We start from the raw sequence: 209,518 nt of genomic DNA, 5'->3' as shown, positions 1-209,518 counted from the left end.
CTGGTCTCGAACTCCTGACCTCTGGTGATCCACCTGCCTTGGTCTCCCAAAGTGCTGGGATTACAGGCGTGAACCACCGTGCCCGGCCTCTGCCAATTTATTTATAGTCCTTGTGGAGGGACAGACTTGGTGTTCTTTATACACCATTTTCACTAACTTCCCTGTTTCTTCAGTTTTCCATCCCAATAAGGTCTTTATTCCTTATTTTCTCTCTCCTCTCCAAACCCTTACACAATTGCCGATTTCACTCAGAATAAAATGCAAACTTGACAATTGAGTTTATAAGGTCCATCACAGGCCAGGTGCTGGGGCTAATACTTGTAATCTCAATATTTAGGCATGCCAAGGTGAGAGGATCACTTGAGCCCAGGAGTTCAAGACCAGCCTGAGCAACATATGGAAACGCTTTCTCTACTGGGCAATCTAAAAAGTACCTGGCTGTAGTGGTGCACACCTGCGGTCCCAACTACTTGGGAGGCTAAGGTAACAGGGTTCTTTCAGCCTGGGACATTGAGGCTGTGATCATGCCACTCCAGCCTGGGTAACAGAGCAAGACTCTGTGTCAAAAAATAAAAAAATAGGCCGGGCGCGGTGGCTCACACCTGTAATCCCAGCACTTTGGGAGGCTGAGGCGGGTGGATCATGAGGTCAAGAGATCGAGACCATCCCGTTCAACATGGTGAAAGCCCGTCTCTACTAAAAATACAAAAAATTAGTTGGGCATGGTGGCGTGTGCCTGTAATCCCAGCTACTCAGGAGGCTGAGGCAGGAGAATTGCCTGAACCCAGGAGGCGGAGGTTGCGGTGAGCAGAGATCGCGCCATTGCACTCCAGCCTGGGTAACAAGAGCGAAACTCCATCTCAAAAAAAAAAAAAATTAGCTGGGTGTGGTGGTGTGTGCCTGTAACCCTAGCTACTCAGGAGGTTAAGGTAGGAGAATCATTTGAATCCAGGAAGTGGAGGTTGCAGTGAGCTGAGCCACTGCACTCCAGTCTTCACTGCAACCCAGCCTGGCGACAGAGCAAGAATCCGTCTCAAAAAAGAAAAAATGCAAAAAATTAGCTGGGTGTGGTGGCTCACGTCTGCCTCACGTGCTGGGATTACCGGCATGAGACACTGCGCCCAGCCTAAAATCATTCTTACCTTGTGGGTCATACAGAAACAGATGACGTGTAGTTTGTCCACCCTTCATGTAGATAAAATGATCTCTGCAGTTCCTTCCAGTTCCAAAATGCCATAATTACTACATGTAAATCAACCTCTCCCCCAAGTCCATCTCAATGTATTTATCCTACAGCCTTTCCCTAAGGGCTATTTTCTGTTTTTCTCCAGGTAAGAGGTAAATACAGTAATAGGATAAATGAATCATTTTTGGATGCATTTTAGCAGGAATCCTGGAAACTTTGTCCCTGATATTCCTTTAAGGGATTCATTTTGAGGTCAATTTTGCCTGCCAAGGGAAAGCTCTTTGAGATCCTTCAGCTCATCTCTCATTTCTCTGGTTCTAGGCTTTTCCACTGTTGGCTGCATATTAGAAACATCTGGGAACCTTTGGGAGAAAAAAAACAGAAGCAAAACAGAATACTGATGCCAGGCCTAATAAATCAGATTCTCTAGGAGCAGAGGACTGGGCATCAATATTTTTTTAAAAACCCAAAAACCTTCAGATAATTTTAAAGTGTAATCAGGGTTGAATACCAATGTGTTTTTCAATTACTTAGAGGCTCTGGTTCTATTTACAAATTTTGATATGCATAGTAGTCACTGTGGTACTTGTTTGTTGGGGAGATTTTCCTTACTCCACTCCTAGAGATTATAACTCAGGAGATCTGCGTGGGGTTTAGCAATCTACATTTTTTTTTCTTTTTTTGAGATGGAATCTCGCTCCAATGCCCAGGCTGGAGTGCAGTTGCATGATCTTGGCGCACCGCAACCTCCACCTCAGCCTCCAGAATTCAAGTGATTGCCTCAGCCTCCGGAATAGCTGGGACTACAGGTGTGTGCCGCCATGCCCGGCTAATTCTTGTATTCTTTTTTTTTTAGAACAGTTTTCTTTTCTCTTTTTCTTTTTCTTTTTTTTTTTTTAAGATGGGGTTTGACCATGTTGGTCAGGCTGGTCTTGAACTCCCGACCTCAGGTGATCCTCCTGCCTTGGCCTCCAAAGTGCTTGGATTACAGGTGTGAGCCACTACGCCCGGCCGTATTTTTGTTTTAATAAGATGGGGTTTCACCATGATGGCCAGGCTGTTTTTGAACTCCTGACCTCAGGTGATCCACCCACCTCAGCCTCCAAAAGTGCTAGGATTACAGGCGTGAGCCACCATGCCCAGCCAATTTTTGTATTTTTAATAGAAGCGGGGTTTCAGCATGTTGGCCAGGATGGTCTCAATCTCTTGACCTCGTGATCTGCCCGCCTTGGCCTCCTGAAGTGTTCGAATTACAGGCATAAGCCACCACACCCCACCTGGGAATCTACATTTAAGTGGCCCCAGATAATTCTTATTTGGGTGCTATGAAGCCATTACTGTAAGATATAGTACCATAGGTATTATGAATGTATGAGTTGGGGATTGGTAGTCCTGTGTTTTCTCACTGTTTGATTTTTTTTTTTTCCAAGATCGAGTTTCACTTGTTGCCCAGGTTGGAGTGAAATGGGGCAATCTCAGCTTACCGAAACCTCTGTCTCCTGGGTTCAAGTGATTCTCCTGCCTCAGTCTCCCGAGTAGCTGGGATTATAGGCATGCACCAGTACTCCCAGCTAATTTTGTATTTTTAGTAGAGATGGGGTTTCTGCATGTTGGCCAGGCTGGTCTCAAACTCCTGACCTCAGGTGATCTGCCCACCTCAGCCTCCCAAAGTGCTGGAATTACAGGCATGAGCCACCGAACCTGGCCTCATTGTTTGATTTTTATGGTGATCTGTTAAACATGATTAATGTTCTACACAAATTAATTTATGGCAATTGAAGTGAAAATAGTGGCTCTGTGGGTATTAACTGGGAATGAGCAAGAGGGAAACCTCTGTGGTGCTGGAAATGTTCTATATATTGTTTTGCATGGTGATTACTTAGGGATTATTAATTAATGGATCAGTCAACCATTAAACTGTACTCATAGGATTTAATGCACTTAACTGTGTTTCTTTTATACCTCAACAAAATAAAAAGTAATTCTAAAATGATTTCAGTTCTTTTTTTTTGAGACAGAATTTCGCTGTTGTTACCCAGAGTGGAGTGCAACGGCGCGATCTCAGCTCACTGCAACCTCCACCTCCTGGGTTCAAGCAATTCTCCTGCCTAGGCCTCCCAAGTAGCTGGGACTACAGGTGCGCACCACCATGCCCAGCTAATTTTCGTATTTTTAGTAGAGACGGGGTTTCACCTTGTTGACCAGGATGGTCTCGATCTCTCGACCTTGTGATCCACCCGCCTCAGCCTCCCAAAGTGCTGGGATTATAGGTGTGAGCCACGGCGCCTGGCTTGATTTCAGTTCTTATTCCCTTTTTTTTTAGACAGAGTCTTGCTCTGTTGCCCAGGCTTGTCACTGCACCTGTCACCTCCCGGGTTCAAGCGATTCCCCTGCCTCAGCCTCCTGAGTAGCTGGGACTAGAGGTACATGTCATCATGTCCAGCTAAGTTTTGTATTTTAGTAGAGATGGGGTTTCATTCACCATATTGGCCAGGATGGTCTCAATCTCCTGACCTCATGATCCACCCGCCTCGGCCTCCCAAAGTGCTGGGATTACAGGCGTGAGCCACCACATCCGGCCTCTTATTCCCTTTTATTATAGATTGTGCTATTAGAAATTTTAAATATTTTATCAAATGTATGATCTAAATGTTTGACGAGCCCTTTATAATTATGTTAAGAGGTTTAGAAACTATATAATGGTTGCTTATACCCTTTACTGGAGATAGTAAAAAGAAAAAAAAAGAAACTATATAACGGCATACAATTCTGCATTCTTGGCTATAACAATAATCTTCCTTCCTTTCCTCCCTCCCTCCCTCCCTCCCTCCCTCCTTCCTTCCTTCCTTCCTTCCCTCTCTCCCTCCCTCTCTCTCTCTTTCTTTCTTTCCTTCTTTTTCTTTTTTTTGAAAGAGTTTCCCTTTGCCATCCAGGCTGAAGTGCACTGGTGCCATCTTGGCTCACTGTAATCTCTTCCTCCCAGGTTCAAGTGATTCTCACGCCTCATCCATAGGAGTAGCTGGAACTACAAGCGTGCACCATCATGCCTGGGTAATTTTTGTATTTTTAGTAGAGACAGGGTTTCACCATGTTGGTCAGGCTGGTCTTGAACTCCTGGTCTCAAGTGATCCACCTGCCTGGACCTCCCGAAGTGCTGGGATTACAGGCATGAGCCACTTCGCCTGACTTATGTCATTGATTTCTGCTCTTATTTATTTTCTTTCTTTCTTTTCTTTTTTGAGACAGAGTCTTACTCTTTAGCCCAGGCTGGAGTGCAGTGGTGTGATCTTGGCTCACTGCAACTTCCGGAGTAGCTGGGTGGATCACCTAAGATTAGGAGTTTGAGACCAGCCTGGCCAATATAGTGAAACCCTGTCTCTACTAAAAAAATACAAAAATTAGCCAAGCATGGTGGCAGGTGCCTGTAATCCCAGCTACTCAGGAGGCTGAGGCAGGAGAATTGCTTGAATTTGGGAGCTGGAGGTCGCAGTGAGCCAAAATTGCCCCATTGCACTCTAGCCTGGGAAACAAGAGCAAAACTCCGTCTCAAAAAAAAATAAAAAGGCCAGGTGCAGTGGCTTATGCTTGTAATCCTAGCACTTTGGGAGACAGAGGCAGGCAGATCATGAGGTCAAGAAAGAGGTTGAGATCATGCTGGTCAACACAGTGAAAACACATCTCTACTAAAAATACAAAAATTAGCTGGAGTGGTGGCACATGCCTGTAGTCTCAGCTGCTTGGGAGGCTAAGGCAGGAGAATCGCTTGAACTTGGGAGGCAAAGGTTGCAGTAAGCCAAGATCACACCACTGCCTCCTGGAGACAGAGCAAGACTCTGTCTCAAAAAAAAAAAAAAAATTAGGCGCCTTTCTCCAAGCTGAGAAATGGAGAAACAAATAAGGTGTTGTGCATATCATTTGAGTTCCAGACTGGGCTTTGGCTAAAACTGTCATCTCCCAGAATGTTCAGTTATGTAAACCAATACATTTCTTTAATTGATTAAGGCAGTTTGGGCCGGGTGCAGTGGCTCACGCCTGTAATCCCAGCACTTTGTGAGGCCGAGGCAGGTGGATCACGAGGTCAGGAGTTCGAGACCAGTCTGACCAACATGGTGAAGCCCTGTCTCTTCTAAAAATACAAAAATTAGCTGGGTGTGGGAGCACATGCCCGTAATCCCAGCTACTAGGGAGGCTGAGGCAGGAGAATTACCTGAACCTGGGAGGCAGAGGTTGCAATGAACCAAGATCGTGCTACTTCACTCCAGCCTGGGTAACAGAGTGAGACTTCGTCTCAAAAAAAAAAAAACAAAAAGGCAGGCCGGGCGCGGTGGCTCATGCCTATAATCTCAGCATTTTGGGAGGCCGAGGCGGGTGGATCACGAGGTCAAGAGATCGAGATCATCCTGGTCAACAAGGTGAAACCCCGTCTCTACTAAAAATACAAAAATTAGCTGGACATGGTGGTGCGCGCCTGTAGTCCCAGCTACTTGGGAGGCTGAGACAGGAGAATTGCTTGAACCCAGAAGGCGGAGGTTGCGGTGAGCCGAGATTGTGCCATTGCACTCCAGTCTGGGTAACAATAGCGAAACTCCGTCTCAAAAAAAAAAAAAAAAAAGGCAGTTTGATTTGTAATTTGTCTTAACTAATGGAAGAAAGATGTTGCTCATAGTTCAGCAGGACTCAAATATAATTTGATGACATATATTATCATATTTATTTATTTATTGAAACAGGGTTTTGCTCTGTCACCCAGGCTGGAGTGCAGTGGCACAATCTTGGCTCACTGCAACCTCCACCTCCTGGATTCAAGTGATTCTCCTGCCTCAGCCTCCCAAGTAGCTGAGACTGTAGGTGCACGCCACCACACCCTGCTAATTTTTTGTATATTTAGTAAAGATGGAATTTCATCATGTTGGCCAGCCTGGTCTCGAACTTCTGATCTCAAGTTATCCACCTGCCTTAGCCTCCCAAAGTGCTGGGATTATAGGCGTGAGCCATCTCACCCGGTCCATTATCATATTTAAAGATAAACAAATCATCTAGAAGTAGAGTTGATCAGCCATTTAAGTCTAGAAAAAGCTAAGTTCTTTTAGCAATATATAGGATTGCCTCTGTATTGCTTGTATAAACATTTGTTGTGGTCCAACATTCTATCTAACCCACACTTCCACTCCAGAACTCAAGAGAAAATATCTTCCCTTTCTCTACTTTCTGTGTATACAGGCTCTAAACATTTGATCCACGTGACATAATTGGATTCTCCAGCCTAGGATTTTGAATCTTGAAAGAGAGAGACAGAGAGAAGATGCATAGGCAGTTTAGAAATTATTCAGAACACCATTGCTGCATTAGTTTTTTTTGGTGGGGAAGCAGGGTCTCACTGTCACCCAGGCTGCAGTGCAGTGGTGCAGCTCCTCGTAAACCACACTTCTCAGGCTCAAGTGACTCTTCCACCTCAGTTTCCCAAGTAGCAGAAACTACAGGCATGAGCCACTGCACTTGCTAATTTTTGGATTGTTTTGAAGAAATGGGGGTTTCATCATGTTGCCCAGGCTGGTCTCGAACACCTGAGCTCAAAGTGATCTGCCTGCCTCAACTTTCCAAAGTGTAATGATTACAGGCATGAGCCACCACACCCATCCTGCTATGTTGGCTTTATTTTATTACTATTCTTTTTTTTTCTCCTGGATAGAGTCTTGCTGTGTTACCAAGACTGAAGTGCACTGGTGCGATCTTGGATCACTGCAACCTCCGCCTTCCGGGTTCAAGCGATTCTCTTGCCTCAGCCTCCCGAGTAGCTGTGATTACAGGTGCCTGCCCCCAAGCCTGACTAATTTTTGTATTTTCAGTAGAGACCAGGTTTCACTGTGTTGGCCAGGCTGGTCTCGAACTCGCAAGCTTCAGAGATCTGCCCATCTCGGCTTCCCTAAGTGCTGAGATTACAGGTGTGAGCCACCACTCCCAGCCCCAAACCAGCATATTTTATTTCTTTTCTTTTCTTTTTTTTTTTTTTTTTAAAGACAGGGTTGAGCGGGTGGCGGGAGCGGCAGCGGCTCGAGCTTCCCGTGCGCGGGGCCTCCGTGCTGCCCCCACCTCCTCCTGCCGCTGAAAGAAAAGAATTAAAAAAAAAAAAAAAAGGGTTTCACCATGTTGGCCATGCTGGTCTTGAACTCCTGACCTCATGTTATCCACCCGCCTTGGCCTCCCAAAGTGCTGAGATTACAGGCATGAGCCACCACGCCTGGCCTTCTTTTTTTGAGATGGCGTCTCGCTCTGTCGCCAGGTTGGAGTGCAAAGGGGCGATCGCTCACTGGAACCTCTGTCTCCCCGGTTCAAGTGATTCTCCTGCCTCAGCTTCCCAAGTAGCTGGGACTACAAGCACATGCCACCACGCCCGGCTAATTTTTGTATTTTTAGAGTAGAGAAGCGGTTTCACCATGCTGGCCAGATGGTCTCAAACTACTGACCTTGTGATCCGCCCACTTTGGCCTCCCAAAGTGCTGGGATTACAGGCGTGAGCTAACGCGCTTGGACAAAACCAGCATTTTAAAAAACTTTGGGACTTTCAGAACTCACCTGAACTGGCTGGTGTGGTGGCTAACGTCTGTAATCCCAGCACTTTGGGAGGCCTAGGAGGGCAGATCACTTAAGGTCAGGAGTTTGAGACCAGCCTGGCCAACATAGTGAAACTGTGGCTCTACTGAAAATACAAAAATTAGCTGGGCATGGTGGCACATGTCTGTAATCTCAGCTAGTTGGGAGGTTGAGAAGGGAGAATGCGCAGCTGAGCGCGGTGGCTCACGCCTATAATCCCAGCATTTAGGGAAGCCGAGGCAGGTGGATCACAAGGTCAAGAGATCAAGACCATCCTGGTCACATGGTGAAACCCCGTCTCTACTAGAAATACAAAAATTAGCTGGGCATGGTGGTGCGCACCTGTAGTCCCAGCTACTCGGGAGGCTGAGGCAGGAGAATTGCTTGAACCCAGGAGGCGGAGGTTGCGGTGAGCTGAGATCCTGCCATTGCACTCCAGCCTGGGTAACAAGAGCGAAACTCTGTCTCAAAAATAAAAAAAAAAGAGAAAGGAGAATCGCTTGAACCTGGCAGGTGGAGGTTGCAGTGAGCCAAGATTGCATCACCGAACTCCACCCTGTGTATGGAGTGAGTGAGAGCTTGTCTCATATAAAAAAAAAAAACAAAAAAAAAAAACCAACGCCTCACCTGAACCAACCAATCAGAGTTCAATCTGGGTTCAGCTGAAGTAACCAAACAGAACTCAGCTATATTGGCCAATGAGAACTAAGCAAATTTGAAGCCCTGATTTGCATAAATGTCCCTGATTTGCATAAATGGGAACTTGGGCAGGAATCTTTGCTACAAAAACAGAACTGTCCACCTGAACAAGGTGGCTCATGCCCATAAACTCAATACTTTGGGAGGCTAAGGCTGGCAGATCACCTGGGGTCAGGAGTTCCAGACCAGCCTGACCAATATGGTGAAACCCTGTCTTTACTAAAAATAGAAAAATTAGCTAGGCATGGTGGTATGTTCCTATAGTCCCAGCTACTCTGGAGCTTGTGGCAGAAGAATTGCTTGAACCCGAGGCCAGAAGTTGCAGTGAGCCCGTGATTGCACACTGTATTTCTCCAGCCTGGGCGATAGAGTCACACTCCACACTCCGTTCCCAAAAATAAAATGAAGTAGAAAACGGAATTGTCTCTTTAATCCCTGGAGCTCAACTTCCTTTTGCAAAGATGGCTGTGTCGCTATAGTTTTCTAACTGTTCACTGGAATAAAGCCTTTTTCTTCCAAATTCCTTTTTTTTTTTTTTTTTTTTGTCGTTGGCAAAGTCTTGCTCTGTTGCCCAGGCTGGAGTGTGTGTTCTCACCTTACTGCAACTTCTGCCTCCCAGGTTCAAGTAGTTCTTGTGTCTCAGCCTCTGGAGTAGCTGGAATTATAGGTGTGTGCCACAAAGCCTGGCTAATTTTTGTATTTTTAGTAGAAACAGGGTTTCACTATGTTGGCCCGGCTGGTCTCGAGCTCCTGGCCTCAAGTCCACCCTCCTTGGCCTCCCAAAGTGGTGGTATTACAGGGAGTGAGCCACTGCTCCTAAAAATCAAAGCTTGATTTTTCTAGACCTCCCGAGGCAAGTGGGACAGAAGATGAAACCCAGGACCTGGAGGAAGTGGGACATCTAAATCTGGGAACTCAGTCTACAGTTTCAGTGTGGTTAGTTAAATGGGAAGTAATTATATCTTTACCCAACAGACTGGAAAGAAAGATGTCTTGGAAGAGAGAGTTTGTGGAGGTGTATGTGGGTGGCACAAGACCCATAAGCCAGCCCTCCCAGGGATATGTAGCCCAAATATACATCTCCTGGTGGTCAAAAATACAAACCTCAAAGGGTGAATTGTTTCAAGTGGTCTTTCTTTGCAGAAGCAAACACAAATCATCTCTGGAGGAAAAAACCTTTATCCTAGGCCTCGAAGAATTACTGCAAATATTTTCCAAGGAAAATGTGGCTCATGGTAAAAATAACTTAGCACACAAAGAGTGAGAATGAGTAAAGAAAACTGACAAGAGGAACAGATCTGCTAATTCCAATTACCTAGTAAAGGAATAAAAGTAGGTTAATCGAGGTGGCTCACGCCTGTAATCCCAGCTACTTGGGAGGCCAAAGGCAGGTGGATCACCTGAGATCAAGAGTTTAAGATCAACCTGATCAATAGGGTGAAACCCTCGTTTCTTCTAAAAATATAAAAATTAGCTGGGTGTGGTAGTGCACACCTGTAATCCCAGCAACTCGGGAGGCTAAGGCAGGAGAATTGTTTGAACCCAGGAGGTGGAGGTTGCAGTGATCAGAGATCGCACTCCAGCCTGGGCAACAGAGTGAAACTCCATCTCCAAAAAATAAATAAATAAATAAAGAGAGTTTATTAGGTCATGCATGGTGGCTCATGCCTGTAATCCCAGCACTTTGGGAGGCTGAGGTGGGTGGATCATTTGAGGTCAGGAGTTTGAGAACAGCCCGACCAACATGGTGAAACCCCATCTCTACTAAAAATACAAAATTAGTTGGGCTTGGTGGCGTGCACCTGTAATCCCATCTACTTGGGAGGCTGAGGCAGGAGAATCACTTGAAACTGGGAGGTGGAGGTTATAAAAAGAGTTTATTAAACACCATTTTGTTCCCAGGATATGTATATATAAAGTATATATATAAATAAAAACACATAAAAAAATATTTTATATATATATTTCTTTTTAGACGGAGTTTTGCTCATTGTTCAGGCTGGAGTGCAATGGTGTGATCTTGGCTTACCGAAACCTCCACAAGACTGGGTTCAAGCGATTCTCCTGCTTCAGCCTCCCAAGTAGCTGGGATCACAGGCATTTGCACTACGCCCTGCTAATTTTGTATTTTAGTAGAGATGGGGTTTCTCCCTGTTGGTCAGGCTGGTCTTGAACTCCCGAACTCAGGTGACCCCTCCCCCGCCTCCACCTCCCAAAGTGCTGGATTACAGGTGTGAGCCACTGCATCTGGCCCTAGAAGTTTTTTTTTAATTTTATTTTTATTTTTTTCTTAGAGATGGGGGTTTCTCCATGTTGGCCAGGCTGGTCTTGAACTCCTGACCTGAGGTGATCTGCCCACCTCGGCCTCCCAAAGTGCTGGGATTACAGGTGTGAGCCACCACGCCTGGCCCCTAGAAGTTTTTTTAGAAAACAATTTCTCAGTCATGTTTCATAGTCCAATCATTGGCTCTTTGCCCAGTGTTGAAAACTTAGGGCTACAGTCCTATGGGGTCATGGGATGTCCCCTATTGCTGTGTTGAAGCACTGGATCCGAGAAGTAGACAGGACAGAGAAGGACTGGAAAAGACAGCTGGGATCGGGGGGCCACATCACTTTCAAGCGGAGACAGGGGAGGCACCAGACGTCCAGAAGCATCTGTACTTATTAGGTACAAGGAAGGGGTAAGGAACGTGAGTGAGGTCATCTAGAGGCTTAATGATAGGGCATACATAATCACGTGAGTAGTAAGTGAGAGGGCCAGCCCATTAGGTCACCTAGTCAGAGAGGTGGGCTGTGTGCAGTAGGGGGCCGTGCAGCGTGCAGTAGTAAAGGGTCGTGTACAAAAAGGGGGTCCACTCCCATTAGGTCACCAAGGCAAGGAGGTGAGCTGTGTGCAACAAGTGCCATGTGCAACACTTCTTATCTGGGGGCTGGAGACTTTAAAAGATTCCTATAGAAGGATGCTGTAAATCAATGCAGTGGGAGCTGACAGAGTGTGCTCTTCTCTAAGATATTTTATAGGAGGATGATCAGCCAGCACAGTAGTGAGAAAAGCTGACAGGGTATCCAGCTGCCGTGGTGCGATTACACCAGAGAGGCTCTTCTCCCTTGGTTGTTCACGGGACCTCAGGCCTGAGGCCTACTTTCCACAAGAACTGGATGCAAGGTACTGCAGCTCCTTTTCAGGAGGAATAACCCTTGCTCCAAGCTGGCTGTGCAGCGGGTACTGAGTGCTGCTGTCTAGGCCTTGACCTGCCATGTAGAGTATGCCCTTTCAGGTAAGGGTGCTACCGCCTGGGTCATTGGTTCTTGTCCTGGCCTGGCTGTTTTTGCCATGTACTTGCTTCTGTTCTGTGACTGTTCTAGGTATTCCTCCTACTACAAACTACTATATGATTATATAGAAAGATTACATAAATCAGCACTAAATGTATCAGTACAGCTCCGACTACAGTCCATTATATGATTATATAGAAAGATTATATAAAACTAAGTATGTTAGCTGGGCATGGTGGCGTGTGCCTGTAATCCCAGCTACTCAGGAGGCTGAGGCAGGAGAATTGCCTGAGCTCAGGAGGCAGAGGTTGCGGTGAGCCGAGATCGCCCCATTGCACTCCAGCCTGGGTAACGAGAGCAAAACTCCGTCTCAAAAACAAAACAAAACTAAGTATGGTTATATATATAAGCTAGATGGAACTAAGTATGATTATATATATAAGCTAGATATAAGTAAGGAGTAAGTTATACTTCAAACACTAATTGTGCCTGGGGTCTGCACAGCTATTCTTCCTTGGTGCCCAAGTGGGGGGTTACCCACAGTGAGCCACTGTGACTAGCCCTCTTTTTTTTTTTTTTTTTTTTTTTTGAGATGGAGTTTTGCTCCATTGCCCAGGCTGGAGTGCAGTGATGCCATCTCGGTTCACTGCAACCTCCACCTCCCAGGTTCAAGTGATTCTCCTACTTCAGCCTCCTGAGTAGCTGGGATTAGAGGCGTGCCCCACCATACCCAGTTAATTTTTGTATTTTTAGTAGAGACAGGTTTTCACCATGTTGGCCAGGATGGTCTCAATCTCTTCATTCCTGATCCGTCCACCTTGGCCTCCCAAAGTGCTGGGATTACAGTTGTTAGCCACCGCACCCTGGCCTCTAATTTTTTATATTTTTAATAGAGTCATGGTTTCACCATGTTGGCCAGGCTGGTCTCCAGCTCCTCAAGTGATCTGCTCACCTGGGCCTCCCAAAGTGCTGGGATTACAGAAATGAGCCACCATACCAGGCCTTCAGCAGCTTTTCTAGAACAAGCAGTCAATCTTTGGCAACACAGACTCGGGCTTTCTTTCAGTGTTGTTTCAAGAAGTGAACAAAAAGTGAAACCACTAAACAAACATAAGGCCATAAAAAAGAAGCCAGAAAAATGTTAACCATTAGCCTGTACTGTAGCCTGAAAGCTTATCTGAAAATGTACCTTTTCTAACTCAAAGACAATTTCAAATTGAGAAGTTCTGAAATCATAGAAGGAAAGGTCAGAAAAATAATAGGTGAGAAAAAAATTCATGATGGTCTTGGAGAATACCCTTGAAGGGTGTTAAGTAGAAATGATGGGAGGCCTTTGTTTTGGACTAAGCTCCTGCACCAGGCCCCAACAGACCTGGCTAAAATAAAAATGGAGGCCAGGCACAGTGGCTCACGCCTGTAATCCTACTATTTGGGTGGATCACCTGAGGTCAGGAGTTCAAGACCAGCCTGGCCATCATGGTGAAACCCCATCTTTTATTTTTTTTTAATTTTTAAAATTTTTATTTTCATCTTATTTGTGTTTTGAAACCCTGTCTTTTAAAATAAATAAATAAAAATAAAATAAAATAAAATAAAATAAAAATGGAGTCACCCATGCTAAAGTTCCACCTCACCAAATCCAAACTAAGTTGCTACCAAACCTAAACTAAAGTTCTTAACTGATCTTTGGAGAAATCAGGAAAGAGGGATAAGGATGGCCAATTTCTCAAACAGGCTAGTTTTTTTTTTTGAGACAGAGTTTTGCTCTTGTTACCCAGGCTGGAGTGCAATGGCAGGATCTCGGCTCACCACAACCTCCGCCTCCTGGGTTCAGGCAATTCTCCTGCCTCAGCCTCCTGAGTAGCTGGGATTACAGGCATGCGCCACCATGCCCAGCTAATTTTTTGTATTTTTAGTAGAGATGGGGTTTCACCTCGTTGACCAGGATGGTCTCAATCTCTTGACCTCGTGATCCACCGCCTCGGCCTCCCAAAGTGCTGGGATTACAGGCTTGAGCCACCACGCCCGGCAGCAGGCTAGTTTTAATGTTGCATAATGAAGCTCCTCCATTATTTTGGTAATCCTTACACAAAAGAAGTAGCCTGAAGTAAACTGATGTCAACTAATCAGTTATTATTCTACTGTTCTGTCTCTCGTCCCCACCTTCCAAGGGAAGTAGCTTAGAAATGACCAATGTGTCAAGGTCCTATAAGACTGAAAAAAGAAAGAGAAGAAAGAGGAAAGAAAAGAATGGAAAGAAAGAAAGACATTCTTTTTGTTCTTTGCTTTTGTTTCTTTCAACTTTTCTCTGTCTACAAAGCCAACTTCTCCTGCTCAGGTCATCAGAACATTCACTCCATTTCTGGAATGAAGTGTTGCCTGATACTAGAGTCACAATAAAGACAATCGAGATCTTAAAACTAAATTCGTCGTAATTTTGTCCTTTGCCAAGGGGGAAAAACAACAAAAACTTCTCTAGAGTACCTATATCCTCTTATCACTTCTTTCCGGTCTTTTCCTAGTTTTCCTCGTGAAATTGGGTAAGTGGAGACTACCTGTGCTCATACATTTCTGAGGAAACGGTGTGCAATAGGGTTACCTGAATCTAAATTAATTGACTCGCCATTTCCTACTTATACTAGACATTATTACATCAGCTATCTAATGTAGCGCCATGCCTTCCCCAGTCACAACCCAAAAGAACGTGCTGAAACCTGGGGAACACCACACTCAATGCAAAAACTCCAAGTCCCGAAATCCTCCGTGGCCTGTCCCCACCGCCTCTTCCCAAGAGCAGACTCTTCTGTACTGGGAGTTGTAGTTATTCAGAGTCTTCCCTTCCGGGATGCTGGGCGAGAATGTGCCGCGAGGAACTACAACCCCCAGGAAGCAATGCGCACCCCCGCCCTCGCTGGAGCCGGGCTCCACCTTCTCCCGCTCCTCCCTTTCTGGGCTGCACTGCTCACGCCTTCCTGTTAGTCCGAGCTGGGAGAAGTTCACTCCGATCAGCTGATCCCAACTGACAACAGGAGAGGAGGAAGCCCGGGAGGCAACGAAGGAGGAGGGTGGCGGAGATGGAGATGAGGATGGATCTGCCGGTGTCCTGAGGAACAGCCCCTGCCCCCACCGGCGCCCTGCGGCCCCTAGACACCGCCTAGCTGCGGCCGAGCTGCTCCGTGGTGGGATCCCCGGGCCGCCGCGGGCAGGGCAGGGAGGGCACGGCCCAGCGCGGGGCGAGTGATCGTCCTGGGGCTCCGGCTGCCCTCGGGAGGAAGGGGGGGCGAGTGCGGCAGGGGTGGGGGTGGGGTGGTATAAACAATGGATTCGGCTCTGGGCTTTGCTGGCGTGAGGGGGAATTTGGGGGACTTTCTTTGTTCTTAGCCTCCGCTCCTGCCCCTTGGGTTGTGGCGGTGGTGTCCGGGTGGAAGGAAGGGTGAGGAACCCTCGGCTGGGGAGAGGCATCGAGGTGGGGGCCCGAGTGGGCAAAATGTTTGCTTGGCATAGCCGGGGGTAAGGTGTACTTTTTGAAGGCTGATTTTATATTTTTCTCAATTGTGACAAGTTTGATTTTTGTTTCTGTTTGGGGAGCTGGCTGAGCACTTCTGAGGTTATAGTGTAAATAAGATTCCGTAGTCACTCCCTTCGCCTTCCTTGTTTATCTAAAAACAAGATTGATTGATTGATTAGGGGAGAAGTGACTATCAGAAAGGCAGGGCTTTTTACACCTTGTTGGGGCCTCGGAATAGGGGTCAAGGCTAGGGGGAATTAGGAATATAATTGTCAAAGTGTCAAAAGCCCCTTTCTTGTCCCAGTTATCTTTTTCCCTATTTTGAAGTTATTTTTAAGTTAGTTTTTAAGTGACAAAGAGAAAAATTATTTGTTTTGACTCACTGCAGTCCTGGCTTTGCCATGGGTCATAGTAGAGGAATTGTCTCCTGTTGCTCCCCACTTTTTTTTTTTTTTTTTTGCAGTTAGTGGAAGAAGGGACAAGAGAATTACAATGTAAAAAAATTGTTTTTAAACATGAAATTGTTACTACTGTTTCTATGTTTAGAGTCCTCAATATGTCTCTTTCTAGAGTCAAAACAATCCAGTTACAAGGCTAACCAGGTCTGCCCAGGTAGTTGATGGATCTTAGTATATTAGCATATTTTCATGAGCTTTGTACAGGCCTCACCACTCCTTCCAATTGTGGGATGCATGTGGTGGTCCAGACAGCTGTCCTTCCAAGGACTGATTGCTTAGTAATTTCCATTCTGAATTTAATAACTGAATGAACAGAAAATTCCAGTCTGGGAAACAGAGCAGCAAAGTCTCTTGGGCCTAGATGTGGTGTTTGTTGTCAAGAGCTTTAGCCATAATTTTGTGAATAAATTTTTTTTTTTTTTTGAGGGAGTCTCCCTCTGTAACCCAGGCTGGAGTGCAGTGGTGAGACCTTGGCTCACTGCAACCTCTACCTCCTGGGTTCAAGCGCGTGAGTCACTGCACCTGGCCATTGAGAATAAATTTCTACTATTGCAACAAGCCAGTGTAAGTTTTTTTTGTTTTTGTTTTCTGAGATGAAGTCTCACTTTGTCACCCAGGCTCTGGAGTATAGTGGCACAATCTCCACTCACCACGACCTCTGCCTCCCAGATCCAAGCGCTTCTTTCTACCTCAGCCTCCCCAGTAGCTGGAACCACAGGCGGGTGCCACCACACCTACCTAATTTTTTGTATTTTTTAATAGAGGTGGGGTTTCATGGTGTTAGCCAGGTGGTCTTGATTTCCTTACCTCATGATCCGCCTGCTTTGGCCTCCCAAAGTGCTGGGATTACAAGCGTGAGCCACTGCGCCTGGCTTTTTTTTTTTTTTTTTTGAGACAGAGTCTCGCTCTGTTGCCAGGCGCCAGGCTGGAGTGCACTGGTGCAGTCTTCGCTCATTGCAAAATTTCTTCTCCCACGTTCGAGCATTCTCCTGCCTCAGCCTCCCGAGTAGCTGGGACTACAGGAGCGTGCCACCACGCCTAGCTTATTTTTGTTTTTGTTTTTTAGTAGAGATGGCGTTTCACCATGTTGGCCAGGATGGTCTCCATCTCTTGACCTTGTGATCTGCCCGCCTCGGCCTCCCAAAGTGCTGGGATTACAGGCGGCCAAGCCAGTGTAAGTTTTTAGATCAAGAAAGAGATTTCTGGCCAATCCCAGCACTTTGCCAGGCTGAGGAGAGCAGATCATGTTGAGACCATCCTGGCCAACATGGTGAAACCTCGCCTCTAGTAAAAATACAACAATTAGTTGGGTGTGGTGGTGCATGCCTGTAGTCCCAACTACTTGGGAGGCTGAGGCAGGAGAATCCATCCGGGAGGTGGAGGTTGCAGTGAGCTGAGACTGTGTCATTACACTCCAGCCTTGGCAACAAGTGCAAAACTCTGTCTCAAAAAAAAAAAAAAAAGATTTCTCTGGACAGTTTTGGGCTAGTATTTAATCACAATCTTTTTTTTTTTGAGATGGAGTTTCGCTATTGTTATCCAGACTGGAATGCAATGGCACGATCTTGGCTCACCGCAACCTCCTTCTGGGTTCAAGCAATTCTCCTGCCTCAGCCTCTCGAGTAGCTGGGACTACAGGCGTGCACCACCATGCCCAGCTAATTTTTGTTTTTTGTTTTTTGTTTTTGAGACGGAGTTTCGCTCTTGTTACCCAGGCTGGAGTGCAATGGTGTGATCTCGGCTCACCGCAACCTCCGCCTCCTGGGTTCAGGCAATTCTCCTGCCTCAGCCTCCTGAGTAGCTGGGATTACAGGTACGCGCCACCATGCCCAGCTAATTTTTTGTATCTTTAGTAGAGACGAGGTTTCACCATGTTGACCAGGATAATCTCGATCTCTTGACCTTGTGATCCACCCGCCTCGGCCTCCCAAAGTACTGGGATTACAGGCTTGAGCCACCGCGCCCGGCCTAATTTTTGTATTTTTAGTAGAGACGGGGTTTCACCTTGTTGACCAGGATGGTCTTGATCTCTTGACCTTGTGATCCACCCGCCTCTGCCTCCCAAAGTTGGGATTATAGGCGTGAGCCACCGCACCCAGCTCTTTTTTTTTTATTTTTTAAGGTGTACTTCCGTTTTTTAGATGAGTGAAATCCTTTTCCTTCCTCTATTCTAGATATCCCCTGAAATACTGACTTCAAGTTGAATTATATCGAAAAGCTCCTTACCACTTTCTTTCATTACCAAAACTTTGTAGTTGTTGTCCAACCGATGAACCCACCACCGTGAACCCATCAGACCTCTCTCAGATAGCCATAAAAGACCCTTCCAAGTTAATTTTGTCCACATCTTTGCTTGCACTTTATGGAGGAAGAAATCATCAAGCCAAATCAACGTTGCTGCTAATACAAGAGTCTTGGAGGCAGCAAATTAAAAATTTGAACATCTGTTTGTGAAGAACTATAACAGGACATTAAAGGTATTCTTTTTTAAAGTGTTCAGAATCCTGTGGAACTTTCGTGCAGTCTTCAGACTCAAATCTTTGTCTTCACTCCTGGGGCAAGCTCAGTGACTTATATGGTGGGCGTATTTCCGTACCAGTGTGAGTATGAGTGCCCAGACTTCCTCGGCAGAGAAGGGCCTGAATCCAGGGCTGACGTGCCAGGAAAGTTATGCTTGCAGCGGGACTGACCAAGCTATCTTTGAGTGTGATGAGTGCTGCAGTCTGCAGTGTCTGCGCTGCGAGGAGGAGCTCCATCGGCAGGAGCGCCTGAGAAACCATGAGCGGATAAGACTCAAACCTGGCCATGTCCCTTACTGTGACCTCTGCAAGGGTCTCAATGGGCATTCACCAGGTGTACGGCAGAGGGCAATAGTGAGGTGCCAGACCTGCAAAATCAACTTGTGCCTGGAGTGCCAGAAGAGGACTCATTCTGGGGGTAACAAAAGGAGACACCCTGTTACTGTGTACAATGTCAGTAATCTCCAGGAGTCATTGGAGGCAGAAGCGATGGATGAGGAGTCCAAGAGGCAGAAGATGACTGAAAAGGTTGTGAGTTTCCTCCTAGTAGATGAAAATGAAGAAATTCAGGTAAGCACATGGGTATACTGGGATTCATGTGTAGTGGAGCAGATCTGTTGTTGGAAGGCAGTGCTCAAAAACAATGTCTGGTGGGGTGGGGTGGCTCATGTCTGTAATCCCAGCACTTTGGGAGGCCAAGGATCACGAGATCAGGAGTTTGAGACCAGCCTGGCTAATATGGTGAAACACCATCTCTACTAAAAATACAAAAATTAGCCAGCTGTGGTGGGGCTTCCCTGTAGTTCCAGCTACTGGGGAGGCTGAGGCAGAAGAAATGCTTGAATCTGGGGGGGCAGAGGTTGCAATGAGTTGTGATCTTTTGAGACTCTCAAAAAAAAAAAAAAAGAATGTCCAAGAGGAGATCACATTTTAATCATTAAAAGGCAAGACCTCTGTGGGCATCAGCTGCATGGAGTCAGATTTAGTTATCAGCTGCATGACCTCTGGCCAAATTATTTTACCTCTCTGAGCCTTAGCTTTTTCATCTATAAAATGGGGGACAAAAAGCTAAAACAAAACAAAATAAAATAAAATAAAATGGGGGACAGTGCCTACTTCATCAAGTTGTGAGGATGAAATGAGACAGTGTTTGTAAAGCCTGTTGAAGAATAAATGGTCAGTGTATGGTAGCTGCTGTTAGTACTAATTGTAGCATTATTATTAGAACAAACTGACTGAAAACATTTCAGAATGAGAGCATCCTGGCAAGCCATGAGTAAATGTTAGTGTTGCAGAACTGCACCTATCCAGGGAAACACACACTAACAGTGGGTCCCATCGGAGTGCTGGATAGTAAGGCATAAACCTGCGATTTCGATTAAGAGAGGCAGGTATTTAAAAAGTGGCCTTTACTTATTTATTTATTTACTGAGACAGAGTCTCACTCTTGCCCAGGCTGGAGTGCAGTGGCGTGATCTTGGCTCACTACAACTTCCGTCTCCCGGGTTCAATCAGTTCTCCTTCCTCAGCCTCCCAAGTAGCTGGAATTACAGGCACCTGCCATCATGCCTGGCTAATTTTTGTATTTTTGTAGAACTGGGGTTTTACCATGTTGGCCAGGCTGATCTTGAACTCCTGATCTTAGGTGATCTGCACACCTCAGCATCCCAAAGTGCTGGGATTACAGGTGTGAACCACTGTAATTTTGCTTTTGCTGTTTTTGCCTTCCAACAACAGCAAAACGTGGCTTTTAAAAATTTAGTTAATTAATTATTTTAATTTTTTTTTTTTTAATTTAAAGAAGGGGTTTCACCATGATGGCCAGGCTGGTCTTGAACTCCTGACCTCAGGTGATCCACCCTCCTCGGCCTCCCAAAGTGCTGTTATAACAGGTGTGAGCCACCGCGCCCGGCCCCAAAAAGTGGCTTTTTAATACGGACAATATTCTTTCCCAATGATCTCTTCATAAATATATATATATATATATGTATTTTTTTTTTTGAAACAGAGTCTCGCTCTGTCACCCAGGTTGGAGTGCAGTGGTGCCCTCTCAGCTCACTGCAGCCTCCACCTCCTGGGTTCAAGTGATTCTCCTGCCTCAGCCTCCTGAGTAGCTGGGATTACAAGGTGTATGCCATCATGCCTGACTAAATTTTGAATTTTTAGTAGAGATGGGGTTTCACCATGGCCAGGTTGGTCTCGAACCCCTGACCTCAGGTGACCCTCAGGTGATCTGCCTGCCTTGGCCTCCCAAAGTGCTGGGATTATAAGAGTGAGCCACTGTGCCCGGCCGGTCTCTTGAATTTTCTTGTATAGGCTTCTGATCAGTAGAAGCCAGTGAGGGCATGTGGGAGTACAGAATGACTTGGGGTTATTTGGTTTGAGTCTGCGTTGGGGAGATGATATTGTGTGACAGCTAGGTGAGATTAGGGAAGGGGTGGTATAATGTTTGTACTTTGGAATGAAGGTAATGTACTGTCTGTACTTTTCTTTTGAGTGGCCTTTCAAGTGAGGTCTATTTGAATTCACATCTTTGTTTACCAATCATTGCATAGCCAAGGGTAAGTGATAAAAATCCTTTCCATTCCTAATCTTTTTGTGTCCTATCAGCAATCCTGCAAAGTAGAAGTGAAACTGAGGCACAGAGCTTACATGATTTTTATCACAGTCTGGCACATAGTATCCAGTACGGATTTGTTGTTGTCAGTATCACTGGAGTATCTGTGGTCCATTGACTCAGTACTTTTGATAGTGATGACTCCTTCAGTTTCCAGTTTGGAGGGGAGTACCTATGTAACTTATCATTTGAGAGGCTCCCTAATTATCCACCTAATATTTTTCTTCGGTACTTTTTTCCTCCTTGGATAAGCCGATGGACGTGAATTACATCATGATTCCTATGTACTTCCATAGTCAGCTAAATACTTTGCTAACACAGACTTTTCTTTACTGATGTGAGAGGAACCAATAGAGTTATGGAAGAGTGACCCAGATCCCGTTCCCCGTCCCTTGTCGGCAATAATGTCTTCGTTATGGATTATGCTCTGATTGGGCGACACTGTGGACTAAATCTTTTATAAATGGAACACTTGGATTTTGGATGAATCTTGGTGGTTTTGCTATCAGTTGTCTGTAATGTAAGCTTTTGGAATGTCATAGTTTGGTTGCTGTCACTTTTGTCAAATGAGGGGAAGCTTTGGGGTGAACTAGTAACCCCCATGAATTGCACTGACGCCTTTAAAAATAATTTTTTTTTGGGAGGTGATGTGTATATTTTTTTCTTTTTTTAGCATTGATATGTGTTCCTTAGTTGAAAATTAAGGGCTTGGGCCAGGTGCGGTGGCTCATGCCTGTAATCTCAACATTTTGGGAGGCCGAGGCAGGTGGATCATGAGGTCAGGAGTGCAAGACCAGCTTGGCCAAGATGGTGAAACCCCATCTCTACTAAAAATACAAAAAATTAACCAGGTGTGGTGGCAGGCACCTGTAATCCCAACTGCTCAAGAGGCTGAGGCAGGAGAATTGCATGAACCCAGGTGGCAGAGATTGCAGTAAGCTGAGATCACACCACTTCACTCCAGCATAAGCGACAGAGTGAGACCCTGTCTCAAAAAAAAAAAAAAAAAAAAAAAAGTGAGAGCTTGTACAGAAGTGTAATGAAGAAGACATATCTAAATACTCAGAGATGATACTGGTTTTTCATCTTTTTTTTTTTTTTGGTATGTATTATGTGTATAATTGGATTGTTTGTAAAGATTCTTCCTGCATTTCCTCCCTCCATAAACATTAACCACTTCCTAGGAAACAACAGTTTTTTTTTTTGAAACGGAGATTTGCTCCCGTTGCCCAGGCTGGAGTACAATGGCGTGATCTTGGCTCACTGCAACCTCCACCTCCTGGGTTCAAGCAGTTCTGCCTCAGCCTCCCAAGTAGCTGGGATCACAGGCGTGGGTCACCACGCTAGGCGAATTTTGTTTTTTTAGTAGAGACAAGGTTTCTCAATGTTGGTCAGGCTGGTCTTGGACTCCTGACCTCAGGTCATCTGTTCTCCTCAGCCTCCCAAAGTGCTGGGGTTACAGGCGTGAGCGAGTGTGCCCGGCCTGAAATAACAGTTTATTAATTGAAAGCAGCATTGGTTGGGACTGATGGATTAGACATAGAATTCATTCATTTTATGTGGTTTGTTCTCATAGAGTCATAAATGGAGAAATACTTAAAATGTCTAGTTCAGTTATCTGATACTGAATGTTCAAAACAATTAGATGATTGATATAAATCTAGTTTGTAAATTAAGCTAGATTTTGAACTTCTGGAGAGCAGGATTGAGTTAAATGGCCTATGCCATGTATAATGGTAAACACATTGTCACTGCACAAATACTGATTGGTGTTGTCACATCTCAACTTCAGTTTTTTGTTTTTTTTTTTTTTGAGATGGAGTCTCACTTTCCCCCAGGCTGGAATGCAGTGGTGTGATCTTGCCTCACTGCAACCTCCATATCCCATATTCAAGCAGTTCTCCTGCCTCAGCCTCCTGAGTAGCTAGAACTACAGGTGTGTGCCACCATGCCCAGCTAATTTTTGTGTTTGTTTTAGTAGAGATGGGGTTTCTCTATGTTGGCCAGGCTGGCCTCAAACTCTGACCTCATGTGATCCTCCCGCCTTAGCCTCCCAAAGTGCTGGGATTACAGGCATGATCCACCATGCCCAGCAAATTTCAGCTTTTAAAAAATGAGTATTAAGGTCAGACGCGGTGGCTCATAGCTGCAATCCTAGCACTTTGGGAGGCTGAGGTGGTCAGATCCCAAGGTCAGGAGTTTAAGACCAGCCTGACCAACATGGTGAAACCCCATCTCTACTAAAAATACAAAAGTTAACCGGGTGCAGTGGCGAGTGCCTGTAATCCCGGCTATTTGGGAGACTGAGGCAGGAGAATTACTTGAAACTGGGAGGCAGAGGTTGCCATGAGCCAAGATGGTGCCACTGCACTCCAGCTTAGGCAACAGAGTGAGATCCTCTCTCAAAAAAAAAAAAAAAAAAATTTAGCCAGGCTTGGTGGTGCACACCTGTAATCCCAGCTACTCAGGAGGCTGAGGCAGGAGAATCACTTGAACCTGAGAGCCAGAGGTTGTAGTGAGTCGAGATTGTCACCATTGTACCAGTGCGGAGAACAAGAGTGAAACTGTCTCAAAACACAAAACAAAACAATAACAACAAGAAAAAAAGGTTATTACATACATGGTAGTAAAAAACTAAACTAGTATGAAAGGGCATAAAATGAAAAGAATTTCCCTCTTGATTCATGCCCCAACTCTCTTTTCTTTCTTTTTTTTTTGAGACACCACCGAGTCTTGTTCTGTCATGCAGGCTAGAGTGCAGTGGTGCTGTCCTGGCGCACTGCAACCTCTGCCCTCCAGGTCTCAAGCTCCTTACCTCAGGTGATCTGCCCGCCTTGGCCTCCCAAAGTGTTGTGATTACAGGTGTGAGCCACTGTGCCTGACCTTCATTTAAACTTTCTAATTAAACTTCATTGTGACCTGAAGCACCAGCTCACCATTTTTTTATGGCTGCTGTGAGGATCTAATGAACCATAGTTCTGTATAAATATATATTATTTATCATTATCAAAATGTTGTTGACGAACTTCCTCATAGCAGTAAAGAGTCTATCAGGTGCTGATTTTGTTTTTCTTTTCATGTTTCTAGGCATTTGTGGGTTTCAAGCATTTTCAGTTTAGCACATAGGGATTTTTTTTTTTTTAGATGGGTCTTGCTGTGTTGCCCAGGCTGGACTTGAATTCCTGGGCTTAAGCAGTTACTCTTTTAGCTGTCCCAAGTAGCTGGGACTACAGGTGTGCACCACTGTGCCCAGACCACATATAGGGGTTATTTTAGCACCTTGTAGGCTGTAACCACTGGGTATGATCTCCTCAAATGCTTTTTTTTAAGAGACAGGGTTTCACCATATTGGTCAGGTTGATCTCGAACTCCTGACCTTGTGATCCACCCATCTCTGCCTCCCAAAGTGCTGGGATTACAAGAGTGAGTCCCTGAGCTCGGCCTTTTTTTGTTTTCTTTTGGTCTCAAATTCTGTGGCCTAGAGTCCCTTAAGATTCTTGTGTATTATTTGCATATTATTCAGTTTCTTTTAGAAAAATGTAAAAGGACAAAAAGCTTCCTTTAAGGGTGAACATTTTATCATTACCTTGTCCTTTAACTGTGTACTATAGTGGTAAATTTGAGGAGAGACTGACTGTTGGTCTCATAAATAGATAGTAACTTGTGGCTCCTAAATGGGCACACTTGGCCTACTAGCCAAAGACACAAAGACATCCATTAATTCATCACAATTTTTCCGCATATATTATGTGCCAGGCACTTTTTTTTGTTTCTTTTTTGTTGTTGTTGTTTATTTTTATTTATTTAATTTAATTAATTTAATTTATTTATTTGTTGTTGTTGTTGTTTTTTAATGACTAACTTCAAGACCAAAATTTTTTTTGAGACGGAGTCTTGTTCTGTCGCCTAGGCTGGAGTACAGTGGCGCAATCTTGGCTCACTGTAGCCTCTGCCTCCCAGGCTCAAATGATTCTCCTGCCTCAGCTCCCTGAGTAGTTGAGATTATAGGCACCCACCACTGCACCTGGCTAATTTTTTTTTGTATTTTTAGTAGTGATGGGGTTTCGCCATGTTGGTCAGGCTGATTTCGAACTCCTGACCTCATAATCTGCCCATCTTGGCCTCCCAAAGTGCTGGGATTACAGGTGTGAGCCACTGAGCCCAGCCAGAGGTGACTTAAGCAGAGACCTGAGGGGTAATAATAGCATGGTATGTAGACCTCCATCCAGCTAGAGGGAATGGGAAGAAAATGAAGATAGGATGGCATGTTTGAGGCTAGAAAGAATGCCAGTGTGGCTGGAGTGAGCTGGCAGAGAATGGTAAGGAAAGAGGTGCAGAGGGAAGCAGGGGTGAGAGCGTGGGAGGCCTTGCAGGGCATAGAGGTAAGTGGATTTTATTTTAAGGGTCGTGGGAGACACCAGACTGTGCTACGCTAAGAAGTCACAGGACCTGATAGAAACTATAGTGACCTGTTAGATACTGATGTATAGACTAGATTGTGGTGACTGTAGAGGGACAGGAAGGAAGGCAGGGAGACCACTCAGGAGGCCGCTGCAGAGGGTGAGGAAAGAAGCGTAGATTTGGTGTTATTGAGATGGAGAAATGGAGAGACATTGATGAATTTGGGACAAAGTTTGTAGGTAAAACAATCAGGAGTGTTGATATATATTGGATGGAGGAGTAAGGGAGTAAGAGAACTCAGTGGTGGCTTGTAGGCATTTGGTTTGTACAAATAATACTTGTTTACTTAAGACACCAGAGTTTATTGCCTGAAATTGATAAAACTATGTCTTTTTTATTTTTGAGATGGAGTTTCACTCTTGTTGTCCAGGTTGGAGTGCAGTGGCGTGATCTCAGCTCACTGTGACCTCCGCCTCCTGGGTTCAAGAGATTCTCCTGCCACAGCCTCCTGAGTAGCTGGGATTACAGGCATGCACCATCATGCCCAGCTAATTTTGTATTTTTAGTAGAGACAGGTTTTCTCCATGTTAGTCAGGCTGTCTGGAACTCCCAGCCTCAGGTGATCCTCCCTCCTTGGCCTCACAAAGTTCTGGGATTACAGGCATGAGCCACCTCACTTGGCCTGATAAAACTTAAGTTTTTAAATACCTGATTGATATAAAACAGAGAGCTAAATTAGTCTCATTTGTATTATCTAACACAATGGTTGTCAACCAGGAGTGATTTTTCCCTGCCAAGGGACATTTGGCAATGATTGGAGACACCTTTGGTTGTCACAACTGAGCTTTGGGGGAATTTGCTACTGGATAGTGCATAGACCAGGGTGATACTAAAAACCACAGGCAGGGCATGGGGCAGCCCCCACAGAAGGAATTGTCTGGTGGTATAGAATGTCAGTAGTACTGAGATTGAGAAAGTGATCTGACAGATGAAGGTTTAGTCTAACAGAACATCTGGACACTAGTGAAGTGGGAAATATATCAGGGATAAAAAATTGAACCAAACACCAGTTTTTCCTTCATCTTTTTTTTTTTTCTTTTGAGACAGGGTCTTACTATCTTGCCCAGGCTTGTTCCACCTCCTGGGCTCAAATGATCCTGCTGTGGCCTCCCAAACTGCTGGGATTACTGTGCCTGGCCTTTTTCCTCCCTTTTTTAGTTCTGTTTGCTTCACGTGATCTAGGTGGTGAACTCAGCATTCTCTTTTGGCATATTTCCTAACCTTTCTAGTGAAATGGTAAGACTTTCTGGGTTGTATTCATTGATTTTTTTCTTTTTTTGTTTCTTTTTTGGGGATGGCGTTTTGCTCTTGGTGCTCAGGCTGGAGTGCAGTGGTGTGATCTTGGCTCACTGCAACCTCTGCCTCCCAGGTTCAAATGATTCTCTTTACTCAGCCTCCTGAGTAGCTGGGATTACAAGTGCCACCACTCACAGCTACTTTTTAGTAGAGATGGGCTTTCACCATTTTGGCCAGGCTGATCTCGAACTCTTGACGTCAGGTGATATACCAGCCTTGGCCTCCCGAAATGCTGGGATTACAGGCATGAGCCACTGCGTCTAGCTGTATTCATTGATTTTTCTAGGCCTCAGTGGAACTGTAGTAGGAAAACCAAAGGCCTTACAGATCCATTATTTAGAGCTTGTAATAAATAAGTGATCCATACTGACAAATCATCTATAATTTCTTGAAGCCAGAGGCAGCACCTTAGCAAATAACTTAAAGGTCAGAAGAATAAGGTTTCTAGTGGTTAGAGTTGTTAGTGGAGGAAGAGGATAGAATTTTCCCATCTCTTGGGTTTTGTGAGGGAGTCAGACATCTTGTTTTATCTGAATGTTTACTTGTCAGAAGAAAGGCGAAACAGTAAAAGGCATTTGCTGTTCTGGTGTTTTTAAGAAGATGCCATACAACTATCCTGTTCTTCTCTGTCTCCTCTTTTTTTTTGAGATGGAATTTCGCTCTTGTCGCCCAGGCTGGAGTGCAATGGCATGATCTTGGCTCACTGCAACCTCTGCCTCCTAGGTTCAAGTGATTCTCCTGCCTCAGGCTCCGGAGTAGTTGGGATTACAGGTGTGTGCCCCATCACACCTGGCTAATTTTTGTATTTTTAGTAGAGACAGGTTTTGCCATGTTGGGCAGGCTGGTCTCAAACTCCTGACCTCAGGTGATCTATCCCCTTTGTTCCAAAGTGGTGGGATTGCAGGCATCAGCCACATACGTGGTGAAACTGCTGCTGCTGCTGCTTTTTTTTTTTTTTGAGACGGAATTTTGCCCTTGTTACCCAGGCTGGAGTGCATTGGTGCGATCTCGGCTCACTACAACCTCCACCTCCTGGGTTCAAGTGATTCTCCTGTCTCAGCTTCCTGAGTAGGTGGGATTACAGGCGCTTCCTGCCCCCACCCCGCCACCACCACACCTGGCTAAGTTTTGTATTTTTAGTGGAGACAGGGTTTTGCCATGTTGGGCAGGCTGATCTCAAACTCCTGACCTCAGGTGATCCATACCCCTCGGCCTCATTACAGCCTTGATTTCGGCTCACTGCAACCTCTGCCTCCCGGGTTCTAGCAATTCTCCTGTCTCACCCTCCTTAGTAGCTGGGATTACAGGTGACCATCACTATGCCCGGCTAATTTTTGGTATTTTAGTAGAGACCTGGTTTCACCATGTTGGCCAGACTGGTCTCGAACTCCTGACCTCAGGTATACCGCCTCGGTCCCCCAAAGTTCTGGGATTACAGGCATGAGCTACTGCGCCTGGCCGAGACTGCTTCTTTAAGAAGACCCATCTTGTAGCTTGGCGGCTTCACTTGTTTACAGTCCCAGAATAGTGTGGCTCAGAATACTGGGACTTGGCTAAAAGAGACATTATTCTAGTGGGATTCAGGAATGGAAAATAGCAGGCTGGGCATGGTGGCTCACGCCTGTAATTCCAGCACTCTGGGAGGCCAAGGCGGGCGGATCACTTGAGGTCAGGAGTTTGAGATCAGCCTGGCCAACGTGGTGAAACTCCGTTTATACTGAAAATACAAAAATTAGCTGGGTGTGGTGGTGGGCGCTGGTAGCCCCAGCTACTCAGGTGGGTGAGGTAGGAGAATTGCATGAACCCAGGAGGTGGAAGTTGGAGTGAGCGGAGATCGCGCCATTGCACTGCAGCCTGATCGACAGAGCTAGACTCCATCTCAAAAAAAAAAAGAAGATAGAAGAGGATGCTTTCTTACTATATAAGATTGTTTTTTGTTTTTATTTTTATTTTATTATTTTTATTTTTTTTGAGACAGAGTTTCGCTGTTGTTACCCAGGCTGGAGTGCAATGGCAGGATCTCGGCTCACCGCAACCTCCGCTTCCTGGGTTCAAGCAGTTCTCCTGCCTCAGCCTCCCGAGTAGCTGGGACTATAGGCGCGCACCACCATGCCCAGCTAATTTTTGTATTTTTTAGTAGAGATGGGGTTTCACCATGTTGATCAGGATGGTCTCGATCTCTTGACCTTGTGATCCACCCGCCTCGGCCTCCCAAAGTGCTGGGATTACAGGCGTGAGCCACCGTACCTGGCCTAATTTTTGTATTTTTGATAGACTGGGTTTTGCCATGTTGGCCAGTCTGTTCTCAAACTCCTGACCTCAAGTGATCTGCTTGCCTCGGTCTCCCAAAGTGCTGGAATTAACTGTGTGAGCCACCTCGTGCTGGACCACAAATTGGCCGTGCTGGTCTGCCACATTTCTGTGCCACTTCAATCTTATGCTTCTCTGCCGTGCATTTCCTTGGCCCTGTTCTTGGCTTCTTGGTCTAGGGTGTAGCTTCCTGGGGCTTTCCTGCTCTTTCTTTCCTGCTCCTCTGTTTGAGATTGGCTGGTCGGTAGCAGAAGGAAATCCTTCAGGACTTCATTCTGGTCAGTAGGTTATTAGCCAGAGAGATCATCATCTTCCAAATTGTTGTACTTTCCCATTTTTCCGTTCTAATGGCTAGACTCTTCTAATTTAAGGACTAATTTTGGTGCAGTGGCTGGCTGGTTAGCCCTTTGGCAAGTTCTGGTCAGAACATGAATGTATCTATTATTGGTTTCTCTGGTGTCATATAAATGCAACAAAAGAACATAGATCTTCTTAGGAGCTGTCAAATTAATAAGCAATAGTTGGGTTAGTAGCAGGCTCTCCTCCTCCACCAATGCCCTTATCTTGAAGAAACCCAAGTAAAAGCCCCTTTTGTTGATAGTGGTAAACGGAAAGGCATTAAGTGGCATTTACTGGGAAACACAGGGTTGAGGATGACTCAGACTGAAAGAAAGATGAAAGAAACCCTATTATGTGCCTTCAGTTTCTGCTTAGCATCTTGTGAGCTTTCTCAGCCTTGAGATCGTTCAGTTTCAACAGACTCCTGGTATTTAACTTGGGAGGCTGTTTTGTTTTAGTACAAGGATGTTTAAAACCTGACCCATGTAAGCCATCGAAACCACTGTGAGTCAGCTTTTTAAACAACCTGTCTTTAACTACTTTAAGTTACGTGCAGTTTCATGATTCCGCTTTTTTCTGGCCTGTCAATTTTTTGAAGTGATTGATTTTTCTGTAATTGAGCAGGCATTTGGCTTTTTGAGCCAGGATTAATGTAATAGACATATTTCTTATTAATTTGGCCTTCAGTGTTTTTCTTTGGGTACATCTACTGGCTGAACCACCCTTGAGTTTATCTGGGAGATTATATATTGCAGATGCACTGCTGATGGCTGGCCAGACTTTTCTGGGGAGCCTTGCCTGCTTTGGGAGGAGCTCCCATGAGATCACTTCTATCTGAGGTTAGAACTGCTAAATGTATTACCTGATGGGAAATCAGAAGAAAGATGTGGGAGACCATGAAGAAGGGAAGAAAGGGTATAGAAGTTGCAGGCAAGAAGAATTGGAAAGACCTGTGGAAAGAGACACAGAAGCTTTTGGAGCTGGGGAAGGGTGGATGCTTCCATGGAGAATGTTTTGTTTGTTTTGCCACTCTTTTATTTTGTCTTTTTCTTTTGAGATGGAGTTTCACTCTTGTTGCCCAAGCTGGTGTGCAATGGCACGATCTCAGCTCACTGCAACCTCCGCCTCCCGGGTTCAAGCGATTTCTCCTGCCTCAGCCTCCCAAGTAGCTGGGAATACAGGCACCTGCCACCATACTTGGCTGATTTTTGCATTTTTAGTAGAGAGGAAGTTTTGCCACGTTGGCCAGGCTGGTCTTAAACTCCTGACCTCAGGTGATCTGCCTACCTCAGCCTCCCAAAGTGCTAGGATTACAGGTATGAGCCATAGCACCTGGCCCATTTTGCCCCTCTTTTCAATGGCTTTTGACCAGCATTGAAGAGGCTCTGTTGACTGGTTTATATGATCAGCTTGGTCGTAGCTTGAGTTCTTGGGCAGAGATGTTTTTCAGCCATACCTAAGTAGCTGACCTCTGGCTTGACTTCACTGGAAGATAATTGGACTTCCAGGTTGCTTCTAAAAATTTTTTGTCCCTTCCTGATTTCCTTCTACTTGAGACTAGATTATTGCTGTCTTTCCTAGGAACTTTGACTCTAGATGTTCAAATACTTGAAAAGAACTGCCAGAGCTTGGTTATGGCACAAAATCACAGACCCTCAGGTTCAAGTTAAGGGGCAGCATGATCCTGAGCAATCCAGCATTCAAAGAGTATTCTAGAAATTCCTCTACTTTCCAGCCCAACCCCTTCTGTGTCATGAATATGTTATCTACATAGCTAAACTGCCATTTCTCATAACCTTTTCTTTCAATGCGCTTAACACAGTTTATGTGTATCATTCTACAGCAGTCATATATATTTATTGAATTGTCAGTTGCGTGCCTTGTAAGTTTTGCTAACAGCTCTGAAAAAATGATTTAAAGTAAAAAAAAACTCAGGTTAAATGAGACTGAGTAGGGATGACAGAGGCCCTCATTCCCTGGAAAACTCAGCTCTCTTTTCTGTTTTTCTCTGAGTAGAGTCTTTTTGAGGATTCCACAGTTCTTTTTTTGTTGTTGTTGATACAGTCTTCCTTTTTTACCCAGGCTGGAGTGCCATTGCACGATCTCAGCTCACTGCAACCCCTGTCTCTCGGGTTCAAGCAGTTCTCCTGTCTCAGCCTCCCAAGTAGCTACATGACTACAGGCGCATGCCATAATACCTGGCTGATTTTTTAATTTTTAATAAAGATGGGATTTTGCCATATTGGTCAGTCTGGTCTCGAACTCCTGACCTCAGGTGATCCACCTGCCTCAGCCTCCCAAAGTGCTGGGATTACAGGCATGAACCACTCACTGCACCTGGCCCCACAGTTCTTTTTGCATCCCCATTCTGGCCTGGTGATTCATGGATTTAGTTTGTAATTGGTAGGTCGTTGGGTGTAATATAATTTTTCCCCCTCTGTCTCAGTTAGCTCTATTACCTAGATCTGTGTTGACAAACAGCCTGCCTCCCTCTTCCCCTTTTCCTTTCTTCTTCTCCCTACCTTTCCCTTTTCTTCTTCCCAACCCTCCACCCATTTCATGAATTAAGAAATTAAATCAGTGGGATTCAGGCATGAGCCACAGCACCCAGCAATTTTTAAATTTTTAATAGAGATTGGGTCTTGCTATGTTGCCCAGGCTGGTCTCAAAGTCCTGGCCTCGTATGATCCTCCCAAAATGCTGGGATTACAGGTGTGAGCCACCATACTAGGCCATATCATTCTTTTGAAGAAGATGGCTTTCTTTTTTGTTGTTGAGACAGTCTCACTCTGTTGTCCAGGCTGGAGTGCAGTGGTATGGTCTTGGCTCACTGCAGTCAGTCTCTGCCTCCCAGATTCAAGCGATTCTCTTGCGTCAGCCTCTCGGGTAGCTGGGATTACAGGCACCCGCCACAGTTCCTGGCTAATTTTTATAATTTTAGTAGAGATGGGGTTTTATCATCTTGGCCAGGCTTGTCTTGAACTCCTGACCTCGTGATCCACCCTCCTCAGCCTCCCAAAGTGCTGGGATTACAGGTGTGAGCCACCGTGCCTGCCTGAAGAAGATTGCTTTCCTTATGCATTTTTTTTTTTTTTTGAGACGGAGTTTCACTGTTGTTACCCAGACTGGAGTACAATGGCACGATCTTGGCTCACCGCAACCTCCGCCTTCTGGGTTCAAGCAATTCTCCTGCCTCAGCCTCCCGAGTAGCTGGGACTACAGGCGCGCACCACCATGCCCAGCTGATTTTCGTATTTTTAGTAGAGACGGGGTTTCACCTTGTTGACCAGGATGGTCTCGATCTCCTGACCTCGTGATCCACCCGCCTTGGCCTCCCAAAGTGCTGGGATAATAGGCGTGAGCCACCGCGCCTGGCCTCCTTATGCATTTTATAGCTATATATATATTTTGCAATCTTGTTATAGGTTTCTTTCCTTTTTTGAAAAACAATCTTTTAGGCCAGTTGAGAATGGCTCACACCTGTAATCCCAGCACTTTGGGAGGCCGAGGCAGATGGACGACCTGAGAGGTTAGGCATTTGAGACCATCCTGGCCAACATGGTGAAACCCCATCTCTACTAAAAGTACAAAAAATTAGCCAGGCATGGTGGCAGGTGCCTGTAATCATAACTACACAGGAGGCTGAGGCACTAGAATTGCTTGAACTGGGAGGTGGAAGTTGCAGTAAACCGAGATTGCGCCACTGCACTCCAGCCTGGGTGACAGAGCAAGACTCTGTCTCAAAAATAAAGTAAAATAAAACAGCCTTTTGAGAGGGATTCTTACTCTGTTGCCCAGGCTGGAGTGCAGTGGTGTGACCTCAGCTCCCTGGAACCTCTGCCTCCCTAGCTTAACCCCTCCTACCTCAGCCTCCTGAGTAGCTGAGACTACAGGGACGTGCCACCAAACCTGGCTAATTTTTTGTATTTTTAGTAGTGATGGGGTTTTGCCATGTTTCCCAGGCTGGTCTTGAACTCTGGGCCTCTAGTGATCTACTCGCCTAGGCCTCCCAAAGTGCTGGGATTACAGGTGTGAGCCACCTGCCCAGCCATATATCGATTTCTTCTTTTCTTTTGAGACAGAGTTTTTGCTCTGTTGCCCAGGCTGGAGTGTAGTGGTGCAATCTTGGCTCACTGAAACCTCTGCCTCCCAGGTTTAAGTGCTACTCCTTCCTCAGCCTCCCGAGTAGCTGGGATTACAGGTGTGTGCCACCATACCCGGCTAATTATTTGCAATTTTAGTAGAGACAAGGTTTTGCCATGTTGGCCAGCCTAGTCTTGACCTCAGGTGTTCCACCTGCCTGGGCCTCCCAAAGTACTAAGGTTACAGGCCTAGGTTTCTTTTTTAATTCGAAAGATGCAACCTTTTGAGGGAGGGAGTGGTAAGTATTGAATAAGGATCTTCCTTGTTCAATTATGCCTATTTCTGTCTTTTTTGAGACAAGTTTTTGCTCTGTTGCCTAGGCTGGAGAACAGTGGTACCATCATAACTCAAGCAATCCTCCCACCTCAGCCTCCTGAGTAGCTGGGACTACAGGCATGTGCCACCTTGCCCAGCTAACTGTTTGATTTTTTTTGTAGAGATGAGGTCTCACTATATTGCCCTGGCTGGTCTCAAATTCCTGGGTTTAAGTAGTACTCCCATCTTAGCCTCCTGAAGTGCTGAGATTAAAGAAGTGAGCCACCATGCTTGGCCTATCCTTATTCTCTTAATGAGGACTTTATCGGAAACCTTCCCTAAGGAGAGTTTTTACTTGAGATAATGAAATTCTGAGGTGATGGTGATGACTGTGCTTTGGGGCAAACCAGCAATGATGTCAGTCAGCATGCCTCTAGCATATACTGCAAGTTACTCTGGGCTTTTGTGCTAAGTGCTTGATGTACCTCATCTCGTTTAGTTTTTGCAGCAATCCTATGAAGTAGATTGTGTTGTTAATCTTCATTGTAGAGGTGAATAAAAGAGCCCCAGAGGGGCTGAATAACTTCTTCAAAGTTGTCCTGAAGTCAGTGGATGATAGAGTCAGGTCAGATAGAACTGTTAATGGTGATACTACATCATTCCCTCCCCCAGAGGATATAGCATGTAGACATTTTGTATTGTGTTCATTCATTTATTGGTCAATTATGTGTTGATCTCCGATTTTGTGTCAGGCACCAAAATTACCACTGTGTTACGGTGGTAAGCAACACAGACCATATCTCTGCCAGCATGAAGTACGTTCTGGTTGAGGTGTTCAGAGTTGGGGAGAGTGGGAAAACATTAACCGAGGTGGTGGGTAGGAATGGAGGCTTTGAGCAAGAGAAGGGTGGAGTAAATTGCCCAGGGTGTGATTTAAACCTAGTTCTCTTTCCTAGCCTGGTTTGTCTAGCTTCGCTTTTATGGCTAAGTACCTTCTTAGCCCTCAGAATCATTCCAGAATGAGAGACCATTCTGCTTACTGCCAAGCCTTTACTAGAGCTTACATCTGTTTTCATAGCTGGCCAAATATGGATATGCTATCCCACTTAAAAAGGGGGCTGCATCTCCTATCCAGAAGCTCCTTCAGAAAATTACCTTGAGGATTAGGTAGGGCTTGGGGATGACTCGGAATTTCCAGTGTGTCCTCAGAATTCAGCTTTGCCTTGGAAAGCTTTTTATTCAGATGTAAATGGATTGCTGAACTGGGTGTGTTGGGTGTGGCCAAAGAAACTGATCAGGGAGCTAAAAATGACTTTTTTTTTTTTTTTTTTTTTTGAGACAGTCTCTCTGTTGCCCAGGCTAGAGTGCAATGATGTGATCTCAGCTCACTGCTCCCTCTGCATCCCGGCTTCAAGCAATTATCCTGCCTCAGCCTCCTGAGTAGCTGGGATTACAGGCATGGGCCATGATGCTGGGTTAATGTTTGTATTTATTTATTTTTGAGATGGAATTTTGCTCTTGTTGCCCAGGCTGGTGTGCAGTGGCGCAATCTTGGCTCACGGCAACCTCCACCTCCTGGGTTCAAGCAATTCTCCTGCCTCAGCCTCTTGAGTAGCTGGGATTACAGGCATGCGCCACCACACCTGGCTAATTTTGTATTTTTAGTAAAGATAGGGTTTATGTTGGTCAGGTTGGTCTCAAACTCCCCACCTCAGGTGATCTGCCCACTTGGTTTCCCAAAGTGCTGGGATTACAGGCATGAGCCACTGTACCTGGTCCTGTATTTTTAGTAGAGATGGGGTTTCACCATGTTGGTCAGGCTGGTCTTGGACTCCTCACCTCGTGATCCGCCTGCCTCAGCCTCCCAAAGTGCTGGGATTACAGACTTGAGCCACCGCAGCCAGCAAAAATGACTTTAAAAAAGAAAAATTTCTTTGTGGATCATTTCTGCATAGAAACACTTATTCCTGCTGGGACAGGAGAAGAGCTGCAGGCAGTGTCTGTGAAGCAAAGTGTCAGAAGCACCGTGGGTAGTTATAAGACATGGAGGGGAATTCTTGATCTCTCAAGTAATGAAACCCTTTGAGACACTGGAGTGGAAGAAAGTGATCTTTGCTCTTGCCACGTGTGCTCAGTGTGTTTGTGAGACCAACCTCGTGACTTCAGTGTCTTCAGAAAACATTTGATTGAGAATGATTGTGTGTGTGTTTTTTTAATTTAAAAATTATAGTTTACCCAACTCCTTCAGAGAGAAATGATTGTGTTTTATGTGAAACTCTAGCAACATGTAAATGGATAAACACGAAGTATACATGCTCTTTAGGATAGAATGAGAAGAAATTTTCTATACTTGCTGTGTTGAGGAAACAGGTTTAATAGAATATTCTGGTCATCGGGGCTTGCTATTGGAATGAAATTTCCTTATCATTTGGACTTTAAAATAGACTGATTACTGATCTGTTTGACATAGTTTAGGTAAAATCCTGTTCAAAAATTAGGCCATGGGGCTGGGTGCGGTCGCTCACACCTATAATCAGGTGTTTTGGGAGGCCAAGGAAGGAGGATTGCTTGAGGCCAGGAGTTCAAGGCCAGCCTGGGCAATATAGGGAGACCCTATCTCTACAAAAAATAAAAAAGTTTAGCTGGCTATGGTGGTACACACCTGTAGTCCTAGCTACTTGGGAGGCTGAGGCAGGAGGATTGATTGAGGCTGGGAGGTTGAGGCTGCAGTGAGCCACTGTATTCCAACCTGAGCAACAGAGCGGGACCTGTCTCAAGAAAAAAAAAATTAGAGGAATGTATAATTGTAGTTGGTACAGATTAAATCCTCTTTTCCCAGAGGCCAGTATTGAAAAGACCTTGATGCTGAACTACTTTTCTTAAGAGTGTTTTTCAGGTTCTTTGGGGATTAACTTCGACAGTCTCTGTGCTGTGTTGAACTTCCTTCCTTCCAAGGCTCTTTAGTTCCTTCCCAACGTCTTGGTTTTTCAGGCCTCCTTGGAACAAAGCTGGTGCATGATCTTTCATTCTAGAATTATTCTGTGAGGGCTTGGAAGGAATCTCTCAAGGGAGACCATCATCATTCCCTTGGCCTGCTTGGGTCAGAGGTTGACTGCTGGGGACTTTTCACTACCATGAACTATGCTGAATTCTAAATTGGGGCCGGGTGCAGTTGGCTCATGCCTCTATTCCTAGCACTTTGGGAAGCCAAGGCAGGTGGATCACCTGTCAGGGAGTTCGAGACCAACCTGGAGAATATGGTGAAACCCTGTCTCTGCTAAAAATACAAAAATTAACTTGACACGGTGGCACATGCCTGTAATCCCTGCTACTCAGGAGGCTGAGGCAGGAGAATCACTTGAACCTGGGAAGTGGAGGTTATAGTTAGCCGAGATTGTGTCATTGCACTCTAGCCTAGGTAACACAGTGAGGTTCTGTCTCAAAAAGAAGAAGAAGAAAACAAAGGGAATCTTGGTGGGGGATCATTGGGTACTGTTGTATTTCACTTTACAGACTCTTCTTGGAACTCTATACAAAGTAAAGCTTTGTGGGTGAATTGGAGGGAGAGAGAGAGGTGCTGCTTGGTTTCGTAAATTTTTTTTTTTTTTTTTTGAGATGGAATCTTGCTGTGTCACCCAGGCTGGAGTGCAGTGGAGCAATCTTGGCTCACTGCAACCTCCACCTCCCGGGTTCAAGCAATTCTCCTGCCTCAGCCTCCTGAGTATCTGGGATTACAGGCATGTGCCACCATACCCACCTAAATTTTGTATTTTTAGTAGAGACAGGGTTTCACCATGTTGGCCAGGATGGTCTCCATCTCTTGACCTCATGATCCGCCCACCTCAGCCTCCCAAAGTGCTGGGATTACAGGTGTGAGCCACCACACCCGGCCTAGCCTCCTTTCACATGAAGAAAATGCAGTCAGTGCATGTTAAGGGATTGTTCACTACTTGTCAGTAGAAGAAACAGACTGGGACTTTGAGTTCCTCCTCCCAGTAGTACCATTAGCATTAGACTCATGTATAGGCCCCACACATGGACATATGCACTTAACATACCCCTGGACACTAAATGGCTAAATGGTATTGCAAAATGTAGGCAAGGAGTGTTTTCTTTCCATCCCATATGAGTTATTTATATATATCATGTACATCATTTGGTGGACACTTACTATGAATCCCAAGACATTTAACTCTACCTAAATGTTCCCCCTTTCCCTCTTTCAGGTCCCTGCTCTTAAATACTCTGGGTAAGCAGTTGCAGTTTTGTGAAGATTCATGACAGAGTAGATTTCCATGGGAGAAAGTCCCTAGGCCTGGTCTTCCTCGCCCGGCCTGGTTGAGCAGGTAGATGGCTCTTCCAGCAGCCGCCCTGACCTCACCTGACTCCTTGCTGGTAGAGCTTGACAGAGCGTTAGTTTTGTTTCTCTTGCTGGCCAGCTTAGCAGCTTGGAACCAGGCTGATGAGTGACACAGGTCCAAAATGGGCTGTTCTGTGTAACTTCTTGTTTCTCTCTGTTGTCTGCTAGATCAGTTAGCCTATCACCAAGTTTATGAAGTGCTGCTGTGTGTTTAGCCCTGTGGAAGATGTATGGTGGGAAGTATTTAAGGTACCTGAGTATTAAGTAAGATGCCTGGCGTTTATTCACTCATTCGTTCACTCCCCTGCTGCATACTGAGCTCCTCCTTCGTGCCAGGGTGTGTCCTGAGTGCTTTGCATGTAAAGATAAGATAGACACAGCCCTGCCATCATGGCTCTAGTGAAGGGCACTGTCACTGCAGCCGGCATTCAATGAACTGTTCGTATTATCAGCAATATTCAGGCTCTTAATAATGAAACAACAGTGATGTCATTAAAAGAATAATGAGTGGTTTACTTTTTTCTTTTCTTTTTTTTTTTTTTTGAGCTAGGGTCTTTCTCTGTCACCCAGGCTAGAGTGCAGTGACATGATCTCGGCTAACTACAACCTCCACCTCCTGAGCTCAAGTGCCCCAGCCGCTTCAGGAGCTAGGACTATAGGGTGAATCACCATGCCAGGCTAATTTTTTGATTTTGTAGAGATGGGGTCTTGCTATGTTGCTTAAGGTGGTCTTGAATTCCAGGGCTCAAGTGATCCTCCCATCTTGGCCCCCCAAGGCACTAGGATTTGGTTTACTGTCTTGATGAGACTATAGGAAACCAAGGTTTATCATTTTCACACTCAGTGGTCTGTGTGTTTCTCTGTTTATTATCAAACCAGCAGATTCTGGCAAGGTGGCTTATACCTGTAATCCCAGCACTTTGGGAGGCTGAGGTGGGTGGATCATCTGAGGTCAGGAGACCAGTCTGACCAATATGGTGAAATGCCATTTCTACTGAAATTACAAAAATTAGCCAGGCGTGGTGGCATGCACCTTTAGTCCCAGCTGCTCAGGATGCTGAGACAGGAGAATTGCTTGAACCTAGGAGGTGGAGGGAGCAGTGAGCTGAGATCTTGCCATTACACTCCAGCTTAGGTGACAGAGTGAGACTCTGTCTCAAAAAAACAAAAGAAACCAGCAGACTTCTTGAGAATCACCAAGTCAGCAAGGTGTTCACGCTTGTAATCACAGCACTTTGAGAGGCTGGGGGGAGGATCACCTGAGGTGAGGTCAGGAGTTTGAAACCAGTCTGGCCAACATGGTGAAATTCCATCTCTACTAAAAGTACCAAAAAATGAGGTGGGTGTGGTGACATGTGCCTGTAATACCAGCTACTCTGGAGGCTGAGGCAGGAAAATCACTTGAACACAGAAGGCAGACATTGCAGTGAGCCTAGATTGCACCACTCCCTGCAGTCCCTGGGTGACAGAGGGAGATCCTCTCTCAAAAAAAAAAAAAAAAAAAAAAAATCTGCAACCTGTTTTATTCTCTTGTTGACTGAAAGAAAGATACTTGATGTGATCCTTCGTCATTGCTTTTGCTGGAGTAGAGATAAACTGCTTGGATTAGGAGCTTTAACCCTAGGGTTCTGTATTCTGAGAACAGGAGTTCTGAGCACCTTTCGGTAGCTCCAGTCTGGGACCTCACTGGCCCCAGGTCTCTTTCTTTATGGCCTGGCTCTTTTTTTTCTTTCTTTCATCCCTCCTTCCGGCCTGGCTTTTTATAAGGACTGCAGTGTTCTTTAAATTGTCAGGAGGAGAATTACGGTAGGTGAAGTTTGACCCATATATTAAAAAATAAAAACAAACTTGGCTGGGTGCTGTGGCTCATACCTGTAATCCTAGCACTTTGGGAGGCTGAGATGGGTAGATCACCTGAGATCAGAAGTTCGAGACCAGCCTGGCTAACAGAGTGAAACCTATTCTCTACTAAAATATACAAAAATTAGCCACGTGTGATGGTGCACACCTGTAATCCCAGCTACTCAGGATTTTGAGGCAGGAAAATCACTTAAACCCAGGAGGCGGAGGTTGCAGTGAGCCAAGATCACACCACTGCACTTCACCCTGGGCAACAGCAAAACTCTGTCTTAAAAAACAAAAATGAAAACACAAATTTTATTGAGATGTGATTCACATACCATACAATTCACCAGTTTAAAGTATATAATTCAGTATTTTTAGTATATTCATAATATTGTACAATCCTTACCACTGTCTAATTCTGGAATATTTTCATCTTTCCAAATAGAAACCCAGCATTAGCAGCCTCTCCCTCCTCCCTCCAGCCCCTGGCAACCACTAATCTACTTGCTGTCTATGAATTTGCCTGCTTGGATGTTTCATATAAATGGAATATGTGGTGTTTTGTGTGTGGCTCTTTTCATTTCTCATGTTTTCAAGGTTCATCTTTGTTGGAGCATGTATCAGACTTCATTCTTTCCCAGCCGTGTCAAGCAAATAATATTTGATAGCTAGCTACGTTCATTTCACAAAAATGTTTTCCCAACATTTCTATGCAAATGTTATTAGATAACAGTGAAATTTGTGTTATTTTTTTTTTTGATGGAGTCTTGCTGTATCTCCCAGGCTGGAGTGCAGTGGTGCGATCTCTGCTCACTGCAACCTCTGCCTCCCAGGTTCAAGCAATTCTCCTGCCTCAGCCTCCCGAGTAGCTGGGATTACAGGCGCTTGCCAGTATGCCCAGCTAATTTTTGTATTTTTTTTAGTAGAGATGGGGTTTTACTATGTTGGCTAGGCTGGTCTCAAACTCCTGACCTCAGGTGATCCGCCTGCCTCAGCCTCCCAAAGCACTGGGATTACAGGCGTGAGCCACTGCACCCAGCCGAAATTTGTATTATTTCTATAGGGAAAATATTTGCACTTTAGCCTCTCCATATGATAATTGGGGCTAGGAGATAGGTACAGAACTCTCACTTGTCCAATAAGCACATTTGGAGGGTTGGATTATTATTATTTTCTTTCTTTTGAGACAAGAGTCATGCTCTGTCATCCAGCCTGGAGTGCAGTGGCACGATCTCGGTTCACTACAACCTCTGCCTCCCAGCTTCAAGTGATTCTCCTGCCTCAACCTCCCAAGTAGCTGAGATTACAGGCACATGCCACCATGCCCAAATAATTTTTGTATTTTTAGTGGAGACGGGATTTCACCAAGCTGACCAGGCTGGTCTCGAACTCCTGACCTTGTGATCCACCTGCCTCGGCCTCCCAAAGTGCAGGGATTACAAGTGTGAGCTACCTTACCTGGCTAATTTTTGTGTTTTTAGTAGCGATGAGATTTCACTAGGTTGGCAGGGCTGGTCTCGAACTCCCAACCTCAGACAATCCATCCAACTTGGCCTCCCAAAGTGCTGGGATTATAGGCGTGAGCCAGTGTGAGCCACTGTGCCCAGACTGGATATACCACTGTTTATTAGCTGATGGTATTTGGGCTGTTTTCACTTTTTTGGCTGTTATGGATAATGCTGCTGTGAACGTCGATGTACTTAGAAGATTCGTGTGAACATGTGTTTTCAGTTCTCTTGGATATATAGCAAGGAGTGGACAAGCTGTTTCCCGAACTGGCTATGTGATTTTACATTCCCACCAGAAGTGCATGAATGTTGTGATTTCTGTACAACCTTACTGATGCTTATTTATTTATTTATTTTTAAGAGACAGGGCTTTTCTCCGTCACTCAGCCTAGAGTGCAGTGGTGCAGTCATGGTTCACTGAAGCCTCGAACTCCTGAGCTCAAGTGATCCTCTTGCCTCAGCCTTCTGAGTAGCTAGGACTACGGATGCAAATCACCATGCTCAGCTAATTTTTATTTTTATTTTTTGTAGAGATAGGTCTCACCATGTTCCTCAGGCTGGTCTCAAACTTTTGGCCTCAAGTGATCCCCTCTTTTTGGCCTTCCAAAGTGCTGGGATTATAGGCGTGGACCACCTCGCCCAGCCCTTGTTGTCTTTGATCTTAGTCATTCTGGTGGATACGAAGTGATAGCTCACTGCAGTTTGGATTTGCTTTCCTCTAATGACTCAGGTCTTGGAGTATCTTTTCAGATGCTTATTGATTGCTTGCATATCTTTTATGGAGAAAGGTCTATTCAAATTCTTTGCTCTTTTTAAATTTGTTGCTTATCATCATTGTTGAGTTGTAAGATTTCTTTGTATGTTTGGAATACTAGTCTTATCAGATTTATTTATTTGTTTGTTTATGTTTTTTTTTTTAAGATGGTCTTACTCTGTCACCCAGGCTGGAGTGCAGTGGCACAATCTCACTATAGTCTCTGCCTCCTGGGTTCGAGCAATTCTCATGCCTCAGCCTTCTGAGTAGCTGGGATTACAGGCACACGTCACCACACCCGGCTAATTTTTGTATTTTTAGTAGAGATAGGGTTTCACCCTGTTGGCCAGGCTGGTCTCAAACTCCTGGCCTCAAGTGATCTGCCTGCCTCGGCCTCCCAAAGTGCTGGGATTACAAGTGTGAGCCACCGCGCCTGGCTGTTTTTTTTTTTTCTTGAGTCAGGGTCTCATTCTCTTGCCCAAGCTGAAGTCCAGTGGCGCTATCACAGTTCACTACAGCCTCAAACTTCTGGGCTCAAGGGATCCTCCCTCCTCAGCCTCCAGTGTTAAATGTGTGAACATCACATCTGGCCTTATCTGATTTTTCTTTGGTTACTTGTGCTTGTGTTGTCATATCTAAGAAACTATAGCCTAATCTAAAGTCACAAAGATGAACTCCTTTATTTTCTTCTAAGAGTTTTATGGTTTCAGCTCTTTTTTCTTTTGATAGTTTTAGCTCTTTTCGTGGCCACTAAGTTCTTATCCTGACTGAAGCTTCAGAGGATCCTTTGAGCTGTTTGCTAAGGGTTTAGGTGGGGACTTCCTTTCCTTGACAGTTCAATCAAGGTCCTTGTCCCAGGGAAGCACTTGTTCTTGTAGGTTTTTCTAGTGCTTTTACAGTTCCTATATTTCATAGTCTTTTTTTTTTTTGAAGGTAACAAATGAAGAGGACTTCATTAGAAAATTGGACTGCAAACCTGATCAGCATCTGAAGGTGGTTTCCATTTTTGGAAATACTGGCGATGGGAAGTCTCACACTCTCAACCACACTTTCTTTTATGGTCGTGAAGTCTTCAAAACCTCCCCCACCCAGGAGTCCTGCACTGTGGGAGTGTGGGCAGCCTATGACCCAGTTCACAAAGTGGCAGTGATCGATACGGAAGGGCTCCTGGGGGCCACCGTGAATCTAAGCCAGAGAACACGGCTGCTGCTTAAGGTCCTGGCCATCTCAGACCTGGTCATCTATCGAACTCATGCAGACCGGCTGCATAATGACCTCTTCAAATTCCTTGGGGATGCCTCAGAAGCTTATCTGAAGCACTTCACTAAGGAGCTCAAGGCCACCACTGCACGCTGTGGCCTGGATGTCCCTTTATCCACGCTGGGCCCTGCAGTTATCATCTTCCATGAGACTGTGCACACCCAACTACTGGGCTCTGGTGAGTAGATGGGGTACAGTGTCACAGTTTGACCTTTATGGGTACAAGGAGGCAGCTATTTGGGCTGCAATAGCAACTTATTGGTAGTGGATTGCCCAAAAAGATTTTTGTCCGGAGAAGACAGAAAGTGTTTCAAGGAGGATGGATTGATGAAACATGTCAAAATTTGCTTATAGGTCAACTAGCATAAGGATTGAGAATTGCCAGTTGGCTTTGGCAATATGTAAGTACTTAGGCATCTGGATAAGACCTGAGATGGTATGGGGTGAAAAGAAAAGCTTGATCAGAGTATGATCAAGAGAAAATATGAGGAAGCCAGGTATAGTGGCAAGTGCCTGGGAGGTCATGTGGGAGAATCCCTTGAGCCCAAGGGTTAAAGATCAGCCAGGGCAATATAGTGAGGCCCTGTCTCTAAAAAAATAGATAAGATTAGGAGAAGAATCACTGTGGTGAGTTTATTCAACTCTTTGAAAGACTTCTATAAAGCAAAGAAGAACAATGAAATTATAGCTGGAGGCTGATGTTTTCAAGGGATTTTTCTTTTTAAAAATTTAGCCTGGGCACGGTGGCTCACGCCTGTAATCCCAGCACTTTGGGAGGCCGAGGCGGGTGGATCACGAGGTCAACAGATCGAGACCATCCTGGTCAACATGGTGAAACCCCGTCTCTACTAAAAATACAAAAAATTAGCTGGGCATGGTGGCGCGTGCCTTTAATCCCAGCTACTCAGGAGGCTGAGGCAGGAGAATTGCCGGAACCCAGGAGGCGGAGGTTGCCATGAGCTGAGATCGCGCCATTGCACTCCCGCCTGGGTAACAAGAGCGAAACTCCATCTCAAAAAAAAAAATTTAAAATGTGCGGTATTGCAGATATTTATGTACAGATGGGAATGATTCATTAGAGAGGGAAGAATGCAGATGTAAGACAGCAGGAACAGTTGGAGTGATGCATATGTGGAAGGGTTGGCCTTAGGACCATGGACAGTTCATCCATAACAATGGAAAAGAAAGTAAGAGGATAAAGATTATAAGATTGTAAAATCAGGATCACAGGCGTGCTCCACCACACCCAGCTAATTGTTTTGTGTTATTAGTAGAGACAAGGCTTCACCATGTTGGCCAGGCTGGTCTTGAATTCCTGACCTCAGATGATCCACCTGCCTTGGCCTCCCAAAGTGCTGGGATTATAGGTGTGAGCCACCACGCTCTCCTGCTTTTTTTTTTTTTTTTTTAAATGTTACTCCCTGCCCATGTGCCTGTTTCTGCTTGTATAGATCACCCCTCAGAGGTGCCAGAGAAGCTCATCCAGGACCGGTTCCGGAAACTGGGCCGCTTCCCTGAAGCCTTTAGTTCCATTCACTACAAGGGAACGAGGACTTACAACCCTCCCACAGACTTTTCTGGGCTTCGGCGTGCTTTGGAGCAGCTACTAGAGAATAACACCACCCGTTCTCCCCGGCACCCGGGAGTCATCTTCAAGGCCCTGAAGGTCAGTTGGCTTGTGCCCCAAGGGCTTCTCATTGGGGTGCCAATGGGTGGCGAGAACACTCAGTTCTCCAGCTTTTGTGGTGCTGGTGATTGGAAATGTGGGCTGGAAAGAGTTTATAAGAAGTGGAGGCAGATGAATGGAATCTGCATCTTGCTAGCAGCGCAAATATGGGAAATTCATGAGTGGTAGTTAAAACATGCCAGGTCCTCAGCCAGGAGGAAAATCAGGCTCTTAGAGAATAGGAGGAAGCACTCATTTCTGGTGGGTGTGGCCCGGCCCTGGTGAGTTGTTGTCATGTTGAATCTCTTAATTGGGATAGCCTTTATGCTTTTCTTTACATTGATTCACTTTTTTTTGTTATCTAAGTTTATTTATTCATAGAGTAAACTTTCTGTTATCACTATAACTGGAAAACTAGTATCACAGGTAGAAATTTTTGGGGGAGGAGTTTAGGAGCAGAGGTTTAATAGGCAAAAGAAACAGCTCTCTCTCTGTTGCGAGAGAGGGGGGCACCTGAATGGGACTTCCCCACAGGTAGAAAATTACCAAGACAAAACACAAAAATAGAAATACAGTCACAATACTATTTATTATATACCAGAGTTCAGAGGACTCTGTATGGATTAGTTCACTTAATCCTTAAACCAACTCCATGAGTTAAGTACTGTTTTTTTGTTTTTTCAACATGGAGTTTTGCTGTTGTTGCCTAGGCTGGAGTGCAATGGCATGATCTTGGCTCATCGCAACCTCTACCTCCTGGGTTCAAGCGATTCTCCTGCCTTAGCCTCCCGAGTAACTGGGATTACAAACATGCTCCACCAGGCCCAGCTAATTTTGCATTTTTAGTAGAGATGGGGTTTTTCCATGTTGGTCAGACTGGTCTTGAACTCCTGACCTCAGGTGATCCGCCTGCCTCAGGCTCCCAAAATGCTGAGATTACAGGTATGAGTCCTGGGTCTGGTCTTAGTCCTGTTATCCTCATTTGCAGATGAGGAAACTGAGACACCAAGAGATGAATTGGTTATACACAGATATTGAGTGATAGCAGCCCTAAAACAAACCCTGGCCAGTTTACTTTAGAGCTCCTTCTCATAACCATGAAGGCTGTACTGCCTCTCACCAAATAAAATCGCCTGTTATTCCTTAGCTAGAGACTGTGACACATGGAGAGTTTTGAGACGGGGGCCTGTTTTTTTTTCTTTAAGAGGAGATTTACAACCAGGTACCGTGGCTCATGCCTGGATTTCCAGCAATTTGGGAGGCTGAGGTGGGTGGATTACGAGGTCAGGAATTAGAGACTAGCCTGGTCAACATGACTAAACCCCCCTTTCTACTAAAAATCCAAAAAAAATAGCTGGGCATGGTGGCACATGCCTGTAATCCCAACTACTCTGGAGGCTGAGGCAGGAGAATTGCTTGAACCTGGGAGGCAAAGGTTGCAGTGAGCCGAGATCACACCATTGCATTCCAGCCTAGGAGACAGAGGGAGGTGATGTCTCAAAAAAAAAAGATTTGGCCTCTTAAAAAGACGTGGAGATTGGCTGGGCGCGGTGGCTCACGCCTATAATCCCAGCACTTTGGGAGGCTGAGGTGGGCGAATCATGAGGTGAGGAGATCAAGATCATCCTGGCCAACATGGTGAAACCTTGTCTCTACTAAAAATACAAAAATTATCTGGGTGTGGTGGCATAAAATTATCTGGCAGGCTGAGGCAGCAGAATCACTTGAACTAGGGAGTCCAGAGGTTGTAGAGATTGCATCACTGCACTCCAGCCTGGCGACAGAGTGAGACTCTGTCTTAAAAAAAAAAAAGAGGTGGAGATTAAATCAAAGCATAACGAAGTACTTGGTATATAGTAAAAACGTTCAGTGAATGTTAATTTTGAATAATATTAAGGAAAAACTGAAAAATGATTACATATGAATAATTCATGAAATACATACATTTCTAGTTAGAATTTGAAGTTCAATCGCACTTTATTGTATTGGCTAATAATGTCCTTGTAGTGGCTCAAAGTCAGTCAAAGTGGAAGATTACACTTACGTAATGCAAACGTTCTGAAAAGATGCTGAATCAGACAAAGGGCTGTAAAGCTGATCACTGTGCATTATAAGGCAAACAGGCCAATGGCTGGATTATAGCCACTCCTTTGCTCTTCTGGACGCTAATCCCAATTAAACTTTAAAACCATGAGGGAGACTGAGCGCTGTAAACTGTACTTAGTGCTCACGGGTTTTTCTTCTCAGGAGTCTTGGATGTCCTTCATCAGGCCAATTTATTACAGGCTTTCAGAAAAATAGTTACACTGTATTCTTCTGAGGTGGGAAGATTCACCAAGGTTGGGAGTTCAATTCACAGCTTTCTGTGATTAAAATAATGAACCTGGTCTGTCGGGTGAGGTGGCTTATGCCTGTAATCTCAGCACTTTGGGGGATGAGGTGGGCCGATCATGTGAGGCTTGGAGTTTAAGCCCAGCCTAGCCAACATGGTGAAATCTCTCTCTACTAAAAATATAAAAATTAGCCAGGCATGGTGGCGGGCGCTTGTAGTACCAGCTGCTAGGGAGGCTGAGACAGGAGAATCGCTTGAACCCACGTGGTAGAGGTTGGTTGCAGTGAGCCAAGATTGCGTCAGTGCACTCCAGCTTGGGCAACAGACCGAGACTCCGTCTCAACAAAAAAGAACCTGGTCAGCTGGAATTCTGATGATTCTTGGTAACTGGTATCCCCAAAATTTCACCAAGACCTGATGTTTTCTATTCTCTGAGTTGTAGGGGCTATGCTGTAGTGAGATATGGGATTGACTTCTTTTGTCTTTGGGAAGGAGTAATCTGCTTAAGCTTGTGATTTGGGTTCTCCACAGCAAATTGTGCAATTATTGCAGTTTACCTAAATCTTTGAAAAAATTGGTTTTTTTTTTTTTTTTTTTTTTTAACATCTTTTAAATTAGACATGGCATGGTCGGGCATGGTGGCTCAGGCCTGTAATCCAAGAACTTTGGAGATCAAGGCAGGTGGATCACCTGAGGTCGGAAGTTAAAAACCAGCCTGACCAACATGGTGAAACCCCATCTTAAAAAAAAAAAATTAAGACATGGCTAATTATCTGATTTTTACTCTAAAAGCCACTTTTACAGTCTGCCTTAGGCAAACTGACCAAGTAGAGTTTTGTTGCTAAAATAGACTCTAACTAAAGTTTTTGTAGTTCACAGCAGTGTGTAATATAAATGGCTGTCTTCTCCACTTATTTTTATTTTGTTTTATGCTACTGTATTAATTTTTTTATTAATAGCCTTGAGTCCTTTTTGAGAGAAAACCGTTGGTGTGGTGTATAAACAGATACATATTCCATGCCAGGAAAATTTGTGTGGCTTCTTGAATCTCCCATTTGTTTTTTCTTTGTTTTTTTTTTTTATTTGAGACAGGGTCTCGCTCTGTTGCCCAGGCTGGAGTGCAGTGGTGCAGTCACAGCTCGCTGCACTCCAGCGTCTCACAGCAATCATGCCAGGCCCCTAAAGCTTTTAACTCCATGCTGTATTCCTTCCCAGTAGTTATTTCACTTTTAAAGAGGTCAGAGGATGTGACCATTTTAAAAGGCTCCTGCTACATACTGTCAGTTATATTTGAGTATTTGGTTATTTTAATTAAAAAAGAGATATCATTTAAAAAATTATAAAAGCAATGCATGTTCATGATAAACAATTCAAGTACTACAGAATGTTTGAGGGTTAAGTCCTCTTTCCTTCCCCCTACCTCCGGCCTCCTCATTCTGTAGAGATAACTCTCAATACTTTCTCACATAAGTGTCTAGAAATTTTCATTGCTATGTAAGCACATGCATAAGTATATGTTTATAATGTGTATGTTTTTCTTCCTGAATAAATAGGATCATAGTAAAGTTAAATCCTTTTCTCCTACCCTGTGTCCTTTTCTAACTCTGCGGGAAACAGTTCCCCAGGTCTCTATCAAATAGAGGAATTAATATTTAGTAGTGTAATTGAATATTGAGTTAACTATGGTTATCTGTACTTAGGGTTCTGAATAATTGGGAGAACCATTTCATGGTTGAATTTGTATAAGTTTTATGTAATATTATCTTAATTTTTTTTTAAGACCAGGTCTGGCTCTCTTGTCCAGGCTGGAGTGCAGTGGTACCATCTAGGCTCATTGCAACCTCTGCCTCCTGGGCTCAAGCCATCCTCCCACCTCAGCCTCTCAAGCAGCTAGGACTATAGGTACATGCCAGCACACCTGGCTAATTTTTGTATTTTTTGTAGAGACAAGGTTTTGCCATATTACTCAGGCTGATGTTGAACTCTTGAGCTTAAGCCTTGGCCTCCCAAAGTGCTGGGATTGCTAGGAGTGAGCCACTGTGCTCAGCCTTTATGTAATTCATTCTTTAACCCTGATGTTTAACAGGAAACATTCGTTTATTTATTTTTTGGGGGGGGACAGTTTCACTCTTATTGCCCAGGCTGGAGTGCAATGGTGTTATCTTGGCTCACGGCAACCTCTGCCTCCCAGGTTCAAGTGATTCTCCTGCCTCAGCCTTCTGAGGAGCTAGGATTACAGGATTACATGCCTGGCTAATTTTGTATTTTTAGTAGAGATGGGGTTTCTCCTTGTTGGTCAGGCTGGTCTCGAACTTCGGACTTCAGGTGATCTGCCTGTCTCAGCCTCTCAAAGTGCTGGGATTACAGGCGTGAACCAACATGCCTGGGTTGGGAAGCATTTATTAGGTATTTATAAAGTTATGTTTTGTTTGGGTGTGATGTCATTATGTCATTGATTATAGAAGTGTGTCCATTTTGATTCAGGAAATTCACTGCTAGCCCTTGATGACCGGGGCCACCCTATAGATACAATAGAAAGAGCCAGCCACATTGTTGTCAAGGCAACTAAAGTTCAAGATCATCTGGTCTCCAGGCAACGCTTTCCAGACTTGCCTCAAATGCTTTCCTAAGCTTTCCCAGGGTAGGGGGGCCATTCCCTGCCTTTCTCTTCTAGCTCTGGGATCTCAGGAGGAGGAGAACCCAAGAAACTGTGGAATGATACGAGGTTTGGAATTTTTGAACATACTAATAAGTATATGGATCAAGCGATATGTAAAGAAAAATCAGGGCCTGGCATGGTGGATCACTTGAGGTCAGGGGTTTCAGACCAGCCTGGCCAACATGGTGAAACCCTGTCTCTACTAAAAATACAAAAAAATCAGCCGGGCATGGTGGCGTGCACCTATAGTCCCAGCTACTCAGGAGGCAGAGATTGCAGTGAGCCGGGATCACGCCACTGCACTCCAGCCTGGGGGACAGAGCGAGACTCTGCCTCCAAAGGAAAAAAAAATAGATTCTAAAGGAGGACAATTTCTCTCTACCCTTGCATGGAAACATGCTGACCTTGGATTTTTTTTTTTAACAGTTACTTTACTTTCCCACTCTCTTAATTTTTATAAAGTCTCCTAAAACTTGTCAGGGTCTGATTCATTAGTCAGGTTGTGACTTGTGAAAGAGTGAAGTGCTTGTTATCTTACCTAGTATGCAAGAGGATGGGTGACCAGCATCTGAAGGCTGGCTTGCCTGGGAGTTCTCTTTCTTATGTCATAAGAGGTTACCTGTTACCTTGAACAACATAAGCCAATAGTTAATTTGTCTAGGGCAGAGAATGATGGCATACGTACTGTGGCAAATCAGGCTGCAAATTGTTTCACACCAAGCCTTGAGATACTTACAAATGCCCTCGTTTCTCTGAAGAACTTTCAGAGAAGTGAACCAGGTCACTTGGGTTGGAACAGTAAGAACCTTTTGCTGTACTGGATCCCAATTTCCCATTTACTGGGGGTTGGCATCCTTCTGTGAATTCAACCCAGCGGTTGCACTCATGCAAAATTTGATATCATTTGTCCTTAGGAAAAGCAGTATTTAGGCTAGTTTTTCATTTATGTGTTCAAAAGAAAAAACTTTGAGGATAAAATTGCTATTCTTGGCTGGGTATAGTGGCTTGCTCCTATAATCCCAACACTTTTGGGGGCTGAGTCTGGAGGATTACTTGAGGTCAGGAGTTTGAGACTAGCCTGGCCAACATGGTGAAACCTTGTCATTACTAAAAGGAAAAAAAAAAGAAGCCAGACGTGGTGGTGGGGGCCCGTAATCCCAGCGTCTCTGGAGGCTGAGGCAGAATCGCTTGAACCCAGAGGTTGCAGTGAGCCAAGATCGTACCACTGCACCCCAGCCTGGGTAACAAACAGAGCAAGACTCTGTCTTAATAACAAAACAAACAAAAAATAAAACAAATAAAAAATTATTGGGGCATGGTGGTATGTGCCTGTTGTCCCAGCTACTTGGGAGGCTGAAGCAGGCGGATTGCTTGGGCCTGGGATGGTGATGCTGCAGTGGACTGTGAACACGCCACTGCACCCCAGCCTGGGTAACAAACAGAGCGAGACTCTGTCTCCATAAAAAGCTCTCTTTTCCCATCAGGAGCCCCAGAGTGTTCTGCACATATCTGTTTGAGAAACAGCCTGGAGAGTTACGGATCATGTGGCCAGTTAGGGAGTAGTTCGCTTTAAATTTGAGAGGACCTCTGGGCATGGGATGAAGGAAGCCTAGGGCAAGGGCAGGGCCAGGAGAGGAGGGCAAGGGTTGGTTTGTGAAGTGGGGCTGGTGCTGGGGCACTTATCCCAGCAGTTGTAGTTGAGGACCTGTTAGGACCTTTGCTAGGATTTGGAGGAGGATGCAAAGGTAGGAAGCTGCTTTGACAATATTTATGACCTGGTCCTGGAGATGAAATACAGCAGGCCCATAGCTTTGCATCATTGTCTGATTGCTTAATACCAAGTTTCGTATTGAGTACAGCAGGCCTTCAGAGAAGGCAGAGAGTGATGTGGTTGGAGTCGCTTCACTGGAAGAGGTGAGACCAAAAACATCCCTGAAGAATGGGTCACATGTAGAAGTAGGAGAGGGGAGAACGCTGTATAGGAGTGTTAATTTGTTAGTTAATTTGTCTGAGATATATAATTAATTTGGCTGAGATGTATAGGCCAACTTGTGATTTCACTTGCCCTGCTTCTCATTTATTCTCAACATTTATGTATATTCATTCATATAGTCTTTCAAGGTCTTCCTGTTTTCACTCTTTATCAAAGTACCCCCAAGAAGTACAGGACTTACACATTATTTGACAGACCATTTTTTTGTTGTCTGAGGTTCAGTGTGGCCGCTTGGTCAGCCATCACTGACAGATGGTGTTCTGGGCCTCTGCAGTAGCCTTGCAGGACCTGAGTGAGAATGTTGCGTATCTTCAGTTAGACCCACTCCTTGCCACTATTCTGGTCCTATGGCTGACCCGACTCGACAGTGATACTCCACAGTGATACTACGTGCCTTTGTAGGCACTTGGGTTCGCAGCTCCTGGTGTTAAGATTACATTGGAAATAGGAAAAGGAACCTTGTTTAAGAAGTTCTAATTGTTCTTTTTTTTTTGAGACGGAGTCTTGCTCTGTTGTCCAGGTTCAAGTGCAGTGGCTCAATCTTGGCTCACTGCAAACTCCACCTCCTGCCTTAGCCTCCCAAGTAGCTGGGACTTCAGGTGGGTGCCACCATGCCCGTCTAATTTTTGTATTTTTAGTTGAGACAGGTTTCACCATGTTGGACAGGATGATCTGGATCTCTTGACCTTGTGATCTGGCCCACCTCTGCCTCCCAAAGTGCTGGGATTATAGGTGTGAGCCACCACACCCAGCCCCTCATTGTTCTTAGTTTAAAACCTGACCTGCCCTTTTTCCAAATCTCATCTTAAAATTATCTTCTGCCCTTTTACTAAAGGAAGTAACACCTTGTCCTTTTGTTTAGGCCACTTTCCCTTGTTGTCCCCTGAATAATGCCTGTCTCCTCACACTGGGACTGGACTGAAAGTCAGAAGCTTGGAGCAACACATACTTAACAATTTTTAAAGTGTGGAAAGCCCCTTTTTGTAATTAGGTTGAGGAATACTTTCAATATTTAATAATAAGTCAAGATAGGATTAGGAGTGGAAGCTACATTTCAACCTAAAATTTTCATTTTGCTTTATGGATATGTTTTCTTCTTGGCATTTATTTTGGCCATTTGCCAAATATCAACCCCCCTAAGGGGGTTGATAGGTTGATAAATGACTGCTAAACACTATAATAATTCTTGTTTTTTCTTTTTTCTGGTGACATTTTCCTACTTTGAGCTTGTCTGTGGCTCAACTGGTATAGGTAAACTCCAATTGAGTGCCTGTGGTTATAGCTGGGATAGAAGCTCAGAAAACTCAGATCACATCTGAGCTCTGCCCATGGCTGAAAGAGGAGCCATCTTTGTGAGTCTTGGTTTCTTGGTCCCAGCCTCACATAAATGGGCATTTGTCATTATTTGTGGTGGTCTTGAATAAAAGACTGAGTGGTGTGAGGTGTTTATAACCTGCAAGGCAATTAGGGGGAACAGTAACTTTGCTTATCTTGACCTCTTGGGGAATCGGCTGGTTCTTTCCAAGGTTTCCCATAGTAAGGAATGATGTGAGTTGGGTCAGGAAGGTCAAGGGTCATGAGCAGAAGTTACTGGATTTCCTCTGTGCCTGTGGTGCTTGTATGGTAGCTGCAGTGGGGAGCCCAAATGCAGAGCTGTCTACTGAATGCCATCATATGTCACCTTCCCTCTTTGGCAGGCCCTGAGCGACCGCTTTAGTGGTGAGATCCCTGATGACCAGATGGCGCATAGCTCCTTTTTTCCAGATGAGTACTTCACCTGCTCCTCCTTATGCCTCAGCTGTGGGTAAGTCAGGCCCTCCCTACCCCCATACCTTGGGAATAGAACCTTCGATTGGTGTTTCCGAGAGTTTGGTGTGTTTGCAAATCCCCTGGGTGCTTGCCAAATTACAGGCTGTGATTTAAATTGTCCAAAGTGGTGCACTTGCAAATTCCCACAGGATCCCGGTGGTCTGGGAACCACACTTTTGAGGTAGCAAGAGCTTCAAGGACACATGGTTGTGAAGAATCTCCTGGAAATTCTAACTGGTATAGTTGTGAAATTGACTAGTGGTTGTGAAGAGTGTCCTGGAAATTCCAACTGGTATAGATGTGAAATTGACTAGCTCTGATTTGGGGAGGTTTTTGGGACCGAAAACTTTGGGTTGCTTGTTTTTCTGTTTTTTCTGCCAGGGCATTTAGGCACTTATTCATAGTATTCCAATTATTCAACTGACATTTGAGTCCGTTCCCTGCCCACCCCCCACCCCGTGCAAAGCACTATGGGTAGGTATTGGTCTCAGGTGATTTCTTTCACTATTAGGGCAGATGTTTAGAGCACATTAGAATTTTCTGGGGATAATTTCTTTCAAAATTCTTGAGGCCAGGCACCACCTCCTGGGATTCGAATTTAACGGGTTGTGTGTATAGGGCCCCGCATGGGTATGTTTAAGAGACTCCTCAGAGGATTCTAAAGTGCAGCCTCAGTTGAGGATGATGAGTTGGGGCAGTCCTTCTGAAACTCATATGCATAAGCATCACCTTGAGAATCTGTTAAAATGCAGATTCTGAATCAGGTCTGGCTGAGGCCTGAGATTACGTATCTCTGTCAAGCTCCCTGGTGATACCTGTGCTGCTGGTCTGTGAACTGCACTTTGTTAGAGTTAGAGCAGTGATTTGCAAATTTCAACAAGCATCAGAAAAAGCTAAAGGGCATGATCTCTGGGCCCCACCTCCACAGTTTGTAATTCAGTAGGTCTGAGGTAGGGCCTGGGAGTTTGCTTTTTTTTTTTTTTTTTTTTTTTAGGATGGGGTTTCACCATGATGCTAGGCTGGTCTTAAACTCCTGACCTCAGGTGATCCACCCACCTCAGCCTCCCAAAGTGCTAGGATTACAGGTGTGAGCCACTGCACCCATCCCTGCATTTTAATAAATTATTAAATTCTCAGGTGATTCTGATGTTGTTTATGGGGACCACCCTTTGAGGACCACTGGATCAGTTTGAACTGTTGATGGCTATTAAATCAGTCTGGTGACTTGTCTGATGGACCCCAGGGGATTTAAATGCAGTATGTGAAAGTCAGATGGCAGTCTCCATGTCCTTAGACAGTTCCTCCCACCTCCCTTAAATACCAAATTGTCTTGACTCCTACCAGAACCAGTGCCCCCATCCTGCACACTTGCCCTTCTACAGTAGACCTGACCTACATCTGTTATGAATGGCCATTTTGCTTTGAGCCCTGTAGGTCACGTGCTGCATGCGGAATCACCTCTGGCCTTGGTAAAAAAAGGATGTTGGTATTATACAGCCTGGGCAAGGGAGAACTCAGGATTATCTTGGAGAGTTCAGCTTGGAAAGAGGAGAGGGGTGTTAGTTACCAGTGTAACTTACCTTTTTTGCACGCCCATGAGCCCAGCACGAGAGGCTTAAGCACTCTTGGATCATTGCTTTCCCAATGTGAGCCTCCCAGGATTTCTGGAACTTTCCCTTTTATCATAGTGAAATTCTAAAGTCCTGACCTCTGTTTTTGCACTGTCAGGATGGCAGGACTCACTGTTCATTTGGAAGGCTTTCTTGTTCAGACTAAGGCTCCCCTTAGTGCATTGCCAACTTTTGGGATTGGTTTTCGTTTGCATCTTGGCAGCCTGTTCTTGGTAAACTTTCCATTTCATCTTGTTTGGATTTTTTGAGTTTTCTGAGAGCTGTTCAGGTTTCCTGTCTCTGATCAAGTTTGTATCTTCTGGCTCCTCCATTTCTGCTGAGGGGACAGGTAGTTTTTCCAAGATTTTTTTTTTTTTTTGAGACAGAGTCTCACTCTATTGCCGAGGCCAGAATATAGTGGCACGATCTCAGCTCATTGCAACCTCCACCTCCAGGGTTCCAGTGATTCTCCTGCCTCAGCCTCCTGAGTAGCTGGGACAATAGGTGCCCATCACCATGTCCAGCTAATTTTTGTATTTTTAGTAGAGTCAAGGTTTCACCATGTTGGCCAGGCTGGTCTTGAATTTCTGACCTCAAGTGATCTGCCCCCCTTGGCCTCCCAAAGTGCTGGTATTACAGGCATGAGCCACCGTGCCCAGCTGAGATTTCTTTTTTTCCCTTTGTCCTCATACAAGGATAGTAGATGGTGTACCTACCTCTGTAGTGCTGTTGATTGCAAGTGTAACAGAGAGGCATGTGGGTTTCCAGCTACCCTTATGTGTTCAGCACCTGAGGCCCAGTTAGTAATCAAAGTCTGGTCTTGGCCTTGTGTCTGGCACAGGGTGAGACTGTTCTGTGTAAGTAGCACTGGTTTCTTTAGCCATCTCATTGTCAGTCTTTGGGCTTCATTCAGGGTTGGATGTAAGAACAGCATGAATCATGGGAAGGAAGGAGTGCCTCATGAAGCCCAGAACCGCTGCAGATACTCCCACCAGTATGACAACCGAGTCTATACCTGCAAGGTAAGTCCTCTGAGCTCCTCCCTGCTTCAGCAGTGGGCTTGCTGACCACTCTCTCTCTTTGGCAAGACCATCTTGGGGCCATCCATGGCTGCGTGCCAAAGTATTTGATATTCAAGTGGAATATTTCTGGAACTTCTCTCCAGCTCTAACGAAAAGCATCCACGTGTCTTCGTTGGTGAGGGTCCCTTTGTTCACTGTTTTAAGCTTATTTTCTCCTCGTTCTGTTGAGCTTGTATGTATGTAAGGGTCATTTACATCAAACATTCAGTCTTAAGAGCAGAAGTGCTCTTTAGGAAACTGGTTTTGGATTGTCCTCCTCTCTGTGACAGATACATAATTTAAAGGTCAGTTTTGGGGCTTGGGATGGACACACGCTCAGTTCATTACCACTCGGGGCACTGGCTTCTCTAGAGGAATGACCTTTCTTCTGAGGTGCTAAACTCACCATCTGAGACTCTCAGCTGGTATGGTTTGTGGAGAGTCGGGATGGATGTCGGGGGTGTGGTGTACATAGGAAAAGCTAGCAGAAGGTTGGGCATGACGGCTCACATCTTATCAGCCCAACACTTGGGAGGCTGAGGCGGGCAGATGGCTTGAGCCCAGGAGTTCGAGACCAGCCTGGGCAACATGGTAAAACCCCCCATATCTACTAAAGAAGAAAAAACCAAAAGACAAAAACTAAGCTAGCAGAGTGTTCCCTGTTTCAGGCCTGCTATGAGAGAGGCGAGGAAGTCAGCGTAGTGCCCAAAACATCTGCTTCCACTGACTCTCCCTGGATGGGTCTCGCAAAATATGCCTGGTCTGGGTGAGTTTAAACAATGTAACTAAAGGTTTTCTGTTGTGTTTGTCTCCCCAGGCAGCTGGCTGGGTAACGGTATTGATTTGCCTTCCTTGTAGGTATGTGATCGAATGTCCTAACTGTGGCGTGGTCTATCGTAGTCGCCAGTACTGGTTTGGAAACCAAGATCCTGTGGATACGGTGGTGCGGACAGAGATTGTTCACGTGTGGCCTGGAGTAAGAACTGTTTTCCTTTATCTTGTGTTGTTCAGTTTTTCGTATGTAGAAAACTGGAACTCGCTTAAAATTAAGGTTAACTGTGAATTTCAGAATATTGGTGGTTTAGAAAGGCATGATCTGGAGAGCTTTTTTGCTCTCTAGATGTTTAGTTGTTTTTATTTCTTCTTGCATGTATGTTAGAAGCACAACTTGGGCCGGGCGTGGTGGCACCTTCCTGTAGTCCCAGGTACTTGGGAGGCTGAGGTGGGAGGATCTCTTGAGCCCAGGAGTTCCGTGTTGTAGTGTGCTAAGCTGATCAGGCATCCCACTAAGTTCGGCATCAATATGGTGAGCTCCTGGGAGCAGGGGACCACCAGGTTGCCTAAGGAGGGCTGAACTGGCTCAGGTCAGAAATGGAGCAGGTCAAAACTCCTGTGCTGATCAGTAGGAGGGGATTGTGACTCTGAATAGCCACTGCCCTCCAGCCTGGGCAACATAGCGTGACCCCATCTCTATAATAAATAAATAAAGAGCAACTTTAAATGAAATGCAATAAAAACCTATAGTTTACTCTTTTGGCAAATAAAACATTTCCCCATATTCTACTCATTCCTTTTCTATATATGTTTTTATAGATGCAGATAATTTACATACCATTTTCCTGCCTTTTTTTTCCTCATAATGCTATTTTATTTAGTTTTATTTCTACCTTTTGAAAAAAACCATTAAAATGCTAGTGACTGTGTTTGTGTAAGAAAGCCATTTTTTGTTTCAGGAAATTTTCTTGGTGTGTATTCTAGGAAGTGGGATCCCATAGCCCCTCAGTGATTCTTACTCTGACTTTGGAGGGCGTGACATCACGCCTTCATTCTGCATTAAATCAGTGCGCACACACAGCGTTGTCCACAAATCACAACAAATCCAAAACTTTCTCCTTTCATGGAAAAAAGACAAGTGATTTTTAACTGAGGGAATCATTTTACTCTGTGTCATTGTCCTTGTTTGGTGATTCCTCAAGCCACCATTCAGCCTAGGACTCCTACCTGCAGGTCCCTTCTGAACTTTCCTGGATCCTTAGGTACCATAAAACTGGAGATTTCCTTATTTTTTCCTCTTTTTTCCCAATTTTCAGGCCCACTGAAATTTGTTAATGTATGATAATCTCATTACTGGAGCCCACCTCGTTGGCGTAATGGTTTATGCCATCTTGTCCCAAGAATTTCACGTGGTCTTAGAGTGAGAAAGGCAAGGTGGTTAGATTATATTCCAGGAAAACAGTACTGCAGTAGAGTACTCTCAGGTTGCACTCCTCACAGTACTTGAAATGAGGAGAATACAGATGCCTTCCCTGCTGTGTGTTTACTCCTCCCTCCCTCCCTTTCTCCCTTTTACATTTCAACGGACATTGTTATGTACCTTGTGCCCAGAATTGAGCTGGTTACTTTACAAAATACAAAAATGCAAAAGAGTTATTGTCAGGGAGTTCAGAATTTGATAAGGAGTCAGATCCACACATGGAGATTGTATTTAGACACACAGAAATAGGATTCCTAGAGATGTCGAAGTAGTGGAAGAACTAAGATGAAATATTCTTAACTCAGCCTGTGGTGGGGGGCCTCCTGGAAGAGGTGTCACCTCCTGTATTATATGGTCTTAGTAAGTCCTGAATGGAACAGCTGCATGTCAAGTCTTATGGTCGCTTTGAAGAGAATAAAGCCAGAGGGATCTTGGTCCGTGTGCATTTTTCCCTGCCAGGGAGTTAATGGTTCTGAGTTGGCCACAGTGAGTTTGTAACTCATCAGACATCCCTCTTCCTCCTTCCTTTCACTCCTTCTCAGCATGATGGAAGCCTGCACTTTCATTTCAGACCGACGGGTTTCTGAAGGACAACAACAACGCTGCCCAGCGCCTGTTGGACGGCATGAACTTCATGGCTCAGTCGGTGTCCGAGCTTAGCCTTGGACCCACCAAGGCTGTGACTTCCTGGCTGACAGACCAGATTGCCCCTGCCTACTGGAGGCCCAACTCCCAGATTCTGGTATGGTGTGGCACGGTACCCTTACACCCTGGCACAGCCCATCCGGCTTAACGCTGCTTTGCCCTGTGCGAAGCTTGCTCTGTGAGGGAGACGCAAACGTTTCTGCCGGTGCATTGAGCTCTGTGAGTACTGGGAAGGGTAGGAGTCATTGAGAAGGCCAGTTTCCTCTTTGCCCACTGATTTCCCGTCGTGTTTTCCTGCAAGTATTTTCTCTCTTGGCTTATGGTTTCCTTGTCTGTGGCAGCCAATTAATATTGCTTAGATGTGTGAGGATGCAGATACAGAATCTGGGGAAAAGGAGCCTTTAAAGGTTATTTAGGGTCAGCCTCAGCTTGATCCATTAATGCGACAGCACCCAGAGCAAGAGAGCACCCAGCTTGAACCCAGACACTTAGTGAAAGGACACTGGCTGCCCACCAGGCTTCCTTTCCACTCTCAGATAACTCTTACTAGAAAGTTTTGTCCTGCTTGAGCTAACACCACGTGCCTTAGTTTCTGGTTGCTCCAGCTCTGGTCGACTTCTCAGCTGAGCAGACATGTGCCATAACCTACCTGCCTCTCTGTTTTGTTTTGGGCTTGGAACAGAGCTGCAACAAGTGTGCGACGTCCTTTAAAGATAACGACACAAAGCATCACTGCCGAGCCTGTGGGGAGGGCTTCTGTGACAGCTGTTCATCAAAGACCCGGCCAGTGCCTGAGCGGGGCTGGGGCCCTGCCCCGGTGCGGGTGTGCGACAACTGCTATGAAGCCAGGAATATCCAGTTAGGTAACGTGGGGCCCGGGAGTTGCAGGGGTGGCGGGGAGACCCTCCCTCCTTGGCACTGGGAACTGGATGCCCAGATGCCCCAAGTCCCGCTCCTAACCACATCTTCCTTGTGAGAGCACTTACCTCGGGTCTTGGCCAGTCAGGCTCTAAGCTCCTTGTTTACAGCGTCCCATGGGTGCTGTTCCTCGGGGCTGGAGCCTGTCCTGCTTTCTTAGCTGCAGAGGTGCTTCTGGGGAAGGGAATACACACATAGCTGAGTTCTGAAAAGGCTGCTCCTTTGAGAAGGTTCTGGTTCAGTCTTCTCCTTTGAGAAGGTACTAGTTTTTGCTCCTAGAACCTTTCTGCCTTAAAGAAAGTTATAAAGGAGCCCCAGAAGGTTGCAGATAAAGGACTGACAGATGTCATCGAATTTCAGGGTCTGGGCCACCCTGACCTGCAGCGCAGACCTTTGCAGTGGTTGCTGGACAGCACGGTGGTGTTTGGGTTCAAAATCCAGAAGCATTCTGCTGTTGCTTCTGAGTTTTGCATTTGGGAGAGGACTTAGAGGTGACAGCTTTTCCCTCATTATTGCCTACAGATGTTACTGAGGCACAGGTGGACGATGAAGGCGGAACGCTCATCGCTCGGAAGGTGGGCGAGGCCGTGCAGAACACTCTGGGAGCTGTCGTGACAGCCATTGACATACCACTAGGTGGGCCTGGCGGTGCTTCTCTTGGGTGTAGAGGATCTGGGTTGAGGGGTTTCGGGTGCCCAGGGCTGCCACTTCGTAAAGGCTTGCCAACCTACATAGAGATAGGCGGTAAGGAATCAATTACAAATCGCCATTTGCTTGCTTCTGCTGAATGCCTTAGTAGTTTCATGTTTATTTCTGAGGCTATTCTCTCACAGCATCTAGTGCTGTATAACAAGCTACCTTAAACTGTAAAGGCTTAAAACAACCATCTTGAGTCGGGTGTGGTGGCCTGGGCCTTGTAATCCCAGCTATTAAGGAGGCTGAGGCAGGAGAATCGCTTGAACTCGGGAGGTGGAGGTTGCAGAGAGCCAAGATCACGCCACCGCACTCCAGCTTGGATTACATACAGAGGGAAACTCCATCTCAAAAAAAATACATTGGCCAGGCGCGGTGGCTGACGCCTATAATCCCAGCACTTTGGGTGGCCGAGGTGGGCAGATTCTGAAGTTAAGACATCGAGACCATTCTGGTCAACACGGTGACACCCCATCTTTACTAAAAATACCAAAAATTAGCTGGGCATGGTGCCGTGTGCCTGTAATTCCAGCTACTCAGGAGGCTGAGGCAGGAGAATTGCCTGAACCCAGGATGCGGAGATTGCGGTGAGCCGAAATCACGCCATTGTACTTCAGCCTGGGTAACAAGAGTGAAACTCCGTCTCAAAGAAAAAAAAAAAGAAAAGAAAAGAAAAGAAAATAAGCATCTTGGATGTCTTTCTAGGTCTAGAAGTCAGGAAGGATGATTATTTAGCTCCAAGCGGCATTTCCTCTAGTTACTACCTGATATTCAAGGGTGGCGCCTGGAGTGGTCTCAAGACTCCAAGCTGAGCTCACTTACAAGTTGGGTGCCTTGGCAGGGACCGTGAGAAGGCTGTGTGGAGCAGAGCCTCGTCCCCTCTCTGTATTCTCCAGGCCTCTTCAGTGGGTTTTCTGGCACTTAAGAAGCTGGACTTCTTCAGTGATGTCAGGATTCCAGGAGCTAATGTTCCAAGAGACAGGAAGTAGAAGTTGCCCATCTCTCTATCTCTTTGTGTTTTTTTTTGAGATGGAATCTTAGTGTGTCCCCCAGGCTGGAGTGCAGGGGTGCAATCTCAGCTCACTGCAACTTCTGCTTCCAGGGATCAAGCAATTCTCCTACCTTAGCCTCCTGAGTACCTGTTATTACAGGCAAGTGCCACCAGGCCCAGCTAATTTTTGTATTTTTGGTAGAGATGGGGTTTCACTATGTTGTCCAGGCTTGTCTTGAACTTCTGACCTCAGGTGATCCAGCTACCTTGGCCTCCCAAAGTGCTGGGATACAGGCATGAGCCACTGCACCCAGCTGAAGGTGCCCAGCTAAATGTTCCCATCTCTTAAGGCCTAGGATTGCAGGCAGGCACCCCTGCTGTCATCTCCTGGAGTCTGCCGCAGTCCAGGGCCTGCCTAGATTCAAGGGAGGGGGCAGGAGTGTCAAACATGGAAAGTGGGCCAGAGAGTCTACACTGCCTTTAATCTGTCACACCAGCCAAACTGTTAGTAGTTTAAGATTTAAAATAGCAACCCAGCTTTGGATGTATTCAGGATGGCGAGGGGGAGCGGGAAGGAAATCACCCAGGGCGTGGCGGGCTTAGGCAAGGCTGGCCAGGCCTGGGGTAGCGTAGCAGATTATAGGGGAGTGAGCAGAAGTAGGTAGTGATGAAAATGGCCTGCAGCAGCTTTCCTCACTGGGGCTCACAGAGTAGATGATGTAGGAACTGCTGGATTTGCCCAGGCTTCAATCTCAGCTTGCATCTGTCTTCAGGGGTGCCTGGGAGAGGCAAGGACTGTCCTTGGCTCAGAAGCAGAGCATAGCCTGCAAGCTGTGCTCACTAAGTTCTCTCATCCTGAGCGCCCACAGGTGTAGAGTCCCAGGCCAGTGTATCAGGCATGTTCTTTCTTGTCATCCTCATCACAGCTCTTAAAGGTGGATTGTTAAAGATGAGTAAGCCCCTGAGAGGTTAGCTACCATTTATTTTCTTTCATTTTTGTTTTTTAGATTGAATCTCACTCTGTTGCCCAGACTGGAGTGCGGTGGTACAATCTTGGCTCACTGCAACCTCCAACTCCCAGGTTTAAGTGATTCTTATGCCTCAGCCTCCCAAGTAGCTGGGATTACAGTCATGTGCCACCATGTCCAGCTAATTTTTGTATTTTTAGTAGAGACAGGGTTTCACCATGTTGGCCAGGCTGCTCTTGAACTCCTGACCTGAAGTGATCTGCCTGCCTCGGCCTCCCAACGTGCTGGGATTACAGGTGTGAACCACAGTGCCCAGCTTTAGCTTAACCTTCTTAATCCAGCAGTTTATGATTAACCCATTCTCCATAAAATAGGGATTAGAATGTCTGACTCCAGAGCCCAGACGTCTTTATAGTTCCTCCAGGGGTTCTTAACATGGCCGCCTTTCAGTTTACAAGGAGAGCTTCATAGATGGGAATATCAAGGAGCTGGGAATGGGGGTGCGTGCTTGTAATCCCAGCTACTTGGGAGGCTCAGGCAGGAGTTGTCCCAGGAATTTGAGACCAGCCTGGTCAACAGAGTGAGACCCTGTCTCAAAAGAAAAAGAAAGGCTGGGCATGGTGGCTCATGCCTAGAATCCCAGCACTTTGGGAAGCCAAGGCAGGTGGATCACTTGAGGCCAGGAATTTGAGACCACCAGCCTGGCCAACATGATGAAAAACCATCTTTACAAAAATTAGCCAGGTGTGGTTGTGCATGCCTGTAGTCCCAGCCACTTGGGCTGAAGTGGGAGGACTGCCTGAACCTTGGAGGCTCAGGTTGTGGTGAGCTGAAATCATGCTACTGTACTCCAACCTGGGGGACAGAGTGAGACTCTCTCCAAATAAAAGAAAGAAAAAAGAAAAGGGAAAATCAGTGCCTATGCTCCAGTCTGAAAGACTCTGATCTGGCTGTGACTGATGGAGCCTGGGCATCTGCATTTTTAAAAAGCTTTGTAAGCAGTTCTGTATGCAGTTGGGATTACAAGCCAGTAAGCATCTGAGGATGCCCTCTTGCCAGTTGGAAGTCGAGGTGTTGGGTTTTGGGTGTCCTGACCATTGTTCCCTGCCATAGGTCTGGTAAAGGATGCGGCCAGGCCTGCGTACTGGGTGCCTGACCACGAAATCCTGCACTGCCACAATTGCCGGAAGGAGTTCAGCATCAAGCTGTCCAAGCACCACTGCCGAGCCTGCGGACAGGGCTTCTGTGACGAGTGCTCCCATGACCGCCGGGCTGTCCCTTCTCGTGGCTGGGACCATCCCGTCCGAGTCTGCTTCAATTGCAATAAAAAGCCTGGTGACCTTTAACCCCAGCCCCCTGTCCGAGTCCTTCACAATTCCTTAGGTTCTCAGGGTTAGAAACAGTCTCGCGAGGTAGGCCTTCCTCCCGGTCACCTGCTGTGGTGTGTGTCCTGTCCTTTCCTCATCCCAGGGCCACTTTCCCTCAGCGGGGGTGAGCCTGGCGGCCGGCCCGAAGGCGAGAACCCCTCAGGGCAGGGGACCGAGCAACTCGCAGCAAAGGAGAATGAACCTGATCCGTTGCATTTATTTCAGTTAAAAATAATGAATATATATGTGTATATATCTCTCTCCATATATACATATGAAAGGAACTTGGGGTGTATCGAGGCTGCTGCTGGCTGCGGAGACTTCTCACGGTCTCCCCAGCACAGGATGAGGTGGCAGCGGCAGCAGGTCTTCCTCACAGAGCCGAGCCACGCTCACAGCCACCACGTGGCTGGCACCTTCCGCTGCTGATCTTGGAGCCCTGGAAGCCTGTCCTGTCCCTGGCTCTTCCCTCCACACCTCTCAGCTGCCTGGGGAGTGAGCGTCCCAGGTCCTTGCTGCCTGAAACGGCCTGAAGGGAATTCTACCTGGGTCTTCTGGGAGTCCAACCCCAATTCTTGGCTTAAGCCTGTTTGTCAGAGACCACCCAACTTAGCGTGCAGGTCACCGGAGTGGGTGGAGGGTCAGAGGTCGGGTCTTCGGCCCTGAGAAGTGGAAAGGCAGGGGCCGTGCTGTCCTTCATTCCCCAGGGAAGAGCAAGGAAGGAACTGGGCCTTCCCTGGCAGATCTTCCTGCCCCGATGCTTCTGTCTCCACTTGGCTTTCACAAAAGGCGGCACCCAGCTCCTCAGTCGCAGCACCCGCCTCCCACCCCGTCTCCCTCCAGGCCACCCTTCGCTTCTGAGTGTCTCACTAAAATTCTCATTGCTGATTTTAAAGTGTCTTAATTCTTTGTTCCCAGACACACAACCCCTCTAGCTCTCGGAGGGGCGATCACGAGAAACCTTCCAGGGAAATAGAGCACAGAATGGACTGACTGTTAGTTGTTTTTTTAAAGTCTATATACATATTTCAACAGATCATAAAGAAAACATTTATCTCTTTGGTCCTCGCAAGAGAAAGGAACTGTGGTTTCACCTCAAGAGCCGGGACATCTCTGACTGTCGTGACTGTAAAGAGCCTGTTGTGCTGAAACCCTATCATCGTGGTGGATTTGATCTTCAGTGGCCAGACATGGAGAATGAAGCAGAATTCGTGACTGAACTGCTGGGCGGGTTGAGCTGTAGGGAGGTACATGGGCGGTCATTCCTGGTGCCTGTATCCGTGTGACATGAGCCCTGCAGTGTGTCTTCCCTCTCAGATTTGCTCCTGCTGCCTCCTGGGGCCCAGTGACTAGGGCCTACTCTAGAACCATGTACCATCAAATTCGCCGTCATAAAGGAACCTTCCTGCATCTCGACTCTGCTGGCTTTTTCTTGTCACTCCATCAGTGCCTCTGGCCACCGTCCCTCTCCGGTTGATGGTGGCCTTCAGAGCAGAAGCCAAGTAAGGGGCATGTTTCTAGGGTGGTCATATTTTACCTGCAAATACTGCAGTCTATTACTTTGACAAATAAGAACTTTTTAAAAACCATAGCCAGGTACTCCCAAGCCATTGTCCTGTGGAGTGGATGTGTGTGTCCTGACCGCGGCCTGCTTCCCCAGCCCTTCCGTAGATAGCACGGCCCCCCCAGATGAGTGTGCTGACTGGGCCAGGGCTCTGTGGCTGTTATTAATACTCCTTTGTTCAGGAAAGGCAGTAGCTGACGGTCACAGAATTCTCTCTAGTGACTAGAGGGCCCCCATGTTCTCACTCATCACTCATCTGCTACTCAGAGCTGTTCTTCAGGCCTTTCTGCAGCTGGGGTCAGAGGAGCTGTGGCATTGGCTGAGCTGGGCTCAGCAGTAGTGGTTTTACAGTCTGGGTTCTCCAGGTTTCACTCTGGCAGCTATTGGGTCAAGGTCTGTTGAGGAATCCTCTCATATGGTAGATAAGAAATGGGGTATTACGTTCTAATTTTCAGTCTCTGTGGTTAAAATACATATTCTTGGCTAGGCCTGGTTACTCATGCCTGTAATCCCAGCACTTTGGGAGGCCAAGGTGGGCGGATCACTTAAGCCCAGGAGTTCGAGACTTGCCTGGGCAATGTGGCGAGCCAACCCGGTCTCTACCAAGAAAACAAAAACACCCCAAAAAGCTGGGTGTGGCAGTACACGCCTGTAATTCCATTTACTTGGGAGGCCGAGGTAGTAGGATTGCTTGAGCCTGGGAGACGCCACTCTACTCCAGCCTGGGTGACAGAGTGAGACCCTGTCTCAACAACAAAAACCTATAGACTGGGGTCGAGCACAGTGGCTCACGCCTATAATTCTACCACTTTGGGAGGCCGAGGCTGGTGGATCACAAAGTCAAGAGATCGAGACTATCCTCGTCAACAAGGCGAAACCCCGTATCTACTAAATCTACAAAAATTAGCTGGGCATGGTGGTGCGCACCTGTAGTCCCAGCTACCCGGGAGGCTGAGGCAGGAGAATTGCTTGAACCCAGGAGGCGGAGGCTGCGGTGAGCCGAGATCATGCCATTGCACTCCAGTCTGGGTAACAACAGCGAAACTTTGTCTCAAAAAAAAAAGTGGGGGGAGAGGGGAGAAAAGAACCTATAGGCTGGGCACGTGGCTCATGCCTGTAATCACAGCACGTTGGGAGGCCCACCCTGGTGGATCATGAGGTCAGGAGTTCAAGACCAGTCTGGTCAAGATAGTGAAACCTTATCTCTACTAAAAATACCAAAATTTGCCAGGCATAGTGGCAGGTGCCTGTAATCCCAGCTACTCGGAGACTGAGGCAGGAGAATCGCTTGAACACGGGAGGCAGAGGTTGCAGTGAGCCGAGATCGCACCAGTGTACTCCAGCCTGGGCAACAGTGAGACTTTGTCTCAAAAAAAAAAAAAAAAAAACAAGAAACCGAAACATATTGAACTATTATATATTATACATCTATATTTCAGCTTGATTTTCTCAAACTGAATACTGCATAACCAATCAGCACCCAGATTAAGAGACAGAACATGGTAAGAGTCCTCCAAGAACTCCCGGTCCCTCCCTGCACCAGGAGTAACCACTATCCTGACATGTAGTAACAGAGTTCATTCCCCTCTCCTTTTTGGTGATGCCACGTAAAGGCTTTTAATCACTTTCTGGTTTAAAAGACTTGCTCATAGGTAGAGACAGTGGTTGACCATATCTTTGAGGGCTGTGACTGGAGGTGGCAACTTGGGGCTGAGAATGATGTGGTCTCCTGAGACCCAGTGGGATCCTTGCACATCCCTAGGGTTTAACTGCAGATTTATTTGGAAACCGAAAAAGAGAACCAGTATTTAGGTGCCTGGTGCTATGCTAGAAGCCTCACATGGTTAATTCTCACAACCACACTGGAAGGTGTGCAGTAGTGTTCTCATCTGATAGCCTACGATGCTGACTCCTAGAGGATCAAAAGCCCAGCGTGGCTGTGCACATTCCAACTGGCCTGAGTCCCGGCAGGTTCGCACCCTTTCTACCACCATCACACTGTAGAGCTTCTCCCCGTTTTCCTTCCCCTTTACAGCTTATGGATGCTTTTATATTTCCAGGAAAGGTCAGCATTGTTTTCCTTAAGAGGAAAGTTAAGAAGTGGCCAGATGTGGCAGCTCAGGCGTCTTAACTCAGCACTTTGGAAGGCAAAGATGGGGTGGATCACAAGGTCAAGAGAGCAAGACCATTCTGGCCAACATGGTGAAACCCTATCTCTAATAAAACCACAAAAAAATTAGCTGGGCGTGCTTGCATACATGGAAGTTGAGGTTAGAGAATTGCTTGAACCCAAGAGGTGGAGGTTGCAGTGAGCTGAGATTGCGCCAGTGCACTCCAGCCTGGCGACAGAGCAAGACTCTGTCTCAAAGAAAAAAGGATGAAAGTTAAGACTCCAGGTACCTGCTAGTGTTGTCCAGAAGCTTAGCTTTGATCATTTCCATTGGCTCCGAGGTTCTCATGGCCAAGGGCAGTAGCACTTTGTCACTAACAGCAACTTTATCTTTCACAATAAGACTCACTGGCTCAAAGATTAAGCAAGTTGATCTAGCCTATAACACGAGCTAGGCTTTCAGTATTTTTAAAAATTTTATAGAGATGGGGTTTTGCCATATTGGCCATGATGGTCTTGAACTCCTGGGCTCAAGCAATCTGCTGCCTTGGACTCCCAAAGTGCTGGGATTACAGTTACAGGCATAAGCCACTGCTCCTGGACAGCTTCTAATTGTTAAAAAAAAATTTGATTTGGGCCTGGCGCAGTGGCTCATGCCTATAATCCCAGCACTTTGGGAGGGCGAGGCGGGTGGATCACGCAGTCAAGAGATCGAGACCATTCTGGTCAACAAGGTGAAACCCCATCTCTACTAAAAAATACAAAAATTAGCTGCGCATGATGGTGCATGCCCTGTAGTCTCAGCTACTTAGGAGGCTGAGGCAGGAGAATTGCTTGAACCCAGAAGGCAGAGGTTGCGGTGAGCTGAGATCATGCCATTGCACTCCAGTCTGGGTAACAGCAGCCACACTCCGTCTCAAAAAAAAAAAAAAAATTTTTTTTTATTTAATGTTAATTTCACAGCTATAAATATAGCTATTATTTGAAGTAGAATTAACTTCATTTTCTAATTCAGACGTACCATCATTAGGGAGAGACAATGGAACCTACAATCATAATCTGTAATTCTTATCATGAATACGATATTTTAGTTACTGTACAAAATCTGAGCACTTCTAACTCCTCTCTTTTTGTTGTATTTTCAGTAGAGATGGGGTTTCACCATGTTGGCCAGGTTGGTCTTGAATGCCTGACCTCTAGTGATCTGCCCACCCTGGCCTTCCAAAGCGCTGAGATTACAGGCGTGAGCCACCGCACCTGGCCAGTATTTGTGGGCATTTTTGATAACCAGTGTGTGCCATTGATTGTCATCTCTAGAAGGCTATAAGCAGACAATGGGCTAGTCAGCAAGGGATCTATCACAGCTCAGTGCTGCTGTCACAATCACCTGCTCATTCGCTACCTTTCATTGTCACCTGGGGAGTAGGGCAATATGGAAAACTCTTCAAGGCCAGGCACAGTGGCTTACACCTGTAATCCCAGTGCTTTGGGAGGCCAAAGTGAGTTCTAGACCAACCTGAGCAACATGGCAAAATCCCATGTGTATGTAAACAGAAACCCCCAAACCGCAAAAGCCAGGTGAGGTGCTACACACCTGTAATTCCAGCTACTCAAGAGGCTGAGGTGGGAGGACTCTTTGAGGCTGGGAGGTAAAGGCTGCCACTGCAGTGAGCCAAGATCACACCCGCTGTACTCTAGCCTGGGCGACAGAGTGAGACCTTGTCTAAAAAGAGAAATACTTGGAGACGGTGATATATTAATCTTTATGACATTATTGGTAAAAAGCAAACTGGCCGAAATGCTTTATCAACTTCTTGGCCAAGTTTAACCCCTTTTCAAGCAACCTAGACCACATTTTAGGTACAGTGACTGTTAACCAAGAACAAGCTTCTGCTCTTTCCCCACCGCCACGAGTCGGGGAGGCAGAGGCTCAGGTGTGTTCAAGAATCAGCTTCACCCGTAACCTGCTGCAAGACCCAGGAAAGCATGACTGCTGGAGGTGTCAAGGACCTTAATACTGCTTTACAAGAGGTCCTGAAGGCCCGCCCTCATCCATAGCTTGGCACGTGGAACTCAAGAAGCTGTCAAACTTTAGACAAGCACTGGGCCCATCCTTGTGTGCTGCCCCCAACTGCGATGAGCCTGCCTATGTGGCTGGTGAAGGCCCTTGGTGCTGAACACCAGATCACCCTAATTAAGGTTGATGACAAGAAACTATGGGAAGGGATGGGCCACAGTAAAACTGACAGAGGCAAAACCCCGTAAAGTGGTTGTAATTGTGTAGTGGTGAAGGACCACAGCAAAGGATGTCATCAAAGAGTTTGTGCCTTTCTTTGATACAGTCTGGTTCTGTCACCAGGCGCCAGGCTGGAGTACAGTGGCACGATCTCGGCTCACTGTACGCTCCACCTTCCAGGTTCAAGCAATCCTCCTGCCTCAGCCTCTTGAGTAGTTGGAACTACAGGTGGGCGCCACCACGCTCAGCTAATTTTTGTATTTTAATAGAGACAGGATTTTACTATCTTAACCAGATGGTCTCGATCTCTTCACCTCGTGGTCTGCCTACCTTGGCCTCCCAAAGTGCTGGGATTCAGGCATAAGCCATTGTGCCTGGCTGTTTTTTTTTTTTTTTTTTTTTTAGATGGAGTCTCTGTCACCCAGGCTGAAGTATAGCCGCATGATCTCATCTCACTGCAGCCTCCGCCTTCTGGGTTCAAGCAATTCTTTTGCCACAGCCTCCCAAGTAGCTGGGATTACAGGTGCGCACCAACCACACCCGGCGAATTTTTGTATTTTTAGTAGAGATGGGGTTTTGCCATGTGGCTCAGGCTGGTCTTGAATTCCTGACCTCAAGTGATCCACCTGCCTTGGCCTCTCAAAATGCTGGGATTCCAGGTGTGAACCACCGCACCCCGTCCTTTCATGTTTTAATTTGAGGGAGTTTTGCATGTACTGTTTTCAAAAACACATGTTGAAGTAATTTTTTTTTTCTTTTGAGACAGAGTTTCGCTCTTGTTACCCAGGCTGGAGAGTGCAATGGCGTGATCTTGGCTCACGGCCATCTCCGCTTCCTGGGTTCAGGCAATTCTCCTGCCTCAGCCTCCTGAGTAGCTGAGATTACAGGCACGCACCACCATGCCCAGCAAATTTTTTGTATTTTTAGTAGAGATGGGGTTTCACCACGTTGACCAGGATGGTCTCGATCTCTTGACCTCGGGATCTGCCCACCTCTGCCTCTGAAAGTGCTGGGATTACAGGCGTGAGCCACCGTGCCCGGTGGAACATTTTTATATATACTCTGACACAGACCCGATTGCCAAATTGTGTTCACAGCTCTCAGACTTACAGATTTAGAATTTCCTCAGAGACTTGGGGTTTTTTAAATTTTTTTTATTTTTAGTAGAGGTGGGGTTTCACCATGCTGGCAGGATAGTCTTGATCTGCTGACCTCAGGATCCCCTGCTTTGGCCTCCCAAAGTACTTGGATTAAAGGCATGAGCCACCATGCCTGGCTAGGACTTGGCCTTAATTGAAGACAAAGGAAGTCCTAAAGGGGCTTTTTGTCCTACTGGTCAGCTGGAATATGGAAGGAACGTTAAAAGTTTCTTAATCTTTTGTGGTGACACTGTGACTCACAGCATTTCCTTTTAAATGGCAGTGAGAAAACATCTGGGAAGGGGGCACCTGGATTTGAACCAAGGACCTCTTAATCTGTAGTCAGATACCTCACCTGGATTTGAACCAGGGACCTCATGACCTGCAGTCAAATGCTCTACCACTGAGCTATACCCCCTTCACCTATCAGGAGCTCCTTTCTGGACTACTTATGGTGACTCAATAGACCAAGTTCCACTCACACTAGAGTTCTGACACCCTGTGTGTTCTAAAGCCCCACCTTCTTAATTATCTATCATCTGCTTTGGCTTTTCCCTTGGGCACTAATAAACTGAGAGGAAATACTTGAAAAATGACATCCTGGCCTGGACATGGTGGCTCACGCCTGTAATCCCAGCACCTTGGGAGGCCGAGCTGAGGTCAGGAGTTCGAGACCAGCCTGTCCAATGTGGTGAAACCCCATCTCCACTAAAAATACAAAAAAAAATAGCTGGGTGTGGTGGTGGCAGGCACCTGTAATCCCAGCTAGTAGAGAGTGAGGCAGGAAAATTGCTTGAACCCGGTAAGGAGAGATCACACCACTGCACTTCACCCTGGGCTAACAGATACACACACACTCTCTTTTTCTGTATGTGTGTGTGTGTGTGTTTTGTAAAGACGGGGTTTCCTTATGTTGCCCAGGCTGGTCGCAAATGATCCACCAGGCTGAGCTCAAGCAATCCTCCCATCTCGGCCTCCCAAAGTGCTAGGATTGCAGGTGTAAGCCACGGAGCTTGGCCTTTGCTCTGTACTTGATGGAAATAGCCAGCGCTGACCTGGGGCCCTGCTGATAACTGGGGAAGTGCTTTATTGAGGTTGAGTAATGTGGCTCCTTGGTATCCCCCTAGCAGGGGGGAACTGAAGCCTCTCCTTTCAAACCTGGCACTCCTTGGTATGGAGTGCAAGGGCGGAGGCCTGAGAAGCCCTTCCTCTTCTCACCTCCTCTCCAGGGGGAACAGAAGCTGAGGGTAGAGCTGGCTCCTTGCTCCAATCTCAGGGAGGAAACAGCACCCTTGGAGATACAAATACATTTTTAAAATGTAAGCTACCATTGAGAGTTCATCTAAACATCTGTCTTAGAAATTTAGGTTAAGGGCTATGAAGGGAAGAGATGCTCTTAGAACAGAGAGAAGTGGGTGACCTCGCCAAAGACGGACGTGCTCCGACAGAGGGCTGGGGTGTTCCGGCGGCAGCCGACCCTCCCATTGAACCCACTGACTGGTTTCAGACCAGCACTGCAGTGGTCAGGCCCAGTCACCTGCTGGAGAGAATGCCTTTGGGGGCAAGGAGAGAGAGGCCTGAGCCTGTATTCAGCCCACTTCTTGGCCTCCCCACTACCCGGGCTGTGGTATGAAATGCCAACCAGGTGTAGTCACTGCATTCCCCATGCCCACAGCCGAACATGCAAACCTCAAATGGCCCGAGCTTCTAGGCTGAAAAGCCAAGGGCTGGTGAGGCTGAGGGACAGAAGACTTCCTAGAAATAAAACCCAGCACCAGGAATAATTGCAGGAAGACTGTGAACGGTTTGTGCTGGGACAGGAGAGACCAGAAATTCTGGGCTTGGCAGAGCTTGCTTTTCTCCCATGAGAAATGAGAAAAATCTCACCCTTGCCTCTGAGCCATGCGGAAAAAGTGGATGAGCTCAAGATCAACTGAGCCAAATGGGGCAAAGGATCATGTGACTAGAAGAGCAGCCCAGGATGGTGGAGTTGGGCGGGGAGGAGGGTTTACCCTGTTAGAAAAATCTCTCACCTCTTCCCCGTTGTTGTTAACTTGGGCCTGGAAAAAGTGCAGGATGCCGCCGTGAGGGGAGCAGGGGCTTCAGAGTTGGGAAGAATAGAATCTTTTTGTTGTTGTTGAGACGGAGCTTTGCTCTGTTGCCCAGGCTGGAATGTGCAGTGGTACGATCTCAGCTCACTGCAACCTCTGCCTCCCAGGTTCAGGTGATCCTCCTTCCTCAGCTTGTGTACTTGAGATCACAGGTGCCCTCCACCACACCTGGCTAATTTTTGTATTTTTAGTAGAGACGGGGGTTTCGCCATGTTGGCCAAGTTGGTCTCGAACTCCCGACCTCCGGTGATCCGCCCACCTCAGCCTTCCCAAGTGTTGGGATTACAGGTGTGAGCCACCACGCCCTACTGGGAAGAGCGAATCTTAATTCCAGGTCAGCCTTTCTTGCCAAATCACTTTAACTCAAGACACTTGTTTCCCCAGCTGTGCCATGGGGTTAGTGTGAGGGTGAAAAGTGCCTCACAAATGGCTCATATCTGTAATGCCAGCACTTCCAGAGCCGAGGCTAGATCACTGGAGCCTAGGAGTTCAAGACCAGCCTGGGCAACATAGGGAAACCCCATCTCTACAAAAAATAAACAATTAACTGAGTGTAGCCGTGCACACCTGTTGGCCCAGCTTATCAGGAGGCTGAGGTGGGAGGATTGCTCAAGCCCAGGAGGTCAAGACTGCAGTGAGTAGGAATTGTGCTACTGCAATTCATGCAATCCAGGCTGGGGAAAAGGTTGAGACCATGTCTCAAAAAAAAAAGAAAAATTCGGGGGGCCTGACCAACAGTAGGTTCTTATTAACTCGTATTAGGGAGCACCGTGGCACCATCTGCTCGTGTGTGTGAAGAGAAGCTGAAAGGATGTCGTCCCTTGGCATCTTGCCCTCAGCCAGGCTTCATCATGGCTGAAGAACCACGATGAGGCTTGAAATGGAGGCAGCACTTGCCTGTCCCGGTCCAATTTCTCCTGTGGAGGTATCTGTCCTTGCCCAAAGTTGTGCATGTAATCTACTCTCTAGCTATCCCTTCCTGTACGGCCATGATCCTGAAAGTGGGGAAGGGAATCTAGAAGACTGTCAGCCACAATGCTGAGGGGGGCACAGTGCAATCTGCCCTGGAGTTTGCTGCGGGGAGAGGGAAGAGGTCAGACCCATAGGTAACTGGGGCAGATAGGTTAAACATGTTTAAGAACTGGGCCAGGCATTGTGGCTCAGGCCTGTAATCAGAGCAGTTTTGGAGACTGAAGCGGGCGGATCACCTGAGGTCGGGAGTTCAAGCCCAGCCTAACCAACATGGCAAAACCCCATCTCTACTAAAAATACAAAAAAGGCCAGGTGCAGCGGCTCACGCCTGTAATCCCAGCACTTTGGGAGGTCAAGGTGGGCAGATCACTAGGTCAAGAGATTGAGACCATCCTGGTCAACATAGTGAAACCCCGTCTCTACTAAAAATGCAAAAATCAGCTGGGCGTGGTGGTGCACACTTGTAGTCCCAGCCACTCAGGAGCCTGAGGCGGAAGAATCACTTGAAGCAGGAGGTGGAGGTTGCAGTGAGCCGAGATTGTGCCATTACACTCCAGTCTGGATAACAAGAGGGAAACTCTGTCACAAAAGAAAACAAAAGAAAAGAAAAAGTGAAACAAATCAAGAAAACCTATTGGCCCTTAGGCAGGGGCAGTGGAGCTTAGCAGCTGAAGGCTCTGTCTCTGCTTCCAGACAGGCTGGGTTCTAACTCCAGCTTAACCATTAATGGGCCAATTACACAGCTTTTCTGGGCCTCGGTTTCCCCATTAGTAAAAGGAGTGTTGCTGTGAGTTTTGTTTCTTGAGACAGGGTCTCATTATTCCTAGGCTGGAGTACAATGTTGCCATCTTGGCTCACTGCAACCTCCACCTCCTGGGTTCAAGCGCTTCTCCTGCCTCAGCCTCATGAATAGCTGGGATTACAGGCATGTGCCACCATGCCCGGCTTTTGAATATTTTTAGTAGAGACAGGGTTTCACATTTTGGCCAAGCTGCATTTGGAGCTGTGATTGTGCCACTGCACTTGCAGCCAGGGTGACAGAGTGGGACTCTGTCTCAACAAAGAAAATTAAACCTTTTTAAAATGTGTACATCATATTATTTTCAAGCTTTTCAAAACTCAGGTTATTCCTTTTTCCCTCCCCAGACTCTGGTTCCTTCTGTCATAAAATTACAGGAGTCCATGCTGGGTGTGGTGGCTCATGCCTGTAGTCCCAGCTACTCAAGAGGCTGAAGTGGAAACATGGCTTGAACATGGAAGCTGGAGGTTGCAGTAAGCCAAAATCATGCCACTGCACTTCAGCCAGGGTAACAGAAGGAGACTCTGCCTCAAAAAAAAAAAAAAAAATTGCTGGGTGTAGTGGCTCACACCTGTAGTCTCAGCACTTTGGGAGGCAGAGGAGGGTAGATCACCTGAGGTGGGGAGTTCCAGACTAGTCTGACCAACATGGAGAAACCCTGTTTTTACTAAAAATACAAAATTAGCCAGTCCCAGATACTAGGGAGGCTGAGGCAGAAGACTTGTTTTTAACCCGGGAGGTGAAGGTTGTAGTGAGTGGAGATACCGCCATTGAACTTCAACCTGGGCAACGAGAGCAAAACTCTGTCTCAAAAAAAAAAAAAATTGGTTCTCTATAGAATACATTGTATTAGTCAGGGTACTGGCAGGAAACGTATGGAACATTCAGGTGGGTAACTGAGTCTGCCTAGTGAGGTATCCTAGGGCTGGCAACAGTGAGGTGTGAGGACCAGGTGTACGTCTGAAGGGACAAATGGAGAGCAGTTGTTGGAACCCAGCTCTGAGTGCTTTCCAATAGAAGCAGTGGTCTTTGGTTATAGGTCCCCACGGACCAGCTAGAAGGAAGCCGGGGAACCAGTGATCCCCTCCCTCTCCTGTTGCCCTGTGTGTTCCTGCTGCTGCTTCCCACTGGCTGAACCTACCTGGCTGCTGGGAGCCATGAATCCTGAGCGAGTCCAGAGCAAAGTAGAGATGGAGAGATGATGAGGGCAGAGTGGGTCCAGAGGGGCCCAGGGAAGCTCCCCAGCAAGACTACGAAAGCCGGTCCCAGCAGCCCAGGCTTCATGATCTGCTAAGTCATTAACAGAAGCGCATGCCACACCATGATTCTTTTCTTGGTTTATTGTTTCGTAGAAAAACAGGCATTTTAACACGGAATAAACATCTCACAAACCATTGCTCCTAGATTACAAAGTCAAAGCCAATTTTCCTTGACGCTGGGCTTTCTCAATCTGACGTTCAAGTCACCATAATAGAAACCAGAGCTGCTGGTTTCTAACATTCTGGAAGGTACCTCAACAAAGGCATACTAAAGACTGTTTAAAACTTCCAGTATGTAAGAAGATCTGCCTTTCCTGCCCACACCTTTGGATAATAACAGAAGAATCCCAGTCATCTGCCGTTGAATTTGAGAAGGCCAAGTTCAAGGATTCCAAACTCCAGCCTTCCATATTTCTGCAGAGGCTCAGTGAAGTAACCTCCCCTCCTCTCCTGCTGGCTTCCCCAAGTACAGATGCAGGTCTTCCTGGGACCAGGCACCGGCGAGTCAAACCATCTCACCGGTCTCATCACTGGGCTTCTCCAAAGGGCTTTTGGTGGAAGAAGCTTTAATTTCAGTTTTGGCCAATCTTCCATCCTTAGAAAAGTCTTTTTGGTTAAGAAAAGGCAGGGAGGGTTAACTAAGTTCTAAGAATTCAACAAGAAAAGGAAATAAGTTCCTTTTATGAAAAGGACTTCCAGGCTCTCTGAGCCAGTAATTGAACTGAAATCACTTTCCTGAGTGTCTCCACACGGAATATTCGGCACTTTTCCCCTAGCAGCCAGAGGATGGGATCTGTGTACACTGAGTGCCACTGAAAATGTCCTCATTAGACGCAGTTAAAAGCTACTCTTGGCTCCCGTAAGTCAAACCCACATGCCTCTGGGCTGCACCCTGCAGAATTAGCTGTAGGAATAGCAGTAAACATCCTGCCCGATGGCAATGAGCAGCCCTGGCATGCCCCGGGAGCCCGCAGCCGCGATGAGAAGGCAACACTGGGAATGTCAGCCTTGGAGGCAGGGTATGGGGAGGGTATGGTTCTGAGTAGGTGGGCATCATGGAGGCTCCAGATTCTCATGTAGCACTCCTGGCCCACTAGGAAAGAGGGAAGACACATGGCAGGCTAGTGAGAGATTGCAAAGGAAACTTACCTACATCTAGATGTGGCTTCTCAAGGTTCCTTAGGGCTGGGATCGTCCCTAAGAGACAGTATTTGATGGGATGGAACTTCCCCTTCCTTCCTCAAGTACCTGCCATCAGGATTCCTTCTTCCTCATGCACATGCAGGGGCAGGTAGGCGTACTCGTTCACGTGGCCTTTATACTGCCTTATGCACTTAGTGGTCCTCAGGTCCCACAGCTTGATCTGTGGAAAGAAGCACGAGGGGCCATCAGGGAGGGGCTAGGAGGACCCATCAGTGGACCCCAAGTGTAAAGCCCGGAAGGCAAGATGGTCTCCAGTGGCTTGTGCGGGTCATGAAGATCTCCATCTTGAATTCCTGAGCCTTGAAGTCCATCAAAAGCACGTAACCAGGCTGGGCGCAGTGGCTCACACCTGTAATCCCAACACTGGGAGGCTGAGTTGGGCAGATCACCTGAAGTAGGGAGTTTGAGACTAGACTGGAGAAATCCCGAGTCTACTGAATATATAAAACTGCTGGGCGCAGTGGCTCAGACCTGTAATCCCAGCACTTTGAGAGGTCAAGGCGGGCGGATCACAAGGTCAAGAGATTGAGACCATCCTGGCCAACATGGTGAAACCCCATCTCTACTAAAAATACAAAACTTGGCTGGGCGTGGTGGTGTGCACCTGTAATACCAGCTACTTGGGAGGCTGAGGCAAAAGAATTGCTTGAACCGGGTAGGGACAGGCTGCAGTGAGCCGAGATCGTGTCACTGCACTCCAGCCTGGTGCCTGGCAACAGAGCGAGACTCTGTCTCAAATAAATAAATAAATAAATAAATAATAAAATAACATAACGTAACATAACATAACATAACATAACATAACATAACATAACATAACATAACATAACATAACATAAGCCAGGCGTGGTGGCATACACCTATAATCCCAGGTTCTAGGAAGGCAAATCGCTTGAACTCAGGAGGCGGAGGTTGCGGTTAGGTCATTGCACTCCAGCCTGGGTAAGAAGAGTGAAACTGTCTCAAAAAAAAAAAAAAAAAGGCACATAACCACAGACTCCTTTTCACTTTTCTCTAGTCCAGATTAGGCTCACATGGGCAGCAAAGCAGTCCCCATGTAGGGCTTACAAATCCCTAGGTCTTCAGCTACCTTCCCCTGACTGGGATCTTGATATGAGGACCTCCTCAGCAGAACCCCTTCACCTGGCAGGGCTCCATGTTCCCCTACCTTTCCAGCCATGTCTGACGCCAGGCATTGCTCGTCTTGGACAATCCACACAGAGGTCACTGCTGAGTCATGAAACAGGTGAGTGGCTTTCCACCCCTTGCCTTGATTTCCACAACGCAGATCAATGGCAAAGATCTCCCCAGAGCAGCAGCCATTAAACAGCAGAGGAGTCTGTGGAAAGAGGGACTGCTCGGTGTGCGGCCATCATGACCTCCCTCTGAGGCTGGGCAGGGCAGGTCCTCCCGATACAACCCCTCTTCAAGCCCCTGGGTCAGATGGCGTGATTAGGCACGTGCTGGTCAGGGTTTGGGTCTCAATGGAATTGGAAGGGAAGATGATTCCTTGTTAGTGGGTAGAAGAACCAGACCCCATGTGTCCTCCTCATGGGTAGCATGGAGGTCCTAGGAGCTGCCCCCTGCACTCTCCCTTTTGGCCTTTCTCTCTGAAGTCCCAGTCAGAGATGGCATCCCCGTCTACACCAAAAAAAGGTTAGCAGATTCCTTCACTTTTAAGGAAAGATGGCATTTTCTAGAGGAAAGTCTTCAAATTATATTAATAACCAGAATTTTGATTTCTTTTTCTTTTTTGAGACCGAGTCTTGCTCTGTCACCCAGGCTGGAGTGCAGTGGCATGATCTCGGCTCACTCCAACCTCTACCTCCTGGGTTCAAGCAATTCTCCTGTCTCAGCCTCCCAAGCAGCTGGGATTACAGGCGCCTGCCACCATGCCCAGCTAATTTTTTTATTTTTAGTAGAGGAGGGATTTCACCATGTTGACCAGGATGGTCTCGATCTCTTGACTTCGTGATCCACTCGCCTCGGCCTCCCAAAGTGCTGGGATTACAGACGTGAGCCACCGCGCCCGGCCCAATTTTTGTATTTTTAGTAGAGAGGGGGTTTCACCATGTTTGCCAGGCTGGTCTCAAACCCTGACCTCGTGATGCACCCACCTTGGCCTCCCAACGCGCTGGGATTATAGGCGTGAGCCACTGTGCCTGGCCTGATTTTTTAAATTTATAAAATATATAACTTGAGAGCTGTGTATGTATGAATTGGTATTTAGGGTATACATTTTAAAAATGGTTTGTCCTGGTGGGTAAATCCAAGTACCCAAAAACTGCTCACAATTCTTCTCCACGAGAAGCTCTTTAGAGTGACTCAGGCCAGACTTCCAGGATCAGCCAACTTTCACTCGGCTCAGACACACTTACAGAGGAACCCACTGATCCTTTCTGATGCTCTTTTTCCCTGTCAAGGAGGACTAGATGGCACACAGAGGAGTCCAATTTCAATCTGCCACATTTCCACCTGGGGCAAACTTTATTCTGCCTGTCCCAATCCAACCAACCATGAGAGCAAACTGCTGGGCCAAGACGTCACTGCTGGTCCCAAAGGACTGCCGGTGTCCCGTCACGACGTTGGTCAACAGGACGCGCCGAGACAAGCCTGGTGGAGACACAGATGGGCTGGTGAGATTGTGTCACACACAGGCTAGGGAGAGTGACAGCTGGATGGGGTTTTGAGGCCTGTTAAATCTCTGGGCACCTGGGGAGCCCGGCTCACCTGTACTGAAGCAGTTATTTGCTTTGATATTCAGGGACCAGGCACAGGACCAGGCACCAGGGATCCGGAAGCTGCAGAGCATGCCAGGCCGGTCTATTCCTGCTAAGAGATTGGAGAATGTAAAGTGAGGCTACCCTTTAGGCGGGCCAGGGACCACCGGGTTCGCAAAACATTCATATATGGCATTGCTGCTCAGAGGGTCTATCCCTTTGGCCCTATTCTGGGTTTTGTGGTTGCAAGAGAGGGAGACTCAGCTGGGATGCCTGGCTCGCAAGCGGTCATTCTGAAAGTGAATGTATGTAACATTCTAAGTAGTTGTGTTCGCAGTACTAATACTACTGATAATCCAGGAGGTAGTACGCTGTTGCAGGTTAGGTGGTTCCAATCCTCCAACACCTATCAGCTATGTGATCTCAAGCAGTGTGTGTGTGTGTGTGTGTGTGTGTGGGTGTGTGTGTGCGCGCGCGCGTGTGCATGTGTATACGTATATGTGTATATACATACATTTGTTTTTTGAGACAGGGTCTTGTTCTTTTGCCCAGTCTGGAGTGCAGTGGCGTGATCATGGCTCAATGCATCCTCATCCTCCCAGGATCAAGCAATCCTTCCATCTCAGCCTCCCAAAGTAACTGGGACCACAGGTGTGAGCCACCACACAACCGCTTATTTGTTTTTTGTAGAGACTGGAGTCTTGCTATGTTGCTCAGACTGGTCTTGAACTCCTGGGCTCAAGTAATTTTCTTGGTCTCCCAAAGTGTTGGGATTACAGGCATGAGCCACCGTGCTTCGCCAAAATATTTAAAATAAACTTTTACACTGATAGAATGTACAGATTGTAAGGACAGAGTTCATTGAGTCATCACAAACTATAGCCCTGTAACCATCACCCAGGTTAAGATATAAAACAGACCAGCCTGACCAACATGGTGAAACCCCATCTTAAAAAAAAAAAAAAAAAAACAATCCAGTATCCCAGAGGCCTCCCTCATGTCCTTTCCCAATTACTACCTTCCCAAAGGGTACTGTGAGCCTGACTTCTGACACTAAAAGTTACTTTTGTAAGGCAAATTCTGAAGCTCTCTGTCTCAGTTTCCTTGTCTATAAAATGCTGGTAAGACACACTCCTGCCTCATAAGCTTGCTGTGCAGTGAAACACCAGGCACTGGGCTGAGTGTGTGTGACCTCATTTAACTCTCCAAGGATGCAGACTGGGAAGGCCTTGTCCACTTCAGAGAGGTTCAACATTCCATTCAAGTTGGCAAGGGGCGGAGCTGCGATTCGTGCCAGGTCTGCCTGAAGCCCACACTCTTAAGAGGCCCATCACCCTTGTGTTATTGATCCTAATTTTCTGATAGATTGAAAATGTGATATATCCAGAATGCTGTCAGGAAGGAGGCATCCAACTGCCTTAATCCAGGCTGAATATCAAGTATCCCTGATAGCACCTGTCATGCAGGAGCTCCAGAGGTGTTTTCTGAAAGATGTGCACAGGCATCCAAATCTGTTCTGATCTCACCTTGGTTTACATGCGCATTAAGTCCACCCTGGCTGCTGAAATGACTGAAATGGCCCAAAATGGGTAAAACGGGGCAGATGCTGTAAAAAAGCACTTGCTTCTGGTACTCACCCTGGGACAGGCTTAGGGCATCCTCCCACAGTGCTTCTGCAGTGGCCCCACCCCCCTCTCTAACCATCCCCACACAGCTCTCGGGAGGCAGAGGACAGGTTTCTTCAAAGGAAGAGAACCCTGTACCTGGGTGACTATTGACAAACAGTGATGCTGGGAGCAGGGTGGCACAGCCTGGAGTCTCTGCGAGTCCCATGAGGCACAGCCTGGAAAAAGCTGTTAAGGACTGTCAAGCACAAGGCTCTCTCTGGGAGGAAGCATGGACATTTACCCTTCGGAAGGTTATACAGCACAAAGCAGGACAGAGTAACCCAATGTCCAGATGGAATATGCGTTCACACTGTCCACATTTAGCTTCAGAGTTTTTTTAAAGGGCAAAAAAAATCAGATACAGTTCAAAGCTGGGTGTGGCGGCTCCTGCCTATGTAATCCCGGCACTTTGGGAAGCTGAGGCGGGAGGATCACTTGAGCCCAGGAGTTTGACACCAGCCTGGGAAACATGGCAAAACCCTGTCTCTACAAAAAAATACAAAAACCAGTTGGGTGTTGTGGTGTGTGCCTGCAGTGCCAGCTGCTTGAGAGGCTGAGGTGGGAGGATTGCTTGAGCCTTGGAAGTTGAGGCTGTGGGGAGCTGTGATCACGTGACTGCGTCCCAGCCTGAGTGACAGAGTAAGACCATGTCTCAAAAATAAAATACAACAAAAAAAACAAAAAGCCCTCTCTGATCCCTCTCTAGGCCAATTCTCCATTCTCTGCCCAGAGAGAACTGCTCTTCTCAAATTGGTGTAAGTTCTTCTAAGCCATTCTGTATTTTCACTACATAATTTGTCAATAAACAATATAAAGCAGCATTCATAAAAAACAAAAACAGAAATGCATTGCACAGAATAACTCACTACCAGCCCTTAAAATTTCTGCTTATCTGCGTGGATACAAGGTGATACCTCACGGCTATTTCAGTTTGCATTTCCCTGACTACATGTGTGTGTCTCTGTTCACATGATCGGTCATTGGCTTTCCCTCTCTGAACTGCCCCTTTATACTCCTGTCTACGTGTGTGTCTTCCGACTGATGTGGTTCCTCACCTTTCCCTCTCATAGCCAAACTTCTCTCCAGAGGAGCCTACAGTCATTCTCACTCCCTTGCCTTTCTTCCACTGAAATCCAGGCCTGACCCTCACCTTCCCAGAGGAATGTTCTCACCACAGTCTTCAATGAGCTCCTAGTTTCTGTATCTGATGGCAACGTTCCAGTTCTGCCCTATGGCCATGTAGCCCGATTTCTAGTACACACTCCTTAGCCTTAACCCACCCCTCTCTGAGAGGTCTGTCCTGGGCCTTCTCCTATCACAGGATGCCCACACTAGAGCCTGCGCCTGCCCCTTGGTGCCCACCCCTCCGCTCCTGCTGCCTCAGTTTACGCCCTCACTGCTGCCCTTAGCCTTGCAGCAGCTTCTGTCTGAGGACTTGCTCTCGCCCGTTTAGCCCCCAAAAATGTCACCAAAGGAATCATTTTCAAAAATGACTCCACCAATCACAACCCCCTGGGACATCCCCCAGCCCCGAGAGAAATTCAGTCTTGAAAGGACCTCCTCTCTAGCCAGAGACATTGTCAATATCAAGCTGCTGCCAAACACAGTAAGCTTTCTCCCATCTCTTCCTTCATTTAGGAGTCCCTGGCCTCTTCCTGTCCTCGTGGGTCTCACTCCAGGAAGGCTGCTACAGTCCTTCCTGCACGTGGCTCTCCTCCTGAACTGATGACCTGTGAAGCTGCCTATCTCTAGCTCCTTGCCACTGCATATGCTCAACAGGTGTTGTCTGAATGATCACACACATTCCCCACTGGAAAATGTAAACACCTGAAAAGCAATCAGGTAACTTTAAAAAATCTTTAAAAAATTTTTATTTTTATATATATTTTTGAAATGAGGTCTTGCTCTGTCACTCAGGCTGGAGTGCAGTGGTGCAATCTTGGCTCACTGCAGCTTCCACCTCAGCCTCCCTAGCAGCTGTGATTACAGGAGTGTGCTACCACATCTGGCTAATTTTTGTATTTTTAGTAGTGACAGGGTTTCACCACGTTGGCCAGGCTGGTCTCGAACTCCTGACTTCAAGTGATCTGCCTTGGCCTCCCAAAGTGCTGGGATTATGGAAATGAGCCACCACGCCCGGTCATTTTTCTCTCTCTTTTTTCTTTTTGAGACAGGGTTTTACCATGTTGGTCAGACCGGTCTCAAACTCCTGACCTCAGGTAATCTACCCACCTCGGCTTCCCAAAGTGCTGGGATTACAGGTGTGAGCCACCACGGCCCGCCTCTCTCTCTTTTTTTTAAGAGACGTCGTCTCTCTCTTTTGCCCTGGCTGGAGTGCAGTAGTGTGATCACAGCTTACTGCAGTTTTGAACCCTGGGGCTCTAGTGATCCTCCTCCCTCAGCCTCCTGAGTACCTGGAACTATAGGCATGTACCACCATGCCCAGCTAATTGAAATTTTTTGTTTTGTTTTGTAGAGAGGAGGTCTTGCTATATTGCCCAGGCTGGGTCAAACTCTTGGCCTCAAGCAATCCCCCGACTTTGGCCTCCCAATGTGCTGAGATTACAGGTGTGGGCCACAGTGCCTGGCCAGCTAACATTCCTGACCATCTGAATATGTGACATATATGTGACATACTGTTTTGGGTGTTAAGCTCCAAGTTAAGTATCTCCAGGACAGAGGCTGCTGAAACTGTAAATGAGAACACTGTTGCCAAATCAACTTAGTTTGCTTCTGGGACTGGAGGGCAAGGAAGTGAAGAAAGTGGGGTGTGCACTTTAGTTACTGTTGCTGAATCCAGCTTATTTATACTCAAACTTATGGGGCCAGGCTAAGATTCAATCCTTTGACAGGCCGCAGGGTAACTAAGGGCCCAGTAAGTGTAGAAATAGAAAGAATTCCGTCTAACTTCCCACCAGTCTTGCAGGGAAAATGCAGAGTGCAGGTCTGAACAAGATATCATTTTTCTAAAGGGAAAAAGTTCTCTGAACTTCCGAAGCAGCACAAAAAGTCTTTAGCACAGGCCAGATGTGGTGGCTCATGCCTGTAATCCCAGCACTTTGGGAGGCTGAGGTGGGCGAATCATCTGAAATGAGGAGTTCAAGACTAGCCTGGCTAACATGGTGAAACCCTGTCTCCACTAAAAATACAAAATTAGCTGGGCGTGGTGGTGGGTGCCTGTAGTCCTAGCCACTTGGGAGGCTGAGGCAGGAGAAACACTTGAATCTGGGAGGAGGAGGTTGCAGTGAGCTGAGATCCTGGCACTGTACTCCAGCCTGCCGACTAGAGTGAAACTGTCTCAAAAAATAATAATAATAAATAAATCTTTAGCACAAAAGCCCAAAATCACTAGAAACACAAGGCACAGATGAAGCTACAACAGACCATCCGTCCCTTTAAGCCCAATTACACGGATTTTTTTCTTCCCTCTCCTTAGCCCACAGAAACATAAGAACACCATGCTGTTCTATTTATTTATTTATTATTATTAATTTTTTGAGACGGAGTTTCGCTCTTGTTACCCAGGCTGGAGTTCAATGGTGTGATCTTGGCTCACTGCAACCTCCGTCTCCCGGGTTCAAGGAATTCTCCTGCCTCAGCCTCCTGAGTAGCTGGGACTACAGGTGTGCACCACCATGCCCAGGTGATTTTTGTATTTTTAGTAGAGACGGGGTTTCACCTTGTTGACCAGGATGGTCTCGATCTCTTGACCTCATGATCCACCTGCCTCGGTCCCACCAAGTGCTGGGATTATAGGCGTGAGCCACCGCGCCCGGCCCTTGTTTTAAAAGAATGGAAGTGAGAACGAGGTTCTTGTTTTTCTCTGCAGAGCTTGGCCTCTTTGGCCCTCTAGATCATCACAGTAACAGGTGGTCAGTCTCATCAGCCTACAGAATCCCGTCAAGTGAAAGCCACATAAAAATTTCAATTTAGAGAACACACACAGCTTCTATGGTCTCATAGAAGGGAAAGAACAGACAACAAGGAATGGTGGAGTTAGAGGGAGTTTGAGTTAACAAAATGTGACCAAACAAATCCATTGTAGCCAGAGAGTCCTGGGCCAAAATGGGAGATAAGGCTTACTTGTATTCAAGAAAAAAAGGGTATTAGACAAAACAGAAAACAAAATGAGAGCCGGATTGGTCTGTCTGAAGCCCTTTGGGGTTTAGAAAGGAGCCAGTCCTTTCGAGAGCTTCATGCTGAGATATCATGGAATTTGACAGGGATGTGGTGGATGACAGCAGGATGGGATTAAATGTAGCAAGCAGGATATGCAGTTACCAGCAAGTTACCCACTGTTCTTAGGGATATTCCAAAAGCCTGGGTTTGAAGAAAGCAAGCCTTAATGGAAACCAACGTCTAGTCCACATTAGAGTGTCTGCTCCTTTGATGCCCCATTGGGAGGGGGATGGAGTTCTGCAACTGTTTTTTACTGAAAAGAGTAAAACCAGTTTTGAAATAGTGCCCTAAGTCCCAGCGCCCAAATTTGTTACTGGCAATTGGGCGCCCTCTAGTGTCAGTTAGCAGGGATGCCACCCTTTGAAAGTCGTAAAGTTGGGAAACCCTCTTGGGTTCCAGCTCTAGAGGAAATTGCCAAACAGCAGTATTTACATGGATATCTGGAAGACAGGAAAAGGCTAAAAGAGCTCCAATATGATACAAACGAGTCCTTCTGTCACGCATAGTAGGAATATAGTAGGTATTCATGGAACATAGTAGGTATTCTGGAACATAGTAGGTATTCATGAGATGTTTGTTGAAAGTGAATGGCAATTAAGTCCATGGCAGACAATCTTGCATTAATGCCCCATCCGGATATTGACATGTAATGAATACACCACCTGTCAAACTGATGCAGAAATGAACACTTTCACTGCTCAGATCTTAGGATACTGTTTTTTTTTAAGACAGAGTCTCACTCAGTCACCCAGGCTGGAGTACAATGGTATGATCTCAGCTCACTGCAACCTCCACCTCCTGGGTTCAAGTGAATCCCTCCTGAGTAGCTGGGATTACAAGCGCCTGCCACCACGCCCAGCTAATTTTTGTATTTTTAGTAGAGACGGGTTTCACCATTTGCCCAGGCTGCTCTCCAACTCCTGGTCTCATGTGATCCGCCCACCTCAGCCTTCCAAAGTGCTGGGATTACAGGCATAAACCACTGTGCCCCGCCAGATCTTAGGATACTTTCGGAGTGATATACTTGAGTAAGAACCATGGCTAGATACCTAGCTGAAATTAAAGAAATTACTCCACTGGATCAACCAAAATATATATGCTGTAACAAAAGTATATCCTCTTGGCCGGCCATAGTGGCTCACATCTGTAATCCCAGCACTTTGGGAGGCCAAGGCGGGAACATGACCTGAGGTCAGGAGTTCAAGACCCGCTTGGCCAACACGGTGAAACCTGATCTCTACTAAAAATACAAAAATTCAAAGATTGGCCGGGCCTGGGTAGCACATGCCTGTAGTCCTAGATACTCGGGAGATGGAGGCGGGAGAATGGCTTGAACCCAGAAGGTGGAGGTTGTGACACAGTGAGACTCTGTCTCAAAAAAACAAACAAACAAAAAAGAGTACGTCCTCTTTGTAAGTCCTCTTTTCCTCACTGAGCTTTGGTGAGTCCATTTGCAAAGTCAAGGGGAGCTAAGACTTTTCTCTAAGAAAAGATTACCTATGATCCTGCATACCATTAGAGCAGTAAAACACGTTTGATTTATTTCTCTCCTATGCTGAGTCAAGTGGTGGGGGAACATGCCCACTTCCATTGCCAGAGCTGTTTTTGCATCAGATCAGATATTCATTGAGAGCAGAAGAAAAAATTAACCTCACACACTGACCTCAAATTGTTTGCCAGTCAGTTCTTTTGTTGCAAGAAACTTAGATTCAGTAGACTAATCTAAGCATTCCCAAGCCATTCCAGTTTTGCCCAGAAGGATTACAAGGCTTTAGAAGAAAAAACTTAAAAAATAAAAAACAGCCTTAGCTTGCAGTGATCTATCCGATCAGAGTGCACGGATTGCTGGGATAGCTAACAGTGCTCTTGGAACATGCCTTCTCCCTGTTGCAAGAACTTGGAAAGACACGCCCTGTGCAATCCCTGTGCAAATATAAGACAAGCACCATGCCACTTTCGTTTTGTTTTGTTTTTTATCTTCTTGTCGCTTACACCTGTAATAAAACTGCAAACCACGCTACTTTCTTTGTTCACAAAACCTACACCTTCTACTTCTTCCTCTGTGAATGCCATGTTGTACCTGTAGCCTATATCTATGTTTTTTGAATGATTAAATACCTGAAGTTGAACATCCGGCAGAATGGCCTCAAAAAACTAGACCTGCCCTGCCTTGTGGAAAAGCCCCAGAGGCCACACTTACCTATGGCTGATATTTCAAATGACTATTCATTTGTCCCAGAAGTCATAGACAGATTTATGCCTCAGACACTCTGCGAAGAGGTACCCAGAGCACAGACTGAAAATGCAAATCAGTATTCCAATCTTCTTTCTGGGATCAGGAGAATAAAGGGAGAACAGATGCCTTAAATGCATCAAGGGCACACGGTGCTGCTGGAAAAGGGTTGCAATTCTGTCCCCCACACAAAGCCCTTTAGGAGAGGGCATCCATGTACGCTGAAACTTACTTAACATTTCTAAAAGTGGGGTGAATCCCAAGGGGCCAGGCTGAGCCTGGGTGTGCTTTTGCATGTAGAACAGCTGCTAGAGCAGGACCTGGTCTCCCAAGAAAGATGGGGTCTTGCTCTGTTGCCCAAGCTGGTCTTGAACTCGTGGTGTCAGAGGCGTGTGACCCAGAGCAACTCCATCTTAAATAGGAGCTGGGTAAAATGAGGCTGATACCTCCTGGGCTGCATTCCCAGTAAGCTAAGGTATTCCAAGTCACAGAATGAGATAGGAGGTCAGCACAAAATACAGGTCATAAAGACCTTGCTAATAAAACAGGTTGCGGTAAAGGAGTCAGCCAAAATCAAAATGGCGACAAGAGTGACTTCTGGTCGTCCTGACTGCTGCACTCCCCACCGGCGCCATGACAGTGTATAAATGCCATGGCAAGGTCAGGAAGTTATCCTATATGGTCTAAAAAGGGGAGGCATGAATAATCCACCCCTTGTTTAGCATATTATCAAGGAATAGTCATAGAAATGGGCAACCAGCAGCCCTCGGAGCTGCTCTGTCTATGGAGTAGCCATTCTTTTATTCCTTTACTTTCTTAACAAACCTGCTTTCACTTTGCAAAAAAAAAAAATTATAAAAGTGAGGCATTAGGAGTAGAAAGTCAGGCTCCCAGCTGGCTACCATATTTAACTGGTTTCTATTTTAAGTAAGGACTACAAGGAAAGAGGTGGGAGACAGGGCAGAGTCCCGCATGTGCTCTGCAGGAGCAGTTACTCACCAGGTCATTACTCACTAGTAATCACCTTTGCAGGCTCACAGCTCATGTAGAAGAATGAGGGCTTCTCTTCTCCAGCCTTCTTTTCAGGGCTCCTAACCTTCCAGCACCCAGAGCACTCTCCCAGTAGGTGGTCAAAAGAGCTTACCCAGAACACCAGGAGAAAGAGAGGAGGAGGTGCAGGGAGTTGGTAATGGCCTCCAGCATTCCGATGGCAGAACTGAAGAGCTCAAATAGGTGGTGGGACATTGGAACATGAAACAGTACATCAAATCCAATAGCAAAATCTCTTAATTGATCCTCATAACATGACATCATAAAAGGCCCTTTTTTTTTAATTATTAGAAAAAGACATTTTTGGCTGGGTGCGGTGGCACACACCTGTAATCCCAGCACTTTGGGAGGCTGAGGCAGGCTAAATCACTTAAACTCAGAAGTCTGAGACCATCCTGGATAACATTGCGAAACCATGTCCACACAAAAAGCATAAAAATCAGCCAGGTGTCGTGGTCTGCACCTGTAATCCCAGCTACTCAGAGGGATGAGGTGGGAGGATCACTGGAGCCCAGGAGATCAAGGCTGCAGAGAACTGTGACCGCAATGTGCATGCCAGCCTGGGCAACAGAGTAAGACCTCATCTCAAAAAAAAAAAAAAAAAGAAAGAAAAGAAAAAGAAAGAGACATTGTTGATGGAACCTGCTAGACATCCATGGAGCTCAACTTCCTACTTGTAAAAATCCACAGTGCCTGATTTTATTGTAAAACACATTTGGCCAGGCATGGTGGCTCACGCCTGTAATTCCAGCACTTTGGAGGGCCGAGGCACACAGATCACCTGAGGTCAGGAGATCAAGACCAGCCTGGCCAACGTGGCAAAACCCCGTCTATACTAAAAATACAAAAATTAGCTGGGTGTGGCGGCGCATGCTTGTAATCCCAGCTACTCAGGAAGCTGGAGCAGGAGAATCACTTGAACCCGGGAGGCAGAGGTTGCAATGAGCCAAGATCACACCACTGCACTCTAGCCTGGGTGACAGAGCGAGATCCTGTCTCAAACACACACACACACACACACACACACACACACACACACACACACACACACTTATTTAAAGAAATCAAAAGTATTTTCCACATCCTATGAAATCCCTAAATCTCATTATAAGTTCACTATAAGTTACCATTGGTTGAATTTTGCCATCAAATAGAATTTAGTGCCCTCAAGTTCACGGTGTTGGGTGAAGTATTATACACAAAGTAATTCAGACAATATCTCAGAATCTTAAACTTTATCAATACCCTATATAACATTATAAACTATTTCCAAAAAAATTGTGTAAGGTGCTTCCTGTTCAAGCAGACAGCTGAGCCCAACCAATGAGAAAGGATTCATCATCATCATAAAAACCACTGTGAATAGTGCCTCCCAGGTGAAGGCACTGTTCTAAATCGCTTTATCGGAATGAGCCTGTGTAAGCCTCTCAACCACTCTTTAGACATACTCTCAAGATCCTCATTTTACCGGCAGGAAATCAAAGGATGACTGTAGAAGCAAACTGATAGTAACTAGCAGCCTCCACTTAAAACTGGGTCAACGAGTTTGCCAATCTCTAAACTCCAGTCCAAAAAACTTTTTTTCATGTCAGACGGGTAATATGCCAGCATCATAACAAGGTTTGAGGGAGCACAGCTCACACATGCACGTGAAAACCCAGTCATCATGCTGATGAACTATAAAAGGATTCAAATATCTCTTCTTTCAAGTTCAAAACATAAAAATGAATTTTGCTGGGCGTGGTGGCTGACGTGGGGGCCAAGGCGGGCGAATCACCTGAGGTCAGGAGTTCAAGACCAGCCTGACCAACATGGTGAAACCCCGTCTTTAAAAAAAATAAAGAAAAAAAATTAAAATGAATTTTACTCTCAAACCTAAAATTCGCAACACCAGGTTTGTCATATCACACAATGCTATTTTCATTAGCTACCTGAAAAGCAGGGAAGAAACCTTTTTCTCAGACAAATAAAACCACACATACGTTTGAAGCAGCAGGCAACCATTAGTGCCCCTACTATTGGAGAAGTCTCTTTTTTTTTTTTTTTTGAGACAGAGGGTCTCACTCTGTTACCCAGGCTGCAGCCTCATGCTCCCAGGCTCTAGTGATCTGCCGACCTCAGCCTCCCATGTAGCTGGGACTACGGGCACGCACCACCACACCTGGCTAATTTTGTTCACTTTTTGTAGAGACAAAGCCTCACTATGTTGCCCAGGCTAGTCTTAAACTTCTGGACTCAAGGGATCCTTCCACCTCAGCATCCCAATGTGCTGGGATTACAGATGTGAGCCACCACTCCCAGCTCCTCCTTTTCCTTTATACTGTTTCTTTTTCCTCTCTTGGCCTTTCTGCCACCTCGACGTTTCCCTCTGGGGAGAGTGGAGAATTTCAAACCAGTTTACCATGGTGCATACCTGCAAGGAAAAAAACAAATACCAAAACATCAAATTTCTACTAAAAGTTTTTTAAAGTTTACCTAAGGCTGGGTGCAGTGGCTCATGCCTATAATCCCAGCACTTTGGGAGGCCAACATGGGTGAATCACTTGAGGTCAGAAATTTGAGACAGCCTGGCCAACATAGTGAAACCCCATCTCTATTAAAAATACAAAAATTAACTGGGCATGGTGGCAGGCACCTATAATCCCAGCTACCAGGGAAGCTGAGGCAGGAGAATCACTTGAACCCGGGAGGCAGAAGTTGCAGTGAGCCGAGATCACACCACTGCACTCCAGCCTGAGTGACAGAGCGAGACTTCACGTTTACCTAAAGCAGCAAATGATTCTGCTGACACAGTAAAACCATCAAAGAGATGGGCAGTAATAAAATATGTGTGACTTTAAACCTTTTCCCAACTGCCCCATAATGCAACGGAGTTAATACTTCAGAGCAATAGGTGTTCCCGTTGTTCATTCTTTTTCACCCCTTTCTCCAGTTGAGCCCCCTCAAGCCAACAATAAATAAGAATGTATACATTACTGAGGCTTATTGGTATAGAGGTTTGATGTTTATTTGGTTTTTGTTTTTAATGTTATATTCAATGTGAAAATAATTTCATCTTTTTCCTGGACATAACAACAATGCACATCTATTATGAAGAATTAGAACAATATGGCTGGGTGTGGCGGCTCATGCCTGTAATCCCAGCACTTTGAGAGGCTGAGGTGAGTGGATCACCTGAGGTCAGGAGTTCAAGACCAGCCTGGCCAACATGGCAAAACCCCATCTCTACTAAAAATATAAAAAATTGGCTGGGTGTGGTGGCATGTGCCTGTAGTCCCAGCTACTTGGGAGGCTGAGGCAGGAGAATCACTTAAACCCAGGAGGCAGAGGTTGCCGTGAGCCAAAATAGCTCCACTGCACTCCAGCTGGGGCGACAGAGTGAGACTCTGTCTCAATTAAAAAAAAAAAAAAGAAGAATTGAAACAATACGTAAAGATAGAAATATGAAAATGAAAGTCTCCTAAAATCTCACCATCCTAATCAGTAATAATGAGGTAGACTTCTTGCAGTGTATTTATGTACACATTATGTATACACACATGCACACATGCCACAGTTTTACATGGATAGGATCATAGCATATCTGCTGTTTCTGTTACAAACAACTCTTCTCTTTTTCTCTCCTCCAACTTTAACAGCAACCTAGAGTGTATGTGTATATGTTTTCCTTGTAACCATACACACACACCTATATACATTTTCATATACACTGACACATGTGGAGAGGTTTTCTGTTCTTTTTTTACCATGATGGAATCATATCACACTCATTCTGTATCTTACTTTTCTCGCTCACCGACATCTCTTGGAAATCTCTCTCAGACATCTGGTAAGGCTAATATTCATCCCATTGAATGGCCATATAATATTCTATGGAGTAATATATTTTAATTTTTCAGCCATTCCCTGATAATGGCCATTCACCCTGTTACCGGTTCTTGGCAGCTACAAACAAGGCTGCAATAAACATTCTTGCACACATGTTCGTACAAATAAGCACTTTTATTTTATGGAATAGATTCCTAGGAGTAGGGTTCTGGGGTCAAGGGAAATATGTATTTTTAATTTTAATAGATACTGCCAGATTGCCTTCCCAAAAAAAACGCCAGAATGCTCTACAGCAACACTAGCAACGGATGGAGCACCTGTCACCCCACAGTCCTGCTGGCAACAGGTAATAGGACTCTTCTTAACTTTTTGCCAGTTTAATGGATAAAAAGGAACATTTCATTATGTATTTATTTGCATTTCTCTGAATCCGGGCCACTGCATACACTGTGCAGTTTGTGCATAGGATGATGGGGCAGAAATCTGGCCCACAAATGGTTTGCAAGGACAGGCATCCTGACCGTGTTGAATGCAGAAAAAGGGGCCCCAATCTTTTCTTGTTTATATGAAGGTAATGCCAATGGACCCATCCTGACTACCTGAAATTTGAACACCTTTTTATATGGCTGTTGGATGTAGTTGGACTTCTGTGAATTTTCTTTCCATATCTGTTGCCCATTTTTCTGTTGGGAAGCAATAGAAAATATCTACTTGTATTATTTAATATTCATCTTGTCAATTTATAGGAGCTGAAATTTGCAAGATTAACTATATGGAAATTAACTCTGACTACCATCTGCATTACAGTTACTATCATTTGCCCAGTAACTTTGTATATGGTATCACTTATAAAATATTTTTAATGTTTTTAGTCAAATACATTTTTCTTTTGTAACTTTTGGCATCCAGTCTTCGTTAAAACTATCTCCTTAATCTCTAGAAAACACAGGCCAGGCACAGTGGCTCACCCTTGTAATCCCAGCACTTTGGGAGGCTGAGGCAGGTAGATCACCTGAGGTCTACCCAGATATAAACCCAAAGGATTATAATGTAGAGTATATACATTATTATGATACCCAAAGGATTATAAATCATTCTACTATAAAGACACATGCACACACATATGTTTATTGCAGCATTGTTCACAATAGCAAAGACTTGGAACCAACCCAAATGCCCATCAATGATAGACTCGATAAAGAAAATGTGGCACATATACACCATGGAATACTATCAACCATAAAAAAGATGAGTTCATATCCTTTGCAGGGACTTGGGTGAAGCTAGAAACCATCGTTCTCAGCAAACTAACACAGGAACAGAAAACCAACCACCACATGTTCTCACTCATAAGTGGGAGTTGAACAATGAGAACACATGGACACAGGGAGGGGAACATCACACACTGGGACCTGCTGGAAGTTGGGGGATAGGAGAGGAATAGCATTAGGAGAAATACCTAATGCTATACAGGCTGATGGGTACAGCGAACCACCATGGAATGTGTATACCTATGTAACAAACCTGCATGTTCTGCACATGTACCCCAGAACTTAAAGTAAAATAAATAAACAAATAAATAAAATGCATCTTTGGCATATGAAAATATAATGTAATCAGTACATCTACCTTCCTCCCAGAAAAATGCAAACAATTTTTAGAATACTTAACTTTAGGCCAGGCATGGTGGCTCACGGCTGTAATCCCAGCACTTTGGGAGGCCAAGGTGGGCGGATCACATGAGGTCAGGAGTTCGAGACCAGTCTGGCCAACATGGCGAAATCCCATCTGTACTAAAAATTAGCCAGGCATGGTGGCAGCCACCTATAATCCCAGCTACTCCAGAGGCTGAGGCAGTAGAATCGCTTGAACTCAGGAGGTGGAGTTTGCAGTAAGCAGAGATCACATCACTGCACTCCAGCCTGGGAGACAGAGTGAAACTCTACCTCAAAAAAAAAAAAAAAGAATATTTAACTTTACGTATCTCCTACCCAACTTATTTTCTGTCATGTATTTTAAAACTCTACAGTTGATATTCTTGTATATTACCCATTCATTTACCCTTTTCTTTGTTCTCCATTTGTTTGTTTTCTTGTTCTCTCATTTCTCTCCAACCTTCCATCTGAGATTATTCTCATTCTGCCTGAAAAAAAAAAAAAATGTGCCTTAGAATTTCCTTTAGTGGGTTTGCTGGTAATGAACACTCAGTTTTGGTTTGTCCATTTTGTTTTGTAAAATACCTTTATTTTTTCTTCTTTTTGTCTAGATAATTTCATAAATTTGAAATAATTTTAAACATTAATTTTCAAGACTAGAACAAAGAACCCCTTGCTTTCCTGAACCATTTGGAAATAAATTGCCAACATAATGCCCCATCACACTTAAACACTTTAGTCTATAATTCTTTTAAACAAGGACATCCTCCTACATAACCAAAATAAAAACACGAAAATCAGGAAATTAACACTATACATCATGACCAGCTAATCTACAGACTCATTCAAGTTTCGCAAATTCTTCCAATAATATCCTCTAGAAAACAAACCAATTCAAATGACCTGTTGCGTTATCCTGTCTCTTTTTTTGGTGGGGGAGAGACAGAGTTTCGCTCTTGTTGCCCAGGCTGGAGTGCAATAGCACCATCTCGGCTCACCACAACCTCCACTTCCTGGGTTCAAGAGATTCTCCTTCTTCAGCCTCCTGAGTAGCTGGGATTACAGACATGTGCCACCACACCGGCTAATTTTGTATTTTTAGTAGAAATGGGGTTTCTCCATGTTAGTTAGGCTGGTCTCAAACTCCCAACTTCAGGTGATCCACCCACCTCAGCCTCCCAAAGGGCTGGGATTACAGGTTTGAGCCACCGCGCCCGGCCTATCCTGTCTCTTTCATTTCCTTTGATCTGGAATAGTTCTTCACTTTCCTTGTCCCCGTGACCTTCACATTTTTCAAGATTACACGACAGGTTTTTGTGTGTCTGATGTTTCCTCATCGTCAGAGTTAGGATATGTGTTTTTGGCAGCAATACCACAAAAATGACAGTGTTCTTCTCATTGCCTCCCATCAGATGGTATGCAATGTAGACTTGTGTCATTACTGGTAATATTAACTTTGATCACCTGATTAGGGTGATACCTGCCAGCTTTCTCCACTGTGTGTTATTCTTTTCCCCTTTGCAGTTAATAAGTATTTTTAGGAGATATTCTGAAATTATGTACATATCCTGACTTTTGCCCTCTAGCCTCAGCATCCATTGATGTTTCTTTGCTGAATTAATTATGATGATAATGATTGCCAAATCATGATTGTACTCATTTATTTATTTTTGAGACAGGGTCTTACTCTGTTAGCCAGGCTGGAGTGCACTGGTACAGTCACAGCTCACTGCAGCCTTGACCTCCCAGGCTCAAGCGATCCTCCTACCTAAGCCTCCCAAGTATCTGGAACTACAGGCATGTGTCACCCACACCTGGTTAATTCATTCTTTTTTTTTTTTTTTTCTGTAGAAACAGGGTCTCACTATGTTGGTCTCGGTCTCCTGGGCTCAAGCAATCCTCCTGCCTTGGCCTCAAAAGTGGTAGGATTACAGGCGTGAGCTACTACGCCCGACCTAAATAGTGATTTTTCTAATTCTCTCGTTCCTTCTCCATTTATTCATTGACACTCCACTGCAAGAAAATGTTTTCTCCTCTCTTTGTTTATTCATTCTCTTTTCTTTTTTTTTTTTCTGAGATGGAGTCTCGCTCTGTCACCCAGGCTGGAGTGCAGTGGCATGATCTCAGCTCATCGCAACCTACACCTCCCGGGTTCAAGCAAGGCTCCTGACTCAGTCTCCCAAGCAGCTGGGTCTACAGGCAGGTGCCACCACACCCAGCTAATGTTTGTATTTTTAGTAGATACCAGGCTTCATCATGTTGGCCATGCTGGTCTCGATCTCTTGACTGGGTGATCCTCTGGCCTCAGCCTCCCAAAGTGCTGGCATTACAGGCATGAGCCACTGTGCCTGGCCTTCCAATCTCGTTTTCAATCTTTCTACATTTGTAGCTCTCTTCTCCAGTAGTGAGAATCCCATCTCCCATTGTTACCAATACGTTTACTCATCAAATCATGTTATGGGCTGAATCATGCTCCCCTCCAAAATTCAGGGAAGCCCTAATCCCCACTACCTCAGAATATGAATGTATTTGGAGATAAGGCCTTTAAAAAGGTGATTCAGGCCAGGCGCAGCTGCTCGCACCTGTAACCCCAGCAATTTGAAAGCCAGAGGCGGGCAGATCACTTGAGGCTAGGAGTTTGAGACCAGCTTGGCCAACATGCAAAACCCTGTCTCAACGAAAAATACAAAAATTAGCTGGGCGTGGTGGCACGCCTCTGCTGTCCCAGTCACTCAGGAGGCTGAGGCAGGAGAATTGCTTGAACCCGGGCAGCTGAGGTTGTAATGAGCCGAGATCATGCCAGGGCACTCCAGCCTGGGCAACAGAGCAAGACTCTGTCTCAAAAAGTAAATAAATAAAGATGTGATTCAATTAAAAGGAGGTCATTAGGCTGGGCCCTAATCCAATTTGACTGGGGTCCTTATACAGAAGAGGAAATGTGGACACAGAGGAACAAGCAGGGATGCTCACAGGCAGAGGAAAGGCCATCTACAACCCAAGGAGAGAGGCTTCAGAAGAAACCAAACCTGCCAACACCTTGATCTTGGACTTCTAGCTTCCCAGACTGAGAAAGCAAATTTCTGTTGTGTAACGACACCCGGTCTGTGGTGTTTTATTATTGCAGTCCTATCCAACCAATATCGATCCAGCCAGCCAAAACCAACATCATCTAAAACCAGCACCAACAAATATTTTGTGATTGCCAGCCTGCCTTAAGCAAGTTCTAAGAAGCACATATTTCTGTAGCAATCTCATTATCTATATACATTCAGCCTGAGATGGTGGCTCATGCCTGTAATCCCAGTGCTTTGGGAGGCTGAGGCAGAAGAATCGCTTGAGCCCAAGAGTTCAAGTCCAGCCTAGGTCACTTATAGTGAGACCCTTGCCTCCACGAAAAAAAAAACAGCTGGGCATGGTGGCATATACCTAGAGTCTCGGCTATTCAAAAGGCTGAGATGGGAGGATGGTTTGAGCCTGGGAAGCTGAGGCTACAGTGAACCATGATGGCACTTCACTACACTCCAGCTTGGGTGACAGAGCAAGACTCTGTCCCAAAAAAAGAAATAAATAAAATAAATAAATAGGTAAATTCAGTATTTGCTGCCAACCAACTACCTGTGCACAATCTCGGTGTGCTTGCAGGGACTGGTTTGGTCTCAGAGTTAAGGAGCCAGTGGATTTTGTCACAATATATATTCTGTGCATGTGGCACTCTTACGGACCTTATTTATTCTGAAGATCTCACTGATGGCTTGGCCAATCCGCAACACCTACGGTGCGTACTTACTGAGCACCAGAGAGTATAATCACTGACAAGGAAACCAGCTCAAAGCTTAGCCTGTTCCTTAGAAAGGCATTGCTCAAACCGTGACCCCCCTAGGAAGTATGCTTTGAATTGCACCACCATCTAACCTTAACTTATTCAAAATTTCAGAGATCTGAAATATGACTCTGGATCATAGCCCCCAACTCCTTTATCTCACCCATTCTTATTCCTCTTGGACTTTATGTTCCGACTTCACGAGTCTAAGAATGATTGCTCTGGCTGCCTGCACTGAGCGATCTGCTGGGGCCTAGAAGCCCCAGCTGTGCTTTCTCTGCCTCTGACACCTCCCCTGGTAATAAACAGAGCTCTACCAGAGTTTCCCTAATGACTTCTGCAGCAATGGACAACACTGCCACTCATTAATGGTGGCACTAGCACTATGGGGCTAGTGGAAACAAATGTTTATTTGGTTCCAGAAAATTAGCCATTCCCACCATTAGACACTGTCCACAGAGGTCTAATGGTGGGATTGGCTCATTTACAAAAATGAGCCAATGGTGAGAAGCCATTTACAGAAAGAGAAGCTTATTTTGCTGAAACCTCCACCGTAAGGTGAGGTGGTTAAACCTTCTGCAACAGCAACACACCATGGCTGAATCTTAGCCTTGTCTCAAAGAGCTGCTTCCTTAGGGGAGCAGAGAAATTATACCCATGCCTCAGAGTGGGAAAACAGAGGCCTAGAAACCCCCACTTCCCTGCAATTCTCTGTTACTTTGCTAGCTTTTACAGCTAAGCTGCTGTGATTCTCACTATGTCTGTGGAAGAAGGTTATCATGCATCCTGCTGGGTTCAAATTCACTGTGTCCTCAAGTGCTCACTGTGGGTCACGCACTGTTCTATGTTGTTATATAATCTCAGTACATTTAATTCTCACACTGAGGTGAATTCCTCACCTTTCAGATGGGAAAACTGAGGCTGTCCTGGGGAAACCCAGGACAGGATAAGAAGGTAATCCATTCTGCATTCAGATGCAGAGAGGTCAAGTAACATGCCCAAGGTCACACAGTTAAACTGCAAAGGAACAGGAATTCAAACACAGGTCAAGTACCCCCACAGCATGCAGTCTGGCCTCCCAGGCTATATTGTGGGTAATGGTCAACAATAATTACATGTATATAAAGTGTCTTCCTTCCAACATGCAAAACACTTCCAAATAGGTTTTCTCATTTACCTATGGTGTAACGCCTTTCTAATCTGGAAAGATGAAGTCACAGTGCTTCAGATTACCTCCTTTAATGCATAACAGGGGACTGCATCTTCAAATTTGGGACAGAACAGGAATAAATTAATCTGTGAAAGCATGCCGCCCCAAGGGTGTTGACTCACCTAAGGTGGGGTGGGGGAAGACAGGCCGGACAGAGGACACAATTTGGGGAGATTGCTTACATTAGCCTTCTTGGTTTACCTGATTTTATATGGATGTGATCCCAGAAAACACAACAGAAAGATTCAAGCCCTCAAAGTCCCTATGCCCTCTCCTGGGAACAAGAACAACATTCTCATCTCATTCTCAGAAAGTCTCCCCAGGCACAGGCACACCGTTTCTGATTAATTCCGCTTGGCTTCAAGTCCTTCTGTAGTTTCCTAGGGCTAAAGAAAAGCTGAATTTTCCCAGTTCCTTTCCTCATGTCCCCTAAAGGCAATCCTCCTATCAGTGCTCTACAGAAATTCAAATGCAGAAGAAACCAGGGAGGCAGTAAGATTTCCAAGAATTGCATGCCTCAAGTTTTTTTCTTTTTCTTTTTTTTCCTGCTCTCATTCTGCTGGATTTTCCTTCTCTTAATCTATTGCTTTCTGTGTTTATAAAGCTGTTGACACCAACAATGTCAGTCACAGAAAGAAATGCACGTCCTTTTAATGTTCTTTTCTCTTGCTAAGGACAGGAATTATGCTCATGGAAGCTCCAGCAAGGTACTCTTCCTGTGAAAGCCTCCTCTTTCTCTAGTCTAGACTCTCCTTGGAAGAAGACCCCAAATTTGCAAATGTTTAACAGAGGGGGGAAAAAAGCTGTAAAAATTATTTTACGAATCCTCATAATTAAAGCACAATTCTTGGAATCACCCCTTCCAATGGCTTGTCTCTGTGTCCAAGAAAAGGTTTCATTGATTTCTAAGACTGAGACCCCCTCTCTATGGCAAGGAATGGAGAAATGAACACCCAAGGATAAAGCCTGCTGAAGGAAATACAGTTCTGTACCATAAATAAGCCACAAATTACATTACTTGGGTAATCTAGATGCCTGGGGAGGTAGAGTTACTACAACATGCTCTCTCTTTAATTCACAATTTAAGATGCTTAGCCATCAGGCCAGGACAGGACAAGAAGATAATCCATTCTGCACTCAGATCTAGAAAGACAAGCCTGGCTAATAGTGACCTTTCTTGACTAACAGACTGCACTTTTGAAAATCGCATTGTATAAGAATACTTATTGACCTCAAAAAAGCATTATTCACAACATACTGTTTAAACCACACAAAAAAAGTAATTACCTTAAAGAGCCCTTTTCTGAAACAGCATCCGACTGAGCTGATTCAAAAGAACTATTAACAGTTTGGGTAAGATGAAGAGAAATAAAACCACTGTGGCATCCAAGGGGTAGCAAGAGTGGAAAGCTGTGACCACTAAGGGGCTCAAAGGAGTAAGGGGAAAATGAAATTTCTGGCTCCTGGATGAGGGGCCAGAAAACATATTCCCAAGCAAGGAAGGAGCAAGCAAAATGCTCATTTCTCTCTCCATCCACCCACCTATCTACTACGGGTGTCTCTCACTGGTTGAACTCAACTAGAAGGCTGGCAGCAGAGGAGTCCAGGTAATGCATTTTGTAGATATGCACACAGCAGGCCAAAGAAGGATGAAGAGTAGATGGGGAACAGGGGAGCTAAAAGAGAATAGTCACCTGACCCAAAGTAGCCCCCAGTCACTTCTTATCACATCTTGTCATTGCACTTATCATTTTTATTTTTCTGTCTCTCTCCCCACTGGAATGTGAGCTCGTTGAAAGCAAGGAATCTGTCTGCCTTGTTCAAAACTGGATCCACACATGGAATGTTGGAGGCCAGGAAGACTGCGGAAGGCATCCTCATGGGTGAAGGGTACAGGGTTTCCCAGTCCAGGTTTCCAGAGCCTGAGTGGGGAAGGAGGACATCTGTATTGGGCAGGGGATGGAGGCAGAGAGAGGAGATGTCTATGTAGAAGGGGACTGATCAAACAAGTAAATAAAAATAATGAGAACCTCACTCCTGGCTGGAGAAGTAAGCTACAAACACAGAAAGGGAGAAAACTAGAATCAGCCCTAGAGTGATGCATTGGAATTGGAGATACTGGTGTAAACTCACGGTTTTCAAAATATGTGAGTAGACAGATGTACAAATAAATATAGACGTAAGTAACTGTGTGTCGGGGGGGTGGGAGGGTGCTCCCAACTGTAACCATGGAGAAGGCCTTGGAACAAGATACCCTAATAGCAATAAGCACACTTAGCACTCAGGTCTTGGCTTCTAAATACCAATTTCCATGAAGTGGAGATTAAGTTCAATTGAATTAAGTTGAATGGAGCTGAAGATTAGGTGACAGTAGTGTATCAATGGCAATTTTTCAATTTTGATGGTTATACCTTGGATACAAAGGAGAATGCCCATGTCTCTAGGAACTACGAACTAAAAGTACTCCAGACTAATGACGTACCAAATCAGTACTTACCCTCAGGAAAAGAAAAACAAAAATTCTCTAGTTGGAAGTATTCTATTAGTTTGTCATTGTTTTCAAAAATAATCTTCTTAATTAAAAAAAAAAATGCACTTACATCCCCAGCACCTAGAACAGGTCTGGCGTTCCAAGTGCTCAATAAATATTTGTTGAATTAATTACTCTAGGACATAAACTGTTACAACAAACACATGCTTAGAAAAACACACATCCAAATATTAACAGTGGTTTTTTTGGAGGGACGGATTTATCACAGATAATTTGGGTATTTTTTCATTTGTGTTTTTCTGTTTTAAGTTTTCTTATATTATTGTGCTTTTTTTTTTCTTTTTTGAGACAGAGTCTCACTCTGTTGCTCAGCCTGGAGTACATTAGTGAGATCTCAGCTCACTGCAACTTGCACCTCCCGGGTTCAAGTGATTCTCCTGCCTCAGCCTCCTGAGTAACTCTTGCAGTTGATTTAAACAAATGTTGATTTGTTTAAATTAACATTTGTATTTTCCATTTTGGAGGATGGGGAGATGTGGGGATGGCTAATGGGTACAAAAACATAGTCTGAAAGAATGAAAAAGTTTTAGAATTGTCCATTACCCAGGGCTCCCACTTTTCCAAAATCATAATGGAGTCAGTCATCAGTTTAGTGAATATGTAATCACACAAAGAGGGATAGAGAGTTTTGCAGAAGGCGGTGGCTCACGCCTGTAATCCCAACACTTTGGAAAGCCAAGGTGGGCAGATCACTTGAGCTCACAAGTTCGAGACCAGCCTGGGCAACATAGAGAGATCCCTATCTCTACAAAAAAAACAAAACTCAGTGGGTGTGGTGATATGCACCCATGGTCCCAGCTACCTGGGGGGCTGAAGTGAGAGGACTGCTTGAGCCTGGGAGGTGGAGGTTGCAGTGATCTGAGATCGCCACTACACTCCAGCCTGGGTGACAGAGCGAGATGCTGTCTCAAAAACAAAACGGAAAACTTACTAGATAGTCACAAACACTGGATTATGCCTGATTATTTTTTTAAAATGGGCGCTGTGCACCAAGTCCTGGGTGAGGTGCTCTATCATCAGAGCTTACTCGTTACCACCTTCCTCAGTAGGTGTCTTATCCTCACTCTAACCTGTGAAGAAACTGAGGGTGGAATGCCTAATGACTTGCCCAATGCCCAGCAAGCTTCCTTTGTGCACTGATTTGCGAACATTCTTTAATCTTTTCTCTGTGTGTGTTGCAGGTCCCCAAGGTATATCTCATGTCTACCTCACTGTCCCCTCCATGGACACTCAACAGAGCCTGCTGGTCGGCTGCCAGCCGCTCATTCCCTCAGCAAGCCCAAGCCAAGTCCTCCTGCTGCCTTCCTCCAGTGTTCCCCCCTCTTCCGTGGAGAAGCCGGCTTGACTCCTCTCCCAGAGTTCAAGTCTAAATCCTGCCTCCCGTCTGCACCTCCCTTCCATCCTGGCTACCCCCACCTGGTTTGGCCCTAACTACCTTTCACAAAGACTGTTGCTGCAATAAATTCCTTTGGGGTCTCCCAGTTGACTTTCACAATCTTTTCTTCCCAACCCCCTACACGCTGATTTCCCAGAAGCACAGCTCTAGTCCTGTCACTTCCCAACTCTCAAACTCTCAGAGCTTCCCATTGTCTACTTTTTTTTTTCCAAGACAGTGTCTGCTCTGTCACCCAGGCTGGAGTGCAATGGTAGAATCTCCCCTCACTGCAACCTCCGCTTCCCGGGTTCAAGCCATTCTCCTACCTCAGCCTCCCAAGTAAGTGGGATTACAGGCACCGGCCACCACACCTGGCTAAGTTTTTGTATTTTTAGTAGAGACTGGGTTTCGCCAGGTTGGCCAGGCTGGTCTCGAACTCCTGGCCTCAAGTGATCCACCAGCTTGGCCTCCCAAAGTGCTGGGATTACAGACAAGAGCCACTGTGCCAGGCCTGACTATTCTTTCCCTGTCAATTCCTGCAGCAACAAGCCCCAACCCACCCTACGGGAGTTTTGCTTCCAAGATTCCCCTCCCATCCAGCCAGCTTGAAACGGCTCCAGCCAGGTTGTTCCTTCAGCTGGATTTCTCTCTGCCTTCTCTTCAAAAGCTTCATGAAGCGGTCCTTTATTCTGACTATGCCCACTTCTCTCGTTTTCCTCATCACCCCACCCCACTCCACACGCAGTACTTATCTACAAAGTCCTCAGAGTCAGGAGTTGAGCCTGAAATCCCAGCGTCCTCGTTATGGGCTGAAATGCCTTCACACAGCGTGCCATGGATGAACCCCATCGCCTGCTTTAAAACGGGTCCAGCTACGGGCAGGGGTCTGGGTTATGGAGCCGCATGATGCCCCAAGGCCTGCTGCTGGGCCCCACCAAGCCTGGCTCTGTGAACTCAGGTGTCCTCACAAACTGTCTCTTCGGGCCACCAGTCCATCAGAGGCTTCCGTTTTCCTTTCAGAAGATCTCATAATCGTCAGCTGATACCCGGGACAGGCACAGCACACATAGGTCATTCTGGAAATACTGATGATGTGAAACAAACTCCGAGCTGGAGGGGACCTGAGAATGATAGATCAGATTCCTTCTCTCAATAAGAAATCAAGGCACAGAGAAGGAAAGAGATTCGCCCTAGGTGCCACAGCAAACAGGAGCAGTACTGGAGCCAGCACCGAGGACTCTTAGTTCCACGGTCAGGGATCGCTCCGCTACACCTTGAACCCCGCAGACCCAGGGCAGCGGTCTCCGCCGCCTGAGGCCATTGCCGAAGACATCACCGCCTGTCGTAACATCACGTTACTTCAGTCCCTCGGCTCAGACTCCTTCGCTCTTTCCACCACAGCGAGAGGACTTCTCCAGGGCGGGATCAGCCGGCAGAGAGAGGCGGATACTGCCGCTCTGGAAAGGGACTCCCTGCAGTTTCGCGCTCAGGGAGCAGTCCCCGGCCCCGCCCCCACGTGCGCCTATCCCCGCCCCTAAACGCTCCCGGCCCCGCCTCCACGTGCATCCGGCCCTGACAGGCCAGGCCTGGGAGGAGCCGAAGCCCTAATCCCCGCCTTCTCCGTATGATGGCGCCTATTGACGTTGATAGACAGAATCCCCTTCCAGTGAGAAGAAAAGGAAGACCTCTGTAGCCCTATCGGCTACTACAACACCAAAGACCGATCCACCTAACTGGCTGACGCTACACCTCGGTCTTTCCGGGTCCTTGCACACTTGGGCCCAATTCCTGCAGAGCTAAGGTCGAGGGGGATCCGGAAGAAACCCTCTGAACAGGTAAGTCTGTGCTGCCTGGGGTGACTACTGGCGTCGGTTTGAGGGCTGCCGCTTTCCCGCTGCAGAGCTCGGGGTGGGAGACCCGCGCAGCTTAAGAAGGCCGGGGAAAGGGGCGGGGAGGAACGAGGAGGGACGAGCACGTGGAACGGCAGCACTACCGGGCCTGGGTGGTAACTGGGTTGGCGCGCTCCGCCTGTTCGGGGGCGCTCAGGGCCCTCCGGCCGGATCAATACTGCAGCTGTAAACACGCAGGGAGGGCATCCCGAGTGTCGCCACTGACGGCGTTTCTCTAAGCCCTGATGCCGAAGGCCTCACCCGACACCTGGCGGTGGCTGGGCAGCGAGCCCTGTGGCGGTGAACAGCTAAGGCGTGACCGACGCTTACGAAGTGGCCGGCCCTGTGCTGGCGGCTTCACAGCCACTAACTTTTCCCAACACCAGCCCTGTGTGTGCTTGTCAGACGCAGGAAGGGGTGCAGTTTGGTTATCCGTGGGGGTAGCGCACGAACTAGCAAATGGTGGGGCCTGCATTTGGCCCTCGCCTCCACTCTTGAATTGTGTGTTAGCGAGAAAGCCAGTTCTTCCACGCCTCACGGGCTTCCCGGGGACTTCAGAAATCATGACACGTTTCACCATGGTGGTCAACAGACATTGTCTTGTGACCCCAGCAGCGCAACCAGAAGTAAAGAAAACTTAGGGTACAGGTTTCTAGAGGAAAGAATTCCAAAGTCCCAAACTCTGGTTTTAACCAGAGAAATTAGAGTTGAGGTGGTGCCCTGTGGGTAACCAGGCCTGGGGGTCCTACCAACAGAGGTGGAATCCCTGTTTCACCATTTAACTTACGCTGGATAGGATACCTAGCCATCTAAGCCTCGGTTTCCTCATTTGTAAAATAGGAATGAAAATACCAACTCAGGTCCAGTGCGGTGGCTCGGGCCTGTAATCCTAGCACTTTGGGAGGCCAAGGCAGGCGGATCACGAGGTCAGGAGATCGAGACCATCCTGGCCAGGTGTGGTGGTGGGCACTTGTAATCCCAGGTTATCGAGAGGCTGAGGAGGAGAATCCCTTGAACCCAGTGGGCAGAGGTTGCAGTGAGTCGACATAGCGCCACTGCACTGCATCTTGGGAGACAGAGGGATACTCCCTGTGGGGCGGGGGGAGGACAACAACTCAATTTGGGCGTTAGTACAAAGCCAGTTGCCTGAAGTATTTCTTAAAGGTTACCAGAAGACATTGTTGTTCTTTAAGTCAGCCGTTTAAAATGTTGTTTTACAGTAAACAACTCCTAACTGAATGGATTTTAGAGACAGAGCCGCCCTTTGCCCAGGCCAGAGTGCAGTGGCCCGCCCATGGCTCACTGCAGCCTGGATCTCCTGGCTTTAAGTGATCCTCCCACCTTTGCCTCCCGAGTAGCTGGGACTGCTGGGAATACAGGCGCGCTCCACCACACCTATCTAATTTTTAAAATTATTTGTAGAGACAAGGGTCTCACTCTGTTGCCCAGGCTGGTCTCAAACTCATGGGGTCAAGCTATCCTCCCACCTCAGTCTCCCAAAGTGCTGGGATTAGAGGTGTGAGCCACCACCCGGGCTATAGAAGCCACTTTGTATTCAGCTTTACAAACCAGTGGCATTAATATTTTGCACTCTACAGCTCGCTAGTCTACAGACTCTTTTTTTCTTTTTTTGGGACAATCTTGCTCTGTCGCCAGGCTTGAGTACAGTGGTGTGTCTCGGCTGCTGTGACCTCCGCCTCCTGGGCTCAAGCGATTTTCCTGCCTTAGCCTCCAGAGTAGCTGGGACTACCGGCGTGCGCATCACCAGGCCCAGCTAATTTTTGTATTTTAGTAGAGTCGGGGTTTCTCCATTTTGGCCAGGATGGTTTCGATTTCTTGACCTCGTGATCCACCCGCCTTGGCCTCCCAAAGTGCTGGGATTACAGATATGAGCCAGACACTTAGAGAATTCCCTTGTTGGCTATCTAGGATATTCCTCATTCTATCTATTACAGCATGGTGTAGTAAACATCCTTTTTTAATGAATATAGTTCACATACCCTAAAATTCACTTTATAAACTGTGTTCAATCCTGTGGGGTTATTATTATTATCGGCAAGATTGTGCAACCATCACCACTGGAACATTATCCCCCCGAGAAGCAACCCCGTGGCGCCGGGACTCCCAAGAGTCTCTGAGCCCCAGTTATTGGTCTCCAGTCCAGGGCCCCTAACCATGTGCTAAACGAGATGGTAAGGCTCAGCCTGGAACCAGAACAGCTCCGACACCCCCCAAACCGGAGAGCCCAGTTGGGAGGTGGATCCTCTTCCCCATTGAGCTTTGGCATGCTGAGGCTGGACTGTCCCCCTGTGCTGTCAGGCCTACCTCCCGGGGGAAGGCGAGGCCAGCCTCCACGCTCGGCTTCCGGGCTGGCCGGCGGGAATGGGGGGGGTCCCAACACTGGTGAAACCCAGGGGACCCAGAAGCACTGACAGCGTGGAAGCCCGGGGCTGCCCCCTACTGGGTGTAGCGTGCCCCTCCCACCCCCATCCTTCTCTGGGCGTGCGCCTTGGGCCTGTTGAGGCCAGGCCTGGAATGGGGCACTGGGGGCGGGGAAAGAGCCTGTAATTCCGGAAGCTGCGGGCTCCCAATCCCGACAGCATTTTGGAGACTGTGCAAAAATGAGTGCCGCTTTTCTGTGGAAAACTGCTAGACCGCGAGAGAAAGCCAGCCTCGTGCACGGACCTTTATAGAGGGTGGTCCACATATTCTGTATAATGCATACACAGATGCTGGGCGCATACTGGCTCTCTGTGTTAAACCTCAGAATGGCTGCCACCCGCGTAATGGCTGACGCCTGTCATCCCAACACTGCGCCAAGGTGGGAGGATCACTGGAAGCCAGAAATTCGAGACCAACCTGGGCAATAAAGCGAGACACTGTCTCGACAGAAGCATTTTTAAAATTAGCCGGGTGTGGTGGTGGGTGCCTGTAGTCCCGGCTACTCCAAGGTTGAGGCAGGAGGACGGCTTGAGCCCGGGAGATGGAGGTTGCCATGAGCAGAAATCGCCCCACTGCACTCCAGCCAAATGGGGGGTAGGAGGGAATAAGTAAATAAAATTAAATAAAGTGATATCCCGCTGTGGCTTTGATTTGCATCAACCTAGGGACTAATGATGTTTAGTATCTTTTCATGTGCCAATTGGCTATTTGTGTAACTTTTTTTTTTTTTTTAATGAAGTTTTGCTCTTGTCACTAGCAGGCTGGAATGCAGTGGCACGATCTTGGCTCACTGTAGGCTCCGCCTCCCAAGTTCAAGTAATTCTCCTGCCTCAGCCTCCCGAAGAGCTGGGACCACAGGCGCCACCACCACCCCCAGCCAATTTTGTCTTTTTAGTAGAGACGGTTGTCACCATGTTGGCCAGGCTGGTCTCGATCTCCTGTCCTCAAGTGATCTGCCCGCCTCAGCTTCCCAAAGTGCTGAGATTACAGGCGCGACGCGGTGTCCGGCCCTAAATAGTGTTTTTTGATGCATGGAAGTTTTTGATTTCGATGAAGCCCCATTTGTATGTGTGTATGTATGTATTGTGTGTGTGTGCTTTTGTTGTCATATTTGAGAAATCATTGCCTGATCAATATCATGATGACTTATACTCTGTTTCCTTCAAAGAGTTTTATAGTTTTAGATCTAGATCTATTTTTCTTTGTTTTTGTTCCATATAGTATAAAGTAGGCATCCAAATTCATTCTTTTGCAGTTTGATATTCAAATGTCCCAGCAGTTGAAAAGACTCTTCTTTCTTTTATTGGATGGTCTTGGCACCTTGATGAAAACCAATCGACCATAAATAGGTACATGGATTTATTTCTGGTCTCAGTTCTACTCCATTGATCTGTATTTCTATCCATATGCTAGTAAACAGTGTCTTGATTACTGTAGCTTTGTCAGGCATTTTGAAATTGAGAGGTGTGAGTCCTCCCAACTCTTCCTTTTCAAGATGGTTATGAATATTCTGACTCCCTTGCATAATATGAATTTAGGATCTGTTTATCCAGTGCTCCAAAAAATGGTAGTTGAAATTTTGACAGGGATTGTCAGGTATTAAACCTGTAATTTGTTTCAACAGTGTTTTATAGTTTTCTGTGTACACACCATACATTTATTATGTTAAATATATTCCTAAGTTGACCAGGTGCAGTGGCTCACGCCTGTAATCCCAGCACTTTGGGAGGCCAAGGCAGGTGGATCACCTGAGGTCAGGAGTTTGAGTCCAGACTAACCCATATGGTGAAACTCCATCTCTGCTAAAAATACAAAAATCAGCCGGGCCCGGTAGGGGTGCCTGTAGTCCTAACTACTTGGGAGGCTGAGACAGGAGAATTGCTTGAACTGGGGGAGTGGAGGTTGCAGTGAGCCAAGATCATGCCAGTTCACTCCAGCCTGGGTGACAGAGCAAGACTCTTGTCTCAAAAAAAAAAAAAAAAAAAAAAAAAAAAAAAAAATATATATATATATATATATATATATATATATATGTATTCCTAAGTACTTTTTCTCTTCTTTAGTAACTGAGCCTGAGCAGGACCAGAGGAGTACTTTATTCTTTTTGAAGCCATTGTAAATGTAATTTTTGTTTAATATTCAGGCTGTTCATTGCTAGTGTATAGAAATACAACTGGTTTTTCTATACTGATCTTGTGTCCTGCAACCTTGCTGAAATCATTTTTTAGGTCTAGTAACTTTTTGGTGGATTTTTAGGATTTTCTGTGTATAAGGTCATGTTTGTTTGCCTTTTATTTCTTTGTCTTGCGTAGTTGCCTGTCTAAAACTTCCACTACAGTGATGGAATAGAAGTAGTGAGAACCAACATCTTTGTCTTGTTCTTGCCGTAGAGGGAAAACTTTGTCTTTAGCCAGTAAATATGATGTTAGATGTGGGTATTTTGTAGATGGCCTTTTATCAGGTTGAGGAAACGACCCCTTCTGTTTCTAGATAGTTGAGTATTTTTTTTATCGTGAAAGGATGTCGCGTTTTGTGCAGTGCTTTTTCTGTGTATCATTTGAGAAAATCATGTGAGGTTTTCCACGTCTATTAATATGGTGTATTACATTGGTTGGTTTTTCATATGTTGAACCAACTTTCTATTTCAGAGAGAAATCCCACTTGGTTATGGTATGTAATCCTTTTTATATGCTCTGGATTTGGCTTGCCTGCATTTTGTTGAGAGTTTTTACGTCTCTATTTTCATAACACATATTGACCTATATTTTTGTTTTTGTTTTTTTTTGAGAGAAGGAATCTGGCTCTGTCGCCCAGGCTGGAGTGCAGTGGCACGATCTCAGCTCACTTTGGGAGGCTGAGGTGGGTGGATCACAAGATCAAGAGATAGAGACCATTCTGGTCAACAAGGTGAAACCCCGTCTCTACTAAAAAATTCAAACATTAGCTAGGCATGGTGGTGCATGCTTGCAGTCCCAGTTATTCGGAAGGCTGAGACAGGAGCATTGCTTGAACCCAGAAGGTGGAGGTTGCGGTGAGCCGAGATGGTGCCATTGCACTCCAGTCTGGGTAACAACAGTGAAACTCCGTCTAAAAAAAAAAAAAAATCGATTTAATGCTAATGTCGCAGCTATATTTGCATTTTGTACTTCCGGCCTACCATTATTAGGGAGAGACAATGGAACCTACAATCGTAATCTGTAATTCTTTTTTTTTTTCTTCATGGATATTGGCCTGAAGTTTTCTTTTCTTGTTGGGTCTCTGCCGGGTTTTGGTATCAGGATGATATTGGTCTCGTAGAATGATTTGGGTAGGATTCCTTCTTTTTGGATTATTTGGAATAGTTTCAGAAGAAATGGTACCAGCTCCTCTTTGTGTGTCTGGTAGAATTCGGCTGTGAACCCGTCTGGACCTGGGCTTTTTTTGTGTGGTAGGCTCTTAATTGCTGCCTCGACTTCTGACCTTGTTATTGGTCTATTCATGGTTTCAGCTTCCTCCTGGTTTAGGCTTGGGAGGACACAGGAGGCCAGGAATTTATCCATTTCTTCCAGGTTTACTAGTTTATGTGCATAGAGTTGTTTGTAATATTCTCTGATGATGGTTTGAATTTCTGTGGAATCTGTGGTGATTTCCCCTTTATCATTTTTTATTGCATCTATTTGGTTGTTCTGTCTTTTCTTTTTAATCAGTCTGTCTATTTTGTTGATCTTTTCAAAAAACCAGCTCTTGGATTTATTGATTTTTTGGAGGGTTTTTCGTGTCTCAATCTCCTTCAGTTCAGCTCTGATCTTAGTTATTTCTTGTCTTCTGCTGGGTTTTGAGTTTTTTTGATCTTGCTCCTCTAGCTCTTTCAATTTTGACAATAGGGTGTCAATTTTGGATCTCTCCATTCTTCTCATATGGGCACTTATTGCTATATACTTTCCTCTAGAGACTGCTTTAAATGTGTCCCAGAGATTCTGGCATGTTGTGTCTTCGTTCTCATTGGTTTTGAAGAACTTCTTTATTTCTGCCTTCATTTCGTTGTTTATCCAGTCAACATTCAGGAGCCAGTTGTTCAGTTTCCATGAAGCTGTGCGGTTCTGTGTTGGTTTCTGAATTCTGAGTTCTAACTTGATTGCACTATGGTCTCAGAGGCTGTTTGTTATGACTTCAGTTGTTTTACATTTGCTGAGCAGTGCTTTACTTCCAATTATGTGGTCAATTTTAGAGTAGGTATGATGTGGTGCTGAGAAGAATGTATATTCTGTGGATTTGGGGTGGAGAGTTCTTTAAATGCCTATCAGGTTTGCTTGCTCCAGGTCTGAGTTCAAGCCCTGGATATCCTTGTTGATTTTCTGTCTGGTTGATCTGTCTAATATCGACAGTGGAGTTTTAAAGTCTCCCACTATTATTGTGTGGGAGTCTGAGTCTCCTTGTAAGTCCTTAAGAACTTGCCTTATGTATCTGGGTGCTCCTGTATTGGGTCCATATATGTTTAGGATCGTTAGCTCTTCTTGTTGTATTGATCCTTTTACCATTATGTAATGGCCTTCTTTGTCTCTTTTGATCTTTGTTGCTTTAAAGTCTATTTATCAGAGATGAAGATTGCAACTCCTGCTTTCTTTTGCTCTCCATTTGCTTGGTAAATCTTCCTCCATCCCTTTATTTTGAGCTTTTGTGTATCCTTGCATGTGAGATGGGTTTCCTGGATATAGCATACTGCTGGGTTTTGGCTTTTTATCCAATTTGCCAGTCTGTGTCTTTTGATTGGTGCATTTAGTCCATTTACATTTAGGGTTAATATTGTTATGTGTGAATTTGACACTGCCATTTTGATGCTAGCTGGCTGTTTTGCCCGCTAGTTGTTGTAGATTCTTCATTATGTTGATGCTCTTTAGCATTTAGTGTGATTTTGGAATGGCTGGTACTGGTTGTTCCTTTCTATGTGTAGTGCCTCTTTCAGGAGCTCTTGTAAAGCAGGGCTGGTGGTGACAAAATCTCTGAGTACTTGCTTGTTTGCAAAGGATTTTATTTTTCCTTCACTTCTGAAGCTCAGTTTGGCTGGATATGAAATTCTGGGTTGAAAGTTCTTTTCTTTAAGGATGTTGAATATTGGCCCCCACTCTCTTCTGGCTTGTAGAGTTTCTGCCGAGAGATCTGCTGTGAGTCTGATGGGCTTCCCTTTGTGGGTGACCCGACCTTTCTCTCTGGCTGCCCTTAGTATTTTCTCCTTTATTTCAACCTTGTTGAATCTGACGATTATGTGCCTTGTGGTTGCTCTTTTTGCGGAATATCTCTGTGGTGGTCTCTGTATTTCCTGCAATAGAGTGTTGGCCTGTCTTGCTAGGTGGGGGAAATTTTCCTGGATAATGTCCTGAAGAGTATTTTCCAGCTTGGATTCATTGTCTTCATCACATTCTGGTACGCCTATGAAACGTAGGTTAGGTCTCTTCACATAGTCCCACATTTCTTGGAGACTTTGTTCATTCCTTTTTGCGCTTTTTTCTCTGATCTTGGTTTCTCGTTTTATTTCATTGAGTTGATACTCGACTTCAGATATTCTTTCTTCTGCTTGGTCAATTCGGCTATTGAAACTTGTGCATGTTTAAACTTGTGCATGTTTCGTGAAGTTCTCGTATTGTGTTTTTCAACTCCTTTAATTCATTCATATTCCTCTCTAACGTATCCATTCTTGTTATCATTTCCTCAAATCTTTTTTCAAGGTTCTTAGTTTCTTTGCGTTGATTTAAAACATGTTCTTTTAGCTCACAAAAGTTTCTCATTATCCACCTTCTGAAGTCTAATTCCGTCATTTCGTCACAGTCATTCTCCGTCCAGCTTTGTTCCCTTGCTGGTGAGGAGTTTTGGTCCTTTCTAGGTGGCGAGGTGTTCTGGTTTCGGGTGTTTTCCTCCTTTTTGCGCTGGTTTCTTCCCATCTTTGTGGATTTATCCACCTGTCGTCTGTGTAGTTGCTGACTTTTCGATTGGATCTCTGAGTGGACACCCAGATTGTTGATGGTGGAGAATTTCTGTAATTCTTATCATGAATAGGATGTTTTAGTTACTGTACAAAATCTGAGCACTTCTAACTGCTCTCTTTCTTTCTGTATTTTAATTTCTGTATTTTCAGTAAAGACGGGGTTTCACCATGTTGGCCAGGTTGGTCTTGAATCTTGACCTCTAGTGATCTGCCCATCGTGGCCTTCCAAAGTGCTGGGATTACAGGCATGAGTCACCTCAACTGGCCAGTATTTGTGGGCATTTTTGGTAACCAGTGTGTGCCATTGATCGTCATCTCTAGAAGGCTATAAGCAGGCAGACACCGGGCTAGTCAGCAAGGGGTCTATCACAGCTCAGTGCTGCTGTCACAATCACCTGCCCATTCGCTCTCTTTCATTGTCACCTGGGGAGTAGGGCAAAATGAAAACCCTTCAAGGCCAGGCACACTGGCTCACACCTGTAATCCCAGTGCTTTGGGAGGCCAAAGTGAGTTCTAGACAAACCGGAGCAACATGGCAAAATCCCATCTCTAAATAAAAAGAAACCACTCAACCTTAAAAGCCAGGTGAGGTGGTACACACCTGTAATCCCAGCTACTCAGGAGGCTGAGGTGGGAGGACTGTTTGAGCCTGGGAGGTAAAGGGTGCCACTGCAGTGAGCCAAGATCACAACCGCTGTACTCTAGCCTGGGCAACAGAGTGAGACCTTGTCCAAAAAAAAGGAAAAATACTTGGAGACGGTGATATATTAATTTTTATGACATTATTGGTAACAAGCAAACTGGTTGAAATGCTTTATCAACTTCTTGGCCATGTTTAACCCTTTTTCAAGGAACCTAGGCCATATTTTAGGTGCAGTGACTGTTAACCAAGAACAAGCTTCTGCTCTTTCCCCGCCGCCACTGAGTAGTGGAGGCAGAGGCTCAGGTATGTTCAAGAATCAGCTTCACCCGTAACCTGCTGCCATGGCCCAGGAAAGCATGACTGCTGGAGGTGTCAAGGACCTTAATACTGCTTTACAAGAGGTCCTGAAGGCCCGCCCTCATCCACGATAGCTTGGCACGTGGAATTCAAGAAGCTGTCAAACCTTAGACAAGCACTGGGCCCATCCTTGTGTGCTGCCCCCAACTGCGATGAGCCTGCCTATGTGGCTGGTGAAGGCCCTTGGTGCTGAACACCAGATCACCCTAATTAACGTTGATGACAAGAAACTATGGGAAGGGATGGGCCACAGTAAAACTGACATAGAGGGAAAACCCCGTAAAGTGGTAGTAATTGTGTAGCGGTGAAGGACCACGGCAAAGGATGTCATCAAAAGAGTTTGTGCCTTTCTTTGAGACAGTCTGGTTCTGTCATCAGGTGCCAGGCTGGAGTACAGTGGCACGATCTTGGCTCACTGCACGCTCCACCTCCCAGGTTCAAGCAATTCTCCTGCCTCAGCCTCCTGAGTAGTTGGAACTACAGGTGGGCGCCAGCACGCTCAGCTAATTTATGTATTTTAGTAGAGATGGGATTTCACTATCTTGGCCAGATGGTCTCGATCTCTTCACCTCGTGGTCTGCCTGCCTTGGCCTCCCAAAGTGCTGGGATTACAGGCATGAGCCATTGTACCTGGAGTCTCTGTCACCCAGGCTTGAGTACAGTGGCATGATCTCATCTCACTGCAGCCTCCGCCTCCTGGGTTCAAGCAGTTCTTTTGCCACAGCCTCCCAAGTAGCTGGGATTACAGGTGTGCACCAACCACACCCGGTGAATTTTTGTATTTTTAGTAGAGATGGGGTTTCACCATGTTGACCACGATGGTCTGGATCTCTTGACCTTGTGATCTGCTCGCCTCGGCCTCCCAAAGTGCTGGGATTACAGGCGTGAGCCACGGTGCTCGGTGAAACATTTTTATATATACACTGACATATACCTGATAGCCAAATAGCATTCACAGCTCTCAGACTTACAGATTTAGAATTTCCTCAGAGATTTAATTTTTTTTTTTTTTTTTTTTTTTTGTATTTTTAGTAGAGTTGGAGTTTCACCATGCTGGCCAGGATGGTCTTGATCTGCTGACCTGAGGATCCCCTGCTTTGCCCTCCCAAAGTGCTTGGATTACAGGCATGAGCCACCATGCCTGGCTAGGACTTGGTCTTAATTGAAGACAAAGGAGGTCCTAAAGGGGCTTTTTGTCCTAGTGGTCAGCTGGAACAAGGGAGGAATGTTAAAAGTTCCTTAATCTTTTGTGGTGACACTGAGTCACAGCATTTCCTTTTAAATGGAAGTGAGAGGCCGGGAGCTATGGCTCACGACTATTATCCCAGCACTTTGGGAGGCCGAGGCGGGTGGATCACGAGGTCAAGAGATCGAGACCATCCTGGTCAACATTGTGAAACCCCGTCTCTACTAAAAATAGAAAAATTAGCTGGGCCTGGTAGCGCGTGCTTGTAGTCCCAGCTAGTCGGGAGGCTGAGGCGGGAGAATTGCCTGAACCCAGGAGGTGGAGGTCGCGCTGAGGCGAGATCGCGCCATTGCACTCCAGTCTGGGTAACAACAGTGATACTCTGTCTCAAAATAAATAAATAAGATAAAATAAATAAAAAATAAATGGCAGTGAGAAAACATCCGGGAAGGGGGCACCCAGATTTGAACTGGGGACCTCTTGATCTGCAGTCAAAGGCCTCACCTGGATTTGAACCAGGGACCTTCTGATCCACAGTCAAATGCTCTTCCACTGAGCTATACCCCCCTCACCTATCAGGAGTTCCTTTCTGGGCTACTTATGGTGACTCAATAGATCAAGTTCCACTCACTAGAGTTCTGACACGCTGTGTGTTCTAAGGCCCCACCTTCTTAATTATCTATCATCTGCTTTGGCTTTTCCCTTGGGCACTAGTAAACAGAGGAAATACTTGAAAAATGACATCCTGAGCTGGACATGGTGGCTCACGTCTGTAATCCCAGCACTTTGGGAGGCCGAGGTGAGATCAGGAGTTCGAGACCAGCCTGTCCAATGTGGTGAAACCCCATCTGCACTAAAACTACAAAAAAATTAGCTGGGCGTGCTGGCATGTATGGAAGTTGAGGTTAGAGAATTGCTTGAACCCAAGAGGTGGAGGTTGCAGTGAGCCAAGATTGTACCAGTGCACTTCAGCCTGGCTACAGAGCAAGACTCTGTCTCAAAGAAGAAAGAGGAAAGTTAACAATCCAGGTAGCTGCTAGTGTTGTCCAGAAGCTTAGCTTTGATCATTTCCATTGGCTCCGAGGTTCTCATGGCCAAGGGCAGTACCACTTTGTCACTAACAGCAACTTTATCTTTCACTAAAAAAGACTCACTGGCTCAAAGATTAAGCAAGTTGATCCAGCCTTATAACACAAGCCAAGCTTCCATTTTTTTTTTTTTTGAGACGGAGTTTCGCTCGTTACCCAGGCCGGAGTGCAATGATGCAATCTCGGCTCACCGCTACCTCCGCCTCCTGGGTTCAGGCAATTCTCCTGCCTCTGCCTCCCGAGTAGCTGGGATTACAGGCACACGCCACCCTGCCCAGCTAAATTTTTTTGTATTTTTAGTAGAGATGGGGTTTCACCATGTTGGCCAGAATGGTCTTGAACTCCTAGACTCAAGCAATCTGCTGCCTTGGACTCCCAAAGTGCTGGGATTACAGTTATAGGCATGAGCCACTGCTCCTGGACAGCTTCTAATTTTTTTTTTTTTTTTTTTTAATTTAAATCAGTTTTATTTAAGAATTTCCAACATTGACAACTCTTATAAAAAGCATTCAAGCAAAGGACACAGAACTGCAGCACACAGCATTCTTATGGGTAGCTAACAGACATTAGAACTTCCACCCTTCTTGAGACACCTGAGCTCACTGGTGAACTCTACTTCCAAGTACTCTTGGAAAGCACACCACAAGCTCAGTCCATGTTCTCAATCCATCAGCTTCAGTTCACATTACCACACTTACATATCAGTAACAGAAGAGAACGCACACCATACAGCATTCACAGCAGTTCACAAAGGGTAGGGGGAGTACAAGTACTGTTTCACTTAACACATTCACTAATGTGGGTTATCTAAGAACAAAAACTCACTTAAGTCTTCCAACATGTGGACGTCCTTTAAATGCAAAAAACATTCATACAGTATTTGCTATCATTGCTCTCTGCACACTCTCACCAAAGCACAGGATTGAGAGACACATCTCGCCAAGTTAAAAAATATCCATTATGCACCACCAAGTCTCTGCACGCGCTCTCTCCTTTTCTCGCTCATACTAGCCTTTCATGCCTCGGCACCACCATCAATCCCACACGAGGTTTCAAAAGTTCAAACGGCCTTCTGGTTCCATATCACAGCCTTGCGTTCATAGCATTGATACGACTCCATGAAATAAAGAGTAGCGGATATAAATGGGACACCCACCGTCAAAGACGTGGCCTGTAATGCGTGATGACGAATTCTTGAATGAGAAAGCAAGTAGACAGAAGTACTCCTATGGCAGAATGTTTAAAGCACTACTTTCTTTCTTTTTCGAGACGGAGTTTCACTCTTGTTACCCAGGCTGGAGTGCAATGGTGCGATCTCGCCTCACTGAAACCTCTGCCTCCTTTGTTCAGGCAATTCTCCTGCCTCAGCCTCCTGAGTAGCTGGGATTACAGGCACGTGCCACCATGCCCAGCTAATTTTTTGTATCTTATTAGAGACGGGGTTTCACCATGTTGACCTGGATGGTCTCCATCTCTTGACCTCGTGAGCCACCCACCTCGGCCTCCCAAAGTGCTGGGATTCCAGGCTTGAGCCGCCGCGCCCAGCCCCTTCCGATGGTATTTCAATGGATTCATCGTTCTCCTCTTTGGTTACCCGAATATATTCAGACATCTTTTACTTTTATGCTAGGCCGCTGCTGGGAAGCCCGATAGGGACAGTGAGGCAGCGACAGACCCAAGCACAGCCCAGCGATCGCTTCGCTCCCACAAAATACGCTTCTAATTGTTAAAAAAATTTTGATTAGGGCCGGGCGCGGTGGCTAACGCCTATAACCCCAGCACTTCGGGAGGCGAGGCGGGTGGATCACTAGGTCAAGAGATCGAGACCATTCTGGTCAACAATGTGAAACCCTGTCTCTACAAAAAAATACAAAAATTAGCTGGGCATGGTGGTGCATGCCTGTAGTCCCAGCTACTCGGGAGGCTGAGGCAGGAGGACTGCTTGAACCCAGAAAGCGGAGGGTGCGGTGAGCCGAGATGGTGCCATTGCACTCCAGTGTGGGTAACAACAGCGAAACTCCATCTCAAAAAAAAAATTTTTTTTTTATTGAATGCTAATTTCGAAGCTATATTTGCATTTTCTACTTCAGACCTACCACCATTAGGGAGAGAATGGAACCTACAATCGTAATCTGTAATTCTTATCATGAATAGGATGTTTTAGTTACTTTGCAAAATCTGAGCACTTCTAAGTCCTCTCTTTTTGTTGTATTTTAATTTTTCTATTTTCAGTAGAGATGGGGTTTCACCATGTTGGCCAGGTTGGTCTTGAATGCCTGACCTCTAGTGATCTGCCCACCCTGGCCTTCCAAAGCGCTGAGATTACAGGCGTGAGCCACTGCACCTGGCCAGTATTTGTGGGCATTTTTGATAACCAGTCTGTGCCATTGATTGTCATCTCTAGAAGGCTATAAGCAGACAATGGGCTAGTCAGCAAGGGGTCTATCACAGCTCAGTGCTGCTGTCACAATCACCTGCTCATTCACTACCTTCCATTGTCAGCTGGGGAGTAGGGCAAAATGGAAAACTCTTCAAGGCCACGGACAGTGGCATACACCTGTAATCCCAGTGCTTTGGGAGGCCAAAGTGAGTTCTAGACCAACCTGAGCAACATGGCAAAATCCCATGTGTATGTAAACAGAAACCCCCAAACCGCAAAAGCCGGGTGAGGTGCTACACACCTGTAATCCCAGCTACTCAGGAGGCTGAGGTGGGAGGATTGTTTGAGCCTGGGAGTTAAAGGCTGCCACTGCAGTGAGCCAAGATCATACCTGCTGTACTCTAGCCTGGGCGACAGAGTGAGACCTTGTCTACAAGAAAGAAAAATACGTGGACACGGTGATTTATTAATCTTTATGACACCATTGGTAACAAGCAAACTGGCCGAAATGCTTTATCAACTTCTTGGCCAAGTTTAACCCCTTTTCAAGCAACCTAGAGCACATTTTAGGTGCAGTGACTGTTAACCAAGAATAAGCTTCTGCTCTCTTCCCGCCGCCACCGAGTAGTGGAGGCAGAGGCTCAGGTGTGTTTAAGAATCAGCTTCACCCGTAACCTGCTGCCATGGCCCAGGAAAGCATGACTGCTGGAGGTGTCAAGGACCTTAATACTGCTTTACAAGAGGTCCTGAAGGCCCGCCCTCATCCACGATAGCTTGGCACGTGGAATTCAAGAAGCTGTCAAACCTTAGACAAGCACTGGGCCCATCCTTGTGTGCTGCCCCCAACTGCGATGAGCCTGCCTATGTGGCTGGTGAAGGCCCTTGGTGCTGAACACCAGATCACCCTAATTAAGGTTGATGACAAGAAACTATGGGAAGGGATGGGCCACAGTAAAACTGACATAGAGGGAAAACCCCGTAAAGTGGTTGTAATTGTGTAGCGGTGAAGGACCACGGCAAAGGATGTCATCAAAGAGTTTGTGCCTTTCTTTGAGACAGTCTGGTTCTGTCACCAGGTGCCAGGCTGGAGTACAGTGGCACGATCTTGGCTCACTGCAAGCTCCACCTCCCAGGTTCAAGCAATTCTCCTGCCTCAGCATCCTGAGTAGTTGGAACTACAGGTGGGCGCCAGCACGCTCAGCTAATTTATGTATTTTAGTAGAGATGGGATTTCACTATCTTGGCCAGATGGTCTCGATCTCTTCACCTTGGTCTTCACCAAGGTCTGCCTGCCTTGGCCTCCGAAAGTGCTGGGATTACAGGCATGAGCCATTGTGCCTGGAGTCTCTGTCACCCAGGCTTGAGTACAGTGGCATGATCTCATCTCACTGCAGCCTCCGCCTCCTGGGTTCAAGCAGTTCTTTTGCCACAGCCTCCCAAGTAGCTGGGATTACAGGTGTGCACCAACCACACCCGGTGAATTTTTGTATTTTTAGTAGAGATGGGGTTTCACCCATCTGTTGACCACGATGGTCTGGATCTCTTGACCATGTGATCCGCTCGCCTCAGGCTCCCAAAGTGCTGGGATTACAGGCGTGAGCCACGGCGCCCGGCGAACCATTTTTATATATACACTGACATATACCTGATAGCCAAATAGCATTCACAGCTCTCAGACTTACAGATTTAGAATTTCCTCAGAGATTTAATATATATATATATATTTTTTTGTATTTTTAGTAGAGTTGGAGTTTCACCATGCTGGCCAGGATGGTCTTGATCTGCTGACCTGAGGATCCCCTGCTTTGCCCTCCCAAAGTGCTTGGATTACAGGCATGAGCCACCATGCCTGGCTAGGAGTTGGTCTTAATTGAAGACAAAGGAGGTCCTAAAGGGGCTTTTTGTCCTAGTGGTCAGCTGGAACATGGGAGGAACGTTAAAAGTTCCTTAATCTTTTGTGGTGACACTGTGAGTCACAGCATTTCCTTTTAAATGGAAGTGAGAGGCCGGGCGCTGTGGCTCACGCCTATAATCCCAGCACTTTGGGAGGCCGAGGCAGATGGATCACGAGGTCAAGAGATCGAGACCATCCTGGTCAACATGGTGAAACCCCGTCTCTACTAAATATACAAAAATTAGCTGGGCCTGGTGGCGCATGCTTGTAGTCCCAGCTAGTCGGGAGGCTGAGGCGGGAGAATTGCCTGAACCCAGGAGGCGGAGGTCGCGCTGAGGCGAGATCGCGCCATTGCACTCCAGTCTGGGTAACAATAGCGATACTCTGTCTCAAAATAAATAAAAGATAAAATAAATAAATGGCAGTGAGAAAACATCCGGGAAGGGGGCACCCAGATTTGAACTGGGGACCTCTTGATCTGCAGTCAAAGGCCTCACCTGGATTTGAACCAGGGACCTTCTGATCCGCAGTCAAATGCTCTTCCACTGAGCTATACCCCCCTCACCTATCAGGAGCTCCTTTCTGGGCTACTTATGGTGACTCAATAGATCAAGTTCCACTCACTAGAGTTCTGACACGCTGTGTGTTCTAAAGCCCCACCTTCTTAATTATCTATCATCTGCTTTGGCTTTTCCCTTGGGCACTAATAAACAGAGGAAATACTTGAAAAATGACATCCTGGGCTGGACATGGTGGCTCACGCCTGTAATCCCAGCACTTTGGGAGGCCGAGGTGAGGTCAGGAGTTGGAGACCAGCCTGTCCAATGTGGTGAAACCCCATCTCCACTAAAAATACAGAAAAATTAGCTGGGTGTGGTGTCAGGTACCTGTAATCCCAGCAAGTAGGGAGTGAGGCAGGAAAACTGCTTGAACCCCAGGAAGCAGAGGTTGCGGTAAGGCGAGATCACACCACTGCACTTCACCCTGGGCTAACAGACACACACACTCTCTTTTTCTGTATGTGTGTGTGTGTCTTGTAAAAACGGGGTTTCCTTGTGTTGCCCAGGCTGGTCTCAAATGATCCACCAGGCTGAGCTCAAGCAATCCTCCCATCTCGGCCTCCCAAAGTGCTAGGATTGCAGGTGTAAGCCATGGAGCTTGGCCTTTGCTCTGTACTTGATGGAAATAGCCAGCGCTGACCTGGGGCCCTGCTGATAACTGGGGAAGTGCTTTATTGAGGTTGAGTAATGTGGCTCCTTGGTATCCCCCTAGCAGGGGGGAACTGAAGCCTCTCCTTTCAAACCTGGCACTCCTTGGTATGGAGTGCAAGGGCGGAGGCCTGAAAAGCTTTTTCTCCTCTCACCTCCTCTCCAGGGGGAATAGAAGCTGAGAGTAGAGCTGGCTCCTTGCTCCAATCTCAGGGAGGAAACAGCCCCCTTGGAGATACAAATACATTTTTAAAATGTAAGATACCATTGAGAGTTCATCTAAACATCTGTCTTAGAAATTCAGGTTGAGGGCTATGAAGGGAAGAGATGCTCTTAGAACAGAGAGAAGTGGGTGACCTCGCCAAAGACGGACGTGCTCTGACAGAGGGCTGGGGTGTTCCGGCGGCAGCCAACCCTCCCATTGAACCCACTGACTGGTTTCAGACCAGCACTGCAGTGGTCAGGCCCAGTCACCTGCTGGAGAGAATGCCTTTGGGGGCAAGGAGAGAGAGGCCTGAGCCTGTATTCAGCCCACTTCTTGGCCTCTCCACTACCTGGGCTGTGGTATGGGATGCCAACCAGGTGTAGTCACTGCATTCCCCATGCCCACAGCCGAACATGCAAACCTCAAATGGCCTGAGCTTCTAGGCTGAAAAGCCAAGGGCTGGTGAGGCTGAGGAACAGAAGGCTTCCTAGAAATAAAACCCAGCACCAGGAATAATTGCAGGAAGACTGTGAATGGTTTGTGCTGGGACAGGAGAGACCAGAAACTCTGGGCTTGGCAGAGCTTGCTTTTCTCCCACAATAAATGAGAAAAATGTCACCCTTGCCTCTGAGCCATGTGGAAAAAGTGGATGAGCTCAAGATCAAGCTGGGATCAACCCCAGCAGTCAACCAGAAATAAAGAAAACTTAGGGTACAGGTTTCTAGAGGAAAGAATTCCAAAGTCCCAAACTCTGGTTTTAACCAGAGAAATTAGAGTTGAGGTGGTGTCCTGTGGGTAACCAGGCCTGGGGGTCCTACCAACAGAGGTGGAATCCCTGTTTCACCATTTAACTTATGCTGGATAGGATACCTAGCCCTCTAAGCCTCAGTTTCCTCATTTGTAAAATAGGAATGAAAATACCAACTCAGGTCCTGTGCGGTGGCTCGGGCCTGTAATCCTAGCACTTTGGGAGGCCAAGGCAGGCGGATCACGAGGTCAGGAGATCGAGACCATCCTGGCCAGGTGTGGTGGTGGGCACTTGTAATCCCAGGTTATCGAGAGGCTGAGGAGGAGAATCCCTTGAACCCAGTGGGCAGAGGTTGCAGTGAGTCGACATAGCGCCACTGCACTGCATCTTGGGAGACAGAGGGATACTCCCTGTGGGGCGGGGGGAGGACAACAACTCAATTTGGGCGTTAGTACAAAGCCAGTTGCCTGAAGTATTTCTTAAAGGTTACCAGAAGACATTGTTGTTCTTTAAGTCAGCCGTTTAAAATGTTGTTTTACCGTAAACAACTCCTAACTGAATGGTTTTTAGAGACAGGGCCACCCTTTCGCCCAGGCCAGAGTGCAGTGGCCCGCCCATGGCTCACTGCAGCCTGGATCTCCTGGCTTTAAGTGATCCTCCCACCTCTGCCTCCTGAGTAGCTGGGACTGCTGGGAATAAAGGCGCGCTCCACCACACCTATCTAATTTTTAAAATTATTTGTAGAGACAAGGGTCTCACTCTGTTGCCCAGGCTGGTCTCAAACTCATGGGGTCAAGCTATCCTCCCACCTCAGTCTCCCAAAGTGCTGGGATTAGAGGTGTGAGCCACCACCCGGGCTATAGAAGCCACTTTGTATTCAGCTTTACAAACCAGTGGCATTAATATTTTGCACTCTACAGCTCGCTAGTCTACAGACTCTTTTTTTCTTTCTTTGAGACAGTCTTGCTCTGTCGCCAGGCTTGAGTGCAGTGGTGTGTCTCGGCTACTGTGACCTCCGCCTCCTGGGCTCAAGCGATTTTCCTGCCTCAGCCTCCGGAGTAGCTGGGACTACTGGCGCGCGCATCACCAGGCCCAGCTAATTTTGTATTTTAGTAGAGTCGGGGTTTCTCCATTTTGGCCAGGATGGTTTCGATTTCTTGACCTCGTGATCCACCCGCCTTGGCCTCCCAAAGTGCTGGGATTACAGGTATGAGCCAGACACTTAGAGAATAACCTTGTTGTTGGCTATCTAGGATATTCCTCATTCTATTACAGCATGGTGTAGTAAACATCCTTTTTTAATGAATATAGTTCACATACCCTAAAATTCACTTTTTAAACTGTGTTCAATCCTGTGGGGTTATTATTATTATCGGCAAGATTGTGCAAGCATCACCACTGGCTAATTACGGAACATTATCATCCCCCCGAGAAGCAACCCTGTGGCCCGGGGACTCCCAAGAGCCTCTGAGCCCCAGTTATTGGTCTCCAGTCCAGGGCCCCTAATCATGTGCTAAACGAGATGGTAAGGCTCAGCCTGGAAACCAGAACAGCTCCGAGACCCCCCAAACCGGAGAGCCCAGTTGGGAGGTGGATCCTCTTCCCCATTGAGCTTTGGCATGCTGAGGCTGGACTGTCCCCGTGTGCTGTCAGGCCTACCTCCCGGGGGAAGGCGAGGCCAGCCTCCATGCTCGCCTCCCGGGCTGGCCGGTGGGGGGGGGGTCCCAACACTGGTGAAGCCCAGGGGACCCGGAAGCACTGAGGGCGTGGAAGCCCGGGGCTGCCCCCTACTGGGTGTAGCGTGCCCCTCCCACCCCCATCCTTCTCTGGGCGTGCGCCTTGGGCCTGTTGAGGCCAGGCCTGGAATGGGGCACTGGGGGCGGGGAAAGAGCCTGTAATTCCGGAAGCTGCGGGCTCCCAATCCCGACAGCATTTTGGAGACTGTGCAAAAATGAGTGCCGCTTTTCTGTGGAAAACTGCTAGACCGCGAGAGAAAGCCAGCCTCGTGCACGGACCTTTATAGAGGGTGGTCCACATATTCTGTATAATGCATACACAGATGCTGGGCGCATACTGGCTCTCTGTGTTAAACCTCAGAATGGCTGCCACCCGCGTAATGGCTGACGCCTGTCATCCCAACACTGCGCCAAGGTGGGAGGATCGCTGGAAGCCAGAAATTCGAGACCAACCTGGGCAATAAAGCGAGACACTGTCTCGACAGAAGCATTTTTAAAATTAGCCGGGTGTGGTGATGGGTGCCTGTAGTCCCGGCTACTCCAAGGTTGAGGCAGGAGGACGGCTTGAGCCCGGGAGATGGAGGTTGCCATGAGCAGAAATCGCCCCACTGCACTCCAGCCAAATGGGGGGTAGGAGGGAATAAGTAAATAAAATTAAATAAAGTGATATCCCGCTGTGGCTTTGATTTGCATCAACCTAAGGACTAATGATGTTTAGTATCTTTTCATGTGCCAATTGGCTATTTGTGTAATTTTTTTTTTTTTTTTTTTAATGAAGTTCGGTCTTGTCACTCGCAGGCTGGAATGGAGTGGCACGATCTTGGCTCACTGTAGGCTCCGCCTTCTAAGTTCAAGTGATTCTCCTGCCTCAGCCTCCCGAAGAGCTGGGACCATAGGCGCCAGCCACCACCCCCAGCCAATTTTGTCTTTTTAGTAGAGACGGTTTTCACCCTGTTGGCCAGGCTGGTCTCGATCTCCTGTCCTCAAGTGATCTGCCCGCCTCAGCTTCCCAAAGTGCTGAGATTACAGGCGCAACGCCGTGTCCGGCCCTAAATAGTGTTTTTTGATGCATGGAAGTTTTTGATTTCGATGAAGCCCAATTTGTATGTGTGTATGTATGTATTGTGTGTGTGCGCTTTTGTTGTCATATTTGAGAAATCATTGCCTGATCAATATCATGATGACTTATACTCTGTTTCCTTCAAAGAGTTTTATAGTTTTAGATCTAGATCTATTTTTCTTTGTTTTTGTTCCATATAGTATAAGGTAGGCATCCAAATTCATTCTTTTGCAGTTTGATATTCAAATGTCCCAGCAGTTGAAAAGACTCTTCTTTCTTCCATTGGATGGTCTTGGCACCTTGATGAAAACCAATCGACCATAAATAGGTACATGGATTTATTTCTGGTCTCAGTTCTACTCCATTGATCTGTATTTCTATCCATATGCTAGTAACACAGTGTCTTGATTACTGTAGCTTTGTCAGGCATTTTAAATTGAGACGTGTGAGTCCTCCCAACTCTTCCTTTTCAAGATGGTTATGAATATTCTGACTCCCTTGCATAATATGAATTTAGGATCTGTTTATCCAGTGCTCCAAAAAATGGTAGTTGAAATTTTGACAGGGATTGTCAGGTATTAAACCTGTAATTTGTTTCAACAGTGTTTTATAGTTTTCTGTGTACACACCATACATTTATTATGTTAAATATATTCCTAAGTTGACCAGGTGCAGTGGCTCACGCCTGTAATCCCAGCACTTTGGGAGGCCAAGGCAGGTGGATCACCTGAGGTCAGGAGTTTGAGTCCAGACTAACCAATATGGTGAAACTCCATCTCTGCTAAAAATACAAAAATCAGCCGGGCCCGGTGGGGGTGCCTGTAGTCCTAACTACTTGGGAGGCTGAGACAGGAGAATTGCTTGAACTGGGGGAGTGGAGGTTGCAGTGAGCCAAGATCATGCCAGTTCACTCCAGCCTGGGTGACAGAGCAAGACTCTTGTCTAAAAAAAAAAAAAAAAAAAAAAAAAAAAAAAATATATATATATATATATATATATATATATATATATATATGTATTCCTAAGTACTTTTTCTCTTCTTTAGTAACTGAGCCTGAGCAGGACCAGAGGAGTACTTTATTCTTTTTGAAGCCATTGTAAATGTAATTTTTGTTTAATATTCAGGCTGTTCATTGCTAGTGTATAGAAATACAACTGGTTTTTCTATACTGATCTTGTGTCCTGCAACCTTGCTGAAATCATTTTTTAGGTCTAGTAACTTTTTGGTGGATTTTTAGGATTTTCTGTGTATAAGGTCATGTTTGTTTGCCTTTTATTTCTTTGTCTTGCGTAGTTGCCTGTCTAAAACTTCCACTACAGTGATGGAATAGAAGTAGTGAGAACCAACATCTTTGTCTTGTTCTTGCCGTAGAGGGAAAACTTTGTCTTTAGCCAGTAAATATGATGTTAGATGTGGGTATTTTGTAGATGGCCTTTTATCAGGTTGAGGAAACGACCCCTTCTGTTTCTAGATAGTTGAGTATTTTTTTTATCGTGAAAGGATGTCGCGTTTTGTGCAGTGCTTTTTCTGTGTATCATTTGAGAAAATCATGTGAGGTTTTCCACGTCTATTAATATGGTGTATTACATTGGTTGGTTTTTCATATGTTGAACCAACTTTCTATTTCAGAGAGAAATCCCACTTGGTTATGGTATGTAATCCTTTTTATATGCTCTGGATTTGGCTTGCCTGCATTTTGTTGAGGGTTTTTGCGTCTCTATTTTCATAACACATATTGACCTATATTTTTGTTTTTGTTTTTGTTTTGAGAGAAGGAATCTGGCTCTGTCGCCCAGGCTGGAGTGCAGTGGCACGATCTCAGCTCACTGCAACCTCTGCCTCCCAGGTTCAAGCTATTCTCCTGCCTCAGCTCCCCAAGTAGCTGGGACTACAGGTGTGCACCACCACACCCAGCTCATTTTTTGTATTTTAGTAGAGACGAGGTTTCACTCTGTGTTGGCCAGGCTAGTCTTGAACTCCTGACCTCAAGCGATCTGCCCAGCTCTGCCTCCCAAAGTGCTGGCCTTACAGATCTCAACCACTGCACCCGGCCTTCACCTGTAGTTTTCTTCTGATGTCTTTGTCTGATTCTGGTAACAGGGTAATACTGGTTTTATAAAATGATTTGGAAAAATGAGGTAAATATCTTGGAATTCTTTTCGAAGGATCCGTTCTTAGAAGGAAGCATGTACATTTATAAGTTTCTTGATAAATTTTGTCGAATCATTTTCCAAAAAACCAAATTGCGTTTATTTGTTTTTTGAAATTAACGTTGTCTTTGCAGGATAGTAATCTCTTAGAAATTATAATTCTTGGCCAGGCGGGGTGGCTCACGCCTGTAATCCCAGCACTTTGGGAGGCAGAGGTGGGTGAATCACCAGAAGTCAGGAATTTGAGACCAGCCTGGCCAACATGGAGAAACTCCGTATCTACCTTAAAAAAAAAAAAAAGAAAAATTATAATTCTTTATGCCATGAGGTGCTTAAAAGAGTCTCTGAAAGACAAAGCCAAACCTAACCTTCTGCAACGCACCTGATTTTAATATCTGTGCCTCGTAGAGCAGCTCCAAAGGTGCTAAATGCAGCAGGTTACCAGCAAATTGTTTTTGAGCGCTTCCTACATAGAACAGTGTTTCTCAACTTTAGCACTATTTTGGACCAGGTGACTCTTGTTAGTGTTCTTGAGATGGAGTCTTGCTATATTGCCCATGCTGGTCTCAAACTCTGGACTCAAGCCATCCTCCCACCTGGGACTGCAGGTGTGAGCCACTACACACAGCTGAATAATTCTTTCTTTTTTCTTTCATTTTTTAAATGTTGTTTGTTTGAGACAGGATCTTGCTATGTTGCCCAGGCTGGTCTTGAACTCCTAGGCTCAAGCAGGCCCCCTGCCTCAGCTTCCCGAGCAGCTGGGATTACAGGCATAAGCCACTGCGTCCAGCTCTGGATAATTCATATTGAAGAATGTATGGGAGCTGTCATGTGCATTGTAGGATGGTTAGCAGCATCCCTGGCTTTTACCCACTAGGTGCTAGTAGCAGCCTACCCCTCTGCCTCCCAAGTTGTGACAGACAAAAATGTCTTTAGACGTTGCCAAATATGCCCTGGTGGGCAAAATAGTCCTTGTTAAGAGGCACTGATCTACAAACTATGATGCGTACTGCGTTTCACATTATCATTGGATAAAATTGGCTCTACTGTTGAATTGAATTCTCATTGTGTACCATTACCACTGGGTATCATTTGTCCCAGTCTGTGTCACCATACCCTGATTGCTTTCAAATCTGTCTCTTTAGGGCTCGGTTTCTCTCTGTATTCTCAGACCTTTATTTTCCAATTGCCTGCATCTTGAAATTGATGTGTTCAAAATCAGACTTACTGTCTCCTCTCCCCAAAGTGTCCTTCCTTTATTATTAGTCTCCCTGCTCATGACTCTACCAGTTATTCACTTACCCTCTCTCCACCTCTCCCATGAAATTTGCCACCTATGTCTAAATCCAGGTTCTGCTCTCCCAAGTACCATGTCCATAATATGTAACTGAGTTCATCTCACCTACATCTCCCCATTGCAGTTCTGTCACCTTCTTACACATGCGGCGCCTTTCAGGCACCCTTCTTTTTTTTTTTTTTGGGTGGGGGAGGAAGGCAGGAAGGGGAGGGAAGAAGAAGGCAGGAAGGCAGGAAGGTAGGGAGGAAGGAAGGGATGAAGGAAGGAAGGAAGGGAGGAAGCGGGGAGGGAGGGGGCAGGGAAGGGAAGGAAGGAAATCAAGCAATGAGAGAGACATTGCGGACCTGGATCTAGGGGTTTACAAGTTGATTTCTTTTTTTTTTGAGAGAAGAAAGAAAAAAAAAAAAATAAGTAACGGAGTGGAAGAAAGAGGAAGAAAAAGAGGGAGAGTAAATGGAAATATTGCTTTATTTTGAAAAAAATTGGGTATTAATAATGGCCAATCAATGTTTCATTTAAACTTATGGGTAGGTGTGATGTGGTATTGACAAGAATGTATATTTTGTGTATTTGAAGTGGAGAGCTCTATGAATATTTATTAAGTTTACTTGTTTTGGATCTGAGTTCGAGTCCTTGATATCCTTATTAATTTTCTGTCTCATTGAATCTAAGTCTCGTATCTGGGTGTTAGGATCGTTAGTTCTTGTTGTTGCGTTGATCCTTTTACCACTATATCTTTGTTGCTTTAAAATCTATTTTATCCGATACGAGAATTGCAACTCCTGCTTTTTATTTATTTATTATTTATTTTTGCTCTCCATTTGGTTGGTAAATCTTTCTCCATCCCTTTGTTTTGAGTCTTTGTGTATCCTTGCATGTGAAAGAGGTCTGGATGTAACATGCCATTGGGTTTTGGCTGTGTCTTTTGATTGGGGGATTTAGTCGATTTATATTTAGGGTTACTGCCATTTGATGTTGACCGGCTGTTTTATCCATTCGTTGGTATAAATTCTTCTTTATGTTGGTGCTCTTTACTTTTTGGTGTATTTTTAGAAAGGCTAATACTGGTTGTTTCTTTCTGTGTGTAATGCTTCTTTCAGAAGCTCTTGTAAAGCAGGCCTGGTGGTAATAAAATCTCTGAGTTCTTGCTTGTTCATAAAAGATTTTATTTTTCCTTCAGTTGTGAAGCTTAGTTTGGCTGGATATGAAATTCTGGGCTGAAGGTTCTGTTCTTTGAGGATGTTGAATATTGGCCCCCACTCTCTTCTGGCTTGTAGAGTTTCTGCTGAGAGATCTGCTGTAAGTCTGATAGGCTTGCCTTTGTGGGTAACATGACCTTTCTCTCTGGCTGCCCTTAGTATTTTCTCCTTCGTTTCAACCCTGGTGAATCTTAACGATTATGTGCCTTGGGGTTGCTCTTCTTGAGGAATATCTTTGTGGTGTCTCTGTATTACCTGGGGTTGAATGTTGACCTGCTTTGCTAGTTTAGGAAAATTTTCCTGAATAATATCCTGAAGGGTATTTTCCAGCTTGGATTCATTCTCTCCGTCGCATTCAGGTATACCTATCAAACGTAAATTTGGTCTTTTCACATAGTCCCACATTTCTTGGAGACTTTGCTCATTCCTTTTTATCCTTTTTTCTCTAATCTTTTCTTCACGTTTTATTTCATTAAGTTGAACTTTGACCTCTGTTATCTTTTCTTCTGCTTGAACAATTTGAGTGTTTAAACCTGTGCATACTTCTCGGAGTTCCTGTATTGTATTCTTCAGTTCCATTAATTCACTCATACTCCTCTCTAAGTTGTCTATTCTCAATAGGATTTCATCAAACCTTTTTTCAAAGTTCCTAGTTTCTTTACGTTGGGCTACAACACGTTCTTTTAACTCACCGAAGTTTGTTATTATCCATTCCTTGAAGAGTGATTCTGTCATCGGGATGCGCTCGTTCTCCATCAAGCCTTGTTCCATTGTTGATGTGGAACTGTGATCATCTTTAGAGGGAGAGGCGTTCTGACTTTGAGTATTCTCAGCTTTTTTACGCTGGTTTCTTCCCGTCATTGTAAATTTATCCTCCTGTCGTCTTTGAAATTACCAACTTTCAGATTAGGTCTCTTGAGTGGATGTCCAGGTTGTTAGTTCCCAGGGCCAGAGCAGCGGCGTTAAAACTGATGGTGCTTTTCTGCCCAGGATTCTCCTGTCTGGCTTCCTTCTTGTGTCAGTAGTAGGTGACTCTGCCTTCCCAGGACTCCAAACCTCGGTCAGAAGGGGAACCCGTCCCGTTTACTCTGCGCCGAGCGCTGCTGCGCTGAGGTGCTGTCACAGCCGCTGCCCCGCCGAGGTGCCATCACAGCCACTGCACCGGGCTCTGGTATTGTGCTGGGGGCCCGTGCGGGTCCTCCAAATGTGTTTACTCTGCTCCGAGAGCTGCTGCGCCGAGGTGCGGGCGGAACTGCTGCGCCAGCCACGAGAGTCACGCTGGCGACCCCTGTGTTTCCTCCACTGGGGGATCTTCTGCTCCGTGAGCAGCCAGACGTTGTCTGAAAGTGTGGCGTCCTCTAGTTCTCCGCGCCTTCCCTGAGAGCTGCAATCTCGGGATGTTAGCGATCGGCCATCTTGGATCGTTCCCAGGCACCCTTCTTAGCAGATCTAATCATGTCACTCCGGGCACACCCAGAGTCCTCATGACTGTGCCCTGCCAGCCTCTGCAGGCTCATCCCCCCATTTGTTTAGCTTCAGACTCTGGCCGTACCAAACGGCCTTCAGGCCCTCCGCTCCACTGCCTTGCCTGGCATTTTCATTCTTCAGACTGCACTTAGCTCTCTCCTCCACCTCCCACCCATGCACGTGGAGGAGTCACTCCCTCCTCTCCCACCACACCTGGAGAGGGCTGGGTCTTAAGGCTTATCCTGCCCTGCAGGGGTTGGTCTGTGCATCTGTCTCCCACATTAAACAATCAGTGCCTCGAGGCCAGAGAACACAGCTTATTATCTTTGTCCACTCCCCAGTGCCTGACATGGAGTGGACGCTCTGTAATTGTGTGCTGAATAGTAAATGGAAATAAGCCAGAAAGAAAGAAGCTGCCTGGGATTTAAAGTAGCCACAGGTTTTGTTTTGCTTTGCTTCAGTTCAGCAAAAATTTACTAAGCGTCAACTAGGTCATAGACGCTAGGAACAGAAAAAATAACAAGGTAGGTTGTTTGCCTTATAGAATTTACCTCACATCCAGTATGAGATGGGAGCAGAAACACAGGCAGAGTGATGAGTGCAAGTGTGGACCATAAGGCAGCCATAGAGAATCAGCCGCATTTGTATTTGGGGAAGACACACTCCTGACCCCTGAACAGCCTTCTTAAAAGTACTAGAAAGATACTGTCTTTGTACTAGTTTTTAAACTTTTTCTGTGTTTGGAAGGCTTCTGTTAGTGACTTTTTTAATTTTTATTTTTTTATGAGATGGAGTCTCGCTCTGTCGCCCAGACTAGAGCGCAGTGGCACAATCTCGGCTCACTGCAACCCTCCCTCCTGAGTTCAAGTGATTCTCCTGCCTCAGCCTCCCGAGTAGCAGTGATTACAGGCACACGCCACCATGCCCAGCTAATTTTTGTATTTTTAGTAGAGACAGGGTTTCACCATGTTGGCCAGGATGGTCTCAATCTTTTGACCTCATGATCCGCCCACCTTGGCCTCCTAAAGTGCTGGGATTACAGGTGTGAGCCACCATGCCTGGGCTTTAAACTTTTTGCTTGACCTTGCTAGCAATACCACTTGATGTTGGCAGACTCCCTTACTGGATTGCAGTGGCTGTACCTGTGCTGTATGACTTAGGAGTGAACACGTGTTCTCCCTGGCCCAGATCAGCACTCATCAGTGATTTTATCATCAGCTGCATCCTGCTGATTGTACAGCCCCCTGTTGAGAATAATGGTGTGAGTGGGACACAGTCCTGCCTCCTATGGGTAATATGAAGTCTTTGACCCACCAGTTCATGTGTTCCTTGCTGTATTCATGCATTGTTACATAATTAAAACAAATTAGAATCATTTCATATACAGAACATGCACCAAGAAATTTTGACCTTTTTATAGAGTTGATAGTAAGCTTTATGTCAGTAGGGCTTATTTTTCCTATCAGTCGTTTTCTTTTTTTTTTTTTTTTGAGACGGGGTCTCACTATGTTGCCCAGGCTGGTCTCAAACTCTGGACTCAAGCGATCCTCCCATTTCAGCCTCCCAAAGTGCTGGGATTACAGGTATGAACTACCACACATAGCCATTTTCCTACCAGTCTTAACCCTGACCACACATGCTTCCCTTCCTGTGCCTTTCAGCTTATAACTTAACTATTAATAAATACAACTGTAGTCTTCAGCTGGAGTGTAAGATAACTGATCCATAGGAAAACCCACACATGGGGTTCAGGAGCCATTGTTCAGGACAATGAATAAGATAAAACTTTTGGTGCTGGGCACGGTGGCTCATGCCTGTAATCCCAGCACTTTGGGAGGCCAAGGCAGGTGGATCACTTGAGGCCAGGAGTTCTTGAGCAGCCTGGCCAACATGGTGAAACCCCATCTCTACTAAAAAATACAAAAAGTAGCCATGCATGGTGGCACATGCCTGTAATCCCAGCTACTCAGGAGGATGAGTCAAGATAATCAGGAGGATGAATCAGGAGAATCGCTTGAACCCAGGAAGCGGAGGTTGCATTGAGCCAAGATGGTGCCGTTGTATTCCAGCCTGGGTGACAGAGTGAAACTGAGTCTCCAAAACAAAACAAAACAAACTTTTGGGCTGCAGGGACAGGGATATTACTTTCTTTTTTTTTTGAGACAGAGTTTCACTTTTGTTGCCCAGGCTGGAGTGTAGTGATGCAGTCTCAGCTCACTGCAACCTCTGCCTCCCGGGTCCAAGCATTTCTGCCTCAGCCTCCCAAGTAGCTGGGATTACAGGCATGCGCCACCGCACCCGGCTAATTTTGTATTTTTAGTGGAGACGTGGTTTCTCCATGTGGGTCAGGCTGGTCTCAAACTCCTGACCTCAGGTGATCCACCTGCCTCGGCCTCCCAAACTGCTGGGATTACAGGCGTGAGCCATTGCACCTGGCAGAGATACTATTTTCAGAGAAGAGAAATGTAGACAAGCAAAAGAGCAGATCGGGGGTTAGGAAGCAATCATGAACTCACTTTTGAACCTGTTGGGTCTGTGGAAATGCACAGGAAGTTGAAGCTCAGCAGGGGTGCTAGGGTTGGAGCTGGAGCTGCATTGGTGAATGAGATGGTGTTAAGTATGAAAAGAAGAGATCTAGGGCAGAACAATGGAAAGCACACACGGGCTGTGTGACCCAGGAGAAATGAGCAAAGGATTGATTTAACAAGAAGAAAACCAAGAGAAAGATATTACAGAAGCCAAAGGAATAATGTAGCTTCCTGGTGCCACATGTTGCAGGAATAAGGGCTAAAGAGAGACTGCTCAGTTTGGCAAGTAGGTAGGTGATCATGAGCAAGAGCATTTTAGCAGAAAGCTGAGGAGGGAGGAAGCTTGACTGCAGTGGGTTGAGGAATATTGGGAGATGAAGACACTGAATTCGTGAATGTAGACCATTCTTTCAGAAGATTCCCATTCTTTTTGGTTTAGAAATGGAACATATACAAATGAAAAAATGGGCATGTTTTAAAGCTGAGATTAGGAGACATTTACATATGTGGGAACAGATGTCTGCAGTTCCTGGGAAGGAATGAGAGCAACAGCCAGGTGGGGTGGGTCTGCCTTGAAAAGGAGCAGTGACCTCTGTTGTCCAAGACAAGGAAGGAGCCAGCTAATAAAGGCAGGTGTTTGTGGAAGGGAGTGAAGCTAGGGGATTCATGCCTGGTAGCATTTCTGTGGGGCAGGGAACTGTGTGGTCTACTAGGGGTGACAGGAAGGAAGTGGGAAGGATGTCAGTAAAGTGCTGGAGGCATCCCTTTCCAGGTAAGGCTTGGTGCGGCAAATCTGATGGTAACCCAGGGTGGGCCAGCCTCTTGCTGGTGCTGAGCATGAAACAGCTGTCAAGAAGCAAACAGACAAACCCGCGCCCACACACAGAGAATATATGTCATTTTTGTGTTTCTGTTTTAGGAACCGAAATGAATAAAAGTAGCTGGCAGAGTAGGAGAAGACGTGGAAGAAGAAGCCACCAGCAGAACCCTTGGTTCAGACTCCGTGATTCTGACGACAGGCAAGTATGCCGCTCTGGGGAGCCACTTTTGCCCAGTGTGCTTCTGGCATTATATCTGTGGCATGTCACATGCTCCCAGGCCTGGAGCTCGCTGGGGGCTTGTCCAAATACAGATGCTGATTCCGTGGGTCTAAGGGGGTCCTGAGGAGAGCCTGCATTCCTGACGTGCTCCCAGAGCAGGTCGCTGTGGTGGGTCAGTCAGCCCACCACACTGAGTGGTGAGGAGAGAGGACCACCCTCTGTTCTTTCCTAAGTGACCATGACTTCTGGCCAGAGCATCAGCCATAAGGCTAGAGGTAGATGTTATATGATACAACTGGAAAACTGTTTCTCCATTCTATAGACTTTTTATAAAAATACCTTTGTGGAAACCAAATTTTATTCATTAAGCCTAAGTCTTGGACAAGGATATACACTCATGCTTCGCTTAACGACGGGAGGTGCATTCCGAGAAATCTGTTGTTAGGCAGCTTTGTCATACAAACATCATAGCACATACTTAACACAAACTACACACCTAGGCCATATGGTAGCCGATTGCTTCTGGGCTGCAAACCTCTACGGCATGTGACTGTACTGAATACTAGAGGCAGTCAGGACACAGTGGTATTTGTATCTCAATATAGAAAAGATACAGTAAAAATAGGGTATATAAGATTTTAAAAAATGATATACCTATATATGACCCTTCCTGTGAATGGAGTTTGCAGGACTGGAAGTCAGTGAGTGAGTGATGAGTGAGCATGAAGGCTGAGGGCATTACTGTATACCAGTGTAGACTTTAAAAACACCGTACACTAGGCTTTATTAAATTTATGTATTTACTTAAGAGATGAGGTTCGCCAGGTGCGGTGGCTCACGCCTATAATCCCAGAACTTTGGGAGGCTGAGGCAGGTGGATCACGAGGTCAGGAGCTCAAGACCATCCTAACACTATGAAACCCCACCTCTACTAAGAATACAAAAAGCCAGACTTGGTGGCACGTACCTGCAGTCCCAGATATGTGGGAGGCTAAGGCAGGAGAATTGCTTGAACCTGGGAGGTGGAGGTTGCAGTGAGCTCAGACTGTCCCACTGCACTCCAGCCTGGGCAACAGAACAAGACTCTGTCTCAAAAAAAAAAAAAAAAAAAAAAGGTAAGGTCTCACTGTGTTGCTCAGGCTGATGTCAAACTCCTGACCTCAAGTGATCCTCCTGCCTCAGCCTCCCAAAGTGCTAGAATTACGACTTGAACCACCATGCAAGGCCAAGGCTACATTAAATGTATTTTAAAAATAAAGTTGGCTAGGTTGGGCATGGTGGTGGCTCATGCCTGTAATCCCAGCACTTTAGGAGGCTGAGGCAGGGGGATCACTTGAGGTCAGGAGTTTGAGACCAGCCTGGCCACCATGGCGAAACCCTGTCTCTACTAAAAATGCAAAAATTAGCCAGTGTGGAGGCACACACCTCTACTACATCCTTCAGCCTATAATTGCCACAGAAGCTACTTGTGCGTTTACACATCAAGTGTTTTAGCCAGGGCTGTATCCCAGTGTTACTGAGCTAAACACCTCTGTCCCCCAAAGCCCAGTTTCTCTATCTGTAAGATTTGGTAGTCAGGAAAAATTTAAACTCTTTGTGCTGCTGAATTCAATAAAGAATGAAATTCACCTGGCCTTGTCACTGCTGTTGTGCTGACAAATGAGCCCAGCTGGTAAAATTCTTATTGGCAGAGATTTCTATTTTTCATTTTTATCTGGAAAATTCCAAAAGACCTCACAAAATGCTCAAGTGAGGAGGTAAGAAGAGGGAACCACTGTGACATCTATTCTCTTTTAAAGAAAGAAAAAAGAATGAAAAACCAAAACCTTGCCCTTATTTTGTTGTGTTTGCAAGAGGGGATCAGTGCTTCTCAAGTAATCAGAACAGTCCTGAAGGCTGCTAACTGCCCGAATGGACCCTGAGTCAGGATGACTGGAACTCAAGCCCTAGGCTGCAAGTGAACCCAGCTGTGTGTTAACAGGTCCAACTCCCAGGCAGCACAGCCCGCTCAAGATTCTGGCAGCCGTGATGACGAGTCTCCGTCGACCTCGTCTGGCACAGCTGGGGCCTCCTCTGTGCCAGGTAAGGCCACCTGCTGGGTGGGACTCCTGGCCCCTGTGTACAGGGAAGGCTGAGACCAGTTCTTGGCTTTGAAGGAATTCCAGGAGCAAATTGAAAGGCTCAGGAAAGGAGCTGGGTGTGTCGGGAATGGTGGTCCTGAGGCACAGTGTCTCCCCCAGTGCTGAGCACAGTCCAGGATGTCCCCTGACAAGGCAGCTCATCCGTGCTCTCAGCAAAGACAGGCAGCCATGAGGGGCGGGGACAGGCTGCTGGGCACCCAACTCAGGTGGTCAGTTCACAGTGGTTGAAATTAATGCATTTAATTTTTTTGTCTGAAGAGCTGCCTGGGTTTTACTTTGACCCTGAAAAGAAACGCTACTTCCGCTTGCTCCCTGGACATAACAACTGCAACCCCCTCACGAAGGAGAGCATCCGGCAGAAGGAAATGGAGAGCAAGAGACTGCGGCTGCTGGAGGAAGAGGACAAGCAGAAAAAGGTGGGCTCCTCACCCCTTTGTCCCCGGTCCTCTCTGCTCCTGCCAGCACCCGTCCACTGTTGCAAAGGGCACCAATGAGATGCCCCGCCACACTTAGCAGACGCACTTCAGGGGGTGTGGCCCCTGCTTTTCCCTGACAGGAAGATGAAGACAAGGATAAGAACGGCCAAGAGCCCCTCCTCCCATCTGCCTTTTCTTGTTTGCTACGTTTCTTCAGCAGTTTTTTTTTTTCTTTTTTTTTTTTTGAGACAGTGTCTCTGTTGCCCAGGCTGGGGTGCAATGGCACAGTCTCAGCTCACCGCAACCTCCGCCTCCCAAGCTCAAGCAATTCTCCTACCTCAGCATCCCGAGTAGCTGGGACTACAGGTGTGTGCCACTGCGCCCAGCTAATTTTTGTATTTTTAGTAGAGATGGAGTTTCACCATGTTGGCCAGGCTGGTCTCGAACTCCTGACCTCAGGTGATCCACCTGCCTCAGCCTCCCAAAGTGCCAGGATTACAGGTGTGAACCACCACATCTGGCCTTCCTCAGCAGTTCTCACATTTTGTCTTTCCTGAAGGAATCTTGGAAGGCAGTGTGATATAATTTCAGTGACTGTTTTTGTTTTTTGTTTTTTTTTTTTTGAGATAGTCTCACTCAATGCCCAGGCTGGAGTACAGTGGCACCATGTCAGCTCACTGCAACCTCCAACCTCCTGGGTTCAAGTGATACTCCTGCTTCAGCCTCCAGAGTAGCTGGGATTATAGGTGCCCACCACCATGCCCAGCTAATTTGCTTTTTTTTTTGTAGAGATGGAGTTTTGCCATGTTGGCTAGGCTGGTCTTGAACTTCTGGCCTCAAGTAATCTGCCCACCTCAGCTTCCCAAAGTGTGGGATTACAGACATGAGCCACCATGCCCAGCCCAACTGTCTGTTTTAAAGAGAAGACCAGGAGGCATGGTTTGAAGTACAGGCCATCTTGACAACAGATCTAGATGCCGGGATATTTTGTTGTCAAGGTAGGCAATGGAACGGAAAGTTCCAGCCTTGGGTCACCACGGGTGGAATGGAGAGCGGCGCAGACCTGGTTCCAGTCCCATTGCTGCACTCACATGCCTGGTGGCTCCAACCCCCGGGTGTATGTGGATGGGGAGCTCAGGCAGAGTTGATGAGCAGACTTTCCTGCTCTCACTTTCTTGTGCTGGACCTTTCCTCTTGCCAAGGAAAGGAGGTTGGGGAGGACACCATCGGATTTTTAGGCATGTAATTTCTGTCAGTTTAGTACCTGTTTCCTTCATTGCCTCCTATGGAACTAAAAACATGTTCTCCATATCCCATAACAAATCAATCTTCACTGAATTGTTCTCTTTTCTGTAATAAATCTAGATTGCCAGGATGGGATTTAATGCATCTGCCATGCTACGAAAAAGCCAGCTGGGTTTTCTCAACGTCAGCAATTATTGCCGGTAAGACAATACCTCGTCGTTACGTTTTCTTCATGAATGTTCTTTTCCTGTTTCTTATTTTTATGGTCCAAGAATCCAATCAATAGACAATGTGGCTACCCCATGAGGCATCTGCACAGTTGAGGGCTCCAGTTCACACCCTGCCTTCTGCTTAAATCTACCCTGAGAAAGCTGTTCTCTCTCTAGAGTAAGGAGAGGGATTCTTGCAGGAGGCTGGGGAGAGAGGATGGGGACCTAGGCAGAGATGTCTACTCTCTGTTACTCATAGATCATTCTAGTAGAAGATCTTACAACTTCATTCCTGTGACATTTCTGCATCCTTCTCTCCCCCTTCTAATGAGTTATCACCAAAAATAGGGCATTAAATGGATGTATATGTACTAAACTTTATCAAAGTACTTACGATGTTCTCACTAAAACTGTGTGAGATAGGCCAATACTTCCCCCCATTTCCTGAAGAAGAGGCTGAGGGTCAGAGTGGAGTGATTTGCTCAAGGTAAAGCTAGAAGTGGGGAACTGACACCAATCCCTGAGATCCCAGCCCTGTGTCTCCTGCCCCCACTGTACATGGGCAAGTGAAGAACCCTGCACTTGAGGTGGCTTCCTGAGGGCAGTCCTTGCACCTTGGAGCAGTGCCCCTTCAGGGAAGGCCAGAAACACCGTGGGTATCAGACAGGGCAGGCCCCTCCTCTGTTTTCCTCCTTCTGAGACAGAAAGAGTTAAAAATCTAGTGAGACCTGTTCCTCTTCATCCTTCATGGAGAGGCTCTGCCCAGCAGCGGAGGGCCCTCCAGCCCATTGTTTCATCTCCAGCACTTTCGTCATCTCAGGAGAAGGCGCTGTACTGGGTGATGCAGACACAACTCCCTCTATCTCCCACTCTTTGACTCTGCAAATGGGCCACCCAGTTCTTCATTTTCATCTTTCTGAGCATTCTGTGGGGAAACTCAAATTCAGATAATTTGGGATCTTGCTCAGCTCCGTTACTGAGAAGTACTGTGGAGCAGGCTGACGAGGAGAGATGGGCTTCAGCAGGCAGGGAAGGGCAGAGACCCCCGAATCTTCATGGATGTCAGCACAGCATCCATGCCCCCACCCTCTGTTTCTGCAGTTTAGCCCACGAGCTGCGTCTCAGCTGCATGGAGAGGAAAAAGGTTCAGATTCGGAGCTTGGATCCCTCTGCCTTGGCAAGCGACCGATTTAACCTAATACTGGTGAGTGGGAGGGGGATGCCTGTGAATGTCTAGGATGTGGCTGCCACCCTCTGGACACTTTGTGGCTTAGTGTTGCCTGGCTCTGTAGAAACCAACTGCTGTGAAAGCAGATGGCATCATCTTGGTTCTACAATTTGCACCTGCCTGCTGGCTACCTGCTGGGAGATACTGAGCTGGCAGGGCAGGCTGTGTGGTGACTGTCACCACCCCACTTCAGTGCCCATCATTTGACATTAGAGCCTGGACCCAGCCACATCTTGACCAAGAAACTTTACACAGTAACTTCTCCTTGGCTGTGTTGTATGTGCAATTGAAAAGCGGACCAGTGGGCATCTCATTCTTCCTAAACTGGGGCAGGACTTGGTGGCTAAACCTGCAGCCCAGTGTACCTTTGGTCACTACAGGGTAGGACTCCCTTGCTGGCTGCCCCTGGCCTCAGTGGCACCTCCCATCCACACACCTCCATCACATCATTTGTAGCAGGTAAAAGGTCTCTGGTTTGGGTTGGACCCAAGCTGGAATTCAGGGTCAGCTGCTTAAACCCAGGGGCCCAGGAAATGTTGGCAGAGGGCTAGAGGGTCCATTGCAAACAAAGGGACCCTGACTCCTCAATGGGTCACGTAAGAGCAGGGCCCGCCCGGCAAGCCCTGTCCTTCCTGGAGGCTGAGATGAAAACCAGGGAGGGTGAAAGGAGGACACAGCAGCAGGTGCTCCTGGACTCAGTCATCTGCTGGTGGAACTGGAGGCCGATGCCCCAGACTGACCCTGGAGGTTGACATTGCATCCTCTTGCCCCAGGGACCTCCACAGTGGGGCCCTGCCATGGGAGGGGTGTTGGGGCCTGCCCCACATTCTCCCGTGTGGCTTTTCTCTCCATGTATGCTTGGGGATATGGTTTGACCAAATGAGTAGAATCTTCTCTTGTGGTGGGTTCCCCTCAGGAGCCCCTTCCCGGGGTAAACCGGGTGGGGATTGGGGGGGCATCATTGTTGTGTGGGGTCTGGTGATGCACAGGCCACTGCTCACAAGCCTGGATGCCCCAACTGTCATGCTTCATCTCTCCTGACCCAGGCTTTCCGTGGGGTAGGTCTTCCCCACTACCCAAAGTTACAGTGACTCTGGCTGGCCACTGTGACCGCAGGGTTGGAAAGTGGCTTGCCACCTGGAGAGCAGTTTTTCAGATCAGAGTCTGGTCTCAGTAATTCTGGGAACATAAATTCTTCCTGAGGAAACTTACAAAGTTGGTGCCATTTCACCAAAACCAACATCCACACCTGTGTGTAGGTCTGTATTAATATATGCAAAACACATAAATATGTGGAGTTTTTGCTTTGACATAGCTATTAACCACATCATGTTTTAAAATGAGAAAAGAAAAGCTTAAAATAGCCCACATCCAGCACAGTGGTTCACAGTCCCAGCATTTTCGGAAGCCTCGGCAGGTGGTTCACTTGAGCCGAGAAGTTCAAGACCAGCCTAGGCAACACAGGTAAACTCTGTCTTCATACGAAAAATAAAAATCAGCTGGGCATGGTGGTGTGTGCGTGTACTCCCAGCTACTTGGGAGGCCAAGGTGGGAGGATCGCTTGATCCCAGGAAATCAAGGCTCCAGTGAGCCATGATTGTGCCACCGCACTCCAGCCTAGGCAGTGGATGAAGACTCTGTCTCAAAAGGAAAAAAAAATTGGTCCAGGCACAGTGGCTCACAACTGTAATCCCAGCACTTTGGGAGGCCAAGATGGGAAGATCACTTGGGGTCAGGACCAGCCTGACCAACTTTGTAAAACCCCATCTCTACTAAAAATACAAAAATTAGCTGGACATGCTGGTGCACACCTGTAGTCCCAGCTACTCAGGAGGCTGAGGTGGGAGAATAGCTTGAACCTGGAAGGCAGAGGTTTCAGTGAGCTGAGATCACACCACTGCACTCCAGCCTAGGCAACAGAGTGAGACTCCCTCTCAAAAAAAAAAAAATTAAGCTGCATCCTGAGACAGGCATGGTGGCTCACACCTATAATCCCAGCAGTTTGGGTGACTGAGGCAGGAGGATCACTTGAGGCCAGAAGTTCAAGACCAGCCTGGACAACATAGTGAGACCCTATCTCTACAAAAAATATAAAAGTGGTCAGGCCCAGTGGTTCACGCCTATAGTTTCAGCTGCTCAGGAGGCTGAGGAGAGACGATCACTTGAGCCCAGGAGTTCAGGGCTATCATCAGTTATGGTCATGCCACTGCACTCCAGCCTGGGTGACAACAGAGTGACACATGGTCAGAAAGTCTGAGCTTTACACAGGGACCTCAAATTAAAAAAAAAAATAGCCTACATCAGCCAGGTGCAGTGGCTTATGCCTGTAATCCCAGCACTTTGGGAGCTCGAGGCAGGCAGATCCCCAGGTCAAGAGTTCGAGACCAGCCTGCATCTCAAAAACAAAAAAAATACAGCCTACATCTGAATGCAGTCTTTTTCTATTCCACATTTTATTCAGTGCGATGGTTTTTTCCCCCATGGTGCTAAAAAAAGATCGTGCCTGTGTAATAGGAACTAGCATTTTTCTTGTTGCTGCACAGCCTTCATGATGGCACATGGCACATTCCTCTGGGTGGATGCTGGGACTCTTTCAATCCCGCTTCTGAGTGAGGTCCCTGTGTAGGGCTCAGACTTTCTGGCCATGTCCCCTCATTGCCATTCTCATCCTTCCTCTTGAGTTGTTAGATCAGAGACGTGCTGGCTTTGCCGGGGTTGGCTACACTGAGTTGGGGAAGGTGAGGTCATCTCCACACACACATGGCGAGGAGCTCTCACCTAGTGAAAATGCTCAGAGCATGGGGGCCAGGAGAGCCTAGGAGGTCACCCAGTGCCCCTTCCCTTCTCCAGGCAGATACCAACAGTGACCGGCTCTTCACAGTCAATGATGTCAAAGTCGGAGGCTCCAAGTATGGCATCATCAACCTGCAGAGTCTGAAGACCCCCGCGCTCAAGGTGTTCATGCACGAAAACCTCTACTTCACCAACCGGAAGGTACAGTGCCCGTCCCTGTAGCCCTGCTGCACGCTTGGCCCTGGGGTGGTTGGTCAGATTTAGGGTAGAGAGCAATTGGGAAGAGGGCAGAAGATGGTTACCTCATTTTCCCACAAGACTTGATCTTTACCTGAGCCTAGGAGTTTCAAACCAACCTGATAGCATAAAATGGTGAAACCTTGTCTCTACAAAAAAAAAAAAAAAAAAAAAAAAAAAATTAGCTGAGTGTGGTGGCGCATACCTATAGTCCCAGCTACTTGGGGGTCCAGTGGGGAGGTGAGGCGGGAGGATCACCTGAGCCCAGGAGATGAAGGCTGCAGTGAACCATGATCGTGCCACTGTACCCCAACCTGGGTAACCGAGCGAGAGCCTGTCTCAAAAAATGGATTTTTAGTTGCTGAGAACCCACACGGAAAGAAAAGGGCCCAAGAGTTTCTTGTCTTGGAAAAGAAAATGACATTACATTGTCGGGGTAGGTTGAAGCAGCGCTTCTTTAACTGATCCTCAAGACTGTTCCTCCGGGGTCCAGGAGTTGATCTGAAAGGGCCCACACCAGGGCACAGAGTTCCTTGGACATGAGCCACAGTGACTGTGTCCTGGATGGAAGGGGTTCTGTCCTGTGTGTCGGAGTGATGTGCCATCCAGCCAGTCTGCGGCTGGCACTGAGGCTTCAGTCAGTAAGAGGAGCTTGCTGTCTAGGGAGCAGCCTTTAAGTTGCAGTGGGCTGATGGCAGCATCTGTGAGAAGCTGTGACTTCCTATTCAGTTGGGACATAAGCCACAAGATGGATACTGGTTGAAAATGGTTTCTGGGTGAAGAAAGATACACCTTCAGAGTTAGGTTTATCTCCTGCTATTGTAGAGAATTCAGCCCTATCCAGAGGGTATGCAGATATACTAAATGTCTCCCTGTGGGACTGTTGAAGGGTGCAGGCTTGGAGTTACTTCCCATCCTGCACAGTGCCCTGCCCCCACGATGCTTGTTCCAGCCCATTTGAAGAGGAGCAACACCTGAAGAAAGACGTCGTGTCCCCACAGGTTATGCCACAGGAAAGCACTTTACTGTAGCATAACTTTACATCTCCCTGTGTGCTTCCTCACCAGGTGAACTCGGTGTGCTGGGCCTCGCTGAATCACTTGGATTCCCATATTCTGTATCCTTTGGCAGAGGAAGAGGTTTGGTGGGCAGGCCACACCCTGATGTGGACCCGGGCATCTGTAAGCTTCATGACATGTCATCTTAGTGACCAGACGGCCAGGCCCTTGTGCACTTACATCTCACGTTTTAGAAAAAGGCAGCGTACCTGGCTAGAACACAAGGACATCCCGTGAAGCACAGAGAAGCAGCTGAGGTCCCATCGTGGCAGTTTCTCAAGATGACATTGATGTCATTGTGTGCCACACACTGTCTAGACCTTCATATCCATGTGTGGCACAAGATGGGAACTCAGGCAGTCTGGCTCCAGAGCCAGCCCACTCTACCACTGTGGCGTGTGACAGAGGCTCTGGGTTCACTACACAGACCCAGTATTCCTGCCGGAGAGCTAGTGCGGTAGCAGAGGAACAAAGCGGAAAGGGGAGGAAGCCCTGGGGAGGAAGCCTGGCTCCTCCTGAGGCCAGGCAGGAAAGCCACTAGTGGTCAGGAGGGCTGGGTCAGAGAGGGGGTTCCTTTGGCAGTGGACATGGGTCTGTGGGTTCTGGGTGTCAGGTCCCTGCCAGCAACAGCTTTATAGAGCACTAATCACAATAGTCTCTGCCTTCCTGAAGAGCAAGCAGAGTCACTTTGACGAGAGCACAGTAGTATAGTGTCGTGGTCCCTGGCCTCTGGGACCTTTGGGGGGCACATGACTTGATCCACCCAAAGCCACATGTTAATGACTCTTGGCCTCCATTCATTCTCATGTTAAATGTGTTCTAGGCTGGGTGCAGTGGCTCACACCGGCTCACACCAATAGTCCCAGCACTTTGAGAGGCTGGACTGAGGCGGGTAGATACCTGAGGTCAGGAGTTTGAGACCAGCCTGACCAACTCAGAGAAGCCCCGTCTCTACTAAGAATACAAAAAAATTAGCCAGTGTGGTGGTAGGTGCCTGTAATTCAAGCTATTCAGGGAGGCTGAGGCAAGAGAATCACTTGAACCTGGGAGGTGGAGGTTGCGGTAAGCCGAGATCGTGCCATTGCACTCCAACCTGGGCAACAAGAGTAAAACTCTGTCTGAAAAAAAGAAACTGTGCTCTGGAAACGACATGACCACTCATTGTATTTAACGCCTACTTCTTCAGTTGTGAGATTAACATTAGTTACCTCCTGTGAATGCACCTAGCAGTTTCTGACACATCATTGGTCCTTAACAAATAACTGAATCAGAGTCTTTAAAATTTTGTTTCACAGGAGTTTTTTGGGTTTTATTTAATTTTTTTTCAGAAAAGGGGTCTTTCTCTGTCACTCAGGCTGGAGTGCAGTGGTGCAGTCATAGCTTGCTGCAGCCTAGAACTCTGAGCTCAAGCGATCCTCCTGCCTCAGCCTCCCAAGTCACTGGGACTATTGGTATGCACCACCACACCCAGCTTACATTTCAAAGGGTTTTAAAGCCTAAAGTACATTAGCAACCTGATTATAAATTTATGTAAGGCACCATAGAAGCTGTGTGTGTTCTCTAAATTGAAATTTTTATGTGGCTTTCATTTGACGGGATTCAGTAGGCTGATGAGACTGACCACCTGTTACTGTGATGATCTAGAGGGCCAAAGAGGCCAAGCTCTGCAGAGAAAAACAAGAACCTCGTTCTCACTTCCAGTCTTTTAAAACAAGGACCGGGCGCGGTGGCTCACACCTATAATCCCAGCACTTGGTGGGACCAAGGTGGGTGGATCACGAGGTCAAGAGATCGATACCATCCTGGTCAACAAGAGTAAAACCCCGTCTCTACTAAAAATACAAAAATCATCTGGGCATGGTGGTGTTGTACACCTGTAGTCCCAGCTACTCAGGAGGCTGAGGCAGGAGAATTTCTTGAACCCGGGAGGCGGAGGTTGCAGTGAGCCGAGATCACCCCATTGCACTCCAGCCTGGGTAACAAGAGCGAAACTCTGTCTCAAAAAATTAATAATAAATAAATAAATAAATAAATAAATAGAACAGCATGGTGTTTTTATGTTTCTGTGGGCTAAGGAGGGGGAAGAAAAAAATCCGTGTAATTGGGCTTAAAGGGACAGATGGTCTGTTGTAGCTTCATCTGTGCCTTGTGTTTCTAGTGATTATGGGCTTTTGTGCTAAAGATTTATTTATTATTATTTTTTGAGACAGTTTCACTCTAGTCGGCAGGCTGGAGTACAGTGCCACGATCTCAGCTCACTGCAACCTCCTCCTCCCGGGTTGAAGTGTCTCCTGCCTCAGCCTCCCAAGTGGCTAGGACTACAGGCACCCACCACCACGCCCAGCTAATTTTGTATTTTTAGTGGAGACAGGGTTTCACCATGTTAGCCAGGCTAGTCTTGAACTCCTCATTTCAGATGATTCGCCCGCCTCAGCCTCCCAAAGTACTAGGATTACAGGCATGAGCCACCATGTCTGGCCTGTGCTAAAGACGTTTTGTGCTGCTTTGGAAGTTCAGAGAACTTTTTCCCATTAGAAAAATGATATCTTGTTCAGACCTGCACTCTGCATTTTCCCTGCAAGAGTGGTGGGAAGTTAGACGGAATTCTTTCTATTTCTACACTTACTGGGCCCTTAGTTACCCTGCGGCCTGTCAAAGGATTGAATCTTAGCCTGGCCCCATAAGTTTGAGTATAAATAAGCTGGGATTCAGCAACAGTAACTAAAGTGCACACCCCACTTTCTTCACTTCCTTGCCCTCCAGTCCCAGAAGCAAACTAAGTTGATTTGGCAACAGTGTTCTCATTTACAGTTTCAGCAGCCTCTGTCCTGGAGATACTTAACTTGGAGCTTAACACCCAAAACAGTATGTCACATACATGTCACATATTCAGATGGTCAGGAATGTTAGCTGGCCAGGCACTGTGGCCCACACCTGTAATCTCAGCGCTTTGGGAGGCCAAAGTCGGGGGATTGCTTGAGGCCAAGAGTTTGACCCAGCCTGGGCAATATAGCAAGACCTCCTCTCTACAAAAAAAAAAAAAAAAAAATTTCAATTAGCTGGGCATGGTGGTACATGCCTATAGTTCCAGGTACTCAGGAGGCTGAGGGAGGAGGATCAAAAAAAACCCAGGGTTCAAAACTGCAGTGAGCTGTGATCACACTACTGCACTCCAGCCAGGGCAAAAGAGAGAGACGACGTCTCTTAAAAAAAAGAGAGAGAGGCGGGCCGTGGTGGCTCACAACTGTAATCCCAGCACTTTGGGAAGCCGAGGTGGGTAGATTACCTGAGGTCAGGAGTTTGAGACCGGTCTGACCAACATGGTAAAACCCTGTCTCAAAAAGAAAAAAGAGAGAGAAAAATGACCGGGCGTGGTGGCTCATTTCCATAATCCCAGCACTTTGGGAGGCCAAGGCAGATCACTTGAAGTCAGGAGCTCGAGACCAGCCTGGCCAACATGGTGAAACCCTGTCACTACTAAAAATACAAAAATTAGCCAGACGTGGTAGCACACTCCTGTAATCACAGCTGCTAGGGAGGCTGAGGTGGAAGCTGCAGTGAGCCAAGACTGCACCACTGCACTCCAGCCTGAGTGACAGAGCAAGACCTCATTTCAAAAAAATATAGATAAATAAAAATTTTTAAGATTTTTAAAAGTTACCTGATTGCTTTTCAGGCGTTTACATTTTCCAGTGGGGAATGTGTGTGATCATTCAGACAACACCTGTCGAGCATATGCAGTGGCAAGGAGCTAGAGATAGGCAGCTTCACAGGTCATCAGTTCAGGAGGAGAGCCACGTGCAGGAAGGACTGTAGCAGCCTTCCTGGAGTGAGACCCACGAGGACAGGAAGAGGCCAGGGACTCCTAAATGAAGGAAGAGTTGGGAGAAAGCTTACTGTGTTTGGCAGCAGCTTGATATTGACAATGTCTCTGGCTAGGGAGGAGGTCCTTTCAAGACTGAATTTCACTCGGGGCTGGGGGATGTCCCAGGGGGTTGTGATTGTGGAGTCATTTTTGAAAATGATTCCTTTGGTGACATTTTTGGGGGCTAAACGGGTGAGAGCAAGTCCTCAGACAGAAGCTGCTGCAAGGCTAAGGGCAGCAGTGAGGGCGTAAACTGAGGCAGCAGGAGTGGGGGGTGGGCACCGAGGGGCAGGCGCAGGCTCTAGTGTGGGCATCCTGTGATAGGAGAAGGCCCAGGACAGACCTCTCAGAGAGGGGTGGGTTAAGGCTAAGGAGTGTGTAGTAATCGGGCTACATGGCCATAGGGCAGAACTGGAACGTTGCCATCAGATACAGAAACTAGGAGCTCACTGAAGGCTGTGGTGAGAATATTCCTCTGGGAAGGTGAGGGTCAGGCCTGGATTTCAGTGGAAGAAAGGCAAGGGAGTGAGAATGACTGTAGGCTCCTCTGGAGAGAAGTTTGGCTATGAGAGGGAAAGGTGAGGAACCACATCAGTCGGAAGACACACACGTAGACAGGAGTATAAAGGGGCAGTTCAGAGAGGGAAAGCCAATGACCGATCATGTGAACAGAGACACACACATGTAGTCAGGGAAATGCAAACTGAAATAGCCGTGAGGTATCACCTTGTATCCGCTCAGATAAGCAGAAATTTAAAGGGCTGGTAGTGAGTTATTCTGTGCAATGCATTTCTGTTTTTGTTTTTTATGAATGCTGCGTTATATTGTTTATTGACAAATTATGTAGTGAAAATACAGAATGGCTTAGAAGAACTTACACCAATTTGAGAAGAGCAGTTCTCTCTGGGCAGAGGATGGAGAATTGCCCTAGAGAGGGATCAGAGAGGGCTTTTTGTTTTTTTTGTTGTATTTTATTTTTGAGACATGGTCTTACTCTGTCACTCAGGCTGGGATGCAGTCACGTGATCACAGCTCCCCACAGCCTCAACTTCCGAGGCTCAAGCAATCCTCCCACCTCAGCCTCCCAAGCAGCTGGCACTGCAGGCACACACCACAACACCCAACTGGTTTTTGTATTTTTTTGTAGAGACAGGGTTTTGCCATGTTTCCCAGGCTGGTGTCAAACTCCTGGGCTCAAGTGATCCTCCCGCCTCAGCTTCCCAAAGTGCCGGGATTACATAGGCAGGAGCCGCCACACCCAGCTTTGAACTGTATCTGATTTTTTTTGCCCTTTAAAAAAATTCTGAAGCTAAATGTGGACAGTGTGAACGCATATTCCATCTGGACGTTGGGTTACTCTGTCTTGCTTTGTGCTGTATAACCTTCCGAAGGGTAAATGTCCATGCTTCCTCCCAGAGGGAGCCTTGTGCTTGACTGTCCTTAACAGCTTTTTCCAGGCTGTGCCTCATGGGACTCGCAGAGACTCCAGGCTGTGCCACCCTGCTCCCAGCATCACTGTTTGTCAATAGTCACCCAGGTACAGGGTTTTCTTCCTTTGAAGAAACCTGTCCTCTGCCTCCCGAGAGCTGTGTGGGGATGGTTAGAGAGGGGGGTGGGGCCACTGCAGAAGCACTGTGGGAGGATGCCCTAAGCCTGTCCCAGGGTGAGTACCAGAAGTAAGTGCTTTTTTACAGCATCTGCCCCGTTTTACCCATTTTGGGCCATTTCAGTCATTTCAGCAGCCAGGGTGGGCTTAATGCGCATGTAAACCAAGGTGAGATCAGAACAGATTTGGATGCCTGTGCACATCTTTCAGAAAACACCTCTGGAGCTCCTGCATGACAGGTGCTATCAGGGATACTTGATATTCAGCCCGGATTAAGGCAGCTGGATGCCTCCTTCCTGACAGTATTCTGGATATATCACATTTTCAATCTATCAGAAAATTAGGATCAATAACACAAGGGTGAGGGGCCTCTTAAGAGTGTGGGCTTCAGGCAGACCTGGCACGAATTGCAGCTCCGCCCCTTGCCAACTTGAATGGAATATTGAACCTCTGAAGTGGACAAGGCCTTCCCAGTCTGCATCCTTGGAGAGTTAAATGAGGTCACACACACTCAGCCCAGTGCCTGGTGTTTCACTGCACAGCAAGCTTATGAGGCAGGAGTGTGTCTTACCAGCATTTTACAGACAAGGAAACTGAGACAGAGAGCTTCAGAATTTGCCTTACAAAAGTAACTTTTAGTGTCAGAAGTCAGGCTCGCAGTACCCTTTGGGAAGGTAGTAATTGGGAAAGGACATGAGGGAGGCCTCTGGGATACTGGATTGTTTTTTTTTTTTTTTTTTTTTAAGATGGGGTTTCACCATGTTGGTCAGGCTGGTCTGTTTTATTTTTTAACCTGGGTGATGGTTACAGGGCTATAGTTTGTGATGACTCAATGAACTCTGTCCTTACAATCTGTACATTCTATCAGTGTAAAAGTTTATTTTAAATATTTTGGCGAAGCACAGTGGCTCATGCCTGTAATCCCAACACTTTGGGAGACCAAGAAAATTACTTGAGCCCAGGAGTTCAAGACCAGTCTGAGCAACATAGCAAGACTCCAGTCTCTACAAAAAACAAATAAGCGGTTGTGTGGTGGCTCACACCTGTGGTCCCAGTTACTTTGGGAGGCTGAGATGGAAGGATTGCTTGATCCTGGGAGGATGAGGATGCATTGAGCCATGATCACGCCACTGCACTCCAGACTGGGCAAAAGAACAAGACCCTGTCTCAAAAAACAAATGTATGTATATACACATATATGTATACACATGCACGCGCGCGCGCACACACACACACACACACACTGCTTGAGATCACATAGCTGATAGGTGTTGGAGGATTGGAACCACCTAACCTGCAACAGCGTACTACCTCCTGGATTATCAGTAGTATTAGTACTGCGAACACAACTACTTAGAATGTTACATACATTCACTTTCAGAATGACCGCTTGCGAGCCAGGCATCCCAGCTGAGTCTCCCTCTCTTGCAACCACAAAACCCAGAATAGGGCCGAAGGGATAGACCCTCTGAGCAGCGATGCCATATATGAATGTTTGCGAACCCGGTGGTCCCTGGCCCGCCTAAAGGGTAGCCTCACTTTACATTCTCCAATCTCTTAGCAGGAATAGACCGGCCTGGCATGCTCTGCAGCTTCCGGATCCCTGGTGCCTGGTCCTGTGCCTGGTCCCTGAATATCAAAGCAAATAACTGCTTCAGTACAGGTGAGCCGGGCTCCCCAGGTGCCCAGAGATTTAACAGGCCTCAAAACCCCATCCAGCTGTCACTCTCCCTAGCCTGTGTGTGACACAATCTCACCAGCCCATCTGTGTCTCCACCAGGCTTGTCTCGGCGCGTCCTGTTGACCAACGTCGTGACGGGACACCGGCAGTCCTTTGGGACCAGCAGTGACGTCTTGGCCCAGCAGTTTGCTCTCATGGTTGGTTGGATTGGGACAGGCAGAATAAAGTTTGCCCCAGGTGGAAATGTGGCAGATTGAAATTGGACTCCTCTGTGTGCCATCTAGTCCTCCTTGACAGGGAAAAAGAGCATCAGAAAGGATCAGTGGGTTCCTCTGTAAGTGTGTCTGAGCCGAGTGAAAGTTGGCTGATCCTGGAAGTCTGGCCTGAGTCACTCTAAAGAGCTTCTCGTGGAGAAGAATTGTGAGCAGTTTTTGGGTACTTGGATTTACCCACCAGGACAAACCATTTTTAAAATGTATACCCTAAATACCAATTCATACATACACAGCTCTCAAGTTACATATTTTATAAATTTAAAAAATCAGGCCAGGCACAGTGGCTCACGCCTATAATCCCAGCGCGTTGGGAGGCCAAGGTGGGTGCATCACGAGGTCAGGGTTTGAGACCAGCCTGGCAAACATGGTGAAACCCCCTCTCTACTAAAAATACAAAAATTGGGCCGGGCGCGGTGGCTCACGTCTGTAATCCCAGCACTTTGGGAGGCCGAGGCGAGTGGATCACGAAGTCAAGAGATCGAGACCATCCTGGTCAACATGGTGAAATCCCGTCTCTACTAAAAATAAATAAATTAGCTAGGCATGGTGGCACATGCCTGTAATCCCAGCTACGCAGGAGGCTGAGGCAGGAGAATCGCCTGAACCCAGGAGGTGGAGGTTGCGGTGAGCCGAGATGGTGTCATTGCACTCTAGCCTGGGTAACAAGAGCGAAACTGCGTCTCAAAAACAAAAAACTACAAAAATTAGATGGACACAGTGGCAGGCGCCTGTAATCCCAAGTACTTGGGAGGCTGAGACAGGAGAATTGCTTGAACCCGGGAGGTGGAGGTTGGAGTGAGCCGAGATCATGCCACTGCACTCCAGCCTGGGTGACAGAGCAAGACTCGGTCTCAAAAAAAAAAAAAAAAAAAAAATCAAAATTCTGGTTATTAATATAATTTAAAGACTTTCCTCTAGAAAATGCCATCTTTCCTTAAAAGTGAAGGAATCTGCTAACCTTTTTTTGGTGTAGACGGGGATGCCATCTCTGACTGGGACTTCAGAGAGAAAGGCCAAAGGGGAGAGTGCAGGGGGCAGCTCCTAGGACCTCCATGCTACCCATGAGGAGGACACATGGGGTCTGGTTCTTCTATCCACTAACAAGGAATCATCTTCCCTTCCAATTCCATTGAGACCCAAACCCTGACCAGCACGTGCCTAATCACGCCATCTGACCCAGGGGCTTGAAGAGGGGTTGTATCGGGAGGACCTGCCCTGCCCAGCCTCAGAGGGAGGTCATGATGGCCGCACACCGAGCAGTCCCTCTTTCCACAGACTCCTCTGCTGTTTAATGGCTGCCGCTCTGGGGAGATCTTTGCCATTGATCTGCGTTGTGGAAATCAAGGCAAGGGGTGGAAGGCCACTCGTCTGTTTCATGACTCAGCAGTGACCTCTGTGCGGATTGTCCAAGACGAGCAATGCCTGATGGCGTCAGACATGGCTGGAAAGGTAGGGGAACATGGAGCCCTGCCAGGTGAAGGGGTTCTGCTGAGGAGGTCCTCATACCAAGATCCCAGTCGGGAAGGTAGCTGAAGACCTAGGGATTTGTAAGCCCTACATGGGGACAGCTTTGCTGCCCATGTGAGCCTAATCTGGACTAGAGAAAAGTGAAAAGGAGTCTGTGGTTATGTGCCTTTTTTTTTTTTTTTTTTTGGGACAGTTTCACTCTTCTTACCCAGGCTGGAGTGCAATGACCTAACCGCAACCTCCGCCTCCTGAGTTCAAGCGATTTGCCTTCCTAGAAGCTGGGATTATAGGTGTATGCCATCACGCCTGGCTTATGTTATGTTATGTTATGATTTATTTATTTATTTATTTGAGACAGAGTCTCGCTCTGTTGCCAGGCACCAGGCTGGAGTGCAGTGACACGATCTCGGCTCACTGCAGCCTGTCCCTACCCGGTTCAAGCAATTCTTTTGCCTCAGCCTCCCAAGTAGCTGGTACTACAGGCGCACACCACCACGCCCAGCCAAGTTTTGTATTTTTAGTAGAGATGGGGTTTCACCATGTTGGCCAGGATGGTCTCAATCTCTTGACCTTGTGATCCGCCCGCCTTGACCTCTCAAAGTGCTGGGATTACAGGTCTGAGCCACTGCGCCCAGCAGTTTTATATATTCAGTAGACTCGGGATTTCTCCAGTCTAGTCTCAAACTCCCTACTTCAGGTGATCTGCCCAACTCAGCCTCCCAGTGTTGGGATTACAGGTGTGAGCCACTGCGCCCAGCCTGGTTACGTGCTTTTGATGGACTTCAAGGCTCAGGAATTCAAGATGGATATCTTCATGACCCGCACAAACCACTGGAGACCATCTTGCCTTCCTGGCTTTACACTTGGGGTCCACTGATGGGTCCTCCTAGCCCCTCCCTGATGGCCCCTCGTGCTTCTTTCCACAGATCAAGCTGTGGGACCTGAGGACCACTAAGTGCATAAGGCAGTATAAAGGCCACGTGAACGAGTACGCCTACCTGCCCCTGCATGTGCATGAGGAAGAAGGAATCCTGATGGCAGGTACTTGAGGAAGGAAGGGGAAGTTCCATCCCATCAAATACTGTCTCTGAGGGACGATCCCAGCAAATTGGGCACCAGAGGGAAAAGTTACCCCAAAACAGAAGTGAATCAAGGGGAGTATGGACAGTTTTGTGTCGGGACTAGGAGGGAAGTAGAATTGGATGTATTAGTAATCAGCAGTATAAATAAATGTCCACCAGGTGGACGGCCTCATCCCATGTCAGTGGGCAAACATCACTTCAGAAACAGGCAGGAGAGGTGCTAGGGAGCCTGGGTTTGGAGTTCAAGTCGATTTCATCAGACTAGCAATATCCCACCATCTATTATCTTATCCAGAAACCTGGCTCCCTGCTCTCTACTCACATTTCCACCAGAGGATGCTAAGAAGTTATGGTCATTATAAAGATTCTTGGCCCTGGCCAGGCATGGTGGCACACACCTGTAATCCCAGCACATTGGGAGGCTGAGGTGGACGGATCACAAGGTCAGGAGATCGAGACCATCCAGGCCAACCATCCAGGGTTTCAAATGGTGAAACCCCATTTCTACTACAAATACAAAAGTTAGGCCGGGTGCGGTGGCTCACGCCTATAATCCCAGCACTTTGGGAGGCTGAGGCGGGTGGATCCCAAGGTCAGGAGTTCGAGATCATCCTGGTCAACAAGGTGAAACCCCGTCTCTACTAAAAATACAAAAATTAGCTGGGCATGGTGGTGCGCGCCTGTACTCCCAGCTACTCGGGAGGCTGAGGCAGGAGAATTGCTTGAACCCAGGAGGCGGAGGTTGCAGTGAGTCGAGATCGTGCCATTGCACTTCAGGCTGGGTAACAACAGCAAAACTCTGTCTCAGACAAACAGAGAAAACAATGGAAATGTTAGCTGGGTGTGATGGCACGTGCCTATAATCCCAGCTACTCCAGAGGCTGAGGCAGGAGAATCGCTTGAACCAGGGAATCAGAGGTTGCAGTGAGCCAAGATTGTGCCACTGTAGTCCAGCCTGTCGACAGAGCGAGAAAGAATTCTTGGCCCCTTTACAACCATCTCTGTGGCTCCATGATCTGTAGATTAGGAGCAGCTATCCAGCTGCTCCTGGGAAGGAGTTACCAGTTGATTACATATGATACTGCCTATACATAATCAGACAGTGTGCAAGCTCAGGGTTTCACATTGAAGCAGAGCCCCTGACTGCAGACTATGTTCTCAGTCTTTGTGAGTCATCACCTTTACTGGTATTCATTTAGAAAGGGCTTATCCCCGTAGAACATTTTTGTGGCTAGGAAGCATCACTTTATGAGAACTTTCTTAGACGTATTTACTATTCTTATCACACCAGCACTTCGCTTCCTTTTTAAGTCGATTTTTCACCCATTTTGACCACAGAAGAGCTTCTGCAAGCTGGATGATAAAGAGAGCTCAGCCTTGCTGAGAAGCAGATGCAGGTAGTTGCCGGCTGCAGTAATAAACTACAGCCGGGATTCAGCTTCAGCCAAGGTAGTATTTCCGGTCTTAGAGTCACGCAAGTGGTCAAAATCACAAATGTGAAATCCATGGCTGCCCGAGGCCTGTCCTCTTCTCCTGCTGAAGGTCTCTAGTAGTGTGTGTCATGTTTCTGGGCTGCCGTAACCCATGGTGTTGTGTGTCACAGTTCTCGGAACTGGAGCCCTGAAGACTTAAACCGCTCTTCGGAACTGAACCATTAAACCAGAAAGAGCTCTGGGAGGAGTTGCTAACCTAGTCCATCTCCAGGATTTAATCAATTTGACAGGGCTTGTTACTATATCATGGAAAGGAAATCAGGCCAAGCATGGTAGCTGTAATTACAGCACTTAGGGGGCTTGAGGCCAGGTGTTTAAGACCAGCTGGGGCAACATAGCAAGACCCCATCTCAAAAAAAAAATTTGCCAGGCATGCTGGCACACACTCGTAGTCCCAGTGAACTCAGGAGGCTGAGGCAGAAGGATGTCTTGGGCCCACGAGTTCACGGCTGCAGGAAGCCCTGATCGCACCACTACATTCCAGCCTGGGCGACAGAGCAAGACCTTGTCTCTAAAAAATGGGGGAAATCAGTTGCATGTTACCTGGACCAGGTGGGCTGTGCCCACAGTTGAACATTCCTTGACATCAAGAGCAGCAGAATTGGCCAGGCATGGTGGCTCACGCCTGTAATCCCAGCACTTTGGGAGGCCGAGGCAGGTGGATCACGAGGTCGGGAGTTCGCGACCAGCCTGAACAACATGGTCAGACCCCCGTCTCTACTAAAAATACAAAAGTTAGCTGGGTGTGGTGGCTCATGCCTGTAATCCCAGCTACTCAGGAGGCTGAGGCAGGAGAATCACTTGAACCCCGGAGACGGAGGCTGCAGTGAGCCAAGATCACGCCACTGCACTCCAGCGTAGACCACAGAGCAAGACTGTCTCAGAACAAAAATGAGCAGCAGAATCCCCAGCCATTAGCCAGGATACCTCTGAGCCACTCATGGCGTCACGTAGCCAACCAGAACATCTTCTCATTGTTCTAGCCAAGTAGGGTGATTGCATTATCTGTAGAAATACTGTCCATTAATGAGTTTGTGTTACGGCTCACCTGAAATCACAGCCCTAAGGAACCTTGAGAAGCCACATCCGGATGTAGGTAAGTTTCCTTTGCAATCTCTCACTAGCCTGCCATGTGTCTTTCCTCTTTCCTAGTGGGCCAGGACTGCTACACGAGAATCTGGAGCCTCCATGATGCCCACCTACTCAGAACCATACCCTCCCCATACCCTGCCTCCAAGGCTGACATTCCCAGTGTGGCCTTCTCATCGAGGCTGGGGGGCTCCCGGGGTGCACCAGGGCTGCTCATGGCTGTCGGGCAGGACCTTTACTGCTATTCCTACAGCTAATTCTGCAGGGTGCAGCCCAGAGGCATGTGGGTTTGACCTGCGGGAGTCAAGAGTAGCTTTTAACTGCGTCTAATGAGGACATTTTCAGTGGCACTCAGTGTACACAGATCCCATCCTCTGGCTGCTAGGGGAAAAGTGCCGAATATTCCGTGTGGAGACACTCAGGAAAGTGATTTCAGTTCAATTACTGGCTCAGAGAGCCTGGAAGTCCTTTTCATAAAAGGAACTTATTTCCTTTTCTTGTTGAATTCTTAGAACTTAGTTAACCCTCCCTGCCTTTTCTTAACCAAAAAGACTTTTCTAAGGATGGAAGATTGGCCAAAACTGAAATTAAAGCTTCTTCCACCAAAAGCCCTTTGGAGAAGCCCAGTGATGAGACCGGTGAGATGGTTTGACTCGCCGGTGCCTGGTCCCAGGAAGACCTGCATCTGTACTTGGGGAAGCCAGCAGGAGAGGAGGGGAGGTTACTTCACTGAGCCTCTGCAGAAATATGGAAGGCTGGAGTTTGGAATCCTTGAACTTGGCCTTCTCAAATTCAACGGCAGATGACTGGGATTCTTCTGTTATTATCCAAAGGTGTGGGCAGGAAAGGCAGATCTTCTTACATACTGGAAGTTTTAAACAGTCTTTAGTATGCCTTTGTTGAGGTACCTTCCAGAATGTTAGAAACCAGCAGCTCTGGTTTCTATTATGGTGACTTGAACGTCAGATTTAGAAAGCCCAGTGTCAAGGAAAATTGGCTTTGACTTTGTAATCTAGGAGCAATGGTTTGTGAGATGTTTATTCCGTGTTAAAACGCCTGTTTTTCTACCAAACAATAAACCAAGAAAAGAATCATGGTGTGGCATGCGCTTCTGTTAATGACTTAGCAGATCATGAAGCCTGGGCTGCTGGGACCGGCTTTCGTAGTCTTGCTGGGGAGCTTCCCTGGGCCCCTCTGGACCCACTCTGCCCTCATCATCTCTCCATCTCTACTTTGCTCTGGACTCGCTCAGGATTCATGGCTCCCAGCAGCCAGGTAGGTTCAGCCAGTGGGAAGCAGCAGCAGGAACACACAGGGCAACAGGAGAGGGAGGGGATCACTGGTTCCCCGGCTTCCTTCTAGCTGGTCCGTGGGGACCTATAACCAAAGACCACTGCTTCTATTGGAAAGCACTCAGAGCTGGGTTCCAACAACTGCTCTCCATTTGTCCCTTCAGACGTACACCTGGTCCTCACACCTCACTGTTGCCAGCCCTAGGATGCCTCACTAGGCAGACTCAGTTACCCACCTGAATGTTCCATACGTTTCCTGCCAGTACCCTGACTAATACAATGTATTCTATAGAGAACCAATTTTTTTTTTGAGACCGAGTTTTGCTCTCGTTGCCCAGGTTGGAGTTCAATGGCCATATATCCACTCACTACAACCTTCGCCTCCCGGGTTCAACCAAGTCTTCTGCCTCAGCCTCCCCAGTGGCTGGGCCTGGCTAATTTTGTATTTTTAGTAGAAACAGGGTTTCTCCATGTTGGTCAGACTTGTCTGGAACTCCCCACCTCAGGTGATCTACCCTCCTCTGCCTCCCAAAGTGCTGAGACTATAGGCGTGAGCCACCACACCCAGCAATTTTTTTTTTTTGAGGCAGAGTCTTCTGTTACCCTGGCTGAAGTGCAGTGGCATGATTTTCGCTTACTGCAACCTCCACCTTCCATGTTCAAGCCATCCTTCCACTTCAGCCTCTTGAGTAGCTGGGACTACAGGCATGAGCCACCACACCCAGCATGGACTCCTGTAATTTTATGACAGAAGGAACCAGAGTCTGGGGAGGGAAAAAGGAATAACCTGAGTTTTGAAAATAATATGATGTACACATTTTAAAAAGGTTTAATTTTCTTTGTTGAGACAGAGTCCCACTCTGTCACCCTGGCTGCAAGTGCAGTGGCACAATCACAGCTCCAAATGCAGCTTGGCCAAAATGTGAAACCCTGTCTCTACTAAAAATATTCAAAAGCCGGGCATGGTGGCACATGCCTGTAATCCCAGCTATTCATGAGGCTGAGGCAGGAGAAGCGCTTGTACCCAGGAGGTGGAGGTTGCAGTGATCCAAGATGGCAACATTGCACTCCAGCCTAGGAATAGTGAGACCCTGTCTCAAGAAACAAAACTCACAGCAACACTCCTTTTACTAATGGGGAAACCGAGGCCCAGAAAAGCTGTGTAATTGGCCCATTAATGGTTAAGCTGGAGTTAGAACCCAGCCTGTCTGGAAGCAGAGACAGAGCCTTCAGCTGCTAAGCTCCACTGCCCCTGCCTAAGGGCCAATAGGTTTTCTTGATTTGTTTCGCTTTTTCTTTTCTTTTGTTTTCTTTTGTGACAGAGTTTCCCTCTTGTTATCCAGACTGGAGTGTAATGGCACAATCTCGGCTCACTGCAACCTCCACCTCCTGCTTCAAGTGATTCTTCTGCCTCAGGCTCCTGAGTGGCTGGGACTACAAGTGTGCACCACCACGCCCAGCTAATTTTTGCATTTTTAGTAGAGACGGGGTTTCACTATGTTGACCAGGTCTCAATCTCTTGACTTGGTGATCTGCCCACCTCGACCTCCCAAAGTGCTGGGATTGCAGGCGTGAGCCGCTGCACCTGGCCTTTTTTGTATTTTTAGTAGAGATGGGGTTTTGCCATGTTGGTTAGGCTGGTCTTGAACTCCCGACCTCAGGTGATCCGCCCGCTTCAGTCTCCAAAACTGCTCTGATTACAGGCCTGAGCCACAATACCTGGCCCAGTTCTTAAACATGTTTAACCTATCTGCCCCAGTTACCTATGGGTCTGACCTCTTCCCTCTCCCCGCAGCAAACTCCAGGGCAGATTGCACTGTGCCCCCCTCAGCATTGTGGCTGACAGTCTTCTATATTCCTTTCCCCACTTTCAGGATCATGGCGGTACAGGAAGGGATAGCTAGAGAGTAGATTACATGCACAACTTTGGGCAAGGACAGATACCTCGACAGGAGAAATTGGACCGGGACAGGCAAGTGCTGCCTCCATTTCAAGCCTCATCGTGGTTCTTCGGCCATAATGAAGCCTGGCTGAGGGCAAGATGCCAAGGGACGACATCCTTTCAGCTTCTCTTCACACACACGAGCAGATGGTGCCACGGTGCTCCCTAATACGAGTTAATAAGAACCTACTGTTGGTCAGGCCCCCTGAATTTTTCTTTTTTTTTTGAGACATGGTCTCAACCTTTTCCCCAGCCTGGATTGCATGAATTGCAGTAGCACAATTCCTACTCACTGCAGTCTTGACCTCCTGGGCTTGAGCAATCCTCCCACCTCAGCCTCCTGATAAGCTGGGCCAACAGGTGTGCACCGCTACACTCAGTTAATTGTTTATTTTTTGTAGAGATGGGGTTTCCCTATGTTGCCCAGGTTGGTCTTGAACTCCTAGGCTCCAGTGATCTGGCCTCGGCTCTGGAAGTGCTGGCATTACAGATATGAGCCATTTGTGAGGCACTTTTCACCCTCACACTAACCCCATGGCACAGCTGGGGAAACAAGTGTCTTGAGTTAAAGTGATTTGGCAAGAAGGGCTGACCTGGAATTAAGATTCGCTCTTCCTAGTAGGGCATGGTGGCTCACGCCTGTAATCCCAACACTTGGGAAGGCTGAGGTGGGCGGATCACCAGAGGTCGGGAGTTCGAGACCAACTTGGCCAACATGGCGAAACCCCGTCTCTACTAAAAATACAAAAATTAGCCAGGTGTGGTGGAGGGCACCTGTGATCTCAAGTACACAAGAAGCTGAGGCAGGAGGATCACTTGAACCTGGGAGGCAGAGGTTGCAGTGAGCTGAGATCGTACCACTGCACATTCCAGCCTGGGCAACAGAGCAAAGCTCCGTCTCAACAACAACAACAACAACAAAAAGATTCTATTCTTCCCAACTCTGAAGCCCCTGCTCCCCTCACGGCGGCATCCTGCACTTTTTCCAGGCCCAGGTTAACAACAACGGGGAAGAGGTGAGAGATTTTTCTAACAGGGTAAACCCTCCTCCCCGCCCAACTCCACCCTCCTGGGCTGCTCTTCTAGTCACATGATCCTTTGCCCCATTTGACCCAGTTGATCTTGAGCTCATCCACTTTTTCCACATGGCTCAGAGGCAAGGGTGACATTTTTCTCATTTATTGTGGGAGAAAAGCAAGCTCTGCCAAGCCCAGAGTTTCTGGTCTCTCCTGTCCCAACACAAACCATTCATTCACAGTCTTCCTGCAATTATTCCTGGTGCTGGGTTTTATTTCTAGGAAGCCTTCTGTCCCTCAGCCTCACCAGCCCTTTGCTTTTCAGCCTAGAAGCTCAGGCCATTTGAGGTTTGCATGTTCGGCTGTGGGCATGGGGAATGCAGTGACTACACCTGGTTGGCATCCCATACCACAGCCCGGGTAGTGGGGAGGCCAAGAAGTGGGCTGAATACAGGCTCAGGCCTCTCTCTCCTTGCCCCCAAAGGCATTCTCTCCAGCAGGTGACTGGGCGTGACCACTGCAGTGCTGGTCTGAAACCAGTCAGTGGGTTCAATGGGAGGGTCGGCTGCCGCCGGAACACCCCAGCCCTCTGTCGGAGCACGTCCGTCTTTGGCGAGGTCACCCACTTCTCTCTGTTCTAAGAGCATCTCTTCCCTTCATAGCCCTCAACCTGAATTTCTAAGACAGATGTTTAGATGAACTCTCAATGGTAGCTTACATTTTAAAAATGTATTTGTATCTCCAAGGGTGCTGTTTCCTCCCTGAGATTGGAGCAAGGAGCCAGCTCTACCCTCAGCTTCTGTTCCCCCTGGAGAGGAGGTGAGAAGAGGAAGGGCTTCTCAGGCCTCCGCCCTTGCACTCCATACCAAGGAGTGCCAGGTTTGAAAGGAGAGGCTTCAGTTCCCCCCTGCTAGGGGGATACCAAGGAGCCACATTACTCAACCTCAATAAAGCACTTCCACAGTTATCAGCAGGGCCCCAGGTCAGCGCTGGCTATTTCCATCAAGTACAGAGCAAAGGCCAAGCTTACACCTGCAATCCTAGCACTTTGGGAGGCCGAGATGGGAGGATTGCTTGAGCTCAGCCTGGTGGATCATTTGAGACCAGCCTGGGCAACACAAGGAAACCCCGTCTTTACAAGACACACACACACATACAGAAAAAGAGAGTGTGTGTGTCTCTGTTAGGCCAGGGTGAAGTGCAGTGGTGTGATCTCGCCTTACCGCAACCTCTGCTTCCTGGGGTTCAAGTAGTTTTCCTTCCTCACTCCCTACTAGCTGGGATTACAGGTGCCTGACACCACACACAGCTAATTTTTTTGTATTTCTAGTGGAGATGGGGTTTCACCACATTGGACAGGCTGGTCTCGAACTCCTGACCTCTCCTCGGCCTCCCAAAGTGCTGGGATTACAGGTGTGAGCCACCATGTCCAGCTCAGGATGTCCTTTTTCAAGTATTTCCTCTCAGTTTATTAGTGCCCAAGGGAAAAGCCAAAGCAGGTGATAGATAATAAAGAAGGTGGGGCTTTAGAACACATAGCGTGTCAGAACTCTAGTGTGAGTGGAACGTGATCTATTGAGTCACCATAAGTAGCCCAGAAAGGAGCTCCTGATAGGTGAAGGGGGTATAGCTCAGTGGAAGAGCATTTGACTGCAGATCAGGAGGTCCCTGGTTCAAATCCAGGTGAGGCCTTTGACTGCAGATCAAGAGGTCCCCGGTTCAAATCCGGGTGCCCCCTTCCCGGGTGTTTTCTCACTGCCGTTTATTTTCTATTTTTAATTTTATTTATTTATTTATTTTTGAGACAGAGTATCGCTGTTGTTACCCAGAGTGGAGTGCAATGGCGCGATCTCACCTCACCGCGACCTCCGCCTCCTGGGTTCAGGCAATTCTCCCGCCTCAGCCTCCTGAGTAGCTGGGACTACATGCATGCGCCACCAGGCCCAGCTAATTTTTCTATTTTTAGTAGAGACGGGGTTTCACCATGTTGACCAGGATGGTCTCGATCTCTTGACCTCGTGATCCACCCACCTCGGCCTCCTAAAGTGCTGGGATTATAGGCGTGAGCCACAGCACCCGGCCTCTCACTTCCATTTAAAAGGAAATGCTGTGACTCACAGTGTCACCACAAAAGATTAAGGAACTTTTAACGTTCCTCCCATGTTCCAGCTGACCACTAGGACAAAAAGCCCCTTTAGGACCTCCTTTGTCTTCAATTAAGACCAAGTCCTAGCCAGGCATGGTGGCTCATGCCTGTAATCCAAGCACTTTGGGCGGGCAAAGCAGGGGATCCTCAGGTCAGCAGATCAAGACCATCCTGGCCAGCATGGTGAAACTCCAACTCTACTAAGAATACAAAAAAAAAAAAAAGAAAATTAAATCTCTGAGGAAATTCTAAATCTGTAAGTCTGAGAGCTGTGAATGCAATTTGGCTATCAGGTATATGTCAGTGTATATATAAAAATGTTTCACCGGGCGCCGTGGCTCACGCCTGTAATCCCAGCATTTTGGGAGGCCGAGGCGAGCAGATCACAAGGTCAAGAGATTCAGACCATCGTGGTCAACATGGTGAAACCCCATCTCTACTAAAAATACAAAAATTCACCGGGTGTGGTTGGTGCACTGTAATCCCAGCTACTTGGGAGGCTGTGGCAGAACTGCTTGAACCCAGGAGGCGGAGGCTGCAGTGAGATGAGATCATGCCACTGTACTCAAGCCTGGGTGACAGAGACTCCAGGCACAATGGCTCATGCCTGTAATCCCAGCATTTTGGGAGGCCAAGGCAGGCAGACCACGAGGTGAAGAGATCGAGACCATCTGGCTAAAATAGTGAAATCCCATCTCTACAAAAATACAAAAATTAGCTAAGCGTGCTGGCGCCCACCTGTAGTTCCAACTACTCAGGATGCTGAGGCAGGAGAATTGCTTGAACCTGGGAGGTGGAGCTTGCAGTGAGCCAAGATCGTGCCACTGTACTCCAGCCTGGCACCTGGTGACAGAACCAGACTGTCTCAAAGAAAGGCACAAACTCTTTGATGACATCCTTTGCCGTGGTCCTTCACCGCTACACAATTACAACCACTTTACAGGGTTTTCCCTCTGTCAGTTTTACTGTGGCCCATCCCTTCCCATAGTTTCTTGTTATCAACCTTAATTAGGGTGATCTGGTGTTCAGCACCAAGGGCCTTCACCAGCCACATAGGCAGGCTCATCGCAGTTGGGGGCAGCACACAAGGATGGGCCCAGTGCTTGTCTAAGATTTGACAGCTTCTTGAATTCCACGTGCCAAGCTATCGTGGATGAGGGTGGGCCTTCAGGACCTCTTGTAAAGCAGTATTAAGGTCCTTGACACCTCCAGCAGTCATGCTTTCCTGGGCCTTGCAGCAGGTTACGGGTGAAGCTGATTCTTGAACTCACCTGAGCCTCTGCCTCCACTACTCAGTGGCGGTGGGGAAAGAGCAGAAGCTTGTTTTTCATTAACAGTCACTGCACCTAAAATGTGCTCTAGGTTCCTTGAAAAAGGGTTAAACTTGGCCAAGAAGTTGATAAAGCATTTCAACCAGTTTGCTTGTTACCAATAATGTCATAAAAAGTAATATATCATCATCTCCAAGTATTTTTCCTTTTTTTTGGACAAGGTCTCACTCTGTTGCCCAGGCTAGAGTACAGCGGGTGTGATCTTGGCTCACTGCAGTGGCAGCCTTCACCTCCCAGGCTCAAACAGTCCTCCCACCTCAGCCTCCTGAGTAGCTGGGATTACAGGTGTGTACCACCTCACCTGGCTTTTGAGGTTAAATGGTTTCTTTTTATGTAGAGATGGGATTTTGCCATGTTGCTCCGGTTTGTCTAGAACTCACTTTGGCCTCCCAAAGCACTGGGATTACAGGTGTGTGCCTGGCCTTGAAGGGTTTTCATTTTGCCCTACTCCCCAGGTGACAATGAAAGAGAGCGAATGGGCAGGTGATTGTGACAGCAGCACTGAGCTGTGATAGACCCCTTGCTAACTAGCCCGGTGTCTGCCTGCTTATAGCCTTCTAGAGATGACGATCAATGGCACACACTGGTTACCAAAAATGCCCACAAATACTGGCCAGGTGAGGTGACTCATGCCTGTAATCCCAGCGCTTTGGAAGGCCAGGGTGGGCAGATCACTAGAGGTCAGGATTCCTGGCCAACATGGTGAAACCCCGTCTCTACTGAAAATACAGAAATTAAAATACGGGAAGAAAGAGAGCAGTTAGACGTGCTCAGATTTTGTACAGTAACTAAAACATCCTATTCATGATAAGAATTACAGATTACGACTGTAGGTTCCATTGTCTCTCCGTAATAATGGTAGGGCTGAAGTACTAAATGCAAATATAACTGCAACATTAGCATTCAATCAATTATTATTATTATTTTTGAGATGGAGTTTCACTGTTGTTACCCAGATTGGAGTGCAATGGCACCATCTCGGCTTACTGCAACCTCCACCTTCTGGGTTCAAGCAATGCTCTGGTCTCAGCCTTCCGAATAACTGGGACTGCAGGCGTGCACCACCATGCCCAGCTAATATTTGTATTTTTTAGTAGAGACGGGGTTTCACCTTGTTGACCAGAATGGTCTCTATCTCTTGATCTTGTGATCCACTCACCTCGGCCTCCTAATATTTGTATTTTTTAGTAGAGATGGGGTTTCACCTTGTTGACCAGAATGGTCTCTATCTCTTGATCTTGTGATCCACCCACCTCGGCCTCCCAAAGTGCTGGGATTATAGGCGTGAGCCACCATTCCTGGCCCTATTCAAAATTTTTTTTAACAATTAGAAGCTGTCCAGGAGCAGTGGCTGACGCCTACAACTGTAATCCCAGCACATTGGGAGTCCAAGGCAGCAGATTGCTTGAGTCCAGGAGTTCAAGACCAGCGTGGGCAACATGGCAAAACCCCCTCTATAAAATTTTTTAAAATGCTGGAAGCTTAGTTCCTGTCATAGGCTAGATCAACTTGCTTAATCTTTGAGCCAGTGAGTCTTTGTGTGAATGATAAAGTTACTGTTAGTGCCAACGTGCTACTGCCCTTGGCCATGAGAACCTCTGAGCCAATGGAAATGATCAAAGCTAAGCTTCTGGACAACACTAGCAAGTACCTGGATTCTTAACTTTCCTCTTTCATTTTTGAGATAAAGTCTCACTCTGTCTCAGGCTGGAGTGCACTGGCGCAATCTCAGCTCACTGCAACCTTCACCTCTTGTGTTCAAGCAATTCTCTTACCTCAACTTCCATGCATGCCAGCACGCCCAGCTAATTTTTTTTGTAGTTTTAGGGGAGATGGGGTTTCTCCATGTTGGCCAGAATGGTCTTGCTCTCTTAACCTTGTGACCCACCCCACCTTTGCCTCCCAAAGTGCTGGGTTAACAAGCGTGAGCTGCCACATCTGACCAATTCTTAACTTTCCACTTAAGGAAAAGCTACTGACCTTTCCTGGAAATATAAAAGAATCCACAAGCTGTGAAGGGGAAGGAAAACGGGGAGAAGCTCTACAGTGTGATGGTGGTAGAAAGGGTCCAAACCTGCCGGGACTCAGGCCAGCTGGGAGTGTGCCCAGCCACGCTGGGCTTTTGATCCTCTAGGAGTCAGCATCGTAGGCTATCAGATGAGAACACTACTGCACACCTTCCAGTGTGGTTGTGAGAATTAACCATGTGAGGCTTCCAGCATAGCACCAGGCACGTAAATATTAGTTCTCTTTGCTATTTGAGTTTCCACATAAATCAGCAGTTAAATCCTAGGGATGTGTAAGGATCCCACTGGGTCTCAGGAGACCATGTCATTCTCAGCCCCAAGCTGCCACCTCCAGTCACAGCCCTCAAGGATATGGTCAACCACTGCCTCTACCTACGAGCAAGTCTTTTAAACCAGAGAGTGATCAAAGGCCTTTACGTGGCATCGCCTAAAAATAGAGGGGACTGAACTCTGTTACTACATGTCAGGACAGTGGTTACTCCTGGTGCAGGGAGGGACCGGGAGTTCTTGGAGGACTCTTACCATGTTCTGTCTCTTAATCTGGGTGCTGATTGATTATGCAGTATTCAGTTTGAGAAAATCAAGCTTAAATTTAGGTGTATAAAATATAATAGTTTAATAGGTTTGGGTTATTTCTTTTTCTTTTTTTTGTTTCTTGAGACAGTCTCACTATGTTGCCCACGCTGGAGTGCACTGGTGTGATCTCGGCTCACTGCAACCTCTGCTTCCCGCGTTCAAGCGATGCTCCGGCCTCAGTCTCCAAGTACCTGGGATTACAGGCACCTATGCCTGGCAAATTTTTGTATTTTTAGTAGAGACGGAGTTTCACTGTCTTGACCAGGCCGGTCTTGAACTGCTGACCTCATGATCCACCCGCTTTGGCCTCCCAAAGTGCTGGGATTACAGGCATGAGCCACTGCGCCCAGCCTATAGGTTTTTGTTGTTGAGACAGGGTCTCACTCTGTCACCCAGGCTGGAGTAGAGTGGCGTCTCCCAGGCTCAAGCAATCCTACCTCGGCCTCCCAAATAAATGGAATTCCAGGCGTGTACTGCCACACCCAGCTTTTTGGGGTGTTTTTGTTTTCTTGGTAGAGACCGGGTTGGCTCGCCACATGGCCCAGGCTAGTCTTGAACTCCTGGGCTTAAGTGATCTGCCCACCTTGGCCTCCCAAAGTGCTGGGATTACAGGCATGAGTAACCAGGCCTAGCCAAGAATATGTATTTTAAATCCAGAGACTGAAAATCAGGAGGTAATACCCCATTTCTTATCTACCATATGAGAGGATTCCTCAACAGACCTTGACCCAATAGCTGCTAGAGTGAAACCTGGAGAATTCAGACTATGAAAACACTACTGCTGAGCCCAGCTCAGCCAATGCCACAGCTCCTCCGACCCCAGCTGCAGAAAGGCCTGAGGAACAGCTCTAAGTACAGGATAAGTGATGAGTGAGAACATGGGGGCCCTCTAGTCACTAGAGAGAATTCTGTGACCATCAGCTACTGCCTTCTCTGAACAAAGGAGTATTAATAATAGCCACAGAGCCCTGGCCTAGTCAGCACACTCATCTGGGGGGGCCGTGCTATCTACGGAAGGGCTGGGGAAGCAGGCCGCGGTCAGGGCACACACATCCACTCCACAGGACAATGGCTTGGGAGTACCTGGCTACGGTTTTTAAATGTTCTTATTTGTCAAAGTAATAGACTGCAGTATTTGCAGGTAAAATATGACCACCCTAGAAACATGACCCTTACTTGGCTTCTGCTCTGAAGGCCACCATCAGCCAGAGAGGGACGGTGGCCAGAGGCACTGATGGAGTGAGAGGAAAAAGCCAGCAGAGTCGAGATGCAGGAAGGTTCCTTTATGACGGCAAATTTGATGGTACACGGTTCTACAGTAGGGCCTAGTCACTGGGCCCCAGGAGGCAGCAGGAGCAAATCTGAGAGGGACGACACACTCCAGGGCTCATGTCACACGGATACAGGCACCAGGAATGACCGCCCACGTACCTCCCTACAGCTCAACCTGCCCAGCAGTTCAGTCACGAATTCTGCTTCATACTTCATGTCTGGCCACCGAAGATCAAATCCACCACGATGATAGGGTTTCAGCACAACAGGCTCTTTCCAGTCACGACAGTCAGAGATGTCCCGGCTCTTGAGGTGAAACCACAGTTCCTTTCTCTTGCGAGGACCAAAGAGATAAATGTTTTCTTTATGATCTGTTGAAATATGTATATAGACTTTAAAAAAACAACTAACAGTTAGTCCATTCTGTGCTCTATTTCCCTGGAAGGTTTCTCGTGATCGCCCCTCCGAGAGCTAGAGGGGTTGTGTGTCTGGGAACAAAGAATTAAGACACTTTAAAATCAGCAATGAGAATTTTAGTGAGACACTCAGAAGCGGAGGGTGGCCTGGAGGGGGTCGGGGGGTGGGAGGCGGGTGCTGCGACTGAGGAGCTGGGTGCCGCCTTTTGTGAAAGCCAAGTGGAGACAGAAGCATCGGGGCAGGAAGCTCTGCCAGGGAAGGCCCAGTTTCTTCCTTGCTCTTCCCTGGGGAATGAAGGACAGCACAGCCCCCGCCTTTTCTTTTTTTTTTTTTGACAGATAAACAGTTTTTTTATTCATCCTCCTCCTCCTCCTCCTCCTCTTCCTCCTCGTTGTCTTCATCTTCCTCTTCCACTTTTTTCCGGGCAACATTAGCAGGACCCTTTGCACCATCAAACTTTCCTTTCAACTTATAGTCAGCAACATCCTTCTCATACTTCTCCTTCAGCTTTGCCGCCTTAGTGATGTAAGGCTGCTTTTCACTGTCATTTAGGTTATTCCACATCTCACCCAGCTTTTTTGCCACATCTCCAATAGAGATGCCAGGGTTTGTGGATTTGATCTTGGGGCGGAATTCTGAGCAGAACAGGAAGAAGCCAGACGGTGGCCTTTTGGGGGCATTAGGATCCTTCTTCTTCTTGCCTCCCTTAGCTGGTCCATAATCCTTCATTTCCCGATCATAGCGCACTTTATCCGCCTTTTCCATTTCATCAAATTTAGATTTCTCTTTCCCGGACATTGTCTTCCACCTCTCAGAGCATTTCTTGGAAAATTCTGCAAAATTGACAGGGACCTCTGGGTTTTTCTTCTTATGTTCTTCTCTGCACGTCTGGACAAAGAAGGCATAAGCAGACATCTTGCCCTTTGGTTTCTTGGGGTCACCTTTAGCCATCCTGACTGTATTGTTTCGGCCCCCGCCTTTTCACTTCTCAGGGCTGAAGACCCGACCTCTGACCCTCCACCCACTCCGGTGACCTGCACGCTAAGTTGGGTGGTCTCTGACAAACAGGCTTAAGCCAAGAATTGGGATTGGACTCCCAGAAGACCCAGGTAGAATTCCCTTCAGGCCGTTTCAGGCAGCAAGGACCTGGGAGGCTCACTCCCCAGGCAGCTGAGAGGTGTGGAGGGAAGAGCCAGGGACAGTAGAGGCTTCCAGGGCTCCAAGATCAGCAGTGGAAGGCGCCAGCCACGTGGTGGCCATGAGTGTGGCTCGGCTCTGTGAGGAAGACCTGCTGCCGCTGCCACCTCATCCTGTGCTGGGGAGACCGTGCGAAGTCTCCGCAGCCAGCAGCAGCCTCGATACACCCCGAGTTCCTTTCATATGTATATATGGAGAGATGTATATACACATATATATTGATTGTTATTAACTGAAATAAATGCAACGGATCAGGTTCATTCCCCTCTGCTAAGAGTTGCTTGGTCCTCTGTCGTGAGGGGTTCTTGCCTTCGGGCCGGCCGCCAGGCTCACCCCCGCTGAGGGCAAGTGGCCCTGGGATGAGGAAAGGACAGGACACACACCACAGCAGGTGACCGGGAGGAAGGCCTACCTCGAGAGACTGTTTCTAACCCTGAGAACCTAAGGAATTGTGAAGGACTCGGACAGGGGCCTGGGGTTAAAGGTCACCAGGCTTTTTATTGCAATTGAAGCAGACTCGGACGGGATGGTCCCAGCCACGAGAAGGGACAGCCCGGCGGTCATGGGAGCACTCGTCACAGAAGCCCTGTCCGCAGGTCCGGCAGTGGTGCTTGGACAGCTTGATGCTGAACTCCTTCCGGCAATTGTGGCAGTGCAGGATTTCGTGGTCAGGCACCCAGTACGCAGGCCTGGCCGCATCCTTTACCAGACCTATGGCAGGGAACAATGGTCAGGACACCCAAAACCCAACACCCCAACTTCCAACTGGCAAGAGGGCATCCTCAGATGCTTACTGGCTTGTAATTCCAACTGCATACAGAACTGCTTACAGAGCTTTTTAAAAATGCAGATGCCCAGGCTCCACCAGTCACAGCCAGATCAGTCTTTCAGACTGGAGCATAGGCACTGATTTTCCCTTTTCTTTTTTCTTTCTTTTATTTGGAGAGAGTCTCACTCTGTCCCCCAGGTTGGAGTACAGTAGCATGATTTCAGCTCACCACGACCTCAGCCTCCAAGGTTCAGGCAGTCCTCCTACTTCAGCCCAAGTGGCTGGGACTACAGGCATGCACAACCACACCTGGCTAATTTTTGTAAAGATGGTTTTTCATCATGTTGGCCAGGCTGGTGGTCTCAAATTCCTGGCCTCAAGTGATCCACCTGCCTTGGCTTCCCAAAGTGCTGGGATTCTAGGCATGAGCCACCATGCCCAGCCTTTCTTTTTCTTTTGAGACAGGGTCTCACTCTGTTGACCAGGCTGGTCTCAAATTCCTGGGACAACTCCTGCCTGAGCCTCCCAAGTAGCTGGGATTACAAGCACGCACCCCCATTCCCAGCTCCTTGATATTCCCATCTATGAAGCTCTCCTTGTAAACTGAAAGGCGGCCATGTTAAGAACCCCTGGAGGAACTATAAAGACGTCTGGGCTCTGGAGTCAGACATTCTAATCCCTATTTTATGGAGAATGGGTTAATCATAAACTGCTGGATTAAGAAGGTTAAGCTAAAGCTGGGCACTGTGGCTCACACCTGTAATCCCAGCACGTTGGGAGGCCGAGGCAGGCAGATCACTTCAGGTCAGGAGTTCAAGAGCAGCCTGGCCAACATGGTGAAACCCTGTCTCTACTAAAAATACAAAAATTAGCTGGACATGGTGGCACATGACTGTAATCCCAGCTACTTGGGAGGCTGAGGCACGAGAATCACTTAAACCTGGGAGGTGGAGGTTGCAGTGAACCAAGATTGTACCACCGCACTCCGGTCTGGGCAATAGAGTGAGATTCAATCTAAAAAACAAAAATGAAAGAAAATAAATGGTAGCTAACCTCTCAGGGGCTTACTCATCTTTAACAATCCACCTTTAAGAGCTGTGATGAGGATGACAAGAAAGAACATGTCTGATACACTGGCCTGGGACTCTACACCTGTGGGCGCTCAGGATGAGAGCACTCAGTGAGCACAGCTTGCAGGCTATGCTCTGCTTCTGAGCCAAGGACAGTCCTTGCCTCTCCCAGGCACCCCTGAAGACAGATGCAAGCTGAGATTGAAGCCTGGGCAAATCCAGCAGTTCCTACATCATCTACTCTGTGAGCCCCAGTGAGGAAAGCTGCTGCAGGCCATTTTCATCACTACCTACTTCTGCTCACTCCCCTATAATCTGCTACGCTACCCCAGGCCTGGCCAGCCTTGCCTAAGCCCGCCACGCCCTGGGTGATTTCCTTCTCGCTTCCCCTCCCCATCCTGAATACATCCAAAGCTGGGTTGCTATGTTAAATCTTAAACTACTAACAGTTTGGCTGGTGTGACAGATTAAAGGCAGTGTAGACTCTCTGGCTCACTTTCCATGTTTGACACTCCTGCCCCCTCCCTTGAATCTAGGCAGGCCCTGGACTGCGGCAGACTCCAGGAGATGACAGCAGGGGTGCCTGCCTGCAATCCTAGGCCTTAAGAGATGGGAACATTTAGCTGGGCACCTTCAGCTGGGCGCAGTAGCTCATGCCTGTAATCCCAGCACTTTGGGAGGCCAAAGAAGGTGGATCACCTGAGGTCAGAAGTTCAAGACAAGCCTGGACAACATAGTGAAACCCCATCTCTACCAAAAATACAAAAATTAGCTGGGCCTGGTGGCACTTGTCTGATCCCAGCTACTCAGGAGGCTAAGGTAGGAGAATTGCTTGATCCCGGGAAGCAGAACTTGCAATGAGCTGAGATTGCACCCCTGCACTCTAGCCTGGGCGACACACTAAGATTTCATCTCAAAAAAAAAAAGAGAAAAAGAAACAGAGGGATGGGCAACTTCTACTTCCTGTCTCTTGGAACATTAGCTCCTGGAATCCTGACATCACTGAAGAAGTCCAGCTTCTTAAGTGCCAGAAAACCCACTGAAGAGGCCTGGAGAATACAGAGAGGGGACGAGGCTCTGCTCCACACAGCCTTCTCACGGTCCCTGCCAAGGCACCCGGCTTGTAAGTGAGGTCAGCTTGGAGTCTTGAGACCACTCCAGGCCCCACCCTGGATATCAGGTAGTAACTAGAGGAAATGCCGCTTGGAGCTAAATAATCATCCTTCCTGACTTCTAGATCTAGAAAGACATCCAAGATGCTTGTTTTCTTTTCTTTTCTTTTTTTTTTTTTTCTTTGAGACGGAGTTTCACTCTTGTTACCCAGGCTGAAGTACAATGGCGTGATTTCGGCTCACCGCAATCTCCGCATCCTGGGTTCAGGCAATTCTCCTGCCTCAGCCTCCTGAGTAGCTGGAATTACAGGCACACGGCACCGTGCCCAGCTAATTTTTGGTATTTTTAGTAAAGATGGGGTGTCACCGTGTTGACCAGAATGGTCTCGATCTCTTAACCTCAGAATCCGCCCACCTCGGCCACCCAAAGTGCTGGGATTATAGGCGTCAGCCACCGCGCCTGGCCAATGTATTTTTTTTGAGATGGAGTTTCCCTCTGTATGTAATCCAAGCTGGAGTGCGGTGGCGTGATCTTGGCTCTCTGCAACCTCCACCTCGCGAGTTCAAGCGATTCTCCTGCCTCAGCCTCCTTAATAGCTGGGATTACAAGGCCCAGGCCACCACACCCGACTCAAGATGGTTGTTTTAAGCCTTTATGGTTTAAGGTAGCTTGTTATACAGCACTAGATGCTGTGAGAGAATACCTTCAGAAATAAACATGAAACTACTAAGGCATTCAGCAGAAGCAAGCAAATGGCGATTTGTAATTGATTCCTTACCGCCTATCTCTATGTAGGTTGGCAAGCCTTTACGAAGTGGCAGCCCTGGGCACCCGAAACCCCTCAACCCAGATCCTCTACACCCAAGAGAAGCACCGCCAGGCCCACCTAGTGGTATGTCAATGGCTGTTACAACAGCTCCCAGAGTGTTCTGCACGGCCTCGCCCACCTTCCGAGCGATGAGTGTTCCGCCTTCATCGTCCACCTGTGCCTCAGTAACATCTGTAGGCAATAATGAGGGAAAAGCTGTCACCTCTAAGTCCTCTCCCAAATGCAAAACTCAGAAGCAACAGCAGAATGCTTCTGGATTTTGAACCCAAACACCACCGTGCTGTCCAGCAACCACTGCAAAGGTCTGCGCTGCAGGTCAGGGTGGCCCAGACCCTGAAATTCGATGACATCTGTCAGTCCTTTATCTGCAACCTTCTGGGGCTCCTTTATAACTTTCTTTAAGGCAGAAAGGTTCTAGGAGCAAAAACTAGTACCTTCTCAAAGGAGAAGACTGAACCAGAACCTTCTCAAAGGAGCAGCCTTTTCAGAACTCAGCTATGTGTGTATTCCCTTCCCCAGAAGCACCTCTGCAGCTAAGAAAGCAGGACAGGCTCCAGCCCCGAGGAACAGCACCCATGGGACGCTGTAAACAAGGAGCTTAGAGCCTGACTGGCCAAGACCCGAGGTAAGTGCTCTCACAAGGAAGATGTGGTTAGGAGCGGGACTTGGGGCATCTGGGCATCCAGTTCCCAGTGCCAAGGAGGGAGGGTCTCCCCGCCACCCCTGCAACTCCCGGGCCCCACGTTACCTAACTGGATATTCCTGGCTTCATAGCAGTTGTCGCACACCCGCACCGGGGCAGGGCCCCAGCCCCGCTCAGGCACTGGCCGGGTCTTTGATGAACAGCTGTCACAGAAGCCCTCCCCACAGGCTCGGCAGTGATGCTTCGTGTCGTTATCTTTAAAGGACGTCGCACACTTGTTGCAGCTCTGTTCCAAGCCCAAAACAAAACAGAGAGGCAGGTAGGTTATGGCACATGTCTGCTCAGCTGAGAAGTCGACCAGAGCTGGAGCAACCAGAAACTAAGGCACGTGGTGTTAGCTCAAGCAGGACAAAACTTTCTAGTAAGAGTTATCTGAGAGTGGAAAGGAAGCCTGGTGGGCAGCCAGTGTCCTTTCACTAAGTGTCTGGGTTCAAGCTGGGTGCTCTCTTGCTCTGGGTGCTGTCGCATTAATGGATCAAGCTGAGGCTGACCCTAAATAACCTTTAAAGGCTCCTTTTCCCCAGATTCTGTATCTGCATCCTCACACATCTAAGCAATATTAATTGGCTGCCACAGACAAGGAAACCATAAGCCAAGAGAGAAAATACTTGCAGGAAAACACGACGGGAAATCAGTGGGCAAAGAGGAAACTGGCCTTCTCAATGACTCCTACCCTTCCCAGTACTCACAGAGCTCAATGCACCGGCAGAAACGTTTGCGTCTCCCTCACAGAGCAAGCTTCGCACAGGGCAAAGCAGCGTTAAGCCGGATGGGCTGTGCCAGGGTGTAAGGGTACCGTGCCACACCATACCAGAATCTGGGAGTTGGGCCTCCAGTAGGCAGGGGCAATCTGGTCTGTCAGCCAGGAAGTCACAGCCTTGGTGGGTCCAAGGCTAAGCTCGGACACCGACTGAGCCATGAAGTTCATGCCGTCCAACAGGCGCTGGGCAGCGTTGTTATTGTCCTTCAGAAACCCGTCGGTCTGAAATGAAAGTGCAGGCTTCCATCATGCTGAGAAGGGAGTGAAAGGAAGGAGGAAGAGGGATGTCTGGTGAGTTACAAACTCACTGTGGCCAACTCAGAACCATTAACTCCCTGGCAGGGAAAAATGCACACGGACCAAGATCCCTCTGGCTTTATTGTCTTCAAAGCGACCATAAGACTTGACATGCAGCTGTTTCATTCAGGACTTACTAAGACCATATAATACAGGAGGTGACACCTCTTCCAGGAGGCCCCCCACCACAGGCTGAGTTAAGAATATTTCCTCTTAGTTCTTCCACTACTTCGACATCTCTAGGAATCCTATTTCTGTGTGTCTAAATACAATCTCCATGTGTGGATCTGACTCCTTATCAAACTCTGAACTCCCTGACAATAACTCTTTTGCATTTTTGTATTTTGTAAAGTAACCAGCTCAATTCTGGGCACAAGGTACATAACAATGTCCGTTGAAATGTAAAAGGGAGAAAGGGAGGGAGGGAGGAGTAAACACACAGCAGGGAAGGCATCTGTATTCTCCTCATTTCAAGTGCTGTGAGGAGTGCGACCTGAGAGTACTCTGCTGCAGTACTGTTTTCCTGGAATATAATCTAACCACCTTGCCTTTCTCACTCTAAGACCACGTGAAATTCTTGGGACAAGATGGCATAAACCATTACGCCAAGGAGGTGGGCTCCAATAATGGGACTACCATACAATAACAAATTTCAGTGGGCCTGAAAATTGGGAAAAAAGAGGAAACAATAAGGAAATCTCCAGTTTTATGGTACCTAAAAATCCAGGAAAACTCCGAAGGGACCTGCAGGTAGGAGTCCTAGGCTGAATGGTGGCTTGAGGAATCACCAAACAAGGACAATGACACAGAGTAAAATGATTCCCTCAGTGAAAAATCACTTGTCTTTTTTCCGTGAAAGGAGAAAGTTTTGGATTTGTTGTGATTTGTGGACAACGCTGAGTGTGCGCACTGATTTAATGCGGAATGGAGGCGTGATGTCACGCCCTCCAAAGTCAGAGTAAGAATCACTGAGGGGCTATGGGATCCCACTTCCTAGAATAAGCGCCAAGAAAATTTCCTAAAACAAAAAATGGCTTTCTTACACAAACATAGTCACTAGCATTTTAATGGTTTTTTTCAAAAGGTAGAAATAAAACTAAATAAAATAGTATTATGAGAAAAAAAAAAGGCAGGAAAAAGGCATGTAAATTATCTGCATCTATAAAAACATATATAGAAAATGAATGAGTAGAATTTGGAAAATATTTTATTGGCCAAAAGAGTAAACTAGATTTTTATTGCATTTCATTTAAAGTTGTTCTTTCTTCATTTATTTATTTATTTATTTATTTATTTAGTTAGTTAGTTAGTTAGTTAGTTATTATAGAGACTGGGTCACGCTTTGTTGCCCAGGCTGGAGGGCAGTGGCTATTCACAGGCACGATTTCCCCGTACTGATCAGTACATAAGTTCTGATGCGCTTCGTTTCTGATGTGGTCCAGTTCACCCCGCCTTAGGCAACCTGGTGGTCCCCTGTTCCCGGGAGCTCACCATATTGATGCCGAACTCAGTGGGACACCCGATCAGCATAGCGCACTACAACGCAGAACTCCTGGGCTCAAGTGATCCTCTCACCTCAGCCTCCTGAGTACCTGGGCCTACAGGAAGGTGTCACCGCACCTGGCTCCAGTTGTACTTCTAACATACATGCAAGAAGAAATAAAAACAACTAAAGGTCTAGAGACCAAAAAATCTCTGCAGATCATTTTTTTTCTAAACCACCAACATTCTGAAATTTACAGTTAACCTTAATTTTAAGCGAGTTCCAGTTTTCTACACACAAAAAACTGAACAACACAAGATAAAGGAAAACAGTTCGTACTCCAGGCCACACGTGAACAATCTCTGTCCGCACCACCGTATCCACAGGATCTTGGTTTCCAAACCAGTACTGCCGACTACGATAGACCACGCCACAGTTAGGACATTCGATCACATACCTACAAGGAAGGCAAATCAATACCGTTACCCAGCCAGCTGCCTGGGGAGACAAACACAACAGAAAACCTTTAGCTACATTGTTTAAACTCACCTAGACCAGGCATGTTTTGCGAGACCCATCCAGGGAGAGTCAGTGGAAGCAGATGTTTTGGGCACTACGCTGACTTCCTCGCCTCTCTCATAGCAGGCGTGAAACAGGGAACACTCTGCTAGCTTAGTTTTTGTCTTTTGGTTTTTTCTTCTTTAGTAGATATGGGGGTTTTACCATGTTGCCCAGGCTGGTCTCGAACTCCTGGGCTCAAGCCATCTGCCCGCCTCAGCCTCCCAAAGTGTTGGGCTGATAGATGTTAGCCGTCATGCCCAGCCTTCTGCTAGCTTTTCCTATGTACACCACACCCCCGACATCCATCCCGACTCTCCACAAACCATACCAGCTGAGAGTCTCAGATGGTGAGTTTAGCACCTCAGAAGAAAGGTCATTCCTCTAGAGAAGCCAGTGCCCCGAGTGGTAATGAACTGAGTGTGTGTCCATCCCAAGTCCCAAAACTGACCTTTAAATTATGTATCTGTCACAGAGAGGAGGACAATCCAAAACCAGTTTCCTAAAGAGCACGTCTGCTCTTAAGACTGAATGTTTGATGTAAATGACCCTTACATGCATACAAGCTCAACAAAACGAGAAAATAAGCTTAAAACAGTGAACAAAGGGACCCTCACCAATGAAGACATGTGGATGCTTTTTGTTAGAGCTGGAGAGAAGTTCCAGCTTGAATATCAAATACTTTGGCATGCAGCCATGGATGGCCCCAAGATGGTCTTGCCAAACAGAGAGCGAGAGTGGTCGGAAAGCCAGCAGCTAAAGCAGGGAGGAGCTCAGAGGACTCACCTTGCAAGTACAGACTCGGTTGTCATACTGGTGGGAGTATCTGCAGCAGCTCTGGGCTTCATGAGGCACTACTTCCTTCCCATGATTCATGCTGTTCTTTTTTTGTTTTTTTCTTGAGATGAAGTTTCGCTTTTGTTACCCAGGCTGGAGAGCAACGGTGCAATCTCGGCTCACTGTAACCTCCGCCTCCTGGGTTAAAGCAATTCTCCTGCCTCAGCCTCCTGAGTAGCTGGGACTACAGGCACGTGCCACCAGCCCAGCTAATTTTTTATATTTTTAGAAGAGACGGGGTTTCACCATGTTCACCTGGATGGTCTCGATTTCTTGACCTTGTAATTCACCCACCTCGGCTTCCCAAAGTGCTGGGATTAAAGGCTTGAGCCACCGCACCCGGCCAAGAAGCCACATCGACATGATAAGTTTCCTTTGCATTCTCTCACTAGCCTGCCATGTGTCTTCCCTCTTTCCTAGTGGGCTAGGACTGCTACACGAGAATCTGGAGCCCCCATAATGCTCACCTACTCAGAACCATACCCTCCCCATACGCTGCCTCCAAGGCTGACATTCCCAGTGTTGCCTTCTCATCGCGGCTGCGGGCTCCCGGGGCATGCCAGGGCTGCTCATGGCCATCGGGCAGGATGTTTACTGCTATTCCTACAGCTAATTCTGCAGGGTGCAGCCCAGAGGCATGTGGGTTTGACCTGCGGGAGTCAAGAGTAGCTTTTTACTGCATCTAATGAGGACATTTTAAGTGGCACTCAGTGTACACAGATCCCATCCTCTGGCTGCTAGGGGAAAAGTGCCGAATATTCCGTGTGGAGACACCCAGGAAAGTGATTTCAGTTCAATTACTGGCTCAGAGAGCCTGGAAGTCCTTTTCATAAAAGAAACTTATTTCCTTTTCTTGTTGAATTCTTAGAACTTAGTTAACCCTCCCTGCCTTTTCTTAACCAAAAACACTTTTCTAAGGATGGAAGATTGGCCAAAACTGAAATTAAACCTTCCTCCACCAAAAGCCCTTTGGAGAAGCCCAGTGTTGAGACCGGTGAGATGGTTTGACTCACCAGTGCCTGGTCCCAGGAAGACCTGCATCTGTACTTGGGGAAGCCAGCAGGAGAGGAGGGGAGGTTACTTCACTGAGCCTCTGCAGAAATATGGAAGGCTGGAGTTTGGAATCCTTGAACTTGGCCTTCTCAAATTCAACGGCAGATGACTGGGATTCTTCTGTTATTATCCAAAGGTGTGGGCAGGAAAGGCAGATCTTCTTACATACTGGAAGTTTTAAACAGTCTTTAGTATGCCTTTGTTGAGGTACCTTCCAGAATGTTAGAAACCAGCAGCTCTGGTTTCTATTATGGTGACTTGAATGTCAGATTTAGAAAGCCCAGTGTCAAGGAAAATTGGCTTTGACTTTGTAATCTAGGAGCAATGGTTTGTGAGATGTTTATTCTGTGTTAAAACACCTGTTTTTCTACCAAACAATAAACCAAGAAAAGAATCATGGTGTGGCATGCACTTCTGTTAATGACTTAGCAGATCATGAAGCCTGGGCTGCTGGGACCGGCTTTCATAGTCTTGCTGGGGAGCTTCCCTGGGCCCCTCCGGACCCATTCTGCCCTCATCATCTCTCCATCTCTACTCTGCTCTGGACTCGCTCGGGGTTCCTGGCTCCCAGCAGCCAGGTAGGTTCAGCCAGTGGGAAGCAGCAGCAGGAACACACAGGGCAACAGGAGAGGGAGGGGATCACTGGTTCCCCGGCTTCCTTCTAGCTGGTCCGTGGGGACCTATAACCAAAGACCACTGCTTCTATTGGAAAGCACTCAGAGCTGGGTTCCAACAACTGCTCTCCATTTGTCCCTTCAGACGTACACCTGGTCCTCACACCTCACTGTTGCCAGCCCTAGGATGCCTCACTAGGCAGACTCAGTTACCCACCTGAATGTTCCATACGTTTCCTGCCAGTACCCTGACTAATACAATGTATTCTATAAAGAACCAATTTTTTTTTTTTGAGACCGAGTTTCGCTCTCGTTGCCCAGGTTGAAGTTCAATGGCGGTATCTCCACTCACTACAACCTTCGCCTCCCGGGTTCAACCAAGTCTTCTGCCTCAGCCTCCCCAGTGGCTGGGCCTGGCTAATTTTGTATTTTTAGTAGAAACAGGGTTTCTCCATGTTGGTCAGACTTGTCTGGAACTCCCCACCTCAGGTGATCTACCCTCCTCAGCCTCCCAAAGTGCTGAGACTACAGGCGTGAGCCACCCCACTGAGCAATTTATTTTTTTTTTGAGACAGAGTCTTATTCTGTTGCCCTGGCTGAAGTGCAGTGGCATGATTTTGGCTTACTGCAACCTCCACCTTCCATGTTCATGCGATCCACCCACTTCAGCCTCTTGAGTAGCTGGGACTACAGGCATGAGCTACCACACCCAGCAACGACACCTATAATTTTACGACAGAAGGAACCAGAGTCTGGGGAGGGAGAAAGGAAGAACCTGCATTTGATAACCTTGAAAATAATATGGTGTACACATTTTGAAATGCTTTTGAATTTTCTTTTTGGAGACAGAGTTTCACTCTGTCACCCTGGCTGCAAGTGCAGTGGCACGTTCACAGCTCGGAATGTAGCTTGCCCAAAATGTGAAACCCTGTCTCTATTAAAAATATTAAAAAGCCAGGTATGGTGGCACATGCCTGTAATCCCAGGTATTCATGAGGCTGAGGCAGGAGAATCACTTGAACCCAGGATGTGGAGGTTGCAGTGAGCCAAGATGGCAACATTGCACTCTAGCCTGGGAACAGAGTGAGACCCTGTCTCAAGAAACAAAACTCACAGCAACACTGCTTTTACTAATGTGGAAACCGAGGCCCAGAAAAGCTGTGTAATTGGCCCAAGGTCTCAAAGCCCATTAATGGTTAAGCTGGAGTTAGAACCCAGCCTCTCCGGAAGCAGAATCAGAGCCTTCAGCTGCCTAAGCTCCACTGACCCTCCCTAAGGGCCAATAGGGTTTTTTGATTTGTTTTCTTTTCTTTTGTGACAGAGTTTCCCTCTTGTTATATAGGTTGGAGTGTAATGGCACAATGTTGGCTCACTGCCACCTCCGCCTCCTGGTTCAAGTGATTCTTCTGCCTGAGGCTCCTGACTGGCTGGGACTACAAGTGTGCACCACCATGCCCTGCTAATTTTTGCATTTTTACTAGAGACTGGGTTTCACTATGTTGACCCGGATGGTCTCAATCTCTTGAACTCATGATCCGCCCCCCTCGGCCTCCCAAAGTGCTGGGATTACCTGCGTGAGCCGCTGCACCTGGCCCTTTTTTGTATTTTTAGTAGAGATGGGGTTTCTCCATATTGGTCAGTCTGGTCTTGAACTCCAGACCTCAGGTGATCCTCCTGCCTCAGTCTCCAAAACTGCTCTGATTACAGGCCTGAGCCACAATACTTGGCCCGGTTCTTAAACATATTTAACCTATCTGCCCCAGTTACCTAAGGGTCTGATCTCTTCCCTCTCCCCCCAGACACCCTCAGGGCAGATTGCACTGTGCCCCCCTCAGCATTGTGGCTGACAGTCTTCTGTATTCCCTTCCCCACTTTCAGGATCATGGAGGTACAGGAAGGGATAGCGGGATAGTAGATTACATCCACATCTTTGGGCAAGGACAGATACCTCAACAGGAGAAATTGGGCAGGGACAGGCAAGTGCTGCCTCCATTTCCAGCCTCATCGTGGTTCTTGGGCCATAATGAGGGGAAGATGCCAAGGGACCACATCCTTCCAGGTTTTCTTCACACTCACGAGCAGATGGTGCCACGGTGCTCCCTAATACTTGTTAATAAGCACCTACTGTTCGTCAGACCCCCCGACTTTTTTTTTTTTGAGACATGGTCTCACTTTGTTCCCCAGCCTGGATTGCATGAATTGCAGTAGCACAATTTCTACTCACTGCAGTCTTGACCTCCTGGGCTTAAGCAATCCTCCCACCTCAGCCTCCTGATAAACTGGGCCAACAGATGTGCACCACTACACTAAGTTAATCGTTTATTTTTTGTAGAGGTGGGGTTTCCCTATGTTGCCCAGGCTGGTCTTAAACTCCTAGGCTCCAGTGATCTGGCCTCGGCTCTCGAAGTGCTGGCATTACAGATACGAGCCATTTGTGAGGCACATTTCACCCTCACACTAACCCCATGGCACAGCTGGGGAAACAAGTGTCTTGAGTTAAAGTGATTTGGCAAGAAAGGCTGAGCTGTAATTAAGATTCTGCTCTTCCCAGTCAGGCGTGGTGGCTCATGCCTGTAATCCCAACACTTGGGAAGGCTGAAGTGGGCGGATCACCAGAGGTCGAGAGTTTGAGACCAACCTGGCCAACATGGCGAAACCCCCGTCTCTACTAAAAATACAAAAATTAGCCAGGTGTGGTGGAGGGCACCTGTGATCTCAAGTACACAAGAAGCTGAGGCAGGAGGATCACTTGAACCTGGGAAGCAGAGGTTGCAGTGAGCTGAGATCGTACCACTGCACATTCCAGCCTGGGCAACAGAGCAAAGCTCCGTCTCAACAACAACAACAACAACAACAAAAAGATTCTATTCTTCCCAACTCTGAAGCCCCTGCTCCCCTCACGGCGGCATCCTGCACTTTTTCCAGGCCCAGGTTAACAACAACGGGGAAGAGGTGAGAGATTTTTCTAACAGGGTAAACCCTCCTCCCAGCCCAACTCCACCATCCTGGGCTGCTCTTCTAGTCACATGATCCTTTGCCCCATTTGACCCAGTTGATCTTGAGCTCATCCACTTTTTCCACATGGCTCAGAGGCAAGGGTGACATTTTTCTCATTTATTGTGGGAGAAAAGCAAGCTCTGCCAAGCCCAGAGTTTCTGGTCTCTCCTGTCCCAACACAAACCGTTCACAGTCTTCCTGCAATTATTCCTGGTGCTGGGTTTTATTTCTAGGAAGCCTTCTGTCCCTCAGCCTCACCAGCCCTTTGCTTTTCAGCCTAGAAGCTCAGGCCATTTGAGGATTGCATGTTCGGCTGTGGGCATGGGGAATGCAGTGACTACACCTGGTTGGCATCCCATACCACAGCCCGGGTAGTGGAGAGGCCAAGAAGTGGGCTGAATACAGGCTCAGGCCTCTCTCTCCTTGCCCCCAAAGGCATTCTCTCCAGCAGGTGACTGGGCCTGACCACTGCAGTGCTGGTCTGAAACCAGTCAGTGGGTTCAATGGGAGGGTCGGCTGCCGCCGGAACACCCCAGCCCTCTGTCGGAGCACGTCCGTCTTTGGCGAGGTCACCCACTTCTCTCTGTTCTAAGAGCATCTCTTCCCTTCATAGCCCTCAACCTGAATTTCTAAGACAGATGTTTAGATGAACTCTCAATGGTAGCTTACATTTTAAAAATGTATTTGTATCTCCAAGGGTGCTGTTTCCTCCCTGAGATTGGAGCAAGGAGCCAGCTCTACCCTCAGCTTCTGTTCCCCCTGGAGAGGAGGTGAGAAGAGGAAGGGCTTCTCAGGCCTCCGCCCTTGCACTCCATACCAACGAGTGCCAGGTTTGAAAGGAGAGGTTTCAGTTCCCCCCTGCCAGGGGGATACCAAGGAGCCACATTACTCAATCTCAGTAAAGCACTTCCCCAGTTATCAGCAGGGCCCCAGGTCAGCGCTGGCTATTTCCATCAAGTACAGAGCAAAGGCCAAGCTCCGTGGCTTACACCTGCAATCCTAGCACTTTGGGAGGCCGAGATGGGAGGATTGCTTGAGCTCAGCCTGATGGATCACTAGAGACCAGCCTGGGCAACACAAGGAAATCCCGTTTTTACAAGACACACACACACATACAGAAAAAGAGAGTGTGTGTGTCTCAGCCCAGGGTGAAGTGCAGTGGTGTGATCTCGCCTTACCGCAACCTCTGCTTCCTGGGGTTCAAGCAATTTTCCTGCCTCACTCCCTACTTGCTGGGATTACAGGTACCTGACACCACACACAGCTAATTTTTTTGTATTTTTAGTGGAGATGGGGTTTCACCACATTGGACAGGCTGGTCTCCAACTCCTGATCTCACCTCGGCCTTCCAAAGTGCTGGGATTATAGGCGTGAGCCACCATGTCCAGCCCAGGATGTCATTTTTCAAGTATTTCCTCTGTTTATTAGTGCCCAAGGGAAAAGCCAAAGCAGATAATAGATAATTAAGAAGGTGGGGCTTTATTAGAACACACAGGGTGTCAGAACTCTAGTGTGAATGGAATTTGATCTATTTAGTCATCATAAGTAGCCCAGAAAGGAGCTCCTGATAGGTGAAGGGGGTATAGCTCAGTGGAAGAGCATTTGACTGCGGATCAGAAGGTCCCTGGTTCAAATCCAGGTGAGGCCTTTGACTGCAGATCAAGAGGTCTCCGGTTCAAATCCGGGTGCCCCCTTCCCGGATGTTTTCTCACTGCCATTTATTTTTTATATTATTTATTTATTTTGAGACAGAGTATCGCTGTTGTTACCCAGACTGGAGTGCAATGGCGCGATCTTGCCTCACGGCGACCTCCGCCTCCTGGGTTCAGGCAATTCTCCCGCCTCAGCCTCCCGAGTAGCTGGGACTACAAGCACGCGCCACCAGGCCCAGCTAATTTTTCTATTTTTAGTAGAGACGGGTTTCACCATGTTGACCAGGATGGTCTCGATCTCTTGACCTCGTGATCTACCCGCCTCGGCCTCCTAAAGTGCTGGGATTATAGGCGTGAGCCACAGCACCCGGCCTCTCACTTCCATTTAAAAGGAAATGCTGTGATTCACAGTGTCACCACAAAAGATTAAGGAACTTTTAACGTTCCTCCCATGTTCCAGCTGACCACTAGGACAAAAAGCCCCTTTAGGACCTCCTTTGTCTTCAATTAAGACCAAGTCCTAGCCAGGCATGGTGGCTCATACCTGTAATCCAAGCACTTTGGGAGGGCAAAGCAGGGGATCCTCAGGTCAGCAGATCAAGACCATCCTGGCCAGCATGGTGAAACTCCAACTCTACTAAGAATACAAAAAAAAAAAAAAAAAATTAAATCTCTGAGGAAATTCTAAATCTGTTAGTCTGAGAGCTGTGAATGCAATTTGGCTATCAGGTATATGTCGGTGTATATATAAAAATGTTTCGCCGGGCACCGTGGCTCACGCCTGTAATCCCAGCACTTTGGGAGGCTGAGGCGAGCGGATCACAAGGTCAAGAGATCCAGACCATCATGGTCAACATGGTGAAACCCCATCTCTACTAAAAATACAAAAATTCACCGGGTGTGGTTGGTGCACTGTAATCCCAGCTACTTGGGAGGCTGTGGCAGGAGAACTGCTTGAACCCAGGAGGCGGAGGCTGCAGTGAGATGAGATCATGCCACTGTACTCAAGCCTGGGTGACAGAGACTCCAGGCACAATGGCTCATGCCTGTAATTCCAGCACTTTGGGAGGCCAAGGCAGGCAGACCACGAGGTGAAGAGATCGAGACCATCTGGCCAAGATAGTGAAATCCCATTTCTACTAAAATACAAAAATTAGCTAAGCGTGCTGGCGCCCACCTGTAGTTCCAACTACTCAGGAGGCTGAGGCAGGAGAATTGCTTGAACCTGGGAGGTGGAGCTTGCAGTGAGCCAAGATCGTGCCACTGTACTCCAGCCTGGCACCTGGTGACAGAACCAGACTGTCTCAAAGAAAGGCACAAACTCTTTGATGACATCCTTTGCCGTGGTCCTTCACCGCTACACAATTACAACCACTTTACAGGGTTTTCCCTCTGTCAGTTTTACTGTGGCCCATCCCTTCCCATAGTTTCTTGTCATCAACCTTAATTAGGGTGATCTGGTGTTCAGCACCAAGGGCCTTCACCAGCCACATAGGCAGGCTCATCGCAGTTGGGGGCAGCACACAAGGATGGGCCCAGTGCTTTTCTAAGATTTGACAGCTTCTTGAATTCCACGTGCCAAGCTATCGTGGATGAAGGTGGGCCTTCAGGACCTCTTGTAAAGCAGTATTAAGGTCCTTGACACCTCCAGCAGTCATGCTTTCCTGGGCCATGGCAGCAGGTTACGGGTGAAGCTGATTCTTGAACAAACCTGACCCTCTGCCTCCACGACTCGGTGGCGGTGGGGAAAGAGCAGAAGCTTGTTCTTGGTTAACAGTCACTGCACCTAAAATGTGCTCTAGGTTGCTTGAAAAGGGGTTAAACTTGGCCAAGAAGTTGATAAAGCATTTCGGCCAGTTTGCTTGTTACCAATGGTGTCATAAAGATTAATATATCACCGTGTCCAAGTATTTTTCTTTCTTGTAGACAAGGTCTCACTCTGTCGCCCAGGCTAGTGTACAGCGGCTGTGATCTTGGCTCACTGCAGCGGCAGCCTTTAACTCCCAGGCTCAAACAATCCTCCCACCTCAGCCTCCTGAGTAGCTGGGATTACAGGTGTGTAGTACCTCACCCGGCTTTTGCGGTTTGGGGGTTTCTGTTTAGGTACACATGGGGTTTTGCCATGTTGCTTAGGTTGGTCTAGAACTCACTTTGGCCTCCCAAAGCACTGGGATTACAGGTTTAAGCCACTGTGCGTGGCCTTGAAGAGTTTTCCATTTTGCCCTACTCCCCAGCTGACAATGGAAGGTAGTGAATGAGCAGGTGATTGTGACAGCAGCACTGAGCTGTGATAGACCCCTTGCTGACTAGCCCATTGTCTGCTTATAGCCTTCTAGAGATGACAATCAATGGCACAGACTGGTTATCAAAAATGCCCACAAATACTGGCCAGGTGCAGTGGCTCACGCCTGTAATCTCAGCGCTTTGGAAGGCCAGGGTGGGCAGATCACTAGAGGTCAGGCATTCAAGACCAACCTGGCCAACATGGTGAAACCCCATCTCTACTGAAAATAGAAAAATTAAAATACAACAAAAAGAGAGGACTTAGAAGTGCTCAGATTTTGCACAGTAACTAAAACATCCTATTCATGATAAGAATTACAGATTACGATTGTAGGTTCCATTCTCTCCCTAATGATGGTAGGTCTGAAGTAGAACATGCAAATATAGCTTCCAAATTAGCATTCAATCAAAAAAAAAAATTTTTTTCTTTTGAGATGGAGTTTCGCTGTTGTTACCCAGACTGGAGTGCAATGGCACCATCTTGGCTCACCGCACCTCCGCTTTCTGGGTTCAAGCAGTCCTCCTGCCTCAGCCTCCTGAGTAGCTGGGACTACAGGCATGCACCACCATGCCCAGCTAATTTTTGTATTTTTTAGTAGAGACAGGGTTTCACCTTGTTGACCAGAATGGTCTCGATCTCTTGACCTCGTGATCCACCCGCCTCGCCTCCCAAAGTGCTGGGGTTATAGGCATTAGCCACTGCGCCCGGCCCTAATCAAATTTTTTTTTAACAATTAGAAGCGTATTTTGTGGGAGCGAAGCGATCGCTGGGCTGCGCTTGGGTCTCTCGCTGCCTCGCTGTCCCTATCGGGCTTCCCAGCAGCGGCCTAGCATAAAAGTAAAAGATGTCTGAATATATTCGGGTAACCAAAGAGGAGAACGATGAATCCACTGAAATACCATCGGAAGGGGCTGGGCGCGGCGGCTCAAGCCTGGAATCCCAGCACTTTGGGAGGCCGAGGCGGGTGGCTCACGAGGTCAAGAGATGGAGACCATCCAGGTCAACATGGTGAAACCCCATCTCTAATAAGATACAAAAAATTAGCTGGGCATGGTGGCACGTGCCTGTAATCCCAGCTACTCAGGAGGCTGAGGCAGGAGAATTGCCTCAATCCAGGAGGCAGAGGTTGCGGTGAGCCGAGATCGCGCCATTGCACTCCAGCCTGGGTAACAAGAGTGAAACTCCATCTCGAAAAAGAAAGAAAGTAGTGCTTTAAACATTCTGCCATAGGAGTACTTCTGTCTACTTGCTTTCTCATTCAAGAATTCGTCATCACGCATTACAGGCCACGTCTTTGACGGTGGGTGTCCCATTTATATCCGCTACTCTTTATTTCATGGAGTCGTATCAATGCTATGAACGCAAGGCTGTGATATGGAACCAGAAGGCCGTTTGAACTTTTGAAACCTCGTGTGGGATTGATGGTGGTGCCGAGGCATGAAAGGCTAGTATGAGCGAGAAAAGGAGAGAGCGCGTGCAGAGACTTGGTGGTGCATAATGGATATTTTTTAACTTGGCGAGATGTGTCTCTCAATCCTGTGCTTTGGTGAGAGTGTGCAGAGAGCAATGATAGCAAATACTGTATGAATGTTTTTTGCATTCAAAGGACGTCCACATGTTGGAAGACTTAAGTGAGTTTTTGTTCTTAGATAACCCACATTAGTGAATGTGTTAAGTGAAACGATACTTGTACTCCCCCTACCCTTTGTCAACTGCTGTGAATGCTGTATGGTGTGCGTTCTCTTCTGTTACTGATATGTAAGTGTGGTAATGTGAACTGAAGCTGATGGATAGAGAACATGGACTGAGCTTGTGGTGTGCTTTGCAAGAGTACTTGGAAGTAGAGTTCACCAGTGAGCTCAGGTGTCTCAAGAAGGGTGGAAGTTCTAATGTCTGTTAGCTACCCATAAGAATGCTGTGTGCTGCAGTTCTGTGTCCTGTGCTTGAATGCTTTTTATAAGAGTTGTCAATGTTGGAAATTCTTAAATAAAACTGATTTAAATTAAAAACAAACAAACAAACAAACAAAAAATAATTAGAAGCTGTCGAGGAGCAGTGGCTCACGCCTATAACTGTAATCCCAGCACTTTGGGAGTCCAAGGCAGCAGATTGCTTGAGTCCAGGAGTTCAAGACCATTCTGGCCAAAATGGTGAAACCCCATCTCTACTAAAAATACAAAAAAATTTAGCTGGGCAGGGTGGCGTGTGCCTGTAATCCCAGCTACTCGGGAGGCTGAGGCAGGAGAATTGCCTGAACCCAGGAGGCGGAGGTAGCGGTGAGCCGAGATTGCATCATTGCATTCCGGCCTAGGTAACAAGAGCGAAACTCCGTCTCAACAAAAAAAAAAAAAAAAAAAAAAAAGGAAGCTTGGCTTGTGTTATAAGGCTGGATCAACTTGCTTAATCTTTGAGCCAGTGAGTCTTTTTTAGTGAAAGATAAAGTTGCTGTTAGTGACAAAGTGCTACTGCCCTTGGCCATGAGAACCTCGGAGCCAATGGAAATGATCAAAGCTAAGCTTCTGGACAACACTAGCAGCTACCTGGATTGTTAACTTTCCTCTTTCTTCTTTGAGACAGAGTCTTGCTCTGTCGCCAGGCTGGAGTGCACTGGTACAATCTTGGCTCACTGCAACCTCCACCTCTGGGGTTCAAGCGATTCTCTTACCTCAACTTCCATACATGCCAGCACACCCAGCTAATTTTTTTGTAGTTTTAGGGGAGATGGTGTTTCACCACATTGGGACAGGCTGGTCTCGAACTCCTGATCTCACCTCGGCCTCCCAAAGTGCTGGGATTACAGGCGTGAGCCACCATGTCCAGCCCAGGATGTCATTTTTCAAGTATTTCCTCTCAGTTTATTAGTGTCCAAGGGAAAAGCCAAAGCAGATGATAGATAATTAAGAAGGTGGGGCTTTAGAACACACAGCGTGTCAGAACTCTAGTGAGTGGAACTTGATCTATTGAGTCACCATAAGTAGCCCAGAAAGGAGCTCCTGATAGGTGAAGGGGGTATAGCTCAGTGGAAGAGCATTTGACTGTGGATCAGAAGGTCCCTGGTTCAAATCCAGGTGAGGCCTTTGACTGCAGATCAAGAGGTCTCCGGTTCAAATCCGGGTGCCCCCTTCCCGGATGTTTTCTCACTGCCATTTATTTTTTATATTATTTATTTATTTTGAGACAGAGTATCGCTGTTGTTACCCAGACTGGAGTGCAATGGCGCGATCTCACCTCACCGCGACCTCCGCCTCCTGGGTTCAGGCAATTCTCCCGCCTCAGCCTCCCGAGTAGCTGGGACTACAAGCACGCGCCACCAGGCCCAGCTAATTTTTCTATTTTTAGTAGAGACGGGTTTCACCATGTTGACCAGGATGGTCTCGATCTCTTGACCTCGTGATCCATCTGCCTCGGCCTCCCAAAGTGCTGGGATTATAGGCGTGAGCCACAGCGCACGGCCTCTCACTTCCATTTAAAAGGAAATGCTGTGACTCACAGTGTCACCACAAAAGATTAAGGAACTTTTAACGTTCCTCCCATGTTCCAGCTGACCACTAGGACAAAAAGCCCCTTTAGGACCTCCTTTGTCTTCAATTAAGACCAAGTCCTAGCCAGGCATGGTGGCTCATGCCTGTAATCCAAGCACTTTGGGAGGGCAAAGCAGGGGATCCTCAGGTCAGCAGATCAAGACCATCCTGGCCAGCATGGTGAAACTCCAACTCTACTAAGAATACAAAAAAAAAAAAAAAAATTAAATCTCTGAGGAAATTCTAAATCTGTTAGTCTGAGAGCTGTGAATGCAATTTGGCTATCAGGTATATGTCGGTGTATATATAAAAATGTTTCGCCGGGCACCGTGGCTCACGCCTGTAATCCCAGCACTTTGGGAGGCCGAGGCGAGCGGATCACAAGGTCAAGAGATCCAGACCATCATGGTCAACATGGTGAAACCCCATCTCTACTAAAAATACAAAAATTCACCGGGTGTGGTTGGTGCACTGTAATCCCAGCTACTTGGGAGGCTGTGGCAGGAGAACTGCTTGAACCCAGGAGGCGGAGGCTGCAGTGAGATGAGATCATGCCACTGTACTCAAGCCTGGGTGACAGAGACTCCAGGCACAATGGCTCATGCCTGTAATCCCAGCACTTTGGGAGGCCAAGGCAGGCAGACCACGAGGTGAAAAGATCGAGACCATCTGGCCAAGATAGTGAAATCCCATCTCTAGTAAAATACAAAAATTAGCTAAGCGTGCTGGCGCCCACCTGTAGTTCCAACTACTCAGGAGGCTGAGGCAGGAGAATTGCTTGAACCTGGGAGGTGGAGCTTGCAGTGAGCCAAGATCGTGCCACTGTACTCCAGCCTGGCACCTGGTGACAGAACCAGACTGTCTCAAAGAAAGGCACAAACTCTTTGATGACATCCTTTGCCGTGGTCCTTCACCGCTACACAATTACAACCACTTTACGGGGTTTTCCCTCTGTCAGTTTTACTGTGGCCCATCCCTTCCCATAGTTTCTTGTCATCAACCTTAATTAGGGTGATCTGGTGTTCAGCACCAAGGGCCTTCACCAGCCACATAGGCAGGCTCATCGCAGTTGGGGGCAGCACACAAGGATGGGCCCAGTGCTTGTCTAAGTTTTGACAGCTTCTTGAATTCCACGTGCCAAGCTATCGTGGATGAGGGTGGGCCTTTAGGACCTCTTGTAAAGCAGTATTAAGGTCCTTGACACCTCCAGCAGTCATGCTTTCCTGGGCCATGGCAGCAGGTTACGGGTGAAGCTGATTCTTGAACATACCTGAGCCTCTGCCTCCACTACTCAGTGGCGGCGGGGAAAGAGCAGAAGCTTGTCTTGGTTAACAGTCACTGCACCTAAAATATGGTCTAGGTTCCTTGAAAAAGGGTTAAACTTGGCCAAGAAGTTGAGAAAGCATTTCAACCAGTTTGCTTGTTACCAATAATGTCATAAAAATTAATATATCACCGTCTCCAAGTATTTTTCCTTTTTTTTGGACAAGGTCTCACTCTGTTGCCCAGGCTAGAGTACAGCGGGTGTGATCTTGGCTCACTGCAGTGGCAGCCTTTACCTCCCAGCCTCAAACAGTCCTCCCACCTCAGCCTCCTGAGTAGCTGGGATTACAGGTGTGTACCACCTCACCTGGCTTTTAAGGTTGAGTGGTTTCTTTTTATGTAGAGATGGGATTTTGCCATGTTGCTCCGGTTTGTCTAGAACTCACTTTGGCCTCCCAAAGCACTGGGATTACAGGTGTGAGCCAGTGTGCCTGGCCTTGAAGGGTTTCCATTTTGCCCTACTCCCCAGGTAACAATGAAAGAGAGCGAATGGGCAGGTGATTGTGACAGCAGCACTGAGCTGTGATAGACCCCTTGCTAACTAGCCCAGTGTCTGCCTGCTAGAGATGACGATCAATGGCACACACTTGTTACCAAAAATACCCACAAATACTGGCCAGGTGAGGTAACTCATGCCTGTTATCCCAGCGCTTTGGAAGGCCAGGGTGGGCAGATCACTAGAGGTCAGGATTCAAGACCAACCTGGCCAACATGGTGAAACCCCGTCTCTACTGAAAATACAGAAATTAAAATACAGAAAGAAAGAGAGCAGTTAGACGTGCTCATATTTTGTACAGTAACTAAAACATCCTATTCATGATAAGAATTACAGATTACGATTGTAGGTTCCATTGTCTCTCCCTAATAATGGTAGGCCGGAAGTACAAAATGCAAATATAGCTGCGACATTAGCATTCAATCAAGTTTTTTTTTTTTTTTTTTTTTTTGAGACGGAGTTTCACTGTTGTTACCCAGATTGGAGTGCAATGGCACCATCTCGGCTTACTGCAACCTCCACCTTCTGGGTTCAAGCAATGCTCCTGTCTCAGCCTTCCGAATAACTGGGACTGCAAGCATGCACCACCATGCCTAGCTAATGTTTGTAGTTTTTAGTAGAGACGGGGTTTCAACTTGTTGACCAGAATGGTCTCTATCTCTTGATCTTGTGATCCACCCACCTCAGCCTCCCAAAGTGAGCTGAGATCGTGCCACTGCACTCCAGCCTGGGTGACAGAGCCAGATTCCTTCTCTCAAAAAAAAAAACAAAAACAAAAATATAGGTCAATATGTGTTATGAAAATAGAGACGCAAAAACCCTCAACAAAATGCAGGCAAGCCAAATCCAGAGCATATAAAAAGGATTACATACCATAACCAAGTGGGATTTCTCTCTGAAATAGAAAGTTGGTTCAACATATGAAAAACCAACCAATGTAATACACCATATTAATAGACGTGGAAAACCTCACATGATTTTCTCAAATGATACACAGAAAAAGCACTGCACAAAACGCGACATCCTTTCACGATAAAAAAAATACTCAACTATCTAGAAACAGAAGGGGTCGTTTCCTCAACCTGATAAAAGGCCATCTACAAAATACCCACATCTAACATCATATTTACTGGCTAAAGACAAAGTTTTCCCTCTACGGCAAGAACAAGACAAAGATGTTGGTTCTCACTACTTCTATTCCATCACTGTAGTGGAAGTTTTAGACAGGCAACTACGCAAGACAAAGAAATAAAAGGCAAACAAACATGACCTTATACACAGAAAATCCTAAAGAATCCACCAAAAAGTTACTAGACCTAAAAAATGATTTCAGCAAGGTTGCAGGACACAAGATCAGTATAGAAAAACCAGTTGTATTTCTATACACTAGCAATGAACAGCCTGAATATTAAACAAAAATTACATTTACAATGGCTTCAAAAAGAATAAAGTACTCCTCTGGTCCTGCTCAGGCTCAGTTACTAAAGAAGAGAAAAAGTACTTAGGAATATATATATATATATATATATTTTTTGAGACAAGAGTCTTGCTCTGTCACCCAGGCTGGAGTGAACTGGCATGATCTTGGCTCACTGCAACCTCCACTCCCCCAGTTCAAGCAATTCTCCTGTCTCAGCCTCCCAAGTAGTTAGGACTACAGGCACCCCCACCGGGCCCGGCTGATTTTTGTATTTTTAGCAGAGATGGAGTTTCACCATATTGGTTAGTCTGGACTCAAACTCCTGACCTCAGGTGATCCACCTGCCTTGGCCTCCCAAAGTGCTGGGATTACAGGCGTGAGCCACTGCACCTGGTCAACTTAGGAATATATTTAACATAATAAATGTATGGTGTGTACACAGAAAACTATAAAACACTGTTGAAACAAATTACAGGTTTAATACCTGACAATCCCTGTCAAAATTTCAACTACCATTTTTTGGAGCACTGGATAAACAGATCCTAAATTCATATTATGCAAGGGAGTCAGAATATTCATAACCATCTTGAAAAGGAAGAGTTGGGAGGACTCACACCTCTCAATTTCAAAATGCCTGACAAAGCTACAGTAATCAAGACACTGTGTTACTAGCATATGGATAGAAATACAGATCAATGGAGTAGAACTGAGACCAGAAATAAATCCATGTACCTATTTATGGTCGATTGGTTTTCATCAAGGTGCCAAGACCATCCAATGGAAGAAAGAAGAGTCTTTTCAACTGCTGGGACATTTGAATATCAAACTGCAAAAGAATGAATTTGGATGCCTACCTTATACTATATGGAACAAAAACAAAGAAAAATAGATCTAGATCTAAAACTATAAAACTCTTTGAAGGAAACAGAGTATAAGTCATCATGATATTGATCAGGCAATGATTTCTCAAATATGACAACAAAAGCACACACACACAATACATACATACACACATACAAATTGGGCTTCATCGAAATCAAAAACTTCCATGCAACAAAAAACACTATTTAGGGCCGGACACGGCGTCGCGCCTGTAATCTCAGCACTTTGGGAAGCTGAGGCGGGCAGATCACTTGAGGACAGGAGATCGAGACCAGCCTGGCCAACATGGTGACAACCGTCTCTACTAAAAAGACAAAATTAGCTGGGGGTGGTGGTGGGCGCCTGTGGTCCCAGCTCTTCGGGAGGCTGAGGCAGGAGAATTACTTGAACTTGGGAGGCGGAGCCTACAGTGAGCCAAGATCGTGCCACTGCATTCCAGCCTGCTAGTGACAAGAGCAAAACTTCATTAAAAAAAAAAAAAAAAGTTACACAAATAGCCAATTGGCACATGAAAAGATACTAAACATCATTAGTCCCTAGGTTGATGCAAATCAAAGCCACAGCGGGATATCACTTTATTTAATTTTATTTACTTATTCCCTCCTATCCCCCATTTGGCTGGAGTGCAGTGGGGCGATTTCTGCTCATGGCAACCTCCATCTCCCGGGCTCAAGCCGTCCTCCTGCCTCAACCTTGGAGTAGCCGGGACTACAGGCACCCACCACCACACCCGGCTAATTTTAAAAATGCTTCTGTCGAGACAGTGTCTCGCTTTATTGCCCAGGTTGGTCTCGAATTTCTGGCTTCCAGTGATCCTCCCACCTTGGCGCAGTGTTGGGATGACAGGCGTCAGCCATTACGCGGGTGGCAGCCATTCTGAGGTTTAACACAGAGAGCCAGTATGCACCCAGCATCTGTGTATGCATTATACAGAATATGTGGACCACCCTCTATAAAGGTCCGTGCACGAGGTTGGCTTTCTCTCGCGGTCTAGCAGTTTTCCACAGAAAAGCGGCACTCATTTTTGCACAGTCTCCAAAATGCTGTTGGGATTGGGAGCCCGCAGCTTCCGGAATTACAGGCTCTTTCCCCGCCCCCAGTGCCCCATTCCAGGCCTGGTCTCAACAGGCCCAAGGCGCACGCCCAGAGAAGGATGGGGGTGGGAGGGGCACGCTACACCCAGTAGGGGGCAGCCCCAGGCTTCCACGCTGTCAGTGCTTCTGGGTCCCCTGGGTTTCACCAGTGTTGGGACCCCCCCATTCCCGCCGGCCAGCCCGGGAGCCGAGCGTGGAGGCTGGCCTCGCCTTCCCCCGGGAGGTAGGCCTGACAGCACAGGGGGACAGTCCAGCCTCAGCATGCCAAAGCTCAATGGGGAAGAGGATCCACCTCCCAACTGGGCTCTCCGGTTTGGGGGGTGTCGGAGCTGTTCTGGTTCCAGGCTGAGCCTTACCATCTCGTTTAGCACATGGTTAGGGGCCCTGGACTGGAGACCAATAACTGGGGCTCAGAGACTCTTGGGAGTCCCGGGGCCACGGGGTTGCTTCTCGGGGGGATAATGTTCCAGTGGTGATGGTTGCACTATCTTGCCGATAATAATAACCCCACAGGATTGAACACAGTTTATAAAGTGAATTTTAGGGTATGTGAACTATATTCATTAAAAAAGGATGTTTACTACACCATGCTGTAATAGATAGAATGAGGAATATCCTAGATAGCCAACAAGGGAATTCTCTAAGTGTCTGGCTCATATCTGTAATCCCAGCACTTTGGGAGGCCAAGGCGGGTCGATCACGAGGTCAAGAAATCGAAACCATCCTGGCCAAAATGGAGAAACCCCGACTCTACTAAAATACAAAAATTAGCTGGGCCTGGTCATGCGCGCGCCAGTAGTCCCAGCTACTCCGGAGGCTGAGGCAGGAAAATCGCTTGAGCCCAGGAGGCAGAGGTCACAGTAGCCGAGACACACCACTGTACTCAAGCCTGGCGACAGAGCAAGATTGTCCCAAAAAAAGAAAAAAAGAGTCTGTAGACTAGCGAGCTGTAGAGTGCAAAATATTAATGCCACTGGTTTGTAAAGCTGAATACAAAGTGGCTTCTACAGCTCGGGTGGTGGCTCACACCTCTAATCCCAGCACTTTGGGAGACTGAGGTGGGAGGATAGCCTGACCCCATGAGTTTGAGACCAGCCTGGGCAACATAGTGAGACCCTTGTCTCTACAAATAATTTTAAAAATTAGATAGGTGTGGTGGAGTGCGCCTGTATTCCCAGCAGTCCCAGCTACTCAGGAGGCAGAGGTGGGAGGATCACTTAAAGCCAGGAGATCCAGGCTGCAGTGAGCCATGGGCGGGCCACTGCACTCTGGCCTGGGCGAAAGGGCGGCCCTGTCTCTAAAATCCATTCGGTTAGGAGTTGTTTACTGTAAAACAACATTTTAAACAGCTGACTTAAAGAACAACAATGTCTTCTGGTAACCTTTAAGAAATACTTCAGGCAGCTGGCTTTGTACTAACGCCCAAATTGAGTTGTTGTCCCCTCCCCACCCCAGGGAGTATCCCTCTGTCTCCCAAGAGGGAGTAGAGTGGCGCTATGTCGACTCACTGCAACCTCTGCCTCCTGGGTTCAAGGGATTCTCCTCCTCAGCCTCTCGAGTACCTGGGATTACAAGTGCCCACCACCACACCTGGCCAGGATGGTCTCGATCTCCTGACCTCGTGATCCGCCTGCCTTGGTCTCCCAATGTGCTAGGATTACAGGCCCGAGCCACCGCACAGGACCTGAGTTGGTATTTTCATTCCTATTTTACAAATGAGGAAACCGAGGCTTAGAGGGCTAGGTATCCTATCCAGCATAAGTTAAATGGTGGAACAGGGATTTCCATCTCTGTTGGTAGGACCCCCAGGCCTGGTTACCCACAGGACACCACCTCAACTCTAATTTCTCTGGTTAAAACCAGAGTTTGGGACTTTGGAATTCTTTCCTCTAGAAACCTGTACCCTAAGTTTTCTTTACTTCTGGTTGCGCTGCTGGGGTCACAAGACAATGTCTGTTGAACACCATGGTGAAACGTGTCATGATTTCTGAAGTCCCCGGGAAGCCCGTGAGGCGTGGAAGAACTGGCTTTCTCGCTAACACACAACTCAGAGTGGAGGCGAGGGCCAAATGCAGGCCCCACCATTTGCTAGTTCGTGCGCTACCCCCACGGATAACCAAACTGCACCCCTTCCTGCGTCTGACAAGCACACACAGGGCTGGTGTTGGGAAAAGTTAGTGGCTGTGAAGCCGCCAGCACAGGGCCGGCCACTTCGTAAGCGTCGGCCACGCCTTAGCTGTTCACCGCCGTAGGGCTAGTAGCCCAGCCACCGCCAGGTGTCGGGTGAGGCCTTCGGCATCAGGGCTTAGAGAAACGCCGTCAGTGGCGACACTCGGGGTGCCCTCCCTGCGTGTTTACGGCTGCAGTATTGATCCGGCCGGAGGGCCCTGAGCGCCCCCGAACAGGCGGAGCGCGCCAACCCAGTTACCACCCAGGCCCGGTAGTGCTGCCGTTCCACGTGCTCGTCCCTCCTCGTTCCTCCCCGCCCCTTTCCCCGGCCTTCTTAAGCTGCGCGGGTCTCCCACCCCGAGCTCTGCAGCGGGAAAGCGGCAGCCCTCAAACCGACGCCAGTAGTCACCCCAGGCAGCACAGACTTACCTGTTCAGAGGGTTTCTTCCGGATCCCCCTCGACCTTTGCTCTGCAGGAGTTGGGCCCAAGTGTGCAAGGACCCGGAAAGACCAAGGTGTAGCGTCAGCCAGTTAGGTGGATCCGTCTTTGGTGTTGTAGTAGCCGATAGGGCTACAGAGGTCTTCCTTTTCTTCTCACTGGAAGGGGATTCTGTCTATCAACGTCAATAGGCGCCATCATACGGAGAAGGCGGGGATTAGGGCTTCGGCTCCTCCCAGGCCTGGCCTGTCAGGGCCGGATGCACGTGGAGGCGGGGCCGGGAGCGTTTAGGGGCGGGGATAGGCGCACGTGGGGGCGGGGCCGGGGACTGCTCCCTGAGCGCGAAACTGCAGGGAGTCCCTTTCCAGAGCGGCCGTATCCGGCTCTCTCTGCAGGCTGATCTGGCCCTGGAGAAGTCCTCTCGCTGTGGTGGAAAGAGCGAAGGAGTCTGAGGCGAGGGACAGAAGTAACGTGATGTTACGACAGGCGGTGATGTCTTCGGCAATGGCCTCAGGCGGCGGAGACAGCTGCCCTGGGTCTGCGGGGTTCAAGGTGTAGCGGAGCGATCCCTGACCGTGGAACTAAGAGTCCTCGGTGCTGGCTCCAGTACTGCGCCTGTTTGCTGTGGCACCTAGGGCGAATCTCTTTCCTTCTCTGTGCCTTGATTTCTTATGTTGAGAGAAGGAATCTGATCTATCATTCTCAGGTCCCCTCCAGCTCGGAGTTTGTTTCACATCATCAGTATTTCCAGAATGACCTATGTGTGCTGTGCCTGTCCCGGGTATCAGCTGACGATTATGAGATCTTCTGAAAGGAAAACGGAAGCCTCTGATGGACTGGTGGCCCGAAGAGACAGTTTGTGAGGACACCTGAGTTCACAGAGCCAGGCTTGGTGGGGCCCAGCAGCAGGCCTTGGGGCATCATGCGGCTCCATAACCCAGGCCCCTGCCCGTGGCTGGACCCGTTTTAAAGCAGGCGATGGGGTTCATCCATGGCACGCTGTGTGAAGGCATTTCAGCCCATAACGAGGACGCTGGGATTTCAGGCTCAACTCCTGACTCTGAGGACTTTGTAGATAAGTACAGCGTGTGGAGTGGGGTGGGGTGATGAGGACAACGAGAGAAGTGGGCATAGTCAGAATAAAGGACCGCTTCATGAAGCTTTTGAAGAGAAGGCAGAGAGAAATCCAGCTGAAGGAACAACCTGGCTGGAGCCGTTTCAAGCTGGCTGGATGGGAGGGGAATCTTGGAAGCAAAACTCCCGTAGGGTGGGTTGGGGCTTGTTGCTGCAGGAATTGACAGGGAAAGAATAGTCAGGCCTGGCACAGTGGCTCTTGTCTGTAATCCCAGCACTTTGGGAGGCCAAGCTGGTGGATCACTTGAGGCCAGGAGTTCGAGACCAGCCTGGCCAACCTGGCGAAACCCAGTCTCTACTAAAAATACAAAAACTTAGCCAGGTGTGGTGGCCGGTGCCTGTAATCCCACTTACTTGGGAGGCTGAGGTAGGAGAATGGCTTGAACCCGGGAGGCGGAGGTTGCAGTGAGGGGAGATTCTACCATTGCACTCCAGCCTGGGTGACAGAGCAGACACTGTCTTGGAAAAAAAAAAGTAGACAATGGGAAGCTCTGAGAGTTTGAGAGTTGGGAAGTGACAGGACTAGAGCTGTGCTTCTGGGAAATCACCGTGTAGGGGGTTGGGAAGAAAAGATTGTGAAAGTCAACTGGGAGACCCCAAAGGAATTTATTGCAGCAACAGTCTTTGTGAAAGGTAGTTAGGGCCAAACCAGGTGGGGGTAGCCAGGATGGAAGGGAGGTGCAGACGGGAGGCAGGATTTAGACTTGAACTCTGGGAGAGGAGTCAAGCCGGCTTCTCCACGGAAGAGGGGGGAACACTGGAGGAAGGCAGCAGGAGGACTTGGCTTGGGCTTGCTGAGGGAATGAGCGGCTGGCAGCCGACCAGCAGGCTCTGTTGAGTGTCCATGGAGGGGACAGTGAGGTAGACATGAGATATACCTTGGGGACCTGCAACACACACAGAGAAAAGATTAAAGAATGTTTGCAAATGAGTGCACAAAGGAAGCTTGCTGGGCATTGGGCAAGTCATTAGGCATTCCACCCTCAGTTTCTTCACAGGTTAGAGTGAGGATAAGACACCTACTGAGGAAGGTGGTAACGAGTAAGCTCTGATGATAGAGTACCTCACCCAGGACTTGGTGAACAGCGCCCATTTAAGAAAAATAATCAGGCATAATCCAGTGTTTGTGACTATCTAGTAAGTTTTCCGTTTTGTTTTTGAGACAGCATCTCGCTCTGTCACCCAGGCTGGAGTGTAGTGGCGATCTCAGATCACTGCAACCTCCACCTCCCAGGCTCAAGCAGTCCTCTCACTTCAGCCCCCCAGGTAGCTGGGACCATGGGTGCATATCACCACACCCACTGAGTTTTGTATTTTTTGTAGAGATAGGGATCTCTCTATGTTGCCCAGGCTGGTCTCGAACTTGTGAGCTCAAGTGATCTGCCCACCTTGGCTTTCCAAGGTGTTGGGATTACAGGCGTGAGCCACCGCCTTCTGCAAAACTTTCTATCCCTCTTTGTGTGATTACATGTTCACTAAACTGATGACTGACTCCATTATGATTTTGGAAAAGTGGGAGCCCTGGGTAATGGACAATTCTAAAACTTTTTCATTCTTTCAGACTATGTTTTTGTACCCATTAGCCATCCCCACATCTCCCCATCCTCCAAAATGGAAAATACAAATGTTAATTTAAACAAATCAACATTTGTTTAAATCAACTGCAAGAGTTACTCAGGAGGCTGAGGCAGGAGAATCACTTGAACCCGGGAGGTGCAAGTTGCATTTACCTGAGATCTCACCAATGTACTCCAGGCTGAGCAACAGAGTGAGACTCTGTCTCAAAAAAGAAAAAAAAAAAGCACAACAATATAAGAAAACTTAAAACAGAAAAACACAAATGAAAAAATACCCAAATTATCTGTGATAAATCCATCCCACCAAAAAAACCACTGTTAATATTTGGATGTGTGTTTTTCTAAGCATGTGTTTGTTGTAACAGTTTATGTCCTAGAGTAATTAATTCAACAAATATTTATTGAGCACTTGGAACGCCAGACCTGTTCTAGGTGCTGGGGATGTAAGTGCATTTTTTTTTTTTTAATTAAGAAGATTATTTTTGAAAACAATCACAAACTAAACTAAGAGAATACTTCCAACTAGAGAATTTTTGTTTTTCTTTTCCTGAGGGTAAGTACTGATTTGGTACGTCATTAGTCTGGAGTACTTTTAGTTCGTAGTTCCTAGAGACATGGGCATTCTCCTTTGTATCCAAGGTATAACCATCAAAATTGAAAAATTGCCATTGATACACTACTGTCACCTAATCTTCAGCTCCATTCAACTTAATTCAATTGAACTTAATCTCCACTTCATGGAAATTGGTATTTAGAAGCCAAGACCTGAGTGCTAAGTGTGCTTATTGCTATTAGGGTATCTTGTTCCAAGGCCTTCTCCATGGTTACAGTTGGGAGCACCCTCCCACCCCCCCGACACACAGTTACTTACGTCTATATTTATTTGTACATCTGTCTACTCACATATTTTGAAAACCGTGAGTTTACACCAGTATCTCCAATTCCAATGCATCACTCTAGGGCTGATTCTAGTTTTCTCCCTTTCTGTGTTTGTAGCTTACTTCTCCAGCTAGGAGTGAGGTTCTCATTATTTTTATTTACTTGTTTGATCAGTCCCCTTCTACATAGACATCTCCTCTCTCTGCCTCCATCCCCTGCCCAATACAGATGTCCTCCTTCCCCACTCAGGCTCTGGAAACCTGGACTGGGAAACCCTGTACCCTTCACCCATGAGGATGCCTTCCGCAGTCTTCCTGGCCTCCAACATTCCATGTGTGGATCCAGTTTTGAACAAGGCAGACAGATTCCTTGCTTTCAACGAGCTCACATTCCAGTGGGGAGAGAGACAGAAAAATAAAAATGATAAGTGCAATGACAAGATGTGATAAGAAGTGACTGGGGGCTACTTTGGGTCAGGTGACTATTCTCTTTTAGCTCCCCTGTTCCCCATCTACTCTTCATCCTTCTTTGGCCTGCTGTGTGCATATCTACAAAATGCATTACCTGGACTCCTCTGCTGCCAGCCTTCTAGTTGAGTTCAACCAGTGAGAGACACCCGTAGTAGATAGGTGGGTGGATGGAGAGAGAAATGAGCATTTTGCTTGCTCCTTCCTTGCTTGGGAATATGTTTTCTGGCCCCTCATCCAGGAGCCAGAAATTTCATTTCCTCCCCTTGCTCCTTTGAGCCCCTTAGTGGTCACAGCTTTCCACTCTTGCTACCCCTTGGGTGCCACAGTGGTTTTATTTCTCTTCATCTTACCCAAACTGTTAATAGTTCTTTTGAATCAGCTCAGTCGGATGCTGTTTCAGAAAAGGGCTCTTTAAGGTAATTACTTTTTTTGTGTGGTTTAAACAGTATGTTGTGAATAATGCTTTTCTGAGGTCAATAAGTATTCTTATACAATGCGATTTTCAAAAGTGCAGTCTGTTAGTCAAGAAAGGTCACTATTAGCCAGGCTTGTCTTTCTAGATCTGAGTGCAGAATGGATTATCTTCTTGTCCTGTCCTGGCCTGATGGCTAAGCATCTTAAATTGTGAATTAAAGAGAGAGCATGTTGTAGTAACTCTACCTCCCCAGGCATCTAGATTACCCAAGTAATGTAATTTGTGGCTTATTTATGGTACAGAACTGTATTTCCTTCAGCAGGCTTTATCCTTGGGTGTTCATTTCTCCATTCCTTGCCATAGAGAGGGGGTCTCAGTCTTAGAAATCAATGAAACCTTTTCTTGGACACAGAGACAAGCCATTGGAAGGGGTGATTCCAAGAATTGTGCTTTAATTATGAGGATTCGTAAAATAATTTTTACAGCTTTTTTCCCCCCTCTGTTAAACATTTGCAAATTTGGGGTCTTCTTCCAAGGAGAGTCTAGACTAGAGAAAGAGGAGGCTTTCACAGGAAGAGTACCTTGCTGGAGCTTCCATGAGCATAATTCATGTCCTTAGCAAGAGAAAAGAACATTAAAAGGACGTGCATTTCTTTCTGTGACTGACATTGTTGGTGTCAACAGCTTTATAAACACAGAAAGCAATAGATTAAGAGAAGGAAAATCCAGCAGAATGAGAGCAGGAAAAAAAAGAAAAAGAAAAAAACTTGAGGCATGCAATTCTTGGAAATCTTACTGCCTCCCTGGTTTCTTCTGCATTTGAATTTCTGTAGAGCACTGATAGGAGGATTGCCTTTAGGGGACATGAGGAAAGGAACTGGGAAAATTCAGCTTTTCTTTAGCCCTAGGAAACTACAGAAGGACTTGAAGCCAAGCGGAATTAATCAGAAACGGTGTGCCTGTGCCTGGGGAGACTTTCTGAGAATCAGATGAGAATGTTGTTCTTGTTCCCAGGAGAAGGCATAGGGACTTTGAGGGCTTGAATCTTTCTGTTGTGTTTTCTGGGATCACATCCATATAAAATCAGGTAAACCAAGAAGGCTAATGTAAGCAATCTCCCCAAATTGTGTCCTCTGTCCGGCCTGTCTCCCCCCACCCCACCTTAGGTGAGTCAACACCCTTGGGGCGGCATGCTTTCACAAATTAATTTATTCCTGTTCTGTCCCAAATTTGAAGATGCAGTCCCCTGTAATGCATTAAAGGAGGTAATCTGAAGCACTGTGACTTCATCTTTCCAGATTAGAAAGGCGTTACACCATAGGTAAATGAGAAAACCTATTTGGAAGTGTTTTGCATGTTGGAAGGAAGACACTTTATATACATGTAATTATTGTTGACCATTACCCACAATATAGCCTGGGAGGCCAGACTGCATGCTGTGGGGGTACTTGACCTGTGTTTGAATTCCTGTTCCTTTGCAGTTTAACTGTGTGACCTTGGGCATGTTACTTGACCTCTCTGCATCTGAATGCAGAATGGATTACCTTCTTATCCTGTCCTGGGTTTCCCCAGGACAGCCTCAGTTTTCCCATCTGAAAGGTGAGGAATTCACCTCAGTGTGAGAATTAAATGTACTGAGATTATATAACAACATAGAACAGTGCGTGACCCACAGTGAGCACTTGAGGACACAGTGAATTTGAACCCAGCAGGATGCATGATAACCTTCTTCCACAGACATAGTGAGAATCACAGCAGCTTAGCTGTAAAAGCTAGCAAAGTAACAGAGAATTGCAGGGAAGTGGGGGTTTCTAGGCCTCTGTTTTCCCACTCTGAGGCATGGGTATAATTTCTCTGCTCCCCTAAGGAAGCAGCTCTTTGAGACAAGGCTAAGATTCAGCCATGGTGTGTTGCTGTTGCAGAAGGTTTAACCACCTCACCTTACGGTGGCGGTTTCAGCAAAATAAGCTTCTCTTTCTGTAAATGGCTTCTCACCATTGGCTCATTTTTGTAAATGAGCCAATCCTACCATTAGACCTCTGTGGACAGTGTCTAATGGTGGGAATGGCTAATTTTCTGGAACCAAATAAACATTTGTTTCCACTAGCCCCATAGTGCTAGTGCCACCATTAATGAGTGGCAGTGTTGTCCATTGCTGCAGAAGTCATTAGGGAAACTCTGGTAGAACTCTGTTTATTACCAGGGGAGGTGTCAGAGGCAGAGAAAGCACAGCTGGGGCTTCTAGGCCCCAGCAGATCGCTCAGTGCAGGCAGCCAGAGCAATCATTCTTAGACTCGTGAAGTCGGAACATAAAGTCCAAGAGGAATAAGAATGGGTGAGATAAAGGAGTTGGGGGCTATGATCCAGAGTCATATTTCAGATCTCTGAAATTTTGAATAAGTTAAGGTTAGATGGTGGTGCAATTCAAAGCATACTTCCTAGGGGGGTCACGGTTTGAGCAATGCCTTTCTAAGGAACAGGCTAAGCTTTGAGCTGGTTTCCTTGTCAGTGATTATACTCTCTGGTGCTCAGTAAGTACGCACCGTAGGTGTTGCGGATTGGCCAAGCCATCAGTGAGATCTTCAGAATAAATAAGGTCCGTCAGAGTGCCACATGCACAGAATATATATTGTGACAAAATCCACTGGCTCCTTAACTCTGAGACCAAACCAGTCCCTGCAAGCACACCGAGATTGTGCACAGGTAGTTGGTTGGCAGCGAATACTGAATTTACTTATTTATTTATTTTATTTATTTCTTGTTTTGGGACAGAGTCTTGCTCTGTCACCCAAGCTGGAGTGCAGTGAAGTGCCATCATGGTTCACTGTAGCCTCAGCTTCCCAGGCTCAAACCATCCTCCCATCTCAGCCTTTTGAATAGCCGAGACTCTAGGTATATGCCACCATGCCCAGCTGTTTTTTTTTTCGTGGAGGCAAGGGTCTCACTATAAGTGACCTAGGCTGGACTTGAACTCTTGGGCTCAAGCGATTCTTCTGCCTCAGCCTCCCAAAGCACTGGGATTACAGGCATGAGCCACCATCTCAGGCTGAATGTATATAGATAATGAGATTGCTACAGAAATATGTGCTTCTTAGAACTTGCTTAAGGCAGGCTGGCAATCACAAAATATTTGTTTGTGCTGGTTTTAGATGATGTTGGTTTTGGCTGGCTGGATCGATATTGGTTTGATAGGACTGCAATAATAAAACACCACAGACCGGGTGTCGTTACACAACAGAAATTTGCTTTCTCAGTCTGGGAAGCTAGAAGTCCAAGATCAAGGTGTTGGCAGGTTTGGTTTCTTCTGAAGCCTCTCTCCTTGGGTTGTAGATGGCCTTTCCTCTGCCTGTGAGCATCCCTGCTTGTTCCTCTGTGTCCACATTTCCTCTTCTGTATAAGGACCCCAGTCAAATTGGACTAGGGCCCAGCCTAATGACCTCCTTTTAATTGAATCACATCTTTATTTATTTACTCTTTGAGACAGAGTCTTGCTCTGTTGCCCAGGCTGGAGTGCCCTGGCATGATCTCGGCTCATTACAACCTCAGCTGCCCGGGTTCAAGCAATTCTCCTGCCTCAGGAATGTCTGTAATCCCAGCTACTCAGGAGGCTGAAGAAGGAGAATCTCTTGAACCCAGGAAGTGGAGGTTGTGGTGAGCCGAGATGGTGCTATTGCACTCCAGCCTGGGCAACAAGAGCGAAACTCTGTCTCTCCCCCACCAAGAAAAGAGACAGGATAACGCAACAGGTCATTTGAATTGGTTTGTTTTCTAGAGGATATTATTGGAAGAATTTGCGAAACTTGAATGAGTCTGTAGATTAGCTGGTCATGATGTATAGTGTTAATTTCCTGATTTTCGTGTTTTTATTTTGGTTATGTAGGAGGATGTCCTTGTTTAAAAGAATTATAGACTAAAGTGTTTAAGTGTGATGGGGCATTATGTTGGCAATTTATTTCCAAGTGGTTCAGGAAAGCAAGGGGTTCTTTGTTCTAGTGTTGAAAATTAATGTTTAAAATTATTTCAAATTTATGAAATTATCTAGACAAAAAGAAGAAAAAATAAAGGTATTTTACAAAACAAAATGGACAAACCAAAACTGAGTGTTCATTACCAGCAAACCCACTAAAGGAAATTCTAAGGCACATTTTTTTTTTCAGGCAGAATGAGAATAATCTCAGATGGAAGGTTGGAGAGAAATGAGGGAACAAGAAAACAAACAAATGGAGAACAAAGAAAAGGGTAAATGAATGGGTAATATACAAGAACATCAACTGTAGAGTTTTAAAATACATGACAGAAAATAAGTTGGGTAGGAGATATGTAAAGTTAAATATTCTTTTTTTTTTTTTTGAGGTAGAGTTTCACTCTGTCTCCCAGGCTGGAGTGCAGTGATGTGATCTCTGCTTACTGCAAACTCCACCCCCTGAGTTCAAGTGATTCTACTGCCTCAGCCTCTGGAGTACCTGGGATTATAGGTGGCTGCCACCGTGCCTGGCTAATTTTTAGTAGAGATGGGATTTCGCCATGTTGGCCAGACTGGTCTCGAACTCCTGACCTCATGTGATCCGCCCACCTTGGCCTCCCAAAGTGCTGGGATTACAGCCGTGAGCCACCATGCCTGGCCTAAAGTTAAGTATTCTAAAAATTGTTTGTATTTTTCTGGGAGGAAGGTAGATGTACTGATTACATTATATTTTCATATGCCAAAGGTGCATTTTATTTATTTGTTTATTTATTTTACTTTAAGTTCTGGGGTACATGTGCAGAATATTCAGGTTTTTTACATAGGTATACACGTTCCATGGTGGTTCGCTGTACCCATCAGCCTGTATAGCATTAGGTATTTCTCCTAATGCTATCCCTCTCCTATCCCCCAACTTCCAATAGGTCCCAGCGTGTGATGTTCCCCTCCCTGTGTCCATGTGTTCTCATTGTTCAACTCCCACTTATGAGTGAGAACATGTGGTGGTTGGTTTTCTGTTCCTGTGTTAGTTTGCTGAGAACGATGGTTTCTAGCTTCACCCAAGTCCCTGCAAAGGATATGAACTCATCTTTTTTATGGTTGCATAG

At 46.9% G+C, this 209,518-nt stretch overlaps 4 protein-coding genes, 4 long non-coding RNA genes, 5 other non-coding genes and 1 pseudogene across 44 annotated transcripts; 6 read left to right on the top strand and 8 right to left on the bottom strand.

Annotated features, from left to right (window-relative positions):
* The first annotated feature begins 14,726 nt into the window (after positions 1-14,726).
* Positions 14,727-65,761, top strand: ZFYVE1 (zinc finger FYVE-type containing 1). 10 transcript variants are annotated; one of them, XM_078335335.1, is made up of 13 exons: positions 14,727-14,931; positions 16,788-16,892; positions 17,893-18,807; positions 43,059-43,563; positions 44,837-45,051; positions 53,733-53,839; positions 56,368-56,476; positions 57,184-57,281; positions 57,374-57,491; positions 59,341-59,511; positions 60,097-60,277; positions 60,855-60,968; positions 64,098-65,761. In XM_078335335.1, exons 3-13 carry the CDS (start codon positions 18,325-18,327, stop codon positions 64,328-64,330), a joined length of 2,334 nt encoding a protein of 777 aa, XP_078191461.1. In that variant the 5' UTR covers positions 14,727-14,931; positions 16,788-16,892; positions 17,893-18,324; the 3' UTR covers positions 64,331-65,761. The 10 variants fall into 10 exon arrangements, with proteins under 10 accessions (XP_078191461.1, XP_054096113.1, XP_035116817.1 ...); XM_054240138.2 differs by lacking the exon at positions 16,788-16,892 and adding an exon at positions 16,336-16,436; XM_035260926.3 differs by lacking the exon at positions 16,788-16,892 and adding an exon at positions 16,145-16,282 and having other exon boundaries at positions 17,974-18,807.
* Positions 60,374-61,985, bottom strand: LOC118144983 (uncharacterized). Its single transcript, XR_004730000.3, has 3 exons — positions 61,848-61,985; positions 60,963-61,059; positions 60,374-60,506 (listed from the first exon to the last, which is right to left on the bottom strand). It is a non-coding gene; the product is annotated as an uncharacterized LOC118144983 (long non-coding RNA).
* A 10,849-nt stretch (positions 65,762-76,610) lies between the features above and the next one.
* LOC100402746 (DDB1- and CUL4-associated factor 4) lies at positions 76,611-82,417 on the bottom strand. Its single transcript, XM_009006288.5, is given in 7 exon segments — positions 76,611-77,512; positions 77,515-77,634; positions 77,790-77,904; positions 78,913-79,083; positions 80,260-80,357; positions 80,475-80,573; positions 82,228-82,417. Coding segments are annotated over 7 exon segments (744 nt in total). The 5' UTR covers positions 82,298-82,417; the 3' UTR covers positions 76,611-77,441.
* LOC144577439 (uncharacterized) lies at positions 80,244-81,299 on the top strand. Its single transcript, XR_013521367.1, has 2 exons — positions 80,244-80,380; positions 80,509-81,299. It is a non-coding gene; the product is annotated as an uncharacterized LOC144577439 (long non-coding RNA).
* An 8,762-nt stretch (positions 82,418-91,179) lies between the features above and the next one.
* Positions 91,180-91,282, bottom strand: LOC118145421 (small nucleolar RNA U13). Its single transcript, XR_004730536.1, has one exon. It is a non-coding gene; the product is annotated as a small nucleolar RNA U13 (small nucleolar RNA).
* Positions 91,283-91,877: 595 nt separating this feature from the next.
* LOC128928834 (uncharacterized) lies at positions 91,878-105,540 on the bottom strand. Its single transcript, XR_013521366.1, has 3 exons — positions 104,593-105,540; positions 95,483-95,564; positions 91,878-92,006 (listed from the first exon to the last, which is right to left on the bottom strand). It is a non-coding gene; the product is annotated as an uncharacterized LOC128928834 (long non-coding RNA).
* A 263-nt stretch (positions 105,541-105,803) lies between these two features.
* Positions 105,804-159,482, top strand: LOC108587678 (DDB1- and CUL4-associated factor 4). 10 transcript variants are annotated; one of them, XM_035260931.3, is made up of 14 exons: positions 105,804-105,867; positions 136,389-136,488; positions 138,491-138,591; positions 138,909-139,066; positions 140,432-140,511; positions 141,622-141,724; positions 144,599-144,742; positions 145,846-145,895; positions 151,159-151,238; positions 152,872-152,970; positions 153,088-153,185; positions 154,539-154,712; positions 155,657-155,771; positions 158,458-159,482. In XM_035260931.3, exons 2-14 carry the CDS (start codon positions 136,397-136,399, stop codon positions 158,649-158,651), a joined length of 1,488 nt encoding a protein of 495 aa, XP_035116822.1. In that variant the 5' UTR covers positions 105,804-105,867; positions 136,389-136,396; the 3' UTR covers positions 158,652-159,482. The 10 variants fall into 10 exon arrangements, with proteins under 10 accessions (XP_035116822.1, XP_035116820.1, XP_078191447.1 ...); XM_035260929.3 differs by having other exon boundaries at positions 152,869-152,970; XM_035260930.3 differs by lacking the exon at positions 105,804-105,867 and adding an exon at positions 127,059-127,155 and having other exon boundaries at positions 152,869-152,970.
* Positions 117,004-117,072, bottom strand: TRNAR-GCG (transfer RNA arginine (anticodon GCG)). Its single transcript has one exon. It is a non-coding gene; the product is annotated as a tRNA-His (tRNA).
* Positions 122,359-122,427, bottom strand: TRNAR-GCG (transfer RNA arginine (anticodon GCG)). The gene has a single exon. It is a non-coding gene; the product is annotated as a tRNA-Arg (tRNA).
* Positions 159,483-168,739: 9,257 nt separating the features above from the next.
* LOC118144980 (zinc finger FYVE domain-containing protein 1) lies at positions 168,740-200,053 on the bottom strand. 13 transcript variants are annotated; one of them, XM_078335327.1, is made up of 10 exons: positions 199,964-200,053; positions 196,122-196,215; positions 194,843-194,864; positions 181,043-181,250; positions 179,979-180,167; positions 178,974-179,091; positions 176,906-177,076; positions 176,140-176,320; positions 175,449-175,562; positions 170,729-172,321 (listed from the first exon to the last, which is right to left on the bottom strand). In XM_078335327.1, exons 5-10 carry the CDS (start codon positions 180,038-180,040, stop codon positions 172,089-172,091), a joined length of 879 nt encoding a protein of 292 aa, XP_078191453.1. In that variant the 5' UTR covers positions 180,041-180,167; positions 181,043-181,250; positions 194,843-194,864; positions 196,122-196,215; positions 199,964-200,053; the 3' UTR covers positions 170,729-172,088. The 13 variants fall into 13 exon arrangements, with proteins under 13 accessions (XP_078191458.1, XP_078191453.1, XP_078191450.1 ...); XM_078335324.1 differs by lacking the exon at positions 194,843-194,864 and having other exon boundaries at positions 179,979-181,397; XM_078335326.1 differs by lacking the exon at positions 194,843-194,864 and having other exon boundaries at positions 179,979-181,250.
* On the bottom strand, positions 170,729-172,324 carry LOC118144981 (high mobility group protein B3 pseudogene; annotated as a pseudogene). Its single transcript, XR_013521365.1, has one exon. The product of XR_013521365.1 is annotated as a high mobility group protein B3 pseudogene (transcript).
* Positions 175,356-178,817, top strand: LOC118144982 (uncharacterized). The gene is made up of 2 exons (XR_008474476.2): positions 175,356-175,454; positions 175,911-178,817. It is a non-coding gene; the product is annotated as an uncharacterized LOC118144982 (long non-coding RNA).
* TRNAR-GCG (transfer RNA arginine (anticodon GCG)) lies at positions 186,273-186,341 on the top strand. Its single transcript has one exon. It is a non-coding gene; the product is annotated as a tRNA-Arg (tRNA).
* On the top strand, positions 191,638-191,706 carry TRNAR-GCG (transfer RNA arginine (anticodon GCG)). The gene has a single exon. It is a non-coding gene; the product is annotated as a tRNA-His (tRNA).
* Positions 200,054-209,518: the final 9,465 nt, after the last annotated feature.

The sequence above is a fragment of the Callithrix jacchus genome, chromosome 8 (assembly GCF_049354715.1).
Source record: "Callithrix jacchus isolate 240 chromosome 8, calJac240_pri, whole genome shotgun sequence".
NCBI lineage: Eukaryota > Metazoa > Chordata > Mammalia > Primates > Cebidae > Callithrix > Callithrix jacchus.
The sequence above is the reverse complement of the archived record's forward strand: the minus strand, read 5'-3'. Positions and strand labels throughout refer to the sequence as shown.

What these genes read in the sequence shown, in the direction of transcription:
- ZFYVE1 (XM_035260925.3), top strand. Translation starts at nt 18,325, where the DNA reads ATGAGTGCCCAGACTTCCTCGGCAGAGAAGGGCCTGAATCCAGGGCTG. An exon ending in ATGAAAATGAAGAAATTCAG is followed by an intron (nt 18,808 to 43,058) that starts GTAAGCACATGG and finishes TTTTTTTTGAAG; the next exon opens with GTAACAAATGAAGAGGACTT. An exon ending in AGCCAGGAATATCCAGTTAG is followed by an intron (nt 60,278 to 60,854) that starts GTAACGTGGGGC and finishes TATTGCCTACAG; the next exon opens with ATGTTACTGAGGCACAGGTG.
- LOC108587678 (XM_035260929.3), top strand. Translation starts at nt 136,397, where the DNA reads ATGAATAAAAGTAGCTGGCAGAGTAGGAGAAGACGTGGAAGAAGAAGC. An exon ending in AACGTCAGCAATTATTGCCG is followed by an intron (nt 140,512 to 141,621) that starts GTAAGACAATAC and finishes CTGTTTCTGCAG; the next exon opens with TTTAGCCCACGAGCTGCGTC. An exon ending in ACCGATTTAACCTAATACTG is followed by an intron (nt 141,725 to 144,598) that starts GTGAGTGGGAGG and finishes TCCCTTCTCCAG; the next exon opens with GCAGATACCAACAGTGACCG.
- LOC118144980 (XM_078335327.1), bottom strand. Translation starts at nt 180,040, where the DNA reads ATGAAGCCCAGAGCTGCTGCAGATACTCCCACCAGTATGACAACCGAG. An exon ending in TTGTTCACGTGTGGCCTGGA is followed by an intron (nt 177,077 to 178,973) that starts GTACGAACTGTT and finishes CTTTCATTTCAG; the next exon opens with ACCGACGGGTTTCTGAAGGA. An exon ending in AGCCAGGAATATCCAGTTAG is followed by an intron (nt 175,563 to 176,139) that starts GTAACGTGGGGC and finishes TATTGCCTACAG; the next exon opens with ATGTTACTGAGGCACAGGTG.